The 283,874-nt window shown below is 47.1% G+C and overlaps 8 protein-coding genes, 1 long non-coding RNA gene and 1 pseudogene across 20 annotated transcripts; 4 read left to right on the forward strand and 6 right to left on the reverse strand.

The window, feature by feature from the left end:
- The first annotated feature begins 8,185 nt into the window (after positions 1-8,185).
- CMTM4 (CKLF like MARVEL transmembrane domain containing 4) lies at positions 8,186-63,571 on the forward strand. Its single transcript, XM_019755239.3, has 4 exons — positions 8,186-8,672; positions 49,945-50,121; positions 54,609-54,707; positions 55,798-63,571. Exons 1-4 carry the CDS (start codon positions 8,487-8,489, stop codon positions 55,960-55,962), a joined length of 627 nt encoding a protein of 208 aa, XP_019610798.1. The 5' UTR covers positions 8,186-8,486; the 3' UTR covers positions 55,963-63,571.
- Positions 63,572-64,260: 689 nt separating this feature from the next.
- Positions 64,261-70,831, reverse strand: CMTM3 (CKLF like MARVEL transmembrane domain containing 3). Its single transcript, XM_019753508.3, has 5 exons — positions 70,555-70,831; positions 68,211-68,366; positions 67,040-67,135; positions 66,548-66,668; positions 64,261-65,432 (listed from the first exon to the last, which is right to left on the reverse strand). Exons 1-5 carry the CDS (start codon positions 70,699-70,701, stop codon positions 65,404-65,406), a joined length of 549 nt encoding a protein of 182 aa, XP_019609067.2. The 5' UTR covers positions 70,702-70,831; the 3' UTR covers positions 64,261-65,403.
- A 127-nt stretch (positions 70,832-70,958) lies between these two features.
- Positions 70,959-83,988, forward strand: LOC141567503 (uncharacterized). Of its 2 annotated transcripts, XR_012490160.2 has the most exons (3): positions 70,959-72,064; positions 79,225-79,307; positions 83,636-83,988. It is a non-coding gene; the product is annotated as an uncharacterized LOC141567503 (long non-coding RNA). The 2 variants fall into 2 exon arrangements; XR_016022065.1 differs by lacking the exon at positions 79,225-79,307.
- CMTM2 (CKLF like MARVEL transmembrane domain containing 2) lies at positions 79,450-96,368 on the reverse strand. Its single transcript, XM_019753706.3, has 4 exons — positions 96,122-96,368; positions 95,830-95,988; positions 83,739-83,840; positions 79,450-83,296 (listed from the first exon to the last, which is right to left on the reverse strand). Exons 1-4 carry the CDS (start codon positions 96,365-96,367, stop codon positions 83,033-83,035), a joined length of 771 nt encoding a protein of 256 aa, XP_019609265.2. The 5' UTR covers position 96,368; the 3' UTR covers positions 79,450-83,032.
- Positions 96,369-97,072: 704 nt separating this feature from the next.
- Positions 97,073-107,949, reverse strand: CMTM1 (CKLF like MARVEL transmembrane domain containing 1). The gene is made up of 4 exons (XM_019753496.2): positions 107,598-107,949; positions 105,278-105,436; positions 98,733-98,831; positions 97,073-97,212 (listed from the first exon to the last, which is right to left on the reverse strand). The coding sequence occupies exons 1-4, from the start codon at positions 107,946-107,948 to the stop codon at positions 97,087-97,089; spliced, it is 735 nt and encodes a 244-aa protein (XP_019609055.2). The 5' UTR covers position 107,949; the 3' UTR covers positions 97,073-97,086.
- A 76-nt stretch (positions 107,950-108,025) lies between these two features.
- On the reverse strand, positions 108,026-116,618 carry CKLF (chemokine like factor). The gene is made up of 4 exons (XM_019755225.3): positions 116,419-116,618; positions 115,345-115,503; positions 110,903-110,995; positions 108,026-108,581 (listed from the first exon to the last, which is right to left on the reverse strand). Exons 1-4 carry the CDS (start codon positions 116,494-116,496, stop codon positions 108,471-108,473), a joined length of 441 nt encoding a protein of 146 aa, XP_019610784.1. The 5' UTR covers positions 116,497-116,618; the 3' UTR covers positions 108,026-108,470.
- Positions 116,619-120,346: 3,728 nt separating this feature from the next.
- TK2 (thymidine kinase 2) lies at positions 120,347-145,614 on the forward strand. Of its 3 annotated transcripts, XM_019755200.3 has the most exons (10): positions 120,352-120,613; positions 121,545-121,576; positions 124,982-125,056; positions 127,795-127,848; positions 130,196-130,285; positions 132,291-132,364; positions 139,113-139,201; positions 139,781-139,860; positions 142,088-142,168; positions 143,219-145,614. In XM_019755200.3, the coding sequence occupies exons 1-10, from the start codon at positions 120,499-120,501 to the stop codon at positions 143,315-143,317; spliced, it is 789 nt and encodes a 262-aa protein (XP_019610759.2). In that variant the 5' UTR covers positions 120,352-120,498; the 3' UTR covers positions 143,318-145,614. The 3 variants fall into 3 exon arrangements, with proteins under 3 accessions (XP_074170879.2, XP_019610759.2, XP_019610774.1); XM_074314778.2 differs by lacking the exon at positions 139,781-139,860 and having other exon boundaries at positions 120,347-120,613; XM_019755215.3 differs by lacking the exon at positions 121,545-121,576 and having other exon boundaries at positions 120,353-120,613.
- A 12,513-nt stretch (positions 145,615-158,127) lies between these two features.
- BEAN1 (brain expressed associated with NEDD4 1) lies at positions 158,128-194,863 on the reverse strand. Of its 8 annotated transcripts, none has more exons than XM_019755167.3 (6): positions 194,714-194,863; positions 188,317-188,448; positions 184,771-184,877; positions 163,946-164,203; positions 161,309-161,459; positions 158,128-160,270 (listed from the first exon to the last, which is right to left on the reverse strand). In XM_019755167.3, the coding sequence occupies exons 3-6, from the start codon at positions 184,793-184,795 to the stop codon at positions 159,931-159,933; spliced, it is 774 nt and encodes a 257-aa protein (XP_019610726.1). In that variant the 5' UTR covers positions 184,796-184,877; positions 188,317-188,448; positions 194,714-194,863; the 3' UTR covers positions 158,128-159,930. The 8 variants fall into 8 exon arrangements, with proteins under 8 accessions (XP_019610726.1, XP_019610699.1, XP_074170881.1 ...); XM_019755140.3 differs by having other exon boundaries at positions 163,946-164,206; XM_074314780.2 differs by having other exon boundaries at positions 188,217-188,448.
- On the forward strand, positions 174,288-175,363 carry LOC141567689 (nuclear envelope phosphatase-regulatory subunit 1-like; annotated as a pseudogene).
- Positions 194,864-219,558: 24,695 nt separating the features above from the next.
- CDH5 (cadherin 5) lies at positions 219,559-253,292 on the reverse strand. Of its 2 annotated transcripts, none has more exons than XM_019755125.3 (12): positions 253,153-253,292; positions 240,709-240,928; positions 235,778-236,066; positions 234,681-234,797; positions 233,624-233,788; positions 232,777-232,964; positions 231,133-231,383; positions 227,980-228,122; positions 226,287-226,411; positions 225,815-225,923; positions 223,672-223,917; positions 219,559-221,708 (listed from the first exon to the last, which is right to left on the reverse strand). In XM_019755125.3, exons 2-12 carry the CDS (start codon positions 240,907-240,909, stop codon positions 221,188-221,190), a joined length of 2,355 nt encoding a protein of 784 aa, XP_019610684.3. In that variant the 5' UTR covers positions 240,910-240,928; positions 253,153-253,292; the 3' UTR covers positions 219,559-221,187. The 2 variants fall into 2 exon arrangements, with proteins under 2 accessions (XP_019610684.3, XP_074170883.2); XM_074314782.2 differs by lacking the exon at positions 253,153-253,292 and adding an exon at positions 242,224-242,404.
- Between the last annotated feature and the right edge of the window lie 30,582 nt (positions 253,293-283,874).

The raw sequence follows: 283,874 nt of genomic DNA on the forward strand, positions 1-283,874 counted from the left end.
GGCCTTCAGAATCTACCCTGCCCCTGCCCTTTAAATACCTTTGAACGTCTCCTTGTCTGAACCCAGACTGCTCACCTTTTCCTGAACCGCTCAGGCCTTTGCTTAGGATAGCTACTCTTTCCAGAAGGTCTTGCCCTGCCTTGCTTGTTCAGAATAATGACAACAATGAGTAAATATTTGCTGAATGTCTACGTTGTCTCAGACACAATTCTAAACTCTTTATAATTTACAGATGAGGAAACAGGCCCACAGAGGTTAATCTCTTGTCTGAGGTTACACAGCCAGTGAACGTAACCCTGTGTTCCATGAATGGTTCCGTGCATGCCTATCCGCATCTGGCCCTGAGCCAGGCCCAGTGGACACAACAGAGATAAATGAGGCCTTTGCCCTCTCGGAGCTCATGGTCTGGAAGGGCTGCCGATGGATGAGTAAACAGTGAGTCATAACACAGTGCAATAAACACTTTGATGCAAGGGGCTATGGAAGCCAGGGCGGGAGCACCTGACCCAGCCTGAGGACTCAGGAAGGTGTTCCTGGATGAGCTGACATGCAGCCGGAGCCCTGCGGGATGTCCAGGAGTTAGCCCTCCTCATTGGGCTGCTTTGAGGATTAAGTGAGTTACTATATGAAAACCAAGTAGAGCCGTATCGGGCACATGGAATGTACTATCAAAGTGCCTCCTCCTCTTCCTCCTGGCCTCATAAAGGAATGGGTATTTTTATTGGAGGGGCATCAGGTGAGATTATGAATTGTATTTTGGCCTCCTGGCATTCAGGACACCCAAGGGTAACACCTAGTGGGCAGTTGGATCTAAGTGGCTGGAACTCAGGAGAAAGGTCTGGAGTCATACGAAAGGAGACGAAGCTAGTACAGTGATCCCCCCTCATCTGCAGTTTCACTTTTTGCAGTTTCAGTTACCCGTGGTCAACCTCGGTCCAAAAATATTAAATGAAAAATTTCAGAAAGAAACAATTCATAAGTTTTAAATTGTGCAGCATTCTGAGTAGCGTGATGAAATGCAGAGCCATCCCACTCCATCCTGCCCAGGACGTGAATCGTCCCTTTGTCCAGTGTGTCCATGCTGTATACACTGCTTGTCAGTTAGCTACTTAGTAGCCATCGGTTATCAGATCGACTGCTGTGGTATCGCAGGGCTTGTGTTCACGTCACCCTTATTTTACTTAATAATGGCCCCAAAACACAAGAGTAGTGATGCTGACAATTCAGAGAGGCCAAAGAGAAGTGGTAAATGCTTCCTTTAAGTGAAAAGGTGTAAGTTCTTGACTTAATAAGAAAAAAATCATATGCTGAGGTTGCTAATATCTACAGTAAGAACAAATCCGTGAAATTGTGAAGAAGGAAAAAACTTCATGCTAGTTTTGCTGTCATACCTCAAACTGCAAAATTATGGTCACAGTGTGTGATAACTGCTTAGTTAAGATGGAAAGGCATTAAATTTGTGGGTGGAAGACATGAGCAGAAAACGTGTTGTGCCAGAAAGCACTGAGCCTAGATGAAGACGTCAGCAAGGGATCCCCTGAAATGAGTGTGACACCAAGCCATTTACTGCAAGTAAGGGATGGTTATAATCAGATATTTTGAGAGCGAGAGAGAGAGAGAGAGAGAGAGAGAGAGAGAGAGAGAGAGAGAAACATTCACATAACTTATTAGAGCACATTGTTACAATTGTTCTATTTTATTATTGTTGATCTCTTACTGTGCCTAGTTTATAAATTAAGCTTTCTCATAGGCATGTATGTATAGGAAAACATATAGCATATCTAGGGTGCAGTACCATCCTCAGTGTCAGGTCTCCACTGGAGGTCTTGAAATGTATCCCCAGCAGATAAGGGGGGATGACTGCTGAGAAACGCTGAACTCTAGGGCCCAGGCCTATAAAGATGACTGAAAAGAGCAACCAGAGAGGTAGGATAGTCCGGAGAGCCTGCGGCCATATATCAAGCAAGGAGACTGTTTCAAGAAGGCAGACGCAATGGGCAGGGTCTCGCGCTGCTCAGTGAGCTAAGCTCCTTGAAGCTTGCCCTGCCCTCTCCTGCCCCAGGCAGGTGCACTGGCCTTGTAGTCCTGTGGATACGTGTAGCGGCAGATCCCTGTCCCCCACCTTAGGCCTGAGCAGACTCTTGGAGGAGGTCCTGAGACTCTACCTCTTGAGTGATTCCTCTGCACATGGAATTTTGTGAACCCCTGCATTCTAGAAGAAGAATCCCAGAGGAGTCTCAGTGGCTCAGCTCAGGTCCCATGCCCACCCTGAGCCGATCTAGGATGCAAGGGAACCATGAGTGGTCATTCTTGAGTCAGGTGTCCCCTCTTCTTGGGTGGCCATCACCTGGGAGGTGGAAGTAGAAGAGGCGTAGCCCCAGAACAAGGTGGGAGTGCTGTCATTAGAAGGGGGGGCGGGGGGGGGCAAGACGGTGGATGCTAGGTGGACAGAAGCAAGCATGTCCTCTCTGGTTCCATAGTCACTGCCCCCACCGTTCTTTAGTGAGAGCCTTGGGGCCCCAGCATGTGGCCCAGTGCCTGGCACATGGGGGTGGGCCACCAGCAAATGATTGGTGTATGTATGTCACTTTCTGGCTACCTCAGCGGCTTCCTGAGCTTCCCAGGCTCACACAGCCAGCACCCGGCCCCGCATGACCACAGGTACTAGAGGTAAATGAAGGCAGTGCCCACATTGCCTTGTAACCACTCTGGCTACCTTCTTCCCCAGAAAGCCGTTCTCCTTCCTCTGCCATGGGGAGAGAGGGTAGAGTGTAGCCAGGGAGAAGCCAGGCAGCTGCTGAGCAGATGGGTCTTCCCCTGAGCTGTCAAGTGCCAGCAGGGACTGGAGGCAGCAGGAACCGTAAGCTTGGGTCCCACAAAGGGTGGGATTCCACCAGAGGCTCCAATAAGGGTTGCAGATGGATTGGCTCGGGTTGTCCTTGGTCAGAGGAACCAAAGGAATGTCAAACTGGAAAATCCCAGCGAGCACTATTTTTAGAGAAGACTTGGAGAGCATTTTTCCGGCTGAAGGGACAAGTTTTTTCAGAAGTAGCAGTTAACTCTAACCCCTGAACCGCTTGGCCTGGAATTCGCCCAGGCGTCAGCCCCTCCCTGCAGGCGTGTGGGAATACTGCTGGAGGGGTCCAGTTAGTCCCCCCATGGAAGACAGGGGCATCTGCTGCTTTCAAACACCAAAATGGGTTGTTTATTTTTACATCTTTGAGTCTAATCCCTCAGACATAAGGAATTTATATGGGTACTTTTTCTTTGAAAGGCCTTTTAAAAGTAGAGAGAATCATATCAAACCAAGTTGTTAGTCATGTAACATTAAACATACGATGTTCTTACGTATTTAGTTCACGCTTAATATTGATAACTATGAATGATAAACTTAATCGGTCTTCCCACCATATACTTTATGCTTGAAACGTTCTACTTCACCGTCACTGTTTATATTTTTCTATTTGAGGTAGAAGTCTCTAGGGCTTCTGCTAATTACTGAGCTTATTAAAAGTAGTAGATTAGATCTATTGCTTAATTGAAGTTACCGGAAAAGCTACTCCCACCCCCAACACTCACAAAGAAGCCCTGGGGAGAGGCCTGAGTAAGAAACTAAGTGAAGCGCACACCCCTTTTCTCCTTGCCCTTATCAGGCACTGCCTCCAGGGGCAAAACACACATGGACCAGTTTGGGAAGGTGTTTTGCTCCCAGCCCTTCACGGAATCTAGAATCTAAATTCCTTGGTCTTTGTAGGACCAATGCTTTTGACATGGGGACTCTCCATGAGCCCATGGAATCAGTGTGCTTGTGGAGGGGGGCGACAGTCCCCAGACTTGAAGGTGGTTGACCTCGGAGGGAGCCAAGCAAGCCAGGCCTAAAGGTGAGCCTGAGGGACTTGGGAAGAGGTGAGGGTTGATCTAGTGGAATCAGGGTATCCTGGGGGAATAGCCCATCTTTAAGGATACTATACTTTGGGCAGGTCTTTCAGGATGAGTTCAGGGACTGAGACAAGCATCTGTGTTATAGTTGCTGGCAGAATCTCTCCACTGGCAGCAATTAATAAAGTAGCATCTGCTTGATTCATCAGTCTCTCCTGAGTCCGCTTGTCTTGAGTCAGCCCTCGATATGTGGACCAGACCCTGAAACCCAGGGACCTGTCCAAGGGCTGCCTGCTTCTCTCTCTATGATTTATTATCCTCATTTTGACTTCAGCACTGGTAGACACACTTGGAGGCACAGCGATAGCCACAGACTCACGGTGTATTGCAATGTAACATCGAGGAAGGCACAATAAAACCAAGTTTTGTCTACTGCTATGTGGGATTCCCAATAATGCCATGGAAGTCTGTGAACTTCTGTTAAAAAGCAGACATGAAAAATTTGAGTCTGTCCTTGGAACTGAAAATAAACTTAGGCTAGAGTCCAGGGACAGGAAAGAGTTACTAAGTACTGGAAGGGTAGCCTCCAGTCTTGCTTCCTCTCAATCCATCTCCGTCTTGAAGCCAGAGAGAACATTCTAAAAGTCAGGCCTTATGGGGACACTCTCTTGCTTAACTAACAGTCTTTCATTCAGCGTCCACCCTCTCACACGGGCCACGAGGCCCTGCGGGGACTGGCCCAAGGCTACCTTTCCGCGTCAGGTCTTGTCTGCCAGTCCTCTTGCCCTTGAATTCTGCACTTGAGCCTCTTCACTGTGCCTTGCTTTTGCTGGCCTCTGGGCCTTTGCACATGTTATTCCCTCTGCCCAGAACACGGTTCCACCCACTCTTAACCATCTCCTTCCTTAGCTAACTGCTGTTTATGTTTCAAATCTCAGCTGAAATTCTGACTCATGGACTCAATTAAATGCTGGCTGGAAGTTTTCATACCACCATGAGCAACACTCAGCACATACTGTTGTGTTTACTGGGTTCAGTACTTGCTCTCCACATCTATGCTGGCAGGGGCTCTAGCTGCCCTATCACCACTGATTCTCAAGTGCCTTTTGTAAAAATTGTTTTTAATTTAGCTTTTTATTTTTATTAGACTTATATGTGCACATGGTTGAGAGAGTCAAATAGTTCTACAAGGCCTAAAACCCACACTACATTTCCTGCTCCCAAAGGCAACACTTTTAAACTTTTAACGGATTATTTTTGTATTTATCTTTATATTTTTAATTAACATACATCTACTGCTGCCTCTTGGTTTTTCAGTTTTAAGCACCTACTGATCTCCCACAATGGACGATGAGTAGTTAGGTCTCTTTTACACCCTCCCCTTCTCCCTATCACACATGCAGACATCCTGGCCCCCCACCCTCTCCTCCTAATATGGCCACATACTTTTGGTTAGGTCAGCATTCATTGTTTACATTATTATGCAAATATTATTCATAGCTGAGCCATGTGATTTACCATACTTTTTTTCTACACATCATTTTATTTTCCCTGCAGTTAATGTCTATGAATATTTGCTTCGTTTCCTATGCATTTATCACTAATTTATCTCAAAACTTTCCCCAAACTGTGTATCTTTCTTTCCTGTATATTCAGATGTATTCTCAATTTCATCTTGAAGAAGTCTCTCGAAGCCTCTGGCTGCTCCCTACGTCCTAGGAATCCTTATCAACTCTCTCTAGGCGGCAGCCACCCTTTCCTGAATCCTCTGTCCTGTGCTTCCTTGTTTTAAATCCTTCTTCTGGTGATGCCCTCCTCCAACAGCCTTCTGAGAAAGAGACAGAGGGAGTCTTTGCATGTCTGAAAGCGTCTTCTATCGATCCTCACACCTGATCGACACTCCAGCTGGAACCAGACTTCTAGATGGGGGTCATTTTCCTGAGGAGGTGAAAGGGTTTGCTCTGTTCCCTTGTAGCTCCCAGAGATGCTGTGGAAAAGTCTGATGCCTTTCTGATGCCCCATTCTTTATAAAGAAACCTGCTCTGTTCCTCCTGGGACCTTGAGGATCTTCTCTTTGCCCCAGTGGTCAGATGTGGCTGGGTGCCGGTTCATGTCCACTCACTATACTGGGCACTGATGGGTCCTTTAAAGCCAAAACTCATGTCTGTTGGTTCTTGGAAGTGTTATTGAATTATCATTTTGTATGTTCTTCCCTCCATTCTCTTCTCTTTTAACTTTATGAAAGTCTTGTTAGTCTCTTATTCTCTTGGACTATTTCTCTAATTTTCTTATCTCTCATTTTCCATCTCTTTGTCTTTTGGCTCTATTTCCTGTGAGATTTTCTTTTTTAACTCTTCTATTGAATTTTTTTTTGCTTTCATATTAATATCCAAGGAAATACACACACATACAAATATAAGAGTATATATTATTTTATAAAATTATGTATAATATATAGCAGATTATATAAATATAATATATAATATAATTATAAAATAACATTATATAATTATAAAATTATATATATATATATATATATATATATATATATATATATATATATTTATTTATTTCAGTATGGTACCCCTGCCCTCAACTGTCATCACTAGCTAAGAGACCCTCTATTTCACCTTCTCCAGGAAATAAACCTCCAGTCTTGGGAGAAGGGCAGGAGAGGGGAATCCAGGGATCCAACTGCTTCTTTAAAAGACTTTCAACTGATCTTGGTTTTTCATTCCTGCCTCCACTGCCACTTCTAGATGTGCTTGGTGCTGCCCCTACCAGAGTCTCAGAGCCTTTTATTCTGTGCTAGAACCAAGGTTGCATTTCCATCTATCCCTGTACAAGCTTAGGGTTTAGCTTTCTTGGATCTGCCTAAGTCAGTTACCGCTCACCTATTTGCTTTTCCTCTTCCAACATTTTGTTGCTGTTGGCCTTGTTTCCCGTTCTTTGTCCCAGTGGTTTTATCCCCTTAAGAAGGAAACCCCTGTAACTGTCATTTCACTGGGATTTTAGGAGAAAGCTGAGGCCAGAGCCTATATCCAACCATTCAACTTGTCATATTTAACTGGCAGGCTGACTCCAGTCCCTACGTATTGCTTAGCACATGATAAATGCCCAATAAATATTTGTTGGTTGAATAGAGTATTAATTAGAGTCACTGTATTTTCCCATCTTTGGTAACCAAAAGGTGAGAGCCCTTTAAATTGAAATCACCTTAGTTATAGTTTATATTTACTGCTTCTCAGCTTGGAATTCACAATTCCTTCTGAGTTGTATATTAGGCAACATTGTATGGTGAAAAAAGTTGGAACCTGGGCTCTGCTCAGCAACTAATCATGCGGCCTGGCACAAGTTACTTCCGCTCTAGAGCCTTAGTCCTCTTTCCTGTAAAATGGCAACAGTAACCTTGGTGAAGTGCCTTGTTTAAGTGCCTAGAGTTTGGGAAGCTCTCCTCACATCTGTGGTGTGGAAGAGTTCAACCAAAGCGACAGTCTTAGAAAGCGACTTCTTAGAAAGTCAGTGTTTTACTTAAGCTTAAAATTCGCCTTCACAGTTGAATTGTAAATTGGTCCCTAATTAATGCCCTTTAGCGCAAACGCCTGTGTTTAACCTGACTTGATGATTAGAAAGAGATCGCAAAACCTTTTCAGCAAAGAGGAAACTAACCTTAGTCACCAAGGGTCTACTGTGTGCTAGCGCCCCTTCTCAGGCCGGTGGATTCAGAGCTTAAACTGGGAATTATTCACAAATATTTACCGTGTGTCTGCCCTGCAGACCGGTACCAAGCGACCCCCACTCACCCGTACTCCTCATTCCTGCCCTGCTCCGCCCTGGCCTCAGAACTAGTTGTTGCAAGGCGCCCTGTGTGGGAGCCCACACTTAAACCCCTCTTGTCAGCCAAACAGTCCGAGTCAGGCCCACTCTGGGCAGCGCACTGTTCCCAGCACGGGGGTCGCGCAGCGCATCTTGGTCTTCACCTGGAAGTTCCCCAGCCTATTTACAGAGGCTCCCACTGCCTCCATAGGAGAAACTGAGGCAGCGCCCTGAGACAGCAACTATGTGCCCCCTGGGTCCATCTCGACCCTTCCCCTCAGCCCCGGTTCCTCCCGGTCCCCATGACCCCTTTTCCGGGACCCGTGCCCTCGCACGCTGGGATCGGCAGGCACAGAGCGGCGGCCGGGACCCCGCGCTCCGCCAGGTGAGGGCGGGGCCGGAGGACACCCCGCCTCGTCCCGCCCCGCCCCCCGAGGTTCCGCGGCGTCGGCTGCCACCTCCGCCTGGCCGGAGCCGCGGAGCGCCGCCGAGCGGCCGGCAGGCGGGCACTCGCTCCGCCCCCTCCCGGCCCGCCGCGCCGGTTCCCGCCTCCTTCCCTCTCCGCCCGCTCCTGCCTCCCTCCTTTTCCGCTGCCGAGGCGGCGGGAGCCGAGCCCGAGCGGACCGATCCGCGGCCGCAGCCGGCGGCGGGCACAGAGGCGGCGGCGGCGGCGGGGCGGGCCGCGGGCGGTCATTCAGGAGGCGGCAACGACGATGCGGCGGCCCCGCTGAGCCCGCCAGCTCCGGGCGCCGGGGGCCGGCCGCGCGAGGCGGCCCGGGCCGGGCGGCAACATGCGGAGCGGCGAGGAGCTGGACGGCTTCGAGGGCGAGGCCTCGAGCACCTCCATGATCTCGGGCGCTAGCAGCCCGTACCAGCCCACCACCGAGCCGGTGAGCCAGCGCCGCGGGCTGGCAGGCCTGCGCTGCGACCCCGACTACCTGCGCGGTGCGCTCGGCTGCCTCAAGGTCGCCCAAGTGGTAGGTGCCGGGCGGGGCCCCAGGTGCCGGCAGGCGGCCTAGCCGCGCGCCTTTCCTCCCCGCGCCACTCGGGGGGCGCAGGCCCGGCCGGCCACTGCAGCGCACCCGCTTCCCGGGACCAGACCCCCCTCTCCTCGCACCCCTTCTCCCTCACGGGGTCCCCGGGCCGCCCTTTCCCCTCCTCTGTGGACTCTGCCCTCCCCAGCCCTGCCACCCCAGGTGTGCACCTCCTACTTGAACACCTGCCCCAGGGCCTACCTGTCCACTCCCGCCTTCGCTGTCGCGAGCCTGTTGCATTTTGGGGCTTGGTGGTCCGCGGAGCTGGCTTGAGGGGTCATGCTGTCCCTTGGGTACTACTGGTCATAGCAACGTGTGGCAGGTTTTCGGGCCCGCACAACCTCCACCCCTTCTGATGGTCCTTCTCTGTCTGCTTTCATCCCTGGGGACTGTGGCTTGGTATCCTCCCCGGTACCTAGCATATGGAAGACGCTCAATACGTGTTTGTTGAATGGAGGCATGTTGCCTAGATGCAGTGAGGGAGCCCCGGATCTGCTCACGAAAGTCTCCAGTTTATACTGCAGAGTTTTGATTCCTCTTAATTAACCTAGGAGACAGAACCTGCATCTCTGAGCCCTCCGCCCCAGCACTGTGGCTGGCATTGCCCAATTGGTATCCAGAGTTAAACCACTCTGGGAGGGCAGCCAGTTTGGGAGGTAACAGAAACAGGAAACTTTCTGTTGGTCTTGTCTATAGTAGAGTTCCTTTCTCAGAATTCGTATTTTTAGCTTCGAGGGTGTTCAGGGCAGGGGTCTGTCAGCCCTGCCCCCTTTTTATGGTTTTGTAAGAGGCCTCTCTGGAAAGTTGCTGAGCTCTGTTGTGGACAGGACATGCTCCACTTCAGAAAAAAACTGTCGGGATATTGCCCTTCACAGGTAGGCCTCCTCCTGACGCTGGGCAGCAAAACTTCATAGACTTCTCAGGCAGAGAAGCCATTTGCATGGAGCTGTAATATATGTGCATGTAGTTTCTTCCAAGCATTGATTGGGCTTCTTGTGCTGACTTGAGTACGTAGATAAACGTTCTTTGGAAATAATATAATATGGGGACACCCTTTAAATAAAGGGCTCACTGTTTGTAAATTGCAGAATCATCACTGTTTTCTCTCCTGGGTGAAAGGCTTGGTCTGCTGATTGCTGGAGGGTATTTTTGAAGGGCTCTAAGGAAAGACAATTGGAGCAGGTTATCCCTCTGTAGAATTTTAAACTGACCTTATCCGATAAGCTGGAATGTTCTCAGAGATAGGTTGGTTCTGTAGTTAGGCATTGCTGTTAGCCAAGAGAATAGGGTGGGGGTGGAAGTGTGTAACTGCCTTTTAAAAGAGGCAGCTAGCCAATGTTTGAGTGCAGCAGAGATAATCAGAAGTGAATAAAAGAGAGCAGGGCAGGAACTTGGACCTAGGTAGAATTTAGGGCCTTGCTGAGCACCTTGCTTTGTTTACTCTATGGAGTTTGAAAGTAAATAGAACTTGCTACTCAAAGGATCTGGTAAAAGAATTGAAACCCAGTAGTTTGTATAAAATGTTATCCAGCAGTTATCACCTCATTGCTGGAACTTTGTCACCTAAGGCCAGAAATGGAAGCCAGTGGTATGGTAAAGTGTTACTTTGTTGTAGAGCTTTCCTTTTCATCTGGAAGAACTTTGGGGCCCAGCCCCTAAAATCTCAACTAACTCGGCCATTTGTCTAATCTCTAGACGTTAAACAGCGAGAGGTATGCTATGCATGGCTGAGTGCAGGTTGGAGACCTGCTTAAAGGGTATGGCAGCTTGAAACAGGCTTTCTTGTACTTGGCTTCTCCGCTTTGATAAAAATCAGGGTTTTTCGTGGAAAAAACCCCCCACAAAACTCCAAGAAATTGGCATATAAATTTAAACTGGAAAAGAAAAGTTATTAGGAAGATATTTCTAAGATGTTACAACGCTCAGAATCCTAACAAGAAATATGCGTCAATTCTAACCTGATTTTTGAGAACAATTTGACTTCTTTTTCCTTTTAGTTTTTATAGACATTTTTTGCGGTCTGTGGCCTATTGCACCCTGTAGATCCTTGCTACTCCAAGTGTGGTCAGCAGCATCGCAAGCACCTGCGAGCCTGTTAGAAAAGGGGAAGGGATTAAGAAATACAAATTAGTAGTTACAAAATAGTTATGGGGATTGTTAAATTTTGAAAACTGAAAAAAAAAGAAAAAAATGCCGAATAAGAGAGGCCTTGTCCCAGACCTTCTGAATCATAATCTGTATTTTCACAAGATTCCCCAGGTGAGTCACATGCACATTAAAGTTTGAGTCTTTTCTATATCATTTTAGTATTAAAACCTCACATAGGTGCTAGCAATCAGTTCTCTGTCAGAACCATTAATGGTTCACCTCAGGGCTGAGGTTTTTCTTTGCCATGAGCCTATACCTCCCTCAAAGGATTAAGAGAATGAGGTAATATGTAGAAATTAACACCTAGTTTATTAGGCGCTTAGTTAGTATGTAAGAAAGGATAGCTATCATTATTGCTAATTGATATTTCCTGTCTCTAAAGAAACTTGTGAAAATGCCAACCCTAAAGTGTAATTATATATTTGAATTAAAGATAGGTCACTTCTTAGCAATTTAATAATTAAATTGATATTTTAAATACAAATTTGATTGTGAAAGTAATCTGAGATATTATGAAAACGAATCAGTGCATTTTCATAGATTATCTCTTTTAAAAATTAAACTCATACCTATCTCTTAGTTGGGGAGAATGTCTCCTTTGGTTATTATATGAAACAGTAAAATTGTACTTTTATGGAAAAAGAGTTTAAACTATTGATTTAAATTACCATCTTCCTTATGAGTGTGGGTTCTATGAGTGCTTACTGGTTTTCAGCTCCCAGACATCATTTAATGAAATAGTTAATGTAGGCCTTTTTCTTATTGCTTCTCCCCCCACCCCCCATCAACTTTGTTGAAAGAGTTTTGCTCTTGGGATGGGGTTGGGAGAAAAGGCATGCTATCACATAGACCATGGTGTAAAGACGTGTCAGAAGGACTGCCTGGATGGACAAGACTTCCTGAAAAATAGTAACAGCTGGCATCATTTGGTGAGTTCTTACTCTACCGTTGTCATCCCCATTTTATGGATGAGGAACAGAGGTTGTGAGTCTTTCAAGGTCACCTGGCTAGTGTGTGGCAGAGCTGGGATTTGAACTCAGGTTGTCTGGTTTTGGAGTGTGCTCTTTACCGCCCCCCCCCCCCCCCCACACACACACATCATTTTTAGTTGTTTCACATACTAGCAGAGCAGGAGACCTTGAGTCCAAGGACATTTCTCTGGTCTCTGAGCAGCCTGTTGACCTTTTGGGTTGGGTAACTTGTACTTGCTGAAGCAATGGACTCACAAGGGTTTTGATTTCTTGGTGGGCAATGTGCTGTTTCTGGGTGTGCAGCTCCTTTGCAGTGTTCCTGCTCCTCACTCGTCAGCCCTGGTAGGTTCCCACGACGAGAGGAAGGGTCTTCTTAAAAGTGCCAAGAGCAGAATCAGCATTTCAGTTCTGAAAAGACACGTCTGGGAGCGCTTTTGCTTCACACCCCTGTCTTGCGCGCCTCCCATGCCTGACTGAGCTTCTGACATTGCATTGCATTTGTGTAGGACTTTTTCTAACAAAGTTGGGTGATAGGAGATATTTAATTCAAATTTTAGTTCTGCTGATCTTGAAATCTCTTAACCCCATTGGGTCTTGGCTTCCTCAATAGTAGCGTGTGGGAGATAATGACTGATTGAGCTTTGAAGGAGTGAATATTTGATAGGGACTTTCCCAGGTAACTCAAAGACAAATGTGCTATTGGCATTTCAGGGTAGGGTTATAACATATCTCTTATTTGATGGAAACCATGTTTGTTTTTCATCCAAAGCCAGTCAAGCCCAGTTCCTCGTGGGTCCTGCTGTCTGGGGGACTTTCTGGGGCAGGGTGGGGTTGTGTAGGTGATGGCGGTGAAGTCGTGGGTTTCACTGCATTGCTTTCTCAGAACTACCTTAAAGTGGCTCCATGTAAAACAGTCTCATGTTCCCTTAGGAAGATTGTTGTTATCTTTGGAAGTTGTCTTCCTGGTCAAGGACTTGGACTCCAAGTCTAGCAGAAAAGCAAAGATAAAACCACTCTTAAGTTTTTATGATGATTAAAAATAGTAGAATTATCATCCAAGACCTCAGAAAAGTGTATACTACACATCTATTTTATAGTTGAACAAAGACAGTTCAAGAAAAGAACACTACAGACCAATCGTGCTCAAGAACACAGACACAAAAATCCTCAACAAAATAGTAGGAACTCAAATCCAGCAATATTATGTAAAAAGAACAGTACACCACAACCAGTTGTGATTTATCCCAGGAACAAAAGGCTTGTTCACTTTTAAAAAATTCATGGATGTATTCCAGCATATGAACATAAAGAACAACAACAACAAAAAAACATGATTGTGTCAATGGATGCAGAAAAAACATTTGACAGAATTCAACATTCATTCATGATAAATGCTTCCAGCAAATTGGTAAGAGAAGGGAACTTCCTCAACCCACCAAAGGGTATCTACTAAAAACCTGCAGCTAACATGCATGCATACAACTAATAGTGGTGAAAGAGGGAATGCTTTCCCCCTAAGATGAGCAATAAGGTGATGATGTCTGCTCTCACCACCGGTATTCACCATCCAGTGCCAAAAAAATAAAAAGGCATATAGATTAGAAAGAAAGAACAATTGTCCCTATTTGAAGATGTGCGTGATTGTCTATGTAGACAATCCCATGGGAGTCTATAAAAGAACCTAGAGAGTTATAGCAAGGTGGCAGGATACAAGATCAACACACAAAAATCAATTCTATTTCTATATTCTAGCAACAAATCTTTGGAAACCGAAATTAAAAACCCATATCAGTTATAATTGCTCTGAAAAGAGAATGAAATGCTTAGGTCCATATCTAACAAAATGTGCAGCATCCCCCCACTGAGAACTACAAAACACTGAAGAAAGAAATCAAAGATGACCAGACATACTATAGTTAAAATACCAATTCTCCACAAGTTGATCTGTAGGTTTAACACAATCCCACAATCCATCAAGATTTTTTTTAGAAACAAACTAATGTAAAACGTATATGTAAAGTTAAATTAGCTGAGCAAATGGGTGGAGAAGGTTGGTGGAAGAGTGTTCAGGGCAGAGGGAACAACCTAACGCGAAGTCACTTTTGTTTGTCCAGAGCTCTGTGTGTGTATATCTGTGTGTTGGGGGGGTTGGTGGGGGACGGGTTCCAAGAGTTTGGACTTTATGTCTCATCACCATGAGACCTTTGGCCAATGGCCTGTTCACTTCAGGCCACACTCTCCTCACTTGGAAATCGGGGCCAGTGATAATACTACTGCCCACACCAGAGAGACTTCCATGCAAAGTCCTTCGAGAAGTGTCTCTCACGTACCAAGTCATCAGAACCTGTTGCCATTATAGAATGTCTCTGCAGTGACACAAGTTGAGAAAGTGGGTGACCAAAGTCCAGGCTGGAAGGGAGATTGATTTTTCATGGTATGGCTTTTCATACTTTTTGAATTGTATACCACATGCAAATATCTTCTATTCAAAAATTACTGAAATGTAAGCTGTTATTAGCTCTATCTTAGTCTAGATTAGCTTTGTGGCTAATGTACTGACCATAATCTTTAACCTTTTATTACTTCCCTTTCTTTGTAATTTGGAGGCCCTTGAGGAGAATGATTTAGATAATACAGACTTCTTGAAGAAACTAGAAAGACCCAAACATTCTGCACAAGAGCAGGTGCTTAATACATTGGGTGCTGCTAATGGCAACATTTCTTCAATTTGAAAGGACTTTACCTTCATTTTATTTAGTAGTTGAAAACGTTGTATGGGGATATAATGTACAGCATGGTTAATGATGGTTAATAATCCTGTATTGCATATTTGAGAGTTGCTAAGAGTTGATCTGAAAAGTTCACATCGCAAGAAAAGAAATTTTGTAACTATGTATGGTGACGTGTTAACTAGACTTATTGGGGTGATCACTTCCCAATATAGACAAATAGCAAAACATTATGTTGTATGTTGTATAGCTGAAACTAACATAGCATTATATGTCAATTATATCTCAATTAAAAAAAGCATTGTATGATTAAAGTAAATTAGAAATAAAAACTTTGTATGACAGGCTCAAATGGAAAGAACTTTGGAAATTTTTTCTTCCAAAGACTGCGTAAAATCCCTTGATTGCGGTTTCCATTTTTTTGCTCTTAGAATGCTTCATTAATATGGCCTACATTCTTCTTTTGAATTGTTATCATTTTTTTCCTTACATTTCAAGAAGTGCTTTTACTATCAAGGGCAATATCATTAAATTTCTGAACATTTGAAAAATTATGGATTTGGTCAAGCATTTCTTCCTACAACATACTGAAGGTCTTGTTTACCCACAAGTACTTACATAGGGAAACGGTGAGCTGACTAAAACCTTTTGCCTCCTCCTGGGTCCCAGCGCCAAATTAATTCTCTCTTGATAGCCCTGGAGGACCTTTGTTTTTGATTTGAAAGTGGTAAGAGCCTGTCCCAGGCCATGGCACTTCAGAGGACATTTAGAGGAGGCAAGGATAGGCGAGTCGGTGCCCTGCTGAATCCGAGATCCATCTCCCTCCTGGTAGGATGGTTGCCTACCTGGGTGCTGGAGAGGGGCATGCTTCTAGATTTACCTGAGCTGCAGCACATATGTGATCTACCCCATCAAAAGCTGAGGTCTATATGGCAGCCGAGGCTGATTATTTTCCATGCTGGTCCTGTTAGCTCCCTGAGCTGTTGAAATAACCTGGAAATAACAACATTCTGGCCTTCAACTCACAGCCACTACCACTGCCTCTTTATTCTTATTCCTGGAAGTAGCTCCAAGTCCTTTTGTAGGATGATGTCAGATTTCTTTGGAAAATAAAGTTGTTTGTTAGAGAATAGAGCAGTAGTCAAAGGCCTCTGACTGAGCGCAGAGTCTGAATTTTCCCAGACAGTCTCAATTTCCTGTGCTGTCTCATCAGACCATGTGTAAGTACATCCTAAGTTTTGAAAAATCATTTTGCTTTAAATGATGCAATATTCCAAGCACTAAAATTAAAGCGATTCATATAACAAGTATCTATGTACTGACAATGTGTCCTGAGATTTTTGTTTGGAAAATAAGATTATTCCTGGGGGTTAGGCAGGAGAAGTAAAAAGCAGGGTGGGATGAGCTGGGGTTTGGAGTCATTTGCCAAGGTGGGGCTCAGAGAGTCCCGAAGGAGGAAGGGTAGACTGGGAGAGGTAGAGCATAAGAGAGCAAGGCACCCTGGCCACGGGGACGGCCGCAGCATCTCATGTGGTGGTGAAGAGCCAATTTCAACGTCCAAAGGCTCAGTTCAAAATGGTCCAGGGCTGGGGACAGGCCTGAGGCTGGCTGGGGACAGGTGAGTGGAAGGGTACAGAATTCAGAAAGGGATACTTCCTTCGGGAGAAGATCTTTTTTTTCTAGTATTTGGAAATTACCTTATTTTTAAGCAGTTTGACTTCTTGATGGGGAGGAGTTTTGTGTGAAAAATTCTCACTTTAAAGGGGGGCGGGCTAGCCCTTATCTCTGTGCGTTTCGTGTGTGGCCTTGTCTCCACATAAAATGGTAGAGTCTGTCACTGGTTTTCCCTAGGAAGCCCAGAGTTTATTAATGTAGAAATGGGGGATTGAGAGTCAGACTGAGGGGTGGGTACTAATTGTGTTTCAAAAAGTCTATGTAAACTGCGTTAAACAGAATAAAGCCATTTTCTTTTTTTATTGGCATGTATGGTACTGATTATTTCGTGTTGATCAGAAGCTTTGGTAAACATTTTGATGCACTTACTTCTTCGCATTTGAGGTTTATTCTTCCGTCCTCTGTCCCTCACCCCTTTCCCAAAAATGTCCACTTGGCTCTGTTCTTCAGAACTGCTGTTCTTTTGTTCTGTCTCAAAGAGACTTTCCCTGACCATTCTATCTAAAGTAGGACACACCACAGTCCCCACTCTGTCCCCTCACCCTGCTTTACGTACCATCCAACAAGAAGATCACGAGAGCGGAGATGAGTGTTTCAAGTTCCTTGCCTTTCCCCAGTATCTAAAACTGCGCCTGGCACATGGTAAGACATGAAGAAACAATGGAAGAGATGTGTCTGTTTAACACAAGAAAGAAAACATGGATTATTACTGAATGTAGTTTGTAAGGTCCACTTATTTGAAGACCTGGGATCCATAAGGGAAAAATAACATGTATTTATATATTTATAAATAAATAAATTTCTTGGCTCTGTCCTAAGTGGAAAATATTGTGGAGGAAGTATGGAAATAACATGCCAGTGTAATTATTTTTGCCTTTTTTCACTGTAAGTTTTAAAAGTGTATCTGCTGCTACTAGGAAACAGAAGCTTTTGCTTAGGAGACAGATTTTTTTGTAAAAGTGGGGGAACCATAAGAGGCTTTGCCAAGCCTTTTGCTTAGGAAAGTATAAAATGAAAACCAGGGATTCTGTAATAATTATTGAAGTTATCTGCTTTTTGCTTAACATGTTGGGAGAGAGGGTCGCTCAGGATGGGCCAAGCCAGTATTTTGAGAACCCTTAGAGCAGACACTTAACATGTGTAAAGAAAACGTGGCCACTGGGATTGAAGCTGAGGGTTCTATAAAGGTCTTGATGAAAAGAAAAGCCGTTCCACGGGACCTGAGAAGCGAGGCCTCAATCTTCCGGAGGCTGGAGAGAGCCGTAGGAAATATTGTAATCCAGAATTTTGTCTCTGAACATTTCAAATAATTGGTTAAATTATTTGGATTAAATGGGTTAATAAACACTTAAAATGTGCAGAGTTTAATCAGAGGTGGATAGTTTTGGATGGTTTCTTTCTTGCCTCTACGACTTGATGACTGGCATAGTGGAAGCCTTCATTTTTGTGGTTTCCCGTTTATTCCAGCACAACTTTGAAAAGCAGTTTAAGGCTAAGAGATTTTTGTGCCAATGGAAAAAACAAAACAAAACAGAAAAACCCCAAAACCCCAGGAACAATGGCTCTTCCAGAAGTAGTTGCTTCTTTAGCTTGTCTGTTTTCTCTCAACCGTTTTTAGTCCTAACCCTATACATGTGTATCGTTTGTGATTGAGAGTTGGCTAAATAACTTTAGAGTTAGATCAAGATTAGTAGCTACTAGATGTTGGTCAAAATTCTAACATGTTCTCTCCCTTTAAAAAAAAATCTATACTTTATATATGTTTGAATGCCTAGACTGGGCCAGGTACTGTTAGACGTACACAAATAGGACAAAAATCCTGCTTCCAAGGGGCTCCCAGTCTGCTTGGGGTGAAAGAAAGTACACAAACCGTTCCACTTACCAGAGCCAAGTGCCCTAATAGAGGCCAGGGACAGTGGGCTTGGCAAGGAAGCCCTTGTGGCCTTGTGGGCAATGGGCACATTCTCATGTTGAGTGTTGATGGCCAGTGTCTGGCATAAGGTGTGGGGTGTCCTGTGGAGAAGGAATATACCAGGTGCTGGGGGTCGAGGGCAAGCCCCGGACAGGGGTGGGAAGGAGGTGAACCAGACATGTTTCACCAGCGAAGGTATGGAAGGGGAGGCATGAGGGGTCCCAGACTGAAAAGAGCCTGATTCGTTAGACTAATGAATTTGGATTTTCTGAAAGAGATGGGGAGCAGTTAAGCGGGGGCTCATAAGTACTTGAAATGTGGCGAGTATGACTTGAGATGTGCAGAAGTACTGTAAAATACATGCAAGAGTTTGAAGATGTCATAGGAAAAAACGTAAAATAACTCAATAATTTTTTATATTGTGTGCATGTGGAAATGATAACATTTTGGATATATTGGGTAAATAAAATGTACTATTAAAATAATTCTACCTGGTTTTACTTTTTAAAATATGGCTATTAGAAAACTTAATTTGGGGGCCGGCCCTGTGGCTCAGGCGGTTAGAGCTCCGTGCTCCTAACTCTGAAGGCTGCTGGTTCGATTCCCACATGGGCCAGTGGGCTCTCAACCACAAGGTTGCCAGTTCAACTCCTCGAGTCCCGCAAGGGATGGTGCAACTAAGGTTGAACACGGCACCTTGAGCTGAGCTGCCTCCCGGATGGCCCAGTTGGTTGGAGCGCGGGCTCTCAACCACAAGGTTGCCAGTTCAATTCCTCGACTCCCGCAAGGGATGGTGGGCTGCGCCCCCTGCAACTAGCAACGGCAACTGGACCTGGAGCTGAGCTGCACCCTCCACAACTAAGACTGAAAGGACAACAACTTGAAGGTAACAGCACCCTCCACAACTGAGATTGAAAGGACAACAACTTGACTTGGAAAAAAGTCCTGGAAGTACACACTGTTCCCCAATAAAGTCCTGTTCCCCTTCCCCAATAAAAAAAAAAAAAAGAAAAGAAAAGAAAAGAAAACTTAATTTGAAGTTTAATAATTTAAGATTACATATGTGGCTGACATATTTTTATTGGATATGCTGGGTTAGAGGGGGTGAGGAATGGCTTTGAGAAGGAGGAGATGATAGCAGGTCTAGTAAGAGACTGAGTCATTCTGGTGCGAAATGAAGGTCAAATGGTCTTTTGGCAATGAGAGTGGAAAGGACATGACAGTGGGAGTTAAGAAATAGCAATTAGTTTTTATTATATTCCTGGTTTTATTTTACATCACATTGAATTTATTTCTCAATCAAAAATATTGAAACTAACACTTACTGTGCATTTTACTGTGTGTCAGATTGCTAAATGTTTTACCTGTGTTATCGCATTTAATGCTCACAACAATCCTACGAGGCAGACACTTTGCCGATGAGGAAACAGAGGCTTTAATGAGATCAGTAACTCGTTCAGGGTCCCCGTAACTAGCAAGTGGGGAGCTCTGCAGCCAACCTTCAGAGACCACACCTGGAGGCCCTGGGTGTGTGTGTTTCTGCAACCATCAGGGTTATGGACATTGTTGTAGTATCACCATCCTTTCGCATCCTGGGATGTAGGAAAGACATGTCTTTCCCATCCTACAGGGATTTAGTCCATTTCTACTTCCCTGCTTCTGCTGGCACTGCTCCTGGTGGATCTGTCAGCCTTGAGAGCCCTCCTGGCTCCCAGTTTTTGCGCAATACATGCGTGGGGTCACACCTGTTAGAGTCAGGGGAGAGGGGATGGTTTCATTATAAAGGGAGGTCCCTCAGCCCTTCTCGTCTAGCTCCTTGAATTATTGATGAAATTTAAGAATTGCTGAGATCAGAGCCAGTAAAAGTCCCGAGGAATCTGGTGGCAGTGTTTCCTGGTGGAGGAGGGGTAGAGAGGTGAAAAATTGAGACTTGATTATCTTCCTTTACGCTTGAGCCAGCAGACTTCAGAGTATTTGGAAGAACTATTGACCTCTGGAACCTTTTTCTCCCCTTCTTGGAGCAGCTAATGCAGAATATTGGCGCCCCTTTGGACTTTAGGTTGCTTGTGGGTGTTAGAGAATAATTTTAAAAAGATGAAATCATGACTCATCCAAATGTAAAAGATTTTATTAACGAGGGAACCAGTGAGATGTTACAACTTGTTCAAAGGGAAAATCAAAGAACAGACAGACCCCCCCCAACCCCCCGCCACCCCACCCTATGGAATGGATTTCAAATAGATGCAGCTGTGGCTTTGAGGGGATCAGTTGTCTCCCCAGCAGACAATTCATTTGCTGTGTACAGATAGGAATTACTTGCATTGCTATCAGTTGTGTACAACTTGACAGAGTTGCAAAATAACGCAAAGACAATGAAAGGTGACAAGCCCACAGCATCAGATAACTTGGAAAGTTATGTTCTTTCTAGCGAGGCCTATTTTTCTATTGAAGATACTCAATAATCCTTTGGGTCCATTTTGAAAATCCTTCACAATTTATCCTGAGATGGGGAAGGTATGGGGAATATCCAACCCCTGCGTGTTAGAATCTCCCGGTGTCATCCATCCCTCTCTCTCCATTTCCTCTGCTCCTTCAGCCTGACAGGTGACACCTGCTCTGTTGGGTGGCTGGAGGACCATCTTTTATGGCCTCCTGCACTCCACTCTAGATTTCCTTATTGTTTTTATTTTTCCCTGGTGACTGTTTTTCCCCAAAATAAATCTTAATCACCTACACTTAGGACCTTTAGGGGCCTGATCTGACCTGAGTGGCAAGGAGTACAGGTAAGAGGATTACCTGCTGCCATAGGGTTGGGGTGAGGTTGAGTGGAAAGTGTTTAGCATGGAACATGGCCGAGGGAAATGCTTGGTGAGTGCGAGCTTTTATCCTGCCTCCTATCCAGCCAGCCACATCCCGGTCCAGTCACTCTCCCATTCATGTTCTCGCCACATAAATCTGCCACCTCAACCTGGCTGAAGCTCCTTGTTTCCCACAGTAACATGTTGCTGCTGCAAGGCCACTCCTGCCCTTCGCCCAGCCAGGAGGTACCCCAGGAGTGAGTGGGCTGGGATGAAGCAGGGTCCTGGACCCCTTTTCCCGACCCTCTCCTTACTGGCTTTGCCACCAACACACCCATCTTCATGGTGTGGTTTTTTGTTGTTGTTCTGATTGATGTCCTATGTCCTGTGATGTCCTAGCTTCATTCTAGGCTACCTTACATTACATACGTCCCTCGTTCTCTGGACTCGCTGGCTTTCTGAACAGATTCAGATATACTTACAGTCTATCTTACGAAGTTTATAAACACCCGCAAGTCTGAAAACCAGTGTTCTCCTGGTGAGTGTTCACAGTAGTTAACACTGGGCTGCTTGGTAAACACTTTCCAACTCATCCAAGTTCAGTTTAATGTATTTGTATGTTTGGAACAAGTTCCAAATTCAGGAAGAAAAGAAAACAAGTAATTCATGTTGAGGGTGTATCTTAGTCTGTCATCACAAAATACCATAGATTGGCTGGTTTAAACAATAAAATTTATCAAGGTACCAAGATCAGTTCTGGAGGCTGGTCCCAGATCAAGGTACCAAGATCAGGTTTCATCCTGACACTTCTTTTCTTGGCTTGTAAGTGACTGCCATCTTGCCACGTAGTCGGATGACTGCCTTGGGTGTGCATGGAGAGAGGAAAAGATCTCTTTTCCTCTTTTTACAAGGACACGAATCCCATCATGAGGGTCCCGTCCTCATGACTTCATCCAACCCAAATGACCTCCCAAAGGTCCCCCGTGTCATCACACTGGAAGTTAGGACTTCAGCATGTGAGTGTGGGGCAGGGGTATATAATTCGGTCCATAGCAAGGGGACAGCGTGGTATAAATCAGTAATGGAGGTACAAGATGGCTCAAAAACATCTTGAAATGCAGAAACTCAATTTTAGACAGATGGAATCTTGAAGCCATCCACGTGCGCTGCTCCTTTGTTTTATGGGTGAGGAATCTAACCCCCAGAGAAGCTGTGACTTCCTTGTAGCACCTCAGTTCGTTGGTGGCTATGGAACCTGAGCCTCAGGCTGGCGTTCTTTCCCCTGTGACAGCTGCTGCTGGAGGGGTGAGGGTTTGATTCCTTTCTGTGAAGGTGTGGGACAGCTCTGAATTCTGAGAATCTTTCTTATCCTTTATATGATTTGGGGGAGAGGCTGAATGGTATTTATCTTCAGGCGTGTTTTAGGAAAGACTCTGACAAATCAAGTCTTTGCCTGTGATATTCTGTTTCACGTGCAGGTGTTTCACCAGCCCTGGCAAACTGCCCCAGTGGGTGTACTGGGGAGCCCCAAAGTTTGGGTTGTAACAAAACCCTGATATTGGCGGATATAAAGTTGCCTTCTAGTTCCTTAATTTCTCTGGTAATAAATTGGGGTCAGGATAATTTGCTTGCAAATTAGTCTATATTCTTTTAGAGTTTGGTCTTGGAGCGGAAACTGGGGAGACAGAGCCCCACTCGTCACAGGTGAATACATCCACGTGGCTCTTGGTGTGGTCCTGAAATGTGTCGGTGCGGGGAGTGGTGACGAGGCCGTTACAGCGTGGTGCGCAAAGGTGGGTTCGGTGGGGGAGTTGGGGCAATGCTGTGTATGCCTCGCCTTCGCTGTGCACTTTGGAAAAGTTTCAGCTGTTGGCCTGGGGCTTTGGGGCCCTTGGGGGCTGCCAAGCTAGTTAGTTGAGTGAAGCCCATAAAGAATGACGGATTGCCAAGTGGAGGGAAGCCTGGGGGCGCCCAGCAGGGCCAGTAGTTTGTGGAGCCTCTCCTGTGTCTAGCTCTGTGGGATCGTGTAGGAGACCTGTAGTTTTTTTTTTTTTTTTTTTTTTTTAATGGACTACAGAATCTACCGTTGTGTCTCAGACCAGATCAATATAAATGAAAACAAAGTTAAAAAAGAAAACTTTTCTAAAAAAAATTCTACCCGTTTTCACCAGTTAACGTCTTAATACTCAACACCCAGATCATCAGGGCCGGCCGAAGACAGGATTTAGCCGGATTGGTTCAGTAAGGTTACTGTCATCGAGGAACAAAGAAAGTCCCAGACATCCTGCTCTAAATCTCTATTGTCCAATCTCTGTTTGTACAGTTGGGCAGGTTGTGCACTGCACAGTGGGTCTAGGTGAGAGGGTGAGGGAGGCTGAGAACTAGCCCACATGCTGTGTTTGTGAAGGCACATGCCCTGGCCTGGGCAGGGTCCATTGGGAGGAAGGGTTGCCTAGTTCCAGTTCATCAGCCCAGAGGGGATGTCATTTTTAATATGTTATTGTCTTGCCAATCCAAGTTCCCACCCAGACTGCGACCTGTTTCTAACTGGCATAAAGGTGCTGTGTGGAGCAGCTTATGTCTTATTTAATTGGGAAGCTAGAGACATGACTTAGCTGTGATATTAAGCTAGATAGGAGAGTGTATTTTTAAATAAGACCGAATAAAGCAAAAGTATAAACTTTCAATTTGATTTTGCAGATACAGTATTTTAAACAGATTTATTTTGAATTAATAAGCACGGTGCAGGGCCTTCCATCATTCTGTGTGGTCCTCTGTGAGGCATGTATTAGATTGGTGCAAAAATAATTGCGGTTTAAAAGGTTAAAAATAATTGCAAAAACCGCAAGTGTTTTTGCAGCCACCTAATAGATGGTGATGTACTCAGTATGACATGACCGAATACACATAAAAAGGTAACTTGGTGACTCATTTCAACAAGAGCTCCTATGCTGTTGAAATGAAAACCTTTCAGTCCATCTCAGAACCTGAATTGTCATTAGGACATCTGCCAGACAATTGATGAGGGGTGATGGGTAGCAGAGGTTGGTGCAGATAGCCCGGTACAACTTCCACTCTAGGAGGGCCTGCCTGGGTATGTGCACCAAGATGCCTTTGTGGCTGCCAGGGTGGGCTGCCCCAAGGCCGAGCTCATCCTGCAGTGTTGCCAGGCACAGACACATGGGTTCCTTTTGGGTTTACTCAGGACCAGGTAAGCCAGGCCTTGGCGGGAATCCTGGGAGAGCCAAGCAGCTGGGCCTCATGAATCTGGGGGATTTTATTTGAGTCAGTGCTTCACTCAAGGGGACTCCGCTTTTCTTTCTAGCTGCCCAGTCAAGGGCAGCCTGTGGCTCCTGGGCCACAAAGGGCCCATGTCCTCCCTTCACAGACTAGACTGTGACCTAATCACATCTGAAAGAGAACTCTGCTCAGCCCAGCTCCATGCTGGACCCACTGTAGCCTGAGGCCAGCCAAGTGCTTCATCCTCCGCCAGCAGGGTCTGCTGATGGAGGGGCGTCTGTCCACCAGGCTTATCTGGCAGGGGCCTATGAGCACTGACTGCCTCGGTCTGAGAACTTAGGGGCAAAACTGGCTGGTGGGGTGCAGGGGCCATGGCCAGACTGTGGAGGGCAGAGTACGGCCCATGCCTGTCTCAGATAGCCAAGGACTGGCTGCCACCCACCTGAAAGAATCCCAGGAGCAGGTCTGGTCAGGGACCTGAGTGGAGGTTGAAAACCACGGCCAACGAATGTAGTTTTAGTAACAAAATGTGGTGCTTGGTCGCTTCCAAGAAGAGAGAACTGGCTGAGGAAAATACTGTTTCAAAGTTAGCAGCCTGTGAGGAGCAGTATGTGAAAAGTACTGCTGCTGACATGTTTGCAGTGGGAAACACAATCTCTTGCTGTAAGGAATGCCATATTAAGAGGCCCTACGGAACAAACCACATTTCCCTGTTAAGTAGCTGCACAAAAGTGCAGGGCAGCATTCAGACTCTGCAGTGTGTACCCTTAGGTATTTTCTGTAAATATGACAGCATAACCCCAAAGCAGCTCGTAAAGGTCAGAAGAATCATAAATGAATGCTTAGCAAAGTTGCAGGCATTGCATTTCCTTAGATATATTTCTACATATTATAAATATATTCCGATAGATTATCCATTTAAAATGTTCATTCCAGGTCTGTCTTCTCTGATGCTAACTTACTGACTGGTTGAATTCCAGAGCATGTCTGATTTGCCTGTTAACACTGCCTCTATTTGGGTAGAGCTTTCCTAGCCAGGCCAAATTAGGGGTGTCTGGCCAGCCTCTGGGTTGGCTGCCCTTGGGTCAGGTGTCCACTCCCGTTGTGCACTCAGGGTCCTGAGCATGACACCCCTGTGCAATGAACAGCCTCTTAGGGGTGAGGAAGGCAGGGGAGGGGGAGGGATGGGATTGTTAGCTTTTGGACGCGTCCGTGAGCACACTGATCTTTTCCTATGTAATGACATTTACTCTCCATCACAAGCCTTTGCTTCAGCTCTACCCTTTCCTTCACACCTCTTCCAAATTTCCTTGTCTCCCACTCCGCTGCCTTTATTCCTTTGTCCATGTTAAGGTTAACTGTGCCTCTTCACCATCACTCACAGGCCTCCTTCCATCTGAATACCTTTGTCACGTGCCTGGTTCTTTCCTCCCTTTTTATTCAGAGTTGCCAGAGACGGTACCACTTCTTTCGAGAAGTCCAGCCACACATCGGGTAAAGTGTTCTTCATGTTCCAGCCACACATCGGGTAAAGTGTCTTTTGGAAATCCGGTACTGGATGAGGCTTGCAAAACCCCTTTATGTCCAGGAGCGCAATCTAAGTCGTACATAAATTGATCCATAATATAAATATCACATTTTTTTAAAGTTTTTTTTTTTTTAAGATTGTTTTTTTTTTTTATTGGGGAAGGGGAACAGGACTTTATTGGGGAACAGTGTGTACTTCCAGGACTTTTTTCCAAGTCAAGTTGTTGTCCTTTCAGTCTTAGTTGTGGAGGACACAGCTCAGCTCCAGGTCCAGTTGCTGTTGCTAGTTGCAGGGGGCACAGCCCACCATCCCTTGCGGGAGTCGAACTGGCAACCTTGTGGTTGAGAGGACGTGCTCCAACCAACTGAGCCATCTGGGAGCTCAGTGGCAGCTCAGCTCAAGGTGCTGTGTTCAATCTTAGTTGCAGGGGCCGCTGCCCACAATCCCTTGCGGGACTCGAGGAATTGAACTGGCAACCTTGTGGTTGAGAGCCCACTGGTCCATGTGGGAATCGAACTGGCAGCCTTCAGAGTTAGGAGCATGGAGCTCTAACCGCCTGAGCCACTGGGCCGGCCCTCACATTTTTAACTTGAATGCTATTTTTCAAAATGGAAAAAAAACCTGTTTTCTGATTATAAAAGTATTTATGTCTGTTGTTTAAAAAAAATTAGACTACTATAGAAAAATGAAGAAAAAAGTAAAAGTCACCAGTATTCTCATTAGCTAGAGAGAACTTCCTTTAACAAATATATATTGTTTTAGACTTTGTTTCTGCATGTACATCCTTGTAAAAATGGGATATTATACATGCTGTTCTATAACTTGTTTTAGGGTATGGTACAAGGTGGTTTTTTTAGAATTATAAATATAGATTTATGTTATTGCTTTTAAGAACTTTTTGTGGAAGTATAGTATACATACAGAGAAGTGTATAAATCTTAAGTATACAGCTAACATCTGAACATTACGCCTCATTATATGCTTCAGATGCTCTCTGGTTGGCCCTGACCCGTAGACTCGTGGCTTTTGTTTTGGTTGCCATTTTGGAAGTTGATCTGTTTCTTTCTTTAGATTATTTTTGTTTTGTTTCATGACTGAGTGGCAAAATTGAAGCCCTTTATTATATATTTTGAATCTGGAAAAACAGCATTTAAAAGTTAACTTAGAATTTGTCGTATCAGGGTTTTGAATTAAACCAAGAAAAAAAAATCTAATGAGGGGAGTGCACACCATTTTCTTTCTGAGCATAAGAAAACTGCCAGAAGTTTGAGCTAGAGAGGGTTGGGCACATGCCAAGGATGTTGGTGGTCTCCACGTGTTCTGTTTTTTTAATTAAAATACAGTAAAATTGACGTTTTTGATATGCAATTCTGTAAGTTGTAACACATATATAATTCATGTAGCCACTACAATTAGGATACAAAACAGTCTTAACCCACAAAACTTCCTCATTCTCTGCCTTTGTAGTCACACCCAACCCTTGACAACCACTCACCTTTTCCCCATCACTATAGTTTTGTCTTTTCCAGCATGTCATACGAATGGAATCATGGAGTACGTAACCTTTGGAGACTGTCTTTCACTCAGTGTCATGCCTTTGAGATTCATTCATGTCTTTTTATCAATAGTTCATTCCTTCTTACTGCCGACTAGTTTTCCCCCGTAAGTATGCATCACAGTGTCTTTATTCATTTACCTGTTGAAGGACAGTTGGGTTGTTTACAATTTTGGGTGATGATGAATGATTATGCTGTAAACATTCATATATAGTTTTTGTGTGAACATAGGTTTTTATTTCACTGGGGTTAATATCTAGAAGTGTAATTGCTGGATCGTATGGTAAGTGTATGTTTAACTATATGAGAAACTGCTGAGTTGTCCAGAGCGGCTGTAATCGTTTGCATTCTCACCAGCATATATGAGAGTATTATTTGCTCTGCGTCCTGGCCAGCACTTGGTATTGTCCCCTTCCCTCCTCCCTTCCTTCTTCTTTCAGCTAACCTAATAGGTATGGAATGGCATCTTATAGTGGTTTTACTTTGCATTTCCCTACATGACTAGTGATGTCAAGCAATTTGTTCTTTTTTGCCAGCTGTATATTCTCTTTGGTAAAGAATCTGTTCAAGTATTTTGCCCACTTTTTATTGGACAGTTTGTTTTCTTAGTGTTGAATTTTGAGAATCCTTTATATACTTTGAATATATGACCTTTGTCAGATACATGACTTAAATATTTTAACTCAGTCTGTATCTCGTCTTTTCATTCTCTTAACCATGTCTTTCGCAGAACAAGTTTTAGTTGTGGTGAAATTTCATTTATCAAGTTTTTCCTCACGGGTTGTGCTTTTGGTGTCAGATGGAAGAACTAGTCTCAGGTCATGAAGATTTTTTCTCATGATTTTTTTTTTTTTAAAGTATACTCTTTAATTTAGTGTATTTAATTGCATTAATTGTGTTCTACTTATAAGCATGAATCTACTAATTTCTTTTTTTTCCTCATGATTTCTTTTGAGAATTATAGTTTCATGTTTTACTTTTAGATCTGTGACCCCTTTTGAGTTAATCTTTATATGAGGTGAAAACTTTAGGTTGAGGTTCATATATTTGCCTCTTGATGACGAATTGTTCCAACACTGTTGAAAACACTATCCTTTCTCCATTGAATTGCTTTTCTACCTTTGTCAAAAATCAATTGGTCATATTTGTGTATATCCACTTTCTCCCTAAGATGGGGAACAAGGCAGTGATATCTACTCTCACCACTGATATACACCATCCTACTGGAAGTGCTAACCAGTGCAAGAAAAATAAATAGGCATACACATTGGAAAGAAAGAACAACGGTTCCTATTTGCAGATGGCATGACTGTCTATGTAGACAACCCCATGGGATTTTTTTTTTGGACAGTAGCCATCCTAATGGGTGTGAGGTGATCTCTCCTTGTGGTTTTGATTTGCAAATAATTAATAATGTCAAGCTTAATAATTAATGATGTTGAGCATTTTTCATGTGCTTGTTGACCATTTGTATATCTTTGGAGAAATATGTCTATTCAAGTCCATTGCCCATAATTTAATGCTTTGTTGTTGTTGTTGTTGATGATGATGTTGACCTGTAGGAGTTCTTTATATATTCTGGATATTAACCCTTTATTAGATATATGATTTACAGATATTTTCTCCCATTCTGTAGGTTGTCTTTTCACTCTGTTAGATTTGTGTCCTTTGATGTACAGAAGTTTTAAATTTTTGTGTAGCTCAATTTATCTATTTTACTTTTGTTTCCTGTGCTTTCGGTATCAAGTCAAGAAATCATTGCAAAATCCAATGTCATGAAGCTTTCCCTCATTTTCTTCTAAGACTTTTATTGTTTTAGGTCTTTGACCCATCAGTGTTTCTATATTCTTGCTGATTTTCTGTCTACTAGTTCTATTAGTTATGGTGCGGGTAGTGTTGAAGTCTCCAACTGTATTTGCCCATTTCTTCTTTCAGTTTGATCAGTTTTAAGGCTCTATTATTAGTTATGTACACATTCAGGATTATTATACCTTCTTAGTGAATTGAACCTTTTTATGTAGTGTGCCTTTTTATCCCTGGTAATTTTCTATTCTCTGAAGTCTTCTTTGGTATGAATTTAGCCACTCCAGCTTTCTCTGATTGGTGTTTGTATGGTGTATCTTTATTCATCATTTTTCTCCTGATCTACCTATATCGTTATATTTGAAGTGAGCTTCTTACAGACAGTATATAGTTGGGTCCTATTTTTTTTAGTCCATTCTGGCACTCTGTCTTTTAATTGGTATATATTTAGACCATTTACATTTAATGTTATCATTAATATGCTTGGATTTAGGCCTACCATTTTATGGTATTATCTGTTTGTTCTCTCTGTGTTTTGTTCCTCTTTTCCTTTTCCTCCTTCTTTTGCATTATTTGAATATTTTCTAGTATTCCAGTGTAATTGACCTACTGAGTTTTGACTATATCTTTTTATATAGGTTTTTAAAGTGTTTGCTCTAGGAATTACTTTATATATAATTAACATAGCATTGGCATTTTACAGTCGAATTATAATTAATATTTTACTACTTCAAGTAAAATATAGAAACATTACCACGCCATAGTTCCATTTACCTCTTTACCCTCTTCCCTTGTTTTAGTTATCATATACATTGAAACCCCATCAGACAGTGTTGTAAATTTTGCTCTCAACCGTCATCATGCATATTTTAAAGAACTTAACGAAGAGAAGAATTGTCTATTATATTTACCCAGATTTTTACCATTTCTGTTGCTTTTCTTTCATTGCTGATGTTCCAAGTTTCCCTTTGGTATCATTTCCATTCCATCTGAAGATTTGAAATTTTAGCATTTCATTTAGATCAGGTCTACTGGTTATGAATTCTCTTAATTTTCTTTTACCTGAGACTGTCTTTATATTACCTTTATTTCTGAAGGTTAGTTTTGCTGGATAGAATTCTGGGTTTTCAGTTTTTTTCTCAGCACTTTAAAAATGTTATTCCACTTTCCGGCCTCTGTGGTTTCTGATGTTAAATCTGCATCATTTGAATCATTGTTTTGCTATGTGTAATGCATCGTTTTTCTCTGGCTGCTTTTAGGACTTTTTCTTTGTTAGTTTTTAGCAGTTTGATTATGATGCATCTGGGTATAGATTTCTTTGAGTTTTATCTGTTTGGGGTTTGCTGAGCTTCTTGAATCTTTAAATTTATGTCCTTTGCCAAATATTAGAAGTTGTCTGTTATTTCCTCAAATACTTTTTTCTGTCGCATGCTCTTTCTCCTCTCCTTTTGGGACTCCAATCACACAAATAGTAGACCTTTTGGTATTATCCCATAGGTCCCAGAGTCAAAGCTGGGGAATTTGGGAAGAAAAATAGGAAACTTTGAATTCTGGTCGTCTTCCCCTATCTGCCCACTACTGTTTATTTTTCAGCGTCCTGAAACAGTTGTTCCATGTATTGTTTCCAGGTTTATACCAGCATTTAGTGGGACAGACAGGGTGGAATGTACTTACTCCATTAACTGGAACTGGGATTACAAAACTGTGGTATTTGGAAGCTTTCTAATTTGTTCTTATTGTCTGTGACAAATAGGCTATTGGCGTGCAGGCTACTGGGGCCCTAATGTGCTTAGGCTAGAGATAAACCATAGTGTGTGGTGTTTTTGTTTGTTTTTGAAGTAAGGAAATGCTTTAAATATCACTGTGGATCTTCCTGGCATGTGCAGGGAATCATACAAATACTCATTTTAATAAGGTTTGGACTTAATAGCCTTTAAACGAATGAACAGACTTCAGCCTGCAGATGTGAAAATGAGCGTCCTAGATGAGAAAAGGTTTGTGACCACTCCGCTCAAGCCCCGCTACTAAAATTTAAGTCTTTTACTTCATCCTTTTTTTGTTGTTGTTTTCTTTCTTTTTTTACTTCATCCTTTACTGACATTCAGCTTCAGCGTGACTAATGTCCCCTAAAATCCCCAGGTCTGTTTTCATGCGACTGTTTTTATCAAGTCTGCTCCCCTCTATTCTGTATTCCTATAGCTGAATCTTTGAACTTTAAATGTATGCCATTTAGAGTCAATCTCATGGCATCAGCCTGGCCTTCCATCCTGTTGGGATAATTACGAAGCTTATTCTCTTACATGTTAACAATTCCAAATCTCTTCTCCACAAATATGGCAAGTGATAAACCAGTTCTGTGTGTCTTTCCTCAAATAATTGCTAGAAACTTAAGTGGGCAGATGCCATCCCAAAGGTCCTTCACCTGAACCCGTGTTCTAGGCTGACATGAAATATTAATTGTCAGCTATTGGATAGTGTCCAGTTACCTGTGGGTATGGTTTAATGGTCATTATTAGGTGCCTGTTCATTCCCAGTTGGTCGGTCACTGACCAGCTCTTTACTGAGTGCCTATTGGTGGGTGAGGGGGTGAGGAGATAGAGCAGGGAACCAGATAGACACGATTTCTGAGACAGATGCCACCGTGCAGTAAACTGGAGTAAACACAGGGCACGGGTAGAGGCACTTCCTCATTCAGCTCAGTTGGCAGGAGAGGCTAAGGCTACAGAGAGCACGAGGCTACAGGGCAGCCTGTGTTAAGTGCTTGGAGGAGATGGAGGTGAAGCTTAGAGGGGAGAGGCTGATAGTGAATGGATCGGGAAAGGCTTCCCAGAGGAGCTTGCATTTATCTTTCTATCTGCTTGTTTTAAAATGACTACTTTTTAAAGAAATCACCCAAGTAATACTAATTTATTTTAGAAAAAATATCTGAAAATACCAGTAAGTTAACAGAAGAAAACAAATTTCCTGGAATCTTATTAATCAGAGATGAACACCATTCACATTGTACCTGACACTTTTGTCGGTGTGTATATTTATTAACATGTATATAAGGGTGTGTACACACATATACACAAAATACAAATTCTGTATAACATGACCATTTTGTACATACCTCTCTTTATCAAGAGGCTTCACAGCATTTTCTTTTTCTATTTTTTATTTTAAATTTATATACAATAAATTTTAGTTGCGAGTTTAGACAACTATGTAGTCGTGTGTCCACCACCAAAATCAGAGTATAGAATAGTTTCACCAGCCCTCTAAATCATCTCATGCTGCCTTTTGTTTTCTTGTCAACCACTCCCTTTACTGCCACTCAACCCCTAGCCACTAGTGATCTTGGTTCCATTCCTATAGCTTTCCCTTTTACAGAATGTCACATAAATAGACTCATGTAGTAACCTTTTGAGTCTGGCTTTTTTCACTTAGCACAGTGCAGTAGAGATATTCCATGTTGCTGTGTGTATCAATAGTTTGATATTTTTTATTGCTGGGTAGTATTCCATTTTATGGATGTACCACTGTTTGCTTATCCATTCACCCACTAAAGGATTGTTTCTAGTTTTAGGTGACTATAAATAAAGCTGCTATAAGCATTTATTTAGAAATGTGTGGTCATAATTTTCATTTCTCTAGGGCAAATACCTAGGAGGGAATTACCAGGCCACATGGTAAGTGTATGTTTACCTTTATAAGAAACTGCCAAACCATTTTCAGAACGGCTGTACCATTTTGCACCTTCACCAGTAGTGTATGGCAGTTCTAGTTGCTTTGCATCCTTGCCAACAACGCTGGGTATTGTCTTTTATTTTGAAAATCATAGCCATTCTACTGAGTGTGAAGTGGTATATCATTGTGATTTTAATTTTCATTTCCCTGATGGCTAATGATGTTAAAGGACCTTTTCATGTGCTTATTTGCCATCTATGGATCTTATTTCAAGAAGTGTTCAAGGGAAACAAAAGAAAAAATAAACAAATGAGATTACATCAAACTAAAAAGTTTTTGCACAGCAAAGTAAGCCATCAACAAAGCGGAAAGACACCCTACTGAATGGGAGAGATTTGCCAGTGATACATCTGATAAAGGGTGAATATCCAAAATTTATAAAAACTCATACAACTCAACTACAAAAAAAACCCCAATCCAGTTAAATGGGCAGAGGACCTGAATAGACATTTTTCCAAAGAGGACAGACAGACGGCAAATAGACATATGAAAAGATGCTCGAGGACACTAATCATCAGAGAAATGCAAATGAAAACCACAATGAGATACTGCTTCACACCTGTCAGAATGGCCATCATCAATAAATCAACAAACAAGTATTGGCGAGGATGCGGAGACAAATGTGCCCTGTTGGCAGGACTGCAAATTGGTGCCCCCACTGTGAAAAACAGTATGAGGTTCCTCAAAAAACCAAAAATGGAATTACCTTATAACCCAGAAGTTCCACTCCTGGGCATTTATCCAAAGAAATCCAAAACATTAATTTGAAAAGATATATGCACCCCTATGTTCACTGTAGCACTATTCACAACAGCCAAGATATGGAAACAACTGAAATGACCATCAATAGACGATTTGACAAAGAAATTGTAGTACATACAATACGTATAATGGAATATTACTCTGTCATAAAAAATGCAACAACATGGATGGACCTAGAGGGTATTATGCTAAGTGTAATAAGCCAGAGTGAGAAAGACAAGTATCATATGATCTCACTTATATGTGGAATCTAAAGAACAAAATAAACGAACAAACAAAACAGAAACAGACTCATAGATACAGAGAACAAACTAATGGTTACTAGATGTGAGGGGGGTTGGGGGCCTGGGTGAGAAAGTGAAAGGATTAAGAAGTACAAACTGATAGTTATAAAATAGTCAGGATGTAAAGTATGGGGAATATAGTGAATAATATTGTAAAAACTATGTATAGTGTCAGATGGGTACTAGACTTATTGGGGAGATTTACTTCATAGATTATATAAATGTCTGACCAATATGCTGTACACCTGAAACTAATATAAAATAATATTGAATGTCAACTATAATTAAAAAAATAGTCATGGGTCCATAAAGTACAGCATAGGGAATATAATCAATAATATAATCAATAATAACTATGTATAGTATCAGATGGATAACAGACTTATTGGGGTTATCACTTTGTGAGGTATATAAATGTCTAATCACTTTGTTGTTTTGTAACCTGAAACTAATTTTAAAAAGTCTTCATATCTTCTATCCATTTTTTGATTGGGTTGCTTTCTTATTAAGATTTGACAGTTCTTTGTATAGTCTGTAAGTCTTTCAACGTTCTTTTTAAATTTAGTTTTGTATTATGGAAACTTTCAAACATTTACTAGTTGTATTAATCAGGGTTCTCTGGAGAGACAGAACCAATAGGGTATAAAAGGAGATTTATTCTGAGGGATTGGTGCACAGGATTACGGCGGCCGAGAAACCTCATGATCTGCGGTCCGCAAGCTGGAGACTTAGGAAAGCCAGTGGTGTGGTTCAGTCCGAGTCTGATGGCCTGAGAACCAGGGGAGCTGATGACATAAATCCCAGCATAGGACAAGACCAAATGAGATGTCCAAGCTCCAGCAGTGAGGCAGGACAAAGTGGCAAATCCCTCCTTCTTCTGCCTTTTGTTCTATGGAAGCCCTCGGTGGACTGGTGACACTCAGCCTTGTTGGGGATTGCAATCTGTTGTACTCACTTTACTGATTCAAATGCTAATCTCCCCCAGAAACACCCTCAGACACACCCAGAGAGGGTTTAATTTGGGCACCCACGTGGCCCGCTCAAGTTGACACAAAATTAACCATCACAATTAGTAAAGAGAATAGTATAATGTATCCATGTATACCCTTCACCAAGCTTCAGGGATTATCAGCATTTTGCATTTTTGTTCCATCAACTCCTCCCCCCTTTTTTTTGCCCTGGTATTTTAAAATAAGTCTCAGATATCGCAGCATTTCAACTCTAAATGTTTAGTATGTATCTCTAACAGTTAAAGACGTTTTATGACACATCCACAGTCTTAATATCACATTTAAATAATTAATAATTCCTTGCCAGCATTGAGTATCCAGTATGTGTTCATTTTTCTCCAGTGATCTCAAAAATGGCTTTTGGTTTGTTTGAATGAGGATCTAAACAAATTCCAGCCATTGCTTCTAGTTGGTATGTTTCTTAAGTCTCTTAATCTGTAACAGCCCTCCTCTCCTTGTATGCTATTTATTTGTTGATGAAATGTGATAATTTATCATGTAGAATTTCCTGCATTTTGGATTTGGCTTCCTCAGTGTAATTTTAACATCTTCCTCTAACTCTTCTCTTTCCCAAAGCTGGTTAACTCTAGAGGCTTGATTTTGAGGGAGGGCAAGAAAGCTTTGTAGGTGCTGCTGTGTGCGTCCTACTGCATCGATACCAGAAGGCAGTAGTGTCTGACTGTCTCACTTCTCGCGAGGCTAAGATTCATTGCTGGGTACAAGTGTTTTGAGCCTGATGCCTCTCTTTAAAACTCCCCAACAGCCTTTTACTTAATAGCTTAAGAGCCATTGATGACCATGGCCTAGATCAGTGGTTCTCATTGGAGGTTGGAGGAGATTTTTACCCCGTCCCCCCCAGGGGACATTTGACACTATCCAGAGACATTTTTGGTTGCCACCACAGGGGGTTGGGTTGAGTGCTGGCACTTAGTGGGTAGAGGCCAGGGATGCTGCTAAACATTGTACAATGCAAAGGACCGCCCCCCCCCACACACACACAAAGAACTATGCAGTCCAAAATGTCCATAGTGCTGAGTTTCAGAAACCTTGTTCTGGCGTACAGTGTTGGGATCAGAGTTTTGAAAAGACCCCCATATGCACCAACTATGTGTACCACTGGTGTAGACCAAGAACGACAGGAAATTAGAGAGAGAGAAGAGTGACTTGGGCTGAAGAAAGAGCCAGAGAAAGCTTTTAGTGGGGAATGACATGAGTGGGAGTTAGAAGGATGAATTTGATAAGTGAACAGACAGGAAAAGAATATTGTTTGGTTGAGTCCAGCAAAGTTAACATCTTCTAGTTCAGGTGGATGGAGAAACTCTGGCCTAGGTCCATCACAAAAATGATGATTTTCTAATTCTGTCATTCCTTCTGCATTTTATTAACTGGAATTCTGTAAGGAACTTTTCCTCACCCTCCATTTGATTACTGTGAAATACAGTTTGTACAGGAAAGACAAGGTACATACTTTATCAGTTTTCCTATTACAAGGTGATGCTTTCTTTAGCAGCCTCTGAAGGTGAACAATGGGATTTTACCCCCTTTGTAATGTTAATACAAGCTAGTGAATGTATATGTATTTAATATATTTCAGTATTTTGTGCTCATTTTAAAAAGACTCATTAGTTTGAAATTATTTCAGACTTACAGAAAGATTGTAAGGGTAATACAAAATAATATTATACTTTCACCTAGATACTTCAAATGTTTGCCACATTTGCTTTATCCTTTCTCACTGGTTTGTGTGCATATGTGAATGTATGCATGTGTATATGTATATTTATATAATGTTTTAAGTCTTTTGAGAGTGCATTGCAGACTTGATGCCTCTTTATCATGAAGAATTTCAGTGTACTTACATAACCACAGAACAAAGTCAGGAAATTAACACTGATACAGTACTATAGCTAAACGATACACTGTCTTCGTGTTTCCCTGGTTGTCTCAAAACTGTTCTTTATTGTACAGGAAAATCCTGGATCATGTTTTGCATTCAGTTGTCACATCTCTTTAATCTCCTTGAGTCTGGAATAGTTCCTCAGCCTTTGTGTTGCATGACAATTGACATTTTGGAAGATGACAGGCCAGTTATTTCATAGAATGTCCCTCAATTTGAGTTTGTCTGAGGTTTTCTCCTGTTTAGATTCTGGTTATTTTGTGGTGTTGTCAGGAATACCACAGAAATGATGATGCATTCTTTTCAGTGCTTCGTATCAGAAGTAAATGATGTAGATTAGTTCCATTACTGGTGATTGTAACTTGGTTCAAGTGATGTCTGCCAGCCTTCTCCACTGTCAAGTTACTTTTTCCCCCCTATGTCATTAGTATTTTTGTGAGGAGATACTTTAGACTGTGTGACTATCCTGTAACTTCTTAGACTCGCACCCATTAGTTTTAATATCCATTGATGATGCTTGCTTGAATTAAGTATTTGTTATGATAGTTGCCAAACGGTGATTTTAGAAACCCATCATTCCTTCTATATCTATTAGCTGCATTTTCAACTGAAGGAAGAGTTTTCCCTTCTCCCCTGTTTATTTATGTCAGTATGGACTCATGGATTCATATTTTATTCATGCATTTTAATACTTAATTATCATTATTTATTTTGATGCTCATGTTGTCCCAGATTTGGCCAATGGGAGTCCCTTTGAACTGGCTCCAGTGCCCTTTAGGCGTGTCCCATTTATTCTCTGACATAAGATTTCCAGGCTCATCTTCGATTCTTCTGCTGCAGCCTTGAAATTCTCCAAGGAGCCCTGGTTCCTTTCGGTGAAAAATAATAGTATTTAGAAACCAAGATTTGGATGTTACTATTTTCATTTCTAGCTACCTGTCTATCTATCTATCCATCCATCCATCCATCCATCCATCCATCCATCCATCCATCCATCCATCTATATTGTCCCATTGTTGGCCATGGGCCCTTCGAGTTGACTCCTCTGTCTTTCTGAGACAACCTCAGTACGTCTTTGATGGCATCCTTGCTTTCTGATGCACTTAATTTGTGTTTGTCCTGCCCCAGACCTGGAATTAATCATTTCTCCTGGAAGTTCTTGTTTCTTTGAGTGGGAAATAATATTTAGAGATGTCAATCTGGGCATAAGGGGTTTTATTGAGTTATTGCTAGGCCTTTTCAGTGGATATAGCTATTTGTTAAAAAGTAAGTTTATGTTAATATTATTAATCCAAATTTAAGATATAAGGGTTTTCACTTAATTACTTTGCTTTTTATACTTTCATCTCTTTTATGCTTACATTTTTGATTCCTAAGAATTAAAAATCCCATTACCATATGATCTAGCAATTCCACTTGTGGGTATATATTCAAAGGACTACGTATACGCAGGAAAGCAGGGACTCAGACAGGAATTTGTACATCCATGTTCTCAGCTGCATTGGTCACAACAGCCAAAAGGTGGGCAGTAACCCAGGTGTGTATTGACAGCTTGAATGGAGAAACAAGATGTGGTCTACACATAGAATGGAATGTACTTCAGCCTTGAATAGGAAGGAAGTGCTGATACATGCTACAACATGCACGTATTCCCCCACCAGACTCAGCTCGGTGAAAACGCGTGTGTCTGAGTTCTGTTGGACCTTCACACAGTAATGGCACTGGCTACCATTTATTTACCACTTACTGTGTGTCAGGCATGGTGCTAAGTATTTTACATTTACTCCTTGCAGCAACCTTATGAGGTAAGAATTGTCCCCATCCATTTTACGGATGAATAGAGGCCAGAGAAGAGAGGTAATGTGCCGAGAGTCACAGAGCTAATAAGTGGCAGCGCTGAAATCGGAACTCGACCCTGAGACTCCACACTCCCAACTCTTGTTTTTTGAAGTTTATAAGTCTTACTAGATTTATTTTTTAAAGTTTTTCTTTTTCAATTACCGTTGACATTCGATATTACTTTATATTAGTTTCAGGTGTACAGGATAGTGTTTAGACATTTATATAATTTAAGAAGTACAGAGTCCAGCTCTTTAGTACGCTAAGTGATTGCTCATTAATGGCTGGTGATGCCATTAGTTGAGTCAGGGAAGGGGATTTTTGTGCTGACATTTGTGGGTGCCTGGGGACATTTACATTAGATGCCCAATGTGGGGGACTGTTGCAGCCAGGGTCTGGGGCATAGATAGAAGGCCAGACTAGAGAAGTAGATTTGGGAGTGGGAGTTTGGATCAGGGGAAGCTGCTGGGTACGTGTGTCTGCTCAGAAAGCAGCAACACAAAGCCCTGGGGAGCTGCCACCATTTGAGAGGGGGCAGGATGGGAAGGGAGCAAACAGTACCAGCCAGGGGTGGCTGGAGGGGTGATCAGCAGCAGTCAGTGCTGGAAAGCATTCAGGGACTGGGTTTGAACCCCAGCTCTGCTGTTAATGAGACTTCGTGATCTTGGATGGGTTGCTTGATATCTTTCCCCCATTTTTCTCATCAGTAGGATGGGGATTAGAAACCATGTTCCCCTGGGGATGATGAAAATGTTCCGGAATACATAATGGTGATGGTTGCATAACTTTGAATATACTGAAAACCACTGAATTCTATACTTCAGATGGGTGAATCTTATGGTATGTGAATTATATCTTGATTAAAAACAAGCAAATCAACCACGTTCCTCACAGGATGGAATGAAGATCAAATAAAATGAGAGAATGCATGTGAGTGCATAGCACAGTATTTGACCCACAGTAGGAGGGCTCTGTAGATGTTGAACATCTTAGGAGGGCCACAAGGGCACACATTCTAGGGGCCACTGTTCTTATTGTCTCTGGAGCTAGAGAGCACCATTTATGAGGTGTGATCAAACAATACAGTGAATGTTTAAATTAAAAAAATTATTACAGTAAAAGACACATTGCCATTAATCCCCCTCAAAATACTCCTCCTCGCTTCGAGCACACTTGTCCCATCGTTCTTGCCACTTTCTGAAGCAGTTCTGGAAGTCCTCTTTCGTGAGTGTCTTTAGTTGTGCTGTCATGGCTGCCTCGATGTCCTGAATCATTTTGACTTTGGGGAAGAGCCAAAAGTCACATTGTGCCAAATCCAGTCAATAAGGTGGGTGAGGACACACCGTAATGTTTTTATTTCACAGAAATTGCCATATACCAGCAGCGAAGTGTGACATGGAGCGTTGTCATGATGGAGGATGATTTACAGCACACTTTAAAACACACCTTCTCTCAACTGCAGCTCACACCCAACTGACTGCACCGAACAAGTTGAAACTTGTCACACACTGTTACTAAGGTCGATGCGCCACTTCTCATATTGAAGATCCCTGCCTTTCTGTTGGATGGCACTCGGCAGTGACGGCATTCATCGTATTTTGTGATCACAATGAAAAGGCTTTGTGTCACACACCGCTTCTGGTACGGCAATTTCTGTCAGATAAAAACATTACAGTTTGTCCTCATCCACCTTATTCACTGGATCTGGCACCGTGTGCCTTCTGGCTCTTCCCCAAAGTCAAATGACCAAATGTTTTGAATCGATTCAGGACAATGAGGCAGCTATGACAACACAACTAAAGACACTCACAAAAGAGGACTTCCAGAACTGCTTCAGAAAGTGGCAAGAACGATGGGACAAGTGTGTTCAAAGCAAGGGGAGTATTTTGAGGGGGATTAATGGCAATGTGATTTTACTGTAATGCATTCTTTAAATTTAAATCTTCACTGTGTTCTTTGACCATACCTCGTACAAAGACTGCTGAATGGTAGTCCTTGAATTTGTGTGGAAAGAAAGGAAGGTGCCTGAATCCACAAGTCTGTGAATCTGTGTCCAAGGCCCTGGAGGTCGAGGGTTTGGCCACTTCAGGAAGCTCATCTCCTCTGGGACCTTCCCTCACATTGGACGGTGTGGAGGTGCTGGGGGCTGTTAGGGCTGTGGGTCTCATGGCGGAGCAGGGTTTTCCTGATGTAACCCCTGCAAGCCTCTTAGGATACGTGGTTCACTCTTTTGGCTTGAATGAATCTTGAGCAAAAAGCTCCACTTGGCCTTCTGATTCTCATTCAATGAGAAAAACAGGGAGTGTCCTTCTTCCCATTCAGTTAAGGTGGTTTGTCAGAGATGTTAGTGGGAAGTGCCCAAGAACTAAACCCGGGAGAGAAAGGAAGGGGGAAGGATTTACTTTTCAATCATGGGATGGGAGGCTGTTCCCTGGGATTTCAGCTTCATCCATGAAGCTAGGACGTGAGAAAGCAAGGGGGAAAGAAAAGGGAGTGCCCAGCAGCAGTTAAACATCTTCAGATGTGTACGGTTGGAAGGCAGCTTGTTTCCCGTGTCCTCTACATTTGCTTCATTAGTAATTTCAACGGTCTGAAAACGTAGCTTTTTGGGCAGGGTGGCATTTGCAATAAAATGTTGTGGGCATTCTTTTGGCGAGAAAGATGCTGACCGTCCTGTGGTTTTCTGAAATCATGGCAATTATATCATCAAACCGCATAATAAGGTTTCCTAGACTTTTTTAAAAACAAGAAAATATTTTGCACTTCGTTGGGTAATACTGCCTGTGTGCTCTAGGTAGTTGGCTGTCTAAGCCAATTGTAATTTGTCTGAGACTGTGATATGTTGTGGCCAGCCATTGTCGACAACTCGCTGTGGGTTTACTACGGGTGCATTAGACCTCGCTTAACGCTGTAACTATAATAAATTATGTTAAAGGTGAGCGTCTCACCAAAAAAAACAACAACTGAAATACAATCTCTTGAGTTCAGCCCTTAGATTATGTATAGCCATGTATAGCCAGTTTGAAAACTATGTCAGGAGCACTGGTGGAGTAGGCCTTGTGACATGGGCCAAGCTCAGACCAAACCAAGCTGACAGCTTCCTGGAGCGGTAACAGCTCAAGCTCTTCTGTCCTCAGTTGAAAACAAAGCTTTCAGGGGTTTGAAGTGAGCATGCTTGGAGTGTGGCTGGCCCAGCTGCCCGCTGGGTGTACCTGGCAGAGCTGCCTGCCCTGGTCCTTTCAGCCTCTCTGTCTTCAGACTGGCAGCCGCCCCCTTTTGCCCTCATCTCTTCCTTTCTTCTCAACAACAAGAAACTTATTTGCCTCTGCCCCCTGGCTCCTTTGCTTAATTAAGCCTACTGCCTAAGTAGTGTTTCCTGGCCGTCTGGGTGGCTATAGCTCCTAGGGCCATCCCTGCCCTTCCAGAGTAGGTAGTTTTCTTTTCATTCTCTGCATCTCTCAAATCCATAGTTTGGACGCTGTTTATTTAGCTTTAGAAAAACAATGGCACCAAAGATCACATGCAAAGACAATGATTGCTGGTTAAATAATTTGCACCTGCGTTTAGCTCCTTTGTTCCTTTGTTTATTACTCTATTATCTTAGGGGAGAGGAGGGTAGTATTTTAAGTCTACCTTCCTCATGGGATGGCCTCCCTTGAGAGGAGCAACTCGGGGAATATATTTCTCAGAAAAACTAGATGATACTGTAGTTAGATCCCTTAGAGAATGAGTAATCAAGTTGTGTGCTTTGTCAGGGACCCTCATGGCTCTGGCTCACTGGGTCTCATACTGTGTTCCTTGAAGAGAAATGCAGTGATGCTTTTTCCTATGGTCAAGCGTGTGGGGAGGGTCGAGAACCTGGATAAGTCATGTTAGGCATCGGCTATATAAGAAGGCAGTATGGAGAGGAACTAGCTTTGGGGCCTCCCGCAAACGTGGGCCACACGATGGAGATGCCCCCTGCCTCCTGAGTGAGCATATGGGAGATGATGAATGGGCTGTGCCCCGCACAGGACCTGAGAGCATCCTGACGCTATCGATGCTCCCTAAGGCAAGCGCTGTTACTCTGTCGTGCCTGGCAGTGCGCTTGCCTGTGTGAGCTCACGTGGCGGACCATACACCATGGCTTCTGGCCTGGGAGCGTATGTGTCAAGGTGATCTGTCATTTCACAAACATGTACATAGACATAGCAACTTAAAACCCCTGGCCCCACGACACAGAAGATGGTGGGGAAAGGCCTCTGCCTCTTCTGTGCTTCTAGCTCTGGGATCCCTTCTTAGCGTCAGCTGTGAGGTGATGAGAATGGAGCTGGTTTCGGAAGTGCAGCCACTTCCTCGCCCGTCTGCTGCTCTCTCAGGTTCTCTGTTCTGCACATCGTGAGGTCTTCCAGCAGAAGCAGTGGATTGACAGCTTGCCTCTTGGGGCTTTGTGGCTCCATACAAGCCATGTCTCATCTTTCACATATTTTTTCAGTATTGATGGGAAGAGAGACACTTTAATTTTGAGTGCGCTAGAGTGGATTAGAGCTTGGTTTGATTCTGAAGGTATTTTGGACCCTGCTCTGTGTGTGTGTGTGTGTGTGTGTGTGTGTGTGTGTGTTCGCGCGCGCTCATCACTCTGTTAACAGGGTCCTCAATAGTTGCTACCCTGCTGGGTCAATGAACTTCTGTGTTTTATTCTGTGCATTTCCATGGTGCATGACCCCACAAAGTTGAATACTGACCAAGCACATATTTTTTGTGTTCCCCAAACTTGTTTCCCTCCAAACACTGCGATGTAGTGTTAAGAGGTGTGCTGAAGGAAAAAAAAAAATTCTGTGTTCAGGTAACACAATCCATGAGTCAAGTAAAGGCAAACAAGTTTTTTACTGCGAGGCTTTCCAGAAATGTTAATATGCTGTTGTGCTCTGAGTACCCCAAGACCAGGGATATAGTTGTGAGGGAACTAGCATGGGGCTGAGCGTGGGAAACCCCACAGGGGCCACAGCCAAGCACGCTGTGAATTCAGGGCTGCTGCTCTGCAACTGAAAAGGTCAGACTGCATTAGTCATTTTCAAACTTAAAAGAAAAAAGTTTTAAGAGCACAACAAAAATATTTTCCCAATGTATGAACCAGACTGATGATTTGCAAACTGTGCTTCCTGGAGGCTATTAGTAGGCGTTCTGTTCTTTGGTCTGAGACATTTAGGAACCACCGCTAATGGGAATAGAAACATAAAAACAGAGGTACTTTGGTGAGAGACCAGATTCTGTCCTACCCGCCACCTCAGCCCCAACCAAGGAACGCAGTTGGAAAGCGAGGCACTACCGCAAACGAACTTTCTTCTGCTTTTCCTCTAAGCCCACCTGAGTCCAGTGCTCTCTGGGAGCCCTTTACAGCCTGCTGCTCAGTGACCTTCCGTCTTCTATCTCAACACCTCCCTGGGCACTAACCCTGGTACCTGGTTAGTTATGTCTGTATAATGGGGGGGGGGGGGTCTTGGCTGGGTTGGAGCTGAGACTAAAGCACAGCAGCCTCCAGTGCCACCAAGCCATCGGGGTCACCGAAGAAGCTGTCTGGCTGCATAGGAGCCACTCAGATTCACACTGTCGTAGACGTCTTTAAATGGACATGATTTTTGCCTCTGGTGGTTGTTAAGGCCCCTTAGAGTTGTTTTTAAATGCTCTGATTTTCTTTTGTACATGTATTTTAAAATGAGCTTCTTTAGATATTTTGATAAACTGGTGATCAAGGAAGATTAGGATTATATCTAAGCTCCAAAGAGGCCTTCATAGATATTAGTGAAAGGCTGCTGCCAGAAGTACCACATTGTTCCTTCCTGGGGGTCCTTGTCATCACGTCAGTGAGAGTAAGACTGGCCCTTTTATTATGTGTGGGCCTTGCGGCTGTTCTGTGCCCACTCCCTGCGCTTAGGGTGTAGTGCTGGGCGGAAATAGGGTTGTGTGTTATGAGGAGGCTTCAGAGATGATGAACTTCCTGATAAAGAAATGGGACCAACATGCACTTGCATTTTCCATCAAAGTTTTTAATGTCATTTAAAAATATTCTTGAATGGTTTCAAAACAAAGAAGGGTTGATTCTTAGAGTGCACTAACATTTGACTCATAATAAACCTGGATGTTTCAAAAAGTGTCTGTACATAGAATATTTAGTTTTTCAAATAAAAACACACATACTCATTGTAGAAATTTTGGAAAATAAAAGAAATGGAAAAAAATCTGTCTACACTGTAACCACATAGATGGAGTCTTGACATTCTGAATACGTACGTTGTTTTAAAGGAGTTTAAATAACACAGTCAGTATCTTTACCTGACAATCTGGTACGAGTTTGTCTGTAAACCTGTTTGGAAAAAAGAAAAGAAAAGAAAACTGTTTGGATTTGGCGACTTTAAGAGCGAGTGGCGTGGAAACATATTCATCCTGTAAAACTTGCAGTTTCGTCCCAGATATCCATGACACGTGCACATTTAACATTATGCCAAAGCTTTCTTTCTAGTCAGCGTGGGCTGGATTATATTGTAGTAACAAACAACCCTAAAATCTCAGTGCTTGCCACAAGGAAGGTTTCCTTCTCGCTGATGTTACACTGTCATCTCAGGTCACCTGGAAGCGGGCTGCCCATCAGCCTTACTCAGAGGCCACTCCCACCTGGAACCTTGTTGGCCTGCTGCGGGGAGGGAGCGTGTGAAAGGCTGCTGCCAGAAGTACCACATGTCTCATCCACTCACCTTTCGTTGCCCAAACTCGGAAGTAGTTCCAGGTGTTGAGGGACTTGAGACTCAGTCGACTTTGGAGGCCCACATGAAGGAAAAAGACATAAAATTAAAAATGTAAACCTAGGTATAATAGTATTTAGAATGAGAAACACATTACATTACAATTTTAAAAAAGTGTTCTCTTTCTGTTTTTGGCCTCCACTAGGATGGCTCATATTTGAATTTTAGTATGATCGGTTAATTCAGAAAAGGTGTATAAAATCAATCTGAATGTAGGTGTACACCAGAACAATTCAAATTTTAGGTCACCTCAGTACAACTTTGCGTGTGGCATTGTATTGGTCACCATTACACAAGCAGTGTGCTCTTATACTACATACACTGACTTCCTGAATATGTGTAGCAGGTTGTCACTGGAACATTTGTTTCTTCAGGCTGTTTCAATGCGTTGGAAGCAATTTTGTGTGCCATTTTATTCGGGACTGTCAGACTTTGTCAGTTCAAGATTTGTCAGATACGTCGCGATGCCATCTGATACGTTGGGGTGCATGCACCGTAATTTCCCACACACATGCACTCGCTCTTTGTAGGCCCAGGACAGGTTTCTGCCGACAAGCCCTGGAATTCTGATCAATTCTGTTTCACGCGATTCCCACCAAAAGGAAAAAATATGTAGAGTGTGTTTATAATAGCATATTCTGCATTTCTGAATATATTCCTGATAGGGCACAACCTCCATTTAGGCACCGATGAAAACAGAGTTGCCCGCTCTCAGTATCATGCATTTGATGACCTGAAGGGTTCTGCACCGATTTGCTTCTGGCTCCGTATGTTTTAAACCCTGTGTCTCCTTCACCACCCATATACTGCTATGGCATTGTGGGACCCATTTATCTTGTGAATTTTAGGGCCTGTGTCTTCATCATGAAGTCAGATCAAAGCATATCTCAGAGCCATCCCTGCAGTGGGAAGGCTACGACAACTATACATGGAAGTGACAGCTGAACCCAGATTTAACATCTCTCTCCCTCGGCTTCCAATGTGCCAAATCCCCAAAATGCTCGTTGCCATTCCGTCACCATCTGGCAAAAGGAATCGTGATAGGTAGGAAGTTGGAGTGGGAGTGTGGAGTTCTGAAGCTCTGAGGCGTCATCGTTTTGAGAAGAGTCTGCCTGGGGAAGATCGCAGTACAAATCTCCAACCTCACAAAGTGCCTGCGAGGAGACCTGGACATACTGGTGAGCAGTACGGTCGATTGCCACAGTCCTCCCGAAAGACCGTGATAGTTTGCACTCCCACCAATAGTACAGTGGACTTTTAGGGAAATTTAAACGTTTTGTAGTAACTCAATCAGCCAACCCTTTCTCCCTCCCTTCCTGCTTTTTGATGCTGCCGATCCTAATTAGCTACAGTTGTAGAAATCTGATAACATTTTTTAGTATCAATTTGCTTATCAACTATGAAAATATTTACTCCTCATCCGTTAGTAGGTGCTACATGGAAATGGTTCTCTCCAAGGGCACCCAGGATCTCCCGATTAGCAAATACGATAGCTGTTCCTTTCTTACGTCTTGAATGTCTCTGTACAGTTTTACATGTGACATTTGCAGAGTTGTTATATGTTGAATGACCTTTGACCCTGGTTGCCTTGAAGTTGTCGGCTTCCAGTGTCACTTTGAGTCCTTATTTCCTTCTTGTTGGTCAATAAGTACGTTTTACTTCAGTAATGATTGTTAGAGTTCACTGTGCTAGAGGAAAATTTGACATTTGCTCTGTCAGAGGCAGGCAAAAAAAGTGTACTGCCTATTAGAAAAAGAGTATTAGAAACCACCTAAATACCTATTAGAAACCACCTAAATACCAATCAATAGGGGATTGATTAAATTATTGTATATATAGTTTGTGTGTATTTATGTATCTATATATGTCTCGGCATATGAGTTATTGTGATTTATAATAAGAAATACATATTTTGCCTTCAGATTCCATTTCTGGCACACAGCCCCTAAAACTTGTAGAATTTCCTAAGTGATAAGAGGTGCTTTTTGATTTTCATAACGAACCCCTTTCAACCACACCTGAGTTTGTGTTAATGAGATGACTTTTGGAAAGCACCTAAGGATGGGGGCTGGTTGCTAGGGGAACCAACCACATGATTAGAGGGTTGGAACTTTCAGCGCCACACAGGGACACGGGGATGGGGAGAGAAGCGGGGGGGGGTGGGGGGGGGGCTATAGATTAAGCTCTAAAAACCCTTGAACAGGAGAGTTGATGAGCATCCCGGTTGGTGAACCTTCTAGGCTAGGAAACCAAAGTGCATCTATGTGCCAGGAGGGTGGTACACTGTAAAGTGCTTTGGGGCAGAAGCTCCTGTGTTCAAGACCCTTCTGGACCTTGCCCTGGGTACCTCTTCATCTAGCTGTTCAATCGTATCCTTTAATATTCTTTGTGATAAACTGTAATACATTTTTCAATAAATCTGAACCTTTTCAGTGAGGCCTTCTACATGGTCGTTCTACCTAAAATTTCAAACATCCTTTCTCTAGTTGTACTTCATTCCCCTTCCCTGTTTGATTTTTCTCCTTTGCATTTTTCACTGCCTAACAGACTATATTTTTGATTAAATTTTTTTCCCATTAGAATAGGAGCAAAGAGTAGGGAATTTTGTCTGTGCTGTTCACTGCTATGTTGAATGGCCTAGAAAATTTGCATATTCTTGATACCATTTTTATATTAATATTTAAGAATGTAGGTGTTACCTTCCCACACAAATGTGGTTGAAGTTAGCATTCCAGAAACATTTGTAACTCATCAGTACAGTGTGTTATTTCTTGCCCAAGATTGCTAGATCCAATTACAGGGGTAAAAAAAAAGTTTAGGAGTTTCCCTTATATGAACTATTTCTTTGTGAATTGATTGTAAGTCAGGCATGTAATTCAGATGGAGAATTAAACTCTATGGTTCTGTAGAGAATTAGAAGGAAAGCTATTAGGAGAAGCACAAAGTGTGTGCTTAAAGACCCGTATCTTTAATGTGTTGACTTATAATAGAAATGTGAAAAGTGTCTTTTTTGCGTGGAAGTATTGACAGTGGAAAAAGCAGAGGCACTCTTCCTTTCCTGTGGAGACGCTAACAAGTACATCCGGAATTGTTGGTGTGGGTTTTTAGTGGCTCTGTGAGCCCCCATTTGCTGGCTGTGTGCAAGTTACTGTGCTTAGTGAGTGTCTTGGGAGTAGAGAGAGATGGACTGGCCCTGCCTTCAAAAGGCTCAGGAGGCAGAGAGATGCATAACGGTAAGTATAAAAAATGGTGGAATGCAATCACAGACGAGCAAGCTTTCCTAGGAGAGGATGGAATCAGATAATGTCTGGCAGGGAGAGACACAATCAGGGAAGGCATGGGGAGGAGGTGGCATTAAGTGGAGCATTGAAAAGCTCTAGTGGGATTCCAGTAGGCGGAGAAGGGCCCAGAACAGCCCATGCCTGGCATACTTCTCACTTGAATCATCTGGGGATCTTGTCAGAAAAGCAGATTTGGATTCTGTAGGTCAAGGAGGGGAGGCAGCGATTCTGCATTTCTAATAAGGTCCCTGGTGATGCTGATGTCACTGGCTCTAAGGACAAATCTGGGACCATGGAACGGCCTGCCTGTACTTCCTTGACCTTGGAGGTGGGGTCTGGCCTGGAAGCTCTGGCATAGACTTGATATATGGTAGGTTGTGAGGTGCTCTGGTAAAGAAGTGAAGTGGAGGCCGGGAGCCCAAGGCTGATCGGCTTGTAGGCGCAAGACCAGCACTTCTTTCCTTGTCACAGGGCCATTAACTCAGCCCCCTGTGAGCCTTCTCCTCCACCCAGCATCTCCCTTTAAAAGTTCACCTGCTAATTTCTATCGATGCCTGTTTTACTTTATGACCACCAATCTCTTGGGACATATTGCTAGAATATTCCTTTGGTCCTTCAGAAAGAAATTGATTCTATAATTGGTAGATTGAAAAAATGTTTTTATCAACTGCCAGTCTGTCTTTTTGTGATCAAGCATAGCTCATGAATTAAGTCCCTAAAAATGGGGCCCAAACCCATTTTTGGGGACTTCTAATTGGGGGAAGAGGGGATTATACCATCCTTAAAGCCATCAGGGTCCCAGTCAGCCTGTGTGACCTCAGCATGAACCATCAAGGGACTTGCAGATGACATAAAATGGACACCCCGAGGATCTTGCCCTCTCAAGGTTTCGCATTATTGTGGTAGAGACTATAAATAAGAAACGTGTGTAGGCAGCCCCACTTACTCAGGGCAGGAATAGAACTAAAAACATCACAGAGACGTTCCTTTCTGCTTCCACATAAGGGCCACACGGCACCAGATTGGTTTCAGTCTCCTGTGGTGGGGGCTTAGTTATTCCAGGGGAAATGTGATCCTTTCACTCAGGTCCCATACCTGTTCTTACGGAAGAATTGAATCAGGTCATATTCCTGACAGTGATACTGCTGTCCCCAGAGGAAGACTGTGGCTGCATATGGTGGTGGGGTTGAGTTTTATTTAAACGTGGCAGGCACATATGTCCACAGATATGTACTAAATATACACATATATGTGTGTTTCCAATTTTCTTCCTAGATTTTGGCCCTGATCGCATTCATCTGCATAGAGACCATCATGGAGTGCTCCCCGTGTGAAGGCCTTTACTTTTTTGAGTTTGTGAGCTGCAGTGCGTTTGTGGTGACTGGAGTCTTGCTGATTCTGTTCAGTCTCAACCTTCATACAAGGATCCCGCAGATCAACTGGAACCTGACAGTGAGTAAAAGCACCAGTTTCTGACTGTGAAAGGGTCGGGTGCCACCTGGCTTCAGGAGAATGGTGGAATCTCTCCAGGTCGTGTTTGGTTCTGGTTCATTGCTATACTTACATATTCCATTGCAATTCAACTGTGAAATTTTAAGTTTCTTTACTGGGTTGAATAAAACTATAAAATAAATGGAATCTTCACTAACGGTAGAAACACGTCACAATGATTTTGACCTCTTTAAAGATATCATTTCAATTTCATGATCTCCTGAGAAGTTAGGTAATGTTGATATTTACAGAATAGGGGAAAGAGAAAATGGAATTAATACATTTTTGCACATTTTTTCACGTTGGACTCAAAAGCCATTTACAAAAGTATCGTTTCAGGAAGAATTGAAAATATGAATAAAAACATACCAATAACTTGCAAAAGTCTAGGAATATTATTAAATTTAAAGCAACAGGGAGGACACAGAGGGTTTAGTAGTTTGATCAGAGTCTTGAGTGGGAATGTATCCTCTGCTCTCTGTGGTTTGGGTGCTTAGGCTCGTTTGACAGCCTTACCCTGTGATTGGCATGGGAAGCTCAGGGCTGGTCACTCCCAGGCCCCTTTTCAGGGACTTGTGTTACTTCTTCTTACTGAGCTAAACGAGGAAGGAAACTTAATAGTTCTTGGTTTTCTTGCTATTTCTTTGCAAATGAGCATGTTCCAGAGCTCAATGGGAATTAGTCAGAGAGACCCAGGAAAGCAGTCAGCTGCCTCACCCTGTGTGCTTGTGGGAGGAGAACCCTGCGGGCCCCACAGCTGCCAAGAGGGCCACAGGAGGAGAGGAGGGGGCTGAGACCACCTACCCCGGGGAGAGCTCTTCTCTCTTTGGTTGGCGCAGCACCATGGAAAGTGTGGCCCATGTGAGGGAGCCCGGGAGGAGGCAGGAGCTGGTCACCTCGTCCGGCAGGGCCTCTCCCATGGTGATCCTGTGGGGTGCCCAGAAGAGAGGGTCTTCCTGGCTGAATGCTCTCAGTCTTGTTCAAACTCTCACAGGAGGAAAAGTAAGAGGACTGCTGAGCTAGAAAAGTCGATGTCAGTTGAAAACTCAGCTGGTTTTATCTCAGCATTGAAAACTGAGAAAAATGTGATTTAAATTTAAACTCTAAAACCTCAAGGTACTGGAGGCATTTTGTCTACGTTTTTGTGATAGGTTTTAATGTCTCAACCATTTTTAAGACAAAGTTTGTGTTATCCATAAGAAAGTGCATACAGAGTTGTGATCTAAATTGCTTAAGAGACTCTGACAAACCTCCTCCAACCAAAAAGGGTCATTGTCCTCGTCTCCACGGGGTCAGTGTCCACTGTATCCCAGACCCCTGTGTTTCTAAGGCCTTTTCAAGAAATACTTGTTGGGGGAATGGTGGGGCCAGGCTGTGAATAAAACCTGTCAGAAGACTTATTTGACAAAGAAGGAGCTGCTGGGAAGGTTAAGACCAGGACCTTTGAGTCAGACAGACCTGTCTAAGTTCAAGTCCAAAGTGGCTTGTAAGGGCTCTGTGATGACCCTGAGCCCTTTGAGCCCCACGTTGGGGAATTGTCACCATTGGTAAAGTGGAGATAACGTTTTTCTCATAGGATTGTTTTAAGAATGAAGTGAGAAAACGTGTATAAAGGCACCTCACACCAGTGGGCGCTGCTGCCAGTCTGAGAAATAAAAATTTTAGTCCAAGTAAAAGGCCCTTGTTTTCTATTAACCACATTATTCTCTTGTAGACTTCTACCAGGTGTGACTCGACTCCCTTTATTCTGTCTCACCTGCTTAGTGGACAAACATAATCTGTTACAAGACGATACCTCAGGTTTCTTACCGATTCATACTGGCCTTTATCCCCCCAAATACCTATTTAGTGAGCTTCCTGAAATTCTTATTTTTCGATTTTAGTCCTGAAAGACTTTCCACTTGTTGACTGTCACATCATGTGGTCATATCAAAGTGCATCTTTTTTACTGGGAACTTAATGTCCATCCTTGTCTTCCGAATGGCGTTGGCTGGGGCAAATGGCTGGGCGGTTATGTGTCACTTGAGAACACCTTTCTATCCTTTAGGATTCTTTCCAGAATGTCCACCCTGTTAGAGCAGATGAACGTGTGTACTTATGCAGCAAAAGCATATGTGAGTTACATGAACTTGAGACTTTCTTGCTGAAGGGCGCGCAGGTCACCTGTTCTCTGGGAGGGGAGCAAAAGTGAGCTCTTCAGGGTTGATCACAGCTCATCAGTCACTGTAGAGGGTTGGTCTTGGGTCTGTTGTTTGTCTAACAAGGTGGTGGGAGTATTTTTGTCCCCAACAGAGCCAGCTGATGAGTGAAATAGGGTGTGATTTGTGTAGATTTAGAAAAATGGGTCGTTTTAGAACCCTAGGTCGACACAAATATGCATGAAAAAAGGTAAATAAAGTATATATTTTATATAAGTGTAATTTGAAGCATTCAGAAAGATTGTTAGTGTCAGTTTTGTTTTTGTTTTTTTGGATGAATCTATTGGAGTTATTCTGTTATATTTATTTTTCTCTGTATATTAGGAACTCACACACTCGTGTTTAACTTGAGCCTTGCCACCTGCCTCCTCCCGCACCCTGTCCCTCCCTCTTGCATCCCCTTCTGACCACTGAAAGCCTGCCAGCGGCTCCCACTCTCTTTAGTGGGCACTCAGAGACTGTCAAGGCCTGCTCTTCAAAACTTCCATGAAGAAGAGGGAGGTCTGCGCATGCCTTCTCTATTTCCTTACCTCCTAATCTCTCTTTTCTCACCTTTTATTGTCAAATACAACATATTTAGAACAATTCATGAAAGTAAACGGACAGTTTAATGAAGAAAGATAGAGTGTGTGGTTACCATCTGGGTCAAGAGATTGGATAGTTTCAACACCCCAGAAGCCTCCTCTGTGCCCTTGCCAAACGCAGCGACTGCCCCTCTCCCCAGACTATGACTTTACGTCCTTGAAAGTCCTCTGATCAGGAGCACCGAGGGCTTCCCTGGTCCTGGGTCCTCGGGTTATTTTCCAGTCCTCCCCCCACTAAACGGTTCAGCGTTTTCTGCTACGGAACGCTCAGAAAAGGTGTATAAAATCAATCTGAATGTAGGTGATATTTTGTTTGATGTTTGGCCTCAGCGTTGTATCATAAGTCATTTCCCCCATTTCTGAATAGTCATTGGTTTGGAAACTACCTTTTATGTTCTTCTTTATTTCTATAGACCTTTACCCAGAGCTGAGTGGAACTAAACACTTCCTGGTTTGAATTTGTGAAAAATTTGCTGTGGCTTAATACACTGGTGACAGCTGAAAGCAGACCTCTCTGAACAGTCTTGAAGTCAGTACTTTGCTGCCACCATGAGCCCATGCAGAAGCTAACCAGGAGCGTGTTGGGGTTCTTGCTGCACCCCAACAGGCTCAGCACTGTTATGATGCGAACGTGGCCTTTTTGCATCTTTAAAAATTGGAGATGGACCTTGAAGCCAGGCCAGCCAGGAGGACCCACCTGGTGTTGATGGTCCAGTCAACCTGGTGGTTAAGCAGTTTAAGATTTTGCCTGGATTTTCCTACTCTGTGGAGATCACAGAGGCACTCAGCTATGACCCAGGCCGTCGGGGCCTAATGCCAAAGCAGTAATAAAAGAAGTAACAATAAATATTCAGGGAACGCTCACCATGGGCCCGGCACCAGACTTGGCTCTTCACATCTGTTGTGTCACTTAATTTTTAAACAACTCAGGGAGGAGGAGGTATTATTCCCACATAAGACACAGAGAAGCAAAGTGCCTTGTCCAAAATCATGGTTGGTTAGGACCCAAGTCTGGCTGTGACTCTTGATCACCATGTTGTGTTTCTCTTGACAAGTGAGACGGGAGTTAAATCTTTGAAGCATTGGATATGTAACCTGATTTGCTTTGCAAGAAGCTTAGGAACAAATCCTCCAGGCTTTAAGGACAAGAGCAGCTTGAAAGACCGTGAATAAGAAAAAGTATGAGGTCTGGTGAAGTGTGTTCTCTAGGTCTGAAGACAGTGTGCTGGAAATGTCACAAATGAATGAGGGGACGTTGGAGGGGATTTCACCAGTTTCAGGACATTCGGGACTGTTGGAGACCTTTGTCCATGCCAGGATGATTTGAACGAGCATTTGAAAGATGACAATAGAACCTCTAAATAGTAATTAGTGTGCATATCCTTGAAGGATTAGCAGTATGGTTTTCTACAGTAACTTATTAGGAAATGGTAACATGGTGGGTTAAAATGTGGATTTTGCTGTGGTGATTTATCAAGTAGCACCATGAACTTGTCATCTTTGCCTTCCTTTGTGTGACTAACACCCCTGGGCCATCGAGACTAAACTATGGAGCCAGCAGAGAGGCTGGGTATCGTGCTTCTTATTTTGAAAGTTCTTCAGTGGCTTTTAGCGCAAAGCATGAAATGATCCTTTTCAAGTGATTTTATTTTATCTTTTTTGTTAGGATTTGGTCAACACTGGACTCAGCACTTTCTTTTTCTTTATTGCTTCGATTGTCCTGGCTGCTTTAAACCACAAAACCGGAGCAGAAATTGCTGCCGTGGTAAGTGAACTCAAGTGGTTAAAATGCAGGCTAATTTGTTCACTTTTTGTGACTTGTTCTCCTCTGTCCCCTAGCTTGTGTCCTACTCGTTCTCTTTTAGCTTTTCCTTCGTGAATAATGTTGCTCTTGGGCCAGGGGTGGTCCCAGTTCCTTCAGTGCTGTGGTCCCCGGAACAGCAGACTCAGCATCACCCAGGAGCTTGTTAGAAATGCCATTCTCAGTCTGCCCCAGGGCCACTGAGTCAGAAGGATGCTTTAACAAGCCCTCCAGCTGATTGAGATGCACACTCGAATTTGAGAACCACTGCTTTAGTCTTTCCAATAGAGCCTTCCCTGGATGTCTGTCTGTTACTGATGCTGCTTTTAAGAGCCTTACCTGCCAGTGAAGAACACACCATTTAGCAGTCAGACATTTTTGCTCTTCAATGTAGAATGCCATGGGTGCGGGGGAGGGGGGGAACACGACCAGATAATGAAAGTAAGACTTTCACTGTCTGTGCTCTACCTTTCTGTATTCACAAAAAGTATGTAGCACTTTTGTATGGGAGGGATTAAAAGGTTTATAAAAAATAGTAAATTAGTTGCTCTCCCAGGTGTCATTCAGTAGATTCATCAGTCGTAAGTCAAACTCTGCTGCTCCTCATCCTGGAGCTGCCCACTCAGAGCTGTCCAGGTGAGAGGCAATGGACTGCAGGTGGGGTTGGGGGGGCTGTGATTTGGAATGTCAGGCCTGTGGCTTGAGTTTGGCTCACACATGAGACCTTGATTTTCTGTTTACGTGGTATTTGTTTGTCTACATGTATTTCCTCGTCTGGGACCAGTAGCCATGAAGGTGCTGTACAACAGGAATGTTTATGATTTATTTTTTTAATAGATCCAAAATACTTTGAAGGAAACCTTAGGCAGCCTTCAGGTCAGGCAGGACTTGTGTGGTTCACATGACTACAGACTTGGCTTTGGGTCTGACAGCTAAACATTCCGTGGGGCTGGGCATCGGGGGGACGGCCGTAAGCTGCTCAGGGGCCGGTCCTGCCCAGACACCCCGTACACTGCTGATGTGCCTGAGGACTAACTGTGCCTGTTTCTTGTAGATATTTGGCTTTTTGGCAACTGCGGTGTATGCAGTGAACACATTCCTGGCAGTGCAGAAATGGCGAGTCAGCATCCCCCAGCAGAGTGCCAACGACTACATCCGAGCCCGCACGGAGTCCAGAGACATGGACGGTCGCCCTGAGATCCAGCGCCTGGACACATGAGGACCTGCCAGAGTCCTCCTCCCTCTTGTCCTCGTGCCCATCCTTTCAATCAAGTTTTCTTTCCCTCGTCACGTCAGATTTTCATGTGATTAAGTGGAATTTTGTCCTCTTTGGTAAAAGTTCATTTTGGGAAAGGGTTTTCAGAGTGGCCTTGTTGGCAGGTATGTGAGGCAGGGAGCCCCCATACCCAGCTGTTCAGACAGAGGTGGGTGGGAGATGCCTATTGGTTCTCCAGCATTTGGTGATCATGGGAGCAGCTGGCCTCTCAGGCTGCTGTGTCCATTATAGGTCTTCACTGTCCCTGTACTCAGAGCCACCCTGTCATATGTATTTGTGACAAATCAAGACTTTGGATTAAATGGGGCTGCTAGAAGGGGGCGGAAATCAAGAAGTGAAGGTCAGGGTTGGAACAGTCAGTCAGCAGTGGTTCCTGGGCAGCGCCCACTGTGTGCTCCGGTCAGCATTTAGTCTCACTGCCGGGATCCGCCCCTACTGCTCGTCTTCCATGCGGGGGCAGCAAGGCAGCCCGCACAGGCCCAGACCACGTGTGGCACTGAGGGTCTTGGCGATGGGTGTGCTGGTAGAGCTCTTTGCTGGGTCTGGACTTTATGGGGATGGGAAAAGCTGTGTCCTCCAGGGACAGCTCCACAGGACTGCTGACATGCGGGAGGGTCACCTTTCATTTTCCACCCTCAGTTCTTCCTCAGAGGAATCACCTCCCTGAATCCCAGATTCTCCTCCAGGACTATGAGGACCATCTTGTTTTCTCCTTTCCTATCCACCCTTAATACGCTAAGGCTGAATTGCAGATTTTCTGTAATTTTACCTTCTCAGGTAAAAGCCAGGAAAGAAATATGATCCATTCCACCAGCCAGAACACTTGCCCATTTGCTGTCGTGTGGACCACAGGTGCAGACACACCTCTGTTTTAGAGGTGTGAGCTCGTTTTCAAATGCCTGAGAAGAGTTCTAAAGCGATTCTGAATAGACTTGTCTAGGGTGTGAAAATACTTGAATTTGTACCACGACACTGATAGTTCAGAAGGCACGAATTGTAGCTTTTTGTGCCTCAGGGTCCGTCAAAGCTATGGACATCGATCTTGGAAGTTGTTGGGAAAAATTCTTGTTATGTCAGGTTTTGAACTGATTCTTGATAAAGTGAAGAGTCTTGTGGTGAATGAGTTACACGAGCCCCTAAGATGCTGTAATTCTTTTTTTTTTTTTTCCCATTGGAGACTAATTGTATCTTTTATGGAAAAATTGTTTTTTAACTTGTCAGGTTTTCACTCTTTGAACTGTTTTTAATGTTTACAAACCTCACTCTAGCTGTACTATTTTGTGATTAGACCTCACCAAGGAAAAAACACTTACTGCTGGTGGGAAAGTGGGAAGATTTTGCAGTAATGTGGAAACTCCGCAGGATCTGGTACTAGTGAGTGATCACAGCCTTAGCAATGTACTGTGTAATGAGAGAGAGAGAATATGAATATGTCTGTGGGGGTGGTGGGGGGAGAGCATGTGTGAGACAGTGCCCATCTGTACACGTGTGGCAATGCATTCTTCATAAAAGAACAGCGTTGGGAGATTGATCAGGTAACACTGCTAGGCTGGGGACCCCACAGGAAATGGTACTGTGCTGTCTCTGAAGGGCTGGAATAGGGATTGGCTCCCTGAACTGAACATCTGGTACAATCTGAGCTCTGTGGCAGTTCCTTTCCAGAGCAGTGGCCCGGGTCACATGTCTAAGCCCCTTGTCTGCGTCAGGGGCCATGGCTGCTGGTGCAGACCCAGCTGGTCTGGTGGTAACTCACCTCCCTCTGCTCCCACGAGGGCAGCCAGGCCTGGTCACAGCTGGGCATGCGGCCCAGCAGGGCTGATCGAGCCTTCTTTCCAGGTCTGTTGTGAGGCAGTGCAAATCGTGCTTCACAAACTTGGAATCTATCATATGTAGTGATTTTTGAGGAGATTCTGACATCTGGATTTTATCTGTTCATTTTATATATTTATTTTGCATTAGTTTGCATTAGTTGAGTGTATATGCATAGTCAAAATTGGACTTATCTCCCTCTGCGAGTTCCATTTAAAAACAGGGTCACAAAGACTCAGCCTTGCATTAAATGGGGCCCACTTGGAAGGACCACCCTGAACTTTATCAGAAATCTCCTGCTGGGAATCGTGTTACTTGGCCTCAATAAAAGCTGCCTTTGAAGTGAGGCTGAAGAAAAGAATACCATTCAGGCAGGATTGCTGCCCACGTTTTCCCAAGTCACTTCAATAAAACCAGTTTATCATCTGGCCTCCTGAGAACGCGTAGTCGGCGGCGAGAAAGAGTTCTGAAGCCCCTAAAAACTGTAAATGCTGATATGTGATAAAAAGTGATGACACCTTTTACCACAGAGCAACTTAAGAGCTCATGTGTATCTTAGTGCTAGAATCTTTGGAATTATTTATGTCCCTGTAACTATTTAATATCCTTTGTGCCATGAGGCTGTCCCATGGTTTTTGTAAATATGTTTCTTTCTATTTAATTAGCTCCCACCACAACCGGAAGTGGTCAGGTAGGCTCTGTAAGTGGTGTGACTCACAGTCATATATCGGCGCCAACGGCAGCTTGCTGGAGAGGAGTTGTGAAGGGAATATGGGTGTTTAGGTGAATACAAAGACACCTGCATGTTTCTTATGTTGCCTCTGTGTATAAACAAGACAATCTAGATTTGCGGGGCTTAAAAGGACTAATTTTGCAAATTGAAGGAAGCGTAGTTTTGCATTTAATAGTTCCAGTATGGACCAATGTCAGTTTGGGGCATTTTCAGGCTGAGGCAATCTTCGTGTTGCTCAGTTTTCTGGTGGGATGATAATGGCTTTCATCATTTCTGCCAAACTTGAAGAGAACTGCAGTTGCTGTGTGCATTTGAATTTGTTCCTGGAGACTGGATCAGTTGAAACCCTCAAGCATTTGGTGGTTTTAGATGGATGCAAACACTGACGTCTTCAGAGAAAGTTTACCTTGGCACCGATTTGGTCGATGTGGTATATTTTTTCTGATTCTCCTTTATCCTCCCTTCACACTGCTTGCAGGCACGGAGGGAAATACCATCTCCCTTTCATACAGAGAGATTACAATCATGAAAGCCTGAAGGCACTTGTTGGCCCCATATAAAGCTGGGGAAGGACTGAGGCAATTACAGATTAAAATCTCATATAAGAGAAGTTTGATTTAAAGTAAAGTATTTTAGATTTTCACTCTGTGCAGCTGTAGCCATCCAAGAGAGATTCCCTTTGCCTACAAAAAGGCAAGAGTGCAGTAGCTTGCCCAGTCCCAGCACCCATTATCTTTCTTCGCACCTTGAAGGGCCAGTATGAGCAGAGCCCAGCCTGGCCACAGGGAAGCCAGCAAGGACCCGGCCTGGCTCTGAGGGCTTGGCTCTGGGAGGTGGACGACACCTGTAGCGCTTTGGGCACCATTACCATCCCCTGGCAGGACGGCTCATGCCCGCCTGCAGGTAGGCAGGAAGTGTATCTGACCTCCACCCTGTATTGGATGCTTCTGGCGAGAGCTTTGTGACTCAGTTGAAAACATTCCTACCCTTAAAGTTTGCAACTTCACTTACCTTTCTTTGACGCTTTCTTCGTGATTCAGACTTGGGTTAAGCCATAGGTGGTCTCTGAGGAGATGAAGCACTTACTCTTTGTCTGCACATGTATGTGAATTCTTTCTTGCAAGGAATGAGCCCTGAATGATCCCCCCGTGCGTAATGTCCTGTGTGTGGCCCAACCTCACGTTTTCTTGTAGACACTCATGTCTTTTTTGGAAAGAAACCCCTTACCTCTCTCTGTGTTTAAGAGGTGGACCAAGTTCTAATCTCTGGCTGTGCGAGATTTTCTGTGGGTTGTTCTTAGAACTTGTCTCAACAGATGAGTAGAATATGGAGACCACGTGTGGCCAATTTAGTGACTCTGAAAGGCAGTGTGATTTAAGTGGTTCCCACTGTGCCATCCCATCCAAAACAAAGCAACCAGGAAGTCATTGTGCCTCTGTCGGGTGTCAATTTTTCCATGTCTTGTGTACAGGAAAATAATGACACGAAACAGGTAGCAAAAGGCAAAAACACTTTCTAGGGCAAGGGCCGCTGCCGATTGAGTCTCCTGAGCGAAACAAAAAGTTGCTTCCTGCTCCAGGGACCGCCATTAGCTGTGAGGTCTCCAGACACTTTTGTAGTTCCTAGTGAAGTTTGCAGAACCCAGGGGTTCTCTCTTCCCCTGGTCTTACATACTCATCGGCACGCACTTTTAGGATCAGTGAGGCGACAGGCTGGTAAGGTGGGAGCAGAGGCAGGTCTGGGAGGTCAGAGGAGGGAGGAGGAGACCCTGCACCCCAGATTCTGTCTGCTATGGGCCTGTTTATAACACTAGACTGGTCAGTGACTCAGGCAGTCTTGAAAAATGTACTTGGTTAACTACCTTCCTATTCTCTTGTCTTGGAAAAGTGAGGTCTCGTGTTCTGGAATCAGCTTGAGAACAAGAGCTGAATATTGGGACCAGTGTTCTTTGGTGCTGGGAGCGTGGGTAGGGAGGGCTCTGGGTATTGACTTTGGGAACTCATGAGTCTGGACAGGTGACAGAGATTCTGGGTTGGGTGCCACCTTAGAGAGGACGTAACCCTAACACCATCTGCCTTGAGCTTTGCAAACTTCCCTGCTCTTTACAAAGCCATGTGTTTCTTTTCTCAGCAGGTAACGTTGAAATCAGAAGAACCACCGGATTGAGAAGGCAATTTGAAATATTTGACCCTTTACATTTCTTTTATTTCGAAACTATCTCTGAAATAAAATACCTTCAATATCTGTTAGAGCTAGAAAAATTATCTTCTGGAAGGGAATGTTCCTTTTGACTTTTCTTCACACCAGTAAATGGCATTTATACACTCTTAGAGGAAGGAGTTGGGTCCTGATATAGTTTCCCTTCTAGATTATATTCTTATTCCATTTGGATATAATTTCTCAACCTTGGAGATTTTTTCCCCTAGTTTTTCTTATTCCATAAATGTAACAGTAAAGAAAAAAGTTACCCATAAGCCCACTGAGTTTGAATCATTGACAACTTGCCTAGAATAAAGTTTAGATTATGGGTCCTTGATTAGTATATCTTTTTCTTAGGGTTAATTTGTTGTCTACATTTTAATGCCAAGACTTTAATTCAGGTGACTTGCTATCTAGATATCCTGAGTGGTTTGGGATGCATTACACACAAAGTTGGAGAGCCTTCATTAAGAGGTTAATAGCCTGGATTCTAATGAGTTATTCGAACTATGATTCTCATTTAGAGGAGGAACTTGTCTCAAATGACTTTAATCAGCTTTGTTGATAGGATAAGGCGAGGCCCAGAGTTTCTTTTCATAATGGTTCCCCAGAGGAGGGAAGGTGTGACACAATTGATTCTGATAATGGTTTGTATGGGATTCAGTAATAATCTGCGACTATCACATCTGAGTGCTCTTTGAAGGACCCTGCTGGAACCCAATAGGAAGCATCTCCTTTTATCAGGAAAACCACCTGAAAAGAAGGTCAGTCAGGAAGTGAGGACGGTGGGGAGAGCTGGTGCCCATGCCAGGCAGGGTCAGGTGTGACTGATGGCTGCTTCCCTCCGAGGCTTATTTTGCTTTCCTGCCTTTTCCAGAATCGATTTGCAGCTTTCAAGACTGTCCCCCTCTCTGCAGTCGTGAGGAAGGCAAATATTTAGGGCTTGAAGGGAGAGCTGGCTGGTCCAAGGGCTGGAGGTAGGCGGGGGCGGGATGCCTGGACTGCCCACCAAACTGGCCCAGGCTCACAGAGGGGCCACCTGGCTTCCAACTCTTTCACTCTGTAACACATTTAAAAATGAGTTTTCAAATCCTGCCTCATGATGAAATTACATGTATAGATAAAATCAGTGCTTTAACTTGATTTTGATGTGGTTTCCTCTAAGAGAATGCTGGGGATTGAGACTATTTGTATATGTTGCAATTTGTAGGGGTTCAGGAACCCGTGGCAAGAACACTAAACTATTTATTACATGTATGACTATTTCCCCCCCAAGTAGGTAATTCTGTCTTTGTATATTTTAACACAAATAATAATCACTTCACCTTTGGTGCCTTCTGTGTGTCAGTCACATAAACACTCTTGTCAATCATAGAATTGAAAAAAAGATGTACATTTAGTTTAACCAGATAACACTATTTTTGTAGCATGATTTTAGATTGTGTCCTTTTAATATTGCTTCTAGCAATGCTGGTGTTGAGGCTGGCCATTTTCCCTTTAAACTTCATATGTATTTTAAAAAACAAAAACCACACCTGGTTATTTCTATCTCCTCTCTGCTGCTTTCTCCCCCGCATCTTGTTTCTGCTTATTTAAACAGTCTGAGAGTAAGAGTATATTTCTGTGAAATAATTCTTAATCAGTGTAACTGCATTTGGCATTTTTTAACTACTTGTTCAGCTTGGAGAGCCACTGCTCACTTTAGACAGTAAGAGGAAAGTGGTTCCATAAAAAAAAAAAAAAAGAAAAAAGAATGAAAAAAAAAAGAACAGAACGTCCTTGGTGCTCTGACTTCCCTTCTCTGGGTCTAAAACAGTGAAAAGGCCTGTGGTAGCAGGCTAGTGACCCTGGGGGTATTCTCTGGTCTGCCATCTTCCAAGATAGGCTCAGGCCACCCCTCCAGCTCTGCTGTCTGTGTCCCGGGACTGGGGGTGTTCCACTGGTCCCGGGCTCACCTTCCACTCAGATCTCAGATTGGCTCGTGGATGCCCGGGGTAGGCTCAGTGGCCCTTTCCGGTTTTCAGCCTGAACAAGACCCCCTGCTGTGAGGAGCTTGCTGAAATCAAGACACAGAGAACACTCTAGCTGCTCTTTTTGCTTTCCTACTCCTGCAGGACATGAGTTCTGTCTGGTCAAGAAAAATCTTGAGGAAATTATAGCTGAGCCATTGCACAATGAAGGAATGGATTTCCTGAAGCCTGAAATTGAAGCTTTTTTTCTCCTTTTTGAAGGGTCAGAATCTGTAATTATTTTCTAACAAAGGAAGTTGAGTCAGATGGCTAATAACTAATGCTTGCTGATTGGTACTTGGCCCAGTGGTACTTTTAGGGGATAATGTTAATTTAATAACTATTACACTTTGCTTCGTAAAAGTCTATTTCCTTTAATAGTTTAGATACAGCTGTGGGGTGTTCTGAGGTGATACCCAATTGGCAAACTTTGGTTTGTGCTGTTGGCTGGTCAGAGCTCCCACCTTGGCTTCTCAAAGCAACATGGATGCTCTGGGGTGGGCATTCCCGACTCTTGGGTCTCAGGCTTGACTGTCCATTTTGAGTGATTTTGGGGCTCCAAAGCCTTTGCTTTCGTTGGGTTTGTCCCTGACAGCAGACAAAGCCTCATATTACCCTCAATTTTCCCCTTCTTTCTTTTAAAGGACCAATTTTTCATGGTACTTGTCCTGATTGTTTTCATAGTGTTCAAATCTGTATTTTTGTATGTAGAGGGAAATAATTTTCTCAACACTAATCGCTACTATTGTATTAAATTGTCATGAAGGAGTTCTTGTTTAATAAATGGACATATAAAAATGGTCGTCTTTCTCTGCTCTGACTTACCTTCTGCCCCTGAGAAAGCTGTGGACGCCAGTTCCTGAAATAGGCCTGTTACGTGGAGGTGGAACACAGCCACCATCTGCGGGACGAGGTCTCTGTGGTATAGGTGTCGACAGGCAGCTTGGCTGGCTTTGCTGGGCTGGTAAGGTGGAGTGGAAACTCCCACCATGTGCCCCTCAGCTTCTGCACATTCAGCGTTCACAGATATTTGCAGAACGTGTATGAAAGTTGAGGCAGAATGCCTCACTTCTTTCCCTTGTCCTGGGCCAAAACCCCGAGGCAGGCTCCTCCCACCCTCCAAGTCTGAGGTCCATGTGACCCCTGTTTCCAACCGTGACAGCTCCAGGGTCTGGCTGCCTGAGAGGTTCTGTGGGATGTTAGCCTGATATGTGAGAGGGCCCTGGGCCTCCTCAAAGGAGCTGTGACGACCTGGGAAAGTTACCAAACCTTGTCAGTTTCCTGGGCTGTAAAACAGGATTGTGTGAGGAGTAAATAAGCACATGCGTGAGACGCTCAGTGGGGTGCCTGGCAGGGAGCAGGGGCATATGTGTTGTTGCTGACGCCTGGAGCTGTCAGGATTCACACCATGTATGTGACCAGTCTGCTGAAGCATGATACCGGATAGCATTGCTCTGGGTGGCAGGTTGGTTTCAAACACACACACTCAAAGAAGGTGGTCAGGCTGGTTTAATCCATTATGGCTTTTTTTCAGGGTAGGAGATTCACATGCAAGAGAACACAAGTTACAAATGCTCAAAAAGGGGTCCAGAACTCTGGCTCATTCATGAGGCCTCTTAGGTCACAGGAAATGCTATTTAAGAAGCAGCTTTTGTGTAAAAAAAAAAAAAAAAAAAAATTATACAAAGTTACAAAAATCCCACTGAAGATATATATACACAGCATAGGTGCTTAGGGGACACAGAAAGCACGTTTCACCTCATGAGGTGGTCAGAAGACCTGCTCTGGTGCCTGGAAGCATTGTCCTGACCGCCCAAGAGCCTGCTGCCTGCTGGTGGGCCCCCAGGGAAAGAGAGGGTTTGGCTGGGCCTGCCCAGCTACCCAGGACGCTATCACTGCTATTTCATCGTTTGGTACCTTCATCTTTTGGACTTGGTAATCTATGAGCTTTTCTTTGAAAGTCTTAGACCCAGAATAGTCATGTCACCTGGAGAAGACATGGTCTCCAGGGGTGTGAGGTGGCAGTTATAGGCACTGAGACTCCCTCTTCTCCTAGATGATAGGGCAAAGGTCAGTTTTTCTCCCTGCTTCAAGAATGAAAACGGATGCTCCTTGAACCAAAATATCTTGGATCATTCTCAACAAAAGTGTCTGGCCTGAGCAGGGGCACCAATGCAGACAAAAGCCACTGGGGCCTGCTGGGTTGGCCCCACGGTGGTTTCTGTCTTACTTGTCCCCTGTCCCATCCTGTCCCCCCACTCCTGGCATGAAATGCTTCCTGTGATGGGGGTAGCAAGGCTCTATCTGCTTTGTCCTTTGTGCTTATGTTTGGCAGAGGTTAAAGGGCTTACGGTCTGTGGGACGGAAATGTGGAGGCGTGGCGGAATATTCACAATGCCCTCCTGTGCAGTGGTTAGAGATGCTAAGCCGAGGGGATCGATCCGTCTTGCATGCGGGGCTCAGGAACATCCCCTTGGGGCTGTGAGGAGGCCCGCTCTATCAGCAACTCCCGCTGCTGCTTGAGAAGTCACAGCCTCTCCAACACAGCCAGTCCCCTGGCCATGCTCCGGCCAGCCGGTCAGAGTGCAGGAGTGAAGGCCTGCGTGGCTCGGGTTGCCAGGGCAGGGCAGGCCTTCAGTCGGAGTCAGAGTCGGAATTCTCTTCTGAAAGGAAAGCAAAGAGGAGGCTTGGCAGGAGTTTCCTGGCCAGTGGTGCCTGGGAGCAGTCTCTGCAGAGGCACAGCCGGGCCGTTGGCTGGAGCCCTGAGCTTAGTTAGGCCCCTCTTGCAGCTGACCGTGCTGTGGGTTGGGTCTGCGTGGTGTGAGGGCCTGGGGCCCTCCACAGGCAGCTGCTGTCACCTCCAGGGCGCAGTCAACTGGAGGTGGGAGCCCAGATGCCCTTTCCTCTGGGGCTCCAGGCCCCCCTAGGTCTCCTGAGCTGTTCTCACCTGAGGGTGTCAGGGCTGTACATCTGCACCCCAACCCTACCCCACAATGTAGCAGGACAACGTGGGGACAGATATTTTCTTGTTTAAGAAACTCAAATATACTGGAAAATCAGGAAACTTCTTTTTTGCCATTTTATAGTTTCAACCCCGCTTGTCCCCAAACTCATTTTACACTGCGATCAGAAATAATGGTATGGCTGTGTTGTCACAGATGAAAAACCAGCCATCCAACCTGCAACTTTCTTCTTTGAAAATAAAATCAGGTAAGGCCACAATAGCCATTCTGAGCTGAAGCATGGTTGGATGGGCTAGAATGTCTCGTACTTTTCTTGGATATAAAAAGCAGAACAAGCCTGAGCTTGCCCGTATTTGCTGAGCACAGTGGTGCTAAGGATGAGAGCCTGGTTGTCTGGCCCTTAAGCCATGGGCAGGCGAGACTGCACGCGGGCCTGGCTCGGGGCAGGTACCGCTCTGCAGCCCAGTGGACAGTGCCCAGGAGTGGAAGCGGAGTGATTGGCTGCCCTGGGGGCTCATCAGGGATGATTTCACTGAGGAGGAGGTGCCAGGCATGCCCTCAGCTTGCCCTTCCTGGAAAGGCTGAGGCCCCAGGGAGCCTGGTGCTTCTCCAAGGGGACCGGCTTTATGACCAGCGCTGCATGAAGGGATATGAGAACCAGGCTATGAAAATACTTCCTGCCCATGGAGAGAGAAACGCTCCTACTCCAGCCTTAAACCAGTCAAGTGTTCCCAAGGGATAGCAAGGCCCCTGCCCCAACCATCCTGGGTGATCAGCCCGGTTCCTGGGTGGAAGCTCGCAGGGTGGCCACCCACCTTCCTCCTTGTTGGCTGTGGTCTCATCTGCGGAGTCCCCTTGTTTGAGGAATTTGGCCACGTCGTTAAAGATTAGGTAGAAGTCAATTGCAAACACGATGGTGGCAAAGAAGCCAAACACCTGAATGATACAGGGGGACAGGGTGGATGGGACGTGTCATCAGGAGCTGGAAGTCTCTGCTCCAGGAGTCTGAGAAGCAGCTGCCTCAGCCTCCCCACCTGTTTTTATCTGCTCACATAAGCAGCTTGGATTGGCAGGCACAGGCCCTCCCATTAATGACAAATAGGAAAATGAGCTGTTAATTTGGTTAGGAGTAGGTCTTTAATTAGAGGACTTTGGAATCGTTGAGATACATATGAAAGCCCAAGGAGCCTAAGCAGGGATAGAACATGCCCCAGATGCTAAGTGGGTGTCCTGAGGGGCATCTGGGGCTTTAGGAGAGGTGGGATGAACTTGGGCACCCCTCTCCCAGGGGTAGGGCGGCTACTCACCCCGGCTGCTTTGGAAGCCCCGTCCGAGTATTTGGCGACAGCGGTGATGGAGATGGCAAAGTAGATGAGGGCCGCTGTGACACAGCGTAGGAAGTCCTGGGGACAGAGGGGCATGGTCACACTACCCTGAGCTCCCTGGAGTGCACAGCAGGGGAGGAGGCCATCTGGGAGCCGAGACAGGGATGAGGGGCTCAGAAGGGCACTGGATGGCTGAAACAGCCAGAATCCTACTGTTCCCAGAGGAGGATGGGCCTGACAGCCTGGACACACCCAGGTCCAGCATCCATGGTGCCCCACCCTGCCCTTTTCCCAGCCCCACTCCTGCCCCTGCTCAGGTGCCTCCTGTGGGCTCCCTGCAGCTGAGACTGCCCTGTCCTTGGTCCAGCTGGGCAGCTGCCCTCTGCCCAGTGGACATCAGGGTATGGACCAGGCTGCAGCTCACCCTGGCCTGGCCTGTATGCAGATGTCCCCATTTGGCAGGGAGGGAGAAGTTGGAATCCTGTCACCTGCTTCTTTCTGGTTCTCCAATGGGGAGATCTGGCCCTGGGCCGTGCTTTGCCACATACCTGTGGCAGATCCATTTATGTATTATGTTTTCTGCTTACTTGTCCCTAAAATGGGGACACAGAGGGTTCAGCCCATGAAGGAGAATGCTGGGTATGAAGTCAAGAGACCAGGGTTCAAATGCAGCCTTTCCTGTCCCTTCTCTCTGACCCATTTCATACAGCAAGAAGTCTGAGGTGGGGCTGTAGGCCCTCCCAGGTGATAAACGAGTTGCTTGAGGGCTGTTCATTGGGGTCTGGGTAAGCCCTGCAAGTCCTCAGTTAACTTGCCCTGCCCCTGTGAAAATGGCTTGAATTCCTGCGGCTGAGGCTCACTTCGGCAGGCCTAGCTGGGAGCACCGGCGCCACCTGGTGGCCAGTCGCGAGGATACCGTCTGGGGTTCCCCAATGCACAGAAAGACTGGAGAGGCTCCGGAGGTGCGCGACCTGATCTGGGTCACGTGGCTGCTGAGTGATGGGGCCCGGATCATCTGACGCCAAGTCTACCTGCCTGGGCCCAACCAACGGCAAACTGCCCCTCCAGCGCATTGATGAAAGGGCGAGGGCCAAAAGGCACAACTCTCTGTGATGGCCAGCCAAGCCCTTCCTTCTGGGGCCCCAGCCCTTACCATCATGGGCCAGCATAATCCCTGCCACTTGTCATTCAGCTGCATGGCATCAGCAAAGAGGAAGAAGAGGGCCAGCAGGAACTCCAGCAGGGGCGCTGTGAGGAAGGCAGATGCTGAGGACGCCACATAGCAGACAAAGGTGATGAAGGAGAGACCCTGGGGGATGGGGAGAGGAAGTCAGAGGCTTGGCACTTGCCCAGTGCCCCTCTGAGCCTCCCTGCAGTCAGTAACAGGCTGCTCCCTTAGCAGATGTGATCTGCCTTCATTTGTGCAGATGCCAGGATTAGAACCGGGTCATGGGGCCCATGCTGCCCCCAGTGCAATCTCCTCAGATCCTAACAGCTACCCATGTGCCAGATGCTGCTCACCGCCCACTTTACAGATGAGAAGACTGAGGTTCAGAGAAGTGACGTGATTGCTCAGTGTTATGCAGCTAATAAGAGGGCACCAGAATTTGAACCCAGACCTGGCTGACCCCACAGATGGAGTTCTTAAGTAAGCCTGCCCTGGGGCTACTGGCTTTTATCTGCTCTGGTTTCTGTCACTGTGGCTGGGTTTGAACCGATCCATGGCTGAGTAGTTTGTAATGGGGCCCAGGGGCAGGGCCCAGGGACCCCATAGGGATGCCTAGATGCCCCACAGGAAGCACTGTGGTTGCTTCAAATGAGCTGCAGAAATCCCAGGGAGTCCCCAGGGCACCCACATCTGCCCTGAACATAGCCATGGGGGTAGCTGAGCCCAACCTGAACGGATGGGAAACTAAGGCAGAAGTGGCTGAGAAGCTGCCATGGGACCCTGACCTGGCCTGTCCATAGCGCCTGTTTTACTTCCTCTGGGGTGGGCTGTTCTGTCCCTCCCTTTCCTGAACCTCATCCCCCAAAGCCTGACTCTGAGGATCCCCCTCTTGATTCCTATTTCCTCATTCCCCAATTCCTGGTAGCCACTTCTTCCCCCTTTCTGTCCAGTCAGCCTCTCCACAAGCTTGGGCCTCAGGGCAGACAGCAGATGACCAGAGGCAGGAGTGACCTGGAGTGGCTCCCCTCCTGTTGTCATTGCCCACTGCTCACCCTTCCTTCCTCCCCACTCCTCATCCTCCTCGACCAAGATTCCTGACACCCAGCTATGTCCCAGACCTACGAGGTGGGTCTGACTGGGGTGGGGTGGGGGTCTCCTCAGCGGATGATGGATTGATTCAAGGCCTCGCCCCAAAAGCTCCCACCAATCTCTGGAGTGGCCAACTAGGAGGTGAGCCCTTGGAGTGAGGGCTGTGGGTCCTGGTCCCTGGTGCCTTACTTGGGAGTGGGGCAGGTGCTGGGAGTTGGGCTGACCCTAGGCACTCAAGAGGTGGTAGGACTGCCTCCTGCCACCTGCTCCGGGTAGAACAAAGGAGAGGTCGGGGTAGAATCCTCCTTTCTCTGACCCCTATCCCCCTCTGTCTTTGCTGTCTCCCGAACTTCATCTGATCCACCTGTCAAATCACCTTGATGCTCGGGCCTCAGCTTTCTTATCAGCAAAGTGGGAATAAAGACAGGGGCTCTAAAGTTGCTGGGGATCTAAGTAGTAAGTGCTTCCCCTATCTCGCTTCCCTTTTGCCTGGCTTCTTCTTCACCTTCCCTCAATGGAGGCCCAACACCAATCCCCACCCTACACGCGGACAATGCCGGAGTTTTCAGTGTCCCGAGGACAAAGGCTTGATGGGCCGGGGTGGGGGATGTGGGAAGGAGGAAGAAGCTCAGCGGGGGCGGGGCGGCTGGATCCCAGCGAGTGAGGGGAGGAGGTGGATGAAGTCACCCCGCTGGGCTTCCGCCCCCGCCCCTCTTCCTGAGCGCCCCCCACAGTACTGCTCCGGCCTCACCCAATCCCGGGGGGTCCCCTTCCCACTCTCTGCTGTCCCCCTCCCAGCTGGATGCACACTACTCCGCTCTCCGCCTCGCCGCTCGAGGCCCGGCCGGCCCTCCCTGCGCCCAGGAAAACGGGCAAGGGCGCCCCGACCCGGGGGGTCGTGAAGGGGCCCAGAGAGGGTGGAAGCGCTCGAGGTCACACAGCGCCGGGCTGCGCTTCCAGTGGCCGGGACGCGGCGCCGTAGGACCCCTCCCCAGGCTCCCTTATGGTCCCAGCTTTGCAACCGCGGGTAAAAAACCCGGGAAGGCCCGGGTTCGGGCTCCGCCCCGTCTCTAACCCACGCGCTGAACTTCAGTGAGTCTGTCCGAAGCGTGGGCAAGTTTGCCCAACTTGGCAGGGCTCCGAGAGGGGTCGGCCGGGCACATCTGGACAGCCGTACCCGCCTCGCGAGGGGCGCCGCCCAGGGGGCCGGCCGGTGGGGGTCGCGCCGCGCTGCACTCACCGACTCCGCCAGCAGGAGGCGGCCTTTGAGCGAGCAGAGGAAGGCGCGCGCTGGCAGGAGGGCGCGGAGCCCCGGGACTGGCGCGCCGGGCGGGGAGCGGCCGGCGGGGTCGGGGTCCGGGTCGGGGTCCGGGTCTGGGGGCCACATGGCGACGGCGGCACGGACAAGGCTTGGCCTCGCTCCCTCTGCCCACGAACCCGGGAGGGAAGCGGAAACCCAGGCTGTGCGGAAGGAGAGAAAAGGCAGGCGAGCTCAGCGGTGGGGTGCATCCCCTCCCCGCCCCGCCCCCGCCCCGCCTCCCCTCTTGCCCCCTCCTCCTCTCCTTCCCTTCTTCCCCTCTTCCGCCCTCCTTCCTCCTCCTCCTTTCGGACCCCGGCTATCCAGGCTGCTTGGGCCCGCGCTGGTCCGGACCCGCCGCTGTGCTGGCCTGGGGCCTCCTCAGACCCCACACATTTTCCTCTCACCCCTGTCCTGGCGGTTCGAGACCTTTTTGCCACCCCTGAACACCCGTCGGAGCTCCCACCCATCTCTTCTTGCCTAGAAGGGTTGTCTACACTCGCTCTCTCCCGGTCCTAGCTTCATGCATATGTGCACCTCCGGGACTCAGGACACTAGGCATCCAACAGCGAGACTCTGCCTAGTCCTGTGGCTTTGACCTCGCCGTCAGCTCCCGACCCCACTTCCTCTGTCTTTCTCTCCTGGAGACCCCTCATCCCTCCCAACCTTGGCCAGCCCAGCCTCCCCTGCCAGCATCTGTTGGCTGCCCCAGGCCTGGATTCTGCCATTCCACCCCATTTATCCTGGAGGACACCCACACACACCTCTCAGCCACAACACAACACAACACACACACACACACACACACACACACACACACACACACACACACCACCCTCTTGGGCCTCTGCAGTTCAGTGTGACCAAGACCCAGCCCATGACATTCTCCCTGTGCCTGCGCCTCTGCAAGGGGCCCTGCCATCCATCCTTCCACCCCAAGAGCCAGAGTCCCTTGGGGATTGCCCTTGTTTTCCCTCACCCTCACCATCAATCCATCAAGGCAGCACATCTTCACCTCCTACGCTTTCATCGAGGTCCACTTCTCACCACCATCATGGCCTCCACTAGATCCCAGACCACTCCTGTCTTCTCTCTGCCTTGTTCTGAGGAAGCAGCCAGAGGGATGCTTAAATCCTCAATCACGGTCACCTCCATCCACTCACCAATGGAACCTTGGGAGCTTTACGTCTTGCTTGGTATGGAGTCTTGGTGTAGGGACTAAAAACATAACCCTTTACTGCTCGGTACTCTCTGTCTCTCTCACTGATGTGCCTTCTCACAGTTTCTTGAACAAACCAGACTCCCTCCTGCCATGGGGCCTTTGCACATGCTGACCCTTCTGCCTGAAGTGCTCTTTTTCCAGTTTGTTATCTGATCAGTTCCTCTTTAGTCTTCTCTAATCATGATGCAGCATCACTTCCTCAGAGAAGACTTCACTGACCTCTCCAGCTAGGTAAGAGGCATTTATTCACTCATTTATTTATTCATTCAACAGCAGAGCTAGAAGCCCAAGATGCAGGGAAGGCGCAGGTTATTTGGGGGTGGGTGGACATGGATAAACACTAAATGTGTCCAGAGAATCCTGAATAAGATGATTGCTGGTCATAGATGTTTGGCAGGTTCAGAGGGCAGCCCGGCAGCCTGTGTGGGAAAAGGGACTGAGCTAGCGGCCAGCAGGAAGAGATAGATTGTGGACGCCCAGGCCCTGGTGTTTGGAATTTGCCCCACATTTCCTGAGGGGAGGCCAGATGAGGGTTAAAACGGAGGACCACCTGATTCTGACCTGTGCTATTTAAAATGTGGCTCAAAACTATACCACTCAGTAATAAAACAACCCAATTTTAAAAAGGGGCCAAAGATTTGAACACACAATTCAACAAAGATGTATAAACTTCCAATAAGCACATCAAAAGATTCTCAACATCAGTGGACCTGTAGAAATGCAAATTAAAGCCACAGTGAGATACTACACCTATTAAGATGGCTTAATAAAAAGGGACACTACTATTTAAGTGCTGGTGAGGATGTGTAGCAGCTGGAACTCACACACACTGTTGACCCAGGTCAATTGTTACTACTAGTTTGGAGCTGTTTCTTAAAAAGTTAAACAGAGGCCTACCATATGACCCAGCCATTTTACTCATAGGTATTTACCCGAGAGAAATGAAAGCATATGTCTATACAAAGGCTTGTACACCGATGTTCACAGTTGTTGTTTTTAATAGCTTAAAGTGGAAACCACCGGTGTTTCAACAGGGGAAAGGATACACTAGCTGTGGGACATCCATACAAGGGAATACTTCTCAGCAACAAAAAGGAATAAATCATTGATAAATGCAACAATATGGATGCATTTTGCAGATATTATGTTGAATGAAAGAAGTCAGACTCAAAAGGGTACACACTCTGATTTCATTTTTATGAAATTGTAGAACAGGTGAAACTAAGCTATGATGGCAAATCAGATCAGTGGTTACCTGGGATTGGGGCAGGAGGAAACTATCTGGGAAACGTTCTTTGTTTTGACTGGGGTGGTGGTTGCATGGGGACATACATTTGCCAGAACATATCAAACTGTGCACTTAACATGGGTGCATTTTATTTCATGAAATTTATATCTCAGTTTTCTGAAAGGGTACTGAGAAAAAGAAAATACAGTGACAGTCGAGAGTGGCTGAGAGGGCCCACGGAGAGGGCAAGTAGAATGGGGTAGGTGACCTTGATTGAGGGGACTGGATACCTGTGACACTATCCATTGCACCACCAGCTGTGAGCTCCCTGGGGACTGGCCCCAGCCCAGAACCTGTCACAAAGGATGGCACCTGGAAATGTGTGCCATGGAATGTAGGAGGGTGGCTCTATTCCCTTTACATTCCTTGTGTAAGGAATATTTTCCATTCTCGTCCAGTTACTTATTTTATTCTTTCAGTTAAAATTATTAATAAATACTGTCGTGCTTCATTTTATTGGTTGTTGTTCTATCTTTGGCCATTAGGCGGGCTCCTGTGTACCTAAAATGCCCCATCTTTTTATTTTTTCCCCATTTCCTTATTTTCTGACACTATTAAGATGCTTCAGGTACATTTTGTATTCTCCCCACCCCAGGATTAGAATGAGCCTTTTCTCCAAGAAGCTCGGCTACTTTTTATTGGAGAATGGTATTTAGAACCCAGAATCTTTCCGGGCCGTTTTAATTTGCATTTCTCTAGTTATGAGTGGATTGAGCACTTTTTTCCCCCCATGTGTGAGAGCCATTTGCATTTCCTTTTCTGAGAACTGACTTTTCACATACTTTGTATATTTTTGTATTAAATTGTTGGTTTTAAAAAATTGATAGATAAGAATGCATATGTTCAGAAAATTAGTCCTTTTTCTGAAATGTGAGTTATGAATATTTTTTCCTGCTTTGTCATTTGTCTTTTACTTTGCGTTTTTGCAATACAGGTTTTTTTTTGTTTGTTTGTTTGTTTTTTTTAGAACCTGCTGATTTTCTCCTTTAATCTTTAAATGCTATGAACAACAGTAGTGATTTTCCTAATGCTCACCGTCTTTAGAGTTGTGGGATGTGCCTTTCTTGGTCATGGGGTTGTCTTTTTGATAAACCTCTGGATTCATTTTAGTAGTATTTTTATTTGGGATTTTTGCCTTTATTTTCATAAATAGGATTGACCTGTAGTTTTTGTTTCATTTTATTATTTGTGTTATCCTTTATTTAAGTCTTTCTTGTTTCCAAACTAAGGCACTTAAAACCATTTCGGACACATTCCAAAACTATTGCTCTAGTTTTTTATCCATTTCTTATTAGCTCATAGTTTCAGTTTTAATTTCCTCTCTGATCCATGAATTTTTAAATAATGTAAAAGGGTATTTAAAGATTTTTAATTAGATAAATTTTTGGCTATACTTTTGTGGTTAATTTCTAATTTTATTATTTTTCTTCAGAGAATAGGTCTGTATATTCTGCTTTTTGGAATTCATTGAGATTTTCTTTGTGTCCTAATGCTCAATTTTTGTAAATGTTCCTTTTGTGTTTAAAAAGACTGAATATTCTCTCGTAGTTGGGTACAAAATTTATCTATATATCATATATTTTGTTAATTATGTAATTTAAACCCTCTGTATACTTATCTTTTTTTTTACTTGATGTCCTGAGTTATTAAAACAGGATGTTAAAGCTACTTATTAAGGTTTTAGATTTATTACTCTGTTCTTGCATTTCTAATAGTTCTTGAGGTTTTTTATTTTATTTTAAGCTATGGTGTTAGATTGAACAAATATATTTTGTTCAGTAGTGGTAGCAATTAAGAGCATACGCCCTGGGTTTAAATCAAGGTTATACCACTCTTTCTTTTTAATTTATTGGGGTGACAATTGTTAGTAAAATTACACAGATTTCAAGTGTACAATTCTGTATTACATCATCTACAAATCCCATTGTATGTTCACCACCTAGAGTCAGTTCTCCTTCCATCACCATATATTTGATCCCCCTTACCCTCATCACCCACCCCCCCACCCCCCTTACCCTCTGGTAACCACTAAACTATTGTCTGTGTCTATAAGTTTTTGTTTCTCATTTGTCTTGTTCTTTTGTTTTTGGTTTATATGCCACATATCAGTGAAATCATATGTTTCTCTGCTTTTTCTGTCTGACTTATTTCACTTAGCATTATACTCTCAGGGTCCATCCATGTTGTCAAAAATGTTTATACCACTCTTCTTGTTCTCAGTTTCTCCATCCACAAAATTGAGATAATAATAGTACCTAAGTCATATTCTTATTGTAAGGATTAAATAAGTTAATATATATAAGTATCTTAAAATAGTGCCTGGCATATTGTAAGGTTTTATTAATTCTTATTTCCTAGTGAATGCTTTTCGCTTTGAATTCTATTTCATTAATATTAATTTCACCATGCCTCCCTTTTTTTTTGTTAGCATTTACCTGGTATATCTTATTTATATTTTTATCATATAAGCATTTAATGCTATAAATATCTCTCTAAGTACTACTTTAGTTTCATCTCACAAATTTTGATATGTTGTGTTTTCATTTTTGTTCATTTCAAAATATTTTCTAATTTCTCTTGAGACTTTACTTTTGACCCACAGATTGTTTGGCAGAGTGTTCTTTAATTTCTAAACATTTGGAGATCTTCCAATTATTTTCTGTTATTAATTTCCAGCTTAATTCCATTATGGTCAGAGAACATACTTTGTATGATGTCAGTTCTTTTAAATGTATTGAGGTTTGTTTTATGATTCAGGATATGGTCCATCTTGGTGAATGCTCTATGCACTTGAAAAGAAAGTGTATTTATTTGTTGAGTTAAGTGTTCTATAAATGTCAGTTAGATTCAGTTGATTGATTGGTGGTGGTGTTTAGTTCTTTTATATCCTTGCTGAGTTTCTGTATACCTGTTCTGTTAATTACTGAGAGAGAAAAGTTGACGTCTTCAACAGCAATTGTGGATTTGTCTATTTTTTTCAGTTTGATCATTTATGCTTTATGCATTTTGAGGCTCTGTTGATTGTTATATCTTCATAGGGTTAATTGATCCTTTTATCATTATGTACTATCCCTGGTTATTATCTTTGCTTTATACTGTATTTATATTGTGATATTTATATAACCATTCCAGTTTTCTTTTGACCGGTGTTTGCATGGAATACCTTTTTCCAGCCTTTTGTTTTTAATCTATTTATAGCATTATATTTAAGGTGGGTTTCCCACAGATGACATACAGTTGGGTCTCTTTTTTTAAGTCTGTCTGACAATTGATGTATTTTAATTGGTGTGTTTAGATCATTTACATTTAATGTAATTATTTGTATATTTGGATTTAGGTCTACCATTTTTTTATTTGTTTTGTTTGTTCCTTCTGTTTTTGTTCTCATTTCTCCTTTCCTGCCTTCTTTTGGATTATTTGAACATTTTTTTTTAGTATCGCATTGTAAGTTATCTATTGAGTTTTTTACTCTCTTTGTACAATGTTTTCTAGAGAGATTTCCATATACATGTTTAACTTCTCACAGTCTACTTAGAATTAGTATTTTACCACTTCAAATGCAATGTAGAGACCTGACCACCATATAGGTTCTTTTATCCTCTACTCTTTATGCTGTAGTTGTCATATGTATTACATCTACATACGTTGGCAATTTCATCAGATGCTGTGATTTTTGCTTTTAAATATAAAACATTTTAAAGAACCTGAGGAGAAGAATATTCTATTCATCCAGATACAGTAGTTCCCTCTTATCCACGGTTTCATTTTCCACAGTTTCGGTTTCCTATGGTTAACTGTGGTCCAAAAATATTAAATGGAAAAGTCCGGAAATAAACAATTCATGAGTTTTAAATTGTGTGCTGTTCTGAGTAGTGTGATGAAATCTTCCACTGTCCTGCCTCATCTCATATAGATACAAAAAAGGGGGGAAGGGGAATGTTTTTTAACTTGTAATGAGAACTTTTAGGATTTATTCTCTTAGCAACTTTCAAATATGTCATATAGCGTATTAACTATAGTTGTCATGGTGTACATTACATCTCCAGTACTTATTTAATCTTATAACTGGAAGTTTTTACCTTTTGACCACCTTCATCCAGTTCCCAACTCCCCTCCCCCCGCCTCTGGTAACCACAAACCTGATCCTTTTTTATGAGTTTTTTTTCTTTTTAGATTCTACATATTAAGTAAGAGCATACAGTATTTGGCTTTTTTGTCTGACTTAACTTCACTTAGCATAACGTCCTCAAGGTCCATCCATGTTGCTGCAAAAGGCAGGGTTTCCTTCTTTTTTAATGGCTGAATATTCCATTGTGTATATATGCCACATTTTCTTTATCCATTCATCTGTCGGATAAACACTTGGGTTGTTTCCATGCCTTGGCTGTTGTGAATAACTCTGCAATGAACATAGGGGTGCAGCTAGCTCTTCAACTTAGTGTTTTAGTTTCCTCTGGATATATACCCGGAAGCAGAATTTCCGGGTCATATAGTAGTTCTATTTTTAATTTTTTCTGATATTTACTATTTCTGTTGCTCATCCATCATCCTTGGAATTTCATGTTTCCCTCTGATATCATTTCCCTCTGTATAAAGGACTTCCTCTGGCAGTTCTTTCAGAGCAGATCTGCTGGTGATGTGTTCTCTTAGTTTTCCACATTTTGAGAATATCTTTATTTTGCCTTCGTTGGTGAAGGGTATTTTCACTGGATATAGAATTCTGTTTTTGACAGTTATTCTTTCAACACATAAAAACTGTGCCGCTTCCTTCTGTGCTCCATGTTCTCTGATGAGAAATCCTCAATCATTCAAATTGTTCTTTCCCTATTAAGTAGTACATCGTTTTTCTCTGGCCACTTACAAGACTTTTTCCCCTTTATCTTTAGTTTTCAAAATTGGATTATGATATACCTGGGCATGGATTTTTTTTCTTTTGTTTGTTTGGAATATTCTGAACTTATATCTGTAAATTTATGTCTTTTGTCAGTTTGTGGAAGTTGTCAGCCATCATTTCTTCAGAATGTTTTTGTGCCATAGTCTTTCTCCTTCTGGGAATCCAGTGATACAAATAATTAAACCTTTTGGTATCATCTCTAAAGGCCCTGAGGCTCTGTTCATTTTTTTCAATCTTTTTATTCTCTTTTGTGGAGATTGGATAATTTCTATTAATCTATCTTCAAGTTCACGAATTCTTTCCTTTGGCATCTTCATTCTGCTATTAAGCATATCCAGTGAGTTTTCAAATTTTGGTTATTGTGAATATTCAGTTCTAACATTTCCATTTAATTTTTTTATATTTTCTATTTCTCCACTCAGACTTTCTATCTTTCCATTTATTGCATTTATTCTTAAAGCATGATTCTAATAATTTCTTTCAAGTCCATGTCTAATCATCCTAACATTTGCATCATTCTTGGTGAGGTCATAAGGGAGGGGCCCTCCTCCAACAGGATTTGTGTCCCTATGAGAAAAGACAACAGAGAGCTCATTCACACTATTTCATCATAAATGCACAAAGGAAAGGTCACATGAGGACACAGAAAGAGGCTGTCTGCAAGCTAGGAAGAGAGCCCTCACCAGAAACTGAATTTGCTGGCACCTCTCTTGGACTTCCAGCCTCCAGAACTGTGAGAAAATAAATTTCTGTTGTTTAAGCCATCCAGTCTTAACCTTAATTATATTCTTAGAGGCCCCATTTCCAAATATGGGAGGTTAGGGCTTCAGCATATGAATTTTGGGGCCGGGGACACACAAATATTCAGTCTGTAATAACTAGGAATAGAGGGTTTCTCTTGGATCTCATTCTGTCCACACCCAATACATAGTTCTGGATTTTATATTGCCTGTGAGTCTAGGCTAGAGGAAAAATAAAATGGGAAATTCACCATTGGTTCAATAGTACTTTAAATTCTGGTCTCCTTCTCCAAACTGCTTGCTGCTATTTACTTTTCAGAAATCCCAGAGAGCTGTTCCATACTCTCTGTCCAGGGTGTTTCATTGCATTAAGTCAGAGAGATAAGGTGGCATAGGTCTATTTCATCTTCTTAGAACTGGCTTTATGAAAGCATTTTATTTTTAACTATCTTGTGTCATTTTATTCTAGGTGTACCTCTTGGTGCTGTTGTCTCTTGATTCTCTTTTCCCTCATAAGATGTTGAGATTTTTTTCGAGTTCTTCATATGTAAGGTAATTATTGATTGTATCTTGGACATTTTGAACATTTTTTTATGAATTCTGTATTTGTTGAACTCCTACAGAGAATATTGTGTTTTTTTTTTGTTTGTTTGTTTGTTTTTTTGTTTTGTTTTTTTTTTGTTAAAGCAGGCAATCAACCTGGTTAGTTTCAGGCCACAATTTCCTACCCACCATTGGACTATAGTTCAATATCAGTTCAGTTTTCAAAAGCTTTGTAGTGCTAGTCTGGGATAAATCCCACTTGGTCATGATGTATAATCCTTTTAATATGCTACTAGATTTGGTTTTCTACTATTTTGTTGAGGATTTTTCCAGATATTGGTGTACAGTTTTTTTCTTGTGATGTCTTTATCTAGCTTTGGTATCAGGGTAATGCTGGCCACATAGAATGAGTTAGGAAGTATTCCTTTGTCTTCTATTTTTGAGTTTGAGAAGGATTGGTATTAATTCTTTAAATGTTTGGTGGAACTTACCATAAAGCCATGTGGTCCTGGACTTTCATTTGTTGGGAGGTTTTTGGTTACTAATTTGGTCTCTTTACTTGTTGTTCTGTTGAGATTTTCTATTTCCTCTTGAGTGAGTTTAGGTAATTTGTGTGTTCCTGGGAAGTTGTGCATTTCATCTAATTTGTTGGCAGATATTTGATGCTGTGATGATGTCTCAGGGTTGGGACAGGAGAGAATGGTAAAGACAAAAAGTAGTGGTAATGGTTGAACAGCACTGTGAATGTACTAGATATCACTAAATGGTAACTTTTATCTGTATTTTACCATAATAAATTGTTTTTAAGTTGATGTGCCTAAGGCTGAGGTGTAATTTTTTCATTTTCTTCACTTTGCTTTTTAAAATATCCATATGTAAGATTTGACAAAAGGAAGTCCCCTGAGAATTAAGAAAAAAATTTACTACAATATGTTTTTTAAAATTTTTTTAGCAAGTGTTTGTCACAGTGATCTTGGTGTCATTACCTGTAAAGAAAAGAAGTTGTCTTTTGTTTGTCTTCTCACTCAACCACCCTTTCCCTAAGAACGTGGGAGGTACTGTTTGTTTTCAAATATCCAGGCTTGCCTTTGATGTTTGGTTTTGTTCTCTTGTCAATAACATCTTTGTACTCTTTCTCTCACTCTGGAAACTTTTAGGATTTTTCAAATCTTTAGAATCTCATATTTCACCAAGAATGTGGATGTGAGGATCCTCTTCCAGTAAACCTGGCTCAACACTCGGTGGTCCCTCTCTATCTGAAGATTGCAGTTATTAGCCAAAGGAAATGTTTTCCTGTTTCTTGGGTTGTTCTTTCCCCTTTCTCTGTTCTCACCTCCTGGAATCCCTTGGAGACAGTTGTTTGACCTCCTGAGTCTATCCTCCCTGCCTCTTTTAATTTCTTCTATAAATCTCTCCTTGTCTTTTGGCTTTACTTTCTGGGAGATTTCCTGGGCTTTATTTTCCAGATGACTATTTGTCCATTCTATTGTTCAGGCTTTATGTTACATTTAAAAATCTGCCATAGTTGTTTCCCCATACCCCGAAGAACTGTTAGCTTATTGCCCTTTTTTACAGTCTCTTTTGTTTTAAGGATACAGTGTCTGTCTTTATTCTGAATGTATTAGGACTTTTCGGAATCTACATTTCGACCAGATCCATACATGATAATGCCCCCCTCCTGGGCCATTCGCTGCTACAGGCAGATACCTAGTGTAGTTTTGCTCTGAAGGGGCATCTTCCTGCAGTCTCTGCTGACCATATCCTGGTCCCAGGTTCCCTTCGCAGCATGACAGGTGGCTGTGTCCAGTCCTGTTCAGCCCCAGCCCATCCCTGCTTCATGCCTTCTCTGTCTTGGTGTGGAAAAACCCTGTGTGCTTCAGAGAGCTGCCCCCAGGTGTGAGCGGAGTGGCCACACAAAGGAGTTTAGCAAGGTCCACCATTTTCCTCTGGATTTTGAGCACAGTCATATTTAGCTTCTCTTTTTAGAAGAAATTTCCATACAATGTAATACACAGATCTTAAGTTTACAGTCAAATGTTTGACAAATGTATACATCTGTGTAACCAGTTTCCCCAGTGAAGATATAAAACTTCCTCGTGTCCCCAAAAGTCCCCTCATGCTCCTTTGTAATCAGTCCCCACCCTGCCCTTCCTAAGGCAACCACTGTTTCCGTTTCTCTTACTATATTTTCCTGTTCTTGAATTTTATAGACATGGAATCATATGGTATAGGCTTCTTTTGTGTCTGGTTTCTTTCCATTCAATACTAGTATGTGAGATTCATCATTACGAAGTTTTTACCTTTATCATCATTCATTATCATGTTGTATTAGTAGCTTATTTTTTATTGCTGAGTGTGAATGTAGCACAGTGTATCTCCTTAAAAAATTTGGGCTCTTTCTAGCTTTTTGGCTATACTAGGATGAACATTCTAGTATATCGTTTCTCTTGGCTAAATACCTGAGTCATACGGCAGGATAGTGTGCAGTTTTGAATTTTCTCTAGGCTGTAATAAACCCCTCTAGTTGTTCCCACTTTTAGTAGGGTTGCCTCACCCTGCTTGGCCTGCAGGGGGTGGTGTGGGGCTATAGAGCCTCGGGCTGGGGCCAGTGGCCGGGCACCAGTGGACGCTGCCCCACCGCCCATCTTCCCCACCCCGATCACAGGCAGCAGCCTCCTGTCAGCTGCGCTCCCTTCTCAGCAGCAGCCAAGTGTGTTGTCTCCTCCCAGTGGAAGACCCTGTCACTTCTTTGCCTTCAGGGATGCCCATGGCACTTAGGACTGAGGCGCAAGTCTTCACCATGGCGGCCAAGGCCCAGCTGACCCTCTCAGCCTGCACGTCATCCCTGGCTGGGCTCACCCCTCACACACAGACACAGACACACACACACACCCCTCCTCCTAGCTCTTCACGCATCCGTTTGGGACCTCGCCTTCCTCTCGTGAGGATGACTCTTCTCCTGCTAGGTTGGCTGGACCGGCCAGTGAGAATGAGGCCCTGACCGAGGCCTGCATGGCAGGGGCTCTAGGGCCCAGCTGAGACTGGCTCAGGGCTTATGCTCAGGCCTTCCCTGGAGAGAGATGCTGCAGGTCCTATGGGGCTGGCTGGCCATCTCTGCAGCAGCCGCTCCCTCGGTCCCTCCTGTACCATCCTGCTCGGCCTATACGCCAGCCTGACTCTGGTTCTCAGTTCTCGGAGGCCCATGCCCCAGGGAGATGACACCACCCCTGTTGCCCTCCTGCCGAGGGCACTTCAAATAAGGACCAATACTAACTTGCAAAATAAGAGTAAGGAAGGCCTGTTATTTTTCTCATAGTTACTACCTAGATGCTTTAAAAAAATGTAAAATAAAAATATCAATGTGAACAAGATGCATCCTTTTGTTTTCTGGTCTCCTTTTCCTCTGGCCCCTTTGGCTCATCAGTGTTGACAGCTGGTGTCACCCAGACTTCTGGTCCCTTAAACCCTCTATGCCCTGCAGCCTGTGACCACCTGGAGTGGCCCAACTCTGGCCTCACTCTCTGCACCCAAACTTTTCTTGAAGAACAAAATTATGTTTCTGTCAACTTTAAGCTTTAAAATCCATTTAAAGAGAAATTTATTTTCCAAGCAAAGGTGGTTATTAAAATGGAAAAAAAAAAAAAAACCTTTGAGAGAGAAGACAAGGGAGGCAGTGGAACTCTGTTTTGTTGTAAAATACCCGGCCATTTCTGACAACACGTGGCTCCTTCACGTCATTTCTTGCCTCCCTTCTTCTCCTTTGGCTTTGCTGCTGGTGGTTTTTCTTCCTTTGGCTTTGCTGCTGGTGGTTTTTCTTCCTTTTGCTTTGCTGCTGGTGGTTTTTCCTCTTCCTTTGGCTTTACAGTCTCTGCTTCCTTTATTATCTGCTTTTTTGCAGGAGGAATCAGCACATTCTTTTTGATCCTCTTGCCTCTGAAGTGTTTTCTTTGAAGACATATATCAATGAGAGCAAAAAGTCCAGCCATACTAATAAGGATCTGGAAAACAAAAGAACCTCGTTACTTTTGCTTTTCATTCCAAAGCTGGCATATTTCCGTCTTGGTTTCTAATTCTTTAGTAGAGTCTGTTAAACACATCCCCTTGTCCCCTCAAACTACCGGATCTGGGAGACTCTGAGTTTCCCTGTCCCCTCCATCCTGTCATCCCACCGCTTCTTTCTTTAAACCCGGCCTGGGTGGGGCCCTTTGCTTCATGATAAGTAGCTACGAGAAGGAAGCCATTAGCTTGGCTGGCTCCCTGGACATCATCTTTATATATATGGCTTCTCCACTGGAAATATTTATCAGCTTTAATTTTAAACTTTGCTTGCATCCCAGGATTCTGTTCAAAGAAGCCCTGTCCTTCAAACCGGAGGACAACACCCATTCTCCAAAAGAGGTGGTTTCTGAGCAAATAAACAGCCCAACACCAAAGACTCACCACAGCAATAAAGTAGTTCATTGGCATGGTTTGTCGACTTCTCACAGCGAAGACCACAGCCCCCACCAGGAACATAGTGGAGAACACATCATTGAGAAGGTCCTGAAAGCAGGGGAGAGATGAGAGTCAACCTGAAACAGAGCCGAGGCCCCCATCAACACCCGGCCTGGTATAGCTTCCTCCAAAGGGAATGCTTTTCACACTCCTGCCTGATTTAAAAAATAAATACATACTAGGCTAGGTGGACATACCTGTGGTCCCTCAGCTGGGCTCTTTGATTCAAGACCCAAAGCCTAGGATGCTTCACTGCCTTTTCTGGCTCCCTCTGTTACCATCTTGTCTGTGAAATCACACATTTAATGGCTAGTTATGCTGATTCCCCCCCTCCCTCCAATACTCATTTAAATAAATGTCCAAGTGTCCAAGTATCCTTTTCTTGAGTACCACCCCAATCATCTTTCTGCTCTCAGGACTAGCTCCCCTCTAGGCTGTGTTGCTGGCAGGAGGCTCTGTTGGACTCTGGCCCCTCACTGGGAGCCTGGCAGCTGCCTTTTCATCTTCTCCCCCCCCACCCCCGTCACCTGAATTCCTAGATACCCCCCCTTCCCTCTTTGCAAGGCTGCACCACCTCCTCCATCATCAAGCCTCTTTCCATACCCGGTGGCCTCAGTCTTGCCCTTGCCCCATACTTGTTTCCCTTTACCCTGCTGACAAGGTCCAGATGTTCCTAGATTGGGCCAAGGCACTGTCGCCTCCCTTGCTGCCCTCCCCTCAGCTACCACCCACTGTCACCCCCTGGCACAGCCACACTTCTCAGGGTTGGCCAAACCGCAGGCACAGCAGGCTGCTTCCTCCCCCGTCACTCCTGGGGGGACGCCAGCCCAGAGCTTGGGCTCCCCTTCTTCCGGCCAACCCTGCAGCGCTGGATGATGCCGACCCTTCCCCTCGTTTCTAGGATGCCATTCTCTGTGGATTGTCCTCCCCTGACCACTTTGTCTCAGGCCTTTTCCTTTTCAATGTTTTGAATTTTAATACATTTCAAATATGTATTAAACAGAAAATAAGAAAACATCCCATCCCCCTGCCCACCTCCACCAGCCGTGAATCACTGAGATGAGATACATGTTAACATCTGGCAACATTTGCTTAAGGTCTCTTAAAAAACAACAACAAAAAGAAGTAGAACTTTGTGGAGTGACTACAGTCTCCCCATTCCATCCGTCTTCCTGCCCCTGTCCTCGAGGCAACCAGGCATTGGAAGTTGATGGGTAGTTTTCCCAAGTGTGTATTAGTATTTTTCTCCTTCTTATGTACTCATAAACAATATATATTATTTTGTGTGTTATAAACATTTTAAATAAAAACTATTATATTTTCTAGTACTTGCTTTTTAGTAATTTTGTGTTTCAAACATTTTACATAAAAGCTATTATATCTTATAGTACTTTTTAAACTTAAAAGTTTTTGAGATTTATCCATTTTGAGAAATATAGATTGAATTCATTAATTTTAACTCATGTTCTACTGTATGAATAAACCAAACTAGAGGCATTATGTTGTTTGTACCTTTTAGAAAATTATCACAAACTCTGCCTGCCTCCTGGGCATATCTCCTTGGCTGGGTATCACCGAGTTTCTCTCTAAAGTGCCTGTGCCAGTTTCCATTCCTGCCAGCAATGTATAAGTGCTTCCATTTCACATGTCCTTGCCAACATCAAGTTAGAGGACCTGAACTTTTCGCCAACAATTCATGGCTCTTGCATCACAACAATGTACCAGCTCACATGGCACTGTCTGTGAGGGAGTTTGTAGCCAGTCAACAAATAACTATTGGAACACCCTCCCTACTCACCTGATCGGGCCCCCAATGACATCTTTCTTTACCCCAAGATAAAGGAAATATTGAAAGGAAGACATTTTGATGCCATTCAGGACATCAAGGGTAATACAACGACAGCTCTGATGGCCATTCCAGAAAAAGAGTTCCCAAATTGCTTTGAAGGGTGGACTAGGTGCTGGCGTTGGTGCATAGCTTCCCAAGGGGAGCACTTCGAAGGTGACCGTAGTGATATTCAGCAATGAGGTGTGTAGCACTTTTTCTAGGATGAGTTCATGAACTTAATTGCCTGACCTTGTATTAATAGAATTTTGATGACTAAGCCACCTTTACGTTCCTGGCACATACCCTGCTTGATTGTGATGTACTGTTGCTTGCTTATATGGTGCTGGATTCAGTTTGCTACTATTTTATTGAGGATTTTTATGGCTACATTCAAATAAAATAAGCCTATAGTTTTCTTTCCTTATAATGTCTGGTTTTAAGATCAAAACTCCACCAGATAGTACAGCATATTATAAAGCCTTTTTAAAAAAAGGGAAAAATAATGGACAGACTAATGGAACTGAATATAAAGTACAGAAATGAACTCTGTATATGGGATTTAGCATTTAACAAAAATGCCATTTCAAACCAGTGGGAAAAAGGTGTACTATTAAGTGATAGGGTGAAACAACTAGATAGCCATCAGAAGAAAGTTGGAGTCATGGTTCATGCCATATAACACAATGATGCCAAATGAATCAAAAGATTTAAATGTAAAAAACAAGTGCCAGTAGTCAGTAACCACAAGATGGCCACGGGGTTACGAAAATTAATTTGGGGAATGTAATCAATAATGTAAAGATTTTGTAGGGTATCCGATGGACACTTGTCTCGTTAGGGAGACCACCTCAGGGAAGATGTAGAAGCCTGACCACTGCACTGTACACCTGAAGCTGAAGCTGAACAATAATGAATGTCAACTACAAGTTTATATATATACATGTATATAGTTACAAGAAGCGGAGTACAGCATTAGGAATAGAGACAGTGGAAATGTAATGGCTGTGTGCGATGTCAGAGGGGTAGTGGATGGGGGCAGGGGGGTTGACACAGTTTGAGGGATATAAATGATAAATGTCTAACATTACTTTGTTATGTGCACCTGAAACTGAAAAAAAAGCAAAAACAAACAAACAGAAAAACAAGTGCCAGAAGAAAACATGGATGAATTATTTTATAACCTGTTTTTCTACTTCTTTTTGAGTTAATTTTTGTAAGCTATATTTTTTCTAGGAAATTAACTATTTAAACATTCCAATTGATTGGCATAAAAGTTTATATTTTTCCTGTGATCTTTAAAAGCTCTTCTTGATCTTTACACTAATATTTTCTTTTCTTTCTTTTTTTTAAAGATTTTATTGGGGAAGGGGAACAGATCTTTTATTGGGGAACAGTGTGTACTTCTGGGACTTTTCCCAAGTCAAGTTGTTGTCCTTTCAATCTTAGTTGTGGAGGGTGCAGCTCAGCTCCAGGTCCAGTTGCCGTTGTTAGTTGCACGGGGCACAGCCCACCATCCCTTGCAGGTTTTGAACCAGCAACCTTGTGATTGAGAGGACGTGCTCCAACCAACTGAGCCATCCAGGAGCTCAGCGGCAGCTCAGCTCAAGGTGCCGTGTTCAATCTTAGTTGCAGGGGGCAGAGCCCACCATCCCTTGCTGGAGTCGAGGAGTCGAACTGGCAACCTTGTGGTTGAGAGCCCACTGGCCCATGTGGGAATCGAAACGGCAGCCTTCGGTATTAGGAGCACGGCGCTCCAACCGCCTGAGTCACCGGGCTGGCCCCTACACTAATATTTTCTTTGTTTCATCTTTCTTAAAAAAGACCTCAAGTAAGGTCTAGCTACTTTATTAGTCTTTTCAAAGAACTATATATTTGGTTTCATTAGTCCTTACTGTGGATCTTTGTTTCCTATTTCATTAATTTTAGCTCTTTCCTTTGGCATCGTCTTCTTAATTCCATTGTTTTGTTTTGGTACCTTCTTGAGATAGACACTTGAACTGTTAATTTTCAGTCTTTTCTAATTATGCAGATTTGAATTGGAATGATTTAGCTGCATTCTACAGGTAGTATTTGTGTACAACTAAATCTCCACATATTTAGAGAAAACATTAAATTCTACCTCTTCCCCTGCAGTACATAGGGATTTAGTTAAAGTTTGCTGGTTGCTTTCTAATTATATTGCATTAAAGTTGGAGAATGTGGTCACAATGATGTGATGTCAGTTCCTTGTTACTTGTTTACATGTGTTTTGTGTGTGTGTGTGTGTGTGTGTGTGGTTTTCTTGATAATTTTAATGATTGTTCTAAGTGTGCTTGAAAAGAATATAGAGCCTGTTACTGTTGGGTGTAGGTTTCTGCATGTTCTGTGTATGTAAGTGGATTAAACTATGAATTACTGAGGGAGGAATGTTAAAATATTCCACTGTGGTTGTGCTTTTCCAATTCTTTCTTATAATTAAGAAAGAAAGCCCATTTTTATTTTTGGGCTATACTGTTAGGTGCAGAAAGTTCAGAATTGCTATATGTAGTGACCTTTATGTACCTTTTTAAACAACATAAAATTGTTTTAATCTGGTATTAAAGTTATGCCAGCTTTCTTTTAGTTAGTATTTTCCTTATTATTTTTTTCTATCTCTTACACATTTTCTCTACATGCCTTGTAATTTAGTATATTGCAGGATTAAAAACATCTATTCTCTGAGTTCTCTGTCTTTTAGATGAAGAATTAGTCCATTTATATTTGTCATCATTTCTGATATATTTGGATTTATGTCTACCATTTTATTTTTTGTATTTAACATAATACCACAAATATTCCTTTTTATTTTTCCCTTCTATAGAGTGAACTCTATTCTCTTTTCGCCTTTTCCCCTCAACAGGTTTGATGTTATACAAGATATGACAATTAAGTTTGCGAACTCATCCTAGAAAAAGTGCTACATACTTCATTGCTAAATATCACTAGGGTCACTTTCGAAGTGCTCCCCTTGGGAAGCTATGGACTGACGCCAGTGCCCAGTCCACTCTTCAATGTAATTCTGGAACTTTTTCTGGAATGGCCATCAGAGCTGTCATTGTATTACCCTTGATGTCCTGAATGGCATCAAAATGTCTTCCTTTCAATATTGTCTTTATCTTGGGGTAAAAAGAGAAGTCATTCGGGGCCAGATCAGGTGAGTAAGGCGGGTGTTCCAATACAGTTATTTGTTTACTGGCTAAAAACTCCCTCACAGACAGTGCCGTGTGAGCTGGTGCATTGTCGTGAGGCAAGAGCCATGAATTGTTGCCAAAAAGTTCAGGTTGTTTTTGTCTTTTTCAGGCAGCCTTTTTGGCACTTCCAAATGGTAAACTTGTTTAACTGTTTGTCCAGTTGGTACAAATTCATAATAAACAATCCCTCAGATATCAGAAAAGGTTAGAAACATCATTTTTGACTCTTGACTTGGACTGATGGAACTTTCTTGGTTGTGGAGAATGGCTGACTTCCATTGTGCACTTTGATCCTTGGTTTCAGGGTCATATTGGTACACCCGTGTTTCCTGACAGTGATAACACGGTCTCCCCAAAAGGTCTTGGCAAACTTCGACCCTCCTTTGCTTTTGTTCATCGGTGAGCTCCTTCGGGACCATGTTTGCACACACCTTTCTCATTCCAAGATTTTCAGTTAAGATTTTCCCAATTGTTTCTGTATCAGTGTTTACTTGGTCTGCTGTGCTTCTCACAGTCAGCTGACGATTTTGACGCACAATTCGATGAATTTTTGCAATTTTTTCATCAGTTCTGCTCGTTATTGGCTGCCCTGACCTCTCTTCATCAGTGATGCATTCTTTCTCCTCAGAAAAATATTTAAACCATTTGTACACTGCCGTTTTCTTCATGACATTATCTCCGTAAACTTGGACTAACATGTCCCAGATTTCATTTCCACTCTTGCCAAGTTTAACAAGAAATTTAATGTTTGTTTGTTGCTCTCATTCAAGTTCAGACATTCTTGTGATGGCACACAAAAACATGCAACAACAATAATGAACGCCACTCGGTAAGACACTGCCACACATCGACACAAACACAGCTGTGAAACACAGCTGTGAAATACCAAGGTTATGAAACTTTACTGAGCTGTTTGTACAGTGCTGCTAATGCAAGCATATGGTAGAAAGTTCGAGAACTTAATTGTCATACTTCGTATATCCTGGAATTTTATTCTTTAGCAGTATAATGTTTTACTATGTTAATGTTAATACCAAATGTCCCACAAAATCAAGGACCTTTAATTCTTATCATACCCAGCCACTGTGGTCTCACATGTTATTGAGTTGCTCTTACTTTAGTTCCACATTGTTTTAGTTGTTCTCTCCCCCAAATAAACTACTAATATATATTTTTAAAAACTGTTTAAGATTTATTTAGGTCAATCCACAAGCGTACTAGGTTCTTTGCTTACTGTGACTTTTTTTACATTGCAAATATTTCTTTTGGGTTTAATTTATTTCTTCCTGAAGTACACCTTTTAGTAGTTCTTTCAGTGAGGATTAGTGAAAATAAATTTTTTTAGTCTTTTTCTAAAAGTGTCTTTATTTTACTCTTTCCAGCTCAGCTCTTCAAAGAAATTATTCCATTATTTTCTGGGCACTGTCATTGCTGTTGAAAAATATGAAGTTAGTCTAATAGTGTGAGTGTTTTTTTTTTTTTTTAAGATAAATTATCTGTTCCTTGGTTTTTTAAGTTTTCCTTCGTCTCTGGTGATCAGCAGTGCCTCTGTGACATATCTAGGTATAGTTTTGTTTTTATTCATTCTTCTTTGTACCTCTTTGAGAATTCACATCTTTCATTAAATCTGATATTGATATTGCCACCTCAGCTCCTTTTTTGGTAATTTTTTGCATGCCGTATCCATTTTCACTTCCAACCTATTTGTATCTTTGGATCTAAAGTGAGTCTCTTGTGATTCTCATATAGTAGGATCATGGGTTTTTTAAAAAACCCATTATGATAATCTATGTCTTTTAATCCATGTACATTAAAAATAATGACTGATAAGGACTTATTTCTGTCATTTTGCTATTTCCTATATATCATCCCTGTTCCTCAGTTCCTCCATTACTGCCTTCTTTTGTGTTTTTTTGTAATGTACGGAGTTTACTCCCTTCTCATTTCCGTGTGTGTGTGTGTGTGTGTGTGTGTGTGTGTGTGTCTATCTTAGTGGTTACTTTGGGGTTACAATTAATATCTAAATTTGTAACAGTCTAGTTTGAATTGATACCAACTTAGCTTCAATAGTACACAAAATCTCTTTATTGTTATTGTCACAAATTATATCTTTATACATTGTGGCCCATTAACATAGATTTATAATTATTGTTTTATGCATTTGTCTTCTAAATCATATCAGAAAAGAAAGAAGAGTGACAAACCAAAACTGCAATAATACTGGTCTTTACACTTACTTATGTTGTTACCTTTACCGGTGGTCTTTACTTCTTTTATGACTTCAAGGTACTATCTAGCGTCCTCTCATTTTGGCCTGAAGGATTTAGCATTTCTTGTAGGACATGTCTACTAGCAACAAACTCCCTCAACTTTTGTTTATCTGGGAACACCTTAATTTCTCCTTAACTTTTGAATAGTAATTCTTGAAGGATAATTTCAATTTTGAAGGATATTGTATTCATCTCCTGGAGTTCCCGTAACAAAGTACCACCAACCGGATGGCTTAGAACAACATAAACTTTCTGTCTCACAGTTCTGGAGGCCAGAAGTCCAAAATAAAGGTGTTGGCAGGGCCGTGTTCCTTCTGAAGGTGCTAGTGAAGATCTGCTCCAGGCCTGTCTTCTAGCTTCAGGCGTTCCTTGGCTTGTCTCACCTTCCTGTCTTTGTCCTGTGTCTCTTCACATCATCTTCCCTCTGTATCCTCGGATGTCTGTCTCTGTCCAGGTTTCTGCTTTTTATAAATATTGGATTAGGGCTCACTCTAATGACCTTATTTTAACTTGATCGTCTGTAAAGACCTCATTTCCAAATAAAATGATATTCACAGTTACTGGGAGTTAGGAAATATATATATGGTTGTTTTTGGGGGGACACAATTCAACTCTTAACAGATAGCAAATTAGAAGAATAGAATTCTTAGTTGACAGTGTTTTTTTTCCTTTCAGGACTTTTAGTACATGTTCCACTGCCTCACGCCTCCATGATTTCTGATGAGAAATTGGCAGTTAATCTTATTAAGGGTCCTTTGTGCAAGATGAGTTGCTTCTCTCCTAGCCTTTCTCTTTGTCCTTGGACAGTTTGATTACAATGTACCTCAGTGTGGATTGCTTTGAGTTTATCCTACTCCTTACTTTTTGAATATGTAGAGTCACATCTTTTATCAAATTTGGAAAGGTTTTGGCCATTATTTCTTCAAATATTCTTTTTACCCCTTTCTCTCTCTTCTCCTTTTGGGACCCTGCATATGTCAGTATGCTTGATGGTATCCCACAGGTCTCTTATGCTCTGTTCATGCTTTATTTATTCTTTTTTTTCCCTTTTCCTCAGACTGGATAATCTCAATTGACCTATCTTAAAGTCCAGTGATTCATTCTTCTGCCTGTTCAAATCTGATGCTAAGCCATTGTAGTGAATTTTTCATTTCAGTTATATTACTTTTCAGCTCCAGTATTTTTATTTGGTTCCTTTTTATAATTTCTCTTTACTGATGGTTCCTTTAGTTCTTTGAGCATTTTCAGACAGTTGATTTAAAGTCTTTGTCTAGTATGTCTAATATCTGGGCATCCTCAGGGATGGTCTCTTATTAATTTTTGTGTGTGTACGTGCTTTACTTTGTTTCTTTGCATGCCTTGTGATTCTTTGAACATTGGGCATTTTGAATATTCTGATGTAGTTACTCTGGAAACCAGATTCTCATTCCTCTCCAGGTTGGTTGTTGCTGCTTGTTGTGAGTTGTAGTCAGTTGTATGTTTAGTGACCTTTTTTGAAACTATATTTTTGAAAGACTGTATTATTCTTTTTGTGTGGCCACCGAGTCTCTGTTTCATTACCTTAATGGTCAGGTAGTGATTTGACAGAGATTTCCTTAAATATCTGGAAACAAAGAAATAAACTTTACCAGTCTTTGCAGACTGGCTCTGTGTTGGGGTACTTCTTCAACACTTGTTCAGGTTGTTTGCAACTCCAGGTACTTTTTACTTGCTACTTGTGCAAAACCAAAAGGTCAGCCAGAGGTGAAAGCTTAGAGTCTTTCTGAGCATGTGTCCAGCCCTGGGCAAGTGTATGGCCTTCTAGATTCCCTAGTATATGTGGAAGCTTTTCAAAGCTGTTATTCCCCCATGTATCCCCTTACCCAACCTCTTTGTTTGCAATCTTCTGGTCTGTCTACTGCTTACCTCATTTGTTTTCCTTTGGCCTAGGTCGCTGTGGTTAGTTAGTATATTCGCCTTTAAATGCTTTGACATACACTACCCAGGAGGCTGCTTTAGCCCTGAGAATGTTCTGAGGCAGGTGAAACAAAGGATAGTCCATGGGCGAGTCCCTCAGGGAACCACCAGACAGGCCAAAACACACAACCATAATTCTTTGAGAATAAGGTCTGTATTGTTCCCTCTGCCACCGTCAAGGAATGTGGCCAGGAATGTATGCTATTGTCTTCACGGCCACTGAGAAGCTGGGGAATGAGGGATGGCAGGCATGTAAGTTAAAATGCTACAACATTCTCTTACCAAAATTCGACAGCTTATTTCTTCATTAAGCATTTCCCTTATTATAAGTTTTTAAAATTACATTCCAGAGTTCTGAAAAAGTTGATTCTGACAATTTTGATAGCCTAATCATTGCTTTTAATGGAGGGACAGAGTTTGGGAGCTCCTTACTCTGCCATTTTTAATGATGTCACTGATTAAATCTGGAGGGTTCTCAGTCATTCTCACTTTGGATATTTCCTCCATTTTCTTAGAGTTTCTTTTTCTGGAACTCCTATTAGGCTTACGATGGACTTTTCTCATTACATAGTCTCTGCCTCAACTTCTTTCTTTTTTTCTGTTCATCTCTCAGTGCTATGTTCTGGATAATTTCCCCACACCTTTCAGTTCACTAATTCTCCAGCTTTGTCGGATATGCTTTTGAACCCACCTATTGACATTTTTATTTCAATAATGACATGTTAATTCTAGGCATTATATTTTGTACTTTAAGAAAGAGCTGTCTATTCTGTCCTCATAATGTCTTATTCTTTTCCTAGGGCTCTGAGTTGTCTTGAATAGTACATTATTATTTTCAGACAGTTCTGCTATTATATTTTCAGGGTTCTAATCCTCCCATTTGTTATGTTTGCTGATTCTTTATTCTTAGTTATGAGGATTTATAATCAGGTGTTTTGTAGTTTTGAACTGTGAGTTCATTTTTTTTTTTTTTTAATTTTTAATTTTTTTTTTTTTAATTAGTTTCAGGTGCACAAGACAAAGCAAAACTTAGACGTTTATCATTTATATCCCTCACACTGTGTGAACCCCCCTCCCCCCATCCACTATCCCTCTGTACGTTCCCAAAACCTCTCACCTTCCCCTTATCCCCACCCCCCATGTGAGTTCATTTTTGATGTCTCCCCCCACCATGCCCCTCCTGTGAGAATCTTATGCTTTGTGATTCTGCATTTGTTTTTGTCAGAGCCATGGATTTCACCAGAATATCATTAAATTAGTATCAGTTTTTATGCTAATTCCTAGGTATTTCGTTTTCTAGGCTGCATGAAGATTTGTAGGCTGAACGTAGTAAAAATTCAAATCAAATCTATATAAAGTCTAGACTCAAGGTTTCTTTTTCTCAAGGTGGTCTTTTCTGTCTTTCTCACTCAGAGCTGAGGCAGAGGTGAACATGCTTTCTTGTTCCTCTGTGTAGGGGAAGGTATCTTCTCTGTCTTTTCCCTAAGGGTGTAGTCTTTGTAGGGTGCTGGCTTTATGTAGGGTTCTCAGTTCTAAATCCCCACTTTGCTTGGGACCAAGGCTTTATGTCCTGGGATGAAAATCCATACTCCAGGTTCCTGGGATAACACTTTGTGGGACATTTCCCACCCACACTGGAGCAGTTACTGCTTCTGTTTTCCATTTCTGGCACCTGTGTGTGTTTCCCTTTTTCATGCCAGCTCAGTCATTCAGTTAAAGCAATAGTGGTTACACTCCCCCTGGTAGTTTAGTTAAGTGCAGTGGGAGGATTTTCAGGATTCATTTGTTTCATCTTCTAAAAGTGTATTTTCTCAAGTTCCTTGGCTGGGAACTTGTTCTCTGCCTGTCCCTTTACTTTGTCCTCTCTGTAATCCCTTTCCCAAGAAGCTTATGTGGCCCTCTTCCCCTTTCTCCCTGACTGGGGGTCCTCACATACCCCATTGAGACCTGTGGATCCCTGAATGCTAGTAACCTTTAATAAGGAGGCAGGACAGAGTGTAATTAAAGACACATTCTACTGACAAAGGTGGGTTGGAATCCTTTTTCTGCCACTTACTAGCTGAGTTACCTGGGGGCAAGTTACTTGGCCATTCTGAGCCCACTTCATGTGTAAAGTGAGTGTACCAGTGAGCATAGGACTCTGGAGGCGTGCTGTGAATGTGCAGTGAACAAGGGGCCTTGGGTTAAGGAGGAGTTAGGTGGGCGTGCTCTGTGATTCCACAGGTGATGGGCAGGGCTTCAAGTCCATGAGTCCTCATGACATTGTCAAACACTTTACTTTTACTTCTCAGGAACAATCCCAAGAGAGAGTGTTGCTGTCCTCATGTTACAGATGAGGAAATAGGCTAGGAGTGGTTCGGTAACTTGCCCAGTCCCATTCTAACGCATGACGGCTTTGGGCTGAACATCTTTCTGGGCGGGACATCCTTTACAGTCACTGGACGTCCATGGCTACTTTAGAAGTGATTTTTTAAAACCCAGGTGTGAGCTGGCACATGGGCTGGGAGGAACAGCTAGCTGGTATACCTCCCCTCCCCCCAAGTAGAGCAAACACTCAGGAGAGCAAAGACCTGTTGGTTTGACCACCTGGTGGATAAGAGGCCTCTGCCCCCCAGCTGGGCTTCTTCCAAGCCTTTTCTACCTAACTTCAGCTGCCCCTGCTCTGGGCCCACCTGAAGGTGCTGAGCCCATACAGGGGCACGGATATGGGAGAGGAGATGTGTCTCTTTGTTGACACACATGAACGCACACCAGGTCACTGTCCCTTCACTCACAGAAATGGGCCATAGGATGAAGGGCATGTATCTCTGGACAGCGAAGGTGTGGATAATGAAGAAGAAGCCGAAGATGGACATCTCCATGGTGACGATGAGTGTCAGGATGGGGTGCGCGGCAGTCCCCATGAACAAGACCAGAGCAATTGCTAGGCAGCCCTGTGGAGAGACATTCACCTGAGCCATGGCAAAGGGCTCTCTCTGACTCCGGAGCCCCTCTGGGGCCCCCTGAAGCCCACTCCTCCCTCTCCCTGTCCTTGAGTCCCGGCCCAGGGATACCAGGCCAACTTACCAAGCTCAGGAGCTTGACCTCGGCGTGCCCCATAACCCAGAACTCTTTATTGCTGTCCTTTAATTCCCACCTGTAGCGGCGACATCCCTTCCTCGTGCCCACTTCATCCTTGGGCTGCACCGACTTGGGCTTTCGCGGCTTCACTTCCTCTTCGGATGCACTCGGAGTAGAGTGCTCTTCAGCGACTGGTGGCGCTGCTGGTTTTGCTGCTGGCTTCGGTTTGCCCTTTTTGCCTTTGTCTGCCATCTTTGCTCGGGGGTTCTCAGCTTTTCAGGGCCTGCCCAGTCTCTTCTGCTGTCCCCAGACAGGCCTGGTCTTTGAGACAGCGCGGTGCCAACCGACTTGTTTAGAGGCCACACACCCAACTGCCAAGGCCAGTGGAGCGAATGCCGGGTTCTCCCCGCGCAAGCGCGCGCGCACCCTTTCGCATCTCGTGCGTGTCACCCCTGCACAGGGTCGGCCCTGCTCGTCACCAGGACCCTGCTGCCCGCCGTGTCGGCTCATCTCCCAGTCGGGAGCCTCCACCCCACCTCCAGGCTCACCCCCGGGGCCCCACCTCCTCCCGGAGCTCCCCTTACGGTCTAGCGTGGCCTCACAGGTGGCCCAGGGCTCTAGCCCCTGCGTTCAGACTGGGTGGCGGGAACCAGAGCGGGGTCAAGGCCCTCGCCGTGGCCTCCTGAGACAGCCATGCCCAGTGCCCCACGGGCGCACCAGCCTGGGCAGGAAAATGTAACTCGACTTTTACACAAGGCAACACGTGGAAGCAGAAGTGTTCCCGACTTAGCAGCCCTGATTTTATGATCACAGGTGGGCGGAAATGGGTGGCAGCAGGCGAGCTTGGTGGGGGGAGCAGGAGGGGTGAGACAGCGCCGCTTTTGCCTGCAAGGCTGTCTGTGAGGAGGCCTTCGTGGGTTACGGGGCGCGCGTCGCGGTGGGTCCCACCGGGGCGGGTTTCGGGGTGGGTTCTACCGGGAAGGGGAGGACCTGGTTTCGCTTTCGAGTCCCAGGACTCTTTTCACGTTATTCCTCATCGTTTTGGTGACTATAGTCGCATCGACGAGACACACGATTGCCGCCGCGAAACACAAGGCCTGTCAGACACAAGACCGTGTATGGGAAGGAAAGGGGGTGTTATTTTGCAGCTCAGCAACAACTTATCTTCCCGAACCCCAGTCCGGGATGCCGGATGCTGGGGGCCTCTTTTCCCTCTCTGACCCTCCACTACCTGCTGCGGCCCTTTCTGCCGTTCCCAGAGAAAGGGACTGTGGAAATGGTGGGTTTTGCTGCTAGTAATGACCTTGCCTGATGCCCGAGGCGCCAGAAAAGAACTAGAGGAGGGCAGTGGCCCCAGGAGTCTCCAGCTCGGGATGGGCTCCTGAAACAGACGTCCCTCTGTGGAAAGGACACTGGGGCTAAGTTTGAAAGGGCAGAAAGGAGTTTCCCAGGGGACCAGCTGGGAGGAAGAGAACTCCAGGTACTGGCTTGAGGTCTCCAAGGGATCTGGTGTGGCAGAGGCCTCTGGAGCTGGTGAGTGAGGGAGCAGAGTTGAGGCCGGGGAGATGCCGTGTCTGGGACTTCATCAAGAGGAGAGGTCAGGTGTGCCAGATGCAGAATGGAGATGCAGACGGAGAGTGAACCAGGCTGGAGGCAGAGAGACCAGTCCGGGCTGGTGGGGCTGCTGCCATCCAGGTAAGAATTGATGGAGATCAGCGGGTGGGGGCCTCTGGAAGGCAGGGGAAGGCTTGGTGGCTGAGTTAGCAGGTGGGGATCAGCTGTCTGCCTTGGATGTTTCTCTTTATGGTCACTTAAACCCCGCTGCTTAAATGAACTTTTCCTAGGTAGGTCTTGCCCCAGCTAATCTGTGAGCTCCCCGAGGGGGAAGGGACTGTATCTCCAACACTGAGTTTAGGCCTGGCACAATCCAGTGGGATTGACAAAATATTTACTGATTATGGAATGAATTCAATAAATTAAACTTTTTTTTCTGGATTAATTTCTGTTCCCATTGCTTGACTTCTTGAGTCAAAGTCTCACCTCCCCACCCCCAACTTCCAAGCATTTAATCTGCCATATCTTGTGCTCTTCATATGAGGAGGCTTTGTGACCCAGGGCAAGGTATTTTACCTTAGTGCCCATATCTGTGAAAATGAGAGTTGTAAAGATTAAGTCAAAATGTGCCTAGCCTTGTGTGGGGCACATGCTGAGAACGTCCTTCCTTCCTTCCTGAATAGGTTGGGTCACACACCTTTGATGATGCACTTGTTTTTTCCTACCATCATTCTTTTCATGTGCTTTTCTTCTCTAGTCCAGAAAAGTCAAAGTCCTATTTATAGACAAGAACATCTTGCTGAAACAGTTAAAAAAATTGTACAATTCTCAAAATGGGTTCAACAGACTTGTTTTTGTCCCTATCTGGAGAATGAGAATGAAGATTTTCATGAGCTTAGAGTTTGCACAGTTTCATATCTTCCGTAGAAGTCAGTGCAAGAAAGAGAAGGGGTGGTCATGGGGATGTTGTTCTGGAAATGAAATAATGATGGTCTGCCGGTTTCCCTGTTCAAAGAGTCTTGAAATACTGATCTTAAGTGGAGTCACAAAGACCTCTACTTACCCCTCCAACATACAGTAGATGGTTTTTTTCCTTTTCTTGTATTGTCAAGGAGGCAACTATGAAAAGGGACACAGCTGTAATGAAACTGTTGATAAGATCCTGTAATACAGATTTGAAAATTGTCAGCTTTACATGAAAATGTGTTTCGTAAAATATTTAAATTGGTCAATTAGCCATCTAAGCATGGATGCCTTTTAAAAACTTTCTCTTTGAATAATACAAAAAGGAACCCTCAGCAGCATAATTCTTACATCTTCCAGAGACATGAGTTTATTTGATTTTAAGTTCTTGGGTAGGATTTTGTCAGCAGAAAAGGGTTTAATTTCATTAACACCAGTAAAAAACAAACAAACAAACAAACAAACTAAAAACTGACAACTTTTCTATTAGACTTTTCTTAAAGGGCATACAAAAGTGAGCATGGAAAAAATCTAGAGGTTAGGGGGCCAAATTGGTCTTCCATGATATGATTTTTTTTGAAGTCTTGTATTGTAAATTCAGCATTCTATTCCACACTATGTTTGTCTTAATATAAAAATAAAATTTTAGGTTAGCGCTCCACGGATTTAATTCTACTCCCTAGTCTGCAGGTAGAACCGATCCTTTGGCAGGTGGGTCATGTGATTCTGTAGGTTAACATAGCCCAAGAAGGCAGGAAGCCACCTTAGGAGCATGCCTGGTATTCTGAACTGAATGCCTGTGCTACTGACTTCTGCTGTTCCCTACGATATGGCCACAGTTGAGTCTGCCCTGACATGTATAGGCTATTAGTGTCCTTCCTTCTGGGTTTCCTTACTGGCTTCTTTAACTGCTAGCCCAATCTGATGCTTTGTGTGCTAAATAAAGGGTAAGGGTGAGTGGGTGGGGGCTCACCCCTGAGTATAAGTAGAAGCTGGGCTTTGGTACTGGAGCAGTGATGGAAGAGAAGGTACTCGATGTGTCAGTGGCACCAGTTTATAGAGAGGGCCAAAAGCCCAGGGTGATATAATCATGATAGGGCCCAGATGTCTAATGGGAACATTTTCAGTCTTAAAGTCTTGGTGGCTCATTATGCTGTTTTGTACACCTGAAACTAATAAAAAAAAAAGTCTTGGTGGCTTGACTTGGTAGTGTCAGCCTGTCTGTGCACTTGCCCAAACATAGCAAGGAGCCCTGCCCTCCAGTGTGTGGAATCATAATGGCTCTAATGAAGTGTGTTCAGTGTGCCAAGTTTCCCAGTCATTGTCTCATTTAACGCTCATAAACACCCTGCAAAGGCAGTATTATTATGATCTGCATTTTAAGAGGATGTAACAGAGGCTTAGAGACGTTTATTAAATTGCCTAGGATTGAGTATCTGCCAAGGAGTGGAGTCAGAACTCGGGTCACTGTTGTCTCCCCTCAGGGACACCCAAATAAGGAGGAAATGAACTATCTCCCTAGGATGGACGTGCAGCATCCATCTTTTGGCATTTTCTGTGGAAAGGGTCGTGGAAGGTCAACATAGTATGGGACAAATACCGTGAAAGTGTTTTTTGTTGATGAAATCGTTTGGCCTGCCAATTCCTAGATGTGTGACCCGGGGCATGTTTTATCACACCTCTGTGCCAACCTGCTGATTTTTAATATGGGGATAATGATTGAGATTCATTGTGTTGATCTGAGAATTACATGGCATAACGAATCTGAAAGCATCAAGTAAGGTGCCTGGCATCTAGTCGGTGGTGGGAGTACCTCAAAATGTAGATTCGTGACAGATATCCTCAAAATGTGCACAGATAGCAAACTTTCTGCAAACTCCAGGTGTTTCTCCTGTTTTTATTGGCAAGCAAGGAGCCCTGTTGTGGACTGTGACTTGCCTCTTGGAAGGGCACTAATGTCTATTATTTGGGCACCTGGTGGGTAACACTGGAAGGGGACGTGGAGTAGGGCTGTGAGGATCAGAAATGTTTCAGCTGGGTCATGTAGGCTGTGCGGAGGTCTGGCCATCGTGGGGCAGGCACCGCGGTTTGCAGCTTTGCAGGAAGCTTAGCACCTGAGGATGATGTAAACCAAGATATCCAGAGATGTGAGCAAGGACGCTTACAACTAAGGGGTGTAGTGTAAACTTTTTGAAATAAAAATTAACTAGCTGTGGTCATAGATCACTGAGAATCGGGATGAGAGTACATTAATAATGATAATAGGAATAAACCAAATGCAGACTAGGCCTCCCTGGGCAATCGCTGACTCCCTGTCATCATTCCATCTCCTCGTTTGACTCCCGGATGTTATAGTTTACCCTGGTCCTTACGCAAAAGGAAGTGCTCTCCTGAATTGTCCCTTGGAGCTAATGCCTTGTACCTATCATTCCTCTTGTAACTCACATTTCTTGAGCACTTACTGTGTGTCATATACTGTGCCACATATACTGTGTAAATACGTGATCTCATTTGATTCTCACAACAAACTCTCATTAGCCCCAGTTTACAGATAGCGGAGCAGCTTGTCCGGGGTTGACTTGAGTGACCAAGGGCCTTCTCCTGACTAACCCCACTTCCTTTTGCCTTGGACACAGACCTTCTTGTTTGGCTTCATCTTTGACACAGAGAGAGATGTTTTCCTTGATGGGGTAAAACTGCAGCTGAGCCTTGCCACATGCAATAGGACTTCTGGTTCCCCCCCAAATGCTGTCCTCACTCACCTTTTTCTTCCCCCCTTGACTGAATACCCTATTGATTCAGGTAACCTCCTCTGACTCAAATGAGAGATGGGTTTGTTACTTGACTGTTACTTTTCCATAAAGCTCTCAGACTATTCTCTGAGATAAACAAAATGGTATAGAATTACAACTGGGAAAGAAAAAGATGCTTTAATGGTGAATGCTGATTTTTAAAAATCACTGAATATTAGAAAAAAAAAGTAAAACATTTAAATTTGTTTCACAAAATGTGATCTTTGTAACAAGAATTTATAAATAGTAAATATTAGATGGTAGTCAGCTAACTACAACTTTCGTTGGTTCCATTTGTGCCTGGAGTTCTCCAAACACATGGCAGAGCCTCATTAGAAATCACCAGACCTGTTGGTTTTCATTAATCTTATTTGAAGGGGATATTCTAAGGCTGAACTTATAAATGTAAAACTATTGCTGGTAATTTTTGAAACATTACTTTTATAGAGTTTTAGCTTAAAATATGTTTATTATTATTTTTTTAATTGCTTTCTATTGGCAAAAACATCTGCTTGACCAGGACTCAAGTTTCTCTGACCATACTGGATAATATTTTTCACAATGTAGAAGTGTTAAAAATATGGGCTATTCAGAAGACAATAATTACAAGTCATACTTTTCTTGGGTACACTGACAGATGACACTAGACGAGGGTGGGTAAAATTGATCATGAAGTCTAAAAACGAAGACAGTGACTCCTCCGTGGTGGGGTGAGGAAAGCTGTCTGCTTACTAGCTCTGATGCAGCGCCATGCTGACAGGTCAGGGGCCAGATGAGGGTTGGACCTGCACCCTCCCCATGGGTGTCAGGGTCCCTGGCACAGCCTTTTCAGAAGTGAGAAGCTGCAGTTGAGACTAGGGTGTGGGTCCCCAAGCCCAGGCTCCATCATGGCTCCAGAGAAGGAGACTCTGCCAAAATATGGTCCCAGAGTGCACTGCCCTCTCAGTAAGTCATTTGGGAGGCCAGTACCCCCTGTCGCTGCCCTGCTGAGGTCTGAAGCCCTGATTTATCAGACTTCCTGTCTCCCTGCTGGGGACTTTCACCCTTAGCCCTTTGCCAAACAAGAATGGGAATAGAGGAATAAGGACATTTATCCTGGTGTGAGCCTTTAAGGAAATTGCCACTTAAAATTAGTACTCCTTTATCCTAATCCTGTACCTTCTGGCACAAAACCATCCGCCAAACAAGGGCTGAAAGATAGTGGCAGCTGTGAGTGCTGGGCCCCTCTCGTGTGTGGGCAGGCCTTCAACCAGCACTGAAATAGTTACAGTGAGAAGTAGGTCCTGTGTTCTCCGGCGAGCTGCACTGGCCTTTCGCTAAGGTCCCAAGTGACTCCCGCAGCTTGATGCCAACACATCTCCAAGTGTACCTACTCTCTGAAGTTTCAATTAGTCACCTCGTAGGCACCAATACTGTCATTGAGCCAGCACATGTCTTACCGTGCCAAGCCTTCCCTGTTATTATCCAGTGGTAGCTATTTACCCCTCTGAGCAATCTTAGATGTACATGTCCTTCAGCTTATGGGACCTGAAAGGGCAAATTCGGAAGGAAGGGACTGGATAGGAGAAGAGAACGCAGTTTTGGATCCTGTTTGGATGGGTCTTTTCAAAAACCTTCCAAGTCAATTAGCTCACCACCTGACCAACTATGTTGGTTAGTATGTAGTTGCTTAGTATGTTTACTGCGGGTTAGTTGAGCATCAGAATAACTGGGCCACCTTTGTGGTAAGACAGTTTCCCAACTATGAAGCTGCTGGGAGTTCCTGACGCTTTCCATGTGCTGTTCCAGGCCTGGGCCCTCACCTTGGACGGCAGTGGCAAGGAAAAGGCAGGGGCTCTGAATCATACTCTGGGCTCCCATAGCCCTCCAAAGATAGGAGAATGCTGTCACCCAAGGACAGAGGTAGCAAAAGGGGGCCTGGCTTTATCAGAGTTGACCAATGACCAAAAGCCTGCAATGCTGCGAAAGCTGTCCTGAGCCTCCTGGGTCCTACGAGCACAATTCCTCTCACAGGACCTTCATGGTTCATGCTGAGGAGACCCTAGCTCCTGCCTCCTTCTGAGACACTTCCTGGACACGCCCCCTGGGCCCTACAGCAAATCTGGCGCCTTGAGGCTCTCTTCAGCTCTCCAGCATTATGGCAGTGGACCTTTTCTCAGAGGGCTCTGGTTCTCCTGCCACAGCTGCTGACCTTGGCACTGTGGGACCCTCAGTCACCCACACCCAAGGCCCTGTGCCCCCCCCAAGATAATCAAAACTCACCCTTGCCTCCAATTTTGAGGGAAACCATGAGGAAACAGGAGAAGATAGAGAGAACATAAAATTTAGAGAATCTAAGGAGAACAAAGATGTCATGAGGGTGGAGCTAGAGAAACCATCACAAACAAATAAGGCATAAAGTCTGGGCTTTCGGAGTCAGACACACCTGGGCTCAAACCTGAGTTTCCATGTGCCTACATATGACCATGGGCAACTTAATCACTTTAATCCAATTTTCTCACCTGTCAGATGGGGAGTGGGGGATGACTACAACCTCACCGGTTGTTGTGAGGATGAAATAAGGTAATATATGTGAAAAAAGTATCTGGCACATGATATGTGCTCAAAAACATTACCTTCCCCTCTTGAAAATGTCATGGACAGAGATTTGAGTTTCCCCTCAGAAATCTCTCCATGGTTATAGCTCTCCATAATTAAGAGGGTCTTCCATACATCCAATTAAAGTTGCTCACATTTCGCTTTGTCTGCTCCCTGTTGCTCGGCTCTCTGTGGCACAGAGAGCTCAGCAGCCTTTTCAGAAAACCCATCAGACACTTAAAGAAAATATTTTGAGTTTTGGATCAATGCAACTGATCCTACCTTAAGGACAGAAGAAGATACAATAAGGAAATGGGGGTGTGGAAGAGGCCTGAGCTCAGAGTTAGGATTGTTCGCAATGCAAGATAACCTGGTAAAAGCCACTCGGCTACCTGATGGGCCTGCTGGCCCCTTCGTAGTGAATGTTTACTCTGTGCCAAGCACCGTGCTATTTTCTTTAAATACCTTTAAGTATTACAGGAGCCCTTGAGGCAGCAATTATCATCACACTTTTCCTTCCCTGAATTTCCTGGATGGGGAAACTGAGGCTAAAGTTCACACAGCTGGTAAGGTGCAGGGCCAGGAACTGGGTCCATGCCTGTACCTGGACAAACCTATCGTCCCTGTCTAGTCTCCACAATAAATAGGATTTATCTGAAACATTATGCATTAGCTTCAGGAATTTTTCAGTTGGTAAAGAATGTGAGATTCTGGGAGAAAGCTATGATGAAGGCTATACAGACAATGTCTTTTCCTGAATACCGCACCGTCAGTCACCCCTTCTGGAGTATGGACCCTTAACACATGTGAAAAGGTTGACTCCTGCAATCTTTCAGGGCATGAGTGACAAGTTTCTACAACTCTGCCCTGTCCACCCTTGCTTTTGGGGGGGATGTTTATAATCTGTTAGAGAGGGTGCTATTTGAAAAGTAGAAGCATGTGCTGTTTTCTAAGCAATAGGTGAGAAATGTGTTTCCCTACTGAACATATGAATTAAAACTTTCTTTAGGACAAGCTGAAAAGTATCAGGCGTTCAGGACCGTAGTAAGATGGAAGCACGTATGTGTGCTGGTTGTCCTGTAGACAGAGGCGTCCAAGGAATCTTTCTGGGAATTAGGCTAGTTTCTCTCATGGGACTAGGGCAAAACCCTAACTGTCACAGCTCAGCTGTGTCCTTGTCTAGAGAGATAGCTCTTGTGTTTTCACTTGAGGAGAGAGGCTCTACTCTGCAGCTGAAGGCAAAGCCTATATTTGAATTATGAAAATGAACACTTACAAGTAAGGGCCAATGTATACAAGTCATCAAGTGGTGAATGGTTAGCATATAGATTAGAATAAAGAAAAGAACGATGCAGGTTTCCAGCACTGTGATTGCTATGTATAACTCATGGGTTCTGGAGATGACGAAACAAGCTATTGCTTCCATGAGAAGACTCTGCAAGAAAGGAAACAATTTGTTTTAATGCATAGAGGCTATTAAAAAAACCCCTATTAATTGTCAGAATGTAAATCTGATTATATTGCAATTATCTGTATTGTTTTGCACATTTTATTTAAATTTTTAAAAATATTTTTAAGACATGAAATAATGAACATGCACACAATAACGAAGGGTGAAAAAATAACTTCGGTTTCTTTCTTCTCCCTCAGCCCAACTCTAGTCTATCTCCTTAAAAGTAACCACTGTTCACAGTGTATATTTTATACCAGAAAAAAGTATGTATATACAGGTAGGGTAACCATACATTGACTTTGACAGAGTAAGGGAGAGCTCCAGCTTTCTTTCTTTCCAAACAGCTGCTGATTATTCCAACATCATTTATGGGGAATCACCAATATTTTCCCCACTGATCTGATATCCCATCTTTATTATATACTAAATTCGCAGGTGTATTCAGGTCTTTTATTGGGACTGTTCTCTTCCACTGATTAGCCAATTTCTTCTCTAGTACTTTTGAAATTACAGGAAATTCATTTTTGTATCCCATTATCTGACCTGGTTTCCCATTCAGTACTCATTCTTAGATTGTTTATGCCTACCGTACTTGTCTTGGTCAAGTTCCCCAAACTAAGCCTATTGGTATTTTAATTGAGATCTCATTTAATTTATAATCTGGAAATGTATTACAAAATTTAGTCTTACTATTCAAGGAAAAAGTATGTCTTTCCAGTTATTTTAGTGGTTTTTAAATATCTCTGAGTAGAGTTTTAAAGTTTTCTTCATATAGGTCTTTCAAATTTATTTCATCTTAGATATTTTATTTTGATGGTTATAAAGAAAAAAGCTTCTGTTTTAAGTGGCTGCCTGCTCATTTTTACCAATGCATTAGTAGAATTATCTTGTTCTAAATTGTTTCCCAGTTTTTGAGTTTTTTAGTTATTATGATCTTATCAGCTAAAATATATTTTGCCTCTTTTTTCAGGTGTTCTTATTTCTTTTTCCAAATTGTGACAACTAGTGGTTCCGGAAAAATATTGAATAACAGTGGAGGTAGTGGACATCCTTTCTGTTCCGCATTTTAATGGAAATACCTCTGATGTTTAATTATATATGATGCTGACTTTTAGGTTTATTTTAACAATGTCAATGAAATATCTATGTATTCCTATTTTGCTGTCCTTTCTTTGGTCTTTCTCCTTTGCAATCAGAGATGAATGTTGAATTTTGTCAGATGTGTTTTGTATTCTACTTGATATAATCTCCTAATTTTTTCTCCTTTTACTTATAATATGGTAGATTAGTTTAATAAATTTAATAGTGAATCAATCTATGCTTCTTCATGGTGTAGTTTTAAAAAGTACTGATGAGTATTTTCTGCTAATATATTATTAATACTTATTGCTTTGAAATAAGTGAGATTTCTGTTTAGTTTTCTTTTTCTGAAGTTGGTCAGATATTGATATCAGTGTTATACTGACTTTGTAAAAATAGTTCAGAAGTGTTTCTCAATTTTCTGAAAAACTTTAAATAGTATCAGAATTACATCCCATGAAGGCTTGAAAGAGTTAACCTGTGAAAAAGCCTGGGTCTGATACATTTTTGAAAGATACGCATTTGATAAGTTTTCATTTTCTTCTGTGTTTATATTGGTCTGTTTAGGTTTTTCTCTATTCTGGGATCAGTTTTGGTAATTTATATTTTCCTTGAAAAATCAACTGTTTCATCCAATTATTCAAATTTGTTTTGGAAAGCACTCTGCGGATCCTTTCAGCTTCACTGGTGTTTGCGATTATTTTCCTTTTCCGGTTTCTGACTTTGAATATATGCCCTTTCCTCCCCATTTTCTCCCTGTTACCTTGGCCAGTGGTTTATCAATTTTATTGGTCAATTCTATTATTTTTGTTTGCTAATGTACGCATTTCTGCTATTATCTTCATTGCTTCCCTAATTCCCTTTGTGAGGGGAAACCTGAGAAATAGAAAAGACAGTAAAAAAAAAGCCAAATTTAGTAGAAAGGTTTGATGTGTGGGAGGAGCCAGGGGAGAGGAGGAGGAAAGGTGAGGCAGAAAAGGGTGATTGGCAAAGGGACCTAGGGAAGGTTCCCGAGGCTGACGCATGCATCCGCTCAGCCGGGTCACCCGCTCTCTCTGCTCACCAGCCTCACGACCTTCAATGCTCCGGCGGGCGAGCAGAAAAACTGCTTGAAGCTGTCCCTGATTTTGGGCGGGACTCTGGCCCGGCCCTCCACACGCTTTTGGATGGCCTCCTTCTCCGATTCGCTCAGGGGGGACACTTGGTGTTCAGCGGGCGTCTGGTGTGGAGGCCCTGTGGGCGTCTTTGAGGGTGCGGTGTTCCTTGAGCGTGCAGGTTGCTGCGCCACGGGTGCTCCTTGCACGGAGCGCTCAGGACGCTCTGGAGCGGATTGCCCAGTGCCTCCCGGGCGCTTCTTGCGCTGTTCCCGGGATTGCAAGTCCTTTGAAGGTTCCTTGGCGCCTTCAGAATTCATGGTGGGCCCCGGTCCTGGCTATGTCAGGCTGGCCCTTTGTCTCTGACCCCTGCCCCGCGGAGGCGGCCGCCTGTCCCCTAGTCACCAGCGTTGAGCCCCAACGGCTGCCTATCCCACGCGCACACCCAGCTCTCGCTGCCCAAGGACAAACCAGCCACCCTCGCTGCCATCCTGGACGCAAAGCCACTGCCTCGCCTGGGAACTCAGTGTTGCAAACTCACCACCTCTGTGCTGCCAGCCAGCCAGGAAGAGGGCTCAGAGACCATTTAGGGTGGTCCTGGCGCCTCCTTCTCTGCCACCTCGGCCCAGGAGTGGGGAAAACCCAACCCGATCCCATCCAGGCGCTCCCAGCGCTCCCTTGGAAGTTACAATTAGGGTGACCGCCGGGTGCAGAGCTCCTAAATCTCATCTTCCAGGTCCCATATTGAGATTAGAATGAGAACTGCTACAGAAATTATGTGGAATAATAGAGATATGTTTAATACTTAGCATTGACTAAAAAAGAATATAAAATTACAAAACTTATATTTTGTCAGGACTTTTCTGAAAAGGACCACTTGGATTCAATAGAAGCTTCCGGTAAATAAGAGCTGCATCAGCAATGCAGCATACCACTGCCAGGAGTCCAAACACCTGGAAACAAAGACAAGTGTCACTGCTGTGGCTCTGACCTGCACTTCCTGTCATTCATACAGGTTTTAAGTGTCTGCCCATGGGCTTCCTCTCCTGCTAGGGTCCTGGGATTGCTCCCTACGCTGTCACCTAATACCAACATAAGAATACCTCGGAGATCATTTTGTTGTCATCCCCAAGTTTCCTAATACCTGCCTAGAGAAACGGAAAGGATAACTTTAGTGAGCAGAAATGACATTGAAGTAGTGTGAGCTCTGCAAGAAACACTCGTCTGCATCTCTTGATTTGCCCCTGAATGTATTGTTTAAGGCCCTACTGATACTCATTTATCAGTCAACATTTATATCTCGAATGTTCCACTGTTTGACTTTCCTATTGTAAACTCTACTGGAGAAAGGGTCCAAGTTAACACCAGCTCAAGACTAAACCACGGCAACAGTAGCTGTGATGAAAGCTTTGGAGACCTGGAGTTATACGATGACCCAAAGTAAACTCTCAAAAGCTGGGCTACATCCATGTAAGGGGTGGGATTCTAAACAGGCCTTAGAAAAATACAATTGAAGTAAAGGGAATAAACTAGAACATGGTCTTTAAGTACTATGACGGCTATGTGAGAGCTGGGGAAGAGACGTCATGTTCCTTGCGTGCTGTTTGGTCAGCTCCATCCAACGGCTTGCTTTCTGGCTTCAGACACTGCTCTGTTTCCACCCTGAATCTCAGGTGGGCTTCCCAGATCTGACCACACTAAGTACTTCCTGCCTATACTTTCATGACTCTGGTACTCTCTATGTTGCTGGTTCCTCCACCTGGAACGGTCCCCCCTGTTGCCTTTATTCCTGTGATTCCACTGCCAGAGAAAAGTAGTTGCTTCCTCAGTTCTGTACCTTGAAGTAGTGTCAACACCTTACATATTGCTGTTCGCATGTCTGTCTCCTGCATTACGCTCTAAGCAACTTGAGGAAAGGGCTCACGTTCTAGCCAGTGTCGTCTGAGAGAAATATGTGAGTCACCCATGTATGCCACATAATTAATTGAAAATTTTCTAATAGCCACATTAAAAAGTGAAGAAAAACAAGTGAAATTAATTTTAATAATATATTTTATTTAGCCCTATATAGCCAAAATATTATCATTTTAACGTCATCAATATAATAAAGTTATTAATGAAATATTCTGTATTCTTTTTTTGGGGTAGGAAGTCTTTGAAATCCAGTGTGTATTTTACATGTACAGCTCATCTCAGTACAGACCAGCCATATTTACAGGCCTCAGTAGCCACATGTGACTAGCGGCCACCACACGGGACACCATAGCTCTATACTTTGTCAGCACCTACCAAAGTGCACTTAAAGAATGAATGAATGATTGAATGAATGAATGAGTAAATAAGTGAATGAAAGGAAATCCTATGCCTGGTCCTTCTTTCTCCATAGTAGGGATAACATTATCTTTAAACACAATTGGGGGAAATTGCTGTTACAGCACAATCTCATTTCTAGAGTAATTCCCATCCCTCAAGAAGTTGCTTAGGGCCTAATAAGAGAGATGAAAAACCATGGATTCTGACATACTTGGCTGTCTGAGAACAGTCAGTTCTCCTAAGTGGCCCATACTATGAAAAGACAAGAAAATACGAGGGAGATTTATTTAAGAAGAACTTTCCAATTCACTTCTCTAGATCAGAACCTAGAAAAGCCAAAAGATTTTGAACCTCTGTAACAAATCTCGGAAGAATATTAGATGGGACTAATTCAACTGTATTACTTGACACTTTTTAATTTTCGTTGGCCTTCTAGGATAAAGTCTGATTATACTGATTCGCATCTATTCAAACAGTGTGCAAAATAATCCTTTTGTTACAAGGCTTCCTACCATTGCCTTATCATGAGACATCTATTATATTCCATCTGAAGAAGGACCTGGTCAAGAAATAACTGAGCTCAGAACAATCTGTTTCACCTTAACAAGTGGTATGTTTTTCTTTTTCTTTTTTAAGTGAGAGCTATGAAACTCATTCATGGTGTTTTTGCTTGACATCATGTTTCTCAGCGTTAAATATTGTAACTGATTTCAGTAGCTTTTCTTAGTCTAGGTTTTCTCAGTCTAGTCTAGCTCTACATACCTGAGAAATATGTAGGAACATCTTTATTTGGTTAACTTCATTTTAGTGTGAAATCATATTCCTTCATATTAATCGGGCATGTATTCATACCAAAAAAAAAAAAAAAAAATAAGCCGCTGAGTACTATATACATATACTGGCCATGGAAATCTGAATTCTGATCAAACCTAAGGAAGAAAGCAGAGAGACCTCCACTTACCCCTCCGAGGACCGTAAATGTGTTTTCTGATGTCAGTGCCAACACTGATATGATTATCATGAATATTGCTGTTATCAGAGAGTTGATAATATCCTAAAAACACAGAATAGAAAGGTCAGCTTTATATGAAGACCACCAAAAGAAAGTGAATCAGCTCCCTAAAAATTTTGAAAGTTACATTTTATTAAACAAACGTATTTAGTATTTATCTTTTAGGAAATCAAATTGACACAGTAAAATGCCACCTATATTGTATTTGGTCTACAGTGATGCCTGGTGGTTCTCTTAAGATGTGATATACCAATTATTTAACTACTTAACAGACTTCTTTCTTATGTACTTGGAGGGAGAACTCATCTGGTTAGGAGTAGGTGATATGTGGAAAGTTTAAGGTAGAATGGTATATTGGGAAGTCAGAATGCTCACTTTTAATAAGAGAAAGTGTAAATTAGTCTACACTGTAAACCAAACTTTGTTACTGAAATGCAATAAAACTTAAAACAGTGTACACTTAGGAGAAAGTGGTCATTCTCAGGAATAGCTTCCATCTGTATGCAATGGCTGGCCAATTATCCTGTTATTTCTGATGATGTAGCTCATTCATTTAATGATTTCTTGAAATGAAGCATTTCATTCTGAACTGTGGCTTTAAAAGGTGCAACTTACATTTTGAATGGATGTGTAGTGTGGGGAAGGAAAATCGTCTTTATTCTGGAATGATGTATGTATGTTTGCAGATAACTGTAGACAGGGAAGAGTTGTCAACACAGAAATATCAAATTGCAAAACCCTGGTAACTTAGAAAAATAGTTATTAAAAAGAAAATTGGAAGAGGTTCAATGGAGACAGGTCAAGATTAGATATACTTAGGAAGAAACAAAGTTCTCATTTGCAGGAGATATTGAGAGTAGCTGTCTGAGGTTAAAACCCCTCTGTACTGGACATTTTGCTCTGCTTCAAGGCAATAGACCGCACCTCTACTTCAGACAGGCAGCCCTGCCTCCTGGGAGTAATTTGGGTACGTGTATATGAATGGCTTTGGATAAAAGTGGTGCTCTAGGCCTTGTAGAGAATCACAGCACAAAAAAGGATGTACCTGCCTCAGAACATCAATGACCCTTAATGGTCATTGAAAGCATTGTTTTTATATTAAAAACAAAACATCAATATGCCACAGAGGAGAATGTAAATTTAATTACAAAAATGCAGATTTCACAGAAATTTTGAGCCTGCACTTGGATACCACCACAAAACCCTGGGTTAGCTCACATCGTTTTCGGTCACTGGAGCACTTGAGGGGAACGGTCAGAGAAGGCCTGCTCCCAACTGTCAGTTACTGCAACTTTGAGACAATCATACACATACTGATTCTGAGTGCAGATGACCAGTTCCTTTCCTAGTCAGTGAAGTCTGGCTCTCATTCCTATGGCCCCTCTGCAGGGACCTCATACTGTTCATGACCCTCTTTGTCCTTGACCCACTTTCCTCAACTTGGTGGTGGCCCCTCTGGTTACAGTTGTCTCTCCTTCCCTGCTCAGTCTGACTAGTCCCACAGCTTTACTGTCACCTGTTCACTTGAGGCAAACCACTCTGGTGCAGGTTGTCAGGAGCCTCTGTGGTCAGTGAGTATTTTTCTGGACTTTCTTTATATGTGATATATAAAGATATCTAAAGAAGCAAGAAGCACTCCTTGCTTCTAGAAATTCTCCTCTTGGCTTCCGTGACATGCGTCTCCCTTGGGTCCTCTCCTGCCTGTCTCAGGCCACTCCTCCTTTTCACCCTGTATGTTGGTCTTTCCGTTTTACCTTCAGCTTGCTCTACACTCTCTCTCAGCCATTTAGGCCAATCCCAGAGCTCATTTCCATCACAAGGTGATAACCCCCAAAGCTGCAGTGCTCGCTCCTCTCTCCTAAGCTTCAGACGTGTTCTGAACATTTCCATCTGAATATCCCGTACACAACGAAAACCTAGTATTTGTCAAACTGAACTCGTTATGTACCACTCTCCCTGGCCCGTCCTTAAAACCATTCTTTGTCCTACACCTCCTATCTCATTTTCTTCCCAAGATAGTTACTCAAATGGCAGGTACCCTTGATTCTCTTTAGTTACCCAGTCCTAGCCATTCTATTCCATTAACATCCTCTTTCCCTGCAGCTGCTGTTATGACCTTACTTCATGCCTTTATCATATTCATGCCTGGATATAGTAATAGACTTCTAAGTGGTCTCTGAGACCTACTTCTAGTTTTGTTCCTCTTCAAGCCATTAACACTGCCACCAGTGCCATCTCATAAAATGTAAGCTCATCACGTTACTCTCCTACTTAAAAACTTCCAAAAAGTGGCCTTTGGTTTAAAACCCAGGGCATACAAAGCCTTGCGTACTCTGACCTCCTACTGCCTCTCGGGCCTCCACTCTTGTTCCCTCTCTCTTCTTCACAGCTCAATACCCAGCCATTCAGAATGATCTATAGGTCTTTGGGGTCATGGTCTTTCTCCCCCTTTACCCTCACATACATTGCTCCCTCTACTGGGAAAGTCCTTTCATCCCTGTATCAGTCAGCTAACTACTTTTTATCCTTAGCCCTCAGCTCAGGCATAGTTTTCTTCAGGAAAGCCTGTTATGTATGATTTGGTTTCCTTCCCTGGCTGGGTGCCTCCACACTATCCTGGAGATAACATCTGTCGCAGTACCTATTAACACTGAATTGCTCATCTATCTGGTTTCCTGGCTACACTGAAATTTCTCAGATACAAGGTTTGTGTTTTGTCTTATCAAAGAACCCATTACTGAATCTAGGCAGCTATTAGGTTGGTGCAAAAATAATTGCAGTTTTTGCAGTTATTTTTAACCTTTTAAACCACAATTACTTTTGCACCAACCTCGCAGAATACAGGGATTGCAGAAACTTAACATTTGTTGAATAAATCACTTCATTAGGTCAAGAGCAGAGAGGAACCTGGTTTTCATAACGGAATAATAACTTAGTTGACCATATAGCACCATTTCTAAAAGATTAAAATATGAGCAAAGTTTGAGCTTCAGAGTTGAGAGACTACTTTCAGTATGCTACACATAGGTCACTCTCCCTCTCAGTGAATTCTGTTAAACTTAGGGCTCCAAGTTTATTACTGGGACATGTAAAAAGCTCCAGAGAATTATTAGTCTGCAGAAAAATAAATGCTAAAACCTGGAAAAGTAGAGTATGAAGAGCAACTATCCAACTTTTTGAGTACAAGATTAAAAGGACGTGGACCATGTTCATCGTCTCCTTGAAGAAATCCTTGGGAGTAATCCAGCTTGGCCCTTTCTGCCACTAAATGATGTTATGTACTGAGGACCAACTGGGGAAGGCTTTGTGACCTCTTTTCCTAGACCTTCCTCTAGTCAGATCCAGCTCTAAAGTGTAGATCAGGAGGAGTTTGGAGAGGTACTATGAAGATCCTATCTATTACCCAACTTTCCCTATTTTGGGACTTTCTCAGCTGGTGATTAGCCTGAAATGCTCATCACTGGCCTTCAAAAGTGGCTCCAGAAGGTACCACTTTATGGCATGCTTATGGTTTGAGAATAGCTCTGAAGTCCTCTTTCTTTAACAGGGGTTATCAGCTTGGATATCAGCACTTCGAAAGGATGAGACAAGTACAGCAGAAGGTCATAGGAGGGACACCTGTGGATATAGGATGCTGGGGATAAGACTTGAAAAAGGAGAGGTGAAGTCACTCAGTTTTTCCCAGAACCAGCTTATATTCTGGGCTAAAGGACCATATACTTGTATACCTTAACTAACATCTTCAACATGCCTATTTTAACAGTTTACAGAACCATTTGGGCACTCCGCTGGGCAGTTATTCCTAATGCTATGAGTATGGTGGGTGAAATCCATATGCTACTAGATAAGGCTCTACCAGATCAGTTAAGAATTATTCAGCATTGATGATTGCAGACATTTTTAAGTAAGATAATTTTGTGCTTTATTGAGCCTCCCTAATTATTTTGATTTTCCATTTAGTGACCAGGCATGTGTAAGACAGATACTTGTGTATCTGCCTCCATCTCTGTACCCCCAAATTTGAGGCCATATCAACGTGCATTTAAAAAGGAGGTAAAGATTAAGAACGCTCTATAATTTTATGAATCATGATCTTAAATTTCTTTAGAAGATCTACACTGAAGTGAATTCTCCTAACAGAAGGGTCAGCCACATCTAAATTTAGATGGAGCTCAGAAGAGAACTGATGCTGCGACTGCTCCTGTTCCCTGAGAAGCTCCCCCAGGGACAATACAGAGCCCATTAGCAGTGGGTACAGCTCCTCCTTCCGCAGCCTATCTCTATCCAGAGATTCCTTACAGGCTTAAGAAAACTGAAGAACAGAGTTTATTAAAATGTTTCACTATGGCAGGAAAAAGGAGTTAATTTTAACAATGAAACTGAACACTTACAAGCAAAGGCCAAAATATAAAGTTAATTACTCGATCAAGCCTGAGCATATATAAAATGATGAAAAAGAAAACAACGGTGACTTCAAATCCAGTGATAACAATGTATGGTTCAGGGGCTTGTGAGATGATAAAAAAGGTCATCGATGTCACAGTTAGTCCCTATAAGGAAAAAAATATATGATTTATTAAATGATTATTGAAAACAAGTTCAAGCTGTAAAAACGATCATTTCTAAAACAGGTAAATCGATGGGTTTCTGTATATGGCAGAAACCCATTTATTTGGCTATTTACAACATCCTTACTAAGTGCTCTATGCCTGTTACCTTTGCTGTCTGGGAATGGACTGCCTTCCCAAGTAGCCATTTCATTTTGGGAACTTTCCCAATATAAAATTCTTCCTTATATTAAGCAGAACTGTTCCCCTGTAACTTTTAACTATTTCCACCCCCTCGCCTATATGTCACTTCTTTAAAATTTAAAAATTATTTTTCCTTCCCTTTTTTTCTTGAATGCCTTCAACATATTCTCCTGTGACAGTTTCCACTTCTCTAGCCAGGTCACCTGGCTCCATATGGTGATTCTCTCCAAACCTCTGTTCAGAACTGACCACAATGCTCCTGGTAGGTCCGATGCCCCAGAAACGGGCAGTTCCACCGTCCTGGCCCTGGGCTATATCAGCCGTGAGCTTGGTCACATCAAACTTCTGACTTAAAGTAAGTAAACGCAGAAGACATCGAAACCCCTTAGTCTTCTTGAAATCTTGTTGGTACAACTGCAGCTGCCTCACCCGGTAACCTGGTGCCTGGTTTTGCGTCTAAGTGCAAGCGAGGCCCTTCAGGTAGATAACGCTGATTTTGCTTTATGAGTGTGTGAGTAACGCCCCTGACGGGGAGGACAGTGCCTTATTTCTCTCCTTCTCCCTGGATGCGTAGCCAGATGCCTTGCCTCTAGGGAGGCCTTGCTAAACGCAAGGTTGGAAGAGAAGACAGGGCATGGTACTTCCTACCTTAGGGCCATCTCACTGCCTGTGAGCATGGTTCCACACTGCCCCCAACCCCCGGCTAGCCCTCACCAGCCGCAGCATCTTCACAAGGGCTTTCACGCTGAAGTGGAAGGGGTGTTGCTCCTGCGTCAGCTTCAGGGCTGACATCACTCGGTAGACCCAGCAGCAGCAGCACTTGCCCTCCACGTCCCCCTCCTCAGCCCACTGCTCCACCTGGCCTCGCGCGGCGGCTGCAACTGTTGGCGGCTGACTCGCACCGCCCGGCTAGGCTTCCCGCCCTCGCAAGCGCATGCGCACGCGCACGTCCCTGCGGCCCGCCTTCGTGCGCGTGCGCCCTACGCTACTCTCCCTGGAGTTCGCCCGCTGCATCGCGCAGATGTTGAGAGGCGCAGGCTAGCGCCCTGTTGGCGCTGCCCCGCCCTGCCAGGCGTCAGTGACAACTGCTCTTCAGCTCCACAAGGGCGGTCCTGTCCAGAAGTGCTCCCTGAGGGTAGGGTGGGAAGGTAAGGAAGGAGGGGTACAGGAATGGCTGTCCTGCCACTCCAGACTCTGAGTATCTCAAGTGCCACCTCCTTCGTTACTCTGTCCAAAGTAGCCACAAAGACTCTCTCCTCATAGCATTTATCATTAGATGGTATGTACATATCTTCAGAATCTAAATTGCACAAAAGCAGGGAACCTCCAGTCTGCTTCTGCCTGTAGGGTCCCCAGGGTCTGCCATATAGGAGATGCAGAATATGTGTAGTGTGAATTATTGGCCTGGACCTCATACACTCTCCCTGGCCCCAGGGAATCACAGTCTGGGTTTGTGAGCCTGTTTGTTCTGCGCATTTTTATTTTGACCTGGCACTGGTGCTTCTTCCGTAGAGCAGCCTGTGGTCCTTTAGATAATTCAGTTCGTATTTTTTACAATTGCTCCTGCGAAGCCATAGCTCCACCATCTTGGAGCCTGTCTTTTTAGGGATGTGAAGTTTGTGGCTCCTTTTATGTGATATAAATTCTGTCTTGGATAATTTGGCCACAGCCCCAGTCCACTCAGCCTTCTTTGGATCCTGCCCGGCTCAGCTTCAGTCCATTTCATTCAGTCACGTCTGATCAGCAGGTACCTCTAGCAGCCTCATCTCAAATAACTCACAAAAAATGTTGAATTTCATCTTGAAGTTTGTTTACGGAGGGCACACACTTGCCCTGTGCTAGGTCAGTGGCAAATGGGCTTGTGGCTTTCCAGTAACAGATCTAGAGGCGGAGTGACCCCTCTCACAAATGACTTCCTTTTTCCTATACACAAGGTGACTTCCAGCATCTCGCACTTCCGGCAGAGGTGGGAAACCCCTCCACCCAAGCACTGTAGTGGGCACGTACACACAGCCACGGCTCCTTACCAAACCCCCTTGGTTGCAGGGCCTGGGCCCTGGCTACCTCACACCTGGGCTGAAGTTTTGCTACCTATCTCTGGGTTTTGCAGGCTTCCTCCCCACTCCCCTAGTCTCCTGTCCAATATTGGTTGTGCCTTTGTTAAAAGATAAACTGAGGCAAAAATCGGTTTGAATCGGGCAGCATCCAGTCTAGCAGATGGAAAGGCGTTCTGAGGAGCTATACAAATGAAAGACTTACATGCAAAAGGGAGAGGAAACAAGGAAGTTACAGTAGACAAAAAAGCTGGCCAGTTATCACAAGGTTATTTTCCTTTCGGGGATGACAGGGGTCTATCAGGCAGATGACCTAACTAGGCAAATCACACTAGTGAGCAATTCCTGATTGACGGATTTCAGAAGCCATTTCTGGGCGAGCCAAAACTATAATTAAACTAAGTCTTGGTTTGGTGGTGTGGGGCTTAGCATAAGTGACTCCATTTTGGGCCTGTTGTCTTGTTTTTGTTTTATTGATGTAGAGTTGACATATAATATCCTATTAATTTCAGGATATATCATAATGATTCAATATTTATATATTTTATGAAATGAGACCCATGATAACTCTAGTTACCATCTGTCACCATATAAAGTTATTATGATATTATTGCCTGGCCAGCAATTTCCCTGTGCTGTACACTACATCCCCATGATTTATTTATTTTATAACTGGAAGTTTCTATCTCTTAATCCCCTTTACCTGTTTCACCTCCCCCCTACCCCTCTCCCCTCTGGTAACCCCAGTTTGTTTCCTGTATCTATGAGCCTGTTTCTGTTTTGTTTTGTTTGTTCATTTGTTTTGAGTTTTAGATTTCCACATATCAGTGAAATCATATGGTATTTGTCTTTCTGTGTCCAGCTTACTTCTCTTAGCATAATACCCTCACATTGTCACAAATGGCAATATTTCATTCTTTTTTATGGCCACACACACACACACACACACACACACACACACACACACACACACCCTGTCTTCTTTATCCATTCATATTGCTGGACACTTGGGTTCCTTCCACATTTTGGCTATTGTAAATAATGCTGCAGTTAATATAAGGGTACATATATCCTTTTGAATTAGTGTTTTCATTTTTTTTTTTTTTGTATAAATACCCAGAAGTGAAATTGCTGGATCATATGGTAGTTTTATTTTTAATTTTTTGAGGAACCTCCATATTGTTTTCCATAGTGGCTGTACCATTTTACATTCCCACCAGCAGTGTACAAGGGTTTCCTTTTCTCTACATCCTCACCAACACTTGTTATTTTTTTGTCTTTTAGGTAATAGCCATTCTGACGGGTATGAGGTGATATCTCATTGTGGTTTTGATTTGCATTTCCCTGATGATCAGTGATGTTGAGCATCTTTTCATGTGCCTGTTGGCCATCTGTATCTCTTCTTTGGAAAAATGTCTATTCAAGTTCTCTGCCCATTTTTAAATGAGGTTTTTTTTTTTTTTTTTTTTGATGTTAAGTTGTATAAGTTCTTTATATTTTTTGGATATTACTGATATCTCCTTATTGGATGTATGATTTGTAAATATCTTCTCCCATTCAGTAAGATACCTTTTCATTTTGTTGCTGGTTTCCTTTGCTGTGCAAAAGCATTTAAGTTTGATGTCATCGCATTTGTTTATTTTTGCTTTTGTTGCCCTTTCCTGAAGAGACTGGTCTAAGAAAATATCTTAGAAGATATTAAAGAGGTTACTGCCTATGTTTTCTTCTTGGCATTTTATGGTTTCAGGTCTAACATTCAAATCTTTAATCCATTTTGAATTTATTTTTGTATATGGTGTGAGATAGTGGTCCAGTTTCATTCTTTTGCAAGTAGATGTTCTGTTTTCCCAGCACCACTTATTGAAGAGACTGTCTGTTGTCTATTTTATATTCTTGCCATCTTTGTCATAGATTAATTGACCATATATGCATGGATTTATTTCTGGGCTCTCTATCTTATTCCATTCATCTGTGTGTCTGTTTTCGGGCAGGTACCATACTGTTTTGATTACTATAGCTTGGTAGTATAGCTTGAAATCAATGAGAAAGCTTTGTTCTTCTTTCTCAAGATTGTTTTGGCTACTCAGAGTCTTTTGTAGTTCCATACAAATTTTAGGATTCTTTGTTGTTGACTTTTTTTTTTTTTTAACATCTTCCTGAGGGATCTAGTACATTTACAGCCCAGACTCTGGATACGTCCAAGTTCAGAGAGAAAGAGCAGCCTGTGAAGCAAGATAGATGGGCTTGAATTCCAGCTCCACTCGAATGCTTCGGATCATTTAAACAAGTTAGCTAAGTTCCTAAAAATTAGCTCAGCTCCCAGATGGGAGTAACAATAGTCACTTGCAGGGTTGTTGGGAAGAATAAATGACACCTTGTGTGCCAGGGCTCAATTAAGTAATCTCCAATAATTATTAGCCAATCAGTCACTTATCATTGGCCATCTATCCCCCAGTCTTGCCAAATCGTGGGTTCCTTCTGCTAGCCTCCTGTTAGCGGGAAGATTTCCTGGCTGCAAACAGCGAACCCTCACCCTGTATTATTTTCCGGCCAGAGAGAGGGTGAAATGCGACGGGGTCTCTTTAAGAGCCCTGGCCCAGCAGGCGCTCGGGCGAGGCGGGCGCCGGGATGGAGGCGGCGCTGCGAGGCTGGCCAGCCAGCCACCGGGCTGGCGGCGCTCGCGCAGATTTGTAACGACTCGCACAGGAAGTCGGGACCCGCGGGATCTGTCCGCCGGGCCATGCTGCTGCCACCGCTGCGGAGCTGGGTCACTCGGCTGCTGCGCCGCCAGGGCCTCCGAAGCTCCGCCTCTGGTCCGGCGCCGTTGGGGGCGCAGCGCCGGGCCTCGCCTTGGGGTAACGCATCTCTTTTCCACTTCGCTGGCGGCTGGCGCTCAGCGGGGTCCGCCCCACTTCCATCCTTCAGCTCCCGGGACCGACCTGGGACCGGCCTGAATCCGAAACGCCTCTGAGGCGCAGGAAGGGGCGGGGACAGCCACTGGCTGGTACCCCAGACGTGAGCTGGCAGCCAGCGGATGGCACCTTGGGGCTCTGGGCCATCCCGTTTGGAGCTTGGGAGTCCTCTAAAGAGTAGAAAGAACCCCACTCCCCATGGGCGGGGCTGCTCCCCATCCCACTCCTGGTCTGATTCTTTTGGCCTTGGGCGTAGGTGGTGGGGGCTGGAAGGCCCCAGCGGGTGGTGGGTGGGGTAGGTTCCCGTGCCCTCCCTCTCCCACAGGGAGTGGAGACCCTCACCTTCAGAAATGGATACCATTTCCCGCCCTGTTAAAGCAAAGTTATGGCATTCTTTGGCCTTGGGCTGTTTGGTGACACCTCTGAACCACCTGTGCAGTTGATGGGCTGTGATGTCAGCCCTGGGCCTAGAAGAGAACCTGGAGTCCTGGGTGGAAACCTGAGACCTGGGCCGAAACCAATGCCCACAGCCAACTCTTACCCGTGCACTGCGAGAGGGAGCCACTCTGTTTTAACTTGCTGGACACCCATCTGTGAGGACAAATATAAAATGTGTGGAAAATGGAAAGTATAATACGCAAAGTGAAAAAAAGCTGAGCGCAGTTGGGTTCCAGGCCTGCCAACAGGACCCAGGTGGCAGTTGCAGTGTCACACAAAGGTAGACAGCTGTGGTGGGTCTGCTTCCATCCACCCAGGGAGGGTCCCAGGGGTCACTGCAAAACGTTTTTAGGTCAGGGAACAAGCATAAAAATTACTGTTTTTGTGGTTGTTTAGCAAATTAGGAGTTTAAAAGTTGATTTCCTGTCTTTTGTAGATAAAGAAAATGAAAAAGAGAAAAGGTCAGTGGTAAGTCACTCTTTTATGTGTACTTTCCAGCATAGAATAATATATATATGATATATATATGATATATATATGATATATATATATATATATATATATATATATAAATATAAATTTTACTTTTGGGGAGGGGAATAAAGAAATATATGCACATAGTAAAAAACGTGCAAGAGGATCTTCAGGGATAGAGAAGTTTATCTGCATCCCCGGGCCTCAGACTCCCTCTCCCCGGAGGCCGTGGGATATCCTATGTGATGGAATAGTATTCAAAATCATGTTTTTGAAAAATGATTAATGACCTGGGAAGGTACTCATTATATAAGAGGTGGAAAAAAAAACCAAGTGTAAAAATATATGAAGTATGATCCAAATGAAATAATACATAAACTATCTATAGGAAAACAAAAGCCAGGAAAGAAATATTACAAACTGTTATACAGAAATTTTCAGTCCAGTTAAGGGAAAGTTGGGGTATGTTAACGGTGGGTGTGTGTGAGAGAGGGAGAGAGAATTTGGGGGGTGAGGAGTCTTCCCTTATCAGTTATTGGAATGTTAAATTAAACTGCATTTCTTTTTTTTATTAACAAAACAGCCCTATTGAGTTTAATTTCCGTATCCTCAAATGCACTAATTCTAGGTGTACCATTCAGTGAGTTTTAGTAAATTTGCAGAGTCCTGCGACATCACCACAGTCTAATTTTAGAACATTTCTATCACTAGGAACAGACACCTCCTGCCCCTTTGCAGTCCCTCCCCCAGCCTCAGGCAACCCCTAATCGACTTCTTCTGTGTGGCTTTGCCTTTTCTGAACTTTTCCTATCGAATGGAATCATACAGCATTTGGTCTTTTGGGTCTAGCTTCTTTCACTGAGCATAATATTTTCGAAGTTCATCCATGTTGTAGCATGTATTAGAACTTCATTCATTTTTTATTGCCCAATAGTATTCCATTGTGTAGATGTACTTACAGGTTGTTTATTTACCAGTTGTTGGATATTTGGGCGAGTTTCCTATTTACTGCAGGTTTTTCGGGATCTTTAATAGGACAATATATATTTTGGTTCTTCTGGTAGGGGCTTTGGAGCCCGAGCTTGTTTGCTCTGGAAAGCTTGGTTCTGATTGAACATCCAAATGATGCTTATCTCTGGAATTATGAGTGATTTTTATTGTATTCTTTTAGTTCTCTGTTTTCCTTCTTGTGAAGATGCTTCACTTCTATTTTCAGAAAATATTCAATGTTGTTATTTACAAATAAGGCTAGGTGATGCAAAGCAGTGTTAGTTACAATCATGTGAAGTTGGACTCAAGGTCTAATAGCCCAGGAAAGTGGAGGTAAACTCGAGCACATCACAGAGCAATGGGCTGGGCCGGCCACGTGCTCCCACAGCATGCTTTTCTTGTAATCTGTTACTTTCCTCCCCATCCTCACGCTCATTGTGAGCTCTGCGAGTGCTGGGACTGGCTCCTGAGTCCACAGTGCCTGGCACATAATAGGCCTTCAATGAGCAGTTGAAAGACTCTCAAAGATCAGAAACTATAGAAAATACTTGCCTGAAATATGCTGAAAGGTAATGATATTTGTGAGATTCTTCATGCCTTGCCTGCTGTACCAGGAAAACCAGTTGTTAATCAAAGGCCTTAGATTTACCAACTTTCAGAATTTCATGATGGGAATTGGAACAAGTATTTTTGGAAGAAGGTCTCATCTGAACAATATGTTCCTTGCAGTGAACAGGAAAGGAACAAAGTTGGTGCAGAATGATGTTTGGTTGAGCTCTTGAAATATGTAGGAAGAGGAGAAGTTTCTTTAAAGAACCATAAAAAAACCCAACCTCCTAGTTTCCTAATGGGATCTCCCTTTTGTGCATTCCCTTGGGTTCATTTTGTAGTTTTGAGTTCCAAAGGACTGAGCTGGCAGGGAGCCGGGATTGGAGGATGGCCTGGCATCTGTTGGAAGTGTGATTGTCTAGCTCTTCTGGATATCGTTTAGGATCAAGGCAGGAGGAAACCTTCAGAGCCGACAAGAGTCTACAGTGGGTGAGGCAGGGTGATTCAGCCTACTCTGACCCCATGTTAATGGAGGGTGTGACTAAGGCTCCACTGGGGTCATGAGAAGGTCTGCCAGGCCTGGGTGTGATTTCTCTTTCCTCTGCTAGGCCCGGTACCTTGGACAGGTAACCTAAGTGGCCCACATTTCTCTGGGTGCCTCTAGCCTGGGTGTAAAGGTCACTGTGCAGCAGAAGGGGTCCTTCCCTGACTGTGTGTGCCCTAGGCACATCTAATATGTGTTCTCAAGGGGCAGTTTGTCTTCTTACTTGTGTGGAAGTGCTCGTGTCCTCTTGTGATGTGCTGGAGCCAAAACCCTGTGGCTTGTGTCACCAGCAATGCCTTGCTGAGCAGAGCCTTGTCAGAATTGCTGGGTCTGGGAGCTCCTCTGGTGCTTGTCAAGCAGGGTAGGGTGTCTGTCAGCAGTGGTGCTCAGCCTTCCTGCACGTTGAAATCACCTGGAGAGCTTTACCAGGTACTGAGGCCTGAGTCCTACCTGAGAGATGACGCTGTAATTGGGCTCGGTTGTAGCTTCCTTGTACAGATTTTTCAAAAGCTCCCAGGTGATTCTAGCATATACGCAAGACCGAAGACCACTGCCTCAAATGCTTTCTCTCCCTACAGTGAGGTACTCGTAGGAGGCTCCTTGGTTTTTGGTACAGACAGACCCGAGATGGCTGGCTGTGGCCCCTCTGTCCAGTGCCGTGACACCCCTCTCCCCCAGTGCAGTTAGTCTGAGCAGAGAGACGGTTCAAGCTGTCTTCCCTGCTTTACCCCCTTTTTCAAGCCTCACTTGTCTCTGATGTGAACATGTTAGAACCCACTTCCCAGGTTTTGGTGAGGTTCCGTGTGGTGATGGCGTATGCTACGTATCTTAGGGCCTGGCCTGCAGCAAGGGGCTCCTCCAAGTCCTTCTCTCCTGCCTTAATACCTTCCAGCCCACGGCTGAGTGTCTTCTGCACAAAACAGTGAGTTAGGTTCTAGGTAGCATATGCCTGCTTCACAACCTCAAAGCCATTAGGCTCTAGTTAAGAAGGCAGGACACATAGGCCTAAAATCTGAGTCTGAGGGGTTGAACTAGGGAAGAGCAGAATGAAGGGACTGAGGGCAAGCTGTGTATGGTCTAGGGTTTGACATAGGGAGGGTCTGTCATGGGGGGCAGTGGGCTTGGAGCCTACCACTGGAGGGGAGGGTCAGTTTGTTTATTCCTAACCAGGGGACCTCAGTGGTTTCCTGTGGAAGGATTGTTGTGTACACACTGAAGTCTTAAACTGAACCGGTTAGGCTGCTCACCTGAGCCCTTCCCTAGAAAGTCTTCCCTGATACTCTTCCAGGTTCTAACATGCACTTGTCTTTTGCCAGGTATGTGTGGAGGGCAACATTGCAAGCGGGAAGACGACATGCCTGGAGTTCTTCTCTAATTCAACAGACATCGAGGTACGGTCTTCACACCGGGTTCGAAGTAACCTGCAAAAGCTTGTCAGAGTAATTTATAGGTGGTATAGACCAGCCCTGTGCAAAAGAAATATAATTCGAGCCACGAGGGCAAGCCACATGTGGAATGTAAAATTTCTAGTAGCCTCAATAAAAAACCAGAGAGAACATTTTATTTACCGTAACATATTCCAGATATTGCCACGTCGACAGGTAATCAATACAAAAATCATCAACGAACTATTTTGCATTCTGTTTTTCATACTAAGTCTTTGAAGTCTGGAGTGTATTTTATATTTACAGCGCATCTCACTTTGGATTAGCCACATTTCAAGTTCATAATAGCCACATGTGGCTGGTGGCCACTGTGTTGGACAGTGTAGGTACAGAGCTCCTCCCAGTCTGGTTAGGGAGAGTCTACATGTGGAAGAAACCAGACTATAGAGCATGGCTGGAATGTTGCAGGGTACAGCTAAGATATCGGGGGAGTATGACCTGTGTATTAACATAATTTCTAGTTTATTTACAGCCCAGTCACTAAAAATAACCTCACCAATGTTTAAGATTTGTTTCAGCACCAAGACCCTGACCCTTCTTCCTTGTTGTAGATTTTAGTGGTGTAATCTTTTCTGTTTGCGGCTCTGCAGATCCTATAATTTCCATACCTTTAGAGTCGTTTGTGTTTTTTTTTCCTTTTTTCCTTTTTCCCTTTCCTGGTTTTATTTCTGTTAAAAATATATATGGTTTGATAAAAATAATAAACATGATTTAGCCCTTGTCTTCTTTATGTTCATGTCCTGTTGTGCAGAAAAGAGTTAACATAGCAGGCCTGAGACTGCTCTCCTTGGAGGCTAGTTTGTGAGGTTGGCCTTTGGCTGGCATGTGGGAACTCAAGCTTTGCATGAGTTTCCACCGTATCTTAACTGATAGGTGTGGCTCTCTGTGCCTAAACAGTGCAAACAATATGGTTTATTCTGGACACCTGCTTTCTTTCTGGGAGTCTGGAATTTTCATATGTATAATATCAGGCAGAGGCTGCCTATATGACTGAGCCCTGACAAAAACCCCAAACTCCCAGGCTCAGGCCAGCTTCTCTGGTAGACACCATTTCACAGGTGTTGTCACAACTTGCTGCCGGGGGAATTGAGTGTGTCCTGTGTGACTCCCTTGGGAGAGGCCCCTTGGAAGCCCGCGCCTGGTTTTCTCCAGACTTTGCTCTATGCGCCCTTTTCCTTTGCTGATTTTGCTTTGTATCCTCTCACTGTAATGAATCTTTTAAAATTTATTTATTTTATTTTTATGTTTTTGTAATTAAAGTTTATTGGGGGGGACAATTGTTAGTAAAGTTACATAGGTTTCAGGTGTACAATTCTGTAATACATCATCTATATATCTCATTGTGTGTTCGCCACCCAAAGTGTAATGAATCTTAGTGCAGTGTAAGACTATGTGCTGTGTTCCGTTCCCCTAGTGAATCACCAAACCTGGGGAGGTGGGGGTCTTGGGGACACCCATCCTGAGTGGTGTAACTCTCAGTGGCACTTTAGAAGTCTATTTGACCCTTGAACACCATGGAGATTAGGTGCACCAACCCCGTGCAGTCAAAAATTGTGTATAACTTTTGATTCTCCCAAGACTTAACTACCCTCGGTATCCGCAGGGGATTGGTTCCATGACCCCCTGCGGACACCAAATTCTGCAGATGCTCAAGTCCCCTTTATAAAATGGCATAGGTCATGGATGCAGGCCACCCTCCACATCTGCAGACTCCCAGCCACAGATCGAAAACAGTATAGGTGTTTATTGAAACAAATCCGTGTATAAGTGGACCTGCGCAGTTCAAACCCGTGTTGTTCAAGGGTCAGCTGTGCTTGTATACCCACTGGAGACCTCGCAGCCAGTGAATAACAACATCAGTGATAATGAATATCTAAGGAGGACACTACTCTATGCCAGGCACTGTGCTGCGGCCTGAGTGGTACAGCATATGCTACTTAGGGGATAGGAATGGAATGGAATGCTGAAGACCCAGAAGAAGGAGAAGAGGTTGGGAAGGGCAGGGAATAATTCACAGAGGAAAGGATATTTGAACTGGATTTTGAAGGATGTATAGGAGTTTTCCATGTAATGAAAGTTGATGTGAAATGAGGTGAGATGGGCCTGTTGGGCAGGAAGACTAGCATGGGCAAAGGCACAGGGGGGTAAGAGGTGGGGGAGGTTACTCTTCAAGGGCCTGTGCCTTGCTTTCCTTTGGTCTCCTGTGACTTATGGTACCTGCTCATGCACTTGGAGGTCCCCAGGTGGATTTGGGTACTTTCAAAATCTTGACCCCAAGAACACCATTTAAAAAGCCGTAGCCTGAAGTGCTTGAAGTAGCTTGTCTTACCTCCCTGCCCAGCTAGACATGGTGGGCAGTAAGGGCTGGGATGGACCAAATGGAGGAGGGATTGAGAGAACGTGCCTTCCTCTCAGGGAGCCCCCAAGGCAGCTGGAGAGGTGGCATGTGCACATACTGGTATATAGGCATGGATAGAGTTGTTCTCAAGTCATTTCTGGAAGTCACGTGAGGAAGCCATGTTTAGATGGAGTTGTGGCCTCACACAGGGTAGCTCAATTATTTTGGCTCTCAAAGATTTGGGAGCCCAAATCTTTATTCTCTCTCTCCCTACCCCCCAAACACATGCTTTCACAGAGCTCAGAACTGAGAAACTGCAACTCTCTGATGTTTCCTTTCCTTGCAGGTGTTACCAGAGCCTGTACCCAAGTGGAGAAATGTCCGTGGCCATAATCCTTTGGTGAGTGTGTTGTTTCCTGTGTGAACCACCATCTTCCTCTCTAGCACCTAGGGATGGTGGTGCTGGTGGGGCCTGAGCCCGAGCCTGCCCCCTGCCCAGACATTTTCTTCGCTCTTAGCTGGGTTGGAGGAGGAGAGGGAGGAGACAAATGGAAAATGGCGGCATGTTGGCGTTCTGAAGTCAAGGACCTCAAAGGCTTTGCTGAGCATGTGCAGAGCCCTGGAATCTCTTGTCGGTGATCCCAAACTATCCCAAGTGGTCAGCCGCAGCTTCTGGGGGCCTCTATCTCCTGCTGCTCTTTCTACCCCCACCCTCTTCTGGAAGAAACCCATTTTTACCCAGGTCTCCTCAGGCCTAGCCCCCCAGGACCTATCTCCTTGGTAAACCTCTGATTGGGGTTTGCACTTGGCAATGGCCAGGGGCTGCCTCTGGCTTGCCCTGAAGCTACCTGTCTGCTTTCCCAAGGGTGGACCTCGCAAGCAGGGGCTATGGTGTGTCTGTGGCCATTGCACTCCTTCCTTTTCAGAAGGCTCTGCTCTGGCTGCTTCAAAGAGAAGGGTGGAGTCTGGGTCCTGTAAGAGAGCGCTTAAGAAAGGCTCTTGGTTCTGGGCACCTGCCCCATGATGCAGGGATATAGTTTCATTTTTCAGGTGAGGAAACTGCAGCTGCAATAAGTTGCCCAAGGTCACACAGCTGGTAAATGACAGATCTATGTTTAAGCCTTGGATTGGGGGGAGGCTGTGCTGTCCCCCATTTCTAGCAACACAGTTGGGATCTCCTTGTATGGTTCTTTAGACTCTTGAGTTTCACTAGAGGCAGGGAGTATGTCTAATTTGAGTCACTGTTGTTTGCGAGAACAGCACACGGCTGAGCACTCAGTAGGTAGTTGTTTAGTCATTCATTCAACCGGTAATTTTGCCCACTTTTGTTCTCCTGTCCCTAATATTCCCGTGTGGGGAGGCAGAAGACAATTAAATGTATGATGTGGCAGGTGGTGCTACCTGGAGCTAGGAAGAAATCTAAGCAGGTAAAGGATATTTAATTAAAGCAAAGACTCTCAGAGTCTTTTGACTAAAGAATCCCCGAGGCATGAAAAGAGTTTTCACCTCAGTGCGTGTGGGACAAGATGGAATGCCAGTCTTTCTCTTTGGGCATAACCAAAAAGCCTCAGAAACATTCACATTCTTTAGGAAATGGAGGAGCCAGGGCTGGATTATTGTGTAAGGCAACTAGAATGCAGACATTAGGGGTTAGAGGTGACATTTCACAGGACTCAGTTGCAGTCTCAGAAGTCTGAGTATTCTTGGTACAGAGAGCATTTCTGATAACAGTTTTATAATAAAAAACAGATATTTTTACGCAAGTTTCTACTCTGGACAGGATAGCAAGATTCATAGTTTTGTGAAACGTCTCAATTCATCCCTTTATCTGAATCGGCTTTCTGTTGCAGACAGGTGTTCGCTTCTGTAGCCATCAGACAAGGAGGAATTTTTCTCCTAACCTTTCTGAGATTTTCTTTTACCCACAGTTAGGAGCCTGCAGTTTTCAATGCACAATATGGAGTTTCATTGGTTAGGACCAAGAGAAAAAAAAAAAGCGAATATGTGGAAGAGAGCAGAGTAAGATTGTTAGTAAGTGGAATACGGAGCATGACGTGTTCCGTATCTACAGGCAGTAGAGAGTGATGGGGTGGGGCTTCTATTTCAGAAGGGATAGCTGGGGAGGGCATCTCTGATAAGGTGACATTGGCGTAGACACCCAAACAAAGTGAGGGAGTGAGCAATGCACGTATCTGTCGGAGGAGCATTCAGACAGCAGGCACAGCAAATGGATCATGCTTGAGTGTTTGGGGTACACTGAGGAGGCTCTTGTGGTTGGCAGCTCACTGAGCCAGAGTTAGAGGGTAGGAGACAAGCGAAGATGGAAGCAATTCTCTAGGGCTCTGTAAGGGCTTTGGATTTCATTCTCAGTGCAATGGGAAGTCCCTGAAATGTTCTGAGCGGGGCGGGGGGGGGGGGTGGTGTGCAGGGGGGACTGGCTGACAACTGATTTAGGTTTAACAGGCTTACTTTGACTGATGGATAGAGAGACTCCAGGGGCTCAATGAACATTTATTGAATGGCTGAATGAATGTTCCCTGGGGACTTTACATCAGCTTCTATTACAGCTGTTACTGCTCTGTCCACTCTGTTCTGAGGGCCCTGTGATCATGTTAGGTTTGTCTCTGGCCCAAGCTCAGTCCCACATAGGTTTCAAGGATTCATGAGATGGCTATCAGTGACCAACATGATCAGAGTCCTACAGAGAGAGCACTTGGAGGTATGTTGCTGTGTTCTCTCTTCTGCAGGGCCTGATGTACCGTGATGCCTGTCGATGGGGCCTCACGCTGCAGACATATGTGCAGCTCACCATGCTGGACCAGCACACTCGTCCTCAGGTACCTTTCAGATGCTTGGTTTCAACCTTCTTAACTTTTTCTTCAAATGAGGGGCATATAATTGCCAGGAAGGGAACCCTCCCGCAGAGGCCTCGCTGGGTCTTCTGTGCTGCTCAGCCTTCTGTGCCTCGGGCCAAGGTCTCTGTTCCTGTAGCTCTCTGAGGACAGCCTCCAGTGCCCCCGCCCACCAGCCTCCAGTGCCCCCACCCACCTCAGCCAGCCAAGAAATTGCTCTGATGCCACAGTGAGCCCGTCTTCGTGATCCGACCACAGCTGGGCTCAACACCATTTAACTCAGTTCTTCTCAAAGTGTGGGTCCTGGGCCAGAAGCAGCAGCAGCACCTGAGAACTTGCTAGAGATGCACATTTTCTGGCCCCATCCTGGACCTGCTGCATCAGAAATTCTGGAGATGAGGCCCAGCAATCTGTGTTCTCTCAAGCTCTGCAGGTGATTTGAATGCACGCTTTGTTCGCATGTTTGAGAACCACCATCTAACCTTCACAAGGTCTGGCTCATGGTTCAAGTTCTTGAGAGAAAGAAGCTGATTGGCTCAGCTTGGGTCAGGTGTCCAGCCCTGGGCCAATCGGGTGTTGGGAAGATTATGCAGCACAAACAGGCTGCTCAGGCTCCTCCATCAGTGAGGATGTGAAGAGGGGCAGTATCTTGGAAGAAAGCCTGGCTGAAGAGATCCCGATTGGCACCCATAATTCCAAATCGCATGTACCACCTGAGACACTGGCTTTGGAGCCTCTCTAAGAAGGAGATCCCTACAGCCAGTTACGCTGACGTAGCCACTTGGCTGGGTGCTTTGATCAAGGTGCTTGCAACTATAGCGTCATTCTTCCACAGATCTATGTCTTAAAAATGGAAAGATATGAGTAGAACCATATGAATTTCTATCTCCCCAAATGCCTGTCTAAATGCTACATGTTAGAGGAGCTGAGGTGGGTACTTTTCCCCTTTGCCCAGTCTACGTTTCCTGATCAGGCACTCGCTTGCAAATCTGAATTCTTTCTATTATATCTGAATATAATTGGACATACGTGTGATCTTCTACTTAAGGAAATCTACCATGAAGGAGGCAGAGAGAAAAAGAGAGATGGACAGACTAGGAGAGATGAGCAGAAAGAGAGATAGATGGATGGGGAGCCAGCAAAAGATGGGCAGTGGGAAGTGATAAGTAAGGAGAGGGCAGAAATGGAAGGGAAGACAGATGGACAGATAGACACACAGGTAGGGAGAGAGTCGGGCAATTCCTGGGTTCTGGCTTTGACTCCGCCTCTGACTTGCTGGTTCAGGTCCCATTGTGCTGTTGGTGCTTGGGTGCCATGCTAAGTGAAAGCAGCGTTTGCCCACTTGGTGTCAAGGGTAAGGGCCCCTCCTGCTTCCCCGTGGACGAAGGGCGAGCTCGTCTGTGGAGGGTGTGAGCACCTGGCACAGGGGAGATGTCAGTGTCACCCTGCTTCCTTCTGGACACGATCTTTCCCAGTTTCCAAAGGGCTGCAGTGATCTCCAACCATGAGGAAGTGGCAGAGTTGGCAGGTCGGGCATCCTGCTGGGGTCCCAGAAAGCCAGACGCTGAGGCACTGATGGCATAGTCCCCAGAATGTCACCCAAACCCCAGTCCTCTCTGAGCTCTCTACCGTAGGCATTCAGATCCCACCACTTAAGCAAAGGCGCCCTATTTTAGGTTTCTAGTAATCACCATATTTTGCATTTGATACCACTTTCCTGGACAGCCCTTGGCAGTTCCCCAAACCCACAATCCAGTTGAGCCTTATCTCTCCTGCTGACGAGCCCTCAGCCCCAGCACAGCTGCACTGGCCACTGAGCTTTAGGGGTACAGACGGTCCAGGTTGAGGGAGGAACACAGCTGAGCCTAATGTCAGCCTCTCGATTCTTGTATTCAGTGTGGGCCATTGGCAAGGGGAGCATCGGCGTTCTTCAAGCCTTCCTGACCCCCTCCTCTTTGCCTGAGTTAGTGAATCATTTTTTGTTTTATAGACGTCACCTGTGAGGTTGATGGAGCGGTCGATTCACAGCGCAAGATACATTTTTGTAGAGAACCTGTATAGAAGGTACCGTAGTTTGTTCAGCTGCTAATTTATTAAACCATTAATTTGTTAGAAACGAAACTGGAACTTGTTTATCCGATTGGCAGATGTTGAATACCTACTGTGTTGTATCAGTTATGTATTGCCACAGGAATGCTGTGTGACAATCAACCACAAAACCTCGGCGACAGACAGCTTTCTGTACTGATGGGTCAGTTATCTAGGGTGGTCAGCTAGGTGGTTCTGCTGAGCTTATCTGGGCTTGATGATATGTCTGTAGGTCGCCTGGTCTAGGAGGGCCCCGGCAAGGGTGACGAGGTGACTCGCCTCTTTTTCTTGCCTCTCATCCTCCTCTGGGACCAGCAAGCTCGCCTGGGCATCCACTTCTCATGGTGATGGCAGAGGGCAGAAGCACAAGCAGACATCTACGAGTGCTTTTTCAAGCCATGGCTTCACATTTGCTAACTGCCCTTCGGCCAAAGTGGGTCACACAGCCAACCCAGCCTGAGAGCTGGGAGGGCCCTTGTGGGTTACATGGGAAAGTGGGAGGATTTGGGGAGGGTGAAGATTTTGGAGTGACTAGAGCAATCATTCTAGCAGTGTGCATGATATTTGTTGTGGTTTTCACTCAGAACTGTCTTCTACCCTCATGGGAGCAGACTCTGTCATGCTGATATAGTTGGAGGGGACTTATGGTGGCCTGCAGTGCTGAGCCCTCAGAAGCGTGGGACCCTCCATTCCTGTGCTCAGTTGACTGCTGATTTTTAGGGGTCGTGGGGAAATGGGGTTCAGGCTGACGCCTGAAACTTCAGCTTCTTCCACACCCCTGCCTTCTTGGTAACTGTGTACCGGGTCCCCCTCTCCTTGCCAGCCCCCTACACTACTGCTTCTTGCTTTGAGCTTTGGGGTGCTTGCGGAGTTGGTCCTGCTATCTGCCTTCTACTCTCTATGTGCTGGCCCCCCATTTCTTCTCATTTGTAGTTGTCGTCCTAAATGTCACCTCTCCTGACCGTCCCCAACCACCCTGTCTAGATGGGTGAAGCCCCTTATTATTCTTAATTACTATTGTCTATTGGTTTTCTTTGTAATATTTAAGACAACTTCTAATTAGGTTGAATCATATGAAAAATTTGATATTGGACCAAGTTTGACCTATGAAAGTGGCAATTTCATGTGGTTTAACTTAGTATATGTTTATTTGTGTAATTGTCTATTGTGTGTCCCCCAATGGGCCTATAAGCTTCTTGAGGACAGGGACCACCCTTAGTTTACTTGCCTGGCTGGGAACCAGCACAGAGCTGGCACCTGGTCAGTACTTGTTAACCACTGGATTGTTGGGTGCTGTCGCTCTTTGGTCTCCGTCCCCACTTGTTCCCTAGGCTCTGGCCCCAGCTCTTTTACACGCTTTCCTTTGAGGGCGCCACAAAAAGGCATGTCCCATGGGTACTGAGCTGCCTTGGACCGTGCCCTTGAGCCTGTGTGGCCTCAGGATGAGCCTCTGCCTCCACCTGCTCTGAACATTAGACCTATTCTCCGGATTCAGGGACAGCAGCCAGGGTTTTGTCCTCTGACCTCAGATTGTCCTGCGGCTCTGCCCTTCCCGTAGGCAGTGTTCCCAATGTCGGTGTCCCATCCTGCCCAGCCGCCTGGGTCTCCAGCAAGGCTGGAGTAGTCACTGCTCGGTTTCCACGATCCTTCATTCTTCTCTGCTCTCTGCTCATTAGCGTCTCTGCCAGAGGGAGGACAGCAGAAGAGAGAAGGGAAACGTGCAAGGGAGCCCCTTTGGTGTTTGTTTACTGCTCTGATAAAAGTGTGGCTCGAAGAGCAGACACTGGGCCGCTAGCTGGCGGGGAGCCTGTGTCACCCTCACATAGCTGGGCTGTCTCTGTCTTCTAATTACAGTCAGTGTGGACCAGTCTGTGTGGCAGCCTGTGGCTCTTTTTTGAAGAAGGTGACCTGGAATGGAGGCCAGAAGTCAAGGGGAGTGAGAGGGTGTGGAGGTGGTGGACCTGGGGTCCATCCTGGCTCCATGTTTGTTCTCTTCGTGAGCATGAACAGGTGCCTAAACCTCTCTGAGCCCTTCTTGTCACTGCGAGTAATTCCTGTTGTTCATCTCTGGAGAGCCTTTGGAACAGTTGTCTGGTTTGGATCCTGTGACTCTTATGTGGGTCCCTACCTACCGTGGTCTTCACCAAATTCCCCCTCCATAGGCTGCCCAGTGCCTGGGGAATTTCCCCAGGAGCCCCGTGTCTTTGCTTGTCCCAGGGGCAATTTAAGCTGCTGTCCATGGGCTTTGACATAGATCTTCATTACGACGCTTCTGATAGTGGTTCTGTATTTCTTAATCTGTGGTTATGGTCCAGGTCACTGGGCAAGATCACATGGGCCTTGTCCTGGATGGTTCTGTGCGTGGTGTCGGGCCAGGCTGTGGCTTTTCATCTTTGAGTTCTTTTCCTTCCCTGGTAATTTCACGCGTACTTATGCTTCGCCCTGCTCTCCCAGAAATCCTGGCATCTGTGCTGAGGATATCTGGGGGACGAAAAACCACGGAAGAAATGTACAGTGTCCTTGTTCTTGGCGTCTAATTCTTTTAAGTCCAGATAGCTCCCCCAGAGGGCGTGGATTCCCCCGCAGACCTTGTTGGAGCCTTGAGACCCAGTGCTGGTGGCACTTGATGCAGCCAGAGGCTGTTGGTCGGCGTGTGGCCTCGGGTGCTCCAGAGGCTGCCAGGACCACGTGGCATCTGGAGGGCCAGGCCACACAGCACTATGGTTTCGGGAAGTGGGAGAAAGTGGCGCTCCTCAAACCCTTTCCCTGCAGTCCTCCAAGGTCACACAGGTGGCTGCCTCCCCCCTTGACCCCGCAGCCCCTGTGGCCTGAAGCAGGCTGCTTAACAAATAGAGTTTCTTTGACATTTCCTCTTTTATGTTGTACTGTCATTGGATTTTGCATTCTAACATGTTCTTCTGTCTATCTGTAACAAACATCATGCTTAGCATGTAGCTTGGAGTACCCCTTCCTGCAGCCATATATTCCGGATTCCCCAGGTTTGGGAGGCAGAGAACCTCTGAGAAGCACCCTCCCAGTGTAGCTGAGACTCCTGTGAACTGGACCAGCCTATGCAGATAATTGGGGCATTTGCTCCGGTGGTTGAGGGGCAGGGCCAGGACCTGTGGACAGGAGCTGCTTTTCTCGTCTGGGTCTTTGTGTGTCCTTCCCCTTTGAACCTCAGAGCGGCCCTGAGTAGGTACTGCTGACCCTGTGTGGCAGACCAGGAATCTAGACGGGATTGGAAAGCCAGTGTTTCTTCCTGACTGGGCAGGAAACTGGCCGGGGCAGCTGTCAGGAGGGAGTGGGGAGACACACCTAGACTTCTCGTTAATAAGGCCAGAGACATCAGGCTCAGTGGCGCCCCCAGAGTGCTGGCTCGGGGAGCCAGGCCTCTGCCTCTTCCCGCCCAGGCTTTACAGTTGGCAGCTCCCACAGCTCACTGTGCTTCATGGTCACATGCACTCGCTGCTGCACTGAGCCAGGGAGGGGCCAGGCAGCCTGAGTTTCTATATGGGGCGGCTACCATCCTGCTGGGTGGGTATCGTACTTGCAGGGGCAGAGCTTCAGACGAAGCCAGCAGCCAGGTGGCCTGCAAGGAGCCCTTGACCTAATGCCTGCCCTTTCCCTCTGGAATTTTGTCCCTGTTGTTTCCTTTGGGGGCATCCCCTGGGCCTTTGGGGTCCTGAAATCAAGAGCCCCCCTCCCCATGGGTAGTGTTTGGGGCCAGGCAGTGAAAGTTCTGCATGGTGCAGGATTTCCTGTTTCCTGCACCGTCAGCTGTTTCACATTTGTTGCTTTAGGTTTGGGTTGTTGGGGGTTTTGTGTTATCTTTGTTTCAGGGGTCTCTGGGTTTATACCCCAGGTCAGGAGTAGGGCAGCCATAGGCCAAAGATTTTCTTTTTGGAGCTAAAGTGAAAGGTGGTTTTAGCCAGAGCTAAACGTGACAGAAGGAAGACCATAGAGTGTGGGCTCTCTTTGTGATCACCCTCCTTCCAACCCCAGCTTATCTTGATGCTGGGGGTCATCCACAGCGAAGTGTTATTGAAAAAGTGGATGTTTTGAGAGGTTTCTGCTCCCCCAAAGTAGAGATTGCCATCATTTGAACCTGCACCAAATGTAGCCTAGACCTGGGGTTGGCTGCCTCCTTTGCCTGTACCCAGGAGAGGATGTTTTGGTTCCCACCTGCGGGGAGTTTGGCTGGGTACTGGGAACCACAGACGGCATGTGTGGGGTGTCAGGTCCCGCCTGGGAGCTCATGTGGGGACACACAGCAGGGGGCGAGTGACTGCTGCCCCTTCACCTTTGGGGTTGATGCTTTTCTCTTTATCAGAAGCTCGTGCAACCTTGGCTTGGAATCTGGGGGCCTGGCCCTGCCGTTTGCACTTGCAGGCTCCCATGTCCAGAAAAGCCCACGTATTGGAATTCTGCCTCCTCAAAGCAGAATTTCTCACAGGGCGGTTTTACCTTTTGGGTTCAAAAAGTGAGCAGTTCCCCTAGGGAGAGACTACCTCTTCCAGTACCTCGCCCCCTGCCCCCAGCCCCCATCCAGTTTCGGGTTGGCAGACTGTAAGCACAGTTAGGCCACCAGGGGTCTGAGAGGGTTGTGTGACTGGCTGAAGAGGAAGATTCCGCTTCCACAGTTTCCTTAAAGACGAGAATTTCTGAGGTGTGGGCACTGTGCTGAAATGAAAAGCTGAAGGTGGTGAGAAAGACTCACATAACTAAAGCGGCGGTGAATAATTGAATGGAAAGATTTTGCAAGATTGCCTGGTCGGCATGTTCTAAGAGCAGAAGTAAGGGAATTGAGTGGGCCCAGCTCGGGAAATGATACCCAGACTGATGAGGGGCCGGTGGTCGGGGACGTTGATTAAGACCCTGTGTTGGGAACGACAGGCACGTCTTCCTACCTCCCTGACTGGCTCTGGCTCTTGGACTTCCTCCCCCTCTCTCGTCCAGATGTGGGGGATTCACAGCTGAGTCATGGGTCTGAGAGCGAGGCCTTCCTCGGTTGACAGAGCAGGGAAGGTGAGTGATGCACTGGAGAGCATGTGGGTTTGGGGGGTCACAGAGAGCCAGGCCTGAATCCCTGCTCAGACAGAGCTGGGCTTCTCTGGGCCTCAGTTTTCCTCATCTTTAAACTGGGACTAAAATTGACCTCACAAAGTCTTGTGAAAACAAAAGAAAATAGTGTACACGAGGTGGCTGGTATTTGAGTGTGAGATTTCTGTTCTAACTTGTGCTGTGCAAACCAGGGGCTCTCTGGGCCTCAGGGCAAAGGTGGCAGCAAACTGTGCCAAGCAGAAGCAGCAGGATTTATTGGACCCAAGACCTCAATTTTGTCACCCTGCGACAAAGGCCAGGCCCCATGAAACCCTCTCAGTCCACTGGTGGTGAATTGCGCTGTTGAATTTTCTGTAGAGAGGCAGCGCCGCCCTGTGTGTGTGCTGTGGAAAGAAAAGCAGGAGATTGTCAGTGCTGCTGGTCACCCCATTCTTCAGGCAGAGTCAGGCAGTGTTCCCAGGAGGAAAACCACAAACCTGGATGAGACAGCACCCGCTGCCTGACGTCCCTCAGAATCAGGGAGACCAGGCGTCTGTTTCCGTACTCAGCTCAGCCTGGATCCCCCACTGCACACAGCTCGGGCATATCTGCCCCTTGTAGTCAGTCACCAAACCCAGTTCTGAGTGGATCGAAGATGGGTGAAGGGTGCTAACAGGGAATTCCTCTCCTGGGCCATTGAGGGGGCACCCAACTGTTGACAGGTTTGTTTCCTCCTGCTACTGCCATTCCTTTCTTTCCTGTTCATTTCCTCTCAGGGCAGAGGAAATCCACAGGGGCCAGGAAGACGCCAGGTCTCTTTTCACTCTTTGGCTCTTTCTTCCATCCCCTTTCCTCCCTCCCTCCTGCCCTCCCTCCTGCCCTCCCACCCTCCCTCCTTTCCTTCCTTTTTCAGTTAACAATTTAAATATGCAGTCATCTCCTCCTGCCCCCCACTCTTAATTTGAGACTAGGTTATTATATTTTGGAAAATACCGAAAGGCATAAAGAAAATAAATTGAAAGTCTCCCATAATACTACAGGTCAGAGAAAAGTCCTGTTAACATTTTGGTGTTTTTCTTTCTAGTCTTTTTTCAAAATGTGTGGACGAATACTCTTGAAAGAATGGTCGGGTCATATTATACGCACAGTTTCATATCCTGTTTTCATTGAATTACGAGCATGTGATTAGGAGCATTTCCACGTCATTAAATATTATTTTACACCATCACTCTCACTTCCTGCATGGCTTTCTGTTACATAGAGTATCAAGACTTAGTTTTTCATGATTTTAAACAGTGCTGCAGTGGGCGTCTGTGATTATTTCCACAAAATAAGTTTCTGGAGGTGGAATTGGTTTGCCACTCCACCTCCCTACCGGAGCGGTCCCTGTTCTCAGGGACAAAGCCCCGTCTCTACTTGGAGTTCAAATCCCAAGTGAGCTCTCCTGTTGGGCAGCGCCATGACACGCTGCGTTACACTGTCGTCCGTCCCCAGGGAGGGGAAGGTCGGGGTGTTAGGGTCCTTGTCATCCCTACACATTCACTGTTCTGTGGGTCGTACTACACCATGGTGCCCTTGGCAACACCCTTCCAACAAAAACGATCCCCAGTTCCTTTAGGGGAGTGGCGCATCCCAGAAACTTTCTCGTGGGTAAACAGAATCCTTACACCTCTCTTTGCAGCGGGAAGATGCCTGAAGTGGACTATGTGGTCCTGTCGGAGTGGTTTGACTGGATCGTGAGGAACATTGCTTTGTCCGTGGATTTGATAGGTGAGACGGCCCCTCTCCCCTGGGACTAGTGACCATGAGCTTGTCCAGGCACCACATCAGCAGGGGGTGTGTGTGTGTGGGGGTTGTGGGCGGGCCCTGACCGTTGGGCATTCTTTCCCCATATCTGTTTAGCCTTTTCCCCAAGAGCAGACAGAACATGGGGGCTCCTGGTCCCTCCCAGAGAAGCACTCTGGCCTTTGGTCCTCAAGGCGTTCTCCTCTGGATCCATTGTGATTTGGTGGGCTTTTCTAGTTTGTAAGGGAGGCAGGAGGGGACAGAACCTGGACCCCCTAGGTGCCGGGCCTGATGCTAAGCTCTGTGTCTGGAACCTTAGTGACCTGGTCGGGCTGGTGACATGGAAAGGGAACAGAAGTCAGGATGAGGTCACGGTGCCTGTCGGGTCACACAGCTGGTCAGTGGTTGAGCTGGGAGCTCAGCCTCGCCGTGTCTCTTGCTCAGAGATGCCGGCAGATGTTTCTCTCTATGCCTTACCCACATGCCTTCCTTCTTCTTCTCCTTGGCTTTCACTTCTATGCCATGAACAGAGTCATTAGAGCCACGTATGTTTTTAAATCTCAGTTTATCTCCGGACCACTCCTGAGACCTGTTATCAGAGGTTAAAGATGAGATGCAGGGAAGAGGAGAAGGTCATTCCATTGGTAAGAGCCCCCTTTAACCCAGTTAGAGGTGAACTGGCCCCACCCTCTGTGAGATCATTGTGCTGCTGTCACAGAGAGAGAAACAGGAACTGAGCATATCGGAGGGTGAACACTGACTTCCCTTGTGCTGGAGAGCCTGTGCCATGTCCAGATCTGCTTCACTGCCCCAGACTCAGTGGTGGCACCCTCCTCCGCCCCTGCCCCCTGCCCGGGCATCACCAGGTTCATCTCCTGAAGATGGCTTGCTGTTGTGCCCGCTTGATCTGCTCTAAAATGTGCCCTCTTGCTCGCTGCTGCATTCCCAGTACTTAGCACAGTGCCTAGATTGGAGGTGGCGCTCACTGGTGTTTGCTCACTGCCTTGCCCTTCTGGGTTCTGGCTCAGGGCCACACCTGCTCTAGGTGGTGCTGTCGTAAGAGGCTCAGATGGCGCTCCTTGTCTGGCTGCCTCACTCCCCACCTCCCCCTCACGGTCTAGGATAAGGTGCCCATTTCATAGCATGCCATACAAGGTCCTGGACGATGGGTTTATCTCCCTCTACTGTCTGTCTTTCATACTCTGGCCATAAAGAACTAGTGGACACACACACACACACACACACACACTCATCATAGGATTACACAAATGAGCCTTTGCATAGTAGTTTCTTTTGCTTTCTAAGTTCAGCTCAGATGTCACCTACTTCAGGAAGCCTTCCCTGACCTTCCCTCCCTTGTGCTCCCCCAACCCCTGAGCTTACTATGATCATAGCCCTTAGGACAAGCATACTGAAACTGTTTATTTACATGTTTGTTCCCCATCCCTCAGGAAACTGTGAGCTTTTTAAGATTACATCTCATTCCCTTTGTATCCCCAGCATGTGTCCCATGGCCTGGCACCTGGGAGTTTCTCAGTTAATATTGAACTAAATGCCCCATGTGAGAAGCTGCCACTAGAAGTACATAGGCAGAGGCTGTGCAAGCATCCATGGCATGTCACAGGGGCTAAGCTCAGGATGGGCTGGACTGGGCTCCTGAAGCTTGCTCAGCCCTGTTTGCCATGAAGGCCCAGGCCTCGGTCTGTGCAGGTCCTTTGAAATCCAGAGACAGGAATGATTGGAGGAAGGGCACAGTGGGGCAGGGATAGATCACGCAGTGAGGGGGCACAGCAGCTCTGTGCATTGACCCAGCTGTTCTAAAGAAATGCCAAGTCTGGAGTTCCTGTAAGCTATTGTCTTAATGGCTTTTGTTTGTTTGTTTTAAATTTTTTTTATTGAGGAATATTGGGGAACCCAGTGTGTTTTTCCAGGACCCATCAGCTCCAGCTCCAAGTCAAATCATTGTTTTCTATGTAGTTGTGGATGGCGCAGCTCACTGGCCCATGTGGGAATCGAGCTGGCGACCTTGGTGTTCTGAGCACTGCTCTCTAACCACCTGAGCCATCCAGCCGCCCCTGTCTTAATGGTTTTGACAAGTCCTACAGGACAAATCTGTTTGTTGTGGCTAAGGGAGCACTCAGTGGTGGATGAAAAGGCAGCCGTGCAGTTCATACTAAGGGCTGGGCTGGGAATAAATTGCCGCTTGAGGAGGTGTTGGTGGGCAGCCAAGAGCACCTTGTGCCATGCGTGGGAAAGTGTGTGCTGTCCAGTCCTGCCTGGTGCAGAGGCACTGAGGGGTTAGGGGCGTGTCCAGGTCTCTCTATCCGCAGATTCCACCTCGTTGGGTTTTCTGAAGTTGGTCTTTATGCTTCAGAGGATTCACAGGTTACGAGCTGTCTGGTGGGGTACAAGCAGTGGGAGTGGGGCTCCTAGGCCAGTGACAGTTACATTCCTCTTGGTGGAGGGAAGGGTTCAGGCTGCCCAGGACTGGGACGCCTGGCCATGGATCCCACCACCCCCAACACACTGAAGGAGGTGGTCTCCCTGCTGCTAGAAAAGCAGCAGTAAATGAGAGAAGCCAGGCGGGAAGGTGCACCAGAGGGAGGGATGGGCAGCGATGGTGATACTTCTGACTGTTGTGATGCCCGGCCTGGCTGGCAGAGTGAGTGGCTGCATTTATCGCTGTCCACCTGAGCCAGGGTGGCTGTTGTGGGCTCCTGGTCCAAGCCACTGCCCCATGGTCATTGATACCCGCCCTACCTGCCCAAGACACTGGGTGGGAGTGTTTTGCTATCTCTCCTCCTTGCTCCAACAGCGTGTGTGTGTGTGTGTGTGTGTGTGTGTGTGTGTGTGTGTGTGTTTTCCTGGCAGGAGTACCTGGATGCTATTCACCAACTCTATGAGGAATGGCTCATCAAAGGGGTCCTTTTCCCCGTAGCAGCCCCTGTTCTGGTAAGTCCCCCTGACTGTGCAGGAGACTTTTCTAGAAGTGACCCGGGGAATGTTGGCCACTCTGCAGTCTGGGGAAGACATAAGCGGGGAGGGTGAAAGGGGTTCTTTGTCTCTCAATTCCCCATTCTGGGTTGAGTTGGACAGACCTGAGGGAAGGTGATGGGTCTCAGTGTCATCACACCAGAGACCACAGTAACATCTCACTTATCCAGCATTGTCAGCGAAGGAACGTTCCAGATGGCAGAAGCTTCTAGACTGGGGTTGTAGTTTTAAGCATTTGGGGTGATGGCCTTTCTGATGCTACCATTTCTTCTTCCGTGGATGGCACACTGCACCTTTCTCGGTGCCTCGGGGCACCTGAAGGAGCACCATTTCCTGTTCTGTGCTGTCACGTGGTGACGCCCTTAGGTGCTGAGGTGTGTACGACTGTTTGCCCCAGTCTACTGATGTCTCTCAGTTCCTGGCTTTGCTTTTTACGGTACTGCTTCTCCTGCTGACACTGCCCGTTTCTAACTTTGTTGATGTGTGCCGTGATTTCTTGCTTCTCCGTCCCCTTGTTTTTTTGATTTGCTGTTGCTGAATCTCTAGGCAGGCACATGGATATCTAAGGCTGCAGGGATATGTAAATAGTGTGAGATCGGAGGGCGGGTCGTGCACAGGCTCTTGTGCATGGCCGTGGGGACGTCTGTTTGGGCTGCTCAGACTTTCACTTGTGGCTCTTCAAGGCAGTGAGGTTGCTGGAAAGTGAGATATTACTGTCGTGCATTTTTAAAGAGGTGGAGTCCATTTTCCCCCCTCGTTGTAGAAAATTGGATGGCATAAAATGATGAGAAAAAAAATCATTTATGAGCTTGCTGCGGGGACCGCTCTGGTCGGTTCTTCAGTGGAAATACAGCTGAGAATGTAGATTGACCTAGAACTGAGAGCTGTTTGGCTTTAGCCTTCCTCTCCCTGCCTCCTCCTGCTGCCTCCATCTCTTTCTTTCCATCTTTGAAAGAAGGACAGCGTTGGGGTCACGTGCAGCCTTGTGACCATGTGTTTAATTTCCAGGTGATTGAGGCTGACCACAACATGCAGAAAATGTTAGAACTTTTTGAACAAAACCGGGACCGAATATTAACTCCGGAGAATCAGAAACGTGGCTTTTAGAATGGGAAAGATCGTGCCAGAAAAATGCCCGCTGCTGCCAAGTTAGCTATTAAGAATGATGTGGAAAATCTGCTCATGGGAGGGCTTTGTGTCTGGCCAGATTTGTTTTCCTAATGTTCTTTTCACCTTTGCCGGTGTCTGTCCTGGGTTTCTGGCCCTCGCGGGTAAATGACAAATGGGACCAATGTGTTTGTTGTACCCTGTAGTGTTTGCAGCCTTGCATCCCCCCTCGTGCGTCTCATGGTGGTTTCCATTACTGGATCCCTCTAATTAAACCCTTAGCAAGAGCCACCTGACATCATGCTGGTTCATGATCTCTAACCCTTCAGACCACTCAGGAGGGCAAGGTAGTGGTCTTATATCCCAAGGGAGAAAGTTGAAGCTCAGAGAGGCAAAGGGACTCCCCGGGGTCACACAACCAATGACAGTGGAGTTGGCACCATTTATATTTTGACAATTCTAAAACATTCTCTCACCCTGGACTGCCTCATCCTGCCCTGCTTTCCCCTGCTGGAGACCCTCATATCTGTGTCAGGAGAGCCAGCAGTGCGTGGAGCCAATGTCATTATTTTTCATTATTTGACCAGTTCTCAGGACAATTGGCATCTTTAGACTTCCACACAATTGTGCTGTGTTTGGCTCAAGCCCAGTGTGTAGTGGTTTCCCAGCATGAGGCCACTGTGGCGTTTACCACCTCATCATCTGGGCTTCTTTGTCCTTAGAATCATGCCTTGGTTCCTGCTTGAGTTGCTGCCAGTTCCGTATCAGGGAAATGGCTTTTGGTGCCTGGCTGGTTTGCCCAGTACCAAGCTGGGGCAAAGGGCCACCAGCCCTGGCTTCGGAGGCTCCCTTAGTCCCTAGTGGCCTTGTGTGTGGAGCTTCGCCCTTGAAATTACTGAGTGTTTGTGGCCTGGGAGAGAGATACAAGTGGCCTTACGTCTTTTTGAAATGTTTTTCCATCCAAGGGGACACCTTGGGCCATAGAGCATGAAACCATCTTTATTGGTTCAGAAAGTATCTTAGCTTTGCTCAGCTGTAACAATGCATTGAAGGTGCAGCTGTCTCTTGAGTCAAGTAGGAAACAAGAGAAAGGAAGAAAATTCTCTTTGGGGACCGTTTGGACAGGAAAGTTGGGACTTGCTAGCAAAGGTTCTTGGAGCCCCGGTGGAGGTGGGTGGAGAGAGCTTTAAGAACACTGGTTGCAAATGCAGGGAAGGGTCAATTGTGAACTTTGGGGAAACAGGCCTCGGAGCCTCCTGAGAAGTAGTTGGGGTGAGTGAAGGTTGGAAGACCTTGTCCCAGCCTCTGAGTGTAGCACCTGTGCACACGGCTCTCTGACGCTACACAGGTGACAGGTGCCCCTGGTGGTACACTCCTAGAGGGAGTGCTAAGAGGGCAAGGACTGTGGCTCCCCGCCCTGGCTGTTTGGACTGATTTTTGGGCTGTGTGGGCAAGACGAGGGGAAGCAGTCCAGTGGCAACATATCTCTCAGCCCCAATGATTAACTAGAAGCCTGGGGGAGGCGAGAACCTCTATGACCAGGACCCTTGACATCCCAGGGCCATCTTGGGGAATTTGTAAATGATTGGTCCAGTGTTTTCCCCACCGCTCAATTTGAGCATCTGTTTTAGGGGAAATGTGATTTCAGGAAAAAAACTCTTGCTCTATAGTAGCCAATAAATCCTTCACCTAAAACCTGATGTTCTATTTGGAGTGCTTCCTATGCCAGTGATTTTAGCTTCCTACAGCATCCTATTGCCAGTAAGATAATGTGTTTTTCTTTTTTAACCATCATGTTTCCTAACCTGGAATGTATGGGTTAGGAGCTCTTCGTCTCTCCACCGGGCACTGCCAAGAGGATGCTGTGTGTATTTGCAATGACTGGGGCTGGTCACAAAAATCTCCCAGCCCAGAGATGTCACATAAAGCTGCTGGAGCCCAGCTTTCCCGGTGCAGCAGGTGGGGCCGGTGGCAGCAGGCAGTTATGAACGGAGCAGTTATGAACCCTGCTGTGAACCGGGGCAGGAAGAGAGCAGATGACACATGGTAGCGCAGAGGGAAAATCTGCGCAGAGGGAGGCATTCCCCAGGGACGCCCAGGGATGGCTGGGAGGAGCATGGCAGGGCCTGGCATCCCTGAACTGCCGGCCAGGGCAAGCCAGGGCAAGTGTTCCAGATCTGTGGCGTTACCCCATTCTGGCCCTGAGGCGGGGTTCTATAGGGCATAAACTCAGTACCCCTCAGAGCTGCCCCCGCTGCCTTGACTCTTGCTAATTAAATAAAATTTTTTGAATAGTATATACATTTTAGTCAGCATCTTTAGTGAAATAATTCCAATTTACATTTAAGCTTTTTAATTTTACACGTAAACTACCTGGTTAGAACCATTTAGAAATGTTTCATGGACCCGGTGATTTAAAAAATGAGCTAGAAGTATATTTCTCTTTCTCATAAAAGGAGGTGGGTGTTCCGGGGCTGGTGTGGCGGCTCCGCTGCTGTCAGGCTCCTAGGCTGTTCCTGCCCTTCTGTTCCCAGTTCAGCGTCCTGCTTCGTGGCTTCCTTTCTCCAGCGGCCTCCCTGTCCGAACGGCGCCTAAGCTCCTACTCTGGCTAATGCTGGCCATCAGGACACACTGCTTCCTGTTCATACTTTAACCCAAATGTGGATGATGCCCTTTGCAAGGCCTAAGATAAGGTTCTAAGAAGTGAGATAAGGGACTTTGCTGGAGGTCTTGGAGATGGGGGAAAGGCAAGAGGGAAGCTGACGCCCATGGGCTGGACCACCCCGTCTGGCTTCCGGGCTGCCGTGCCCTGGGCTCCCTCCTCCTGCCGTCTACCCTCACCTCACGTCACCCTCCCCACCTGCCTCCTGTGCTGGGCCGAACCCTGTGAGGGCAGAGAATACCAGTCAGACGCACTCCCACCGCTTGGCTCTCAGGAGGCCCTCACGACATGTGCAAGCTGGGAAATGATGTCACCCAGCTTGTTTTTCCCTTTCAGTTTTTCTTTCTGCCCCCTTTCATTTCCACCGGAGCCCTCACGTAGATGAGAAGTGCCCCTCTGCCTAGGGAACAGTCAGAGCCCTTCCTGGGATGCCCACAGACTCCGCCTGTCAGATCTGGGCAAGGATGGAGGCATTTACCACTCTGAGAGCAGGTAGAAGAGTTTTCTGAAACCAGTCTACCCCTGGGTGCTGTTGAATCTGGGCCACCTCATTTTCCTAGATCCCCGGGGCTAGAGGGGGGAGCTCACTTCAAGTGCACACGTATCTGAGAATGAGTAAACTCATCCCCTTGGCCTTCGCCACCCTTGAAGAGTCAGTTATTAAAATAATTGACAAGCCCTTGGAAATGTCAGCCCTTCATTGCTGAGTCTGATACCAATGATACCTCCCAGGTGCCTCTGGGCTGTGGCACTGGATTATTCATGGGACATCCCATGGTCACTTGTTCAGCTTTCTTTTCCTAATAACCCCAACTCCACAGCTCCCCTAAGGCTGGAGTGAACTTTATGTTTCTCTGGTTTACATATGATGGTGAACTCGGCCAAAGCTGTCGTTAAACAGAAGCTAAGAGAAAGCCAGTCTTGTAGAATCCGGAATGGGTGTTGGCATTTCCTACTGACTTCTTGAATGCCTACATTTCTTGGCTTTTTCTTCTTCAAGACCGGGGTCTGTGGAACACAGGTGTTCTGGGGGATGACAGTAGGTGTTCTGAGAAAAGAGGGTTGTTCTGTAATCCAGGAAATTTGGGAAACACCACCTGGGTACTGTCTCTGTGATGGACATGGTACCTGTACATTAGCCTACTTAAAGTCAAGAATTCCTGTGATAAAAACACCTTTTAAACTTTAAACCGGGGACTCTCAAACTCATTTGACAGTAGAACCCCTCGTTAGGGGAATAATTCCTTAGTAATCTCCAGAAGCACTAGTGTTCTTTGAAACACACATTGGGAAGCACCGTTTTCGGGGACCTGTAGCTGCTGGTGACTCCCAGCTCTAGTGCCCCTTTGGGATTCTCTAGTGCATGGTTCTCCAGCTTCAGAGCCTCTGCGCCCCCTGAGGGCCTATTAGACCACAGGTGGCCAGGCCGACCCCCAGAGTGTCTAATTCAGCGGGTCTGGGATAGGCCTGAGATTCTGTTTTCCAACAGATGATGGTGAGGCTACTGGTGTAGGGACCACCCTTTAAGACCCACCTCTCTGGATTTACGCTTTCTAGAATTGCACACCCAGGAGTTCAAAGAAACCTGGGCTCGTTGTTGAACCTCCTGTGAGCAGTGGTTATCTCATCTGTCAAATGGGAGCTTTGCCTCTCAGAGCTGTGAGGATAACTGACCTGGCATATGGAAGGGGCCCGGGCCAGGGCCTGGTATGCAGCAAGTGCCCCATAAATGTTAGTTCCGCTGATGTGCCGGGGGAAACTGGGCGGAGATGCAGTTGGTAAGCTCAGGAATGGTGGTCACCGTGGTACCAGCACTTTCCATCAGAGCGGAGGGGATGCACATGCTCATCAATTAATCTGGGACCGTCTTGACTGACCTGTTCAAGAGGTCACAGGCCTGGTTGAGGCTGAGCCTCGGGACTGCACCTCTGTAAAATGCCTCCGGATCCAATAACAGAGCATTGGACAAGCAGATGGCCTGCCTTTTTTAAAAAATGTCCCCATTTCTCATGGGACTCTGGATCTGCACCTGGCGGGCTATGGCGTGAGAGGGAGGGCTGGGAGAGACACAGCTGCTTCGCAGGCTGTGGGATCCGCCTCTTTTTGTACCAGTGAGGCGCTGGAGTTCCTTACACAGCAAGCTGATGGTTTTCTAGTGTGTTGTCTCCTTTCTTGGCAGACCTTCCCCATGGGCCCAGGTGACCTCTCACCTGCGTGTTCCCTAATGCACAAAGCAGATTTATCTGTAGCCTGGGGTGGGTAGGTCTTGGCAGCTCCAGGCTCATCTTTGGAAAAGCACAGAAAATGAGCAATGACCAATTGCTAAGTTTTAAATGAATCTTAACTTTTGGGATCCACTTGGCTTTGTATATGGGGTTTGGGCTTTGGGGTCAGAACATGGGCTGGGATCCCCATTTCCCTGGTTATTGGCTGCGAGACCTTGGGCAGGTCACCTCACTTCTCTGGTCCTGTTCCTTCCTCCTCTAGACACTGCAGTTCTGTTTTTCCCCTCCCAGGGAGAGGGGCTGCATAGACGAGGAAGGTATGAGTTAAATGAGTGATGCACATAGAGGGCCTAGAGCAGTACCTGGCTATTTCCTGTACCTTCAAACTCCTTCCCTTCTCTGTCCTCGGCTAGAGAGGCAACCAGACTTTTTTACTTTCCCTGGCAAATTTCCTGGAGGGGGAAGCTGTGGGTGGGCTGCTCCAAGCCAGGGTGGTGGAGAGCCTGCTTTTTCATTTTCAAAACCTGCTTCTCCATCAGGGCTATGGGGGAAATATTATGTCAGCATCCTCTCCTGCCGTTTGCTCACCTGGGAGTCCCCAGGTGATCGGAAGCAGACCTTTGTTGTCTCCATGCCATCTTACAGCCCTTTCCATGCATCAGACCTGTGCCAGGCTCTGTGTTGGATGCCAGGCCCACACCGCTGAACAGGACAGACATGGACGCCCCCCTCCTTAAGCATTAGCTCATCAGAGCTGTTTCCACCCTGAAATATCCTTAAGAAAATCCACGTGGAGGCAGGAAAGCCCCAGCAGCCTCAGCACTCCCTTCTGATGGGGTAAAAAATGCACTCCAATTCAGTAGTGTACCCCAAAGAATCTGTGAGACAACCAACACAAACAAGATTTCAGTGATACAAAATTAACACATGCAAACAATCAACAGAGGTTATAATGCTGGTGAAAATCCCATTTGCAATGTTAACAAAGAAGATGAAATACTTTGGAATACATTTAACAAAAAATTTGCAAAACCATGCAAGAAAAATGTTAAAATAATTCCTGAAAAGACACTGAATAGACTTGAACAAATGTAAAGACATCCCATTCTTGGATAGGAGGACTCAATATTATAAGCTGTTAGTTTCCCGAAGTTAATTGATAAATTCAGTGCAACCCAATAGAAACATCACGGGCTATTTTATGGAGTTAGATATGTTAGACTGAAGTTCTTATAGAAAAACAAACCTGCAGGAATAACCAGGAAACCACTGAAAAAGAAAAACGGTGATGGAGGACTAGCCTAACCAGATATTAAAACATACGGTAAAACCTCTAAAATTAAAACAGTGTGGTACTGGCACCTAAAGAGACAAATACCCCAGTGGAATAAAGAGCTCAGACATAGACCTAAGTACATGTGGAAACAGTATCTGATGGAGGTGACACCTCAAATCATTGGGTTGAAGATGGTCTTTTTAATAAGTGGTGCCGAGATAAATGGTGACCATTTGGAAAAAGATAAAAATAGATCCATACCTAACATCACACCCAAGAGTAAACTCCAAATGGTTGGAGAGCTACATGTAAAAATTGAAACCAAGGAGTAACAGAAAACATGGATGAATTCTTTAAAACCTTGATGTAGGGAAAGCTTTATACCTCTGATTTAAAATCTAGGGCCAATAAAAGATGAATAAATTTGACTAAGTAAAAATTTTAAAATTTGTGTGACCAAAAAACACTGTAGACAAAAGACAATCAACAAACTGGAAGAGAATATTCACAACATATATCACAGACAAAGAGCTAATATTTCTAAATATCCATGAAGATTCTTTAAAAATGAAGAACAAAGGACCAAAAATCCAATAGAAAAAAATGAGAAAAAGATACAAGCAATTTCCAAAAAGATGTAAAAATGGCCCATAAACATGAAAATACTCAATTAGAGAAATGCAAATGCTGTGATCTAAATATTTGTGTTCCCCTCTCCCCAATATTTATGTTGAAAACCTAATGCACAAATGGTGGTGTTAGGAGGTGGACTTTTGGGAGGTGACTAGGTCATGAGGGTGGAGCCTCATAAATGGGATCAGTGCTCTTATAAGAGACCCCACAGAGCCCCGTCCACCATGTGAGAACGCAGTGAGAAGTCGGCAGTCTGCAGCCTGGATGAGGGCCTTCACCAGAAGCTGCCTGTTGTGGCACCATGACCTTGGACTTCCAGTCTCCAGAACTGTGAGAAATAAATTTCTGTTGTTTATAAGCTATCCAGTGTGTGGTATTTTGTTATAGCAGCCCGGACAGATTAAGACAGCATTAAAAGACAACTGATACCATTTCTCACCTGCCAGACTGGCAACACAAAAAAGAGAAACAAGCATAAAGAAAACCCGTATTTTGTTGGTTGATCTATGAGGAAAAAGCACTCTCATAAATTGCTGAGGGGAGTGCAAAATTTGTACACCCTTCTGGAGAGAAATTCGGTAACACCTAATGGCATATGTACTTATAGCATGATCCAGCAGTCCCACTTCTAGGATCTGATACATACTTTCTAGGATGAAAATATATATGCACAAGATTATTTATTGCAGCATTGTTTGTAAATGCAAAATATTGGAAACAACCTCAAGACGGTGTATCCACACAATGGAGTAGTACGCAGCTGTAAAAAAGAATGAAGAAACTCTCGGATATGATTTCCAGAACATACTGGTAAGTGAGAAAAAGCACCTTCTTGGGAAACAAGGGTGTCCGGTGCAGGACAAGGTCACTGTAGCAAGCCAGGCACTCCTTATTGTCCGAGTGTGTGCTGGCATGGCGCTGGGGATCCAAGGGGACCGGCTGGGCCAGTGAGGGGACTGGGGGGTGGTTGATAGCTCAGGCAAGCTCAGGGCCACAGGCAGAGAGCTCTGATCGTCAGGGCCTTGGGCCGGGGCCCTCTCAGAACCCTCCCCTCAGAGGGGCCTGGGCTTTCTGGAGGTGGTGATGGGTCTTCTCCAGCCCTGCTCTGAACTGTGCCTGCAGTAGGGCCTGGCCGTGTCTCTCTGCCAGGCCCAAGCACCTGCCTGCCCGAGGTTCCGAGAACAGCCTGACATGTGGCGCTTGCCAGGAAGATCTCAAGTACCATCTGCTTGGTGTCTTCCTCGTTGACGGCCTGGATCAGCGAAAACTCGGCCTTGGAGGTAGCCATGTAGCCCAGCCCGCCCAGAATGGTCTGCAGTGTGTGTTCAGAAAGCACAGGCCACACCCAGTAGGCAAAGTTCCCAGTGTATGTTTGGAACAAACAGGGATGTTTATTAGAGGTGGGACCCATCTCAGCACAGTGGCTGAGATAACGCTAGGCAGGACCAAGGGCTGATGCCCAGGGGTACTGGAGGCTCCTGAGAAGCAGGTAAGCCATAGCATTTGGTGAAATGGAAACCTCGTCCACAATCATGTTACCCCCGCCCCATTTTACAGAAGGGCACACTGAGGCCCAGAGGCAGGACTTGTGTCTCCAGTTATGCAGCAAGAGAATGACCGAGCTGAGGTGAGGCCCCAGTATCCTGGCTCCCGACCCAACATTCCTGGCCTGGAACCAGAGAGATTAAACCTTTCCAGTGGCTTTTCACAGCCAAACTCCTTCCCTTGTTTATTAGGAGCTCATTGGTTCTTAGCCTTTACAGAGGCAGCATAGCCTAGTGGTTATGTAGGAGCTGCACCGCCTGAGTTTGCGTGCTTACCGTCTGTACTGCTGATGAGCTGGTGACCACCGAAAATTACATTGACCTCTTTCGCCCTCAGTTCCTCCAATTATAAAACGGGACCAAAGTCTGTTGGCATGATGGACAGGCTGTTTTCCCCAGAGGCAGAGCCCTTGCCCCTACCCGGACACCCTTGCTCAAGGGCACGGCAGTGCCCACCTTCAGGGACCTGATTTTCTTCCTCCAGGGAAACAAGGAGGTTGACAAAGATTAGCTCCAGGAATTCTAATGCCCATACCAGTTCGTGGCAGACATGTTGGGCAGGGCTGAATGCCCCCTGGGAGTTAGTGGCCCCCAGATGAGGAAGGGCCACGTACTCAGAGCTGAGTAGGGGCCGCTGTGCTGGCTGCCCGCCTGCAGCCCGAGCCTGGCCCTCGCCTGCCCCCTGCCGGTAGTAGCTGATGAATCACCCGGGAGAGTCGCATGGCGGCCTTGCCTCGCTTGGCCTGGAGGTGGGCGCTGCTCATGGTGGCCCCGAGAAGCTGGGTGTGGAAGAGTCCTGTGGGTCTCCCCAGGCCTGGCCTCGGCTCACCAGCCTCTGTCCCGCCCCCGTGCTCAAACAGGAAGCTGAGGAGGAAGTTGTGATAGCAAAAGAGAAAGCTGCACATAGCACAGCCTTGCCACTGCTTGTCGCTGGAGGGCTGAGATCTGAGGGTGGCGGGGCTGTGCCCAGCTCTCTGTCCCCATCTCCTCCCAGTGGAGCAGAGCTGAGGTCAGGCTCAGTCCTCACCTTGTCCCCAGAACAACTGGGAAAGCAGGCATATCAGCGCCTGCCTCTGCAGCAGATGGTGTCCGTAACTCTCAGCCACTGCAGATGTCACTGCCAAGGTTCCTCACTTCTCAGGCTTGGGAGTGCTCTCTGGCTGCAGGAGGGTGCCCTGCCTGTGTGGGGCCGGCTGCAAGGGCCAGGGACTTAACACCCATGGGCAGCCTTCACCCAACCCAGGAGGGGCAGTGCATAGAAACCCCAGCTGCCTGCCCTCTTCACGGCAGTTCTGAGGTATGCTCAATGCTGTCTTTCAGAGGGTCCCCAATGGGATCGACCCAGTTGTCACAGCAATAACCTGCTCATGAATGTCCCCTTTGTTGGCTCTTCTCCCTCCCTTGTCTTAGTTCCAGATTCTGTCACTGCTTCCTGGATCACCTCCTAAGTAAACTACTTATACCCAGATATATCCTTTTATTAAGGACAGCTTTGGGGGGAACTGACACAGAACTAATCACCTGGCACTCTCCCATCTGCCCTTGTTCCTTCCACTTGTCACCTCCCTCCGTCTTCCTTCCCCCCTCCCTCCCCCCTCTCTCTCCTCCTCTTCTCCCTCCCTCCTTCCTTCCATGTGGGTCCGCATTTCTCTAAGTATGCTCCACGAGGAGCACTTGTTGGGGGTTCTTAATCAGTCTTATGGGAGTAATACTTTCCTCGGCCAAATAAATAAATATGGGAACTGTTGGGTTAAGTAATGTCCTTTGGGTTCTTGGCTTCAGGACTTCAGGGTCCCTTTCAATGGCCTCGTCATTGGATGGTCTGGTGTTTGGGGAAGTGCTGTCCTTGAGCAGCCAGCCTGTGCCCCTCCATGCCAGTCTGGGGGCTTCAGAGGCAAATGAGATAAGGTCTCTGCCCTCAGGCAGCTCCTTCCTGAGAACCCAGTAGGACAATCCAGGGTAATCGCCTCATCTCAAGGTCTTTTACTGAATCGCACTGCAAAGTCCCTTTGCCATGAAAGGTACATATTCACAGGTTCTGAGGATTAGGAGCTGGACATCTTTGGGGGCCACTCTTCAGCCTGTAACACCAAGTCTATCTGATATCTGAGGCCACGCTTCTTCTGTGACACCAAAGATTTATAAGCACCCCGAATGGGAGTGCCAGATTTGGGGGTCAGGGGAGATATACAGGGTTCCAGGCCATTGTGTTGTCTTGAAGGGTAGGTCACATGCCAAGGAAGGGGTAGGGGTCTAGTTCTGTCTCTCTGTCTCTCTCTCCTGGGCCCAAGCAGATTTCCTCCCTGAGGAGAGGGCTGGAGTATCTCTGTTTTTTTCCCTATCAATAACCAAAGTTTCACAAATGGGCACACAATTGACTCTTCCCCCACTGATTCTTCTCCTGCTTTGGGTTACTTACTGATTTAACCACTTCGTTCATTCTGGATGCCCTAGTCTTCACTCTTGGGAACGCTGTCATGCCTGTGAACGGCCTTCGGTGCCTGGCTCCCCAGGGTGGCCCAGGATCATGAGGGGGAACTGGGTGGGGTGCCTGGAACCCTTCCCTCTCTGCCCTCTGGCACTTGGGTCAGCCCTGCTTCTCTAGTTCCGGCTTCCTCCCCATTGGAACACTGTAGTCTCCTGGAACAGTTGGAGATGGTGGTAATTGCATCATTCACACTTTGAGGGCCCTCAGGGGAGTGGCTGCTTTAGTGAGAACCTGCGTTTTCTGCCTGCCAGGGTGACTACCATGTTTCCCCGAAAATAAGACCGGGTCTTATATTAAGTTTTGCTCCAAAAGACGCCTTAGGGCTTATGTTCAGGGGCTGTCATCCTGAAAAATCACACTAGGGCTTATTTTCCGGTTGGGTCTTATTTTGGGGGAAACACAGTAACTCTGGGGACAATACAGGGGGCAGGCAGAGGAGAGGGGGCACTGGAGATCTGCAGGGGCTGGTGGGGGGTGGGGGTCCTGAGCCCAGAGAAGGAAGGAGTCTGGCTGAAGCTCACATGGTGAGCTGATGACAAGCAGGGACAGCCAGGTCTGGGTCCCAGCACCCAGCCTTCACTGACAGCCGCCCCTGCTGTGTAAGGCTTATGAGCTCTCTGCAGAGCCCAGGCTCTCCGAGGCAACAGGAGCACAGGGGTGGGGTGCTCCCTGGGAGGGGGCTTCCAGGTCTGGAACTCAGCACTTACTGTCTTCAGGGCTGTGACACAGGGAGGAATCTGTTTCCTTCGGAATTGAGCTGAATATTTCTGCCATTTGTCCACTCCTAACCCCCAGCCCACCGGGCCCACCACACAGACAGAAACCGCGTGGGCCCTGACTCTGGTTGTCCAGTCTGGCAGGGATGGTTCAGGCACACGGGACAGTCCAGAGAGGGAAGGGCTGGGAGGAGGAGATGTGGGAGCCCAGGCGGGAAGGGCCCTCGACTCCTGGCCTTGAGCCTCAGGCCTGATAGCACAGATCCTACCTTGGCTTTTTGCCCAAATGTATGTCCCTTTTCAGGAATGGAGCTATGTAACAACCAAACTATGGGTAGTGGGAGTCTCGTTGTCCTCAAGTCACAGAGTGCCCTCCCTGTGGACCTTGGCCAGGTCCCCCAGCTGGAGCTGGCGTCTGTGGCCTCAGTTCTCCCTGACAGCGCAACTGTGGGAAAGAGCCAGGATAGATTCAAGATGGTGGCCCCATGAGTCAGGTGCCTTTAGGCCCTGCTCTAGGCTGGCTTTGACTTCTCATCTGCCATGGGCCTGGTCAGCAGCTACCCACGCCTTTCCTGCCCCAGCACCTGCCCTAGCTTGCCAGGTGGTCACTGTGTAGCCCTGGCGTGGTGTGGTCACTCAGACTGAGAGCTGGTGGTGGGGCCTGGACCGTCGAGGGAGTGGGCAGAGCTCTGTCCTGGGTGTGCCCGTCCTCCCTACCCGCTTCCCTCTTTGCTTTGAAGAACCCATTCCAGGAAAGCCTGATTTGGCTTTTGCTCCCCCTGTGGGAGTGGGCACATGAGACTGCTCCCCAGCCCCAGCCATTCACAGAGGGTCAGGCATGAGTGTGTGTCCAGGCCATTTCTCTCTGAGATTTGATATTTGTTCTCTGGGAGAGAGAGTGTCTCTTAATTTTGGATCAGCCAGCGTACCTGGGGCCTCCACAGCCATTGCTCCTGTGGGAAATGAAAGCAACACGGCAGGCAGTAGAGCCAAGAGAATACACCTGCCCATATTCCTGGACTCCCTGGATCCAGCTGCACCTGAAGTGGGAATTATCACTTGGACAATTTAGGTACATGAGCCAATAAATTCCCTTTCTTGTTTAAGTCGGGTTTCTGTCTCTTGAACTTGGATAATGGGGGTAAGGCTCAGAGCCTGTCAGGGCATAGAAGGTCCCCTTTTCAAGAGCGGTCTCCCATAGTGGTGCCAGCTTTGTGGTGGGTCGTGCACCAGTCAGCTGTGGGGCAGAACAGGCAGCCCCAGGACTCCAGGAGTCAGGCTGGTGAGGATGGGTAGTTGTGGTGTGGCTGAGGCTGTGACCACAGGCCTGAGAACCTGCAGGCCTGCGATTCCTTGGAGAGGCTGAGCAGGCACAGCTGGGCTGCAACGCTGAGGGCAAAGGCATGCCCAGCCCCCAGCCCGGAAATACTGGGCCTGACCCATGTAATTGGTCCTGATTGAGAGAATTCACCTGGGCTGGGGGAGGTGCGATGTGAAGTGAAGCAGCGCAGAGCCCAGGACGGATGGTTCACGCTCTCAGACGATGAAGCTGCCGGCCCTTCCGCCGCTCAGATCCAGAACCTGGTCAGTCATGAGCTCAGTCACTGAGGGTGACACCTGAGTGTGAGAGTGGGCAGCCTTGGAGTGTGCATGTGGAACCTTTGAGTGTTTAAGGGCTACTAGTGTGTGTACAGCGAAGCTGTCTGAGCAAGTGCATACAAAACCACAGGTGATGAGTGCTGAGCGATGCTACATTTGAGTGTGTGTCGGGGTGTCTGTAGGCACTGGGTGTGAGAGAGTCCTTTGTGTGTCTGTGAGGGTGGCTTGGCTGGCGTGAGCCAATGGATGTTCCGGGGGGCGGCTTGAATGGCCATCCTCTATCAACCCTCCTTCCTCCTTTTCTCGGCGATTCCCGCTGCTCACGTGTAGTGATGGCTGTTGGTGCCGTCCAGGGACTGTGCCCATGCATGCTGGCCCAGTGGAAGAGTGTGCTGACCATTCTTACGGCCTCCTATGCCAGCAGCTGCAAATCCCCTTTCTGAAGGCTTTCTCTGGCCAGAGGAGGCCACTCAGCCTGCACAAGGTTCCTCCTCGGCCCCCACCCCTCAGGTCCCTGGTAGAGAGAGGAGGTCAGTTGCGTGTGCAGAAGGACCTTGAATGTGGTGCCATATGTGGACACAGGCTGTGTCATGCACGGAGGAGGCAGGAAAAGCTGAGTCTAACAGTCCCTTGGGCCGGTGGGATCCTGAGAGTTTGCTGTCAGAACTGGGTGTTGGTGTGGGGTGGTTCAGGCTGGGGTACGCACGTGGCTGGATGCCATCACCATAAGGCTGCTACATTCATTCGCAGGATGAGGAGCCCCAGAGCACGGAGGTAGCACCTGAGCCATGCACAGTGGTGTTTAGGACAGAGGAGTGATTGTTTTGCATCCAGAGAGAGGGGTACTTAAGTATCATGCTGTGTTCAGAGATGCTGGGGGAAGGAGCTAGTCCTGAAAATGGAATGCTTGAATGGGTTAAACCTCATGGAACATCCCAAAGGTGGAAGACAAGTTTCGTCTACAACTATGAGTGGCCATGGGCAGTGGATTCGAAAGTGTGAGGAGGCAATTTGCTCCTTCTTCAGGGGCAGACTCGTTTGCTTTGAACAGTGGCAGCAGGCGGCCAGCAGGTGGCAGTATGGGCTTGGAACAGGGCTAAGGGTTGTACCTTGAGGAGGGCACCCCACTTTGGGGGCACTTGAGGACCTAAGACTATGCTAGCGGGTTCTACTTCAGTTCAAGTGGGAGGGAAGGATGACAGGGGAAGCGAACCAGCCTCTGTCAGCCAAGAGGTCAATGACCAAAATCATGGTCTTATGGAGAGCAGAGGAAGGAAGATAATTTCTGCAGAGGGGAGAAAACAAGTCATTTCAGTCTAATTACAAATTGCCCCTCTTTCCTGGTAATCAAAGCCATCAGGGCGATAAACCAACTGCTTGAAAAGTAACATGTACAGTCCCTGGTATTCCCGGAGTTAAGTCCTGAAGTTCATAGCCTGTCTTGGTGACATTGACACAGGCCAAGTCTCGGAGAAAGGATGCTGTGTCCCAGTGAGGTTAAAAAAAAAAAAGTAACTCTTGTAAGAAACCACTACCCAAATATCCGTGTGAACAGGAAATGACAAGGCTTCAATGGCTGCTAATGTTGAGAGGAGTAACATATTTTCAGTTTGCTACTGTTTCTGTTTCCTTGCAAGTTTCAGATGGCAGAGCCAACCCAACTCTGATAATGTTACTCTTGCAATATTTTTATTGATATGATATATTTACTTTGAACACAGAAAAGATACATTGTTGCTTATTTAGCGCTTAATCCAGGAACAAGTAAAGCTGTTCATCCTCAAACACTGATGAGTGCGTAGGGATTTCTCCCCACCCCCAGCACGCTGAGGGTTGCAGAAGCAGGACGCGTTAAGAGATTTTCATCCCTGGAATGCAGTTTAAAGGCGATACAGTACAACAGACAGATATTTTTTGCCTAGAAAACAGTAAACCACGAAGGTGGACAGAACTGCTTGTAAACAAGGTCCCTCCCGGGGTGGAGTCAGGGGCTCCAGGTGCTACCGAACCTCTGGGCGGATTCCTTTCAGTTCTGCACCAGAAGCAATTCTATTTCTACAGAAAATAAAATTCACAATTGCCATCCTTGCCACCCCCCTCTTCTTAAGAAAGTGATTAGTGAATTGTTTTAGCCCTTCGTTGGAGGATTTGGTGTGGGGGAGAGGATGGATGGGGGGTGTCCTTAAAGGATGGGGGAGGGAGGCAGAGTAGATTTGAGGACTCCGCTCCCTGCCGCTGGTGATGCTGGCGGGACACTCAAAGATGCTTGGCCGCCACCCTCTGGCAGACTGGGTCTTCAGGAATCAGCTGTTACCTGCACGGTCTCTGATGGAAACTGCCTGAATTCATGGGCCAGGATTGGAGCCACTCTACAACTAGGCAACCCCACACATCTCCCTCTGTGGTGCCCCTGGCTGCGAGGCTGAGATGCAAACACTGGTCCTCTTGCAGTGGCACGGAGCGGCTCACATTGCCTTTACTTTGCCTCTGCAGACACCCGGGAGGGCAAGGCCAGAACATGTCAGCTCAATTCCCAACTATGAGCCACCCCCCAAGAGGACAGCACCAACTTCTTGGGTCTGGCTCCAGCCCATTCAAGCTCAGGCCACAATGGTCATCTATCTGGGCACGTACTCCTCTGCCTCAGAGCCTTTACCTCCTTTGAAGACGCTCAGTCGGGGTAGTGGTTGGACTGATGTGGGGACAGCTGTAAGCTACCACCACCACCACCACCGCATGCCCACCAGGGGCCCTGTTCATCACCTGGGGCTTGGGATGGGGGCTTCTGAGATAACTCCGCTAGCACCACCAGACGGAGGGCACTGGTTAGGGAGAGGGCAGGGCGGGCTGTGAGGGCCTCCAGGTTGTGCCTGAGCCCCCAGACCCGTGGCCCTCACCCTGTAAGTGGCAGGGTGGTAATGTGGTTCTTTGCCCTGTAATTGAGAGAGAGGTACAGCACATAGCTGAGCCTCACTGAGGCCTGTCCCACCAACTGGGAGGACAGGCTGCCCTGTGGGGATGAGGGGGGCAGGCAGCTGACCTGGGACGGTCGAGCAGTTTCCGGACGAAGAATCAGAGTTTGGGCACAGCCTGCCAGGTGAGGGCAGGGGCAAACAGGCCCGGGGGACGGTGTGGAGAAAGCCCCAGTCTCTTCTCCACCTGTCTTCACAAAGTGTTGTCTACAGAGTCATAACTCACAGGCTGGGGAGGGGGCTGGAGGTCGAGAGAGCTTCATTTGTAATGAAACCTTCACAGATGGTTGTGTGGGTGGGTGGGGACTTGTGTGCGTGCACATGTCTGCACACATGTGGGGCATGTCCGGATGTGTGTGTACACATGGCGTGTCAGTGTGCATGTGTGTACACATGTGTATATTTGCACGTGGGAATGCTGTGTGTGCGTGCGCATGCGCGTGTGCCTGGACGACGTGGCTCAGCCCCAGGGACTGGCAGGACTTGGGCAGCCAGCACTTACACAATCCTCTCTGGGCTGGAGATCGGGGCCCGGGTGGGGCTAGGGGGGCCCTGGGAGCTCCACGGCCCGAGCTCTAGACCTGGCAGTGGCAGCAGGCCCGATGGAGGGTTAGCCCTACACACAGCCTCGTAAGAGGGAAGGGTATCCATGGAGATGGTGCGGAGGCCACTCTGGCCCTGGATCCTCTGTGCCTGCTGGAATCGGCCCGGGCTGCCACTGCTGCCTGCGTCCGGGAGGCCGTCCAGCACGGGGCAGGCATCGGTCAGCGAGTAGGGTGGTGGTGCATCCGTGGGGATGTACAGTTGAGTGGCTCCTGGCCCCACACACTCCTCGTAACTACAAGAAAAGGGGCTCACTCAGGGCCCTGTGGAACCTGGCCTGAGGGGTGGGCACAGGGTCTTTCCCCAAGAACTGAGGGCCTCTCCGTAGTGACAAGCTGCCCTGGCATGAAGGCCAGGCCTCTGTCATGCTGGCTTCAATGAAACCCCGCTACTCCCCAGGGAGGGGCACCGCAGAACCACTGAGACCTGGACTTGGGTCCTGACTTAGCCACAATGTTCTGTGTGAACTTGAGAGAGTGTCACTGAAGGCTGGGTCTCAGATTGCTCAGAACAACAGCAGCTGCTAGTGATGGAGGATTTCCCAGGCTGGGCACGGAGTGTGGTGGTGGGAGTGACCTCAGGCTCCAGGCACCCCTTGGTCTCAAGTCACTCCAAAGTGGCTGTTCCAGGTTTAGGAAGGAGTCCTTGGGGCCCCTCTGAACCCATAGATTCAGGGCAAAAAACCTTCCTCTGGCCTGGGAGAGAGCAACGGCACTGCCCCTCCCAGGGGCAGGGGGGAGGGTAAAAAGGGTGATGGGGAAGCTGTGTCTGTTCTGTCAGGCCTGAGGAACTTCTCGCAATAGGGACGTGATGAAGGTCCTGACCCCTTTTCTCTTTTCAAGTACTAACTGGTGGGTAATCTGCCTGAGGGTGGCCGGCAGGACAGAACCCAAAGGTCCCCAGAGAAGAATTCCTCAGTGGGACAGGGCCACCTGATGGACGTGATGACCCCTGTACCCGTGGATGTGCTTTGGGCTTTGGGGACACATACTAAGACTCAGGGGCCTGCACCCTTCACCCCGCCCCTTCACCCTAGCCTGAAGGAGCTGAGCTTTTCTCTTCCTTATCGAGTGTCTCCTGGTGACATCTGCTGAGTCACACCCTGCCTCATTGGGGACCTGTGTGGTCAGGAGGGGTGAGCAGGTGGCCACACCCTCTGAATCGATGTTTTCTGCATTTATACCATTTAGGGAGGTGTTGCTGTTTCCCATGGGGGGATTCGTGCCTATAGCCCCATCCTCTTATGCCCTCCTCCCCCACAAGGCCTCCTTACCCTGGCGGAGAATCTGGGTACAGGTCTTGGGGCTCTATGGCATCCATTTCCCCGTCAGAGCTGAGGTCCAAGGATTGGGACCAGTCCTCGGCAGAGCTGCAGGCATAGCGCATCCTGTGGCTTGAGTGGCTGTACATATACCCATCAGACACTGCAGGGAACACACATGCCGCCTGGGACTCAGGCTGGAGCCCAGGAGGGTCCCCAAGTGTCTACCTGAGGCCACCGAGACTTCTCTCCAACTCACCATCTTGCTCCTCACCAAGCACAGATCCCCTCAGTGACAGCCCCAGAATGTAAGCACCAATGCTGTGTGGGCATGGGGTACCTTTGAGGAAGCAGAGCTTGTCCTATCCTGGTGGGGCTCCCAGGGTGGTGGGCAGCCTGCCCTGGGGACAGCCCAGTACTGAGCAGTGTGTTATGAGCTTTGATAGAGGAAGTACTGAGGCTGTGGGAACAGAGCAGGCCTGACCCAGCCTGGAGGTCAGGGAGTGCTTCCTGGAGGCAGGGCTCCCAGAACTGAGTCTTGTCTAGGAATTAGCCAGGGGAAGAGGGGCAGGCCAGGCAGGCGGAACAAAATAGCTTGAGCCAAGGAGGGAGGGAGAAAGAAGAGTGTGGTGTGAACAGGAAGCTTTGAGCTGTGGAGAAGGGCTTGGCCATGAAAAATGGGCAGGAGTGTGTCAGGGAATGAGGGCTGCAGAGGTCTCCGTAGTCAGGCCTCCTTACTCCCCGCTCCCAACCGCACACTATTCCCATAAAGTATTCCAGAGAGAAAAGTGGCTTCTATGATGAATCCTGGTGACTCCATACATTGCATTCTCTTCTGAGTTTTTGACCACATTGGCAAATCAAAAGCTCTGAAAAGTCCTGCAGCTGAGAAACACATTTAACTGTGCTGCTCCAGCATTTGACCACAGAATCTCATTGTCTTAGACCCAGTGACACTGCTTAGGAAATGCTGATGGAGCACAGTTTTCTCATTCTCCCGCTGAGGTTCAGAGAGGCTCAGCGACTTGCTGGAGGTCACACAGCGAGTTATTGGTAGGACCAAGGGCAGCTGGATATCCTGGCTCCTCCACCCTGTAAGCTGTCCACCTCCCAGTTTCTGGCAGGACTCAAAGGGCCTGGAGGACAAGGGGAGCTGCAAAGATGGCTTCTCCCCTCAGAGAGCAGTGCTCAATACCAGGGGCGGGGCTTGGCTGGGGTGGAGCTCATGACCTTTCTCTGAGGTGGACAGCACGGTGACCACATTCTGTAGACCAGGAAGCTGAGGCTCAGGGTCACGTGCCTGGGAAAGCGTGGAGGTGGGATTCCTGCACCGTCTGTATAACTCCAAGGGCTGCTCTTTCCACTCCCCTGAGCTCTTTTTCCAACTCTTGATACAAGGGTGAGTGGAACAAATCTGAATACAAAACTATCTGCAGCTATAATCGCAGGGTTCTCTACGGACATTGAGAAAACTCTCAGAAGGATATATTCTAAACATGTCATCAGTGGCTTTGTCTGGATGACAGGATCGTGAGCCTCATTTTTTTCTTTATATTTTCTATATTTTAAAGGTTTTGTGCTGTGAACACATATTACTTTTCTACCAGGAGAAAGGAACCCAATAACATATGCTGTAAAAAGGAGCTCTGCCATGGCTTTCAAGCCTCCAAATCACTTAATCTGGAGTGTGACTAGCGCCCCCTGGCGGTAGGCAGTGCCACAGACCTGTTTTTCTTTTCCCTGTCTGAGGCAGAGGGCCCCCTTTGGGCCTCTGCATAAGATTTTTCCTGCCATTGAAAATTGTCTGACAATTTAATGCAATGGAGTTCCTTCCTGCTGCTTTTAGATAACTGGCCCCTTCCAAGAATGAGCCAGAGTCAGGTAGGTGGCTGCATTCTGTAAAAAGCTCAGGCATACTGGGGAGATGGATACTTCTGGGACCCGTCAGTTCAAGAATTGGCCACCAGCTCATTCACCTATCATTCATTCCATTCATTCATCCAACCACTTGTTCATTTACCCACTCATCCCATCTAGCACCCCACCTATTGATCCCCCTACCCGCCTATTTATCCATCCTTCCATCCACCCATTCCATCTCTCCCTCCACTCACACATCCCACCCAATCCACACATCTACTCACCCCCCCATCTAACCATCCATCTCCATCTTCATTCATCCACCCTTCCATCCACCCGTGTAGCCATCCGTCCCCACCATCCACTGCTGCACCCACTCACTCATCCCACCCAACCTCCCCCCACCACACACACCTGTCCATCTCCACATGTGCTGATCGGATTAGCCTCTCATCCCTTTCTCCATCCATCACTCCATCACTCCATCCAGGCACCGTCTGAACCAGCTGTCAGTACAGCCAGCCTGGACCAACAGTGGCCGGGGCCAGGGAGCAGCCACATGCCCTCCCTCTGACCTTCAGCCCCACTCTTGGCCAACAGCCGAGCTTCGCATGCCACTGAGAACACTGTGGTGGGCATCGGAGAGCTCCTCCTGATCACCCAAGACCTCTAAGATGCCTTCCCTGACCACCCGCCCCCTCTCACGGCAGAGCCGTCCCCTCCCTGAGGCTTCCTGGGTGCAGTCACCATTGGACAGGAGGGTGGCCCCGGAGGTGGGCAGCAGCTTACCTTGGCCAAGCTCATACTCTTGAGAGCGGCGGCGGCGGCGGCGATGGTTGCGGTGGTACTGGTACTGGAGTTGCTGGTTCTGCTGGGCCTGGGCCTGCCTTTCCTTGCGGAGGCTGCCCACGATGATGGTGATGCAGGAGAGGATGATGACCACCCCTATGACCGCACTTGCCACCAGCACAGGAGACACAAGCAGATGGCTGTGCTCCGAGTTCTCTGAGAATGTGGGGTAGAAGTAGTTGGTACGGTTGTATCGAGCTGCTGGGAACAGAGAGAGGACACTGAACGGGGGCACAGACCCCGCCACATACCTCCCTCCTCCATCCCTGCTGCCCTGTGAGTTATTTGTCCCTAACTCAATGGAGGATAGTCTGAGGTCAGGCCCAGAGGCTCTTCTGCCAGGAGGGACGTGAACAGCGCCTCATCCCACTGCCTGCAGAAGCCTCTGATAGCAGGAGCTGACCTCCCCTCCTCGTTCCCTCCTCCCCTCTGGCCTGAGAGCTCAACTGACTCACAGGTAAGAAAAGGAAAGCTCAGAGAGGGCAATGGACTTGCCCAAGGCCACACAGCAAATTAGTGAACCTCAGATTCAGTGCTAGAAGGACTCTACTCCACCAAGACACAAGGTTAAAAAGTCAGCATGACTTTACCAAGGTCTTGAGAAGGGGTTAGGGATACACAGAAAGATGAACGGTGAGGACCAACTTTGCTGGCCTCCAACAATGGCCACCTGTCTCAGGGGTGAAACCTACCCAAGGACTCCAGGGAAATCAGGCAGGCCTGGGTGGTGGGCACCAACTGACCTACACATATGTGGTGGTGGTGGTGGTGGGGACGTTGGCTTCCCAGAGGAGGTGAAGCTGGGAGACGTTCTGGGAAGGGGACGATCAGGCCAAGGCCCAGAGGATTGGGAAGGAACTTCTAGGGAGGGGTGTGGAGTGGTAGGAGCATGGGGAGATGCAAGAACCTCCTCCAGGACTAACAGCGGGGTCACTGAACGCCGTGTGGAAGGATAAAATGATGGGGCTCGGGGGGCTGGGGTCCCGGGAGGGTTAGAGTCAGACAGGAGCAGCCACGGCATCTGTCGCCCTGCTCAGGGATTGCCAGCCCCTTGGCAGTGAGTGCCCTGGAGTGCTGCCTAATTCCCTTCCGTTCAGCCGGGCAGGGATGTGGTTTTCCCCTTTCACAGGTGTGTGTATAAGACTCACTGGGAAGTGACCAGTCCTCAGTCACCCAGGACTCTGGCCAAGCCACGCTAGAACCTCCAAGTCCAGTGCTCACTCTCCAGCGTCCCCTGCCCCAGGCATGAGCCCTTCTTGAGGATGCTAGCCCGGTCTCTGGACAGCCATCGGGAGATAACTTCAGACACTCAGTGAGCCACAGGGTGGGGGCAAGTATCCCCGGGCCCGTTCTGAAAGGGGCGCTCCTGTTTGTCCTCCTGGAGCCCAGGTCCAAGTCCCTGTTTTACAGTTATTGCATATGATTATGAATAGTTTCCAGGGCTGAGTGTGACTGTTCTCTATGTTCTCAAACTCGGCACTGGGCCTGGGCACCAAAGGTGCCCATGGCCTGTATTGAGTGAGTGGCTCCAGACTTGTCACCAGATGGGGAAAGGGTCATGAGGCCCTGAGCTGCCTCGAGAATGAGGCCTCCGTCTTGGATGGTCATCAAGCAGAATGTGGATGGCCACGTCTTGAGTAGCTGGAAGAGGGCTTTTTTTCCAGGTGAGGGCCTGGATTTCTGCACATCAGAGGCTGGACTCTCAGCTGTGGTCATTTCTCTCTTTCCATCCCTTCCCAGCACTGCCTCCACAGCCTCCCTCATACTCAGACCATAGCAGGGACAGGTGGATGAAGCATGAACTTGGGGCCTTCGCCTGAGCTATGAACGTGCCCTGCCAGCAGTTCTGGCCATGCTGGGGGCTTTTGCTTCCTACTGGGCTTTGACAAGAGGGGCTGCTCTAGAGGCTGTGTGTCTGGGCCAGTATGGCCTCCTAGCCTGAAGTCCAAGCCTTTGCTTGTGGATGTTCATGGTAAGCTGCTGCCTTGCGAGGGCATGTACTGGGGAGAGCGAGATCTCCTTGGCTTTGGCTAGGCATGCATGCTTCCTGACTCTCTGACGTGAGAATGCTGGGGTAAATGGATTTCTGGAATTCTTTGAGGGCCAAACACAGACCACTGCTTTTAGAGCCCCTACAATGTGTAGCCTCTGTACTAAGAGCTCGTTTTACTCTTGAAGCTATATTCCTACAATTCTGTCCATTTTACAGGTGAGGATACTGAGGTCCAAAGATATTAAATGGCTAACCCACAATCATAAAGACAATATATGGCTAAGCCAGGCACTCTCTGGGCTGAAGTCTCTCCACTAAATCATGAGGAGCTGGAAAATGTATGACAGCAACAGTACAGGAGGTTCCGGTCAAGATGTCAGAGTAGCTAATGATGACTGATTGAAGATTTTGGATCAGGAAAATGGTGTGATAAAAACTACTGTATTTCCTTGTATCCTACCTAGTGCTTTGTACATAGGCAGTACTAAAACATAAATATTGACTAAAAAAAAAAATAATGGCACTAAAAGGGGGCGAGGGGATAGATTCATAGAGGAGTAACTGAAGTAACTCAATTCTCACTGGAATTAACAATATAAATATGAAGTAGATTGTGATACATTTATGTATAGTAGGCCCTAGAGCAACGACTAAGGAAATAACTCAGACAAATATAGTGAAAAATCATTAAAGGAATTAAAATATTACAGTAGAAAATATTCATTTAAAGTATAAAGGAGAAATAGAGGAACAGAAAAGAGACATATAGAAGACAAAAAAATAAAATGGCAAATGCAAATCCTAATACATCAATAATAACATTAAATGATAATTGATTGGCCAATCCAATCCAAAGGCAGAGATTGCCAGACTGGGTAAGAGGCAAGATCCAACTAGGTTCCCAAGAGCCTCACTTGGGAACCAATATGTTGAAAGTAAAAGGATGGAAAAAGAGATACCATGCAAATAGCAACTATAAGAAAGCTGAATGGCTGTACTAATATCAGAAGACAAACAAACAAAAAACATTATTAGAGATAAGAGGGGCATTTTAAAGTGATAAAAGAGTCAATCCATCAGGAAGTTATAACAATTATAAACATAGATGCACCTAAGAACAGAGTCCTCAAAATACATGAAGTGCAGCCTGGCAAATTGAAGAGAGAAAGAAAATACAATAACAGTTGGAGACTTCAATATTCCATTTTCAACAAGGTATAGAATTTGGTTTCTTTGCTTTTGATGGGTTGTAACTGCTTGAGTTTTGATGAAGTGCCAGCCTCTCATTTTTATTACCTTGGCTGTCAGCTACCCTAAGCTAAAGTTTTCATTTTTCTTTAATACCCACAGATGAAAGGTGGAAAAGTGAGGCTTTTCTCCATCTATTGCCCAGACAAAAAGGATCAGTTTAAATTGTCCAGTCTGACCTCAACTTAGCAGATATCTAGTGCTTGGCTGGCAAATATATAGCATGCCTGCCATCATTTCCTAAGTCTATGCCAATGGCGCACCTTATGAACGGACAATGGTTCTCTTTCCTGTTCAGCCCAGGAGGCAGCCTCAGTATTCTTTTCAAAACCGTACTCCACACTCCACACAGTGATTACATCTGGTCAGGAAATGGAGCTTTGGGCCACCACTCTTCTAGTGTGACCACAGTCCTCCATGCTTCCACGCCCGAGCCAATGGCCAGGGCTTTGGCTTGGACTAGAGCTGAGCCAGTGGTCTCTCTGCTACTGCATTATCTCTAATAAGTGACAGGCAAGCTGGCTGTCCAATCAATGTCATCATCTTCCTCTCTGCCATGTGGCCTCTCACCTTGGAAGCCACGAGCAGGATTTGGGAGTGTCAGGGCCATCAGCCCTCCTGGAGGAGGGGAGGGGTGTATGGGATCCACACGGCTCTGGACTGTTCTGTTCACTGTGTCCCAGCTGTAGCAATGGCTTGGGACACACTGGTCACCCAATGATCCAAGGCTACCAGAAAGCTGGCAAGTCTGCAGGTGCCCAGCATGAAAACCTAGGGTTGGATGTGTGTGTATGCCTGCCCTGCTCAGCATGGTGCCAGCCCCACAGGGTCACCTTGAGGACACGCCTTCCTCCACCAGCCTCACCTTCCCAGTCGTGCCAGGCTCATTACCAGCCAGGCATGGAGATGGCATCACCCACACCTGCAGATAGAGCCCGCTGGTTGAGAAATTAATCTTCTCGTCACTATGACCAGCAGATGTAGGTGCTGCTTTAAATTATGAGGAAACTCTTCCAGTTTCCAAATGCAGGGCCCATTTTATCAATGAGATAAATACGATGGCAGAGAAATAACATGACAGCCCCCTTTCTCACCCCCCGTCTCCCTGTCCCCTGCACCAGCTGTGGCAAGGACAGAGGCTGAAGCAAGCTTTGTCTGTATCCTGGACTTTCTTCCCAAGCCTCTTCTACAAAGACGCCCAGGATCAAAAGGAAATTGTATCTCAAAATACCAGCTCTTCCCTGAGCTGCCACCCTCCCTCCGTATACCAGTATGAGGAGCTCCCACATGCTGAACGCCTGCTATGTGTCCTGTACTATGCTCGGTCCTTCTTACACTATTATTTAATCTTCTGGGTGACCTATATCGCGACCCCCAATTGACACGTGGGGAAACTGAGCCTCAGAGAGGCTAAGTACCTTGTCCAAGGTCACATAGCGCACGGAGGGACAGGGTCAGTGAGCAGCCGAAACCCCATGCTCTCAGCCAAGATGCTATTCTGTGGCTACCAGACACTGTCCACGGGATCTAGCTAGAGTAAAACGGTTTTGCTTTTTTGATACTGCTAAAGTAAAATGCTCTTATCCCTAAAATGATGCTTTGCCTCTTCTAGGCCACTTAATATGTAATCCGAACCAGCCATGACCTACGGCTTACTCAGGCTGAAGGTGTATCAACAGCTGCACATTGCTGATCAGACACCAAGGTTCCAGAGAAGGGCGCCCATGTGTCGCAGGAAGAGATGGACAATGGACAACGGCAGGCAGGTACATAGGATGGAGGTACAAGCAATCTGGGGCTGGGGAGGGGGCAGAGATCCTGTTCTGTGTAATTTCTATCTCTGCATCTGTCAGACAGATGTTGTTGGCATGGTGGGGAGATTTCTCCAAAGAGGAACAATGATGATACTTGAAGGGGCTCTTGCTGACTGGGCCTTAGCCACCCATCAGTCAGGCTAGAAACCCTTTACGTGCACAGTCTTCTCATGTAATCCTCACAGCAATGTGAGTGGTAGGTATTGGCTTTCCCCCATTTTACAGATCGGGGAGCTGAGGCACAGAGCTAAAGTGATGGAGCCAGAACTTAGATCCAGTTTGCAATCCCCAAAGCTTAACTCCTCTGGTTGTATATGGACTGAGAGCCCTTGCAGGGCAGGGCCTCAGTCCTCTGTATCGTGTCCCTGTCTCCCCAAGGCCAGAAAAGAAAGGAAGCTCAGGAGCCATTTGAATAGCACCAAGGGAAGTCAGGGGTGAGCTGCTCTGGGTGCCTGAGTGTATTCTGGGGAAGGCAAATGGGCTGCTCTCAGGCCTTCTCATTCACGCACTGGCCCTTCCTTCCACCCATCACTCACCTCCTACCCAGACACCCAAGCAGCCAGTCCAACCCTGGGGTCCACAGATGTTTACAAACACTAGCAGACTGTGAGAATGGAGGAGATGCTTCCATTCAGGAGAGTAAATCAGCTCGTAACTGAGGAGTCTGCGTGTGGGGTGGGCACCAGATCAATGATAAATCAGTCTGGCTAATTCCACCATAGAAGAAACTTGGGGCTCCTGATAAGGGCCGGGTGCTTTTGACAAACCAGGAGAGAGGTGGGGGCTGGAGGGAAGACTGGCGGGGGCTGAGTTTTGAGGGGCTGGCAGGGGCCAGACCATGAGGGATCTTAAGGTCAAATGAGGAGACTTTTCTTTATCCCAAGGGCAAACAGACACATGGAGGGGCGCTGTCAGTGCTTTAGGAGAGCCCTCTGGCTGCAGAATGGGGGCAGGGTGGGAAGCAGGCCAGTGAGGAGGCTGCTCTGGGGGTCCACATGAACACAGAGCTGGGGTGAAGGAGGCTGAGCCCCACAGCCCCCACACTATGCAGAGCTGTGCAGGGAGAGAGGGCTTGGGTGAACTACTGGATGGGCAGAATGCCGCCGCGGCAGAGTTCCGCTGCCCCTGCAGTTTGAAGCTGTCTGCGCAGGCCTCAGAGACAGCCCTGGTGCTATCCCCACTCTGCAGATGGGGTCCTGGCTTTGGGGGCTGTTGTGGTGTCTGTGTCTCTGGGCCTCTGCTGTACCAGGCAGCAGACTTGTGCCCCCAGACTTCTGGTCCAGGGCTGGGACTGGGAGCGACAGTTGAGTCAGAAGGCTTTACATGACCCAGGCCTAGATGTGGGGCTGGGTCTTGGGCTTGCTTATTTTCTGTGCAAATGCCACTGTCACCCCCATTTACAGATGAGGACACTGAGTCTTGGTTGAGCCGAAGTTTTCCCACCTAGTTTTGTGGCAAATCTGAGATTTGAACTGAAGCCTGTCTGATAATTCATCAAATAGTGGCACAGAGCAGGGGAAGAGAACAGGGCGGACTGGGATGGGGCTGGGAGCTAGGAGAACTGGCTTCTGTGTCTGGTTCTAGCACTCACTCACTGCGTGACCTTGGGCACGTCCCCTGTCCTCTCTAGACCTGCTCACTACCTGTCTGAAGACACACTTACTCTTGCACCGTTCTCTCTCCAGGGTGGGTGAATGGGTCTGAGAAGGGTGGGCAGGGGTTGAGAGCCAGGCCTGTGTCTAGGGAACCTGGGGAACATGCAGGGAAACTGAGGCAGACCATCACTACCAAGTTCTTGCTGAGTGTAGGACGCAGGCAGCTCCACAGTCACTCTGGGCACAAGGAAGCCTGACGCTGCCTGGGGAGCACTGACAATGGGAGGGCACCTTTTTAGACCTCCAGTCCACTCCCTCAGGGGCGCTGGCTAGAGGGAGCGGGGCGGGGGGTGCAGGGCAAGGACTCAGATCTGACTGATGGCTCCTGTCACAAAAATTTCTGAAGACATTTGTCACTTCCCTGGCAAGTCAAACCTCAGCAATGCACGTCTTCCTCCACTGTTGAAACTACGAGGATGAGGGAATATGGAGAACAGGATTCAGGCCCCATCTTCCCTCGGCTCACCATTGGCGGGACCCAGCCTCCTAGCAAGGATGTGGAGAGAGCCTGAGACAGGGGACATGGCAGGCAGACTTATTTGCTTATTAGGTAATTCTCAGTCTCCTCCTCGGATTTTTTGGGCAATCTCTCAGCCTACTTGCTGACATCCATTCTCTGGTCACCAGGAGACTGTGATGGAGAGATGTCCTAGTACTGGGGGCAGGTCAAGGACAGCTACCAGAGGGGCCTGGGTCTTGAAGGACAAATCAGCAGGAGAAGATCAGGGGAGGGAGGAAGGAGCATGGGCGGGAGCACAGAGGGGTGAGGTCCCAACAGAGTTCAGGAAAGGGGGAGGTGCCCCTGGGGTGAGGCTGTGGGGTGTCACCTTGATGGGAGCTGAACAATGGGACTCTAGAGGTGAGGAAAAGGCTTTTTGGTATTTAGGCTCCTTCTTACAATGGAGTTGAATCTCTATAAGAAGTCAGCAAATGCCATGTCAAGGTTGGCTGACATCTTTTACTTGGCCATTTGTGGCATTACAAGTGGGGCAGGTTACAGTGGAAAGGAAGATTGGAATGTGAAGTCATTTACCTATTAATCGATCCTCCATAAATTTGCTCAACCAACCAATCATCCATCCTCCCATCCACCCATCTATTCAGTCATTCATCTATCCATACATGTATACATACATACATACATACATTCAATAATCCACACATTCATCCATCCACTCATCAATACTCAATACTCAGTGCTTATTTCATCCCTGCACATGTGCCAGACACCAGGAACATGGATATGAGTCAGACTAAAATGAACCTCTCAGCCTGTGGAAGGCAGGAGGTCCCACACAGGTGGGAAGTCTTGTTATATCATGAGGCTCTCTCCTCTCATTTCATGCAGAGTAGTTCTGCTTCCATCTGTTTCATGTATTAGAGTTAATAAGAGAGTGCTCCACTACCAAGTAGATTTTCAACCACTGCATTAAAATATAACTGGAAAAATATAAGTGACCGCCCACAGGCCTTTCATGATTCTATAAATATAAGATGAAAGTGATTTATTCCACTATTAAGATAATTCTGCCACCTAAATAAACTCATGAAAATTAACTCACATGTACCTCCATAATCCAAATTCTATGCGTACTGTTATGTCGCTATTCACTAAGGATTTATCTTTGGTTTGATGAACAATTTATTTATTGACTGGAAAACTCACTGAAGCAGTATCATAAATAACTTTTCCCTATTTCCACAGAAGAAATCATGAACTGGTTGACATTTCAGAACCAAGCCATGACAGAATTAGACTTTCCACTTAAACCCACACCAAACTCTCATGTCCCTTCTAGAATCATCACTGACCCTGACGTCCTTTTCTCTCCTCTTCCATCACTAACTAGCGTTGGCTCTTAGGCGACTTTCCACAAAGAACACAGGTTTTTGTAACATCAGCAGAGTCACTGTGCATGCTTGATGAGTAGGAAATAGTGGAATTATGTTGAGAAGCAGATGCAGGGGGGCTCGTTTGGCCCACCTATCAGCTAGTGGGTCAGCTTCCACATCCCAGTTTGCATTACGAGACCAAAAGTTATGGCTTGGAAAAACGACTATTTACAACATGGACTTTCCAGGAAGTTCAAGAGTAATTGATATATAAAATGTTAAATTCATGAATGATGAAAATTATCATCAGCTATCCCACTATAAGTCAGACCAGCCTAGAGCTATGTTCTTGGGCCACAGTGACTTTTGCTTTCACAGGTTCTGATTCTGGAACATGTTAGAGGCAATGGGATTTTGTTCTCTGCTCCACAGAGATTCCCTCAGCTCCCAGAATGTGTAAGGGTATATGAGAAACCAGCACCAGGGCAACAGTGTATTCAAAATAATACAGCATAAGCAGAGAGGGCTCATTCCAAGAATGCAAGGATGGTTTAAGTGCTGGAAATCTGTTAACAATAATATGTCACTTCAGCAGGTAGGATGAGAAAAATAAGTAGACTAGGCAAAGACAGATACAATAGTCCTCCCTTATCTGAGGTTTTGCTTTCTGTGGTTTCAGTTCCTGTGGTCAATAGCAGTCCTAAATATTAAATGGAAAATTCCAAAAAGAAACAATTCATGTTTTAAGTTGTGCACCGTTCCGAGTAGCATGAGGAAATCTTATGCCATCCTTCTCTGCTCGCCTGGGGTGTGAATCATCCCTGTGTCCAGGGTCTTCGCGCTATATGTGCTCCTGGCCTGTTAGTCACTTATTAGCTGTCTGGGCTATCAGATTGACTGTTATGGTATCACAGTGCTTGTGTTCAAAGAGCCCTTATTTTACTTTATAATGGCCCCAAAGGGCAAGAGTAGTGATGCTGGCATGTGGTTCACAGAACACAGGTTCTTAAAAACATTGTGAGGTGCTTAGGGACAAGCCCTTTGTCTCCCCAACCCCCAAGATTGCTTCAAAGCCCTGAGCTGTCGTGGGAGCCAAACCATCCCCAGTAGCAGGCCTTTTATTCACCAACATTCAGTATCCTGAGAAGGTGAATGTCCCTAGGGTTCTCTGGGGAGAAGTGTCAGTCCTCAGCCACCTTCCTCGAGGGCAAGCCCATAGCTCCTCCATCAGAACTGACCTGCACTTTCTCTTAGATTATGTAAGACACAGACAGTTCTGGGTTCAAATCCTAGTCCTGCCTGTACCAGGCAGTGCCCTCTGAGCAATTCACTTCTCTGATCCTCTATCACTTCACTTGCAAAATGGAAGCAGCAATCTCTGGTACGAACTAATCAGACCACACTGCCTAGTAAGATGCCTGGCACACAGTAGGTGCTCAACAGATGACAATCAAACCTTCAAATTGTAAAAATATCCCCTAGACATAGATCTAAATGTGAAAGGCAGAACAATAAAGTTTCAAGAGGAAAACGTTGGAGAACATCTTCATGACCTTGAATTTCTTAAGCAGGATGCAAAGGTACTTACTAACCATAAAAAATTGACAAATTAGATCACATACTAAATTATATTAAAATAAAGATGTTTGGTGGGAGTTTGGGCTTCGAGGTAGGCCGTGGGCCATGGAACCGCATGGTCCACTGAGATGAGAACGGGGTCAAGGCCATGGCTGGAGCAAATGGAAGGTTTTAAAAGAAGACTTTCTAAGTATTAGGTTGGTGCAAAAGTAATTGCAATTTTTGCAATTTTTTTTTTAACCTTTTAAACTGCAATTACTTTTGCACCAACCTAATATATTCATCATTTGCAACCTGCCCCAGGACACTGGGAAATACTTTCCATGGAGGTATCTGTATAGATGCCTGGAAATAGTTAATGGATCCCAAGTCACAAAACGGTCCTTCACATCTTTATGGAATCGTCCACTTTTCACAATGAGCTATTTCGCTCTAATGGGCTTGTTCTTTGTGGAATGCCCGAGAGAGTAGTTGCACCATCACTTATAGCAGTTCAATGTCAAGCAATATTAACAGACTATAACATGTCTTGGGATGATACAGGAAAACCAATTTTGAAACCTAGGCCTCATGTTCAATGAAGGAACCTAAAACAGCCTTTCTTCAAAAAGTGGTAAGTAAAATGCCCTGCAGGGTTCCTTTTCAGTCTGCAAAAAATGCAAGGCTTAGCAGCAGCTGACAGAAAATGTGTGACATTCACCTAGGCTGTCTTTTGATGATGACTCCCCTTCCCAGTGCCTTGGTACCTCTGATTACCTACGTTTCCGTATTAGTGTCACGTTAGTACTTCTAATCCTGCAAAGATTTTTGCAGTCGAAGTATAATTCTTGGTTACTCAATTAAAACTTAGAAACAGACCCTCATTCAAGTTTTTGTCATATGATTTTGCATTCTACTCTAAATCAAAGCCAATGTTGAACAAAGGGAAAATAATTGTGCACACCTTTCTCCTCTTGCATGTTTCATCAGCTTGCCATCCCCATAGCTCTTGTGAAAAGACAATGAAAAAGCTGGGCCTTTCATTCTTGTGCACTTAAAAATATCCTACTGCAGGTGAAACGTTGGCTGTGCTAAGACTGAGCAGAAACTGATATTGAAATGATAGGTACACATTTGTTAAGCCAGTTACGGAAGCTCAGCCACTATTGTGGTTATACGATTTAGCTCAGTGTTCTTATTTAATGCTCAGTGTAATTTATATTTTAAAAGAATTCAAAGAACACTCCACAGGTTTCTGAATATTCAAATTCAGTTATAAATTACATATTGTCTGGCAATTTGATAGTCACGTTGTTTTAGATAATTGGATTTTACGCTTGGTAGATAGTCAGTATAATTTCCAGTGCGCTAGTATTGCACAGGGGTAAGTGATCATTTTACCCCCTCACAAGGACAACAAGGGAGCGATGCCACAGTGCTACTATTCTCATTGTTTAGAGAGTGTTGGTGACATACTGCATGTGTGTAACAGCCACATGAACTATAATACTCCTCAAACAACTGAGATCACTCTCGATATTTTAACGTGTTGGAGGTACCTTTCTACCTTGACAAAAATAGGAGATTTTTGAAAGAGTTGAAATTATTTCATGAGCAATCTTTTAAATTTCATTTAACCTAAACCCTGAAATTTCAATAATAGACAAAAAAACTCTTTAAGAAGGCTGCCATCCAACTTAAAAGGTGCCCACTTTGGCTTTCACATTTATGAAATTTTATTCTTTGAGGTGTAACAGTAAAATCCTCTGCTCCTAAGAAGTCCAAGAGGGTATTCCTTTATCTTACATTCTATATAATTTTATTTTCTGTAAATTTTGAAGTTAAATATGCATAAAGTAAATGCATACACAAATTAATAAATATTTTGTATATAAAAATTAAGAATATCTGTTAATTCAAAGATACCATTATGAGAGTGAAAAGGTAATCCACAAAGGGGGAGAAGACCTTCGCAATAATATATCCAACAGAGGACTCATATTTAGGATGTAGAAAGAACTCCTAGACATCAATAACAAAACCCGATAGAAAAATGGGCAAAAGACGTAAAGAATCACTTCACGAAAGAGGATATCCAAGGAGCTAAACTATATTTAATAACCAGAGAAATTCAAGTGAAAGGCACAAGGTGCTCTCTCTACTACTTGCCAGAATGGCTAAAATGAAGAAAGCCAGATAATACCAAGTGTTGGTAGGATGAAGAGCAACTAAAACTCTCAAACATTGCTGATGGGGGTATGAATTGTTACAGGTACTCTGGAAAACTGTTTAGCTCTATCTTTTAGAGCCAAAGATACACATACTCTATTACACAGAAATTCTACTCCTAGGTGGAATGCATTCTCCAACAGAAATGCATCCATATGTTCGCCAGAAGCCACGTATTAAAACTGCACGGCTCAATGTGGTAGCCACTAGCCACATGTAGCTACTTCAATTAATTAAAATAAAATAAAATGAAAAATTCAGTCCCTCCGGTGTACTACCCACATTTCAAGCACTCAATAGCTACATATGCCTGGTGGCTATCATTTTACACAGTGAAGGTGCAAATATTTTCATTATCAGAGAAAGTTCTATTAGACAGCCCTGTACTAGAGTGTTCACAGCAGCACTATTCATTCAGAGCCCCAAACTGAAGACAACTCAAATGTCCATTAAAGTAGAATGGATACGTTGTTTGTGGTATGCTCACACAGTGGGTTACTACATAGTGATGAGAATAAATGATCTACAGTGGTGCTTAGTAGTTTGCGTGAATCTCACAATGCAATGTTGAGCAAGAGAAGCTGTATGTTCAGTTTGTGAAAAATCATTGAGCTGTACACTGAAGATTTGTGTACCTTTCTGTATGTATGTTCTATACAGTGTTGTGCTGGTAAACCAGCTTTCAAAAAAAGGAAGGAAGGAAGGAAGGAAGGAAGGAAGGAAGGAAGGAAGGAAGGAAGGAAGGAAGGAAGGAAGGAAGGAAAGAGGGAAGGAAGGAAGGAAGGAAGGTCCCTGATTTATAGTGTTTGCCAATTTTCATAGTGTAAATACTCCCGTCATGGTGAATTTCAAGCTGGCTACTAACAGTTTAACAATGGCTCAGGAAACTCCTGAACATTTAACTATTGACTCTTGTTAGCTGGTCTTTCTACTAAACAAACAAACAGCAACAATGAAAAACAACTCTAGAGAACCCCCAGAAAAGGAATTCCTCAGTTCTCACTCCAGATGTTCAGAGAGTCTCCTTGTATCTTGGGACACAGAGGAGAAAGGGCTGCAACAGCAGGAGGGGAGGGGTTTGCTGGTCTGACTGGACCCCGCCTCCAAGTGAGGCCGAGGGGGACGAGGTTGTGAAAACCTTTCCCTTTTTCAAGCTGTAACTTGGGTCACCATTTTTCTTGCAAAAGAGGGCTACTCTTTTTTCTGCATCTTCATGAGAACAGGGCAGTGGGCTCCACGTGGAAAAGAGCACTTTATGTGGAATCAGGCTGGGAGCTGCAAGGTTTCAGCCATGAACACGCTGTGTACCCTGGTCAGACCTCAATCTGCATCTCAGTTTCTGTGCCTGTGGTATGAGGCAGTTGGGGTAGAGTCCCAGAGTAAATCCCAGAGGGTCAGCGGATGACCTGTTTGTTACATCCTATCTACAAGATATCCGATCATGTGAGGCACTCTGGAGAAAGGCTGGCCCCTGATGAAAGCCTGTCATATGCTGCCTTTCAGCCCTAACCTGGGGCTGGCTGGGAGGGAGAAAAAGATGTGATCTGCCCTCAGAACAGTCTTGGGGGGACCCTGCAGGGATGACTGACTGAGTTCTGCAGCTCTCACTGCGGGATTAAAGAGCCAGAGGAGAAAGAAGAGAAGAAATCCTTATTGAGCACCAGTCACGTTGGAAACTAGGTCTCATCCCATTTTATAGGTGAATAACTGGAGGCCTGGACGATGTAAATGCATTTACTCCACTGGTTTCTGAACCTGTGTCTTTCAGCTCTGTTTTTACTGCATGAGGCTACATCCACACTCAGGCCCCACACTTATCCCCACTCCTAGGGGGCACAAGTGTCATTCAGCTGCTGAAAGGCCTGGGGTCTGGGCAGAGGAAAGCTCTAGAATGATGGAATGACTCTCTTGAGCAAGGCCTGGAGGTCACCTACAGACATGGATTCCATGTAGGATCAGGTGGGAAGACGAAGCAGCCCCTAGAAGCTGATGGTTTGAGGACTAATGGGGAACATGGTGTTTTGATTGCAGACAGAAGCAAGTAGAGGGAAATCTGGGAGGCAAAAATGTACTCAAGCTCCCAGAGGGACCAGTGTGGCCACTCTGGGCTTGGACCCAAAGGCTCTGTTTTTGAATCCTGTCTCCTTGTCCGGTGGTCCCTGGGTCCACGGGGCATGGGACTTCTGCCTGGGGGCCTCTTTCTCGTATCTGGAAAGCATGCAGGCCTGCACACTTCTGCAGTGACAACCAGCCTTTCCCAGTCACCCTGGGCATAGTTCCAGGTGCAGGCAGAGCTGAATTTGGGGGTAGCTAATTAGGGTAGCTCTTGGCAGAGAAATGGCAATGTCATTACACATTCTCATTTGTAAGTAAATCCTCCCCAGTGCACTTGGCTTTGGGATGCCGTGGGTGGCAACTCTGGGGATCGTGCTTTCCTTGGCAAGAATTCTAGACGCGGACACCAGTCTGCCCTCCGCCAACCCAAGCGTCAGTTTCTACATCCTTCCCTTTCCTACACTCTATGGCTGTGGCAGAGGAGGCGGCACCGTGGTCCAGGAGATGACAACAGTGCCCTGGTCCAGGGCTTTAGCGGTGGAGGTGGCAAGGTGGGGTCAGATTTGAAGGCGAAACTTTTGTGCAAGTTGATTGGATTTGGGGTGGATGAGAAGGAGATCAGTAAAATGTGACAAAGGTTGGGGCCCAAGCATGTGGAAGGACAGAGCTGCCATTTACTGACGTGGGGAAGGCGATGGGCAACTTTGATGGGGGCCTATGAGTCAAGATTTCAGGTTCTGACATGTTATATCTGAGATGCTCTGCAGACATCTGAGTGGAGATACGGGTGGACCGTAGGATATATGAGTCGAGTTTAGGGAGAGTCTGGAGCTGAGATGTAAATTTAGGGACTGTCACTGCTGCTCAGGGCCACGAGGCTGGAAGAGATCACCCAGGGAGCTCACTGCCAGGGGACGCCGAAAGGCAAAAACTTGGCCAGCTGGGAGTGCTCTGCAAAAGCTGGGGGTAGTGCTACTGTTATTACTACTACATTAAGTGCTCAAACCAAGGTGGATGCCTTCTTGCCAGGGACTCATATGAAATGATTGTGCATTTAAAACGAAGATTAGCCATCACTACAGTCAGACTAGATAAGGGAACTCTGAGGAGGGGCAGCCAGGACCTCCATGGGGACGTGATGTTCTGTTGCAGGGCAGACGCCCCATCCAAGGGGCGGGGATCAAGGAGTGGACTTGACTCAACCTGGTCCTTTTGTCCAGCTGTGGTTTAGCTAAAATTGAGCCCTGCAAAGACCCACGTGGGTCCCACAATTTTCTAGCTGTGTCACCTAGAATAGTTTCTTCATGTCCTTGAGCCTCAGTTTCCTCATGTGTCAATTGTACACACTGACCCCTTCCTTGCAGGGCAGCTTCAAGGAAGCAAGGAGGCCACGTAAAGAAATGAGCATAAGGCCACGTAAACGCTTTACCTGTGAAATCTCCTTTGATCCTCACAGCACCCCTCTGAGGTGGATACTCTTATCAACTGCCACTGTACAGATGAGGAAACTGAGGCTCAGCGAGACATGATTAGCTGAAGTCGCTCCTTCTGTTCCTCTGTCCACTTCTAAGTCAGACCTCAGCAAAAAATGGACAGGGGTTTCATTCCACAGGCAAACGATCATTGGGTAGAGCCTGCATGTGTTTAGAGAGAGTCTGAAGTTGCATCCAGGCTCAGTAGGAAACAGTGCTGCAACTGAGTACTGATGTCTGCTCTGGGCACAGAAGTGGTAAATGATGGCGTGTGTCCCATCATTTGCCCTTCTTGCCCTGGAGTCCTTCTGTTGATAACTAAGTCTCTGCAGAGGTAACTGTTACAATAATGAGCAGAGCAGAAAACAGTAGTATCTGGTCCAAACCCCAAATTCATTTCCAAAATCCCTATCTGGCTCCATTTTCCCTGCTCTAAAGACTTGGGTAATACTAAGTTTTGTAGGGAGAGGGTGATCAAAAGGACAAGACTGTCACGTTTCTTGAGCATCTCCTTAGCCTGGCACCAAGCTAGAGTCTCCTTGGAGCACATCAAATCTGAGCATCAAACTAAAAGTTTGTTATGACTATTTCTATTTTATAGATGAGCAAATTGAGATTTCTAGATGTTAAGTAGCTTGCTCCAGATCACACAGTTGGTAAGGGTCAGTGCCAGGTTGTACTTGAACCCAAGCACTGTCTACCACATCACATTGACTCTGAGGGAAATCTAAACCCACCTAGAAGCTCTGCCAGGCTGCGATTCCTGCCAGCCTGCGGGCAGCCTGTGAGCTTAGGAGAGACACCTGACTTCTCTGTGGGTCAATGAGTGCTACCTTCTGCCCTCCTTCCTGCTTTGCTACAGGCTCAGTCTCCCCTGGGGCCTCTAAGCCCCTCCTCCCCCTGGCCTGCACCCCCCCTGTCCCCCCCCCTCCCAGCCTGAGGGTGTCAGAATACCCCTACCTCACAGGAAGCTCTGTGGAGCTGCCATCTGCTGATGGTAAAGAAGAGGTTGTGAAGCATCTGTTCTTGGAACCTGGGTCCTGGGGGAATCCTGGGCCACCCTGCCCAGCTGGGGCCAGATGGAGAAGCCTCCCACGCCTCCAGCCTTCCTGAGGAGCAAGACTGGCCCGCCTCCTTCTCACTCAGTACTTAAGGCTGGAAAATGGCTCGCAGGCCTGGCACTTGCTGGCAGAAGAGCCGACTTCCCTCTTGCAGCCACATGGGCAGAACTCCTCTGGGCTTCCCTGGGTCAGGGGTTCCCTGCCTTCTCTTTCCGTTCTTGCTTCCTCTCTCTGCCTTAGTCTTCTCACCTGCTGAATTGGTGGGGAGGGGTCATGAGGTCTGCTGGGCCGACTCTGTGAGGGGCTGAAATGCCCGGAGGCTGAGATGGGCTGCGGTTGGAATGCTGGGGTGTGGGCAGTGCCTGGAAGGAGTTGGCCCAGCCTGGTCTGATTAACGCCTGCCTGACTCCCAAGAGGCCAGTGGATGGACCTGCTTTACTCAGTGTCTGAGCTGTGGAAGCTGGGCAGACCTGTGCCAGCTGCCCAGCTCCCCCTGCACTGGTCGACCTTCCTCTCTCTCTCTCTGGACCTCCTGAGCTCTGACTTTCATCTTCCTTGGGAAACTTTGGGGCTTGTTTGTCCTTCTGGGGACTTTTCCTTTTGCCCTTTGCAATCAGCATGGGGTAGGGACGTGGAAACCCAAACATAAACAAGCTATGGCTCCTACCCTAAGTCTTCCAGGTTCGGATGGGAAATTTTGGTGTCTTCACATGTTACTAAGCAAGATCATTTTACGAGCTAAGAAAGTTACAGCAATTCCCTGCTAGGTACCTAAATTCGCAGAGCACATCTAGATCCAAAAAGGAGGTGTTAAAAGAGAGGGCATGTGTTCACATTAGGGCCCGCCTGGGACTCGGTTTCATTTTTCAGTGTTCCTGTGTTAGGTGTTTTCGGGATATCGGGAGCTCTTATGTTCTGTGTCCCTTCTGGAAAGTATGTGAGGGTCTCTGATCTGCAAGCCCAGGAAGCTGCCCACACGGCATCTGCTTTGTCTTGATTTGTTCACTTGTCTGGTTATTCAATAAACGTTTACTGAGGCAGTGATTTCCAGGTTGGGTCTGAAGAGGCCCTGGGTGGGAATGAAGTCAGAATGGCAATCTGGTGAGCCAATTGGGAAACCCCCAGGTCTCCTTGGGCAGTTGGCAGTGATGGGTGTGTTGGCGGGGAAATGAGGGTCACTCCCAGATTTCTGGCCCAAGGGACTGAGCTCACGGTAGTGTCCTAATCTAATGCAGCAAAACCAAGAAAAGCTGGCTTGGAGGGGAAGACAAAGCGTTCTGCTGGCGACAGGCTGAACTTGAGGTGTGAGGGTGGGTGCTGCCCAGAGGAGACAGGCAGCAGAAGGCAGAGGAAGGAACCGGAAGCTCAGGTAGAAACTGGGGTGGGAGAGAGTCATGGAAGCTGCCAGCTAGAGGCTGCATTTGAAAGCAGAGTGAGGATGAGAAGGTCTGGTGTGTTTGGAGGGAGAAGGCCAGGGGCTGGGTTGGAGCCCTGGGGGCAAAGATCCGCCCTCTCCTACTGCCAAAGGAGCATGAATGGATGGTCAGAGCCCATAAGGCCAGAGAGTGTGCCGGCGCACCCTGAAGGCTCAGAGTCCGGGAACCCAAAGAAGTCATCAAGAAAGTTGACGTGACCAACAGGGTCAGAGGTAGCTGAGAACTGGAAACTCTGGGATGAATCTAGTGACACAGACGTCGATGAGGTGTTGGGCTGGGGGTGCAGAAGGCAGATGGGTACCAAAAGGGGGGACAGTGGGGACTTAGGTAAGTTCAGAGAAAAAGGAAGGAGCTGGATGGGACAACGTGAGAAGAACTGGGCAGAAAAGGAGAGAGATGATGGAAGGAGTGGGCCGGAAAGCCCCACGGTACCCGGCCTGCCACTGCCTGGGACCTTCTCCAAATGACATCTGAGAGACCTCAGCCTGTAGGCAGATATAGGCAGAGCTGCTCTGGCTGAAGCAGTGGGGGGTAGGCGGCCGGGGGGCTGGCCTGCCTGGATTTCCCGAGTCCCCGGAGCCCATTAGCCTCAGACTCCCCTTTGTTTCAGAGAGGAAGACTAGTTGGCCAAAGTCATGGAGAGCATGTAGTGGCAGAGTCTGAAGCTGTAGCTCCCCCCCCCCCCCCCCCCCCCGTGCCTCCAGCTCCTCATGCAGAGTGTTTGACTATGCGTTTTTTCAACAAGCATTTATGGAGTGCCTTCTGCATGCCAAGCACCTGGCCTCGGGGTGGGGGGATTCAGAGACATGTAGGAACTGCTTCTGAACAGCCCAGCATATCGATGAACACACCCTGGAGACCTCAGGAGGTAGACATGCAGAGGGCTGTCCTGCGGGGATGGCGTCTACTAGTGCCGATGGCAGGGCTCTGAAGGGCCTGGCTTGGCCCCAGAAGCTTCTCCACTCTCATCAGCCTCAGCCTTCTTCATTCCCAGCTGCTCGTGGGGGTGAGGCCATGACCACCCCAGCCCTCTGGGGCAGATGTCCCTGGGCTCCAAAGTGCACTTGAATGGCAGCCTTCATACCTGTCCTGGGTCTTGGGCTTTGATTTCTTGGTAATGCCGAACAACCAGTGATGACAGTGACAGCAAGTTGAGCTTGTACTATCTATCAGTAAGGACCTTGTTATTGCTTGACCTGTGTCCTCCTTGGGTACCCGTGGTAGCCAGAAGCCAGGCTGGGCTTTCCCACCTCTCTGAACACCTCTCTTTGCACAACGAACTGCCTGTCACCTTATTCGCCCAGGCATGTCTGGTGATTCCCTCCAGACAGGATATGCCAGCGCCCCCTACCCACTACTGCAGCAGCCCCTTGATGGTCAAAGATTTAACAATTAGGGTTTTGACTTTTTGGAAGAGACCCCCATCCCCAAGATGCGTGATTTATACCAATGGTATAAATTTGAACAGACATTAGTGAGTGGGAATGAGGCATGAGCCAGAGTGAGCATGGGAGATAAATGGGGGCTACGGTGGGGTCCCTGATTTTACACAGACTCACAGTCCCAACTCATCAAGGAGAAGGGATGGGGATGTTACGTGTGTCCTCTCAAATTGCAGCAAGTGACGGCAGTTTTGGGGGGTTTGGGGGTGTCATGGGAGAAAGCAGGTGGCTGCCAGGGAGCGAGGTGATGGGGAGCCTGGGGTAAGGGTAGCAGCATGAGTCGGCTGGTGGAGATGAGGGGAGTAAGATAAAGGGGGCAGCAGCCTTGAGCCCCAGGATACACCTGATTAAGTCCACTGCTGGCCTCGTGGGCACCAGGGAGCTATGAGAAGACTGTAACGTGCAAAATCACCTAACGGCTTCATTAGAGGAAATTAATTAGGAACTGAGGGGCTTCCTAGAGGGGACGCTGCAGGAAGGGTTTCCTTAGGACAGTGAACGACAGGGAGTGTGATCTGTGCAGTCCCCATCCCATGACACATTCCTTGTGGTCCATTAGTCTGGGAAGACCCCTGGGCTTTCTCTTTCCTGTGGGGGCCTCACAATACACATCACATTAAAGGCTCTGAAACGTCTTGCAGTAGCAAAACCTACTTAACTTGTCTCACCCAGCATTTCTCACATTCGTTTGGCAATGGAATTTTTAAGTAGCCCCGTTAATATCCTTCAGAGGAACCCCGATCCACTTTGGAAAGTGCTGCTATAGACGGACAGACAGAAGTGAGATGTCTCTTGCAGAAGTCAGGGGTCTCATGCATTGCCCTCCCGCCACCCATCACACCACATCAGACCCTGCGCAGACCCCTGGAACTCTCTGGCCAAACACCCTAGAGATATTTTCTGCAACCCTGACTCCAAGCTTTGCCCTCGCCTGGCCCAGAGCCATGGACAGATGCCGGAAGAGACTTACAGGGGCAGGGGCGTTTGAAGGACATGTAATCCTTGGAGCAGAATAGCGGAGCCAGCCTGCCCACGTGCACAGCTCTGACTTCTCACAAGGAAGGACCCTCCGCTCACCTGCAGAAACACAAACAGGCTGGTGATGGGGGTGCCCACACAGTACCCACTGACCCTGCAGGCTGGGCACCCATGTCCCCTGGGCTGTCAATCTCTGGGGAGAGGATGGTGACTTTGAGATGTGTACACTCTGGGTGGAGGCTGGGGAGAGCTCTGGGCTGCAGAGTATGGGGGTGCTGGAGCAGGGATGGGGCAATTTTGTGCTGGGGTCCCCATGGTGGGTGGACTATCTCTCCTGTGTGAACCCTTGAGTGAGAGTGAGAGATGCCACAGAGTTCTCCTGTCTCATGAACCTATGAGATCCCACTGCCTCTGATAACTGCAATGGGCCATGACATCCCAAGCATCTTATAACTGTCAGGACTAGAGGGACCCTTAAAGATCTGCCCAATGTCCTCATTTCACAGAAGGGGAAATTGAGACCTCGAGAAGGTGAGGGGCTAGTTCAGGGTTCCACAGCTGGCTTTGGAAGGGTGTTCACAGATGTCTAGCTCAAACAATATTCTTATTACTATTGTCCCAACAGCTTTGAGAGGAAGATGATGCTTTCATTCTCATTTTATAAACAAGGAAGTTGAAGCTCAGAGAGGTTATGTAGTTTGTTCTCGGTCACTCAGCTTCTAATCATGGGCTGGGACTAGAACCCAGGTCTGTTTGATTCAGTCAGCACAGTCCCTTAGAAGGCACCTAAAATTCAGAAATAAAGGCCTAGAGAATGGAAATGTCTTTTCCCCAAAGGCCCCTACACCTCCCATATTAACTTGGTGTGAAGCCTGGATGTCTGGCAGCAAGTGAGTGCCAGCTCACTCTAACACCCATTTGCAGTGGAGGACACATTTTAAAAATGTAAGCCATCCTCCGGTGCTGTGAAAGACCTGAACTGGTTCAGTCTCTCCTGAGCCCCAAGTGACATGCGGCTGTGGAACAGCAGGGAGATACAGTTCTTATTTCTAGGGAGTGTGGTCACTTGACTTGCAGAAACCAAACTGCACCTGTGGGGGTTGCTGAGCAGGGACCATGGACACAGAACCCCGCGAGCTCTTGCAGGGGAAAGCTGGCAGTCACAAGCCAGCAGGGAAAGAGCCTGTCCCCCGCCCCCAGGTCTCAGGAGGCAGTCGGCTTCTCTGATCCTGGGGGTGACACTATTGTGGACAGCACTTTTCCAGAAGAGGCGAGTTCAGAGGTCCCCAGCCTTGTCTCCCCAAGGGATCCCTTTTATTATATATATTCTTTCCTTTAAATGGGTCCCAGGTTTTGACAGAGCCCATTGGCCAAACTGCACTGACTAATAACTGGGATTTCTATTTGATCAACACATCAAAGACCTGTATTAGGAGAGACTGAGCGTCGGGGTCCAATTCCTGAGTGCTGCTATCCACTCTGCCACTTCCTGTCAGTGTGACCTGGGGCAGAGCAAGCGGGGTCAGAGCACTTCACCTGCTGTGAGGGTGAGGGTATCTATGGCAAGCCCCGGGCATGAGGTGCTCGGCCTCACTGCTGTCCGACCTATTGTTGCTGACCCAGGAATCCCTCTCTCCAGGTGGCGTCCAGCTCAGCCTCCCTGCTGTGAAGCCCAGGCTGGCCTGAAGCCCACTCCCAGGACCACAGAAACCCACTTGAAAGTTCTGCCCGGGGAAATGAGGGTAGGATGTGATCTCCCCAGGTCTGGTAGAGAAGTCTCCTTGGTGTGGCAGGCTGTTTGGGGAACTGGGATTTCACACCAGAAAATTCACTAAGATCTCAGGGCCTGGGATCTATGCTTTCTAAAAATACATGTGTGTCCATGTGTCTGCATTCACATCTGTGGGTGTGCCTTGTGCATTGTGGTCACTTGTGTGTCTAGAAGGGGACGTAAGTAGGCTGACAGGTCATTTCTTGTGCTGCTTCCAGAGAGGCCTTTCTTAAAGGCAAAGTGGGCTATGTCACTCCCTTACTGAAAACCCTTCTGTAGCTCCCCAGTGCCCTCAGGAGAAGTCTCGGCCTCCACCCTCCCTCCACAGCCCCAGGGCCCTGCGTACCTCTCCTGGCATAGTGTAAGTGCTTCATAAATGCATGCTGAATGTACACTTCCTATAGGGCTGCCCTGGTGGCACCTGATGCCATAGAGGGTGCTGACCACCACCTAAGCTTCAAGGGGTTGTCCCCAGGGTCCTGCTTCCCCTAGAGGCCACCTATAGGCACTCTTTCTTCCCACAGGCTCCTGAGATGAAGGCCGAATCTTTGTGAGGTATGGGGAGGTGGGAGATGGGTCTCCTAGGGCAGGTGGCACCAAGAGCTCTTGCATTATGTGTGGTTTTCTGTAGTTAGTTTCGGTGCTCGGTGGACAATGTGTAATTTCTCAAATGGCTTGGGAGCCTGGTGAGGGGTTGCCCGGTTTGGCCATGGGTGAGGTAGACATTTCTGTACATAGAGGCCTCTGGGCACTTGGGCTTTCAGGTGTGGTTCACTTTCACCAAACACCTGCACGTGCCAGGTAAGGTCACCAACATCATTGTAACAGGTGGGTGACATCATTTCCATTTTGCAGATGAGAAAACTGAGGCTCAGTGATATAACCCACCCAATGTCAGAGGAGAGATGGTGGAAGAGCTGTGCAGGGAGGGGCTCCGTTATCCCTAGTCCCCCTCAGTTACTGCCAGGGACACCCCACAGAGATCTGACACCCCTGGCACTCTGGCTGGCCTGCTTCCTGGACACACTGGGGTTTTCATGTTTCCAGGCTATTCCCTTTCCCTGGGATGCCATTCTTTTCCTTTTTACCTGGCAAACTCCTATATAGCTGTCAACACAGCTTGAGAAATCTCTTCAGTGAAATCCTCTTTGGTTGCTGGAGATAGAACTGGTGGCATCAGACCCTCTGCTTGGGTGCTGTTGTTGGGGTCATCAAGACAAAGCTGGGTACATGGTGTCCTTGCGAGTAAGTGCCCACCCCTATCTCCCCATGTGTCTGGAGTTGCTGTAAGGATGCAGTAATGGGGGTAGTGGATGGACAGGTTTGGCACAGACAGGCTGAGCCTATCGTTTGCTGGGAGAGGAGTCCTGGAGCAGGGACTGTAGGGGTGGGGGTTGGGAGGAGGGCCCGCTCCCAGGTCACGTCTCCCCTGCCCGCCTCTCTCCGAGCCTAGCATCCCAGGCGAGGCGCGTTCCTGCCTGTGACTCATCTCCGACCGGATTGTCTGGCTAGGAACTGGAGGGCGGGTGGGGGGTGGGTGGCGGCGGCGACACTCCAGGATCTGAAGTGACTGAACGGTATGCGGCAAGTCCGCGGCACTCCCACACCGCTTCACGTCCCCGCTCCCAGAATGCATCTGCTCTGGGGCCCGACTGCGACACTCAGACCTGGGTGGATGAGTGTGGGTAAGGGGAGCGCCCCCGCGCTCCTGGCGGCGAGAGCCGGGCTCCGCGGCAAGGGGCGGCTTGGCGCATGCGCGGCAGCCACCTGGGAGGGTTCGGCGTCACCGCGGTGGACAGCAGACTGCGCAGAGCTGCAGGAGTGGGCGAGCCTGTGGAAGACGCCACGTGATGTCCTGATGTTTATGGTGCGCAGCTCAACCGCGGTCACGTGCAGTCACTGGATCGCAAAACAAATCCCCATTTTACAATACTGCGACTCAGAAATGATGGGGGTTGGGTGAGGTAGTGAGCTCCCTGCCCCAAGACTGCCCTTCGCAGGATTTTAAGCAGGGACGCGGTCTGCTTTTATCGTTTTAGGAAGGTCTCCCTGGTCTCAGTGTAGAGGGTGGGCCAGGTGTGGGAGACAGGAGGCAGGGGAGCATGGAAGGGGATGATGCGTCTAAATGAAGGCGGTAGTGACTGGAGAAAAGGGTGACAGGCTACATTCATTGGTTCAGCACATATTTATTGAAAATCCCTTGAGTACCAGATTTTGAGTGTTGGGGATAGATGGGTGAAGCAAACATTGACAACGCCTGTCGTCACGGAGCTTTCTTGTGATGGAGACACAAACGTAATGGTGGAGTTGGTTAGGTAACAGAGAGGAAGGCACAGAAGCAGTGTGTAGGTGGAGGTTGAACATTCAGATACAGCAGCTGCAGAGGGCCTTGGTGAGAGGGTGACCTCTAAGCAAAGACTGGAGGAAGGGAGCTAGTTGGGTGAATAGCCGGGTGGTTATCTGGGAAAAGAGGGCTCTGGGTGGAGGGAGCAGAGAATGCAGAGGCCCCTGGGCAGGACGTCCTGTGCGGTTCTGATGAACATAGTGGGCTAAGTAGGGGATGTTTAAGAAGCAGGAGTAAAGGGCGAGGAAGGGGGAGGAGTTGGGGTGATTCCCATTGTCTGCTTGGGTGACTGGGGGATGGTGGAGAGATGGGGGCTCTTCCTGAGTTGGGGACGTGGTGACTTCAGGTCTAGACAGCCCAGATAACCACTGGTACCCTGGGGTCACCACAGTAAATGCTCAGGGACTAACTGCTGAATGAACAAATGATGACATCGTATTGGGGTTCCATGAACCTGTGGGGTGCAGGTGATTGCCCAGAGCCAGAAGGAAATCAGAAATTCCAGGGACTTTGGTCAGCCACACTAATCTTGAAAGGCTGGCATCTGCCTCACCAAGTAGGGGCCAACTCCCCGGGCTGCAGGTGAGGGTCCTCGGGCAGCAGAAAACCTTTCTCCTCTGCAGGAAGGTCTTTATATGAGGCTGGGACCCAGCTGCTGACTTCCCCAATGGAGGCGAACATTCCTTGGCAAGTGCGGATAAATGTCATTAATGTTTGTCGTATGATTGAATGGAGGAATGAATGAACACAGGAGTGGGGGAAAAAAGAGCTAGAGAACAGTGGCAGAGAGGTGGGCAGGGGATGTTTAGGTTTGCAAACAGGTAACTTGGTCCTGATATTAGAAAAGAGATCCAGGTGTGGCAGCCTCTGTAGCAAGGAGGCCTTCTGTCTCCATGCAACATCTGGCCACGTGCGTTCTCCACTAGGTTAGTCAGGATGTGCTTAGAGGTTACTGGGTCTCCATGTTACCTTAATTTCCTTGGGATAGGATCAGCTGCCACCTACTTCCGCACTGCCAACCAGGGCCAACTTCTAAGGCTTGATTTTCTGTCTAACCACATAAACCAGTCCATTTACAAACTGGCAAATAGGTCCTGACCAAGTGTGTAGAGAAGCCTGATTTAAGGCTCGAAAAAAACACTAAAGAGGGCACAGACAAGCATTATTTATAGCGTGAAACATGGGAGCCAACCCCATAGTCCAGTAAGAGAGGACAGACTGAGCAAATTATGGCACATACGTATAATGGAATATTATATTGCCATGAAATCATGATTAAAAAAAATCTTACTAACAGGAAAAGGCTTTCAGTATAAAGAGGGGGAAAAAAACCCCAGGTTATAAAAAATATCAGGTTGTAGAGCTCTGCCTACAACATGATCCTTATTTTGTAAAAGAAAATAACATCCTAGAGAAAATATTCGGACAGAAAAAGATTAGAAAGGAAAGACACTAAGATATTCAGTCACTGTGCTCTCTAGGCAGTGGTGGGATTAAGGATTTTTATGTTCTTTACATTTCTTATGACTTTCCAAAATTTCTACAATGAACATGTATTACTTGTATAATCTGAAAAAAATCATTAAACGAAGATTTGCAAAAGCCTTTTGTGCTAACAAAATGAAAAGTAATTAAGTGAATAAGTCAGTGATAGTTAACTCATTGAAAGTTTTAAAATCTAATTTAATTGCTTTTGGAACATGTCATACGTTATTGCAAAGATTTTAAAAATTAACTTGTCTTTGAACTTATTGATAAGGAGCTTTATTAAAATGTTAGGAAAATAATCTCTGTTGTTCTTAACCTTCATCATGTTTTCCCTGGCGCTTGAGCAAGTCCTATTTGCCAATTTTTTGAGGGAAATGATTCTGCCATGAACCTTAATGTTTTATTTTCAGGCTAGCTATACACTTGGGAATAATAATAATAATAATAAAACCTATGTTTGTGAAACACTTTATAATTTGCAAAACATATTAAGTGCTGGGTACTATTCTAGACTCTGGGGATATCACAGTGAGTAAAATGGTTAAAAATCCCTGCCTTTGGGGAGTTTACATTACATTGATGAGGCCAGACAATAAACAAATGAATAAGCTATATAGATGTTGGCAGTGATAAGTGCTATGGAGAAAGATGGAGAGAAGAGGGGTGGGAATAAATGGGGGTTGCTCTTGTAAATAAGTTTGATTACTGTTTGAATAGAAAAAAATAAGTGAAGATGTCTCCTAAAATTCTGTAGCTCGTGGACAATTAACATATAGACATAAAGCGATCGGAGATCTCCGAGGAATCATTCCTATAACTAATGACATATCATCTAAGATACAATGTGCTAATTATCAATTTTACAAACTCATAAAATTATGAGTTACTAGTGATGTTTTAAGTATTCTATACTAGCTAAGTTATATAAGTTAACCTTTCTAAGCCTCAGTGTTCTCATCTATAAAATGGGGACAATTATAGTATATAAATCAGAGGGCTGTTGTCAGAATTCAAAGAGAAAACGTCAATCCCTGGGAAACAGCATGTGTTTGAGGCATGTTCATAATATAGACACAGCAAGGCCATTGGGAAGGGTCCACTTGACACTGCCATGTTTCCTATACAATTATCTCATGCATTTTGAAAGTTTGCATTGTGCCACTTCGCTTTTAGGAGAGACCTACATTAGTACCTGTTTTTGCTAACTGCAAGAAATCCAAGAGGATTTTGACTTTTACAACAAAAGGCGAAAATCGAAAATAGTGTTAAGCATTTGCTTTGCAGCAGCCGTAATAGAGGCAGGGCGCACCCAGAACGGGGAGAGTGGCCCTGCCAAGCTCCTTCCCTGGGAATGACACTCAGCATCTCAGCATCAAGCAGCCAGAGCTTTGAACTGTGTCTTTGAGCATCTGTGCTTTATCTCCATTTATTTCGTGCATCTGTTAGCAAGAGGTGTCCTAAGGTAACAGTGTCTTTGCTTTAACGCCATTTTGGCTTAGGACAGGTTTCATAGCAATGCTCTGCGTTCACATAGCGGAGGGAACCTGCATATTATTTCTTCAGTCCTCAAAATTGTACTGGGAGGTCTGTAATATTGTTCCCATTTTCAAGAGGAAATTGAGGCTCTGAAAGGTAAATCTCCTGCGCAGAATCACATGCTATATAGTCAAACTCCAGGAAGCCACACTCTCAGCCACAACTCAATTTTGTGCCAAGGGGCTCCAGAAGCCCTCCTGGCCTCAGTTTCTCCCTTTAGGAGGCTGAGAGCAGATTTATACCTTTCTGCCCCTTATTCTGTGCTCAGAGCACTCCAGGGCAGAGGCTTCAGGTAGCAGGCCTCTGAGTGTGTCTAACTGATCATTCCCAAAGACTAAAGGTAATGCCCATATCCCTATCACATCCTCTGTTGGCCTTGTTCCAACACTATGTGAACCTGAAGAGGCAAACATCCTAATTAGTTTCTGATGAACTCCTTTGGGATGAAGAGGAGTGAGGATTATGGAAGATACAGGGATGTGACACCCCCGTGGGTGCATGGGGGTGGGGTGGAGGTAGGGTGGGGGTAGGCTACAGAGGAAGAAGAGGAGAGAGGGGGTTCTGTGTAGAAGGAGCCCTGACGAAGCAGCTTATTCTGCTTATCTCACCAAGTCCCCACCAGGCACTAAGTGGACAGACCCACTCCTCCTCTGCCACCCTGTTCTGGGCAGCTGGGCTACAGGTGACCAGGACTAACATGGTGTCCACAAGCCAGACCTCTGTTTTCTTCTCAACAATATTCCTGCCATCTACACTCTCCATCCCACCCCAAGGATCCCAGCATCCTCCCCTAGGACCTGGGCCTTGTCATTTCTTTCTGGGTCTGAGGCCCCAGCTACACAGACCAGACAGAACTCTTCCTGGGGACCTTCCAGCTCTGACGTTCTAACTTCTCAGTTGCCACTGGCTCCATTTTGTCCCTGAGGTTCATCATATCTGGGGACTGGTGGCTCAGTGGTCTGGATGAACACACCCTGGTCAGCACAGACTCCTGCTGTCTCCTTGCTGTGGTGGCTGGTCTCTCTGCTGCTTTCCACTCCCTGTCTGAACTGTTACCTCTGGAATGTCCAAGCCCCCTGACAGCCTGATCCCCCCCCCCCCAGGGAAAGCAATCCTCCCCCTGCCCCCACACCTCGGAGTGGAGGGAGGTGTGCAGAATTCCCTTATACAGAGTGTGAGCAATACGTGAGGAGCCCTCTGCCAGGGCAGCAGACATCAGCCAAGGGCAAAAGGAATGTCAGATACAGTTTTTTCCAACCTGAACAGAGATGGCAGGGTAGGGAGGGGCAGCAGAAGGCAGGGGAGTAGGGAATGTCTGAGAAAGGGCAGGCCCTAAAGAAGGAGCTTTGCATTGCAATCAGATGTCCACAAGGCCATGGGGGATTCAAAGGCCTCCTTGGAGGGGGTCATGTCCCCACCACATCAGGGGAAGGCACTCAGCCTCCGCATCTACAGGTGCTAGACACGTCATAAAATGACACCTGTAGCCAACCTGAACTGAATACTGACTGTGTCAAGCATGGTGGTAGGCCCCCCAGAAGCATCATCTCATTTAATCCTCCCAACCCACCTTCCCCATGTTTCAGATGGGGAAACTGAGGCTCAGATAGGTTAAGTGTCTTGCCTAAGCTCACACAGCTAGGAAATCAGCCAAGCCCATTCTCTGGTTTCAAAGCCCTTAAACCTTCTGCTAACAACAGAATCAAGCCTGCTTGTCAGTGGAGGAAACTGAGGCACAGGGAGGTGAAGCCACTTGTTCCACTAGAGCAGTCGGGATGTTTGAGTCAGGAGGGGCATCGTCAAGGCAGGTGCCTGTGGGACTGTGTGGGTCAAGTCCAAGGACCAAGCTCCTGGAACCCCTGCCTCTCACACCTGTCATGTGTCTTCCCCTTCCCAGCCTGGGCCTGGCCAACAACCCCCCTCCCCCCACGGCCCGCAGCCGCGTGGGACCAGGAGGGCAGTCTTGGGTCCTCCGCGAGCTAGGAACCCGATGGGGAGAGAGAAAGAGCTGCGCAATTCGGCCGGGGGTGGGGTGGAGTGGGCACTACCCAGTTCCCGAGGGCGCTGGGGGAGAGGCCGCTATGTCGTTTGACGCTGCGTAGCCAGCCAGAGCAGCCGCCTCGGACTCAGCCTCCGGCCCCACTTACCGCGCAAGGAAAAGTACGCCCCAAAGCGGGAGAAGGTGCGGTTGGGGCGCCCCCTCTCCCACCCTTGGTGCTGAGATAGGCCAGCGTGGCAGGCACTGAAGCGGGGGCATGGCCAGGGTGACCCGCACGTCGGAGGGTCAAACTTCCAGACTAGAGGGTGGGGGGGTGGGTTTTAGCTTTAAACTCCACAAAGCCCGGACCCCCTCTCCTCTTCCACCCCGACCGAAAGTGCATCCTGGTTTCCCCTTCTTGGGTGTGTTGTTAAGAGATCCTCAAAACCGACGGCGCGGGGCCCGGGAGACTGTCTTATGTCCCCCACACGGGATGGATGCTTGTCTGGGACTCGAGTCAGGCAAGAATCCGGGAGACCGCCCCTTCCCCGAGGCCAGAGGGCGTGCTCGAGGCAGCCTCGGCCCGCGCGGGGGCTGGGGGTCGCGGTCCGCAGGAGTGCGGGAATCGCAATCCGACGCGCTGCGGCTCCGCTTGGGATCGCGCATCCGCCCTCCCGGCGCTCAGCGCCCCGGGTGGGTGTGTGTGTATGTGTGCGTGTGTGTATGTGTGCGCAGGGGCCGCCGCAGAACGCAGGGGAGGGGCCCGGGACCCCCTCCTCGCCCCTCCCCAGCACCGCCCCCAGCCCCACGCCCCTTACTCGGCTTGGCAGCCTCGTTCCGCTCGGTGCGCCCCAGTGCAGGCTCCAGCTTCGGCTCCAGCTCGGCTTCCCGCTCTGGCTTCGTCTCTGGCTCCCGCTCCTGCTCGCGCTCCCGCTCCGGTTCCCGCTCGGATGCTGCTGCGCTCGAGATCTGGCTCTGGCGTCGCGGGGGGCGCGGCGCTCCTCCTCCGCCTGCTAGGCGCGCAGGGGCGGGGCAGGAGAGGCGGGGCCGAGCCGAGCCGACCCGCTGCCCGCGATCCTCAGCCGAGGCAGCGGCGGCTTCCCGAGCCTGGCCGTACCCTGCCCTGCCGCAGCCCCGCCCGGCCGCCCACGCCACCGCCGCCGGCTCTGGCGCCCCAGGTGGCGGCACACCTCCCGGGCCTCAGCAGTACTGCTCGGTGGCTCCGGGGTCTCAGAAGCGCTGCGTTGCCGCCTCGGTCATTCCTCAGATGGGGGGACGCGGGGGATGGGGAGGGCCGAGATGCGCCCCTCTGCGCACAGCTAGCCCGACGCCCACACAGCGGCAGGCGGGCGTTCGCGTCGGGGAGGTCTAGAGATACTGGAGGTCGAGAGATGCGGGAGGCCCGCGCGCCAGCCAGACGTGTGAGGACAGATAGGCGTGTGTAGGGAATAACAGACAGACTGGGGGGAGCAGAGAGGGATAGACATACAGACGTGTGCAGAGAAGTATAGACAAACTATATGTCTAGGGAAGGACAGCCAGACAGGTTGGTCAGAGGCAGGAATGGACACTTGGGCAGGTAATCTTGTCTCGGCCACTGGGAGGGACAGACAAGCCTGGCAGGGCCTCCTGGTCCTGTCCTCCTCTGGGGCCTTGGAAAAGCCCATCCCACCCCCCACCCCCCAGGCCTCTCTTCATTATAATAGATCTCCTGTTTATTGTACCCCTGGGATGTGAGGTGCTCTCCAGTTATTTGTGGAATCATTTATTTAATCTCCCCTGCCTGGCTGGGAGCCCCAGTAGGGAGACGCTTGGGGGCCTGCACAGAGCATGCACTCTAAATTCGATGACTGAATTGATGAAATGCTTTGTTGATAACTCTCTTCTAACCCCCATTTTGTTGATGGCAGTTAGTTTCTTAAAACATGATTTAAAAATGTAAAAACATGTATCATTTATTGAAAAACTAAAACCTGATGACGAGCTGCACATGTTGATGAAACTTGGGGAAGCAGAGGAGCCCTGGGACAGCAGGGAAGAGACTGAGGCAGCCAGTGGCACTGTGGGAAGGGTGGGGCCAGAGCAGGCTCTGATGGAAAAAACAAACCTCACTCCACCGCGGTTCTGCCAGTCACCATGTCTTGCGCTTCCCTGGGTGGAGGCAGAGGGACCCGCATGGTCTAGGGCCTCAGTGGGTGAGGATACTTCCCAGCCTCCTTTGCTAACAACTGTTCATTCTGGGCTCTGCCTCCTGCTCTGCTTTCCGCATTCTCCCTACACTGTGGGAGAGGGTAGGCCTCAGGCTGGGGGATTCCAGCTCCATCTAGGGCTGTCGTGGGAACATATGTGCTATGCAGGAGAGGGGCCAGAATAAAGGGAAACATCTTTCAGAGTCTTACGAAAGGGACCTGAGAGGCTCTTTGTCCAACCTCATGCATTTATTTTATGGATGAACAAATTAAAGACTAGAGAAAGGAAGGGATGGGCCAGGACCCGGGCCAGGACAGGCAAGGACTGGAGTCTCTAGGACCCCCAGGCTAGGGCTGTGTCACTGCATAACCCTGCTAAAGGTGATGTTGACGTCCCTGAGCAGACACCTGTTGATCCTTGGGTGTTGAGTACTTTCACCTGTAAGCTGTCTTGTTTGGCAAGTGTTGGTACATGCAGACCCAGGGAGAAGCCCTGAGACAAAGTCTACCTCCATAAGCAGAAGGCAGAGAGAGAGACCAAAGAAAGAAGCTGGCCACTCCAGTCTGGCAACTAACGGAGTTTACTAAGAGAAACTGACATATGAGGTGTGGCTTGGGCGATTGCAAGACAAAATGGATTCTACTGCTTGGCAGGTGCCAAAGGATTACATACAGTAAAGGGGGTACTAGTACGTGAACGCTACCAGGTACGGGAAATTACTTTACATGCTTGACCAGGTCAGGACAATAACCTGTTCCAGGAACCGGCACATGGCAGGAAGCGAGGGAGGGGTGCTGATTTGTGTCAGAATGAACATCAATTACAGTCAGTCCCTAAGAGGGGTTTGCAGAAAGCAACCTCTGTTCTGGGCCAGGTGCAGCTTGTGGGACAGACGGCGATCATGTCATGGAACACTCTGTCCTCCACAGCAAGACAATGTGTAGATGTGTTTTGTAGGTGTGGAGGCAGCTTACATTGAGTGAGTCCTTGTGGAAGGTTCCAGCCCTAAAGAGCTCATTCCCTCCTACCCTCCATTTGAGAATCCCTGGTCTGGCAAATCTGGCTCGTTCTTCACACTGGAACCCAGAACTGGTTTCTATTGGGGCTGGTGGTGATGTATCTAGTTTCAGGAAGTTGGACTATGACTATTTGCCTTTCTATCCACCCACGAATATATGCTAGTGTAGTACACTTGGGAAATATAAAAAAGAGAAAGAAGAACATAAAAAGTGGTCATTGCTAATACTGAGTTTTCTTTTTCTTTCTTTTTTAATTGCATAGCTCTACAAGTGTCTTTAAGTGGGGCAAGCTCGCTGACTATCTGTCTTCCTGTGTCACACTTTTAGTGGCTGCCTAGCATTACATCAGATGGTTGTACTATGTTTTGTTTAACCAATCCTGTATTGCTGGGCATTTAGTCTGTCTCCAGCTTTTCACAGTTGTAGACAAGACTGCCGTGGACATCCTCATGGGTAAGTTTGTGCAAGTCCATTACGATTCTTTATTTCAGCAGGTATGTCCATATATTTTTGAGGCTTCTGAATGGGGTCAGACTTTGCAGGAGGAGCAGCTCCTGAGTGCCAGAGAAGCACAGTGGTGTTCAGTGTCTGCTTGGTCAAGGGCAGGGCTGGAAGGCTGGAGGAAGGCACCTGTGGGAAGTCAGGCAGTACCATCTCAGGACAGAGGTGCCCTGGGAGCCCCCGAGTGCCAGGCTCTGGGGACTGACCCTAGAATATGCTCTGTATGACCCTGTCACAGGATATGGTCAATTTATCAATTCAGTTGTTGGGGAATCTTCTGATACTAAGGGTGGAGGAAGGAAAGGGAAAAAGCCATCAGGAGGGTCTGGCCTCTGGGTGGTATATCAGTTTAAAACACCCATCAGACCTTTCGAGAAGGTTACTTCTTGCTAGAATATTCTTCATATGGAATTATGTCAAAAGCACCCCCCCACAGCCTTGAATTACATTACAAAGCCAGATTGCCCTGGCTTTGGGGGTGGGGAGCGCACCATATCCTAAAAAGGAAGGAGGCAAGGGAAGAAAATCTATCCCACCAGTTTTTCAAACAAAGTTTTCCTCTTTCCTTGTGAAATTTACTGACATGTCTTGGTGGTGTTAAGGGGAAATGAAGGAAAAGGCCTTGGTTCTTGCTTGTTGAGTGGTAGGGTCAGGGTCAGGGCTTTCCTAAGGCCAACAAACTCAGGGGCGGTGCTAAAGTAGAGGGAGAAAGCTCAGGGGTGGGGAAATAACCTGTAAAACTTGAAGCAGCTCTTTCTGGAGCTGCTCTCTGCTGAGAGCTTGGAGCGTTTTTTTTTTTTTTGGTGTGTTTTTTGTTTTTGTTTTTTGTTTTTGGTGGTTTTACCTCACTTTACAGATGAGGAAACGGAGGCCCTCTGATTTTAAGTGACTTTCCAGAGATGCACGGCTGGTTAAGTGAAGCACTTTAAAATTGCAGAAAAGATTGCCAGACGTCTTTCTAACTGAATATTACATGTTACCTGGCACATGGTTATCTGTTTCTCTAGGGGTATGTGTCTTTCATGGTCTCTGAACCATTTTATTTATTTATTTATTTAAGATTTTTCTTAAAAAACATAGTTAGCATACAATATTAGCTTCAGGTGTACACAATAGTTATTCAACATTTATATACCTAAAGAAGTGATCACCATGATAAGTCCAGCAACCGTCTGACACTGTACCACGCTGTCACAATGTTATTGACTGTATTCCCCATGCTGGACATTGCATCCCCATAACTTATTTGTTTTATATCTGGAAATTTGGACCCCTTATTGGGCTTACCCTTCCCCCCCTTTAAAATTTTTCATTTATAGTTGACATTCAACATTATATTAATTGCAGGTATATAGCACGTGGTTAGATGATTATATAATTTAAGAAGTGATCCCACTGACCAGTGTAGTACCCGCCTGGCACTGTACATAGTTATTATCATGTTATTGACTATATTCCCTATTCTTTACATGATTATTTTGTAACTACCGATTCGTACTTTTAATCCCTTCACCCTTGTCACCCACCACCCCAACTCCCCTCCCATCTGGCAACCACTAAAATGTTCTCTGTATCTATGAGTCTGTTTCTGTTTTGCTTGTTTATCTTATTCTTTAGATTCCACATATAAGTGAAATCACATTGTATCTGTCTTTCACTGTCTGACATACTCCACTCAGCACAATACCCTCTAGGTCCATTCATACCGCCACAGATGGCAAAAACCCATTCCCTTCCACACAACTGAGCAATATTTCATGGCATATACAAGGTGCAATAAAAAAATATGGTGAATGTTTAAATTAAAATTTATTACAGTAAAAGACACATTACCATTAATTCCTCTCAAAATACTCCCCCATCTTCGAACACACTTATCCCATCGTTCTGGCCCCTTTCTAAGCAGTTCTGTAAGTTCTCTTTCATGAGTGTCTTTAGTTGTGCCTAGATGTCCTGAATCGATTAAAAACATTTACCTTTCATGGTCATTTTGACTGTGGGGAAGAGCCAGAGTCGCATGGTGCCAGATCCGGTGAATAAGGTGGGTGAGGACACACTGTAATCCGGTGAATAAGGTGGGTGAGGACACACTGTAATATATGTGTGTGTGTGTGTGTGTATATATATATATATATATATATATATATATATATAATATATATATTTTAAGATTTTATTGGGGAAGGGAAACAGGACTTTATTGGGGAACAGTGTGTACTTCCACAGGACTTTTTTCCAAGTCACGTTGTTGTCCTTTCAATCTTAGTTGTGGAGGGCGCAGCTCAGCTCCAGGTCCAATTGCCGTTGCTAGTTGCAGGTGGCACAGCCCACCATCTCTTGCTGGAGTCGAAACTGGCAACCTTGTGGTTGAGAGGACGCGCTCCAACCAACTGAGCCATCTGGGAGCTCAGCTCAAGGTGCCGTGTTCAATCTTAGTTGCAGGGGGTGAGCCCACCATCCCTTGCGGGAGTCGAGGAATCTAACAGGCAACCTTGTAGTTGAGAGCCCACTGGCCCATGTGGGAATCGAACTGGCAGCCTTTGGAGTTAGAAGCATAGAGCTCTAACCGCCTGAGCCATCGGGCCGGCCCCCACACTGTAGTATTTTTATTTGACAGAAATTGCTGTACCAGAAGTGATGTGTGACATGGAGCCTTTCCTGTTGCAATCAGAAAATACGGTGAATGCTGATGCCAAGTGTCATCCAATGGAAAGGCAGGGATCTTCAACATAGGAAGCAGCGTGTCAAACCTCAGTAACAGTGTGTGACAATTTTCAACTTGTTTAGTGCAGTCAGTCGGGTGTGAGCTATGGTTGAGAGAAGATGTGTTTAAAGTGTGCTGTAAACCATCCTCCATCATGACAACGCTCTGTGTCACACATCGCTTCTGGTATGGCAATTTCTGTCAAATAAAAACATTACGGTGTGTCCTCATCCACCTTATTCACTGGATCTGGCAACATGCGACTTCTAGTTCTTCCCCAAAGTAAAAATGATTCAGGACATCGAGGCAGCCAAAACAGCACAACCAAAGACACTCACAAAAGAGGACTTCCAGAACTGCTTCAGAAAGTGGCAAGAACGATGGGATAAGTGTGTTTGAAGTGAGGGGAGTATTTTGAGGGGGATTAATGGCAATGTGTCTTTTACTGTAATAAGTTTTTTAAATGTAAACATTCACTATATTGTTTGATCACACCTTGTATATACCACCTCCTCTTTAGCCATTCTTCTATCGACAGACACTCGGGCTGCCTCCACATCTTGGCCATTGTAAACAGTGCTGCAATGAACATGTGGATGCACCTGCTGTCTCGAAGTAGCGTTTTGGGTTTCTTTGGATAAATACCAGGAAGTGGGATTACTGGGTCCTTAGTCTCTTTGTTTTAAAGTCTATTTTGTCTGGTAAAAGTGTTGCTATCCCAGCTTTTTTTTTTGTTTCCATTTTTAAGAAATAATTTTTTACATCCCTTTGCTTTCAGTCTGTATGTGTCTTTCAATCTGAAGTCTCTTGTAGGCAGCATATGTAAGGGTTTTGTTTTCTTATCCATTCAGCCACCCTATGTTTTTGATTGGAGCGTTTAATCTACTTACATTGAAAGCAATTTTTGGTAGATATGTAGTTATTGCCATTTTATTATTCATATTTATTTATTTATTTTTCCATCATAAAGAAGTTTCTCTAACATTCCTTGTAATTCTGCTTTGGTGGTGATGAAATCCTTTAGCTTGTCTCTTGTCTGGGAAGCTCTTTATCTGTCCTTCAGTTTTAAATGATAGCGTTGCTGGCCTTGGTTGTAGGTCCTTGTTTTCCATTCCTTTGAATATTTCCTGCCAATCCCTTCTGGCCTGCAAAGTTCCTGTTGAGAAATCAGCTGACAGTCTTATTGGAACTCCTGTGTAGCTAACTGACTGCTTTTCTCTTGCTGCTTATAGAATTCTCTCTTTGTCTTCAACATTTGCCATTTTAATTATAATGTGCCTTGGTGTGGGCCTGTTTGGGTTCATCTTTTTTGGGACTCTCTGAGCTTCCTGGGCTTGTATATTTATTTCCTTCGCCAAGATAGGAAAGTTTTCAGTCATTAGTTTTTCAAGTAGGTTTTTAATCCTTTGCATTCTCTTCTCTCCTTCTGGTACCCCTATGACGTGAATGTTGTTATGCTTGATGTTGTCCCAGCAGTCTCTTAAACAATCCTCATTTTTTTTTATTATTTTTTCTTTTTGCTGTCCCAACTGGGTGTTTCCTGCTACCTTGTCTTCCAAATTGCTGATTCTATCCTCTGCTTCATTTAGTCTGCTGGTGATTCCTTCTAGTGCATTCTTCATTTCAGTTATTGTATTCTTCACTTCTGAATGGTTCTTTTCTTATGTGTCATGTCCATTTTTATGCTTGCTATCTTTCTGTTCAAGTTCTCACTGAGTTCCTTTAGCATCCTTACAACCAATTGTGGTTTGAACCCTGTATCTTGTAGGTTGCTTGTCTCCATTTTAGTCTTTTTCTGGATTTTCCTCCTGTTCTTTCATTTGGGACTTACTTTTTTGTTTCCTCATTTTGGCTGTCTCTCTGTATTTGTTTCTGTGTATTAGGTAGGGCTGCTATGTCTCCCAGTCTTGCCAGGTGGTCTTATGTAGTAGGGGTCCTGTGGGGTCCAGTGGCACAGTCTCCTGGTCACCTACTCTGGGTGCTCTAGGAGTGTCCCTTGTGTGGGTTGTGTGTGCCCTCCTGTTATAGTTAAGCCTTGATTGCTGTTGGCATTTCAGTGGGTGGTATTGACCCTCAGGCTGACTGGCTGTGAGGATTGGCCATATCCACAGCTTACAGGCTGCTGTGTGGGGGGCTTACCCCACTGAGTGGGATTCACCCCAGTGGGCTATGGTGCCTGTTAAGACCACTCTGTGTGTGTGCTCCTTGTGGGGCTAATTGGATGGTGCTCTGCTGTGGTCTGAAGCCAACCTCCAAGTGTGTTGGTTCTGGGGCCTCTTGGGAGGGGCTCTGGTGCAGACCCAGGTAAGCCACTGCCTATGACTGGCCAGGGAGTACCTGGTAGGAGCTACAAAGTGATCCACAGTTGGTTGCTGCCTGTGCTGTACCTGCAGGTGTATCAGAGAGCCATGCTCTCCCATGCACTGGCAAACCGAGGATGGCTGCCACCACTACTGGGTCTGGGGTAGCTCCACAAAAAGCCAGGAGACTCTGAGACCTTCTGCCACCTGCTGGCTCCTGTAAGTTTCAGCCACTGGTAAAGCCTTCTGTGGTAGGCAAGTTGGGTGAGGTAGGGTCTCAATGAATCAGAAGGGTCTGAGCAGCAGAGCTCACGAGGTCAATCAGATTCAGATTTGGCCTGTGAGGGTGGGCTCAATACAGGAAAGATGATGCCTGCTTGCCAGCTGCATGGAGGAGGGCCCCACATGGAAAATGGGGACTGTCCCTCCAGTCCTTGCCCTGAAGTTACACAACTTAGTCTCTCCCCATACGTCTCTGATGCCCCAAAGTCACTGTCCCTCTGCTGGAGCTCAGGGTGAGTGCCTGTGCCGGCCTTTAAGAGGAGGTTTAGATTTCCCACAGCCTTCTTTCCCATCCAGACAGTCGGAATCCTCACTGTTTTTCACAACCAGAAGTTGTGGGGGCTCCTCTTCCCGGCATCAGTACTTCAGGCTGGGGAGCTTGGTGTGAGGGGCTAGGGTCCCTCATTTTTTTCATGGCAAATCTCTGTGGTTGAGCTCTCTCCTGATTTTCAACCACCACATATGGGTATGGGACCAGCCTGTTTCTCATCTCCGCCCCTCCTACCAGTCTTCTTTATATCCTTAATTATAGGACTTCTGTTCAGCTAGACTTCAGGTGGTTCTCCAGGCTGATTGTTTCATAATTTAGTAATTTGGGGGGATGAGGCAAGCTCAATGTTTATTACTCTGCCATCTTGGATATTTTCTATTATATTTTAAGTTGGAGAAAACTGATTGTAATGCAGGCTATCCTTGTCCATTGAGATGCAAATGAATTTTATCAGGTGAGGTCAATTGAGATCCTGTGTGTGTGGGGCATGGGGTTGCTAAAAGCTATGCTTGTGGCTGTGCTTGGGATTCACCTTTAAATTGTGTGTAAATCTTATTCGCTCCCTCATTAAGGAGTTAAAATCTTTGGCATGAGTTAAATAAAATCTTTGACACCCATTCCTTCATCTACTTAGCCTTCCTCTCACCTGTCCACTTCCCCATCCTCCCCACATTCACTTATTCTTCCTCCTATTCTCATATCTGTTCATCTATCCATTTGTCCACACAATCTCCTATTTGTCCGTCCATTTACCCATATGTACCCCATCTGCATCCATCCATTCATGCTTCCCATACATACTCATTGATGCTTACTACAGGCCCAGAAATCTGCTGTGTACTGGTGAAAAAAAAAATGAGGTAAAAAACCAGGTCCCTGTTCTTAAAGAGCCCACAATCTGTTAGAAGAGGTAGATGAATAAACCAATGGTCATAGAACAATATATTTTCTGTGCCAGACATGCACAAAGAAAGGACACTTAACCCAATATGAGGAGGTTAGAAAAAGCTGCTTTAAGCTTGTGTTCCTTGAGTTGAACTTAAAGTTCAATTAAGATTTTAACAGCTGGATGGGATTGGGTGATGTACCAGAAGAGAGAATAACTTGTGTGTACAAAGGTGATTCCAGGGACATAGGTCATTTGGAATATTGGGAGTGAAGTTGAGTGTGAATGAGTGGTGTGTTATAAGAGAAAACCTGGAATGGCTGGTCTGGAGTGTTTTCCAACACCAACAACCAATTCTTCTTCTTTCTGGCCACCAAGTGGGTGTCCAACAACTCAGTGCAATTCTGTCACTAACTACCCAGAGTCAGCACACACCCCACAGGTTAAGGCCTCAGTGCCACAGGAATGCCCCACACTTTAGATGCTCGTGGCAAAGCTACCCTTCTGTTTACAAATAGAGGGTTCAATAATTTGCTCCTCCTTGGGTTCAGTAATTTGCTAGAATCGTTCACAGAACTCAGGGAAACACGTTTACTAGTTTATTACAAAGGCTACAACCCAGGACCAGCTAGATGGGAGGGATGCACAGGTCATGGTATCGGGGTGTAGAACTTCCATGACCTCTCTGGACGTGCCACCCTCCCTGCATCTCTATGTGTTCACCTGCCAGGAAGCAAATATCATTGTTCAAGAGTTTTTATACAGCTTAATCTCCAGCCCGACCCCCATCCCCTTCTGGAGGTCAGTGGTTGGGGCCTAAATTTCAACCCTGTAATCACTGGACTTTTTGGTGACGATTGCCATCCTGAGGCTATGTAGCAGCCTCCCCCAAGTCATCTCATTAGCATAAACTCTGGTGTGATCAAAAGTGCTTCATATGAATAGCAAAAGACACTTCTATCGCTTAGGAAATTTCAAGAGTCTTAGGAGCCCTATACAAAAAACAAATACCATAACCAAAGATGCTCCATCACCCTTCACACTCAGAAAATTATGTGGGTTTTAGTTGCTCTATGGCAGGAACCTGGGACAAAGACTAAGTATGTTTCTCGTTATACCACAGTAGGTCATAAGGCCTTGGATGACAGGCTAAGGCCTTGAATAGCAGGTCTATGTAAGGGCTTTAAGGAGTGGGTGATGTGGTCAGGTGTGTGTTTTAGAAATATTTCTCTGTATGTCTTGGGGAAGATGGGGATAGGTATGTGTGTACAGAGTGGATCAAACGGTCTAGTCTCTGTAGAATGAGGGCTTCACCAGTGATGTACTTTTCATCCATCCTCTGAAGTTGGCCTAGGCCCCTACATTTGGCCTGGACCCAAACCCAATTCTCATTCTATTTATCCCGCCAAGACTAAAATCAAAGCAGCCAGGCTGAGGGTTGTGGCATGAGGAAGACTTAGGGGTTCTCTATTTTCCAGGGTGGCATGCAGTATAACCCCCTGCCCCACCAAGGTTTTAGTCTTGTGGTGGTCCCTCTCTGGCTTTAGAGCAGACGTGGACTTTCGTCAGTCGCTCACTGGCTTCTCTCAAGGTCACTAGGAAATATCTTGATTTCATGCCCCACTTTCTTGCCTCTCTAATTTGAATCCATAAAACCCATAATGTCTCATCAGTCATGCCATGATGTTTGCTCTGGCTCCATGAAATCTTCATCCTGGTGGTTTGCCAATGACGTCTGATCCTGTTCAGCCCAGGTGGAGCTTGTACAGTGAGTCAGATGTGGCCCCAACCCTCAAAAAGCTTGCAGCAAGGGCGAAAGATTGATCTGGGGGTCCCACTGATCTAGACCAAGAAACACTAGCGTGTGGAAAGGGAAACAGCTCAGGCTGCAGAGTTGGGGGACTCTTTGTCCTACCCCTCCACTGGATTGTGACCTTGGGGAAGTCATTTTACTTCCTCTGAGCTTCAGTTTCTTCAAGGGAAAAATAATATTTACCTATTTTTCTTTTTATTTTTGGTAACAATTAATACAACTAATGGGAACCAACTTGAATTACTTTAAGCAAAAAAGAAGAGTTTATTAGAACCTAAGTCTGGGCTTTTTGAAGTCCGAAAGTGGGGGAACAGAAGCAGATGGGAACCCAGGAAGTACTCTGCCTTTTGTGTCTACACTTCTCGGCTCTGTCTCCTAATTTTTATTGCCCTACAGATACTCTGTCTCCATTATTCCATAAAAAAATCCACACTGCAGCTTGGGAGTGAGTTCACAACACCTCAGTTCTAGCCACAAGCAGACCTAACTGACCATCTTTCAAACACAAATCCAAATTCCCAAGAGAGAATCTGATTGGCTGAGCTGAATTAAATGTTCATGTCTGGTCCAATCAGCTGTGATCAAAGGGGTGGGGTCATATAGCACAAACATGGCAGTTAGTGGACATGTGTATAAGTAGGTGTAGTTTGCAGAGAAAGTGAGGACTTGTGAACTGGGCAAAACCCCCAAAGGTGTTTCACATATTATGTCAGGTTTGTTGAGAAGATGAAATGAGATAATGAATGTAAGCATTTGGCAGTTTCTGGTATACACTATGGCTCTATTAACGGTAGTTGCTATTATTCATTCCTTGCCTTGTTTAATAAGCACATAATAAGTGTCTGGTTTATACTAGATCTTATACTAGGTGCCGAGGACAAAGCTTGAAAAATGAGAGTAATGAAAGTAACACTATTTCACAAGGTTGTTGTAAGGTTTGAAAGAAATAATACATGCAAAGTGTTTAGTACAGTTCCTGACACATAGTAAAGTCTCAATAAATATTGCCTACAAATATTGAATGTCTAATTGAAAAAGAGCAAAAACAAAAATCCCTATGGCTTTTCTATATATTTCTTGGTCCCCTGGCCACAGGACTGAGACATCTTTGGTTACAAAAATAGATTTCAGTGATCGAAATAATGTCAGCTGCCAGACAGACAGTTTCAGATGCTGTATTGGAGTCTAAATGTTTAAAAAAATAACACTGGCATCTTCTGAACTCAAGCACTTAAGTGAATTATCAATAGTTAACTCAGTTAAAAATACACATGTGCAACCTGTGATTGTCTTTATTTTCCTGACCAAGAATGGATGGCCCTGCCCATCCATAGCAGAGTAAGTTGTGGTATAACGACATGACAGAAAACAGCAATGAGAATGAATACACTACAGCTACAAGCAATGTATGGGTGACTCACGAACACAAGGTTGAGCGAAAGAAGCCAGACACTGAGTGATTCTATTTATATAATGTTCCCAAACAGGAAAAGCTCATCTATGGGATTAGAGTCCATGCAGTGTTTGCCCTTGGTGAGGTATTGTCTGGGAGGGGGCTTCAGGCGTGTTGGCTGTGCTGTTTCTTGGTCTGAGTGCTGGGTACACAGGGCTATTGTGTTTTTGAAAATTTACTGAACAGTATACCTAAGTGCATTTTAATGTATGTACACTAGACTTTGACAAATAGTTTTTTTAAAAAGAAAAAGAGTACCCCATCTTTTTGCACCTGCCTTGTTGAGGCAGGAGAGACAAGCTCCCAGCTTGAAACTGGAGGAAGAATTGGGATTCCAGGCAGAGGGGGCAAAAGGGAAGGAACTAATATTTATTCCGTCTGTGGGAGAACTTTCTTTCCAGGCTCAGTAACAAAAATAGTTTCATTCTTCTGAACAACATTTTTTTCATTTTTAAATATCTCTTGAATATTGAGAATCTTTCAACAGAGGGTGGCACTTCCTTCCCTCTATGGTGGCTGCGACTTAAAGTCAATTTGGGGAGTCTACCTCTGGCTAGTGCGGTAATTGTGTCTTTCAGTGTCATACTGAGTTTTTCCTTTTATTTCCTATCCTTATTTTTTTTTGGTCCCAATTCTCCCACTTATTTAAAAACATTGAGTTGTGTGTATTTTTCCTTTGCTCCCAGTTACTCACTTGTTAGAGAAAACATTACATTATGTGTGTTTGTGAGTGGCTTTGATTCTTTTTGGAAGAAGATGGCATATGAATAAACCAAACAGTGCAGAAAACATTTATAGAAAACCTGCGTGTGTGTCAGGCAAAATTTCCCCCATTCGTTTCAGATAGTCACAGGGGAAGGGCTGTTGATGCAGGAGGGGCGGGCCTGGCCCCTACTAGGTGCCCAATGCACTGGGAGGCATTGGCCAGTGGGGGGTGGGGAGGGGATACAGGGGTCTACATGAGGGCTCTGCTTTCTTGAAGTTCTGGAAGCACAGAGAAGTTCACTCTGGACTGGGTCAGGAGCTCTGGGTTTGGAGCCAGAAAAGCTGGTTTCAATTCCCTGCTCTGCCATTTGCCTGCTGTGCGTTCTGGGGCAAATCACGTGTCCTGTCAGAACCATGGTCCAGCAGGAGGAGTCTCAGGTAGGCACTGTGTGGGGCCCGGATGTCCTGTCCAGTATCTTTAGCTTGTGGCCACCTCGACTGGAGCAGCTAGCACAGTGTAGAGGGGACTCTTAACTTTGCTTCTCCTTTCTGCCTTGGTCCTGTCCACCAGAGTTCCTGGAGACTCTTGGGAACTCAGGAGTGGCTCCATATAACCTGCACATACCCATAAGACTCAGAACAGGGAATCCCAGAACCCAGCTCAATGGCTGTGGGGGGCTTTGCTGCCCTCTGCACCTGCTCCTCTTAAACAGGCACAGCAGCTCAGGGAGCTAGGAGAGCTGTGTGAGACAGCAGGGCAACCTAGACTGGCAGACAGAGAGATGGGGCCCCTCTTTTTGCTCCCTTAGGAGGCAGTCTGCTATTTGTTTGAGCTGACCAGGGTGGACTCGAGGTGCTGCTGGGAGAATTCGTCCCTGAGAAGTACGTTAATCACGTCACCTGAATGCAGCACAGCACATGGACAATTTACACCTCTGGCGCAGTGCAGCTGAGCCTGTGTACGTGGGAAACGGCAGTTTGGTTGGCTGGGGAGCCTTGTGGATTTCGCCCTGAGGGGAAGAAGCTATTTCTCCGCATCTCTGTTTGGAGTATTGCCTTGTTCATTTTCACCGTTATAGTGTGCTGCAGGCATCCTTCCCCCTAAAGCAGGGCACACACACTGGCCTCAATACAGCCTCTTCTTGATTCACTCTAGAGAAAGGACACCCTTCCACACTGTAGCCTCAGCTTCCTTAAATCAAGCCACACCCTTGCCCAAGCTCTTCAGTAGTTTTCCGTTGCTACAGGGTCAAGTCCACCCTGGAAAGGACAATCAAGGTCCTTTCTGATCTGGTCCCTGCCCAGCTCTCTAGGTTCTGTTCCAGCCACTCTCCACCTCAGTGCCTGGGCTCTAGCCACCTCTAATGTCCAACCCCCGTCCCCTTTTTCAGTGGCTTTGTTGACCTTGCCTTCCCTTAGGTTGAATTAATAGCTCCTTCATCTGGGGGCGCATCATATACTTCACATTTCAAGATGATAGAAACTGCATGAGACCTTTTGTGTGTGTGTGTGTATACTTGCCTCCCCGTCTGTGATGGCAGGACTGGAGTCTTGTTCAATACTGTGTCCCCAGCTTGGGTCAGGTCAGGGCTCCATATACACTTGCTGCACAGATGGAGTTGGATCACAGAGATGCCAGCAATTGTGCTGGAACAGGGAGCTGCCACCAGAGCTGCGTCAGGTGCGCAGGCAGGCCTGCCCTTGCACGAGACGGCCCCAAACTGTGCTGTCGTTCTTTCTCTCTCCCTGTCACTTCTCAGCGGGTCACTTCTAGCTCTCCTCCTCCTTCCATTTCATACTTCTAAGCTTCACAGAAGAACTGTGGGTTTCTTGAGAGAACAATGTCCATGATTGCTAAATAAATAAGCTATAGTCAGAGACAATTCGGCGAAACCAGGTTTGGTGAGAATGACTGCATTTTTACCAGGATGTTGCTGGCTGCATAGAAGCCATTTAGAAGACAAAACAAAACGCCCTTTTTATTTTAAGGTAAGTTTAGACTTTTAGACAGAAAAGTTGCAAGAATAGAGATCGTGTATGTCTTTTACTCAGTTTCCCCTAATGATAACAACTTACGTGTGCTATGGTTATAGCACAATGCTCAACACCAGGAAATTAACATTGGTACAATAATATTATTGTACCTTATGTGAATTTCACTAGTTTTTACCTGATGTTCCTTTTCTGTTTCAGTATCTCCTTTAGGATCCCCATATCGCTCGTAGTTGTATCTCCTGAGATTCTTCCAATCTATAAAAGTTCCTCTTTCTTTCTTTGCTTTTGTGACCTTGACATCTCTGATGAGTACTGATCAGTTACATAGAAGCTTTTTATTTGCTTCCGGTTCCTGGTTGGTCTCCAGATGACTGAAGTTCCTGGAGGTCTGCCTTTACGATGAGGTCTGGATAAGTGCTTCTTTTTCTTCCCTCCTCTCATTTTGCTTTCTTCCCTTGGGATCCTCTGGAGCAACAGCCAGGTAGAGTAGGAAGGCATTCTGTGGGGTGGTTAGTGCTTCTTGGCCTTGGGTGTTCACTGTCATGGTCAGAGTTCCCAGTCACATCTGCAGTCAATTATGCAATTAGGCATGCACGTTGACCTTTTCTGTGTATCCTTCTCTGTTCCCTACATCCTGCGGTTGTTCTCTGTTGGTAACAGATTAGAGCAGGCTCCGGGGCTGGCAGACCTGGTGCGCACATTGCCCTGGAGTCATGCACTCGGGGGCACCTCTGCCAAGTCTGCTGGGGAAAGTGGCTGGTGGATTTGGGAAGTAGGACCATGTACTCACCAATGATGGGGTCACATGGCCCATGAGGTTAGGGACAGGAGCAAAGTATAAAAAGGGTCAATCTGCTCAGCCCCTGTCACATTCAGAAAGTCATCTTCCAATGATGAGATTGGGCTTTCTGAGGGATGATGGAAGAAGATGCTAGAACCTATTCACATTAATTCATTCACATATTCATTCAACCATTTGTTTGACCTGAGTAATAACCTTGTTGGTTATTATTATTGTTGTTGTTGTTGTCATTATTATTAAGTCTTAGGTATGAGGATGCATCAGACTGGGGCCCTAAACTCAGAGTGGAGAAAGAGAGAGAGGGAGAGAGAAAGAAAAAGAGAGAGAGACAGAGAGAGACAGAGTCAGAGAGAAAGAGAGAGAAAACCTCAGCGCCATGCTACAAGGGCTCTGTCGAAGGGACATATTAAGTTTGTGGGAGCAATAGAGGAGTGCCTTACTTGTGACAGGGACATGCAGTGGATGGGCCGGTGATGTAAAGGGTTTAGAACAGTTAGGCCAGCAAACAGGGATGGGAGTAATGCTCCTGGTAAAGGAACAGCCTGTGCAAAGACCTGGAGTGCAGAAAGCCTGTGACTACCTAAAGGAATGGAAAACTCCCCACACCTTTACTCCTGCAGTCACTCATCCATCCACCCATTTGCTCTTGGCCAGGCTCTGTGCTGGGCACAGGGCCACCAAGGGGAGGCAGGCCTGACCCTGCCGAAGGGACTCATAGCCAAGGCAGGGAGACAGACAATTATCATGAGAGCAGAAATATACACAGATGCCTTAGGGAGGAGAGAGAGATGGGCAGGGAAGGCTTCGTGGAGGGTGATATCTTTGAGGTTTGACTTGAGGAGTTGAGCAAATGAAGAAGCATTCTTTACAGAGAGAGCAGCATGTGCAAGGGCCCAGTGGTCATGTGTTCACTCATGTACTCATTATATTTATTCATTCAACAAATATGTGTTGAATGCCAGCCCTGTGTCTGTACTATGCACACAGGCTACAAAGTGAACAATAATGGAGGTTACATACATTGTTCAGTCAGCTTAGGCTAAATTATGCTTTGGTGACAGACAACCCCCAAATCTCAGTGGCTTACAACGTGTTTATTGTTCCCTCAAGTTATGTGTTCATTGCTGGTAGCAGAGAGAAGAGAGTTGGTGGAACCATGAGCTGGCTCTTAAAGTTTTGCTCTGAAGTGGCAAGTGTCTCTTCCACTCACACTTTGACAAAGCGAGTCACCTGGCCAAGTTTAACATTGGATTAGGGATGTGTAATGCCACAGAGAAGGGCAGTGTGTATTTTGACCAATAAGACCATCTACCATATGTCTGAGGAAAGGTTAATAGTTTAATATGATGGCGTGTATGTCACGAGAGCAGATATGACAATAAAGAGATGAAAATGTTAAGGAGAAGCCAGATCATGCAGGGCTTTGGGTACCAGACTGAAGCGTTTGGGCTCTATTGTTTGGCAATGGAGAGTCATGGAAGGTTTGAAAAAGTCAGTTGGGGAGTTTTAAGTAAGGCAGTGCAAGAGCTCATTTGCACTTTAGACAAATCATTTCAGTGCTAGCAGGAGAATGGCTGGCAGAAGTTGAGGCTAGAGATAGGAAGAGCAATTGGGAAATTGTGCGAATACCATAGGAGAGAGAATGAAAAGGTCCCCAAACGAAGGGTGGAGCAGTCGAGAAGGAGAGAACAGGGCTTCAAGAGATGTCAGCGATAGAATCAAGGGAATTTGGCACATAGTTCAACAGGTATTTTAGGAAGAAAGAATGAACGAATAAGTAAGTGCAAGACTTGGGACTTTATGCGCCAGTGAAGTGACCAATAAATTGATCACATAAAATGACACAGACTCTGATCAAATACCTATTTTTAAAAAAAAAATTGTTGGTGATTGAGGAAAATATCACTTTTAATTTACATATAATAACATGCACGTTTTTGGGAGCACAGCTCTGGGATTTTGTCAGATGCATAGACTCGCATAACCTCTACCACAAATAAGATACTGAGCAGCTCCATCCCCCCAAAATCTCCCTCAGGCAGCTTCGCCTTGTTACTCAAATCCTCCCTCCTCCCCAACTTTTGGAAACCCTGTTCTGTTCTCTGTTTTGCCTCGTTTCAGTGTCGTGTGGATGGGATCCTACAATATGCAGTCTCATGCGTCTCTTCTTTCACTTAGCAGAATGCATTTGAAATTCACCCAAGTTGTCGCATGGATCAATATTTCCTCTTTTTATTACTCAGTCATATTTTTTTTACTCAGTCACTTTTTATTACTCAGTCATGTATGTATGTACCAGTTTTTGTTGTTGTTGTTGTTGTTTTGTTTTTTTAAAAGCCCCAGATCATTTTTCATTCTTTCCTATGCTCTGCAAAATGTTGGCTGCTAGATGTGGTGTCTTCGGTGGGGCTTTTCTGTCTCCTGCTGAGCTCTCTATGCTGTAGGTCTCCTTCTGCTCAGCCAGGAAAAGCCTTCTCTAGTTTCTTGAGCTCAAAGGTATCAAAGGTAGAGTTTTGTTTTCTTCCTTTGATGTAAAGACTCACTTCCTGCTGTGAGTCCCTTCTGGAAACCAAACCCCCTTGCACAGCTTCCTGTGTGACATCATTAAACATCCTGCCAGCAACCATTACTCAGGAGCATCATAAGTGAACTGCACTTTCTACATCAAAGGCTACAAAAGCACACTGCAAAGTCCTATGAAGTCCTGACTATTGGTGCACACTCGATTTTCCCAGGTATCTCCAGATGGCCTCTGGATGATGGGCTGTGAGAAATTGATCCCAGTCGTTTCTCTTATATCATTAAGAAAGAGTAATATAAGATATGTCTGTGCATTGAAGAATCCTTTGGGGTCACCTGCTGGAAACCAGGTTTTACTCATTTGTGGACTGCGATTATTCTGATCCAGAAAGATGCTGGACATTTGGGGCTAAACAATTCCGAAGGCTAAGAGGTACAGGCCCCACATAACTAAGTTCAAAGAAATGCTTTCAGAAATTAAAAAAAAAAGTCATTAAAAACCTCAAGAAATTAACCCTCCAACAACATTTGCTTTATAATGATTTCAAAAGCAATTTACTTAATTTTTTAAAAAAGGATCTGTTGCATTAATAGATAGTAAATTCAAAACATTATTTTTGAACAAAAACTTTCAATGTTTAAAAAAATATTTGGGGACAAAGTTTGATTATTGAATTCATTTTTTTTTTCAAAGAGAAGAAAGTATTTACAAATTAACATTAAAATAACATCTTTTCTGGTTAGAAACATAATGCATGCTGATTATAGATAATTTGGAAAACAATTGAGGAAAACAAAAATTTTTCATAATTCTAAAACCTGGAGATGAATATCTACTAGAAAAAAAAAAATTGGGATCTGACTGTAAATAATGCATTGGGTACTGCGGTTTTGCTTGACCTTGAATTCAGCTCAAGATCACCATGTCATAACGTGACTTTGAATGGCTGTCCAGGATTATTTTATGGATCTGCCATAATTTACCTAGCTAGTCTCTCATTGTCAGACATTTCTATTTTTTCCATTTGTACGTAACCTGAAATTAACATTGTGGCAGATATACCCTGTGCATGTCTTCTGCGGGGGAATTGCAGGGTGGTCTGAGATTTTGGTTTTGGTGACTCAACCCATCACCTCAAGGACAGTAGGATTCATTGTAAGGATTCTTGACCTGGGAGGTACCTGGAACCATGGCACTCAGGGATGGCTGCTGTTTCTGGCCCAGAGTCAGTGCTCCAGGATTGGTTTGGGGAAAGCAGGGTGGGGCAGCCCAGGAAGACTGGGCAGACACTGAGGCAGGGGTTCCTGGTGCCAGGAGGGACTATAGGGTTTATTGTGACCCTCACAAGCCCAAGGATCCCGCAGCCAGGGCCAGCTGCTCCCTGTGATTGAGATTCTCGGTGGCAACAGGGCTGCTGGAGGCTGCAGGTACCCTATCTCCCCAGAGATGCGGGGAACTTGGTCCTTGACTCTTCCCCAACAGAACCTGGCATTAAGGGACGTGCGGAACCGGAACCTAGGAGGGGATTGTGGGGTTGGATTCCAAGCGCCTCTATGATTCAGCCAGGTTCTTCGTCAAGAGCAGTGTATTACACCTAGGATGCCAGCGAGGGCCGAACATTTGTTGATGACGCGCGCCACCTAGTGGTCATTTCTCCCTATAACCAGCACAGTGGGCCTGGATGGTGTTTCTTGGTCCAGCCTCCAGCCCCCACATCTGGGGACGTCTCCCTCAGATCCACGAAGCCAGGAGATGAGTTCTAGCCCTAACTCTGTCTTTAACTTGCTGTGTGGCTCTGGCCACATTGCACCCCTTTCTGGGTCTCACTTTAGTTATCTGTGAAATGAAGAAGGTCACGTCATGCAGGCCTCATAGGTTTGTCCTAGGGGAAGGGAAGGGCTCAGAGCTTCTGCTGCCCCTGCTCACTTTGGCCAGGCCCAGCGCTGGCTGGAGAAGGTATGTGCAATGTGGTAAGCAGATTCCAGGGAGCACTGGGTTTGTGCCCTACTGTGGTGTCCACCAAAGGTTCGAAATCTAGAGGTGAGCCTTCTGCTTTCACGAGCATGACTCCTTCTGCCGCAGGATGAATAGGAGCCAAAGAGAGGAGGTGGCCAGGATGACCCAGAGTGAAGAGCCAGGCCCCACTGGAGGGTTGGACGAATAGGGACTGACTGACCTGGGGGTGACTTGAGACCTGGGAGCCTTCTTGGAGGAGGAGGTAGTGGACAGATCTCATGGGTTCCAAGGGTGGACAACCGTGAGTTCAGGAGCAGGCATTTCATCCAGGTAGGAAAGCAGCTTAAAAACCAGCATGAGGGGTGATATTAGCAGGAATGGCAGAATAAAGAAATCCTGTCTTCCATAAAAGCAATAACAGTGGAAAAATTGTCAAAATAAACTTTTTCAGAACTGTGGAAATTAACCAAAGGCTTGCAACAATTAAGGGAGTGTTTATTCAAGAAAATGGCTAAATCTTGGTAAGAACAGTGAACTTTAAAATGCTTTAACTTACCTTAGTCCCATCTCCCTCTCTCCAGCCCTGTAGCCATATAGTAGCCCTTAAACTCAATAGCCCCACAATCACAGTGAAAATAAGCAGCCTAGCAGCTGCTGGAAGGGGCAAACCAGGGTTGGAGGTCCTCCAAAGCCCAAGGCCCAGATAACTGTCATTATTTTCCCTAGAAAACATCACTTAAAAGGTTGTGTTTATTAAACCTCACTTGAAGTTTGCTCAAAGGTGCAGCCATTTTTCCCCTGAGGGCATTTGTTGAAAACAATCAGTGGCAATTATTTACGTAGCTGGGGCAAGCAAGAAGCTGACCAAAAACCTTAAAAGGAAAAGTTGGTGAATGAGCTGTCCATGGAGGGCTTTGAAAAACTTGGCATATTCCTGGGAATCTAAAAGGCCACTCACATGTGTAAGGCTGTGCATATGTACAGGAAAGACCCGAGAAGGCCCTCAGCTCTCAACTCTGGCTGACTTTGAGGCTCTGTACAGTCAGAAAGTGAAGGCTCAGGGAGAGTTGTAAACTTCCTGCCTGTGCATTGAAGGTGTTGTCAACATACACACGGGGTCCCTCAGCAAAAGCTGAGAGAGACTTACTGGTTCCAGGCATCTGAGGGTATATTTGCCAATCATTAGCTGACCACTACCGAGCAGAGACTTCAGTGGCCATACACAACAAAAAAGTACAATCTTTCTGGTGTTAGTTTAGGAAGCCACTAAATAAATGGCAGCAGCAAGAACAAGCCAGTAACGACAATCCCTGTGGGGCAAGGATCTGCTTTCCACAGTTGCCACATTGTATTATTTACAATATGCAATTTTCTACAAAAATTATGTGACATGCAAAGAAACAAGAAAGTGTGACTTATTCACAGGAAGGAAAGCAATAAAGAGAAACTACTGCTAAAGAAGCCCAGGTGTGGGATTTACTAGACAAAGACTTTAAAATAAATGGTTTAAACATTCATTTAATGTATGTTCAAAGAACTAAAGAAAACCATGTCTAAAGAACTAAAGAAAAGTATGAGAATGATGTCTCACCAAATAGACAATATCAATAAAGAGGTATAAATTATTTTTAAAAAAAGAATGCCGTAGAAATTCTGGAGTTGAAAGTACAGTAAGTGAAATAAAAAAGTTCACTAGAAGAGCTTAAGATTAGATATGAGTTAGCTGAAGAAAGGATCAGCAAACTTGATGATTATCTAGCCTAAGGAACATAAAGAAAAAAATGAATAAACTCTTAGATATCTGTTGGACATCAGAAAGCATTCTAATATATGTATAATTTGAGTCCTAGAGGAGAGAGAGAGCAATGCAGAAAGACCATTTGAAGAAATAATGGCCCATATTTCCCAAGTTTGATCAAAATATCAATCTGCAAATTCAAGAAGTTCAATGAACTTCAAGTAAAATAAGAATTTACCTTAGAATTTATCCTAGACACATCATAATTAAACTATTAAAAATCAAAGCAGGAATGTTGAAAGTAGCAAGAGATAAACAACTTATCACACACACAGTTTCCTCAGTGAGATTAACAGCCATTTCTCATCAGAAGCTAGGGAGGACAGAAGACCATGGGTTGATCTTCAAAGTGCTGAAAGAAAAAACTTATAAACCAAGAAGCCTATATCTAGCAAAAATAGCCTTCAAAAATAAAGGAAAAATCAAGACATTCCCAGATAAACAAAATGGAGAGAATTTCTCACTAGCAGACCTTCCCCACAAAAAAAATATTAAAGGGAGTACTTCAGGCTGAAATGAAAGACACTAGACAGTAACTTGAATTCACATGAAGAAATAAAGACCAGCAATAAAGGTAACTGTATAGGTAGGTATAAAGACAGTTTAAATAGCTATTTTCTTGTTTGTGACTTTTCCCTACTATGTGATTTAAAAGACAAAGGCACAAAGCAATAATTATAAATCTGTGCTGATGGGCATACAATGTACAAAAATCAATACGTATGACCATGATAGTGCAAAGGACGGGGGAGGTAGTAGAGCTATATTTGAGCAAAGTTTTATATACTCTTTAAGTTGGTACAAATTATAACTAGATTGTTATAAGTTAAGATTTTAAATATAAACCTCAGGGGACCCACTAAGAAAATAATGGAAAAGAACAGTAAAAGATTTGACAAGATAATTAAAATGGTACACTAGAAAATGTCTAACGTAAAATAAGGCAGTATTGGGGTAATGGAGGAACAAAAAACTTAACACATAGAAAACAAATAGGAAAATGGAAGACATAAATCCTACATTATTGGTAATTACATTAAATATAAAAGAATTAAACACTCTAATCAAAAAGTAGAGATTGGTAGGATGGGTAAACTGCCATGATCCAACTATGTTTTGTCCACAGAAGATATACTTTATATAAACGACACAAATAAGTTGAACGTAAGAGGACAGAAAAAGATATACTATGTAAACAGTAACCATAAGAGAGCTGGAGTGACTGTTCTAATATCAGACAAAATAGACTTTAAGATAGAAATTGTTTCTAAATATGAAGAGTTACATTTTATAATGCTAAAAGGGTCAATATTTTACAACCATTATAAGATACAACCATTATAAACCTATAGGTCCCTACAACAGAGACCAAAAATACCTGAAGCAAAAACTGACAGAATTGAAGGGAGAAATGGACAATTCAAGAATAACAGTTGGAGATTTCAGCACCCCACAATGGATAGACTCGCTAGACCAAAGCTCAACAAGGAAATAAAAAACATGCACAGCACTATAAACCAACAAGCCCTGATAGACATCTGTAGAACACTCTACCCAACAACAGCAGCATATACACCTCTCAAGTACATGTGGTGTGTTCTCCAGGATAAAAACATATGTTAGGGCATAAAGCAAATCTCAATGAATTTACAGGGATTGAAATTATAAAAAAGTATATTCTATGACCACAATGGAATGAAATTAGAAATCATTAACAGAAGGAAATTTGGAAAATTCACAAATATATGGAAATTAAACAATATATTCCTAAATAAACTATCAAAAAAAAAAAAAATCTCCAGGGAAATAAGAGCAAAAATTGGAATTGAGACCAATTGGTCTCTGAGAGCTTCAAAAAGTCATGTTTGTGCAGAACACAGTTTGCAAAATATCATTTCTGGGGGACACACTTCCCAGGGAACCCTGCTGGCAGGAGTCAAGGAGCAGGGTCCATGCCGAGCTGGGCTTTATCCCCCACCTCCCCAATTCAGACCTGAGTCTGACATGGAGGCATCTGCTTCTCATTTTCATTTTGAGATTTTCCAGCCAGGATCCCAATGTTGGGGTACATACATCCCAATAAAGTGCTAGCTGCTCAATCACTGTTGTCAGCCAGCTAATTCAAGATTGATTTCCCCCCTCACTGTTGATGTATCTCACCTCCCTGATTCTTCATTTGCAAGATGGAAATGGTATTGTGGCTTCAGCTCCAAGAGGTTCTTGCCAAGAGTATAGGGTGGAATTGGGGGGCATGTACAGAGACTGGGTGATGGTATGGGGTTCTGGGAGGAGAGGAGGCTGCACTAGGCGTTCCTTGTTATTCTCTGCTACAATCCCTTTTCTGTGGTGTCTCTGAAATTCTGATGGCAAATGTCCGCTGGCTCCTTTGATGATCGTGTGTGTGTGTGTGTGTGTGTGTGTGTGTGTGTGTGTGTGTACTTCACATGTGCTCTCTCAGCTCTAGAAATGGAAGAATTTCAAGATTTTTCTTTATTTAGATATAAAAAATACAGTACGTCTCAGGCACCAGTGTGGTCAATCTATAGTCATTATTTCTAGAGCAGTTACTACAATGATAGGAAAAAGAAGGTTACAGGAATCTGTTTATCAAACTAAAAAAAAAAAAAACAAACCTGTTAAATTGTTAACCTAAAAAGCAACTTGCTTACTATGCAAAACTCTTATATTTTTGTGAGAGCTAGAATCATGTAAGTATTATTAGTAAAAACAAAAAGTATATGAAGAACTAGTTGCTGGTTAAATAAGTCAGTGTTATCTACAGTCCCCTGAAGTGTGAGGGGCCTTGCCCAGAGTGGGAATCTCAGTCATGACCAAGAACGAGTTGGAGGGTTTGCCTCCTTCCCTGCACCCTCCTGTTGAGTGATGCCACTTCTCCAAGGCGTGTTTACAGTGGAATGTTCCATGTGTGGCTGAAAGTGGGACATGAAGAGAGGACTAGGGCTTGGGCAGGGCAGGGGCCTTGTCTTCTGCAGGGTGTGCCCAAGGGATGGGGCCCTGCTGGGGTTCCCTGAGAGGTGGCAACACCGAGGTGTGAGGGCAAACAGTGTGGCTCCATTGCAGTCATGTTTGGGTTTGGACATTGGCCAAAGTTGCTAGTTGCTGTGGGTGCCTCTAAGTCAAGAGATGAGGAGAGAAAGAAAGAAAGGCAAAAGAGAGCATGAATGAGTGACCAGGCAAGACAGAGATGGGGAGAGGTGTTCTGCTCTGGGAACATCGGTTCCCACTTCCCAGGCAAAACTAGAGGGGTGTTGATGAGGCTCAATTTGGGGTCACAGCTACTCGAGGCCCTCTACAGAGGGTATGGGTGTGGAGGTATCCCTCACTCTAGGATTTGTCACGCTTGGTACCCACTGTCCCTTCAGGATGAATTCATAGTTGCTTCAAAGTTCGGCGAGCCGTTTCCCTGACTTTGGTTGAATTTTCAATGTTCAGTACAGCACAGTTACCCGCATGGCAGACAAGTGAGGTCACCTCAGGACCTGAAGTTGGGAGCTGCCAAGGGCCACTGTCTCCCTCTTGACAGACCTGGGGAGGGGCCCAGGCGTGGTGCAGGACTTGGGAGGGGGTGGTGAGGAAGTTAAAGCAGGGCAGGCATGATGGACAGTCCCAGTCTCCTTTGGGACTGGGCTGCTGGGCGTGTCAGCCACAGGTCATGCTGTCCTGCACTTTGCCTCCAGGCAGACAGGCACCAGGGCCTTACCAGCCTCACCAGGGGTTTCAGGGACCTCAGGGGAAGACCTCTCCTTGGCAGGTGACCATAAGCTGCTTTGAGGAGCCAAGAAAGTCTTTGTGTTGGACCTGTGGTCCCTGGTGGCGGGGTTATGTGGAGGTCCAAGCCCAGACACAACACTAGCTGGGATTTTCCAGCATTTGGGAGGTAGCCATCACTGACATATGTTCCTGGACATTTCAGGGACCTGGAGTTTGCTACCCAAGGTGGTCAGGTCTCTGGGACTCACGAGGAAGGGCTGCTGGGCTGGGCTGTCAGTGCTACAAGTTGAGGGCTCAGGTCCTGGTGTCCGACTGGCGGAAGCTGCAGTGGTTTGGGTCCCCAGGCGCAGAGGCTCGCAGCTCCCTAATACACGAGGTCCTCCTGGGGGTCGGAGCCATACAGCTCGGCCAGCATCTTGAACCTGGGCCCCCAGTCGTTGAGGAAGTCGTAATCGACGTCTGAGTCAGAGGAGTCGGTGCCCAGGGAGCTGAGGGACTCAGCGATGGACTCGGAGCCCTCGTAGCCGTAGATGTGCAGCGTGTCGTAGGGCGGGCCGCCGCCGTCGTGGTCAGCCTCGTCTTTCTTCACCTCAATCACAGCGGCCATGTCCCCAGGTCCCCCGTGCACAGTAGGGGGCGTGCGCCGCGGCGGCTTCTGCACCTGCGCGTATACCAATGGCCCTGCGTCCAGCCCGGGCCGTGGAGGCTTGGCCCCGCCGCGGCGCGTCGAGTTGAGCACCGACACGTCGTAGCTGTTGGTGTCCATCTCGCCGCCGCCCTCTTCGTTGTAGGAGACCAGCTGCTCGTGGATTTCCGGCACACTCTTGCCGTGGGCGCGGGCCTGCTTCCGGAGCCGCCGTCGCAGGAAGATGAGCAGGGTGATCACTGCAAGGCAGCGCGAGTTAGACCAGGTGCAGCGGAACGGGAGGTCACCACCCTCGGGGGGACACTGCGCCCTTCCCTCCTCCCTGGGAATTCTGGGACCAGCCCAGCTTCCCTGTGACACCCAGGCCAACACAGAAGGTTTGGTTTGGTCCAGACGCCTGGTGGGCCCACCATCCACCACCTCCGTAGTATCTGCCCGGCCCTGCTCCCAGGGAATCCTGACTGGATGTCACGGCCACTGGTAAGGATCCGGGGAGAGGTACAGAGGGGACCTCCTTCAAGTTCATTCTCTTCTGCCAGTCTCAACCCCATCTACCTGCATCCTCATTTCCTCCCTCCTCACACCACTGTGGCAAATCCTTCTCTGTCATGTCGAAAGGGAGAAAGCCAGAGGTGGGGACAGGAATGGCGAAAGGGAGGGAGTCGGAATTTGGAGGGCAAAAATTCTGATCCATTGGTTCGTTGACAGTTATGATAATAATGCTTAATAGAGGGGACGGCAGACATGGGACTCATTGCAGGAGCAGTGAGCACCTACTGTATACATGCTGGCATGAAATTGGCACATTTCCATGTTGTCTCACTGAAGTTAGGTACTATTGTCCCATTTTACAGGTAAGCAAATGAGCTCAGAGAGGTTGAGTGATGTGCCGAGACTACCGTGGTTGGCAGTGGTGTAGATGTTGACCCTGATGAAAGCTCAGGAGTGTGGATGTATGAGGGTGACCAAACCCCCCGAGGAGGGGTGGACTGAGCTCCTACAATTAGACTTAGATCATCCCTCAGGCTCTGTCCTTCTAGTCTTGAATTAGTTAATAAACTGTTACGTATGTAAGTAAAGTTGAGATGTTCTCTCTGAGCCTCATTTTCCTTGCCTGTAAAATGGAAATAATGGCTTCTCTGCTCCGTTTATATTTGGTCAGGTGGTTATCAGGTTACTGCAATTCTGTGTGTGGTGGCAATGCCATTACCATTATTATTATTAACTATTCTTAAAAGAGGAATCTGGGTCAGGACTCTCTGCCACAGAAGCCCCCAGAAGGGAGGCTCACTCAGGGGGCCTCTCGGGAGCTACTGGCAGGAAAGGCCTGGAGCAGAGAATGTGGGTGCTTCGCTCTCTCCCCAGTTCCTGTCACCTGAGGTGTCCTCTGGAGGATGGGCCCCTGCCCCATCTCATGGCAAGTGAAGTGCAGGAGAATTTTTGCCTCTCACAGGAGTCCCCAACCATCAGCTGGTGGGAGTTGCTGGGTAAAAACACTGGCTATGAGTGCCGCCCAGTCCCAGTGGAAGGAAGCTCCCGTGACTCACGGGGGTAATTTGGGGGACAAATTACCTTGGCTGCCTTGGCTTCCTCCATTCCTTCTTCCTTGGCTGCCTCCATTCCTCATCTCACACCCCATCTACCTTCTGGGCTTCCTGGGAGCATCTCCCAAATAAATCACTTGCACCCCAATCCTTGTGCCCAGGTCTGCTTCCTGGGAACCCAAACTAAGGCAAGGCTTAAAATACTCCAAAAATTTCAGAGTCCCAAACAAGAAAGATTTCAAAGCTGGAGGGTTCCTATGAAAGGGAAAAAAGCCCATGGATATAATCTAAACTAGAAGTTTTGAGATTTTTCTATTTCTTTCCAAAAGAGGAACTGTGTCTTCTGTTTTCAAAGTAGGTTCATGTAAATAAATGCCTAGAACAGTAGCTGGCACACATGAAGTTGAATAAATGAATATAAAAGTTGAGTAAGTGAATGTCATATATAAAGTATTTTAAAGCAGGGCCCAAGGCCTGTCCTCCTCCCCGGTCCACCCCCACCCTTAGGCACCCAGGGAGGTCGAGCTGGCCTTCCTGGCCCCCACTCTGAACACCAGGGGCCCACGTTGGGTACTGGCCCAGGGGTGGGTCCCTGGCCTCTTCCTCCTCTGGTATACAGCCCACACAGTGTCCCCTCCCTGCCCTCCTGGGTACTGACCTGTGATGGTGAGGATGCAGAGGAAGATGGCTACCAGCGCCTGGATGCTGACGCCCGCCTGGTAGGCCATCTCCTCACAGAAGGTGAACTCGCCATGCTCATTGCACTTGCACACTGTCACAGCCAGCGTGCTGGTGCCCGTGAGGCTCGGCCTCCCGTTGTCCGAGATGAGCACAGGCAGATGGTGGACCTTGGTTCGTTCCCGGTCAAACGGGCCGTACTTGACTGTGATGTTGGCTGTGTTATCTGGAAACACCAAGGCTGCAGGGTCAGGCTGTGCTGCCCACAGTGCCTGTCCCCTTATCCACACTGATGGGGTGGCCTGCCTCCTCCAGGGAGCCCTCTCTGATTGCGCCAGCCCTTGTGCTGCCTGGGCTGCTTCTGTGCCCTTTGCATCCCCTGCTTCGTGTTTCAGCCATTTCAGTGCAGGTCTGTTCCTCCAGAGAGGGGCTATTTTGGGCAGCTCCTTTTGACTTAGTCTCTAAAAATGGCTTGGCCAGAATGTACAATGTTTGCTTTCTGTGTCTGTGGGCAACTGATATACCTGACCTTTCTTCCTCCTTAACACACCTAATTGGGGATTTCTGGGACAGGCTGGAATTGGGACTGCTTCAGCCCTAGTATTGGCTCTCCCTCTCAGCTCCCGTCAATGGTTTCATGTATAGGAGAATTCCCCAAGGGAGCTTTTTAAACCTGCTGATTTTCAGACCCTCTTTCAGCAATCCCCACCTCCGCTCCCTCCCCCATTTCTGACTCAGTGGCTTTGCGCAGAGGCCAGATAATCTGCCTTTTGTAGGCTCCCTGGGAGGTTGTGATGCTGATGGTCAGGGGAGGGTTCAAGGACTCCGTGCTCCAGGATTTAGAAGGGGAATTTGAGCAGCTGTGCAGGGTCTGCCTACTCAGGAAGCCATCCAAAAGCAAAGGAGGCCATCTTTTAGATTTCAAATGATAGCCAGTGACCTCTCATTGTTTAGTAGTCATGTCTATTATAATGGAGAATCAACGATATGGCATTGACATTTTATGGGAGAAATGAGGGCTTTCTCACTAAACTCACTTAATACTATAGCATGATATTCATGTTATAAGTGAATCTGGGACCAACAGTTGTGCCTCCTGGTTGCATATGGGTATCTTTTGGTTGGCCTTTAAAGCTTTCTACCCGATTGTAGACCTTCTCTGAGGTGGGATTTAGTTGGACCTTGTGGGTGGGGTGACAGGTATTTTTGCCACATTATTTACTGCTAAAGAGCTGAATGTTGAATGGTCTGTCATTGACTGTCAACACATCATGACCACCTTGCCCATCTCATAGGAGGCTGTGGCTGATCCCCTGGGTCTACCCCCACTCTTAGGGACCCCACTCCCTGACTTTCCTCAACAGTGGCAATGGCTGTTTCTATACAGTGTTCCTCATCAACCACAGTTTCGCCAGTCAGGGATGGGTAGGGATTCCATTCACCCCGTACTGGGGGAAGGATTTCTCTATTTAGACTCAAGGGGGATTTTTTTCTATTTTTGTAAGGAAGCTGCTGAAGCCATGGAAGCCTGTCTGCTGTTGGCTGGAATTCAATCAACTCAGCATCATCACTTTCCCAAGCTCTGATTGGTCACTGCTGACATCATAGGACTCTCTGGGTTGTGATTGGTGGGCCAAATCCTATTCCAGGGCACCTGGTGGTAAGTAGTTATTATAACTGAATTATGACAGTTTTCTCTATCCTTGGCATTTTGGATTTCACATTTCCGGTTTTGACTCTTTGGGAGTGACCTCAAAGTTCAGCATTTTGTAATTATGCTGAGCACAAAGATCTTGTATGGGAAGGAATTCCTTGGCTAGTTCATGAATAGAGCATCCCATATCTATTCTGTCTGTACCCCATATCTATTCTGTATGCCTCGCTGACTTAGATCTTAAGGGAATGGCAGGCCATGTGCACTTGGCAGTTTGGCCAGGGTGGCTCTGACCATTGCAGACCAATAAGGTATGTGGCAGAAGTTGTACAAACTGTTCCATAACGTGAAAACCCCAGTGAGGGCCTGCCCCCAATTTCTTGGCTGGTCCTTGACCCTGGCGCTTCAGGACTCAAATAACCCCATCCCTGAGCCCCCTAAGAGCCAGGCTGACTCCTTTGATGCATACCGTGATTATCTGTGAGGGTGAAGTTGCTGTGCTCGGTGCCCAGGGAGAATCTGAACCTCACGTTTGTTGGCGTTATGTCCTTGTCTGTTGCCGAGATTTGTACAACCAGCTGGAGTGTGAAAGATGGGGAACAGTCAGTGGTGGTGTTGGGGCGGCCTGGGGTTCACTGATGGAGATTTTGGGTTTAGACCTGATCATGGCTGCCTCTCCCGTGCAACACTAACCTAAATGATCTCCATAAAGCCACTCTTTATACCAGCCCCTTCCCCGCCAATCTGTTCTCCACATAGTTTCTCTGAGCCTCAGTTTCTCCATCTATAAAGTGGGGATAATGTCACCTTTCCTTAAGGTTGTTGTACAGGTTACATTAAGCTCAGTGAAATGCCAGCTGACTGTGGATGGGAGGGAGGTGGTGCCCCACAGCTTGTCCCAGGAGGGTGCCACCCTCACTCGCCCCCTGAGCCAGACTCACCTTGCCCTGGGCAGCATGCTCACACACTTTGGGACTGTAGGGCTGGGCGAACTCGGGGGCATTGTCGTTCTCATCCAGAACTTCGATGTACACCTGCACAATGGATTCTTTGCCTGTGGGGGTCCCTGCAGGGAGAAAGGACTTGTTACCACAGTGGGCTCAGCTCGTGCCAGGCCCAGGAGCAGAAGGTGTGTAGATGGGCACTCCTGCAGGGATGCCCATTTTGCAGGAAGAGGGGGCTATGGACTTGGAAGAGAGGCCAGGGATGGTGCTCTGGATGAAAAGTGTGGAAGAGGAAGGGGTTCGAGCTTCATATACAAGGATGCTTACTAAAGCATTACTTGTAAGAATAAAAAGGTAAATAACCTAAGTGAATTTTAAAAAGGTTTAATCAAGTTAATTGGATTAAGTAATTTAAGTAGCTAAATTATTAAACTAATCTAATGATTCAAGTAAGTAATTGAATAGAAATACATATAACTTATTAAATTAAATCAATTAATTACAAAATAATTTAAAAGGCAAACAGCCTAAGTGAGATTCGGTTAATAAATTATGACACTTTAAAAGAATGGACTATGTGGCCATTTATAATGCCCATGTAAATTACAGTTAAAAAAATGTAATAAAAAAAAGACATTTTAGTATTATGAAAAAGTGGTTCTGGAATAAGGTTACATAAAAATGCAGGATATGATTTTACACAAATATTATAAACTTGTATAAAAATATGTATAGAACAAAGACTAGAGAAGCTATACTAAAGTGCTAACAGTAGTTGTCTGTACGGTGGGATTATGGGGGAACAATTTTCTTCTCCTTTTCTGTTTTTTTATGTTTTAAAATGAACAACAAATTATTACCTTTAAAATTTAAAAACTGTATGAATGATATTAAATGGGGAAAAAAGGGGTAAATATTTCTTTGGAAAATGCCCATTGAAGTTGGCCTGACTGCCACGTTGGGGGGCCCAGCAGAAAGCAGGGGCCTTCCAGGGTGGTACTTAGTGGGGCCTTGGCCACGTCAATCTGTCTCCAGGCTGCTGGTCTCCTGGGTAAGGTGGGCATGTTAGTCCTTTTTCTGGAGGGGAGTTATGATTTGCTCATATAGGCAAAGGATGCAAAACTCCAACACTTGCCTTTCCCTCTGGCACAAGTTACACTAATTTCTAGAGAACCTTACAATCTTGGAGTTAGAAGCTGCAGCAGATTTTGAATTCAACCCACTAACTGGAACATAAACAGCCCCCAAAGCTGCCTTTTCCAAACGTCCACAATAATAAGATTCAAGTGGCACTTGTTCAGTACACTTTCCTTGGCACTATTTCTGGTTCACTGGGCCAGAACCTCCAGAAAAGGGCCTGAGAAGCCATATGTTAAGAGGTTCCCTGGATGATTCTCATCACAGGGACATCTGGCAGCCTGTTGGTTAACAGAGCTTCTTAAACTGTAACATGCACGAGATTCTGATTCAATCTGGGTTTGGGGCCTGGCCTTCTAACAGGGTTTCAGGGGATGTGGATGCTGCTGGTCCATGCACATTTGGGGATGGAAGCTCTATAGCATCCTGGGAAAGTGGTGCTTCAGCAGGAACTTGTAATACCTGTAGAGACCTGCAATGACAGATTATGCCAATTTTGAAAGAATGAGAGAAAGGAGAAAGACCAGGTTCCCTGGCAGATGGGGCCACTCACCGCTAGAATCCAGTTCTTTGGCCTCCACAGTCAGGTTATACCAGGGGTAGATTTCTCTGTCAAGTTCTTTCTCATTGGAAATATCCCCATTCTTGTTTACTCGGAAGAACTGGCCCTTGTCACTGGTCCTGCGGATGGAGTATCTGCCCAGGGGAGAGAGATTCATGGCTTTCCATTGTTCTTTGCTGAGTTCAAACTCTCAGCATCACAGACGAGGCTCTTCAGGATCTGTCCTTTGCATCCTCCTCCGTCCTCCTTTCATTGCTCATTGCACTCTACCACCCAGAGCAGTTCAGAGCAGTGAGATAAACCCTTCGATCTGAGCAATGTTGCCATCACTGGACTGAGCGTAGTGCCTGGGACTCCATCAATAGCACTTTCAGGCAGGTGGCACGATAATCAACTATACCACAGCTGGGATTGTTTTTTTTTTTTATGATTAATGAAAAGATAGTTGGGCAAGAGCCAAGAAGAAATAAAAAAGAAGCTGGAAGAGATAAGAACTGAGTGAAAGAAAATTAAATTTTTAAAGTGAAAATTTGAACAGTTTTTCCAGAAATAAAGAACAAAGAGGTATGAAGAGATGAAGAAAGAGGGAAAATAGCATTATATATATGTATATATACACACACACACATATCTATAAATATATATTATTTGGAATATATATATTTATTAATACTGAAGAAAATTCCAGAACAAATATAAAAAGAAGAAATAAAAGATATAATAAAAGAAAATTTTTCTAATTTGAAGAAAGCCCCAGGTCTACAGATTAAAATAGGTCATTGATTTTAGGCATAATTTTAAAAAGAGATCAATATTTAGGCATATCCTGATGACACTTTTGAATTTCAAAACAATATGAAGAAAGTGAAAAGAGTCTAGACAGAGAAAATGCATTTTTATAAAGAGAAATCAGATTCACCTCAGAAAGTCCCCACAAAATTAAATGCTGGAACACATTAATAGTATTTTTGGAGGGAAGTGTCTATAATCTTAGGATTATATGAACACATCTAAGTGTTATTAACTTAAGAAGACAAAAGAACTAATGTATTTGTAAATATTCAAGAAATCAGGAAGTATATCACCCACAAAGATTGGTCCTGAAAAAATTATTTGAAAACTTCATCTAACTAAGAAATATCTCAATATAAAATAAAAACTTGGTTTGGTAGGAATTAAAATGAAATTATTGATTTATTAATTATACATAGGAAAGCAGTGGTCTGTGTGTGTGTGTGTGTGTGTGTGTGTGTGTGTGAGAGAGAGAGAGAGAGAGAGAGAGAGAGAGAGAGAGAGAGAGATTTTTGAACTACAAAATACAGGTCTAGGAAAACATTTATAATTTTACAGATAGAAGTAAATCTCACTGATAAAAGTAAAAATGGATGTACTCAATCCAAATATCTAGGTGAACAAAATAGATGGTGAGAAAACAAAAAAAAATATTGAGAAATGGGAAACGTAAAACAGGATAAAAGAAGTATAATCAAACATCGTTTATGATGAAAAATGTAAATAGGTTAAACACAAAGCATCTTAGTTTAGGTTGAAAAGCAAAGCCAACTACATTCTACTTCCGAGAGACAACTTAAAGCCAAATGACTAAAGAAAGTTAAAAAGTAAAGGTTGGAAAACTTGTATCAGGTCAACACAAATAACATGAAAACAGGGCTGACAAACTTAACATTAGGCCATATGGAATTGAAGGCAAAATGTTTAAGCAGAATAAACTGGGTAATTTCATAAGGATAAAAGTCATAATGAAGGTAAAATAGTTATAAACTTCTGTTAAGGGAATAGTATGATTAAAATATATAAAGCAAAAAGCTTTGATATTCTAGGAAATAAATGAAAAAAAGTATCAATGTATTCCATCACAGAAAAAGTTAAAGCAAAAATACAGAATATCCAACCACTTGTAAATGAAAATAAAAACAAATCTCTTAAATAAACCCTTGGATCTATGAAGAAATAAAACTAATCATTATAGCCTATTTAGAATAAAATGGCCCCAAAACTTATGAGATGTGGCCAAAATGGAGGGACATATTTTGTTCTTAATAAGAAGATCTGGTAACATAGAAACATGAACTCTTCCAAAATTGATATGTAAACAGACCTGATAACATAGAAATATTTATTCTTCCAAAATTGATATGTAAACACAATTAGAATTCTGTTGTTTTTAAAAAAACTGGATAAAAAATTTCAAAGTTCATATGAAGGAATGAATGTTTCAGAGTGCATAAAAATTATGTAAAGTAAGAATACAGTGAGGGAAGGACTTGCCTTATACACACCAAGTTTCGGTGTTAAGCTGCTACAATAAAACAGAGTGGAGATAGAATAGAGGATTCAGAAATAGATTTGGGAATATACAGGAACTTAGTATACAGCAAAGGTGGGAAAATGATGACTTGTTTAATACATGGTGCTGGCACAATTGACTACCCCTCAGGAATAAAATGAGATTGGATTAAATTCATACTTATTATCAAACGTTAATAGCTCTAGAAAGTAGGACTTAGAACTATATTGTTTGTCCCAGAAAAAGAAGTAGTGATGAAATGGGCATGGTATGATCTAAAACATTTTAAAACCAATCCAAACAAACAGCAACTCCACCATAAATGTACCTAGCTGTTTGTGTGGTCATGAAGAAAGGCGTGATAGGACCACATGAAACATGAGTTGGATGAACATTGGTTATCTGGGAGTGGGCGTTACTTATGTTTCTTTATTGATCTTCATGTTGTTTCTCGGTGTGAAATAAACACTTTTTCCTTCTGTGGTTTTGGGAAGACTCATAAAACACATTTAGTGTCATCTGGTTGGTTGCTCTCTTGACTATCTGATCTCCCCAGATGGGACCTGGGGGAGCCTGGGTCCAAAAAGAACAGGCCCTTCAAGGTTGAGCAGCTCGGATGGCCAGGACCGTGCTAGGGGGGTGCCTGGGCAGGACGAGAGCCCAGCCGGCCACGTGGGTTAGTGGAAGAGCTTGGGCTATACTAGTCTGGCTTCTGCCCCTTCCCACACACGTGCCGGGAGAAGCGAGTGTTCCCTTTGAGTCCTGGTCTCAGTCCAGCAGGCGGAAGAACCGCAATGCCAGGGTTGTCACGACCACCAGCCTCACACCCTCCTTACCCAATGGTCCGCCGAGCGGCGTCGGGGTCCACGGCCCGCACTGAGCCGATCAGAGGTTTCTTTTGGTTCTCCCGCAGCTGGAAGTGGTAGAAGGGCTGCTGGAAGGTGGGAGGCTCATCCACATCTGTAATGTTGATGATGACCCGGGCCTTGTTTTTGGCAGAGGCGCTGCTTGCGTAGCGGAGGTTGATGGTGGGGTCCATGGCCTCGATGGTGAAGGTGTATTGCCGGATGCGTTCATAGTCCAGGGGCTGTGGGAGGGAAACGTATGGTGGGCATCTGCTCTGAGCCAAGCACATGGCATATGAGCTTCACGGCAACCTGTGAGGTAATACGCATTTTACGGATAAGGGGCCTGAGACGTGGAGAAGTGATATTTCCAAGGTCATCAAGGGAGTGGTTGGGCCTGGCTGTCCTCAGCTGTCCCCCATTGCACTCAGCTGCCTCATGGGTGCACCCCGAAGCCTGGTTCTATGCCTGACCCTGTTCCAAGTATTGGGGACAGACAGGGATCAGCCCCAGTCCTGCTCTCAAGGGGATCAAAGTCTAGTGGTTCTAGCCACAGCTCCTTAAGGACGAGCCTTTTCTTTATGCCTTTGCTAAAGATGTTCCTCCTGCCCTGCCTGCTTAGTACACCCCTACTTACCCCTCAAGAAGCCAATTCAGAGGTCATCAGATGTTCTCTCAGAACCCATCCCTGTCCCCTCGACACAGGCCATTGTCTCTGCACAGGTCGCTGTAGCACTTACACCCGGCTACATGTTTTGTCTTTGCATGTCTTCCCTGCTCGCTGACCGCTTCAGTAACGTGGAGGCGATCTGACTCCCTGGGTGGCTCCAGTCCCCAGTCAGGGCTGCCCAGAGATGGACTCGGGAGCTCTGCTGGCGGTCTGGCTTGGACAGAGGGGTTCCGGAGTATGCCATTCGAGGTGGGTCATCCCTGGCCCAGGACCTCTGAATGGCCATTCGGGAGGCGTTCTATGCCCCTGACAGGACCTTCCCTCCTCTTCCAGATTCAGTTGGTCTGGCTGCTGTCAGCAACAGCCACTGCCAGGGGCCACCCACATCCTCATGGCACTCACTATTTCCTTATGTGCTGATACAGCTTTCTGCTGCAAGCAACTGTAACTCTGCCAGGGCTCTCGTGTCCAGTGTCCAGGGCAGGCCAGAAGGTGCCAGGGAGTGAACGCCCCCAGGAGTAGCCCTCAGTCCATGCCACAGCGCCCTCACCCTCAGCTGCTGCAACTCTGAGGCAGCTGTCCCCCAGATGTCCCCAGTGGAACTGGGGCTCCATTACCCACAGTGATAACCTGCTCACGAAGGAGCCCCACAATAAGTTCCTCCTTTTCCTGCGTCACTGCTCCTAGGGCATCCTGGGATCACCTCCCAAATAAACCATTTACACCCAAATCCTTGCCTCCAGGCCTGCTTCGGGGGTAACCCAGCCTAAGGCACCAACTCTTCTCTCCTGGCTCCCCTGTCCCAGCTCCAGGGCCACAGTCTTCATAAGCACATGACCAGCTCTGAGCTGACCCAGATGTACACCTCTGATGGCCTGTGACCTGGGAGCAGCCTCTGGGAGAGTCCTGGGGATGCTGAGAGCCTCCAACCCCACATCTGAGCTCATTGCCTCAGACCGACAAACCTTCATGGGCTTGATGATGCCCTCATTGCGCGTGGAGTCCGTCTCGATGCTGAAGGTGTCCCTGTACTCGCCCTGCACGATGCTGTACTTGGTCATCCGGTTCTGGGGCTCGTCTGGGTCCTCAACAAACAGAGAGCCCAGGGGGCTGCCTACACGGATGTCTTCGGGCACCGCAAATGTGTACTTGGCTGATGCAAATAGGGTGCCCCAACGGGCGTTAGGTTAATGAGCTAAACAAGGCCATTGTCCCTCATATTATCCTAATAGGTTCCGATACAGGAAATGGACATGATAAAATAATAACAGTAATAATGCCACTGAAATTTTGGGTCCCAAGGCAAAGAGGTTCTGCTCTATCTGTCCTATCCCTCTATCCATCCAACAAGTAGTTATTGAGCACCTACCGTATACCAGGCACTTGGCTAAGGGACCTATCAATTGACAGGAGAGACAAGTCCTGCCTTTAGGGAGCTTGTGCCATGCACAGTAAGGCCACCTCAGGAAAACTGGCCTGTCCTTGGGGGCAGCTGAGACTGAATTATGCCTCAGTGTTGGACAGTGCAAGTGATAAGCCATCTGACTTCTTCCCCAGCCCCTCCCAGAGCATGTGAAAAGCTCTTGTCAGACTTTGGTTGGGGAGAATCAGTTTGTGGGTGGGGTCAGGGCCCCACGACAGGAGGCATTGGCACAGCCTTGGGAGCAGGACCTCTCCCTGAGCCAAAATGATTTCCCTGAGGTCGGGGGAGAGACAGCGGGACTCTGGGTTCCTCCCTGAGAGCCCCCCAGGACACTGAGTCTGGAGCATCTCAAGCCCCGCCCTCCCCGGGGCCCTCGGGGCCGTGCTCACTCTGGGTGAAGATGGGGAAGTTGTCGTTGATGTCTTGCAGAGTGATAAGCACAGTGGCCGTGCCTGAGTCTCCCCGGAGGCCCTGGGCATCCCGTGCTTCCACCACGACCTCGTACCTGGCCTTCGTCTCTCGGTCCAAGTCTTTGGTTGTCGTGGAAATGAGTCCTGTAAAAGTGTCCCAGCAGGAGCCATGTTACCTGGGGAACTTGTAGAAAATACCGATGCCTGAGCCCTCCCCTGAGAGCACCTGACTTAAAACCTCCCCATGTGGATCCATGTGCCACCAGGGCTGAGAACCCCTGGCCAACCACCCCCTGCCTCCATGCCCTGCTCTGCCAGGCCAAAGCTGCCTAGACTATTTGGTCCAATATTGGCCTTAGCCACCTGGAGCATTGTGCCGAGAAAGAGCGTGAGGCCACCTCTAGGCTCAGCGTGGAAAGAGTGCTATGATAGATTAGTGATGCCTGCCTGGGCGCCTTACAGGATGTGGTGGCATCTGGGCTGTGTACTTGCCATCCCTCTGAAGAACAGTGCGCCCAGGGTCGGGCCAGTGGGACTTCTGTTTTGCTCCCAAGGCTCAGTCCTCACAGTTTTTAAAGTCACACTTAATAGACAATTACTATGGACCATGAGCTCTCCATACACTAATTCAAACTTCACGGCTACCATGCAATATGAATATAAGCGTTGCCATTTTCAGATTAGGGGACCAAGGCTTGCAGAGGTTAGTGGACTTGCCTGAGGTCTTAGAGAGGGTGAGTAGGAGAGCTGGATTTGGAAACCAGGTCTGTCTGAATCCATACCCAACATTTATTTCTGCCACTTGGGGCCTGCTTTTGTTTCCTGGACTGGAGTCCATGTCTTGGGCACCTGTCTGCTTCCTTCTGCCCTCACCAGCCACCTTGTCTTAATGTGTGATTCTGACCACCTCCATAGGACAGTGTGGTTCAGTGGGTGGTGAGACCTGTCACACTGGACTTCCTCAGCACCTGTACATGGGATATCCACCCCAGTCACTCTAAGCCAGTGCCTGCCCAGGAGGGTTAGTCCCACAGACCAGACTGATCGATGGCAAAATACTCGTTTCCTTTCAGGACTTCGTATGTGACAGAGGTGTGTTCTGCTATTGTAGGGTCATCTGCGTCCACGGCTGTCAGATGGGTGACCGAGGTCCCTGCAGAGAGAGCGTCCGGGGATTGCTGCCTTGTGCTTGCGGGCCCCTCATCCCATCCCCAGGAGAGAGACAATGGGGCATAGGCTGTTCCCTGAACCCATCTCCCCCGCGTCCTGAGGGAGGAAAGCCTCGTGTGGGGGCAACGTGCTGGCAGGGGTGGAGGCCCAGCCTGGTCAACCTTGAAGGGGGCAGAGAGAGCAGGTGATTTTCATTTCCAGGGAAATGAAGGAGGGGCAGGGGGTTGGGATATGAGGAGAAACCCAGGAGAGTGAGGGGCTGCTTCTTTCCTCTCCTGGAAGGCTGAAAACAAAGGAATAGGAAGGTGTCCCCAAAGGAGTAGGTGTCACAGCGCTTTTCCCCGTGCACTTAGGGTCCTCAGACTGAGCAGGAAGATCTGGTCCCAGGGTCTTGGCCAGGGATCCTGGACTAAGGAGTGGGGAAGGGAGTCCTTTTCTGGCTCCTCCTGGAGGCTGTGGGTAGAATTGAGGAAGGAATAGTAACCTCTGAACACCTGGGGTCCATGCTGGTGACACCCCTTGGGGTGAGGGTTCTAGTCCTCCCCTCTCTACTCCTGCATGTGTCCCACAGATGACTCTCCTTGCCTTTGTGGTACGGTTGGCATTTCTTCACGTGCAAAGACTATGTTTGTGGTGCGCCAGTCCTGAGAGGCGGAGCAGTGGGGAGGGTTTGTTCTAAAGAGTAATCAGATGTGTGTGTCTCTGATGGTTAAGGCTCTGTTCTCGATCAGGATCGGGGCTCAGTCCATGACTCGGATCAGGGCTCAGTTTGGGGCCAAGCCACACCTTAGTCTGTGGACCAGCGTTTCTTTCAAGCCATATAACATGGCAAATAGGCATTATTATAATCACTGCTCTGAGCTCTCTGAATCCTGGCCCAGGCAGTGAAGTTGCTAACGGAGAGATGCCTTTAGGCTGGGGATGAGGGAGGGAAGGAGGGCGAGGGACAGACTGGGCACATACCCACAGCGGACATCTCAGGCACAGAGGCGTTGAAAATCCGGTGTGTGAACACAGGCCAGTTGTCATTCACATCGTGAACTTTGATGGTAAAGCTGGAAGGAGATTCCAGGTTCCTGTTGGTGTTCTTGTCCACGATGAGGGCAATAAGGTGGTACTCAGAGATCTTCTCCCTGTCTAGCCTCTCAAAGGCAAACACGTCCCCTGTGTCTTCTTTGACCCGGAAGACCTTATCAGCATACTCTCCTTTGAGCAGGTACTTGGCGTTCGGACGGTTTACACTCGATTTGATCTAGGAAAGAAGAGGTGCTGTGAGCTGGGAATGAGCAGTGGTGTGTGCACATGTGAGTGTGCAAGTACATGTGTGTAGGTATGTGTGTGTGTACACGTGTACATATACGTACACACACACATGTTTGTGCACATGTGTGTGTGGTGCTGGCCCGGGATCCTAAATGTGACACTAATTTTTTTAAAAATTGGCTACGATATTATATTAGTTTCAGGTGTATAACATAGTGATTTGACATTTATATTCCTTACGATGTGTTCCTCATGGTAAGTCTAGTAACTGTCTGTAACCATACAAACTTATTGTAATAGCGACTGTTTTCCCAATGTTGTACATCTCATGACTTTATTTATTTATAATTAGAAGTTTGTATCTCTTATTCCCCTTCACCCTTTCTTCCCATCCCCCCATTACCCTCCCCTCTGGCAGCCATCAGTTCTCTGTATCTATGAGTTTGTTTCTCTTCTATTTGTGTGTTTTTTTAGATTCCACATGTTAAGTGAAATCACATAGTATTTGTCACTTAGCATAATAGTCTCTGTGTTGTCGCAAATGGCACGATTTCATTCTTTTTTATCGCTGAATAATATTCCATTGTGTGTATGTGTATACATATGTGTGTGTATATATATGTGTATATATATACATGTATGTATATATATATACACATATATATTACATTACTATGTATATTACATATATATGTAAATATATACATATACATATGTGTGTGTGTGTGTATATATATATATATATATATATATATATTACACATACCATATCTTCTTTGTCCGTTTGTTTATTGATGGACATTTAGGTTGCTTCTGTATCTTGGCTATTATAAATAATGCTGCAATGAACATAGAGGGACATATGCATATGTCTTTTTGAATTAGTGTTTTGGATTTCTTCGGACACTCAGAAGTAGGGTTGCTGGGTCACAAAGTAGTTCTATTGTTAATTTTCTGAGGGACCTCCATACGGTTTTCCATAGCGGCTGCGCCAATTTACATTCCCACTAACAGTGCACGAGGGTTCCCTTTTCTCCACATTCTTCCTGACACTTGTTATTTCTTGTCTTGTTGATAATAGCCTGACAGGTGTGAGGTGATATCTCATTGTGGTTTTAACTTGCATTTCCCTGACAATGACTGATGTTGCGTACCTTCTCATTTGTCTATTGGATGAGAAAGAGTGGGTCTCAAGACAGAAGAGGGAGGGTCAAGAAGGGTGTGGTCAAATCCCACTAGGTCTGGGAATGTCCCTAGGGCTTAGCAGTGTGCATCAAAAACATCAAGTGGACGGTGGGGTGAGAAGCGGGTGACAGAGCGTGGGTAGAGAAGAGTCTGCAGGGTGAGGAGGCGGAGACAGGGAGTGAGGACCCTCACCTTGGGTGCCTGGGGAAGGAGAGAGAGAGGGCAGCAGCTGGAGGTGGTGGAGCATCCTGGAGCAGGGCTGGGGTATTCAGGGGGCAGGTGGGGTCCTGAGCGGGTCCTAAGGCCTGGTGGCTGGGTCATATGATGAACAGTGAGGTTGTGTAACCTGTGGCCTGGGGGGGACTGTACTCAAGGAGGCGGAAGAGTCTGAGGCCCTGTGTGAGTTGCTCAGGGTTAGGATAAGATGGTAGTTCCAAGCTTGGGGTGGGTGTGTTAGGATCCATGTGGGCGGGGGTCGTAAGGGGGAGTGAGGCAGCTGTGATGTATTTGATTGGAATTCTGAGTATGATTTTATGTGAATATAAGTTTCTGTTTTCCTTCCCTCCAATTTTTCTTAAATACTATATATTTTTTAGGTTAGTTTTAGATATGTAGAAAAATTTAGAAGACAATACAGAGAGTTCTCATACATTCTGATCCCAGTTTCCCTTATTATTAACATCTTATATTAGTCTGGTACCTTTGTTATAATTAATGGACCAATACTGATACATTATTATTAACTGAAGTCTATGGTTTATGCAGATTTTTAAAGTTTTTACTTAATGTCCTTTTTCTGTTCTTGGATCCCATCCGGGACACCACATTACATCTTAGTCATCCTGTTTCTTTAAGCTCCTCTCGGCTGTGACAGTTTCTCGGCCTTTCAGTGTTTTTGATGACCTTGACAATTTTGAGATGTGCTCGTGAAGTATTTTGTAGGATGACCTTCTGTTGGAATTTGTCTGGTAGTTTTCTTATAATTAGACTGAGTGTATGCATTTTGGAGAGCCCTCCCTTTTAAAAATTATCACTATATTTGGATAAAACGTCTTCATGCCATAGCCATGCTGACCTGTATTTGTGGATTCAGAAGGCTGCTCAGGGCTCACTCCTATTGTCCCCAAGCAGCTCTGTAAACAAAGGCTCCTGGCTATGGCTTTGATAAACAGGGACTTCCTTCCCTCAGATGACGTCTTTGGAGCCAGGAGGTGATCCTTGGAGCCCTGTCCTTGCCTCCCCTCCGCACCCTTGTTTCTAGGCAGGGTGGAGACAGCATGTGCCTCCTCTGTCCCCTGACCCCATGCCAGGTGCCAAGGGAACACTGTTGGCAGATGACGGCAGGCCTGACGCTCTTCCTGCTGCTTGAAGACCCTAGGATGAGTCCTTCAAAGGTTGCCGTGTCAGGCTATGTGTGTTACAGAGGGCCCCCAAGTTCTGCTCATTCTGCCTGACTCAACTGACAGATGTTCCTTGGGGCGGGTCATTTTCTTCAGTGGCTGATTCATGGCACAGTTATCCCATTGGGAAGGATGTAGGTAAGTTGACAGCATTTTCCTCTATGACATAGTTCATATTTCTGTTGGGAGTCAGGAACCCTCTGCTTTCCTGGGGCTAGGTTCTCCTAGGGCTCTGTCCTGGCCTCACGGTGGGATCCTGGGCAAGTGTCTTTTCCCCTGTGTCGCCATACTGAAGGATTTAAACTTCTCTCTCAAGATTTAAACTTTTTGAGAGCTAGAGGAGTCTGTGGGCACAGTCAGCTGGCAGTGGGCAGAGCTGTGAGTGGAGATCCCCGAGCTGCTGTGGCATTTCTGGTACAAGGCCAGACGGGACCCTCCCCCATCAGAGGGTCCTCTCCAGTTTGTTTCTCTATGACCATAGGGCTCCTCCAGCACTGCTGTTTGTGGGGTTCTTTGCTGTGTGCTATCCCTCTAGACTAGGGCTGGCAAGCTGTTTCTATAAAGGGCCAGATAGCAAATATTTTCAACTTTGTGGGTCATATGGTCTTTGTCACAGCTACTCAAATCTGCCATTGTAGCATGAAATCAACCATGACAGTTTGTAAGTGCATGGGAGTGCTCTGTTCCAATAAAACTTTATTTACAAAACCAGGCGGTGGGCTGGTTCTGCCAGCGCTTGTTTTAGACCAAAAGCTCCACAAAGGTGGGGACCATGTCCCGTCTCTGCCCATGGTGGTCTCCCCAGAACCTGGCCTACTGATTGGGATTAGACTTCCTCTCACCAGCACATTCATCTCTTCTTTCTTTAGCCCATCATGTTTAGAGTACAAGAAAGTGACGTGATGAGATTTTATACACTTGAAAGAAAAGTTTTTCCTCACTGAAAGCTCTCAAAATGCCTAGTCCGTCTCCCTGTCACTGTGTGCGAAATTCTACCACTAGACAATTCTTTTGAATCAGAATGGCTGGCTTTGACATCAGTAACAATTTGACACCGTAGGACAGTTCAATCGTCACTCAGATTAGCTCTAATCTCTCGGAAGGTGACTGAGGATGAACAAGATTTAGAGGGGAAGGGAGCGGGGCTTGGAGTCATGGAGGGCAGGCATCTTGTTGTGGGTATCCTAGAAATCTGGGGAGTTATGTGGGTGACAGAAAACTAGGGAGGGATTGTCTGAGAGAAAGGGTTTTTGGAGGAATTTCAAAGGCATAGACCTGGGTTGGCCAACTATGGCCTGGACAATTAGCTTTATCACCAGCATGAGTTTGTAGAAGGCAGCTTAGGTTTGCTGGACCTCTCAGATGGAAACATTTAATGGCAGCCTTGGCTGGTTTTGCCCTAAGCCCTGAACCCCAAGGTCAGGCTGGCCTCCTCAGCCTGTGCCCAGCGTGGCCCTTCTACCAGTGATATTTGGTCCATGGACCAAGATCTGGGAGAAAATGAGCCATAGCATTCAGTATCACTTCCACCACCGTCCCCGCCATGATCACCACCACCAACTTCCCCTTCGTCATTATTAACACCATTATCACCACCATCACTTTTCTCTTCTTCATCACCATCATCACCGCCATTTATCATCATCACCACCACCACCACCTTCCTCTTCACCATCACCTCCATCACCACCATTATCACCATCCCCGTCGCTGCCACCACCACATCACCAGCACCATCACATCCATGATCACCATCACTACCACTGCCAACGTCCCCTTCCTTGTCACCATTATCACCACCACTCCTGCCTTACACTTCCCCATCATCGTCATCACCACCATCATTATCATCATCACCACCGTTATCACCACCACCACCACCACCACATCTACCACCTCCACCATCTGTACCACCATTACTGTCCCCTCACAACCATCTTCCCCACCCCTACAACCTCCACAATACCTATCAGCATCCTTACTACCATCACTGTGGCCCGCCTGCTGCCACAGAGAGGCCTGTCCTGCTCTGGGCCTGAGCCTTACCTTGCCCACATAATGGGGCAGGGGCTGGGTTTTCTCTTCATCGATGTGCATCTGGTTCCAAATCCAGTCTCTCTTCTGGCGCCGGAGGGTGGGGAGCATGCTGGGAGTGTCCAGCTGGGCAAGGTTAGCACTCGTGGCAGTTGCCACCAGCAGGCCCAGGCAGGTGCCCGTGGCGGCCAGAAGCACCAGGAGCATATGCATCTTCCCAAGAGGCACAGATCTGGGGACAGAGAGGAGACACCATCAGGGCATATGGGTCACTGTGCTGGGGTGTGAGCAGCTCCCAGGGACAAACGAGCTCCCCTTTTCTGTTCATTCCTTTGCCCTTCACCCTCTGCTGATCCGAGCAGAACCAGATTCTGTTCCTGCCCCCAAAGAGCTCCCAGCCTGGGAGGGGAAGACAGGCACAGACACAATTCCTACTTAACGTCACATGTGCTGGTGTGGAAGCAACTGCAGGTGCTAGGGAGAGCCCAGAGGAGGGCTGCGGAGAAGGCTTCCTGCACGAGAGGGTGATGCTGATGGTAGCTCCCAAAACCTTGTGCAGTGGGCACCCAGTTATCCGTATCTTACACGTCAGAAAACCGACCCACAGAGAGGGTCTGTTCACCTGGGAGCAAGTGGTGGGGCTGACAATGGATCCCAAGAGTCTGACTTCAACAGCTAACATTTATCGAGCACTTATCAATTGCCTGACACTGTTCCAAGCGCTTAATGGGTTGTCTCACTTTAATCCTCCCAATAACCCTCAAGGTGGGTATAATTGTAACCCTCATTTTACAGATGAGCTGAGGAACAGAGAGGTTTAGTAACATTTCTGAGATCACTCAGAATGTAAGCAGCAGTGCCAAGATTCGAAGGAAGTCTGCCTGGTCCAAAAGTTCGTGTTGTTTCTTACTGCTCTCTCTTGCCCCAGCAGCTGCTATGACATGGGATTTCAAGGCTCCTCCAAATAAACATGTCCTTTGGCCAGCTTTGGAGCCCCTGTAGCAGTGTGGCTTTGATGCTGGCTTCAGAAGGCTCTTAGGAAACCCAAATGTGTTCACCCAGAGGGTCAGACCTCACCCCCAGAATTCATGGGAGATTATCAGCTTAGGAGCTGTCACCAGAGCAGGGGTGGGTGGTGTGGAGGTTGAGAGGCTGGGCTTACAGTACTAGCTTCATCATTTTCAGGGCCTACTGCAAAATTTAAATGTGCGGTCCCATGTTCAGAAGTTATTAAGAATTTCAAGACAGCGACAGAAGAACATGAAAGCAGGCATGGGGGCCTTTTAAGCACAGGGTCCCTTGTGATTGCCCAGGTTCATGCCCGTCAAGGCCGCCTCCAGGACTTGGGATCAGCCCAGATTGGGATCTAGGGTTCCCCATCGATGGGGGCCTAGCGTCCTCCTGAATTCCAGGGAGAGGGATTTTCCCCATTGCCCCACAGTGGGTGGAGGCTCTGACCTTGGCTGTCACTATGCCCTCAGCCCTGACCCCTTCAGTCCACCCCTGCTGGGTCCCTGTGTCACTGACCTGTGGCGTGTGGGATGGTTCAAGGGAAGGAGGCAAGTGGTGGGAGTGGGACCAGGGCTCCTGCCTGGAGAGACGAGGACTCACAGGGTGCTGCTGGAAGGGGGCCCACTCCCTGACTGTCCCCTGCTTCGGCCCAGGGGAGAGGCTGGACTCTGCACATCACAGGAGATTTCCAAACTCTAGTCACATTTCCTCTGAGACACTGGCGCCAGGCTGGCCTCAGTGAGGGCCGAGGGTGTCATCTGTGCTGGGCCAGCCTGGCCTCTGGGTCTGCTGAGCTTAGCATTCAAGTTTCCCATCCTGTGTCCCCTGCCACTGGCCCAGGAGGAAGTGGGCTCCTGGGTTGGGATGGAGCAGAGCAGGCCCCAAAATACAAGTGCCATGTGTCTCCAAGGCCCTCCAGCCTCCGCCTCTCACTTTCCTCAGTCACAAATGAGGCGGTAGACTTGGGAGCAACCTGGCTCCCTTTGAGGTGGGTGTGGCAAAGGCAGCCCTTCCAGGTGAGAGGCAGGCAGTGAACAAAGCCGTGGGGAGGTTGGGAGTCCTGGCCAGGAAGCTGGTTCTGACTCAGGGAAGGCAGCAGGCGTGACCCCTGCCCCAGCCTTGCTGGGCCCAAGCCTGGTGGGTCATTTCCTTCTTTGCTTAGAAAGGAACTGCAAGTCTTAGTTCTTTCTTCCTCCCTCAAATGAGAAGTGACTCGAAAATGAAAAAGTGAAACAAACAGAAGTGAACCTGAGAGAGAGAGAGAGAGCGAGAGAGGGAGACAGGGAGAGAGAGATACTTTTCAGGCTACTGAGCAGGACAGGGTGTGAGCCCTGATGGGTATTGAGCACCTACTGTATGCTGGGCCCCATGCTAGGCATTGAGGTACAGCAGTGAGCAAGACAGACAAGAACCACCCTCAGGGAGTGCACACTGTAGTGGGAACACCCGGAAAATAAGTAAATGAGGAAAAACATCAGCTAGTGATCAGAGGGGCTCAGGGAATTACAATGGGGGACACAACAGAGACCGAGGGAGCAGCTGGTTGAGAGGGAGAGGCCAGGAAAGGCCTCTCCTAGAGATGACATCATCTGAGTGTTAGTCCTAGAAATGCCAGGGGAAGGAAGGGACTTCTAGGCAGAAGGACCAGCAAGTGCAAAGGCCCTGAGGTAGAAAAATGTTTAGTGTGTTTGAAGAAGCAAAGGACGTCCCTGGGTCAGATACAAATGAACAATGAGGGAGGGCAGGTCACAGGAAGAGCTGGCCAGGTCAGTGTGGTAGGCTGCATGATGCCACCCACACATATGTCTACGTCCTCATCCCAAGAACCTGTACATGGCAGATAGGATTACGTTAAAGATGGTGAGATAGAGAGATTATCCTGGATCATGTGGGTAGACCCACTGTAATCAAAGGTTTTTAAAAGGTGAAGGAGGGAGGGTCAGAATCAGGAAAAAGGAGATGTGACAATGGGAACAGTGGTTGGAGTGATGCAGGATCATAGGCTGAGGAATGAGGGTGGCCTCTAGAAACCAGAAAAGGCAAGGAAATGGATTCTCCCCTAGAGCTTCTAGAAGGAACACAGCCCTGACTTTAGCTCACTGAAACCTGTTTCAGACTTCCGACCTCCAGAACTACAAGATAACAAATAAATACATTTGTATTGTCTCAAGCCACTGTGTTTGGGGAGGTTTGTTATAGCAGCCGTAGGCAACGAATGCAGTGTAATCGTGCAGTCAGCTGTGGGGAGGGGGCTGGCTGGGTGAGGGTGACCAGGAGGAGGCAGTCACTGTCATACAGGAGAGAGGTGATGGTGGTCCACCAGGTTTAGGAGGGGATGGCCACGGGAAATATTTTTGGGGTAGAGTTAACAGGACTCGCTGGTGAAGGGGAGGTGGGGGCGAGGGATGGGAAAGAATGAGGGAGGGCTCCCCGTCTTTGGCCTGAGCAGTTGGGGGACAGCAGGGTCTTTCCTGAGATTCAGAAGCCTGGGGCTGTGGCATGTTGGTGGGGAGCAAACCAAAAGTTCTGTGTGGACTGTGTCAGGTGGCAGTTCCCTATGAAGGGTCTCTGTGGTCATGGCCAGCAGCTGCTGGAGACCTGCCTGGAGTCGGGGGGAGCTTGCAGTTACCGTCCAGTAACGGTGTCTGGACAGTGTTCAAGCTGCGAGGGTGGAACAGTCAGGAGAGCAGGTATCTGCAGAAGAGAAGTGACCCCAGGACAGCACCCCCGGTTTTGCCTCTTTCTCTGTCTGGTGAACTTGTCCTTCAGAGTTGAGGACAAGTCCTCTGGGGACTGTCCCTGGTCCCTGCGTCACAGGCCGCATTCCCTACATCTTCCACTGGATTGACATCCAGGCCCCAGGGCAGGGCTCAAGTCACAGCTTCCTCTGCTTCCTGGAGACCATCTTTCCCTCTCACCCAGCTATGTCTCCCCTCCTCAAGGCTCAGCCACATGTCACACGTGGATCGTTTCTCTCTGGGCCCACACAGTGTGGGGTGGTGGCTATGACGGCAGCCTCTGTAGTTTGCAGAACCTCCGTTGCATTGCTTTGTTGCTAAGCGACTGTGCACAAGACACTTCACCCCTCTGAGCCTCAGTTTCGTCCTTGGTGCAGTGGGAACACTAGCATCCACCTCTCAGGGTTGTTTTCTGGTTGAATTAGAAAATGTTTGTGACGTGGGCAATAAACAGTAGCTAAAAATGGAACCAACGGTGTGTGAATCCTCACTGACACTCTGGTTCTGCTCCCTGGAGGAGTCTACTTACCCTTCTTGTTCCTTCACACCCCATCACTTGGTGGAGGGATTTGCAGGTCCCCACCTGCCAGATCCAGTCCCCCCACACCTCCCCTGACCTCTGCTCTGTGTCGAGGGGCTGACCCCTGGGCTTTCTGGCCCTGGCTTCTGGTGTTTGGCCAGTAGGCACTCCAGCAAGAGCTCTCAGGATGGGAGGAGAAAGCGGGATTAGTTCTTCCCTTTGGCTCTTTGTGCTGGTTCATATTATTTGCTGTGACTGACAGCTCCTGGTGGGTGGGCAGCCCCTCCAAGGTTCTGGAAACAACCCTCCCTCCTCTGTGCCTTTGGCTCTGGGTGGTAACGGTTTCCACTGTTGCTGGTGTCCGCATGCCTCAGTGTCCCCCTTGTTCCCTTAGCCAAGCTCCCAGCTCTGTAAGTAGTCCCTCCGAGCCCCCAGAGTAAATACTGTTTCCTGCCAGGACCTGCCAGCCCCAGTGAAGAGGAGCACGGCTTTCTCCTGGGCGGGGCCTGCTTGGATGAGCCCGAGGTCCCAGGGCTGCCAGCATCCATCAGGCAAACAAATATGTAACCATGCTGGACTTAAATAAAGCCGAGGCCCCCGGCACAGGCTCTGGCCACGTGGCACACAGGGGACAGGGACCCCTCAAGGGGCTTTGGCTGGCCCCACATATAAAGTATGACCTGAATGTTCAGATCCATTCTGTGTCCAGCAGAGGCTCTGCTGTGGGCCCTGGAGAGAACTCCCTTGGCACACAGAACTGGCACTGCCCTCCAGAGTCACCCCACCACACCAGTGTGTCACTTTCTGGGGGGGGGGGCATGCTCAGCTGTCTTGTCAGTGACAGTTAGTGAGGAGGCAGGACCTTGGAGAATAGGACCTTTGGGAGACGAAGCTCACATAATCCCATCGCCAGCGCCCATCCTAGACCCTCGCGGGCTCTCCCAAGACAGCCCTTTTTGGCCGTGGGTGGTGGATGGGGGCTGACATTCCTGAGTATCTCCTCAGTGGCCCACATTATCTCATTTAAACCCTGCAAACTGCAAGGTAGTTGTCAGTAATCCCATTTAGCAGGTGAGGCTCAGAGAGGTGGAGTGAGTCATCCTAGGCCACACAGCAAGAGGTGGAGCCAGGATTTGAACTTAGGCTGCCTTTCACCCCACATAGTGCTTTTTCCATCATGTGCCCCTCTCTGTGGTGACATTCATGTGCAGTAATAATAATAAACTGTTCTCCATGCTGGGCTTTCATAGCTACCATCTCATTCAGTTTTCACACTATCCCCAGGAGGTAGGAATTATCAGCTCCATTTCACAGAGGAAGAAACTGAGGCTCAAGACAAACAACTCAGAATGGGTAGACCTGGGACTCCCCACTACCCCTCAGATCTATCTTTTTCTAAATCCCAGGCTCCTTCTACATCCAATCTCAGCGGGACATTAGGGTCTTTTCCATCTGAAAAGCCACATTTTATTTGTGTTATTTTGCCTTTTGTGTTAGAAATTTGGCCACCAAAATGGGGGCCAAGGGGAATGGTTTTGTCTAACAATTGTTCCACCTCCAGCTGCTGATAGAGGGAGAGGAAGTCAGGCAAGAGGATTTGCTGTACCCACAGCTGGAAGCAGCATGTCCCCATGGCTACATCTCTGGAGGTGTAGTCAGAGCCACAGCGGGGTCACACTTGTTTCAGCCCTTTACCGTCCTACAAATAGGAGTCACGTCTCTTGGTTGCTGTCACCAAGTTTTCAGAGATCAAGGTGCTGCTGGGTGGCTTTGGGTGTGACAGATGTGCAGAGGGTCAGATTTCTGTGCTCAGAAATTCCCAGCTGAGCAGCCCTGGCAACTTGCCCAACAACTGCCTTGAGGAGAGAGGGGATTCGCTCTCTGGGCAGCTCAGATATGCGTGTCACGCACGCCTTGACCAGGTGCCTGTCTGTGTCCTTGTCATCTAGGATTGTGACAATGCCTGTCCCTGCAGCCATGTTGGAGACTTTAGGGGGCAACTCCAAATGGACTCATGGATGAGGTGGGCCAGCCGGCGAACCTGAAGGGGTTGTGCCCTTGGTCAATCTGGGAAAGTCTGGGGGACCCACAATGAGAAGACAGAGTGTGGCCCAAAGACACTGGTGAGCGGGCATGGAGCCCAGAAAAAGGGGTAGAGGAGCCCGGGAGGACCTGGGGAGTGGCTGGGCTCACCCATGCCTGGATGGCAGGTTGGGGCCTTGGAGAGCCCCCGGATCCGGGTCTGTGTCCACAGTGAGTGGGACCATTGAGGTCGGAGCCTAGATGCCAGGTGTGGTCACATCCTCTTCACCTTTGTATGGCCATTCTCTCTCCTCTGCCTGGATTTAGTCCCATGGCATCACTTTTTTGAAACCCTCTCTAGGGCCCTGGGGTTCCACAGTCATTCAACAAACATAGTGCACCAACTATGTGGCAGGCACTGAATGAACACACACGGGAAGCAAACACAGGCTGCATCCCAGCGGGGGAGATGGACAGTAACCTCTTGATAAAAAAATAGAGCTTCAGACTGTGATGGAGGAGGGCAGGAAGCGGTGAGAAGGCAGAGAGGGGGAGGGCCCGGATTGGTCTGAGGGTCTCACTCCAGGAGTGAGTCCTGCCTCTCTCTGTCCCCCTGTGGGACATCAGGCAAAACTCTCTTTGCTCTCTTTCTTTTTGTGGCCCGCATGTGTCCTTGAGATTTAGCCTTGAAGGGGCTGTGAGATCTGCTCAGCTCTGTGTTCTTTAAAAGGAGGGTCCAGGGGGATACAGAGGGCACAAAGGGAGGGGCTGGAACTGCTCCATTTGTAGCTAAATTGACTCTGGGAAGCCTGGACCCAGCTGGGAACTGCTCAGTGGGGCAGCCTGGCAGATGCCCCTAGGCTGGTCCTGCCCCTGACCACTGGGCAGACCCCTGCTCCTTGACCTGACCAGAACCCTGCTCAAGCCTGAGGTTTTAGGGGCTAAGTTCAGGCTTTTGCGGGGGGGGGGGGGGTATTGAGAAGACTGGAGGGCCCTTGGGGGTGGGGCAGAGGAAGCCTCCAGGTCAGAGATACATACATGACATCTACAGACACACCACACAGACACACTATACCCTCAACTGTGCCTTCACAACTACACACCCCTGTCCCCAGGCATCTGCCCACGCCAATTCCTGAAGAGTCTCTCTGCTCTGTGGGGCTGGCCCCTCTGTTCCCACCCAGCACACCCACCATCAGCTGGGACAAGACCTGGCAGCTGAGCCCAACCCTAAGCAAAGCTTCAGAGAGTGGACGGGACGCTCAGTTCCAGCCCAGCCTCCTGCAGGCTCTGGACTCCAGCCCAGAGGCCCTGGGTCAGGGATGAGGGGCTGGGCCCACAGCATGCAAGAGGTGTGTCTGTAGGAGGGAACGAGCTGGGCCCCTGCTCCGTGTGTGGCCCTGAGCAGCTCTCCGCACTGCCCTCCCATGCCATCCCCCCACACACCTCCAGTTTAGGGCTGAGGTTGGAGCTCCTGATCCCCAAACTCCTTCAGGAACTCCCCAATTGTCTGTTCAAACTCCAGCATTTACAGCTAGGCTTTGGCAACTATAGACACCGTGTGGATGAAGGGTGAGGCCCTGGGAGCCTTGGGTATGGGGTGTGTTGGGGGTGGGACTGGGCAGCTTACAAGGGACTTTCTCCTGGTTTGTAGCTCAGTTTGGCTCAGGGACCTGCTCCTGTGGGTCCCAGACCTGATCCCCTTCCCTTGGGGTTCTACCAACAGCCCCGTCTTAACTCTGCTTAGAGCTGACCACCCTGCTCCCTTGCTGACTGTCCTCCCTGGCTCCTCACCTCCAGCAGGATGAATCTAGCGCCTGAGCCAGCATGGCGTGTCCCCTGCCCACCACTCTGGCTCTCCTCTCCCCCACCTCCCTGCCCTTTCCAGTCATGAGGAGAACTAGGTGTTTCTGGAATGCACAGGTTTTCCTCTCTCTAGGCTTTTTGCATAGGCTGTTTCCTCTGGATGACCCTGGATCCCAGAGACCCCAGCATAAATTTGTTTTAAATCGCAAACTAGCTCTAGTGAATTGGTAGTATCTACTTCAAAGATAGTATTGAGGATTCAGGGGCTGAGCTCAAGTTCAGTGGGAATTAACACTGCGGTGGATTAGTGATGTCTGCCACGGGTATGAGAATGGAGGAACGGCCAACTCTGCCTGAATGCCCTTCCTTGCTGTGTCCCCTGGGTGAATGCTTTACTTCTTTTTAAGCCCCAGGCACCTCCCCCATGAGCTCTTCTGATTGACTCCTGCCCCCAGTACAGCCTGTGCTTCCTGGCCCAAGTGCCTCTGACCAGGCAGGCTCTGGGTCTGTCTCCACTTCGTCCAGTATCCAGCTGCATGAACACAAGGCTCCGGCCCTTGATGGTCAGGCGTTCCCATTGCTGCATGGCAGCCTGCCTCAGTCTCCAGGCCTGCTCTTGTCACTCTTCCCTCTTCACTCACAGGATTTAAAACAAATCTGAATTATTTGCAGACAACACCTTGGGTGGTCAGAGTGGGTGCAGTAATTGGTATAACTCAGTGAAGCTCCTCCTTGTTCCCAAATAGCCTCTCTACTGGCCCAGAATATTGTCATACGCACCCCCGTTAGGATATTGGTCCTTTGAAGACAATGAGATTATCCTTCTTATCGGATCCTGGTGAACACACACCTGCCTCTGTGCAGGGGACCTCTTACAGGATAGGGCTGGCAAAACAGAGGTCATAGGTGGCCACTCACCCATTCCTGTACCCATGGCAGACATCACTAATCCACCACAGTGCTCATTCCCACCGAACTTGAACTCAGCCCTTGAATCCTCAATACAATCTTTGAAATAGATACTACCGTGTTTCCCCCAAAATAAGACTGGGTCTTATATTAATTTTTGCTCCAAAAGACTCAGCAGGGCTTATGTTCAGGAGATGTCATCCTGAAAAATCATGCTAGGGCTTATTTCTGGTTAGGTCTTATTTTTTGGGGGAATACGGTATTCTACTGTAGAATACCAATTCACCAGAGCTAGTTTACGATTTAAAACAAATTTGTGCTGGGGTCTCTGGGCTCCAGGGTCATCCAGTCTATGCCCCTGTCTCCTAATGGGGCAGCTCAATGTTTCAAGGAGAGAACACCTACCCTACAGAGCCTTTTCTAGTCTCTGGGCTTCCTGACTTTGGGACTCTGAGGCAGTCAGTGAGGGCAACAGAATGAGCCCCACCAACCTGCTTGTTTGAACTTGCTCAGCTGTTTATGAGCTGTGTGGCCTGAGGCTCATCCCTTGCCCTCTCTGAGCCCCAGCTGCTTCATCAATAATAGCTGCCTCCCGAGTCAGGAGGGCGATCACAGGTATGAAGCCCAGCACATAGTAGGTGTTTAGTAAATGTGTGGGTATCTTGACCCTCATCTACTTAACCCCTTTACCCTGGTGGCTGTGGGCTCAATTGGCTGACTGGTCGACTCACACCTGACCTCATTTCCTGGTTATGCCTGGGCCCACCTCCTACTCCCCTCTGTTCCTCTCCAGAAGGAAATCTCATTCATTGCCTGCCTGGCCTGGCCTGGCCCCATGGGCCCTGCTTCCTCCTCCTCCTCCTCCTCCTCCTCCTCCTCCTCCTCCTCCTCCTCCTCCTCCTAATATCTGCACCTGCTAGGATCTGACTGTTATGCTGTGGCCCCAGATAATCTGGAGGTCCTTGAATGAGGTTAGGGATCATTGGGTCTATCCCTGCCCGAGAGAGATGAGAAGACTGAGATTGCCGACCTAAGACCTCAGTCTCCTTCTCTTCCTCCAGGAAGCCTTCTGTGATTTCTCCATCCACCGTCAGCTTGGACCTGAGTTAGGATGAGCTTTTCAGTATCTCTCCAGCCAGAAGCCAAACTCCTCAGGACAAGACCTGTATCCTAGAACATTCCTTTGCCAGGGTCAGTGGGCTCCTGACTTATCCTGGTACCTGCTTCTATGGCTTGAACTGTCATGTACAATTCTCCTTGACTTGTCTTCCCTCTGAGCTTGATTGTGGGGCGTGGTAGGAGCTGTGGGGCCGGAAGGAGCTGGCTTCACTCATATCCTCATTCCTCCTCATACTGTGACCTTGGACTGGCCACTCAGCCTCTCTCTGTCTCTGTGGTCCCATCTGTCAAATGGGAATTCATTTAGTAGCTTCAAGGCTGCTGAGGGGGTGCAGAGAAGTGATGGATATAGCAGGCATGGGTCCATATGAGCAAGGGGCCCAAGATTTTTCCTAAGCTGGTGGCTACTGTGTCCACTTTGCATCCCTGAGGCAGCAGCAGAGCGGTGAGTCATCCAACTTTGGGAGAAAATAAGCGTGGCCCCCTCTGGCTTCCTGCCCCCATGTCCGGCCCTTGTTTAGCAGCACAATTGCTCAGGTCCAGACTGTAGCACGGGCAGCTTAACCCGTTCAAGGCCAGTGGACGCTTCCCCTACCCCCTCAGCACAGGAAGCCTGGATTGGCAGGGCTGCCTGAGGCTCAGCGGCACCCAGGTTCTGTAGGTCATCTGCTGCCCTCCAGGCTGGCGCCCACAGATGGCTGGACTCAGGCCAAACGGGAGAGGCCCACTGCTCCCCATCACCTCAAGATGAACTAAAGCTCCTGGTCCTGGCACTCGTGGCCTTCAGCGTCCCTAGCCATCCTGCCACCCCCTGCTCTAAACACTCTCTGGCCACACTGGCCTCTCCAGTTTCTCAGAGCTGCCGAGGTTCTCTGCCTCCCCCAGAATTCCCTTCACCTTCTGTAGGATCCTATCTGCCCACCACTCATGGGAGATGTCCTTGTTGGGGGTGGGGAAAAAGCACAGTGCTTGGTACAGAGTAGCTCCCTTGGGTGCTTGCCAGAGGAAGAGCTGAGTTGACAGTCTCTCACTTTCTCTGTCACGTGCTGGGGTCCTACCGACCTCAGGGGTCAAACCCTTTATGACATCCACAGCCAAGATCAGCTCTGGGTAGCAGGTAAATTCAGCCATGGTTTCTTGAGGATCCCCTACAATGAGCCACTCCTGGTGCTAAGCGTTAGGTTGACTCAGGAAGAGACAGTTTCCTCCATTTTATAGATGAGAAAGCTGAGACATGGAGAAACTATGTGACGCCGGAAAAAGCCTGGGCTTTCGGGTACAAAATGCTCATTCGAATTCCTACCCCAGCTCTTCTCCAAATATCAGTTTCCTTACTGAGAAATGGAGAAAGGCTATATTTAACTCATGGGGTAGTTGGTAGTTATAAAATAAGGAGCTCCGTTGTTTAAGAGCCTTCTCTGTGCATTGTCTTTAGTTCCCACAATGAATTGTAGAAAGACTTGCTGTCTCCATTGTTCAGACAAGCAAACTGAGGTTTGATAATGTGGAGTAATTTCCCCAAAATCACACGGGAAGTGGGTGGTAGAGCTGGGATGTGCACCCAGGACCACTGTCTCCAGGCTGGGCTCTGGAGACTGCCTGCCTTCAAGTCCCTTTGGGGGACTTCCCTAAAATAGGAGGGCCTCAGGGCCCCAACCTTCAGGTATCTGGGTGTCAGGGGAGAAAGGGAGGGCCACCTTCCTGACCACAGCTCCCACAGCTCAGAGTGACCCCTGCAGTGTCTGGGGTGGGAAGGGAAGGGGCTTCCATTAGCAGGGCCTCAAGTGCTCAGAGCTAAGCCTTAGCTTGCTTATTCTGGAATGGGGACACTGGCTGACGGAGGGGCAGAGGCTCAGAGCTCCCCTTCTTCTCCCAGTCCCAGCACAGAGCCTTGAGGGGAGGGGATGATGACAGGCCTTGGTTAATCCTCTACCTGGGGGAAGGCGCACCAGAGGGGAGCCTAGGCCTGGGTGCCAGTCCTCTGCCCCTGGTGTGCTGCTCGATTTGGGCAGAATCCTGCCCTCTCTGAGCCTGGCACCACTGGAAGCCCGTGGGCCCTAGAGTCACATAGAATTGGAGAGTACATGTGGGAGAGCTGAGGCCTTCTCCCCTCCCTCAGCCCTGGGAATGCTCATTTGTGCCCAGGGCACCACCGCTGGGTGTACTTCTCAGCCCTGCTCTAAGCCTGGAGGAGACCCTGTGTACCCCGAGGAGAGGCTCTTCCCTGGGACCCTGACAGTGACCATTCTACAGATGGGGAAGGCAAGGACCCTACTGTCTTGGGTCCATGGTGAGGGTCTGAGTGGATTGGGGTCAGGAGCGCTCACTCACCGTGCCCGTGGGCTGAGCGGTGTCTCTGTTCTGTCAGACTGTCCGTCCGGGGCTGAGTGCTATGGAGTTCTGTGGAGCTTGGCGGACAGACAACCTCTCGAGGGGAGCCACACCCGGCAGCGAGGGAGGCTGGCTGCCTCCCCTTCAGGTTTTCCAGCTGGCCCAGGCCCACGCCCCCCTGGGATGGTTTCCTGTTATTGTTTCTTTGTGAGGGCCGGGCTGGCTGTAGATAGGCAGGCCCTGTGGTGGGCCGCTCCCTCGGTCCCGCTGGGCTGTCCCCACAGAGGCCTAGCCCTGTACCTGCCTGGGCCCCAACTCCAGGCCTCAAATCTGGGGCTCTAAGTCTAGTACCTGCCAAGGGCCTTAGTTCACCCTCCTTGTAGCCCCAAGGGCAGTTGTCATCACCCCCATTTTATAGCTCAGGACACTGAGACTCAGCAAGTTGAAAGTACCTCTCTAGCCCTCTGAGGTGTAGTGGAGTCAGAAATCCAGCCTGGGTCAACCTGGACCCAGAGCCAGATTTTCTCAGGTGACCCCATGACATGGGAAGGGGCAGAGTTTGCACGAGATGGGGAGGCTTCAGGGGCTTTGGAGGTGAGGTGGGTGGGAGAAGGGGAACAGCATCTCTTGGCTCTGCAGGGCCGGATTGGTGCCAGCCTGGGTTTGTGGGGCTGTTTGAGTTTAGGAATACCAGGTGGAGTCCAGTGCCCTGGTTCTGCTTCTGGATGTGACCGTGGACCAGTCGTGTCCCCTTGAGCCTTATTTTCCTCATCTGTAAAATGGGGATAATCAGAGCCTCAACCCCATAGGGCAGTTGAGATAAATGAGTCAGAAAGCAGCTTGGAAGATAGGGAAGCTGAGGCAGGACCAGAGCTCAGGGAACCAAGAAGCTGGGGCAGTGAGGAGGCAGGGCTCAGAATCTGTTACTCATGAACATCACGTGAGGAGGTTTTACAAACTGCAGATACCAGGGCCCTGCCCCAGGCCGATGGATTTGGAATCTCCCTGGATGGGCAATGGGAATCTATCTGTCCTTTGAATAGTTCCCCTGTTTTTCCATGGGTGAATGAATGGCTGGGAAGTCCCGAACTGGATTTATTACATAGCTGGGCGGAGACCTGAGAGTTTGAGAGCTTTGTCCAGGGATACTCAGTAAGTCAGTGACACGAGTATAGAGATGCACACGGAGGGAAGAATATTTTTTTGGAGAGGGAGATAAAGATTTCTCTGTTTCAGGCATGTTGAGTTTGAGATGGCCTTTGGATACCCAGGTGTCACGGCCAGTTGGAGATAGGGGCGGATTCACGTAGCCTGCTGCGTAGTGACGAGCTTAGTTATGGTGGGACCTGAGGCCATGGCAGCGGATGTGCTTACAGCGAGGGAGGACTTGAGCCGCCGAGATTTGTAGATCCTCTAGCGAAGAGAGTGCAGCAAAGAAGGACAGAAGCGGGTGAGGACAGGGCGTGTGAGCTGGGCCAGCCTGGGAAAGGGGAGAGTCGATTTGAAAGACAGAGGTCGTCCTGATTGTGATCAGAGCAAGTTAAAAGGAAAAGAGCAGGCAAGACAGGTTAGAGGGGGCTGGGGAGGGAGGGGGAGAAAGTGGAGACGTGCGTGATGACAGTTCCTTCCCCAGGACTTGCAGTGAATGGGAGCAGAGAAATGGGAGGATTTTTGTTTTTCTCAGAAAGCTATGGTGGCATGTTTGTGTGCCAAGGGGACGTCCAACAGCTGGGGAAGGCAGGTGATGCTGAAGCAAGAAGAGTGCGTCATGAGGCACCCCTTCCCCGCCCCAAGCGGGGTCCAGCACGTTCAGTCACTGTGGAATGAACAAAGGCTCAGCGGTTCCTTCTCCAACTGGATTAACTCTGCTTTTTCCTGGTGGGGGTGGTGGGGGTGGAGGGCGGGAGGGGAGGGGCAGGGAGGTAGTGTGACCACAGAGGAGGCTGGACAGGCCAGCGCCCTGTCTCTGGTGCCCCAGCCTCTCCCCTCTGCCTGTGCGGGCTACCTGCCCTCGTGTTGTATGGTGTATATGCCCACTGGGATGGGGGTGGCATCACTTCCCGCTGTATCTCAGACTCCGTGCTGGTGGCATGTCTCGATGGGGTGTGTCCTGGAACCATCTGCCAATTTCCTTTGTGCTCCCAGTCTGTGGGGAAGTTGACTCTGCCCTGAATCCCGCTGTTGCTTTGGTCCGTAAACATGGGATGGCCATCCAGGCATATGCCCCTGGGGTGGGGATGGGGTTGCCATGAGGAGGTAGCCCAGGCCCTGGGAGGGAGGCTAGTGCCCGTGAGGATCTCATGCCTAATTTCTGCCACTGCGCAGCTTCTGCTGGAGGCAAAGGAGGTAATGGGTACAAGGCCAGGAAATGCCATCAGGAGCAAAGGAGGCAGCCTGTAGCCTGGCAGGAAATGGGATGGTGTGTGAGATCTGATTAGCTGCTGGAGGAGGAAGCAACAGTGGGGTGGTAGGGTGGGCTGGGGAATGCAACCAGAAGGCCTGGGGACATCCACGTGGCCTCTGCCAGGACTGAAGCTGCCCAGGGAGGGGCCCTGGGTCTCCCTGCTTGGAGAGGCCTGGGCTTGGGGGTTGGCAGTCCCGCTTCAGATCCTCCCCTGGCCCATCTGTCTCTCCTCCCTCCACCCTGGTTGTGTCTCCTTTGTGTGTCTGTTCCTGGGCGGCACCAGGCACAGAGTGAGTGGTCCATAGATGCCACCTTGAAACCGTGGACTCCTTAGCGTAGCAGTCAGTGCGCTGTGGGCCAGATCTGTGGCTTCTGGAGGGACAGCTGGGTGTGGGGGGCTCTTCCCCCTGCACTGCGTGGTCCTGAGCCTGTATGCAGAGCCCTGGCAGGGAGCCATGACCACAGCACAGCGTCACTTAGGCGAGGAATAAAGCTAGGATTCTCCTGTGAGAAAGCAGCTGAAATGGATTCTGTCAGTAGCGCTTGATTTGGTTGCTGAAGTATTTTTCATTTTCTTCCTCTTTTCTCCAGATAATTGCTCTAGACATCCGTGGCCATCCAGGAGAGTGGGGGCCAGCCTGCTGAGCTATCACCCAGCAGGATTTGGGGGTGGACAAAGCCTCCAGGGGAAAGAGAATTGGGGTCAGTGTAGGGTGCGCTTTAGGGGCTCATGAGGGAGGACGAGCAGGAAGAAGCAGCAGGGGAGGGGTCTCACCCTCAGCTGTGGTTCCATAGGAACAGCGAGAGGTCCTCAGAGCAGGGACCTTTGGGTGTTCAGAGCTGAGCTCAGGGTGGCACAGAACAGGGGTCATTGAACAATGAAGGCATGAATGAGTGAATGGGTGCATGAACAAATGGCATGTTGAGGCTGACTCAAGGTGTGGGGCCGCGATATACCTGTGTTCTGTGCTATCCGCGTACATGCCTGTGTTCTGTGCTATCCGCGTGTATGCCTGTGTTCTGTGCTATCTGCGTGTATGCCTGTGTTCTGTGCTATCCGCGTGTATGCCTGTGTTCTGTGCTATCCGCGTGTATGCCTGTGTTCTGTGCTATCCGCGTACATGCCTGTGTTCTGTGCTATCCGCGTACATGCCTGTGTTCTGTGCTATCCGCGTACATGCCTGTGTTCTGTGCTATCCGCGTACATGCCTGTGTTCTGTGCTATCCGCGTACATGCCTGTGTTCTGTGCTATCTGCGTACATGCCTGTGTTCTGTGCTATCCGCATATATACTCTCATGCACAGTGGATCCTTTTCTCAAAGGCTTCAAGAAGGCACTGCATGAATCAATCAATCAATCAATCAATCAATCAATCAATCAATCAATCTCTCAGGTCTGCTGGGTGCCCAGCTCTGTGCCAGGCTGGGGGTGGGGACCCAGAGAAGTGAAAGAGACCATCCATTGATAAACTCCGAGATTGGGTGGAGTTAATTACAGTCACCAACACTACCATGAACTGAGCTCTGTGACCTTGAGGGAGGCCATGGATCTGCCCATTTTACAGCATTAAGTAACCAGCCCAGCGTGGCACTGCCCGGCTCAAACCAGGGCTCATGTGAGTATGCAGAGCCTTGGGCAACCCTGGATCCACTCTGAGCGTCCTGCCTCTGAGCCTGTGCCCGTGCTCTCCTTGCCTCCTAGGGTGCTCTTCCCTTCCTGCCTCTGCCAGCCCAAACCCTCCTGACCTTCAGTGCCCAGCTCAAACATACAACCCCTCCATCTAGCTTTTCTGGATTCCCGTTTGGGAAGCATCTTGTCCTTGGGAAGCTTCTACCCTGTCTGCACCAGACTTGTTTGGTTTCAACGCTTATTGGGCCCGTCCCCTGTTTGCTTAGGTCATGATTCCTAAGAGGTATATATACTATTCATATTCCCCTGGGCTTAGAGAGGCTGTGTGACTTACTCAAGGTCACACAGCTCCTGAGTAGCAGACCCGAGATTCCAACCCCCATCTTTCTGTTCCCAGTTTAGTGCTTCTTGTACATCATCCTACTGCTGACAACCTGTCATTGTTTAACAGTATTTTCTGCTCATTTACTGTTTCAAAAGTTCCATTGAATGATGCCCAGCCTTTGCCTCACTCTGTCCTGGGCATGGGGGACGCAGAGGTGACCCAGGATGGGTTCTTGCCCTTGAAGGGTTCTCACTCTGGTGGGAGAGACACATGCCCAGAACTGAGCTGTACTGAGTGGGGCCAGGTTGGTGGCAGAGGTGTGTGCCCTATGCTGGGTGTACTCAGAGGAGGGGGCCCGGGGAGCTGCCAGAGGACGGGGTCCCCAAGCTGCTCTGAAAGGATGGGCAGGAGCTCACCAAGTACAGAGCAGGAGGAAAGACTGGCTGGGCAGAGGGAATGGCAAGGTCAAAGACGCAGATTTAGGAAGGAGAAGCCATTCCATGGGGACAAGCACTGAGGTGCAGGGAGATGGAATGGGGGTCTGGCTGGGGATGAAGCCAGGTGGTGGAGGGTCTCTCATGCCACCTGAGAGCTCAGGAAGGGGACACCTGGGGGCTTCATGCCAGGCAGGGACCCAAGGAGTCCTGAATTGTAGGAGAATTGCCCCATATAATCGGGTGGCCCGTGGTCAGGCCAGGGAGAGGCCTCAGGCTGGAGAACCACAAGTCAGGGCTGCTGAGTGTGCAGTTGCTAGAGTGGGCGGGAGGATGGGAGCTAAGAGGGGCCTCTCCTTGGCCAGGAAAGGACTGGTTGAGCAGTGTTTGAATTCCCGACAGTGAGAACAATACCTTATCTGCAGAGCACTTTCCCAGATGTTTCTCACTTTTCTCTCATCATCCCAGGAAGCCTGTTAGGAAACGGTGCTCAAGCGTTGTGTGGCTGAGGGGAGGACCCAGGAGTAGCTGGGGTTCAGAAGGTGTCCTGTGGATGTATCCTGGGCAACTCTTCCTCTGCCACTTACAGTCCCGCCCGATCCTGGACAAGCCACGCAGCCTTTGTGCCTTAGTTTCTCCTTCTGTAAAACGGGAGTGATTGCATACCTTTCTCATGGGATTGCTGGAAGGAGGAATTGAGAAGATTCAAGCACAGTGCATAGAGCAGTCTCTGGCATACAGTAGGTGCTCAATAATGCAAGTCCTGACAATGATGCTGCAAGTGTGTGAGGCAGTCACGCGTGTACACATGTAAAGGTGTGAGCACAGGCACCACATGTGCATTTATTTGGCAGCCGTGGGGCTACATGTGTACATGCAAGAGCACACATGGAGCTTGTAAAGCACCCACATGGATGTGACCGTGGGTGTGTGTTTATGGTGCATGAGTGGGCTGAGGGGTGCAGCTGGGCCACGGGAGGGCCAGGCTTTGGGGAAGCACCTTCCTCCTCCATCATCTGGAATCCTCTGCCCCTGTTACCCCACTGACCAAACCTTCTGCACCCTCGTCTCCTGCAGAGTCCCAGAGAGGTCAAGGCCTTGCTCCCGGGTGGCTCAGTGAGTCGGGAGAGGTAGGATGGGACGAGGCCCCTGCCTCCCTGTCTGGAGGGCAGGCCTGTGTTTGGTAGAGACCTCCCCCCACGGAAGCCAGGACTTCCTGTCTCCAGGGCCCACATTCCTTGTGTCCTCTGTCAAAGTGTTCTGGAGAACAATGGAGCGGAGGCTTCGCCATCTGGAGGGCAGGAAGGTGGGTCAAGGGCTGCTCGGGCTGCCTCTAGATGGGGCATACAGCGCGGCTCTGGCACCGGCCTGAAGCGTGGCAGTGTGGTGGCAGGGCCAGAACTTGGCAAGCCGGAGATGTCTGCCTCCTGCCTGCCCTAGTCTGTCCCTTCTCCAGGCCCTCTCCAGACCCCTCCGTACACTCTGCCCCTCACCCCTGTGGCCTGAGGCAGGTCTTCTAGGCACAGTCCGGCTAAGGGAGAGGAGTCTGAGCTGGCCCTGGGGAGGGGAGCTGCCAGGGAGAACCAGGCAGATGAGATGGCGCTGGTCACTCAGGCTGGTAAGGTCTTGGGGAATCCCCTAGCCTCACCCGCCTGCCATGCCAGGAGGGAAATAAGACTAAGCAGCCAGAAGAAACCCTCCCCAGCCCCTGTGCCAAAGTGCCTACTCACCAGGATGTCTGCCTGTGATCGCTCAGTTTATACACAGTTCTAAGAAGCCTGTGGCCGGAAAGGACAGGGCAGCGCTGGGGCCATTCTCTGGGAACCAACAAGGTGGGGTGGGGTGCGGTGCAGTGGGTGTCAAACCAGCCAAGAGGGGAAAGCCGGGGGTCTTTGGTCTGGACGGCTGTTTCTGCCCTCCCTTGTGCCTGACAATCTGGCCACCATCCCAGGTTCCCCTGCCATGGGCTGAGGGACCATCTCTGAGACCAGCTCCCTCGGCCTGCTTGTATTTCTGGGAAAGTTTTTGAGTCCCAGCTGGGACCACTCACAGGAATCACACATTGTGCCTTGGCTGGAGTGAGAGAGGACTGGAGTTAGGCCTGTGGAGTTGGGGGGGAGTCTAGAGTCCTGGAAGGAGGGAGGCTCGGTGGGGGATGGCTTACCACCCCCCTCCTGCCCCATAAGCCAGCCCTTAGGGCCTTCAGCTCTGGGACCCCCACTCCGGCTCTCCCTCACCCTGGGGGATCATCCATAACCTTACCCCATCCCACCTCGATTTTCACCAGTTTGCTGTTTGGTGACAGTTCCTATCTGGCAGCCACCATCTTTCATTCCTTAGGACAAGCTACAAGTTCCTTAGCCTGGCATTCAAAGTGTGCTGGGGTCTGGAGCTGTCTGCAGCACAGAGCTCTGTTGGGCCTCAGGGCCTTTGCATGTGCCGCCTCCACTGCCTGGCATTCCACCTCTCCCAGAACCTCTAGCCCCTCCAACTCCCTGAAATCCAGTCCAAATGTCTTCCTCTGCATGACAAGCAACAACAGTAAAGAATATAGATATTCTCCTTTAAAAATTACAGCTTTATTGCGATGTAATTCATATATCATAAAGTTCACCTTTTAAAGCATACTAGTCAGTGTTCTTTAAGTATATCTATAAAGTTGTGTAACAGTCACCACTAACATCCCAGAACATTTTCATCACCCCCCAGAGAAACCCAGAACCCATTAGCAGTCAATCCCCTTCCCCTTCCCCCCAGCCCCTGGCAACAACTAATCTACTTTCTGTCTATGGATTTGCATATTCTGGACATTTCATATAAATGGAATCATATAATATGTGGTCTTTTGTGTGTGGCTTCTTTCACTTGGCACAATGTTTCCAAGATTCATCCATGTTGTAGCAGGTATCAGAACTGCATCCCTTTTTATGGCTGAATAATATTCTGGTAATAATATTCTGCTGTGATATACCACATTTTTTTATCCAGTCATAAGTTGATGGAATCTGGGTTGTTTCTGTTTTTGGACTATTATGAGTAAGACTGCTATGAATGTTTGTGTACAGGTTTTTATGTGAACATAGTTTTAATTCTCTTGGGGTACACATCTAGAAGGGGAAGTGCTGTGTCATCTGGAAACTCTAAATTAATCTTTGAGGAACTGTCAAACTGTTTTCCAAAGTAGCTGTACCATTTTACACTTCCACTAGCAATGTGTGAGGGCTCTAATTTCTCCAAATCCTCACCCACACTTGTTAATATCTGTCTTTTTGATTCTAACCATCCCAGTGGATATGACGTGGTATCTCATTGTGGTTTTGGTTTGCATTTCCCATACGACACATGCTGTTGGATATCTTTTCATCCATTTCGGCTGTTTGTATATCTTCTTTGGGAAAACGCCTTTTGGAATCATTTGTTCATTTTTAATTGGGTTGTCTTTTGTTGTTGTAAGAGTTTTTATATGTCCTGGATATATAAGTTCCTTATCAAATATATTTGATAATGCAAATGTTTTCTCCCATTCTCTGGGTTGTCATTTTCTTGATGGTGTCCTTTGAAATAGAAAGGCTTTAAGTTTTAATGAGGTTCCATTTATATAGAGTTTTTCTTTTGTCTATAGTGCTTTTGGTGTCAAACCTCAGAAATCATTGTCTAACCCAAGGTCATGAAGATTAGCTACCACTTCTTGAGATTTACCCCGTGCCAGGTACTTTATATACATTATCTTCTGTGATCACATCCTGGCAAGGATTGGGTTTTTTACTCCCATTTTACAGATGTGAAATCGAGGCTCAAAGATCCAATCTTGGGCATGCAGCTAGTAGATGGCAGGCTGTCTAGCCTCAGAGCTGCGCCCAGATGGGTGCCAGGGTGACCCCTATGTAGCTTGGAAGCACAGCAGTGGGTGAAGGAAAAGAGTACCTGACATTGAATGAGTACCTGGCATCCTTTGTGCCAGGCGTGGTGTTGGTGCTTTGTGAGCATTAGCTCACATCCTCTCTCTCTCCATGGTAGAGGCTCTCAAACTGTGGCTCTGACCAGCAGCATCAGCCAATTTCTGCGCCCCACTCCAGATCAGCTAAATCAGAAGCTCTGGGGAAGGGACCCAGCCATCGGTGTTACTTAAGAGCGTCAAGGGATTCTGATGGCGCTCAAGCTTGAGAACCACTTCCTTAGAGCACTGCCTCTCCCCGCCCAGGCTGCACCCTACAATTGTCTGGGGAGCTTTCCTGTGTGTTTGTTTTGTTTGTAAGTACTAGCTTGGGGGAAGGCACACCTAGAGATTCTGATTTCATCCATCTGGGTGGGAGCACCAGTTTTTAAAGCTCCCCAGGAGCGTCTAATGTGCACCCAGGGCTTTCATCGCTCACTGTCTTGGGAACAGGTACCGCCACTAGCCCCCTTTTATAGATGCAGAAGCTCTAGGAGTTGAAGGGACGTGTGCAGGGTTATATAGCCACGGAGGAGAGGGGGCTGGAATTCAAAGTCCCTGCCTTCTACTTCCCCTCCTTCCTCCCACGTATTTTTGCTTAACTAGAACCTGTGTGTTGCTTCCCCAAGCTGCTTTCTTTGGAAAGTAAATGATGCGTGATGTTGCCATCTAGTGGCAATTGAGTAGAATTGACGAGCGTCTTCAGGACTTCCAATGACTGTTCTCAGGGGACATGTGGGAAGAGGGAAGGTGACCCTTCACAGCCGCTGTTGGGAGACTTGGGCCCATTTTTTCTAAAGGCATCCTTCAAGAAAAGGAGATTGGAATGATGGTGGGTTTCATTTTAAGCTCTAGTCAGGCTCTGGAAACTTCTCCTAGGCCCATATGTGCACTTCGTTGTAAAATCTAGTTTTAGCAAGAACCCTGCTAAGTCAGGTTAACCAGGAACCCCCCCCCCCCCCCCCCAATATCTGATCAGGTCACTCACCCAGGTGATGTCTGATCAGCAAGAATCCTGTTAGGTGGGTTCAGCCAGAATCCCCCTTTACGCCTGATGTTTCCTCCTGGTAATTTTCCATCCACTGACCCCCACTCACCCTGCTCCTTATCTGTAAATTCCCACTTGTCTATTCTATAGTATTCAGAGTTGAGCCCAGCTTCACTCCCTGACTGCAAAATCCCATGGCAGTGGTCCCTGTATCTATCGTGAGGGTCCTGCCTTACCATCTTTAACAAGTGTCATAAATGGTTTCTTTCTTTAGTATGGGGGAGGCTAGGTCCCAGGCAGGGGCTGCAAGGGGAGGCAGAGAGGGATCTGAAATGGAGAGAGATTCACTCTGGCTGTAGAGCTTCACTCACCCTCAGGGGTGTCAGACCTCTGTTTGGACATTCATTCATTCAACAAACAGCCACTGTGGGTCAGGCCTCAGGGGTGGGTGCTGGCTCTCCGACATCAGGGGAGAAACAGAATATTTGGGGTGCTCAATCACCTGTCGCCCAAGCAGGTCTGTTCTTGGCCCTGGGAGGGGCCCCAGAGGAGGCAGGTGGGACTGAGAGGGGGAGGTGCCCCTAGTTGGGAGCCCCGAGGTGGCTGTGGGAGGGGGTGGCCTCTTGAAGCTGGTGCCCAGGGTCTGAACTGGAGCCCACAGATGAGTCAAAATTGATGGCTGCTGCCCACCCTGCTGGCTCCCGTGGGACCAAACAAGAGCTCCCAGGACGTATCTCGGGACTTCTCATGTGCTGGCACAGCTGGGGTCCTCACCAGGGCCAGGGGTGGTGAAAGAAATAAAGCATCTGAGGAGGGAGGGAGTGACTGACTATGTGCAAGGCATTCATAGGAAGTACACATAACATAAGAGGCATAATCTTAATAATTTTAAGTGTCCACTTCAGTGGCATTACGTAGTCATGTTGTGCAATCGTTACCACCGTCCATCTCCAGAACTTTTTTCATTTTGCAAAACGGAAACTCCATACCCATTAAACAACAACTCCCTATTTCTCCCTTACCCAGCCTCTGGCAACCACCATTCTGCTTTCTGTCTTTATGATTTTGGCTACTCTAGGCACCTTATATAAGTGGAATCCTACAATATGTGCCCTTTTGTGACTGCCTTACGCCACTTAGCATAATGTCCTCATGATTTATACATGTTGTGCATGTGGCAGAATTTTCTTCCTTTTAAGGTGAATAATATTCTATTGCATGTATACACCACATTTTGTTTCTCCATTCACCAGCTAATGGACACATGGGTTACTTCTACCTTTGGCTTGTCGTGAATAATGCTGCCGCCACCGTGAGTGCACAAATATCTGAGTCCCCGCTGTCAATTCTTTTGAGTGTATCCCCAGAAGTGGAATTGCTGGATGATATAGTAATTATATTTTTAATTTTTGGAGGAACCACCATAATGTTGTCTGTAGAGGCTGCACCATTTTACATTCCCACCAACAGTGTACAGGTGTTCCAATTTTTCTATGCCCTCACCGATGTTCTTTTTCGAATAGTAGCCAGCCTGATGGATGTGAACTGGTAGTGCGTTGTGATTTTGATTTGTGTATCTGTAATGATTCGTGATGTGGAGCCTATTTTCATGTAGCTTAGAATCCATTGATAACAGTAAGTCTTAGTGGACAAAACACAGGTAGGGCGTGTCCTGTCAGAAGGCCCACCCAGCCTGGCAGCTTGCCATCAGATGTGATGTCTTTGCTTCCTCATGAAAATATTGTTTTAGCCCCTGTTGTGTGTCAGCCTCATCTGATCACAGGCTCCTTTATTCCCAAACACGTATTTGTATCTCATGGAAAATACAAGGTCCGTGGAACACAGTTTGGAAACATGGACACAAAGGGCGGTAGGTCTCCAGTGGGATGCCACGGGGCTCCATCCAGGTCCATCTTGATTAGCATTTTCCATCAGTAACTTAGAAGAAGACCTCAATTATCTACTAATAAATCAGTGAGCTATTTAAGCCCTGATGGGATGGTGACTGCATTGGACAACAGGGTCAGTATCCAAAGATGTTCTGACATGATGAAGAAATGGTTCAAGATAACAACAGGTAGCGTTACAAGCATGAGTTGAAGGCCTTGCACTTGGGCTTAAAAAAAAAAAAATCAGGAGCAGCTGCCCAAAGATGGGAGACACATAAGAGACATGAGAGAAACTGAGGACACTGGGCCAAGGGTTGGGAGAATAATATTAATAAAAATAATACTAGCTAACATAGATTACCTTACAACAATGTACTATTGTAGGTAGGTAGGTACTATTATCAATGCCCATTCAACAGATGGGAAAGTTGAGGCTTTTGGTGGTGAAATAACTTGCCTAGGGTTACATAGCTAGAGGTGACAGAGAGCACCAATCAAGGACAGGACCTCTCTCAGACCTGCTGGCTCTGTCCTGGTCAGAGCCTGGAGTGCTGTGTTCATTCCTTTCAAACCATAGGATACATGTGCAACAGCTACAGGGAAGTTTAACCTAAAGTAGACTAGGAGGCCAGAGAGGTAGTGAGCTTCCCATCCCTGGGGATGTACAAGAAGGGCTGGAAGACCCTGGCAGCACTGTTGTGGTGAGGATCCCAGCGTCCGATAGGGACTAGGATAAATAATATTTAAGGTCCCTCCATCCCCTGCAATTCTATAATTCTGATATAGCAACTTTCTACTTTAACGTCAAGAAACGGGAGAACTCTGTTTTTTACGTACTGAATATATACATTATTTATAATACTTTGGGTTTTCTCCTATGACAAATATGTGCACTGTATTTATTCCCAAGTGCTAGGACTTGTGACAAATTTTACATGACCATTTAGGGTTTATGTTCTGGCTGATTATTAAGACTTTCATAGTTATCGTACACTTATACTTATGACACAGGGCTATTCACATTTTTGAAGTTCTGGATGCCCAGGCATTGATCAGGAACCCACGCTGAACACCTTACATCATTCCTGTGGGAAAAACGTGGCCTGCTTTATGACGATTCAGTTTATGATGTGATTTCAGAAACTCAGTGAATTTGCTTTGAGGACAAAAAACTCACACTGTCACTAGGTTCAAAGACGTCCCAGAAGTGGACAAACCTAGTCTGCTATGTGGCTTGGGTGAGTTTCTCAACATTTCTGTGCCTCAGTTTCCCCATTTAGGAATCAGAGGGGAGGATGCACGTCCTGCCTGGCGTTGCTGAGGTGGTGTGTGTGGCAGTGCCCATCCTCAGTGACACATCTTTCCATCCTTTTGTCCTCGTTGGCATTGAGGGCGCTGCCTTGGGATCCAGGAGCCTCAAAAAAGGCCGGCAGCTCACCCAGGGTTGGAGTTTTCTGGGTTCTCCCTTGCCAAGCAGCGTCTTTTCAGCAAATGTGAGGATTTTGCACTGGGTCTCCAAACTGAACTAGTTTCACCTCAAATAAAAGAAATCAATCTTTGCAGCTGAGCTGTTGCTCCGACATTGATTTGACATAAATTTTCAGACTGCTTGGCTAATAAATAAGCGGAAAGGCAATAAACATCAGGGGGAATTATCTGTGAGGGGGTGCGGCAGGCAGCTAGGGAGGGGGGTGATTCCCGCTTCCCTCACCCACTCCCTGTCTGCTCCCAGCTTGAGACACTTGTCAATGGAGGGTGGCTGCCTGATGTGTGTGGTACATTTGGGGAAGTGGGGAAGAGGCTCCAGCTCACCCCCCTCCCCTGACTCTTGGTTGCTCAGACCTGCCCTGCAGAGCAAGGGGAGGCCAGCCCCTCTTAAGTATGAATCTCAGCCCCCGAGTTGTGTGATCAGGGGCAGGTGAATTAACCTCTTTGCCTTGGTTTACTCACCTGGAAAACCAGGGACACTTCTGGCAGGCTTTATGTGAAACACAGGGACACTGCCACCCACAGTCAGCATGCAAATATGTGTCAGCTATGGCTCTCACACTGTGAGCTGTTTGCCAAGTCCCCAGCACATAGTAGGTGCTGTGCCAGTGACAGGTGTTCCTATTCTGGGGGGTGCACTAATGAGTTTTTGGCCCCACCCTCAAGTGCGGGACCCTTTCTCTTCCTTGTCACACTTGTGTCCTGCTGCCAGCCCCACTGCGGCCCCAGGGTCATCCATTGTCACCTCCCCTGGTACCCCTCCACCCCCCCAATTCCTAGTCTCAGAGTTCAGGTCCTTGACTTCTGCTGGACGTACCTCCCCTCACCCCACTGCCGGCCTGTCTGGCTTGGTCACAGTCCCCATGTTGCAGAAGTGTAGTGGGGTCTCCAGCCAATTATTTAGCCAGGCTTCCCATCCCAGGGAGGATGCCCTCACCCGTGTCATTGCATTTTTTATAGTGTGTCAGCAACTTAATTACTGGTTAATAGGGACCCAAAATGGATAACTCTTACCTGCATCTGCTTACTGGTAGGTAACGGAGAGGAAACAACTGTGCATTTGAAAAGTAATACATTTCCCCCAACATGATTTCTGTCTCCGGTCATAAATGTCAGAGATAAATGAATCTGTTTTATTAAGAATCAGCACATTGGTGCATGGAGGCAGTGCTGGGCCGTGAATCATGGAGCCCCTGCCCCCCACATTGCCAGTGCCTGCCTGCGCTGCCTTCCTGCTTGAGGTACTGGGAGCTGTGAAGGGCTGGGCCAGCCCCTGCCATCCAGCCACCCCCCACCCCCTTCCTCACCAAACCCAGGCCCTTCCATACCTGTTGGTGCAGGTGGCTTTATTATGTCAGCGTGACATTTCCCAGGACCCTGACCACCGTCACCCACCCCATCCCCGAATTCAGAGGCAGGCAAGGCAAGGCTTGGCTGGCATCTCAGCTCCATGCTGTGTGACCTCAAGCGAATTGGTTGCACTCTCTGAGCCTCAGTTTTCTCAGCTATAAAGTGGGAACACTAATGCCCAGGACCGATTTAGCCATTAGGCACAGCAGGCACAGTGCCTGGGGCCCAAGATACTAGTTTAGGGCCGGTGACAGGGAGAATAATGGCTTCCCAAGGATGTCCACATCTCAATCCCTGGAAACTGTCAGTATGTTATGCTACGTAGCAAAGGAGTATTAAAGTTGCCTATGAATTAGCGTGGCTAATCAGCTGACCTTGAAACAGAGAGATTATCCTTGTGGGCCGATGTGATCATAATAGTCCTTAAATGTGGTTGAGGAAGAGAGAGAGAGAGTGAGCTTCAGAGTGATGTGATGTGAGAAGGACTCCACCGGCCATTGTTGGCTTTGAAGATGCAGGAAGGGGCCACGAGCCAAAGAATTCAGGCCGCCTCCAGAGGCTGCAAACAGCAGGAAAACAGATTCTCCCCTAAAACCTCCAGAAAAGGATTGCAGCCTTGCTGAAACCTGATTCCAGCCCAGTGAGACCCATTTTGGACTTCTGACTTCCAGAACTGTAAATAATAAATCTGTATTGTTTTTAGCCACTAGATTTATGGTAGCTTGTTACAGCAGCAGTAGGAAACGAATACTGGGGCCCACCAAAACGTTCCAGTTTCTTTTAAAATCAGAAGAAAAATAAATGTAATTCAGGCTGGATTATATTTGTCTTGATACCAATGCAGTCATAAATGTAAATTTTAATTTCTTGCTTTTTTGGAGGAAGGCGCCCACAAAGGCAAAAGTGCCGAGGGCCCAGGAACGTCAGAATGCAGCCCCTGCACTTCTTGCCTCATGGTTTGTAATGCACTAAAATGAGAGGATGTTGGCAGAGCACCTTCTAGGGCATGGGGGTCACACAGTAGGAGTCAGAAATTGTGGCAGTTTCTCCTTCTGAGCACTGAGGCTCCCCACTGGGAGCTGCGCTGTCCTCAGGCTTTGCACCCCACTCCTGGGACTCTGCACCCCACTGTCTGGGGCCTCATTGACCTAAGAGGCCTGTGGGGCCCAACCCAGGCTTTTTGTATACCTAATGGGGACCTTTCTTCCTTGTCCCCCTGTGCCTGGATCCATTGCTGCGTCTCCCATAATAACATAATCACCTGAATACCTACTCTGTGCTTAGACCTGAGGGTCGGGTCTGATAGCTCATCCGCGCACCCCCCAAATAGGAATATCTTTGAGTCTTTAAACCTGCCCGATGGTCATTCCCATCCAGCACCCCACCCGGAGTCTGCATGACTTGTCCTGCCCAGCAGTTTCATTGATGTCCCCAACTTGAGAGTCATTGGGGAACGTGTGAAAATTACAGTGCCCAGCCCCACCCAGCCCCGCTGAACCCCAACCTCCTGCTGCTGCATGATTAATTGGGGCTCCTGTGATCTGTCCTCCATCCGGGAGACCCTGCTATGCTAGTGACATGCTCAATTTGCAACAGCAAGGGAAGGGGCAAACCAAAGGGAATGGACATGTGGAATTGGGTACGTTCTGTGGGCCAGGTGCTGGGCTAGGCACAGCCACACTGTGTCTTCATGGCCATCTTTCAAGGCAATAACAACCCCATTTTAGAGATGGGAAAAAGTGAGGCTCAAGGAGGCAGCATGAGAACTCTGGAGCCATGGCAATTGAGACAGGGTGTAGGTAGAGTGCAAAGTCCTGGGGCTGATGGAGCTGAACTGGAACATGGTGCCACACTGCAGGGGCCCTGCCTCAGATGGGGGCAGGAGGCATGGCTTCTCTTCCTGACCCTGACACACTGATGCTTGGTGTGACTGAGCCCATCATTTCCCTTCTCTAGACCACATTCGCCTGACTGTGCTGGACCCAGTCCTTGCAGTGTAACTGAAAGCCCCTCCCATCTGGGGAGGGGTCCATTCTGCCTTGGAAGGCTCCCTACAAGACCCTCTTTGTGAGGCCTGCTGGGGCTCAGGTTTGCCTGTCCCTGGGGAGAGGCCATGGCAGGGCCAGGTGGGCAGGAAGACGACCCCCTGCAGGGGCCACCCAGCCCTCTGCTGCAGGGAGGACAAACTCACCTGCTGGCCAGCATGTTCCTTCTCTCTTGAAATATAGATAGTATATATATCATATCATGCATATAGTAAAGACCATACATCTTAACTGTACAGCTCAATGAGAAAGACAATTCCACCAGTCCAGGAATTCCCCTCATGTTCCTTCTAAGTCTATGTCCAACTCCCTCCCCACCAGAGGTAACTGCTATTCACCTCTAAGAACACAGTGTTGCCAGTTATTGAATTTCATGTAGAGAGAGTCACTAGTTCACTCCCCTCTGTGTCCAGCTTCTCTCACTCTGCGTTATGCCTGTGAGATTCGTCCACGTTGTTGCGTTTGCCCGCAATTGTTTATTAAATCGTTGAGTAATATTCCATTGTATACTACATGGACTATGTCACATACCTTCTTTCATGGGTAGCTATTTGGGTTCTTTCCTGTTTGGGCTATTATAGAAAGGCAGAACATTTCCTTGGTTTGGGTATTTTTGCAAGTGTGCACGAGCTTCGGAAACGTCCTGTTTCACACCCATCCTGACTGTCTCCCCCTTCTCTTCTCCCCCTGGCACCTGTTTAGCAGCTGTTTTTAGGAGGCTGTCGTGGGGCTCTTGGCCATGCTGTGGGGACTCGCCCCTCACTGGGCAGGGGTTTCCCAGAGGTGGTTCTGGCATCTACTTTGTCTGGCCAGGATGCTGTTTGTTTGTTTCCTTGTGTCAGATCATTGCTGTTCTCCACCCATTGTCCCCAGTAAGCCAACTTTTAGCACCTGGGTGATCCTGCCCCCTCAACCTTCCTGCACCTTGTGTTGACTGATTGTCAGCCAATCAGTAAGGCTGTTGGTGTGCTTTCAGCAGACTTCGCAGGTGCTTGTGTTTGGAGCTTTGGGATTTATCAGAGATAAAACTGGGAGGCCACTGCCTTCGATAAACGGTCGATAAACGGCTCCGCATTAAGTTGGGGGACCTTTTGCTGGCTTTCTTCTTCCTGAAATACTTTGGGTGTGGGCACTGCTGCCTGAATTAACAAGCTTGTGTACCCTTGAATATGTTCATCTGTGTGTGTGTGTGTGTGTGTGTGTGTGTGTGTGTTAGTACCAGCCAGCGTGTGCATTCCTGTGTGTGCATATGTGCTCACATGTACTTCTATCAAGAAATTTCTCTGAAGCTGTTTTCTTGTTTTAAAGGGATCCCCCGGCCCCTGCTCTGTTGACACTTGGCTCTTGGCCAGTAAGAGCCAGCAGCCATGGGAAATGCGCCTTCTGTTGATGGAAGAAAATAGCCCAGGCCACACCCTGGATGTTCTGCCTGTGATCTTGGCACCATCATGGGCAGATGGGCACCTCAGCTCTGCTGTGTGAGAGGTTGTCGGGGTGGGAACCTGAAGGGGGTCAAGCTGTGCTGGGGGAGAGCAGAACCAAGGGCTCTCCCTTAATGTCCTGGGGCAACGAGGAACTGGAAAGGATGGTGAGGGTCTATGGGCCAGACAGGAGTGTAAGTCTGGGCTTCAGCATTTACTCGCTGTGTGGATTTGGGAGAATCACTGCCCCTCTCTGAGCCTCAGTTTCTCATCTGCCAAATGGGGATAATGAGACCTACATCAGAAAGAGACAGCGCGTGGCCCAAGACACGACTGGAGAGGAAGGCATGGCTGGCTCGCTCGGTGCCTGTAGGCCACCGTGGGGCGTGAGTTTCATCCTGGTTACAACGATGGGAAGCGGTTGGGGCAATACTGTCCAGTAGAGCTTTCTGTGACGACAGAAACGTTCTGTGCCTGAGCTGTCCAGTACGGTAGCCACTAACCATACATGCCTCCTGAGCACTTGGAATGTGGCTAGTGTGACTAAGGAATTGGAATTTTAGTTTAATTTTGATAACTAAATTTAAATTCAAATAGCCGCCAGGGATTAATGGCTACTATATTGTATCTACCACTAGAGGGCAGCACTAGAGGATTTCAAGCAACATAAACGGCACAATCCGATTTTTGTGTAAACAGTAAAGCATCCGGCAACTCTTTCTTTGTACCTCTCCCCACCTCGGCTTCCCCCGCCCCTCCATTGTTTTCTCTTGTCCCATGAACAAGACTGGGAGCTATTGACTTTTTCACAGGGACACTGGAGGGCAGCAGTGCATGGTGGCTTCCTGAATCTTCTGTCAAAGTTTTGCTGGTGGCTATTGCCTAGCCAGCCTCAGGGGAATCGCCAGAAGCACGGACTCTGCTGAGCTTTGTCTTTGCCTGAGATGGGGCAGAGGGGCAGGGCTTATGGCTGCTCTGGAAGCAAATCCAAGTCTAAGACAAAAATCCTTGTTTGTTGATCTCTGCAGAAGTTGGGCTCTGGGCTTCTCAGTCTACTTTTTTCTGAAACCAAGTTCAGCGAGAGATAGAGGGGGAAGGAACAGTCTTGAACTTGGAGTCTCAAGACCCAAGTCTGCCTGCCTGCCCGCCTTGGGATCTTGGACAAGTTGCTGGGCATCTCTGGGCCTCAGTTTCCTCCTCTGTGACACGATATCACAATGGTAATGACAATATGCCATCTCTGTTGACTCCAGTGCAAGGAGCTTTGGCCACACAAACTCATCATCCCCTGTCAGCTACTTGACGGGGCCAGATAACAATTTACCCCCAATTTATAGTTGAGATGATTGAGTCCCTGGCCAGGCAAGGCCATTTACCTAGGTCACAAAGTCTTTGCGTGGCAGTCAGGATTCGAACCCAGGTCTAATTCCCAAGTCTGCTCCTGCCACCTTATCATGCCAGCTTTCATGGTCCCTTTACCTCTCAGGCGGTGGGAATGGAGATGGTGATGGCATTGAGGAGGCGTGCACCACCAGAGTCTCCTCCAGCCACAGTGACCTGCTTACTGTCACTGCCCTGGGCCTCAGTGTCCTCATCTGAAAAGTGGGAATACTTCTACAGTTAGATTCAAAAGCTTGTTATGAAGGTTAAGTGGGATTTGGATTGTGCAAGTATCTTGCACAGTGAGCCGTTGGTCAATATTTAGAAAGCATGAAGCATTCAGATGAAGGGGCCTGAATGGTCAGGGAGCTTTATGGAGAAGGTGGTTCTGCAGCCTGCCAAGGCCCTGGGGGTTTAGCAGGGAGGATGGGGAAGGGACCACAGGTTGGGGGATGGCGTGGGGCAAGACACCAGGGTGGGGGAAGCAGTCTCTGGAATATGGCAGAGGACCCTCGTGGCGGAAGCTGGGTGAGGCAGACACAGGAAGTGCTGAATAAATACTTCTTTGTGTGTGGAGCCCAGCATACAAAACATCACAGAGAGTGAACATTTTTCACTCCAGTTTCAGGGGACAACACCTGACGATCCACACACACTGCTGGGGTGGCCTCTGGTCCCTTGGTGTCTCCCCAGGCTCTGTTCTTAGGGTGGGGCCCGTGTCCTCCTCTCCTGCGTGTGGTACAATGTTTCTGGCCTCTCTTGTCCCTCCATCATGTTGTCCCTTCCATCCCCCTCTTCCTAAGTTTCTACTCTCTCCCGAGTGGAACCCCAGTGGGGTTTCCTGTTGTTCCCCTGCTGGGTGGCAATGGGGAAGCCTTGATCCTGCAGGTAGAGGAGGGATGTGGGGTGTGTGGGGGGTGTGAGAACCCCTCAGATGTGCCCGCTTCAGGACACACTGTCTGAAAACCACCAGAGCTCTTGTGAGCATTTCTTACAAACCTTATTGTGCTAAAGAGATCAGTTTCCCTTCCCCTTGAGTTAAAGTAAAAAGTTACTGTTTGGTGCACCTTGGGGGAGGAGAGTGGGCTGGGCAGTGCCAGGCTGCAGGAAGGGGAGTGGGAGACAAACTCCTCCCTCAGACATGACTTGGTCACCTCCCTAACGGAAGACGGAGCCAAGACCTCATTCGACTGCCTGTGGGCAGCTGGGGGACCTGCGTCCATTTTGGGAGATGCAGCTACAGCTCACTGGCCTCTCCTGGGCTTTAGACATGTGTCACTCATAGACGTGCTGGTGTCCCCCTCATCTGACACTTGCTCCACAGGGGAGAGCTCACACACTCAACTTAGTGGGGATCTCAGGGACAGTTCCATTCACCCCCTCCTTGTGGGGGAAAATATGGCCCAGTAAGTAAGGGGCCGCTCCACAGCTGTACACCTGAGTTGAGACAGGGCCAGGCTCCTGTCTGCTGTCCCTGTTCCCTGCTCCGCCATCAACATGTCTGTGGGATCTAACAACTTCTACCAGGGCACCCTGGGTGCTGCCTCCTGTGCTAAAGTAACTGCCGTTGGGGAGTAGGATAAGTCCAGAGAGGTTGTGTGGACTTGCCCAGGGTTGCACAGCCTGGAATGCATCAACTCTTGGCTAGGCTTTGGGGTTCCGGGGCAGTGCCCTACCCCATCCCCTCTCCCAACCCCAGGTGGTATTTGTTCCCTTGCTGGGTGGGCACCTTCCTCTCCCTGTGTCTCCCCAAGTACCCGTTCCCCAGCTGTGGGGGTTTCCAGCCACCTACACCATCTCTCTCTTCTTGCACAGAAAAGAAAAAAAAACCAACAAATTATTTGGGGACATGGATGCTGGGTTTTATGCCTTTAATCTCTCTCTCTGAGAAACATCTTCCTCCTTAAGAATTTGAAGAGGGAAAGCGGTCACGGAGAGGTTTTTTTCTTTCTAAGAAATGATATTTTTCTTCACTCTCTCCTTTTTCAGTGTAGGAGACTGGGATCTGGGAATGAGTTTGTACTCAGAAAAGATAAGAAAAAGGCTCTGCTCTCCACGAGGCAGTGCTCAAGTGTGACCTTGAACTAGGGAACAGAATACCAAAGGTATTGATTGATTGATGATTGATTGATTGATTCAAGTATTTATGGAGTGTCACCATGTGGCAGGTGGCATGGGAGAAGCAATGGGGAGCAAAATACAGACCTGGTCTCTTCTGGGGATTGCCAGGCCCATCCCAGACTTTCTGAAGCAGGAACTTGGAGGGTCATGTGCATTTTTAAAAAGTTTCACAGTCGAGTCTGGTGGTACCTTGATTTACATATAATTGAGCTAAAAATTTGATGATGTTTATCTGGATGGATCACACATATAGATGGTCTTCAGGAGAGCTGGCTCTCTGGAGAGACCTCGGGTCTCCAGCTGGGCTTTTGAGCTGTTCATGGGTTCCTGGCATCATGGCCTAGCAAGGCAGACTCTGAGCTTGGTCATTGTTTTGCTGACCCAGGCGACTGCAGAGGCCACAGTTTGTGGATTGAATTGGGTTGACGGTTCCCTCCTCTGAACGTGGCCTGTCCCTGAATCCAGCTCTGGCTGTACAGTCTGTACTCTTTGGGGCGCCCATGGGCCAGGATGCAGTGGACATTGGGGTGCTTGGCCCATTTTCCCCCTCCAGGGCTCACACGCCCGTCCTTCACCGCTGAGCATATCAGTTCATAGCCAATCACTCACTGGGATTGTCCTCAGCTGGTGGGAACTTCTTCCTGCAACATTGTGCTCCTCCTAGATAAAAGTCTGTGGCCAGTGAGTGGCTGATGCATGGGATACCAAGGCCTGCCTTCTTGCCTTGATTTGGGGCCTTCCCAGCTCCAAAGCTCTGATAGGATTGGCTGAGGCCTCCACTGCTGCTGCTTTGTGGGTCAGCTTCTCCCTCTACCCACCCCAACCTTGCGTTCCTCTCTTCCTTACGGGTCCACCTCCTAGGAACCCTCCTTGATATAAACCTCCTATGAGCAAATATCCATCCCAGAATTTGTTTCCAGGGAACCCACTTTAAGACAACCATCTCCTTGATAGTTCTGTTCTAAGACCTGGCATCTTTTCAGCACCGACACAGTCATGCTAGGACATCTGGGTCTTTTTATGACTGAAAATTCCATTGAGAAATGGGCTCTCCAGCTGTGGCTCGTGGCTGAGCACCTGCCATTTGCTGAACAAGTCCCTGGATCATTGGGATACTTTGCGGCCACCTCAGATGTTGCTATAAAACAAGGCGAGTCAGTGAGAATTCCATTTAAATAATCAAACCAGAGCCAAACGCCTGTGCACCACAGCTGTGCAGGAGGAAACTGCTCCAGCTCCCTGGTTTCCTCCAACTGTGCACCGTCTGTCTTTTCCAAACCTGTGTTTTATCTCCTGGCTTTCACTGAGATGTGCAAAACCCAGGTTGCTGCCTTTCGGTGGATCCGCCCAAACTGGGAAGAAGTGCCTGTGGCTGGGCCAGCCCTTCACCTCATCTCCCACACTCACCACCTGACTATACTTCCCCAAACCACGTCTGGCCGGCCCGTTGCCTGCTCAGGAGCTCCTGTGGGTGCCCTATCACCTTCAGAATGAAATTCAAGTTCTTTGACCTGGGAATCTGGGCCATCTGGGGTCAGGTCCCTCTGTGATTCCTCAACGTCCTCTCAAGCCAGTTCTCAGGCATTCTAAGAGCCAGCCAAACCAAATCACTTAAACTTTTCTTGAAAATTCCCTGCTGGTTTATTATATCTAGGTGTCAGTGGATGTGCTATTTCTTCTACCTAGAAATCGCTTTGTACTCTGTGATTGCAAAACTTCTCATCTTTCAAAACCCACTTTGGACATCACCTCCTTTGGGAAGGCTACCCATCCTGTTCCAGACAGAAGTAATCTCTGCCCTCTCTGGGCTTCCACTGCAGCTAAAGCCCTTTCTTAGCAAAGTACTAGTCTTATGCCCTTGATGTCTGCTTTTTGATAGAGGAATGATGGACACTTGTCCAGGTTGACCGGTGGTAGTAGTCAGAGTCTACACGGCCAGTGCTTTTAGCCTTGACTGGAAGTAGGCCCCATAGTTCAGTGGACAGAGACATGTTCTTTAAAAGCTGGGCATTTGGAAATTTTAAATGAAAAACTTACATCCTGCCCCAGGTCCCTCTGCCACTGTTCCTAAGGGTCTGTTCCACTTTGGCCTAAATTCTGCCTTCAGTTTGTCTCAGATGTTTTGGCTCTGTGACAGGGTTGAGCTACAGTAGTAGAAAGCATCCAGAGATCTCAAAAGAAAACAGCATTTGAAAAATTCAGGAAGAATGGTCCACGTCTCCCACCTTTCCACCAGTCTTAGCCAAGGAACTTCCAGGGCAGTGAGGTGTAGAGAGCTGCCCCAAATCTTTACTTGCTTCTCTCCTGCCAGGGAGTTGAGTTACAGCCCCCTGGCCTGGAAGCAGGCAAAGCAGGCAGTCTGATTACGTTTCCTCCACCATACTCTAAGATTTCCCCCAAAGTCTCTGCTCTAAGGCAAATTTGGATCCAGACGCCACTTGACCCCCAAGACTTGGAGGAGATCCTGTGGTCACTACATCTTTTTATTTACCAAGCACTTAAACAGTGCTTCCTATGTGCCAGGCACTCTTCTGAGCAGTTTACATAGTGTCACATGTTCTTCTTGCTGGGGAAGCAGATCTGAGTGCAGCATGTTCGTGAAGTGGGGGGCGTGTCTTGGAATCAGGGAGGAGAGGGGTAGGAAGCAGGGTTGGGCAGAGGGTCATTAGCCCCTTAGGAAGCTCTGGAGCAGGGATGGCCCTACAGAGTTGCCTGAGTGGGGACAAGAGTGCCCGGCCTTTATGCCCCTCCCTCCATAAGTCACTAACACAGGCTGCCCCTAGGAGGATGTGTGACCTTGGCCAACGTAGATTTCTGCAGCCGCGGCAATCTCCCAAAGAGAGCTGGCAGCTGAAGGCCATCTTCTGGCAGCGCGCCCGGCAGCTGGGGGAATAAGACTCTCTGAAGGGGACGGCACAGCACAGCATCCAGCACTCATATATGAACTCAATTTTCACAACAATCTAGTGAAATTGGTATTGTTGTCCCCATTTTACAAAGGAGGAAACTGAGGCTCCAAGAGGTGAACAAAGTTAACATACTTTTTCCGAAGTCATGTGGCCAGTGCAGGGCAGAGCTGGAATTCAAGCCCAGGCAGACCAGCCCCAGATGCTTTGCTCACGAACCAGGCTTTGTCTTACTGAAGTCGCCCCCAGACTGCCTCAAGGTCATGAGTTCTGAAAGGAGCCCTGGGAGTGTTTCCTTACGTAGAATGAAAAATTATAAACTCCCAACACTTTAAAATCAGATTTGATTAAAATTAAGTCGAAGCCAGAGGCTTCAGGCATCAGTAGCAGGTGTCTGGAGAGGGTACAAGCCCTTTGGAGAATGCAAAACCCGGGATTAGCCATTAGCCTTTATTTAGATAGTCGAGAGAAGTGCAGCAAATATTTACATACAAGTTACTATGACATGCAAGTTAAATCCGTATTTATTCTGTATCTTGTCATCACAAAGTTGACTTTTTGTCCAAGCGGATTTCCTAAGGGGACAGGGAGCATTCCTGAAATATTGAAGGGTTTATTTTAATAGTTCCAAGGACTCTAGACTTTTACATTTGAGATGATGACTATTTGTTATCGGAAACTACATGTTAGCATGTTTGTAGAAAATGGGTTGTTCACTTACCGCTGTAGTCTACGATTTTTATCAGCGCTCGACTTTATCTACCTTCTCTGAAGATGAGCCCAGGTAGACCTCACAGATGTAGTTCTCATGAGCCCCATCCACACAAAAGACGGTGCCCACTTTCAATGAGGAACACAAGTAAAGCCATTCATCCTTCTAGAAAGACTATTTTTGCAAGAAAAATAAATACGTGAGTGTAAAACACAGTGCAGGGCTCCAACAGCAAACTTTAAACCCCAGTGCAGAGCCTTGATTTTCCATGAAGACATAGAGGCCGGCTGTAATTGGGGGCCGGCATCCCGACTGGCGACCTGCTTAGCGGTGACCGGCAGTGCCAAGTTCAGCCACAGCATCTCTGTCAGTTCTGTTATTAAGGTGGTTTGGTCTTGGGGTGATATGGGTTGAATGGTGTCCCATCCACGCCCTCCCAAAATGAGCGATGTTAACATCTTAACAATGGCAGTCCCTCAGAATGGGACCTTATTTAGAAACTGGGGTTTCTACAGTAGAAATCAGGTTAAAATGAGTTCTTTGGGGTAGGTCCCAATTCAGTATGACTGGTATCCTTGCAGCCCTCAGAAAGAGCCAACCCTGCCAACACCTTGATTTCAGACTTCTGGTCCCCAGAATTGTAGGACAATACATTTCTATTGTTTAAGCCGCCCAGTTTGTGGTACTTGGGTATGGCAAACTCACACTTTATCCGAGCTTTCCTGGATTCTCCCATTTTGGTGAGAGTTTTGGCAAGCCTCTTCATTCTTCTCACCCTATCACTGTGGTGAGGGCTGTGGGAAGCGGTGACTGGGGGCTTGGGGAGTCTACAGGGACGTCAGTGTGCTTAGGGCAGGGGCGTGGTGGGGACGGGGGTGGGTTCCTGACATCCATCCTGACTGATGCTGAGCCGGCCAAGTGGTGCTGAGAGGAGCCTCTCAGGAGGGTTTGGGTTTGGAAACCTGCATTAAGACCTCTGACGGTTTCCCTTGAAGCAAGGACTTTTCCCTTCAAGCTGTTCAGAGAGCAATAGAGAATGAAGACTCCTGTTGACCTGGAGTCCCAAGTGGGGATGGGGTGTGATACCCCCTGGCTTTGGGGCTACCAGCTCGCCTGTTTAAACTTGGTTAGGCCTTATTCCACCCTCTCTCCCCCAGAGCAGACCCCGAACCCTGCACCAGCCCCCTCCTGTTGGTGTTGCCCTGCATTTCTCCCTGACAGCTGCCACCTCAGCTCCGCAGTGGCCCTCAGACCAGGCCCAAGACGTCTGGGGTTTGGACTGAAGGGTCTATGGGCCAAGCAGATTACCAAGCACAGGGAGGAGTCGGCAGTACTGGGGACAACTGTGCCACGAAGCCACTGTCCCTGGGCTGCCCCCCACCCTCAACAGGCCTGGTCTCTGGTTGTGGAATGATCAATCTTGACAAATTCATTTGCTTCCTGTTAAAAGTCCATTTGCTGGGCCCGAGCAGGCGCAGGCCGGCGGGTCTGAAGGCCTTGCTGTGGGCCAGCTGCCGCAGCTGCTCAACATGCAGCATAAATATTAGTCTCTCCCAGAAAGAGGCTCAGCTGCAATTGTCTTTGGCTGATGGACGTGACTGGGCTGTTTGCCCACATTCCTCCCTTGCCCCGTCCGGCTCAGCAAGATTCTTCCAGAACCCTGGAAGGCTGGGTGTTGACTGACCTTGGTCCTAGCGGGATTCAGCCCCCAAACCCCCATGGAGAAGAATTCAGAGGCCATGCCTGAAATTCATTTGCTGTGGAGCCCTGGGTCTGTCATTTCACCTGGTATCACCTCCTCATCTGCATAACAGGAAGTGAGACCCTGCCTGCTTTATGCTTCTAAACCTGCTCCTTTACTGGCAGCACCTTGAAGGTGGAGGTGATGACTACTGACTCTTGCCCTACCCTGCCCATGGCTTTTCGCTGGGCCACCCTCTCAGGACAGCTCGGGTGTCACCAAAGCTGGGTGTGAATCCTGACCACAATGCTTCCATCCTTCAGGGCATATTGATTGGGTGCCAGACTCAGTGGTGGGTGCTGGGGTCCTGGTGACAAACAGGATTGTCGAGGTCACTGTGGGCACAGACACACCACTAAACAAATGAATGTTGACCAATTTCAAGTACTGTGGACAGATCCTGTGACAGGGCGTGACTGGGGGCTCACACAGTGGCCACAGCCTCTGGGAGGAAGTAACACCTTGGATCTGAGAGCCGAGCCTTGCTGACCCTCAGTTTCCTAATCTGAAAAATGGAGATGGAGGCCCCCCCATATTGTAATGCATAGATGGGATTGTGCATGTAAAGGCTCTGGCACATTGTGGGAACCTGGCACCAGGGCCTCTGAACAAATGTCCTCTTGGCACCTGGCTCTTCTCACTGATGGCTGTGTACCCTCTAACCGTGTCCTCAGATTAGCGCTTCCTAAACCTTTGTGTGAATGGAAGTCATCTGGGAAACTTATTAAAATTAATATACATATTCTCAGCCCTGCCCCCTAGCGATTCAGCAGGTCTGGGCCCTGGAATCTGCATTTGTACAAGCACTGTGGCTGACATGGGGGGCTCATAGGAGATACTTTGAGAACCATGGTTTAGATACCCCTGAGGGAGACCCGGCATTCCTTCCCCAATCTCCAAAGCTCAGTTCCACGGTGGTAGTTTTGGAGGACGACTTGCCCCAGCGCTGGCAGACGCAGAAAAGCTGCTCTGATAGCCGAGGCCTGTCTGGTCTCAGCCCACTGGACTGTGCGAAATGCTGCTTTGAAAGAACCAGCTGCTTAGAATCCCAAAGTGTCCTGAATTTATTAACACACAGAACGTCTTCCGAGAGCCTGCTGGGGAATATTAAGTATCAAGGCTGGCCGTGGAATGAGGCCCAGGGGTTAGTGGAGGTCAGGTCTGGCAGGCTGAGGGAGCAGCAGGGCGAACTTCATCCAACGGGAAGGAAGATTAGTCCCCAGAGGCAGAGGCCAGTGGGAAGTGGTGGGTGGGGAATGTTCTGGGTCTGAGAGGTCCAGAGGCTCAGCCGGGCCCCTCTGCCCTGCCATCTTTTCACCGCCTTTCTGGTCTGAGTGCGGCTTTCTCACAGACCCAGGCATCTCATCAGCATGGATCGCACACCATAACGTAATAACCCCTGCTAATGATATGTCTGTGCTCTTACTCTGCTGCCAGTTGTGGGAATGGAAGCAGGATGATTCGGGGCCAGGAGAACTAGCCTCCTCCCCTGCCCCCCATATACGAGTACATAGCCTTTGTTTTTAATTGCAAAATTTGGTCCTTTTTGACATTTGTTCTTATTCCCCACCCAGCCAGCTCTGATCTCCTGCTGTCGTCTGGTGCTGGGGAAGGAGAGAAACCCACACTGTCCTTGTCTCGGGGGCCTTCCAGTCAGGGCCACAGGGAGGCTGACGCACAAGCAGCAGGGACACCTGCCTGGGCATCTTCCTCCTTTGTGGCTGGCTCTATCCTGCGTCCTGTACCTATAGCCACCTACTGGTGACTTGCTGTGAATGGCCCAAGGCCACACCCTGCACCCTCACTCCTAGGCAGGATCTGCCTCGATAGGTCCGGAGTCGGGGCCAGAGCGCTCCCCGTCCTCTGCTGCTGTGCCACTTACCCAGTCTGGGTACCCCTGGCTCCGCTCCTCTCCTCCCACCTCCACATCTTCCTGAGGCCTCAGTTTCCCCATTTGCATAATGAAGGCACCAACACCACCCACCTCAATGGGCCCTGGCCAGAACCAAGTCAAGGGGCCTCAATCCTGGTTGCACATTTAGAATCGCCAGGACGACCAAAACAAGGGCCAGGGCCTGGGTCCACCCGAGTCCCATCTGGGCTGGTTTCATCAGAATTTCTGGCCAGTGGGGTGTGGACATTGGCATTTTATAAAAGCTGCCAGGGGATTCCAGGGTGCAGCTAGGAATGAGAACTACTCCTGTATAGGAAGCTTCTATTACAGGGTCTGGTGCATAGCCGACCGTCAACAAACGAAGAGTCCTTGTTTCATTATTGTTTGTTGTATTAAGAGTTTTAAATGGCATTGCATTTTAAGCCACTCATTTTAAATGAATGGATTTTATTAATTAAATTCCTTAATAAAAGAAAGAAATATAGATATGCCAGTGTGAAGGGCGAGTTTGTAAGGAAATGTCTACCAGTTTCAGCGTGTCTTTCCCCCATCTCCATGTCCAGGACAGGGGGAGGGGATGGAGGGAAGAATGTTCTGGCAGGGTAGACATGGAGAAAGCTGAAGTAGCCCCTGGGAGGAGATTCCCCAGACTGGGAAGGGCATAGTGTTTTGGGGGGAAGGGGGAGGTAGCTGGACCTAAGAGAGATAGGTTTTGTGGGGTACCTGATGAAGTTAAGGATATTGGTCCCAGGGGCTCCTTGATCCAGCCCCCCAGATGTGGAAGGAAAGGCTTGAACAACAGGCTAGGAACTCAAGGTGAGAAGAATGTCCTGAGGGCCAGAAGTATTATTGGCACCCAGCCTGCACACAAGGGCGCCCCCACCCCTACCCCAAGAAGTGGAGATAGCATTTCCCATAACGTTGTGGGGCAGGGCTCCAGACCTCATCCCCAGAGCAGACTTCTAGCACGAGGAGGCATTGAGGGCTATAGTTAGGGACCCCCCAGGGGCCCTGGAAGAGAAGGCCAGTCCCTCCAACTGGGAGGGCAGGGCTGGACTGTGCTTGCCAGACCTGCGTGGGCATTATGGATGATCTGGGGCAACTCGTAAATACAGATTCTCAGGCCCCACCTCACATTTGGATACAGTACGTCTGAGGGCCTGGGGATCTGCATTGTCAACCAGTTGCCCAGGTAATTGTGACGCTCACTAAGAGAGTGTCTGGGATGGGGAGAGGCAGGAACCAGGCTGCCCTGTTCCCTGGGAGCACTTTCCACACATGCCTTCCTGCCCTCTGAGGCTTCTGTGGGTCTCCGTGGATGTGGGCTGTCCCAGGGTGGGGCCGCTTTCCCAGCAGAGGGCGAGACTCTGCAAAGGGTGTGTGCGTGTGTGCTGGTGCCACATTTGCTTGAAATAAGCTCATCTTTTGGAGTCGATTTCATTCTCCTAATGCTCAAATATGCTAAGCCGCTGTGCCGTTCTGTTTGCAAATGATTTTTCTCTCTGATGAGCAGGGTGTCAAAGACATCAAGTAAATGAGTGGAGAGAAAGAGAGAGAGAAACCACACAGTGATAATTTCTAGGATTTAAGAAGTGAAGATTTTCTATCTGGTACAGGTCTTGGGGCTGTGGCTTAGGCAGCCCATCCCACTGTCCTGAGGATGCGGGGCCACTTCCGTGGTCGAGCTGGTCTAGTCGCAGGAGACTGGGGTGCTCAAGGAGTAAGGAGATGCCGGGCTGATAAAGCTCAGCGTCATCCTCACCAGATGTGTCCTCTCTGCCCACGGTCAGCGTCTCTAGCCACTTGCTCTGCTGTTGTATGTGAGGTGTAACCCTTCCTAATCACCCGCTCAGTACCCTTCCGTACCTCCCCAGTTCTCTGGGGCCGGATGGCTTGTGGCTTGGCATTCAGGATGCCTTCAGTCATTCCCCCTTCACGTACCCTCGGTTACCTGGATACATTATTTGCTGAGCATGTGAATGAATCATCTTGCTCTTGTCTTGAATAGACCCATCTTCTCTGCTCCTTTTCTCCTGCTCTTTCCTCTGCCCCAAGTGCCT

Source organism: Rhinolophus sinicus, chromosome 8 (genome assembly GCF_057876585.1).
Source record: "Rhinolophus sinicus isolate RSI-liver-muscle chromosome 8, RSI-T2T, whole genome shotgun sequence".
NCBI classification, from domain to species: domain Eukaryota; kingdom Metazoa; phylum Chordata; class Mammalia; order Chiroptera; family Rhinolophidae; genus Rhinolophus; species Rhinolophus sinicus.

Coding starts and splice junctions, on each gene's coding strand:
- TK2 (XM_019755200.3), top strand. CDS start 120,499: ATGCTGCTGCCACCGCTGCGGAGCTGGGTCACTCGGCTGCTGCGCCGC. Junction 139,861..142,087: donor AGGAGAAGGTCATTCCATTG/GTAAGAGCCCCC, acceptor TTTTCCTGGCAG/GAGTACCTGGATGCTATTCA. Junction 142,169..143,218: donor CCGTAGCAGCCCCTGTTCTG/GTAAGTCCCCCT, acceptor TTTAATTTCCAG/GTGATTGAGGCTGACCACAA.
- CKLF (XM_019755225.3), bottom strand. CDS start 116,496: ATGTCAGCCCTGAAGCTGACGCAGGAGCAACACCCCTTCCACTTCAGC. Junction 115,504..116,418: donor TTGTGAAGATGCTGCGGCTG/GTGAGGGCTAGC, acceptor TTTTCCTTATAG/GGACTAACTGTGACATCGAT. Junction 110,996..115,344: donor TTATATTTTGGCCTTTGCTT/GTAAGTGTTCAG, acceptor CTGTGTTTTTAG/GATATTATCAACTCTCTGAT.
- CMTM1 (XM_019753496.2), bottom strand. CDS start 107,948: ATGAATTCTGAAGGCGCCAAGGAACCTTCAAAGGACTTGCAATCCCGG. Junction 98,832..105,277: donor GTATACATTGGCCCTTACTT/GTAAGTGTTCAT, acceptor TCTGTATTACAG/GATCTTATCAACAGTTTCAT. Junction 97,213..98,732: donor ATCTACTGTATGTTGGAGGG/GTAAGTAGAGGT, acceptor TGTGTCTGACAG/GCCTTGTGTTTCGCGGCGGC.
- BEAN1 (XM_019755140.3), bottom strand. CDS start 184,795: ATGTCCTTCAAACGCCCCTGCCCCT. Junction 164,207..184,770: donor CTTCAAACGCCCCTGCCCCT/GTAAGTCTCTTC, acceptor CTCTGTTCCCAG/CAGCTCGATACAACCGTACC. Junction 161,460..163,945: donor AGAGTATGAGCTTGGCCAAG/GTAAGCTGCTGC, acceptor TGTTCCCTGCAG/TGTCTGATGGGTATATGTAC.
- CMTM3 (XM_019753508.3), bottom strand. CDS start 70,701: ATGTGGCCCCCAGACCCGGACCCCGACCCGGACCCCGACCCCGCCGGC. Junction 68,367..70,554: donor GCCTCCTGCTGGCGGAGTCG/GTGAGTGCAGCG, acceptor CCCATCCCCCAG/GGTCTCTCCTTCATCACCTT. Junction 66,669..67,039: donor GGGCTTCCAAAGCAGCCGGG/GTGAGTAGCCGC, acceptor TGTATCATTCAG/GTGTTTGGCTTCTTTGCCAC.
- CDH5 (XM_019755125.3), bottom strand. CDS start 240,909: ATGCATATGCTCCTGGTGCTTCTGGCCGCCACGGGCACCTGCCTGGGC. Junction 234,798..235,777: donor GCCTGAGATGTCCGCTGTGG/GTATGTGCCCAG, acceptor CTCTCTCTGCAG/GGACCTCGGTCACCCATCTG. Junction 233,789..234,680: donor TTTTGCCATCGATCAGTCTG/GTCTGTGGGACT, acceptor ACACTTTTACAG/GACTCATTTCCACGACAACC.
- CMTM4 (XM_019755239.3), top strand. CDS start 8,487: ATGCGGAGCGGCGAGGAGCTGGACGGCTTCGAGGGCGAGGCCTCGAGC. Junction 8,673..49,944: donor GCCTCAAGGTCGCCCAAGTG/GTAGGTGCCGGG, acceptor TTTTCTTCCTAG/ATTTTGGCCCTGATCGCATT. Junction 54,708..55,797: donor GAGCAGAAATTGCTGCCGTG/GTAAGTGAACTC, acceptor TGTTTCTTGTAG/ATATTTGGCTTTTTGGCAAC.
- CMTM2 (XM_019753706.3), bottom strand. CDS start 96,367: ATGGCAGACAAAGGCAAAAAGGGCAAACCGAAGCCAGCAGCAAAACCA. Junction 83,841..95,829: donor TCATCCTATGGCCCATTTCT/GTGAGTGAAGGG, acceptor CCCTGCTTTCAG/GACCTTCTCAATGATGTGTT. Junction 83,297..83,738: donor TGAACTACTTTATTGCTGTG/GTGAGTCTTTGG, acceptor TTTGTTTTCCAG/ATCCTTATTAGTATGGCTGG.